This window comes from Lepisosteus platostomus, chromosome 6, assembly GCF_059453375.1.
Source record: "Lepisosteus platostomus isolate fLepPlt1 chromosome 6, fLepPlt1.hap1, whole genome shotgun sequence".
In the NCBI taxonomy this organism is placed as follows: Eukaryota; Metazoa; Chordata; class Actinopteri; order Semionotiformes; family Lepisosteidae; genus Lepisosteus; species Lepisosteus platostomus.
In genome coordinates this window covers 4,040,501-4,328,858 of record NC_142616.1, presented here as the reverse complement: position 1 = coordinate 4,328,858, position 288,358 = coordinate 4,040,501, and the positions used below count along the sequence as shown (strand labels likewise).

The 288,358-nt window shown below is 44.7% G+C and overlaps 8 protein-coding genes and 4 long non-coding RNA genes across 40 annotated transcripts in view; 6 read left to right on the top strand and 6 right to left on the bottom strand.

Annotated features, from left to right (window-relative positions):
- Nucleotides 1-28,326, top strand: part of LOC148659669 (butyrophilin subfamily 1 member A1-like) — a 236,850-nt gene extending 208,524 nt beyond the window's left edge. Inside the window, exons 1-11 of one of the 6 annotated variants that reach the window (XM_088637464.1) lie at nt 9,982-10,136; nt 10,431-10,547; nt 11,545-11,619; nt 14,697-15,035; nt 16,106-16,384; nt 17,730-17,837; nt 19,814-19,840; nt 20,106-20,132; nt 21,155-21,181; nt 21,740-21,766; nt 26,016-28,326. In XM_088637464.1, coding sequence (XP_088493590.1) covers nt 11,547-11,619; nt 14,697-15,035; nt 16,106-16,384; nt 17,730-17,837; nt 19,814-19,840; nt 20,106-20,132; nt 21,155-21,181; nt 21,740-21,766; nt 26,016-26,563 — 1,455 coding nt within the window. In that variant the 5' untranslated portion in view covers nt 9,982-10,136; nt 10,431-10,547; nt 11,545-11,546 and the 3' untranslated portion in view covers nt 26,564-28,326. The other 5 variants (XM_088637465.1, XM_088637468.1, XM_088637466.1 and 2 more) reach the window with 5 other exon arrangements.
- Nucleotides 28,327-60,268: 31,942 nt separating this feature from the next.
- Nucleotides 60,269-62,876, top strand: LOC148659668 (serine protease 33-like). Its single transcript, XM_088638123.1, has 3 exons — nt 60,269-60,322; nt 62,282-62,401; nt 62,718-62,876. The coding sequence occupies exons 1-3, from the start codon at nt 60,269-60,271 to the stop codon at nt 62,874-62,876; spliced, it is 333 nt and encodes a 110-aa protein (XP_088494249.1).
- A 4,275-nt stretch (nt 62,877-67,151) lies between these two features.
- Nucleotides 67,152-246,265, bottom strand: LOC148659660 (butyrophilin subfamily 1 member A1-like). 10 transcript variants are annotated; one of them, XM_088637472.1, is made up of 12 exons: nt 245,967-246,211; nt 245,212-245,286; nt 240,333-240,680; nt 239,544-239,810; nt 238,119-238,226; nt 236,518-236,535; nt 236,208-236,234; nt 234,558-234,590; nt 129,956-129,982; nt 72,258-72,290; nt 71,915-71,941; nt 67,152-67,993 (listed from the first exon to the last, which is right to left on the bottom strand). In XM_088637472.1, exons 1-12 carry the CDS (start codon nt 245,974-245,976, stop codon nt 67,446-67,448), a joined length of 1,521 nt encoding a protein of 506 aa, XP_088493598.1. In that variant the 5' UTR covers nt 245,977-246,211; the 3' UTR covers nt 67,152-67,445. The 10 variants fall into 10 exon arrangements, with proteins under 10 accessions (XP_088493598.1, XP_088493604.1, XP_088493603.1 ...); XM_088637473.1 differs by lacking the exons at nt 67,152-67,993; nt 71,915-71,941; nt 72,258-72,290; nt 129,956-129,982 and adding exons at nt 116,304-117,144; nt 232,548-232,574; nt 233,527-233,553; nt 234,383-234,409 and having other exon boundaries at nt 245,967-246,210; XM_088637475.1 differs by lacking the exons at nt 67,152-67,993; nt 71,915-71,941; nt 72,258-72,290; nt 129,956-129,982 and adding exons at nt 228,195-230,527; nt 232,548-232,574; nt 233,527-233,553; nt 234,383-234,409 and having other exon boundaries at nt 245,954-246,207.
- Nucleotides 98,285-101,619, top strand: LOC148659667 (uncharacterized). Its single transcript, XR_015939764.1, has 2 exons — nt 98,285-98,384; nt 98,506-101,619. It is a non-coding gene; the product is annotated as an uncharacterized LOC148659667 (long non-coding RNA).
- On the bottom strand, nt 105,180-143,305 carry LOC148659666 (butyrophilin subfamily 2 member A1-like). Its single transcript, XM_088637553.1, has 5 exons — nt 143,146-143,305; nt 141,877-141,951; nt 110,382-110,456; nt 106,411-106,758; nt 105,180-105,907 (listed from the first exon to the last, which is right to left on the bottom strand). Exons 2-5 carry the CDS (start codon nt 141,947-141,949, stop codon nt 105,816-105,818), a joined length of 588 nt encoding a protein of 195 aa, XP_088493679.1. The 5' UTR covers nt 141,950-141,951; nt 143,146-143,305; the 3' UTR covers nt 105,180-105,815.
- LOC148659665 (uncharacterized) lies at nt 152,410-155,315 on the top strand. 3 transcript variants are annotated; one of them, XR_015939750.1, is made up of 4 exons: nt 152,410-152,608; nt 152,849-152,965; nt 153,427-153,501; nt 155,068-155,315. It is a non-coding gene; the product is annotated as an uncharacterized LOC148659665 (long non-coding RNA). The 3 variants fall into 3 exon arrangements; XR_015939749.1 differs by lacking the exon at nt 155,068-155,315 and adding an exon at nt 154,317-154,333; XR_015939751.1 differs by lacking the exons at nt 153,427-153,501; nt 155,068-155,315 and adding an exon at nt 153,310-153,328 and having other exon boundaries at nt 152,412-152,608.
- LOC148659663 (butyrophilin subfamily 1 member A1-like) lies at nt 163,456-181,388 on the top strand. Of its 2 annotated transcripts, XM_088637484.1 has the most exons (9): nt 163,456-163,633; nt 163,921-164,036; nt 164,812-164,886; nt 166,152-166,499; nt 173,048-173,326; nt 174,594-174,701; nt 176,570-176,587; nt 176,896-176,922; nt 180,547-181,388. In XM_088637484.1, the coding sequence occupies exons 3-9, from the start codon at nt 164,814-164,816 to the stop codon at nt 181,098-181,100; spliced, it is 1,407 nt and encodes a 468-aa protein (XP_088493610.1). In that variant the 5' UTR covers nt 163,456-163,633; nt 163,921-164,036; nt 164,812-164,813; the 3' UTR covers nt 181,101-181,388. The 2 variants fall into 2 exon arrangements, with proteins under 2 accessions (XP_088493610.1, XP_088493609.1); XM_088637483.1 differs by lacking the exons at nt 163,456-163,633; nt 163,921-164,036; nt 164,812-164,886 and adding an exon at nt 165,250-165,691.
- Nucleotides 169,720-176,433, bottom strand: LOC148659664 (uncharacterized). Its single transcript, XR_015939754.1, has 2 exons — nt 175,249-176,433; nt 169,720-175,051 (listed from the first exon to the last, which is right to left on the bottom strand). It is a non-coding gene; the product is annotated as an uncharacterized LOC148659664 (long non-coding RNA).
- Nucleotides 179,496-286,079, top strand: LOC148659658 (butyrophilin subfamily 1 member A1-like). Of its 6 annotated transcripts, XR_015939741.1 has the most exons (11): nt 189,997-190,217; nt 190,395-190,469; nt 192,743-193,090; nt 197,087-197,365; nt 201,309-201,416; nt 202,322-202,348; nt 202,635-202,661; nt 204,152-204,178; nt 204,692-204,718; nt 208,517-209,202; nt 209,380-209,513. XR_015939741.1 is itself a non-coding variant. In XM_088637433.1 (10 exons), exons 1-10 carry the CDS (start codon nt 190,154-190,156, stop codon nt 209,062-209,064), a joined length of 1,530 nt encoding a protein of 509 aa, XP_088493559.1. In that variant the 5' UTR covers nt 189,997-190,153; the 3' UTR covers nt 209,065-209,513. The 6 variants fall into 6 exon arrangements, 5 of the variants coding, with proteins under 5 accessions (XP_088493563.1, XP_088493559.1, XP_088493561.1 ...); XM_088637433.1 differs by having other exon boundaries at nt 208,517-209,513; XM_088637435.1 differs by lacking the exons at nt 208,517-209,202; nt 209,380-209,513 and adding an exon at nt 283,761-284,594 and having other exon boundaries at nt 190,004-190,217.
- Nucleotides 182,864-267,712, bottom strand: LOC148659659 (butyrophilin subfamily 1 member A1-like). Of its 7 annotated transcripts, XR_015939743.1 has the most exons (10): nt 267,302-267,707; nt 265,304-265,378; nt 263,072-263,419; nt 262,078-262,356; nt 261,107-261,214; nt 258,184-258,201; nt 256,942-256,968; nt 256,260-256,327; nt 255,656-255,802; nt 251,127-251,265 (listed from the first exon to the last, which is right to left on the bottom strand). XR_015939743.1 is itself a non-coding variant. In XM_088637485.1 (8 exons), the coding sequence occupies exons 2-8, from the start codon at nt 265,374-265,376 to the stop codon at nt 250,715-250,717; spliced, it is 1,404 nt and encodes a 467-aa protein (XP_088493611.1). In that variant the 5' UTR covers nt 265,377-265,378; nt 267,302-267,712; the 3' UTR covers nt 250,427-250,714. The 7 variants fall into 7 exon arrangements, 5 of the variants coding, with proteins under 5 accessions (XP_088493616.1, XP_088493611.1, XP_088493613.1 ...); XR_015939744.1 differs by lacking the exon at nt 256,260-256,327 and having other exon boundaries at nt 267,302-267,701; XM_088637485.1 differs by lacking the exons at nt 255,656-255,802; nt 256,260-256,327 and having other exon boundaries at nt 250,427-251,265; nt 267,302-267,712.
- On the bottom strand, nt 211,617-214,218 carry LOC148659662 (uncharacterized). Its single transcript, XR_015939753.1, has 3 exons — nt 213,549-214,218; nt 213,278-213,316; nt 211,617-212,793 (listed from the first exon to the last, which is right to left on the bottom strand). It is a non-coding gene; the product is annotated as an uncharacterized LOC148659662 (long non-coding RNA).
- On the bottom strand, nt 214,253-217,250 carry LOC148659661 (fructose-bisphosphate aldolase A-like). The gene is made up of 6 exons (XM_088638108.1): nt 217,241-217,250; nt 217,054-217,196; nt 216,356-216,439; nt 215,560-215,734; nt 215,265-215,464; nt 214,253-214,609 (listed from the first exon to the last, which is right to left on the bottom strand). The coding sequence occupies exons 1-6, from the start codon at nt 217,248-217,250 to the stop codon at nt 214,514-214,516; spliced, it is 708 nt and encodes a 235-aa protein (XP_088494234.1). The 3' UTR covers nt 214,253-214,513.
- Nucleotides 286,080-288,358: the final 2,279 nt, after the last annotated feature.

Sequence of the window (288,358 nt, the reverse complement as noted above, 5' to 3'; positions counted from 1 at the left end):
AGGGGAGAGGGGAGAGAGGGGAGAGAGGGGGAGAGCGGATAGAGGGGGGAAAGGGGAGAGAGCGGAGAGAGGGGAGAGAGGGGGATGAGGGGAGAGAGCGGAGAGAGGGGAGAGAGGAGGGAGAGGGGAGAGAGCGGAGAGTGGGGAGAGAGGGGAGAGAGGGGAGACAGGGGGAGGGGGGAGAGAGGGGTGAGAGCAGAGAGAGGGTGGAGAGGGGAGAGAGGGGAGAGGGGAGAGAGAGCGGAGATAGGAGGGAGAGGGGAGAGAAGGGAGAGAGGGGAGAAAGGGGAGAGAGCGGAGAGAGGGGAGAGACGGGGGAGAGGGTAGAGAATGGAGAGAGGGGAGAGAGGGGAGACAGGGGAGACAGGGGGAGGGGAGACAGGGGAGACAGGGGGAGGGGGGAGAGAGGGGTGAGAGCAGAGAGAGGGGGGAGTGGGGAGAGAGGGGAGAGAGGGGGGAGAGGGGAGAGGGGAGAGAGGTGGGAGAGGGGAGAGAGAGCGGAGATAGGAGGGAGAGGGGAGAGAAGGGAGAGAGGGGAGAAAGGGGAGAGAGCGGAGAGAGGGGAGAGACGGGGGAGAGGGTAGAGAATGGAGAGAGGGGAGAGAGGGGAGACAGGGGAGACAGGGGGAGGGGGGAGAGAGGGGTGAGAGCAGAGAGAGGGTGGAGAGGGGAGAGGGGAGAGAGGGGTGAGAGGGAGAGAGCGGAGAGAGGGGAGAGAGGAGGGAGAGGGGAGAGAGCGGAGAGTGGGGAGAGAGGGGATAGAGGTGGGAGAGGGGAGATAGAGCGGAGATAGGAGGGAGAGGGGAGATAAGGGAGAGAAGGGAGAAAGGGGAGAGAGCAGAGAGAGGGGAGAGAGGGGGGAGAGGGTAGAGAATGGAGAGAGGGGAGAGAGGGGAGACAGGGGAGACAGGGGGAGGGGGGAGAGAGGGGTGAGAGCAGAGAGAGGGGAGAGAGGGGAGAGAGGTGGGAGAGGGGAGAGAGGGGTGAGAGAAGAGAAAGGGGGGAGAGGGGAGAGAGCGGAGAGAGGGGAGAGAGGAGGGAGAGGTGGGAGAGGGAGAGGGGAGAATGGAGAGAGCGTAGAGAGGGGAGAGAGGTGGGAGAGGGGAGAGAGGGGTGAGAGGGGAGAGAGGGGAGAGAGGGGGAGAGCGGATAGAGGGGGGAAAGGGGAGAGAGCGGAGAGAGGGGAGAGAGGTGGGAGAGGGGAGAGAGGGGTGAGAGGGGAGAGAGGGGAGAGAGGGGGAGAGCGGATAGAGGGGGGAGAGGGGAGAGAGGGGGGTGTGGGGAGAGAGGGGGAGAGTGGAGAGGGGGGGGAGCGGAGAGAGTGGAGAGGGGGGAGAGGGGAGAGGGGAGAGAGGGGAGAGGGGAGAGAGGGGAGAGAGGGGGAGAGCGGATAGAGTGGGGAGAGGGGAGAGGAGGGAGAGAGGGTGGAGAGGTGAGAGGGGAGAGAGGGGAGAGAGGGGTGTGTGGGGAGAGAGGGGGAGAGCGGAGAGAGGGGTGAGAGGGGAGAGAGGTGGGAGAGGGGAGACAGGGGTGAGAGAAGAGAAAGGGGGGAGAGGGGAGAGAGAGGGGAGAGGGGAGTCGGGGAGAGAGGGGGGAGAGGGAGAGGGGAGAGAGGGGGGAGAAGAGAGAGAGCGGAGAGAGGGGGGAGAGGGGAGAGAGCGGAGAGTGGGGAGAGAGGGGGAGAGCGGAGAGAGGGGTGAGAGGGAGAGAGCGGAGAGAGGGGAGAGAGGGGAGAGAGCGGAGAGAGGGGGGAGAGGGGAGAGAAGGGAGAGAGGGTGGAGAGGGGAGAGGGGAGAGGGGAGAGAGGGGAGAGGGGAGAGAGGGGAGAGAGGGGGAGAGCGGATAGAGGGGAGAGAGGGGAGAGAGCGGATAGAGGGGGGAGAGGGGAGAGAGGGGGGTGTGGGGAGAGAGCGGATAGAGTGGGGAGAGGGGAGAGAAGGGAGAGAGGGTGGAGAGGTGAGAGGGGAGAGAGGGGAGAGAGGGGTGTGTGGGGAGAGAGGGGGAGAGCGGAGAGAGGGGTGAGAGGGGAGAGAGGTGGGAGAGGGGAGAGAGGGGAGAGAGGGGAGAGAGGTGGGAGAGGGGAGAGAGGGGTGAGAGAAGAGAAAGGGGGGAGAGGGGAGAGAGAGGGGAGAGGGGAGTCGGGGAGAGAGGGGGGAGAATGAGAGGGGAGAGAGGGGGGAGAAGAGAGAGAGCGGAGAGAGGGGGGAGAGGGGAGAGAGGGGGAGAGGGGAGTCGGGGAGAGAGGGGGGAGAGGGAGAGGGGAGAGAGGGGGATGAGGGGAGAGAGGGGAGAGGGGAGAGAGGGGAGAGAGGGGGAGAGCGGATAGAGGGGGGAAAGGGGAGAGAGCGGAGAGAGGGGAGAGAGGGGGATGAGGGGAGAGAGCGGAGAGAGGGGAGAGAGGAGGGAGAGGGGAGAGAGCGGAGAGTGGGGAGAGAGGGGAGAGAGGGGAGACAGGGGGAGGGGGGAGAGAGGGGTGAGAGCAGAGAGAGGGTGGAGAGGGGAGAGAGGGGAGAGGGGAGAGAGAGCGGAGATAGGAGGGAGAGGGGAGAGAAGGGAGAGAGGGGAGAAAGGGGAGAGAGCGGAGAGAGGGGAGAGACGGGGGAGAGGGTAGAGAATGGAGAGAGGGGAGAGAGGGGAGACAGGGGAGACAGGGGGAGGGGGGAGAGAGGGGTGAGAGCAGAGAGAGGGTGGAGAGGGGAGAGGGGAGAGAGGGGTGAGAGGGAGAGAGCGGAGAGAGGGGAGAGAGGAGGGAGAGGGGAGAGAGCGGAGAGTGGGGAGAGAGGGGATAGAGGTGGGAGAGGGGAGATAGAGCGGAGATAGGAGGGAGAGGGGAGATAAGGGAGAGAAGGGAGAAAGGGGAGAGAGCAGAGAGAGGGGAGAGAGGGGGGAGAGGGTAGAGAATGGAGAGAGGGGAGAGAGGGGAGACAGGGGAGACAGGGGGAGGGGGGAGAGAGGGGTGAGAGCAGAGAGAGGGTGGAGAGGGGAGAGAGGGGAGAGGGGAGAGAGGGGAGAGAGGGGGAGAGCGGATAGAGGGGGGAGAGGGGAGAGAGGGGAGAGAGCGGAGAGAGGGGAGAGAGGGGAGAGAGGTGGGAGAGGGGAGAGAGGGGTGAGAGAAGAGAAAGGGGGGAGAGGGGAGAGAGCGGAGAGAGGGGAGAGAGGAGGGAGAGGGGAGAGAGGTGGGAGAGGGAGAGGGGAGAATGGAGAGAGCGTAGAGAGGGGAGAGAGGTGGGAGAGGGGAGAGAGGGGTGAGAGGGGAGAGAGGGGAGAGGGGAGAGAGGGGAGAGAGGGGGAGAGCGGATAGAGGGGGGAAAGGGGAGAGAGCGGAGAGAGGGGAGAGAGGGGGATGAGGGGAGAGAGCGGAGAGAGGGGAGAGAGGAGGGAGAGGGGAGAGAGCGGAGAGTGGGGAGAGAGGGGAGAGAGGGGAGACAGGGGAGACAGGGGGAGGGGGGAGAGAGGGGTGAGAGCAGAGAGAGGGTGGAGAGGGGAGAGAGGGGAGAGGGGAGAGAGAGCGGAGATAGGAGGGAGAGGGGAGAGAAGGGAGAGAGGGGAGAAAGGGGAGAGAGCGGAGAGAGGGGAGAGACGGGGGAGAGGGTAGAGAATGGAGAGAGGGGAGAGAGGGGAGACAGGGGAGACAGGGGGAGGGGGGAGAGGGGTGAGAGCAGAGAGAGGGGGGAGTGGGGAGAGAGGGGAGAGAGGGGGGAGAGGGGAGAGGGGAGAGAGGTGGGAGAGGGGAGAGAGAGCGGAGATAGGAGGGAGAGGGGAGAGAAGGGAGAGAGGGGAGAAAGGGGAGAGAGCGGAGAGAGGGGAGAGACGGGGGAGAGGGTAGAGAATGGAGAGAGGGGAGAGAGGGGAGACAGGGGAGACAGGGGGAAGGGGGAGAGAGGGGTGAGAGCAGAGAGAGGGTGGAGAGGGGAGAGGGGAGAGAGGGGTGAGAGGGAGAGAGCGGAGAGAGGGGAGAGAGGAAGGAGAGGGGAGAGAGCGGAGAGTGGGGAGAGAGGGGATAGAGGTGGGAGAGGGGAGAGAGGGGTGAGAGAAGAGAAAGGGGGGAGAGGGGAGAGAGCGGAGAGAGGGGAGAGAGGAGGGAGAGGGGAGAGAGTGGAGAGTGGGGAGAGAGGGGAGAGAGCGGAAAGAGGGGGGAGAGGGGAGAGAGCGGAGAGTGGGGAGAGAGGGGGAGAGCGGAGAGAGGGGTGAGAGGGAGAGAGCTGAGAGAGGGGAGAGAGGGGAGAGAGCGGAGAGAGGGGGGAGAGGGGAGAGAAGGGAGAGAGGGTGGAGAGGGGAGAGGGGAGAGGGGAGAGAGGGGAGAGGGGAGAGAGGGGAGAGAGGGGGAGAGCGGATAGAGGGGGGAGAGGGGAGAGAGCGGAGAAGGGAGAGAGGGGGAAGAGTGGAGAGATGAGGGAGTTGGGAGAGAGGGTTTAGAGGGAGAGAAGGGAGAGAGGGGAGAGAGAAGAGAAAGGGGGGAGAGGGGAGAGAGCGGAGAGAGGGGAGAGAGGGGGGAGAAGGAAGAGAGGGGAGAGAGGGGAGAGAGCAGAAGGAAGGGAGAGAGGGGAGAGAGGGGAGAGAGCGGAGAAAGGGGAGAGAGGGGGGAGAAGGGAGAGAGAGGAGAGAGGGGAGAGAGAGGAGAGAGGGGGGAGAGCGGAGAGAAGGGAGAGAGGGGAGAGAGGGAGAGAGGTGGGAGAGGGGAGAGAGGGGAGAGAGGGGAGAGAGCGGAGAGAGGGGAGAGGGGGTAGAGAATGGCGAGAGGGGAAAGAGGGGAGACAGGGGAGAGAGGGGGAGGGGGGAGAGAGGGGAGAGAGGAGAGAGGGGAGAAAGGGGAGAGAGCGGAGAGAGGGGAGAGAGGGTAGAGAATGGCGAGAGGGGAGAGAGGGGAGGCAGGGGAGAGAGGGGGAGGGGGGAGAGAGGGGAGAGAGCAGAGAGAGGGGAGAGAGGGGAGATAGGGGAGAGAGGGATAAGAGGGAAGAGAGGGGAGAGGGGGGGGAGAGGGGGGAGAGGGGCTGAGGCCATGTTTGGACTTGGACCGGCAGGAGTTGTTGTGGCAGGGGGAGCGACGTCACCTGCGAAGGCCGAGGGACGCAGGCTTGCCTTCATCCGGGATATAAAGAGGCTGGATCTGGACGACCTGCTGGTCCATGTCAGGGTTTCGACCAGGCCTTGACGAACCTTCAGGCGGTGCTGGCCTGCATCCGCCGTGCTTGCCTGAGGCTCAACCCCCGCAAGTGCGAACTCCTGCGGCGGGAGGTGACCTTCCTGGGACATGTTGTTGGACCGCCAGTGGTGGCTACAGACCCAGGTAAGGTCGCCGCAGTGAGGGGCTGGCTGACTCCACGCACCGTCGCGGAGCTCCGCAGCTTTCTGTGGTTGGCCCGGGAGGAGGAGCCAGAGCAGCTCACCGAGGAAGCGTTTGCATTTATAACTTAGTTTTTAAAATTAGTCAAGCAATATGAACTCCCGGAGTGCTGGCTGTGACGAATTAAACCGGTCTCACAGGTATTGGATTGTTTATATTGTAACACATACTGTCCAGCCTCCATTTCTCTATAAAAATTTACTCTGTTGCACACACACACACACTAGAAGCAGGAACCGCTGTCAGAAGGGAAGATATGTTCAAAATATCGCAAATATCGATCATGTTGCGATATCGCAAATATCGATCATGTTGCAATATTTTGAAATATAAAAGTCAATTGATTGTCCATAATATCGCTTACCTATTTTTTCGAAGAAATGTTTGTTAAAAGAAAAGTCCAGCACCAGCTGGATTTGAACACACAACCTTCCAGTTGGTAGTCATGCACCTAGACCAGTTGGCTACAAGACAGCTCGCATGAACAGGCAGGCGAAACAGCCCTACACAGCCGTCGCAGCACACGAATACCGTTATTAAATTCTTTAGATACGCGATTCCATATTATATTAGCAGAAAAGCTTAAAACTACCACTTTTTCACACGCTATTTTCATGCTAGTTAAATACTTCGATGCTTAAAATCGTTAGGGAGAAATGGAATACCGGTGTGCATTTTTCCTTTAAAGTGCCGATTCCTGGAATCTGACTGGCTGACACCCCTCTGAAGTGGTTCCATAAAATCTGGTATACGGAAAAGAAAGCGTTGATAAATACAAGTGTCTTTTAATACACTCTTTGCTGTGCTCTTGAGGATCCTTGTGATATTTTAAGCTCTAGTTGAATGATAGGTGTCGCATTTTAAATCATTTTCGTAGTTAGAAATTATGAAACGCCCTGTTAAAAGCAAGGAAGTTTTTATGCCCGTTGAAGTAAAACAAAATGCCTGACAAAGTATGGCTTGGACAGATTCCAAGTGCTTGTACAAATGTGCTAAAGAAATTATACTTTGAGTATACAGCTTGTCCAAAGTCATCCATTATTAATACTATTAGTAATATCTTCAGTAAAGGCTTTGATGCATAAATATTTCTGATAAAGGTAGGTTGTGTACTTTTGTCCAACTGAGCAATCTTGCTTTCATAAAATATACCAACATTTTAATGACTGATGCTGTAATACACAGTTCAAAATTAAAGGCTCAAATGCTGTACATGAGAGGTTAAGCTCCCCCTGGCGGTTTTACAAGGCGACACCGGATAGTTAACCACGTGACACACGTTAACTGCGTGATACCGCGTGACGCCCACCGGGGTATGCCGCGAAATACCTCACCCATTTTGAATGGCTGCATCTGTAGGCCAGTGTCCAAGATATAAGTACCTGTTTATGAAATTTGGATAACTTAAGAGGGATCTTGTTAATGGCAAAATTGCATTTCAGCAAAAACTCAAGTCCACTCACCCTCTCGATAACAAATTTAGGGATGACGTCTTTTTTAAAATAATTTTGATCCAATTAATTTAAAAAACTTAAAATCCAGAACATGTAGGCCACCTTGATCTTGGTAGAGTGGGGAAAGCAAACAGCCTTGCCTAGTACCTCTTTTCATTTCAAATCATGGTGATGTTTCATTAGAGAGTGTAATTGAACTACACAGTAGCATCTATTATATAATTATATTATATATAACTTTCTGAGAGAATGGACCAAAGCCAAAAAATTACAATGTCTTAAAAATAAATTTCTGTTCAACTGCATCAAAAGCATTGTAAAATTCTAAAAGTAACATCAAGCTGTCTGTCAGGTAGAAGGATCCTGTGCAGGACTCAGGAAAGAGAAACACCAAGCCGAATCACTAAGCAAAAACGAATACCAGGAAGCGAGGTCTGTACACGCGAGAGACAGTGAGAGGGCAACAATCCAACACATGAGGCGAGGTCGAAAACGGAGAGCAGGCTAGAAGATCAATACCGAGAGAAGAGAGGGGTATAACGCGCACGTGGGAACTCTAAGAGTATCCGCAATAGTGAGTGGGGAAGTGAGAAAGAGGAGAACTGAAATAGTGATGGGAGTAAATGGCGTATTACTTGCGGCGTGAGCGTTTGTTAAAGAGTGTGCACGTGGAAATGCAAGAAGGGACAGAGACGTGAGTGAAATGCGTAACACTGTCATCCTTAACAAAATCATTATAAACTATCAAATCCAAATAAAGCAGATATTATTACAAATATACCTACCCTTCACAAAACCTGATTGTGGTTCTTCAATGATCTGGTCTAACTGTTCTTTTATTCTGCTAGAAAATATAACAAGTAGTTTAACATCATAATTTAATAAAGTTACGGGCCTCCAGTTTTCTAACGCCATAGTATCCTTACTGGGTTTGGGTTTAAGTGATGTTAGTCCTTGTTTCATTGAATGGGGCAATTCTTTGGCTTCTATGGCTTCATTAACCACAAGCAGAAGAAATGCAGTTACTTTATCTTGAAAACATTTATAAAATTAACTGTTCAAACCATCATTATCAAGGGATGTATTATCTCTAAGTTAATTAGTGCCAGTTTTGATCTCGGTTATAGTTATTTCTTTGGCGCACAAATTCCGAAAGTTATCATATATGTTTTTTGCTTTTTCTTTAATACAGTTTAAAGAAATCAATATTAGCCTCAGATTGTGTAGAGCTATCTTGATTTTGATAGAGCTGGTCAAATATAAAGAAAATTATTTAACATTATGCATAACATTCCCCCTTAATTTGCAATTTGTTTAACAAATTAAATGCTATGTTTCTTTTTCCTAATTTATAAATGTGTATTTGTATAGGAACAAGTTAAAGGTTTATTTTATGCTGAAAAAAGGAGAAAAGAAACACAGCATTTCGGCTGTGGAAGCTTCTTCGGGTGTGAGACAGACGGAAGTCAGCAGAGATTCTTCAGCACAGGAGAACAGAAGCCAGGAGTGCGGAGGAGGTGGGAGCAGGGGGGGCAAAGTGGGTAATGGGAGCCGGTCCAGGCTCCCGCGAAGCATAGTTCAGGACCCTGTGCAGACGGTATAATCCGGAAGTAAGTGGAGAAGGACACAGGGAGGAGACGAACAGGATCAGGACGGGTTGACAGACAGGGGGGCGTGACGATGGTGATCCGGTGCTCGGGGGGCGTGGCAAAGGCAAACTGATCCTGACAGTCCAAGGGGGAAATCTGGGGCGCAGGCCAGGGTCCAGGAGTCGAGAGATCCATCCGAGACGAGACAAACCAGGTTAAAATCCGGAACTGGATCCGGAACAGGGACAGGGAAAAAAATCAGTAACGAGGCCAGGCACTCCGAACCCCGGACTCAGACAGTCAGGACGCCGTGATGAAGCCTTGCCATCGGGTCTCTCCTGGACTTCCGGGCTTCCAGCCGTCCATCTCCCAATGCTGAGCCAGGCAAAGCAGGAGCGCCGGGCTTAAATAATGATGGACAAACAGGGGGCAGGTAATGACCTAAAATACGAAAGCGTCACAGCGTCCTTAAGAGGAGGGATGACGATCGTAACACTCAGGTGGTGTGAAGTCAAAACCTGCAAATTAATAGAGAGGATTAGAAGAAAACTACTCTGTCATTGAGAGAAGGGGGAAGCTGTGATCCTAGTTTCAGGATAATTTGGGTTTCAGATGTCTTTCTGCTATAGGAGTTGAGAAACCCTTCTTAATAAAGGAGTTTTTTTAGGGGGCATCTTTGTGGCTAAGGATCTGCGCCTGTGGCTGGAAGGCTGCCGGTTTGAATCCTGCAGCTGGCAGAGGAATCCTACACCAGTGGGCCCCTGAGCAGCTGATTTTTATACAGGGCAGCTGCTTTGCTGTTTAGAGACACCCCTCAGTCTGCTGATATGAAGTCCCAGGGAGCACTTGGGACCACCCTGTGCCATCAGGACTCCTCTCTCTCAGCTGTGGGGGGCAGGTACACTCTACCTCACCCAGAGACGCTCCACTCCTCCCAGGTGCTGACGCTCCTTGGCATCACACTTCATCACCATTGAACCTGGCAAAGGAACCAGCACACAGCCCCCCTGTCCAGCACCTGTGAGCCCCTTCTGTTCTCAAGCACCCCTCACTTGCAGAGCCCACAGGCCTGTAAACCTGCCTCATCATCACTAGAGACAAGATCTCTACTGGAGCTCTCACACGCTCTCCTTCCAGACTGGACTCTGGACAAATCCCTTTTCTCCTAGGAGGTCTTATTTAGTCAGGAGCAGGCTAATTCTATATATCTCTTATCATGACAGCTCCTTTGCCTCACCTGGGATCTCACTCCCTCAAAAGGCCAAAGACTCCTTCAAACCAGCTCTGCCTCATTCCACAGATTTTTCCAGTTAACAAGCAGTCATCCTGGTACATGACCACATCACAGGGCCTAACGCCCCCTCACAGGCAGGTAACCAGGAGCTGAACTTCTCCTTTTAGAGAGAGAAGAGCCACATCTTGCAGCCTGTGGACAAGAGGAGCTGGGCTTCAGCTTGATATACCTGTTTCGCAGAAAAGTCCCAGAGCTCCTGCGTTCTTGAACACTTATCTGTGCTCGAGCTGCATGATCACAACAACACACCCTGAAGCCACTGCCCAGTTTCCCAGAATCCTCCTGCTTCTCTGTAAGTGAAAGTGAAAATAGTCTTTTACTGCGATAAAGACGGTGTCAGAAGTAAAGTGAGCAGGTCGCTTTTCAAATCTAATTATAAAAAGGCATCAGACAATCACTTCTTTCTGAACAATAGAAAGTGGAGCTCAGACCAGTATGATCAGAGTATCCAGCCTGTAAGTATCCTGTCATTCTCACATCAGTTAACAGCACAGTGTGCTGAAGGGTTAGGCCTGTCCTGTAGCAGTCAGATAGTACAGATATTCACACGACTGATTAATTATTAATGTGTATCTGAAGGTGTATAATATCACTATTTTCACTGTATTTTCACTGTTAATATTAATGTGAATCTGAAGGTCTAGATATCACTGTTTTCACTGGATTGTCACCATATTGGATCTAACAGGCAAACAGCAAATTTCATGGCTCCTGTTGAAGGTTTTTCTTTCACTTTGTGTTTCCTGTAGTTGAATGGCGTTTCTCTCTCTCAGAACAACATCTCTCAACACTGCAAAGACAAAAAAACTTTGCTCTGAATCTGGACTGTAATTAACAATGTAAACATCCTGTAAGTATAAAAACAGGTGAGTGTAAATCTGCTGTGTTATTGTCTAACTGTAAAAGAAGACAAGAAACATTATATATTTCTGAACCTTGTAGGTTTAATTCAATACAATCTGCTTAGTACTGCAGAAATCAATGACAATGTATGTATAGAAAAAGGTGAGTGTGAATCTGGTTATTGTCCATCTGTAAAGGGAGACAGGAAACCCTGCTCTATTTCCACACATTGTATTGTCAAATAAATTGCTGTTCCTTTCTTTATAGTGCATGGGTAGAGTCAGAGTAGTAGATGCTGTGTGCTGGAGTGACAGTGAGATCAGTCAGGTACAGCAGTGTGTGAGTGAACAGTCAGGTCAGGACTGAAGCTGCTGTGTGCTGGAGTGACAGTGAGATCAGTCAGGTACAGCAGTGTGTGAGTGAACAGTCAGGTCAGGACTGAAGCTGCTGTGTGCTGGAGTGACAGTGAGATCAGTCAGGTACAGCAGTGTGTGAGTGAACAGTCAGGTCAGGACTGAAGCTGCTGTGTGCTGGAGTGACAGTGAGATCACTCAGGTCCAGCAGTGTGTGAGTGAACAGTCAGGTCAGGACTGAAGCTGCTGTGTGCTGGAGTGACAGTGAGATCAGTCAGGTACAGCAGTGTGTGAGTGAACAGTCAGGTCAGGACTGAAGCTGCTGTGTGCTGGAGTGACAGTGAGATCAGTCAGGTCCAGCAGTGTGTGAGTGAACAGTCAGGTCAGGACTGAAGCTGCTGTGTGCTGGAGTGACAGTGAGATCAGTCAGGTACAGCAGTGTGTGAGTGAACAGTCAGGTCAGGACTAAGATTGAGAGGAACTTCTCACTGCAGGAAGTACTTTTGCTCTGGACGTAGATTTCATTGAAAAGGTCTGCATGATCAGTGCTTCTGTTAATGGGAACATGGCACAGTGACAAGACAGGGTTACTGTGTATTTCAGTAAGGTTAACTGTCTGCATGTTCTAGAGACATTTAATATCTGTCAGAGTGTTTCTTTGTTTCAGAGATGGAGTCTGACCAGTCACAGTGGCTCTTTTTGACTCTGCTGTTTCTCCACCTGTCCTGTGTCTCACGATCAGGTACAGTGAGACTCTTATTGGTGTTTTAATCCATAACCTGACTGGAACCCTTATTTCACACTGATGACTGAAAATTTCAGTAGTTTCCAATAATCAAATTTCTGAAGCTGATAACATAAAATTGTAACTCTTAAAATCTGTTGTTTCATCTCTTCTTCCATCTGCGGTAAGAACATTTAGGAGTATTAAGTTATCATAGTAGTGCTGTGAGAGGAAAGTCCTGGAGTTGTAGGTGTGTCATGAGGTGATGGGTTGCTGATCTGTTACTGAGGAGGCTGTACCAGTGTGGCAGGAACAGACAGAGATTTGTTCTTTGTAAACTACAGATTTAGTTAAAATTTCATGAAGCTAAGAGAAAGAAGCAACAAGACAACAGGAAGCCTTTCTCTTTATTGGAAAGAGAATCACTGGGAGATTATCTTGAAGTGTCCTGGGATTTGAGGAGCTGGAACAGTGAGAAACTGATGGAGATGGAGGTGTTACATAACAAGCAGGGAGGACAAACTTCCTTATTGATGACACAGACAGCTGCAAGTCTATCTGAATGAAGACTGATGGTTTTATCCAAACATAGCCCCAGGAGAAGCAGCCATGACCATCAGACACAACTTGATCAAAGAGGAAGACTGTGTAGAAAGAGAGAAAGAGGAAAAGGGCCTGAGGACCAGGGTGCTGAGAACCAGTGACCTTGATGACAGACTCTGAAGGAGATGACAGGAGCTGAGTATATAGAAAGCTGAAGGTGTGTGGGAGATGATTGAAACACATCTTATAAGACTGACAGCCCGTTCTAGATTTCCAAAGATAACTACCAGAGCTGAAGCTTTACTTTCCAATTTGAAGTGAGGATTACATGCTGATGTTATTATGAGATATCTAAAGAGATGAGATCTCGACAGTTCACATGGAAACACAAGAACAATTTTCATCATATTGACAGGAGGATTACATGCTGATGTAATCTGATGAGATGATATCTAAACAATGCTCATGGATGCTTTTTCTCAAGGAATGATTTTCATCAAATTGTTGAGTTGACCCAGCAAAGACAAGAGTGACAAGAGTTGTGCCACACCTAGTGGAAAAAGCAGTAGAAAGATGCAACTGAATGCAGTCAAGCTTACTGGTGAAGGAAGGAGACAGAAATCTTCTGAACTGAGGAATTCCAAGAAATTCAGTGATTGCAGGAGGAACAGATGTTTTATCCACAGTGAGCTGAACTCCTGTTTTTGAAATGGAGATCAAGAAGATAAGGATCTTGACACACTGGGAACAGTGTGGTTCAGTACAAGAGCAGACAGAGGCTGCAGTGAGCTTTTCTGGATTGGAAGGAGCGGGTAGAGTGAATGAGGAGACAGACCAGATTCATGTCTGCACCTTGTTTAATGTGCCCCTGCAGTAAGAGGGGAACAGGAGGCAGGATGAGCATCAAGGCATGTAGGGAGTGTAGGGAGAGGAGGGGCGTTCCAGAGGAATGAGTCCTTGGAATGAGGAGCTGTGAATTTGGAGCAGAGGATTATGAGACTTGAGGGAGCTGGAAAATCTGGACTACCAGTAAGCTGTTCATGGAACAGGAGAGAGAGAGGATGCCTGCTTACTGTTTACAGGTAGGACTGAATATATTGAAAATGTTAGAATATACAGGAATGAACCAGACAGAATGTCATAAAGGAAGGAGGTAGGAGGGCAGGTGCAGGAAAAGGAGGAGTAAGGTTATAATATGGGGAAGACAGCTGAGAAGGAATGGTGCTGTGACTGGATGATAGCAGACAGAGGGAAGGATCTGTGACACTGAAGGCAGGCGGCTGCAGGAAGACACCACTGGATCAGGGTTCCAGATTTCTGCTCTCAGGTCTTGGATTCCTGGATTCAGATTCTTTCATTTTTTCGGTGTTTAAAATACATACAAAATTAAGAATAAGTGTTCAAAATATATACAAAATTAAAAAATAAAATTTAAAATACAAATAACATCAATGATATAGTATTTTCTCACCCCACACAAACCCCCAGTCATTTCCCAGTCTTGATCTCAGGAGCCCTAAACTAGGTCAATCAGCTGCACTGGAGCCCCATGTGACCAGACTGACTGTGTCAGCAGCAGCACTGGGAGGTATTAACACATCACCAGGACACACAGTGGAGACACAGACTCTGAACTTTCACATCTGAGCCTGGTGCTGTGAAAGTGCAGGACAGCGATGAGCACTGATGGGCTGAACAGTCTGTTCTTGTCATCAGCCTTTCTTCTGCTCATGATGGTGTGTGTCAGTCTGGGATCAATGTCCTCCACTGAGTCACTCTGTCATCAGACCCCTGAGCACCTGTGGGATGAGCTGACAGACCCAGAGACAGTGTCAATCATGGCCAAGTCACACTGCTGACACTGCTTCACCCTCTCTGCCAGTCTGTGCCTCAGTGTGGGAGTTAATGTTGGCTATATCAGGTACTCATCGCTTACAAAGGAGGTCCTGGAGTGATCCAAACACAGAGGACATTACAACATGTGGTTCTTAAACATGGGGAGATGTTACAACTGACACTTGTAGAAGGAGACTGACTGGATCTTGCCTGTAGTTTATCTCCATTCTGGATTATGTGTCTAGATATTGGAGAATATCTTAATTTGTCTTTTAAAAAACTCCTGAATAAAACAATGAATCAGTCAGATCCATGACTACAATCCATGTGCCCCATTTGTATATGGGTTCAGATTGTGTGGGAAGTATTGAACCCCAGAGTAACTGCAGAGTAACAGACCCTCAGTGAACACAGTCACAGCTCTTCTATCAGGGAGTGAAGCTGAGGATCTGAGGGTCCTGGGTGAGAGATCCAGACCCCAGTTTGGGAAACACTGGTGTGAGGAAGAGGAGCAGATGGTGAGATGAGACTCACTGATCTTCAGTGCTCGTCAGTCACATGTGGGTCTGAATCAGTGATGGTCTGTTTGTAGAAAACACTGTGTGTCACTGAGCTGCTCTGCCTTATCCTGCCAGTGATGAGTCTACAGTTTGTCTCAGAGTGTTTGTCTGTGTTGAGGTTGAAGACTCATGTCAGCTGTGCTCTTTCTATTTCAGAGAGGTTTCAGGTTCAAGGTCCAGCTGTTCCTGTGATTGTTTTCCCTGGTGAAGACGCTGTCCTGCCCTGTTACCTCTCACCAGACATCAGTGCTGAGGGCCTAGAGATCAGGTGGTTTAGAGAGGATTACACAGCCCCCGTGTGTTTGTATAAATTGGGCTTTCAAAGACAGAACCCAGACTACAGGGGCAGGGCTGGTCTATTCCTGCAGGAGCTCCACAGAGGCAATGTGTCTTTAACACTGAGAGATGTGAGACGCTCTGACCATGGACAGTACAAATGCTTGGTAGGGTCTGAACAGATGGATGATGAAGCTGTTATTGACCTGGGTGTGAGAGGTGAGTGTCTTTCTCCCAGAATTACATTTGTGGTAAATCACTGATCACTTCAATGAGCAATTACACATGATGAGTTATGATACATAAAACAATGACTTAAGAAAACTGATATATTGAGCTCAGCTGCTCTTAGTCAAGAGATCTCATAATTTCACAGTCAAGTCCAATTTGACATATATGTTAAATATAAATCTATATTCTGTTAAATTGCTTCCTAATACTTACTCAATTTGAAAGATTTTTCCACACATTTTAGAGGTGTGACTGTCTGTCTATATTTCTCTCCCATATAGAAACTCCCACATATCGGGATTGGTCATTGGCAAAAAAGATAATTTTACATACTGTTAATACCTACAAATTTAATACAGGTTTTATTTTTACACAATAGTCTTGGATAAAACTGAATTGAACAACTGCACAGATTATTTCATTCACATCAAATCACAGTGAGAACAGTTATAAACATATTGTAACACATTGAAATCACAGCAGCAAACTGATTCCTTAATAATGACAGACTTCAGACGGCTGGTTTTTCAATCCCAGTGTGTTTCCATACAGGGCGTTTCTAAAAGCCATCAAGTTTCAGATGGGTCACAGTAAATAAAATAACTCAGAGTGGTGTAAAGAACCACACTACACCACACAACAGAGTACAACACTACACCACACAACACAATATAACACTACACTACACACACCTGTCACAATGTGTATTATCTGGAAGTGACTGGAATAAGACTTCTAGGGAAACACAGCAGGAGCAGGATGTGAAGACAGACAAGGGGGCGTGAGGGCTGTGATCTGGTGCTCAGGGGACGTGAGGGCTGTGATCTGGTGCTCAGGGGGCGTGAGGGCTGTGATCTGGTGTTCAGGGGGCACGAGGGCTGTGATCTGGTGCTCAGGGGGGCGTGACGGCTGTGATCTGGTGCTCAGGGGGGCGTACTGGAGTATTGAAACAGTATCATTTCTCTGTGTGCTCTGATGACAAAAAAATAAGACTGCTACATTTACTCCAGTGTGCTTTTATCGGCTGTGAAATATCTCCTGTTGTGTTGAACCCACAGCCCTGGGCTCCCAGCCCTCAGTGTCTCTCCACTCCCCTGGAGGAGATCAGGCCCAGCTGCTGTGCAGATCAGAGGGCTGGTTCCCTCAACCTGCAGTGATCTGGACAGACAGGGATGGAAACGAGGTGACATCACAGCCCCCCACAGTGGACACGGACAGTCAGGGGCTCCTCAGTGTCAGCAGCTACATCCCAGTCAAACAGGAGTCCAACATCTTCTCCTGCCTGGTGAGAAGTGCTCTTCCTGAGCCAGACTGGGGATCTCAGCTCCACATACCCAGTGAGTATTAAACACGAACACTAGAGCTCACCTGTAACACAGCTGAGGTATAACACACACCCAGGATATAACACACCTGGGCCACTGAGCACAACCTGCACTAGGAAACTATTATCATAATTCATATTCATGAATTAATGACAAGTATTGAATGTGTGTACGTGTTAATTTATTAAGGTAATAAAGTGTTAATTCATCCGGACAATTTAAGATTAAAATGTATTCAATCTGATTGTTGTCTATGCAGCCTGTAAGCTTGATACTTAGGGGATAATGCAGTTAACTTTATTGTTGTTTAAAACAGTTTGCATTACACAAGCAGCCATCTAGACACGGGGTGTCAGGTTTACTGTGGTGTCATGGACTCCAGTGCATTGCTTTCTTATTTTTTGAAATACTCTGATGCAGGACTGCACTAATCTGTAAACTCCTACCGTAGGTGGTGCTCTTAATCCTTAAAATACCACTGTGTGGTGTGGCTGTCAGAATTGTAAATGTTATTTTTAAATTATTAATCCATTATTGCTTTCCTGTGCTGTTCATATTGCATAACACTGAACACTGTACTAGCAACAGCTTCATCAAGTACAATATTTATGCACAACACCAAATACGATACTGTATGTCACAATACTGTATAACACTAATAGAATTAGCATTTTTTAATTACATACTGTATACAGAATTTTGTAATTCTGTATAAAATCATTGAGAAAACAATTTTATTTAATTTTTTTAGAAGTATCTGAATGACTTTGCTGCGTACCATCAGAATCATTGTAACTGGTACACTCTCCACTATGTTTAGATCAATACATTGAATTTATTAATATTGCAATTTCCCTTGTTATTGTTGAGGTACTGTATGCATCTGTATGAGGAATTCCTCAACAATGTATCAGCAATTGTTGTTTTGATTCGTTTATTGGATGTCACTCCATAAATTTAAATTTAAAAAATGAAGGTCTGATCCAGGCTTTATTCATGTAGCTTGGTATACATTTTACAGTGCTTAAGTTTACTGTATATAACATATAAATTGTTAGATTTTTCAGACTTGATCATTATACTGAAAAGAAAAGCCATTTAAATGAAGCCACTGTTTCAGTAACATCTAATGCAATACCAGTACTGCCTAGAAATCTGGTTTGAGCAGTAAAATTCGGGACGCCAGAACAGACGTTTGCATACTGCAGTGTGCTTTACACTAATGAGTGCTTTAGTGGACATTCGAGATGGCTGTTTGTTGTAAATTACATATAAATCTTATTTCACGCTGACAGTAAAACACACGGCTATTGATCAGTCAGCTTCTGTTGGATAACACTCCTGTCCTGTTTTCCAGGAGACTATTTCTCTGCTCCCTCTGGATGGATGGTGACTCTCTTCCTAACAGCAGCTGTTACTGTAGCAGCATCAGTACTTCTGGTGATCCAGTGGAGAAGAATGGACAGTATGTGCTCATTATATATACATATTCATTTGTGCGAATGTTTGTGTAGGGATGGGTTTAAAGTCCCACTATATGACAGTGTTTCAGCAACAAAGGACACCTACTCTTGATAACAGGATTCAGTGTACAGACACCATGTCCAGAACTGTAGATCTGAGGAGATCATCTTCTCAGAGTAGGCTATATTGGCAGATCTATACTGTAGGATACAGGATGCATTCCTATCAGTCAGAACCAGTACCGGCCCACAACAGCTTTCCTTACAGTTACAGAACCACTCCTTTCAGGGTTAAAGCACCTCTCTCTCTTCAGATGTGAGTGTTTATCTAGAGGAGGTGAGTTTTAACGCTGTCAGGAGTTGGTTCATCAGCATCTATAGACAACAGTGAACATCTGAACTTTTCAGCTGTGTGGAAACTCACAGCAGCCCAGCACATCCAGAATCTTCCTGCTGGGCTCCATCCTTTCTCTTACCCCTTGGAGAAGAGTGGGTTAGGGGTTATGGTGATTTCAGAACAGAGTGTGTTCAGTGTTCCTGTGGAAACACTCTATCACTTGGCCAGATCCACTCTCCCTATTTCAGCAGTTATATTGAGCACTTTGTAAAACTCTTTTCATGCAACTGAATGTTCTCTTAGATGCTAGCCTAAAGAAACAATCTTTACTTGTAATAAATTGTGTATTAATTCAAATTTTAATAATTCTCTTAATCCAAATACACACATCTCACGAGCTGCACACACACTCATCCCTACCAGTGAGCCCAGTAGAGAAGATCCCTGCTGTGGTTTGCTCTAGAGAACCTCACTCAGCCTGTGCCAGAGAGCGAGAGAGACAGTGTGAGCTGAGGAGAGGAGCTGTTCCTCAGGACTGGGGCTCTTTCTGCTCAGTGACTTGTGTAGTACTGGTCAGAGTGTGGCAGTGTTTTGGGAGGAGTGATGACAGGGTCCATACACTCTACTGAACACATCACTCTGGACTACAGTCAATAACAGGATCTTCTCCAGCCTGTCTGATACAGCTGCTGTTAATCTATCAGGTTCACAGTCTACTGAACACACCTCTCTAGACCCGTCAATACAGGATCTTATCCAGTCTGTCTGATACAGCCCATGCCAGTAAAACAGTAGGATTCAGCTCAGCAGATCTTAAAGGAACATCACTTCACAAACAGAAGGACTCATCTTTCTCATCTCGAGATGAGAAAATCACCACCTCATCAGCTGATAGGAGAATAATCAGTGTTGAGCAAATCCACAGAAGGAGGTGTTTTTTAATTATATTGTGTGACTCTTGTGGTTTCGCCGGGGGAAAATAGGGGTAAAAGAGTTTTAACTCACACCACACGGTTCTTCTGTGCTTTTTGTCCGTGTGTCTCCCCAAATCCGTTCCGCAATCTGTTGTCAGTATCCTTAAACAATCCAAGTTCCCAAATCCGTATGTCCACACTCCTCTGCGTCGTATCCAAGCCATAATCCGTAATCCTAGTCAAAATCCGTATCCAATAGTCCGTTATTCTTAATTCTCTTCTAGCACACTCCTAATATCTCTCCTTCCTCCAAAACGCTTTCACCTTATCGGCTTCCGTGCCAGCTCATCGCTTCTGGGGCATTTATATCCTGTTTCCTGATGTAGTTCAGCTGTGCCTCCTTGTTTCGCTGTGTAGGCTTTTGCCAACAGCGGGTCAGCTGGTTATCCTGGATGGCCATCTTGCCCAGGTCTGTATCGAGTATTTTCAGTGTTTCGTTCCGGAAATACCGGTTATAAATGACCCTTCCCCGGGACCTCTTACACTCTTTAAAACTGGTGTCAGTGCAGGAGCCTATATTAGTGTTGCTGACTGTTACAGAGGTAATCTGAATGGCATTATATTAATTATATCAGGCTAATGTGTTAGTGTTATTATTTATTCTTTAAATACGTGTGTCAGTGCAGGAGTCTGTATCAGTGTTACTGACTCTTTTTGGTTCTTACAGAACAGGACATTCTATGGACATTTAATGGTAAGTAAATATTATTTTGAATGTTCTGTATTGGCTGCGTTATGAAATATCTTTAAAGCCCTCTACTCAAAAGATTCAAGTACACATTCAAAAAGCCTTTTTGATTTTTCAAGATAAAAGATTTTACTATATTTTAGCCAGTGTATAGAAGAAAAATTAATCTTTTGTTTTGATATTTTGTAGTTAAACAGATCGGTATAAAGTATTATTTTTGTGCCTTGTTTCATACACTAGAATATCTAATTAATTTCTTTATTATTTTCAGTGAACAACTTGCTTCAGAGAGAACTGGGTGAGTGATCTGTAGTCTCAAACTGTCTTCTTTAGTCATAAAGCTCTCTGGTGTTTTACATTTTATAAAGCTCTAGGCTGGCAACATACAAAGAAAAAAAACTGTTCTTAGCCAAAATGTACTGTGTGTAACTTTCCTGTGCACTGTGTATAACTAAGAAGCTGCATTCCGAAGTGTAGCTGACGTTGAGCCACTTTACAAGACCTTCTGAATATTCATTCCCTAAAACAGAAATTACTGAATAAATTTAGACTGAAGCTCAGTCTAAAAAAAGAGACAGTGAAGACAACAGCCCCCTGTCCTGAGTGAACAGTCTGTATCTTGACACTGTGGGGGTCCTGCCTGTGCCCTGCTGTTACACACAGTGTCTGTAGTGCTGAAACAACACAGCTGCTCTGACTGCTTGTGTTCAGCCAGCTGGGCCCCTGTCTGTGTCAGACTGATACTGTCTGTGTGTCAGTCTTCCTGGATCAGGCCTGGAGTGGAGATGTGCACACCATGGTGCGTGACTGGTCATTTCTCACTGTCCAGCTGATGTCCAGACACTGGGAAGTGTGACAACTGAACAGGACATCTCTTTATCTCAGTCAGTGATACTGGTCACTGTGGGGATGGGTCACTCAGGCTATGTGAGAATAGCCAACACTTTTGCTCATCTGACTGAACAATGAACAGAATTCAGTATCAATGGATGGTTATTTAAATATGAAATATCCCTCAGTGCTGGAGACAGCAGACTGTATTTATTTCTTATCTCTCTCAATGGCTCAAGCACCAGACTCCAGGGTATCCTGTGATGTGTCTGTGTGTCTTATTGCCTTGTGCTGCTCAGTCTTATTGAGTGAGACTCCAGTCTTACAGCCACTGCTGCTCACAATCACTGACACTCTGATCCACACTGCAGTGGAGACTGGGGATCCTGAAATGAACTGACTGCAGACTGTAGGATAAACTCTGCTATAATAACAGGTAAGAAGCAATAATGGTCTTTAATACAATAAAGATCCTCTCTCTCTCTGCAGATGCTGTGAAGCAAGTTCCTAAATCACGTATGTACACTGTGAAAATATGCTGACTGACATTGCTGACAGTACTGACATGTTATTACCAGTGTGTGACTGTGATTAACAGTGTCTGTATCTCTGTGTTCCAGTGTGAGTGTGATTAACAGTGTCTGTATCTCTGTGTTCCAGTGTGAGTGTGATTAACAGTGTCTGTATCTCTGTGTTCCAGTGTGTGACTGTGATTAACAGTGTCTGTATCTCTGTGTTCCAGTGTTTGTCTGTGATTAAGTGTCTGTATCTCTGTGTTCCAGTGTGTGTCTGTGATTAACAGTGTCTGTATCTCTGTGTTCCAGTGTGTGTCTGTGATTAACAGTGTCTGTATCTCTGTGTCCCAGTGTGTGTCTGTGATTAACAGTGTCTGTATCTCTGTGTTCCAGTGTGTGTCTGTGATTAACAGTGTCTGTATCTCTGTTCCAGTGCGTGACTGTGATTAACAGTGTCTGTATCTCTGTGTCCCAGTGTGTGTCTGTGATTAACAGTGTCTGTATCTCTGTGTTCCAGTGTGTGACTGTGATTAACAGTGTCTGTATCTCTGTGTTTCAGAATGGCAGTGCATCTGCAGTGCTGCAGGTAGGTCTGTCTCCTCTTGATGACACAGGGGCTGTTTTAAGCCCTCGTGTCAGAGTTTATTGAATACAGACTCAGACGATCTCCTTAGTGTTAACTGGTTGTTCCTCGTAGGTAAATAGAAGATGTATTTCAGTGTCACGTCTGTAATGTAATACATGAAATCCCATTGGGATTCTTAAGAGATCTTCACCTAGTGGCCGGTAGAAAACTCTTCCAGAGGGGCTGAAGGTGTCCTGTGAGCTCTGTTCAATCCTTTATCAGTCTCACTCCTTCGTGAGGGTCTTCAAGCTGAATATGGCAGAGCCTGTAACCCTGGTTTTTGAGAATAAATGTGAAATATCAATAGGAATCAGGAGCAGAGCCAGTAACAATCAGCTGTCCAAATCCTAGGGTACATGACCGTTATAACTGAAAAAACTGACAGGAACATCTTCACCTTTTGTAGTACAGAAAATATAAAAAATAAAGTCTCTGCTCATTTCTCAGCTGCTGTAATCTTTCTGTTAGTGTCGGTCCTCTGTCTCTCTCTCTCTTACTCTGGGCTCTCCTGCAGCTTGTTGTCCTCTGTCTCTCTCTCTCTTACTCTGGGCTCTCCTGCAGCTTGTTGTCCTCTGTCTCTCTCTCTCTTACTCTGGGCTCTCCTGCAGCTTGTTGTCCTCTGTCTCTCTCTCTCTTACTCTGGGCTCTCCTGCAGCTTGTTGTCCTCTGTCTCTCTTTCTCTTACTCTGGGCTCTCCTGTAGCTTGTTGTCCTCTGTCTCTCTCTCTCTCTTACTCTGGGTTTTAAAACAATATCTTCCCACTCCATGTTTAAAAACCAGTTTCCTATCTGAAAATGACATAAACTAGATTTGAATCCCTGTAAACCAGGCCTGGTACCTGGGGACAATTTTTGCTGCCTGTACCTGTTTAACAACAGTATGTCTCCTAACAGCAGTGCCCTTTTTCAGATTACCATACGTCTTGTAAGACTGGGCCAAAACACAGAACACAACAAACCCCATTTTTCTATGTTTTTATATATCCTGATTTACAGGAGGATGTATCAAGTAAGAAAAGTTTATTTTCTTCTGGGCGTGAATGTTTTTCCCCATATGCTCCACAGTCTCAGTGTGTGTTTTAGTCTATACAGCCCCTGCAGTGTATAAATGGGGAGTGAAGGCAGGTCTGGTCAGGATTGTCTGAAGGCACACGAGAAGCATTATCTCTCTTAAAGGGCTTTAAAGCTGTTGCTAAATCCTTGGAAGTCAGTTGAGGGTTTTTTGCAATATAAGGATAATTTTTGTGTTTTTCTCCATGGTTAGGATTGTTTTTCTTTTTGTACAGTTTGTGGCCTTTTTCATCTTGTTTGGTGTTTCTTCCTTCTTTTGCATTGCTTTTCCAGGGAAACTGTAGCTACACTTTGTCTTTTTCCCACTGTGCTGTAATAGGAAATCAGACCCTTCCCACTGCGCTCCCTGAGGCTGTGATTGATCTGGGAATAAATCTGAGAGCTGTGAGCTCTACTGAGACAGGCTGCAGTGATGGGGGTTCAGTAAGAGACTCAGTGGGGTGTTTGTCTCAGAATAGATCAGTCATTTCAACATCAGCTCATTAATCACTACTGTCAGTAGAGATTGGGGTTTTTACCTCAGATTTGGGTTTGTCTTCACAGGGCAGGGGGAGTAAATTTAGCTTCTGTGTTTCCATATCAGACAGGTCTTTATCTCCTTAGTGTGACACAGTGACTGTGTGTCTAAGAATCTATGTGTGAAAAAAACTACTATTACAGTTGGTGATATTTAATTTGAATTGAGGTACTATTCCTAGGCCAAGAGTAATACAATAAATAATGTATTTCCTGCCAAAATAAGAAGTTCGGGTACTCACGTGCTCCTTTAGATTATTTTTTTTCCAGAAAGAGAAGTGTGACGATATTCTTCTGTTGTTAAAGTCGATGCTGTTTTACACAGGACAGTATTATTGCATATATAATACCAGATATTCAAACAGTAGGCAGGATTGTACACAAATTAACTACTTCATTCAAACATAATACTATCTCATCTAACCACAATAAATACTTTCTCTCTTTGACACCATGTGGAGCAGTGGCACTATGGCTAAGGATCTGCTCTTGTGGTTGTAAGGTTGCAGGTTCAAATCCTGCAGCTGGCAGAGGAATCCTGAACCCCAACTGCTCTAGGGGTGCTGTACAATGGCTGACCCTATGTTCTGACCCCAGGCTTCTCTCTCCTTGTCTGTTTGTCTCATGGAGAACAAGCTGGGGTATGAGAAAAAAACAAATTACTGCTACAAAATATTGTATAGGGCTAATAAAGTGTTCTTATAAAAAGCTTCTGTAAATTTCAGTTACTCATGCCAGCACTGTGAAAGGAAGGGGCAGTAGAATATTGAGCTGAGAATTGCCCTCCTCTCAGGACAGGGGGTAATTAATTCTGATCTCTCATTACTGACAGTGTTTCAATGACATGAAGTCAGTCAGTGTCTCTGTGGCCTGTTTTCCTCAGAGCAGCTCAGACATGTCAGAGTCAGGTGCTCATGGTTAGTGTAAGAGGGGTATTTACTGGGGCTGTAGGGCTCCTCTTACTGGCCAGGGGTAATAACTTTGGGGTCTTTCTCTTCAGCCCAGCTGGTGTTCTCACATGGTCCTGGTCATTAAGAGACCCAGTGGTGTGTTTCACTAAGAATGACACTGGAGTGTCAATATTATTTCACTAGTCCCACCAGAGTGAGTGTGTATTGGGGTGTTTGCCTGTTATATTGGGGACCTCATTTCAAACGGGAGTGATCTAGAGGGTGTCTGTGTTTCCAGACTGATAGACTCTCCTGTGGAATAAGTCAGTGTTTGACACTGTGTCCTGTTCTACACACAACAAGTGTGAAATATCAGTGGAAGATGTTGTCATGTCGGCTACAGGGATCAGGCTGCGGTTTCCACTCTTGTCCAGGAGTGGGCGCCCTTCATCATCACAGAACTAATGGGGCTCCCTGTCTAGAAATGAGTCAGGTGTTTTTATAAATTCATGTAGGTGGCTGTGTCAGCCTCTCTGGGCACCAGGAGTAAAAAAATAAGAGCTGATAAGAGTCTGTTTGATCGTCACTTGATTGACAGGGAGATCAGCGAAAGAGCGATTAAAACCCCCATTCACTCTGGGCATGTATAAGCCCCGCCCCCGTCTGTCAGTGGTCAGAGCTCACTGATTGACAGCTGGTGTCTCCTATCAGAGAGGCGGACAGTGAGCGCGAGCAGTCTGAAGTCAGTATGAGCGCCTCTGTTTCTCTCGTCTTTCTCTCCGGGTTTCTGGATGTGTTATTTCTGCTTTAAATTGAATACTTTGGATATTTCTTGGCATTTTCAAAGTAAGTATGGTGGGTTTTCTTATATTTCACAAGGTTTTGTTCTTTCCATTATATTTTTTCTGTAAAAAATGAGCATTATGCAGGTGTTTTTATAAATTCATGTAGGTAGCTGCGTCAGCCTTTCTAGACTCCAGGAGTAAAGAAAAAAATAAGACCTGAGAGGAAACTCTTTGATTTTCACTGAATTGACAGGCAGACAAAGGGAGAGTGTTTATTCAGTATTAAGAATTAAGAGTTCATACTGCTCCTACTGTCTCCTATCAGAAATTATTATTATTATTTCTGTTTAATTTTAATACTTTAGATATTTCTTCAGATGTTCAAAGTAAGTGTGAAGTCCGTTATTTCAGCAAGGTATTGCTTTTTCCATTATATTTTTTTGGAAAAACGAGCATTATGCAGTCTTTGAATTCAGCACTTTTTTATTCTGCGTTGTCAGGAAAATGGTCTCAGAGAAGATGAACGAGCTGCTGAACTGGGATTTGAAATAAACTGGTTTAACAGACAGGCTGTCCAGTTTCTTACAGTATACAGGTCGTTGTGGTGGGTTGTGAAGTGTTTGAAAGCGAGTGGTCGGGCTGTAGTTTCTCCTGCAGTCCGGTCGGTCCTGTGTTTATTAATAATGTCGTTTAAAAAAATAAAGTTTCATCGCTGTGAAAACAAGTGTTTAATGTTTGTATTTAGAGGATATTGGGATCACTCCCATGTGTAACACTAGTGAAACAGTGAAGAAGATGTCGTTTCTCTGGAAGGGAAGAGCAGTCATTAGTAATTGACTGGTGTTTCTCTCTCGGTGTGTTTGGGGACAAAGACATTTCACAGTCTGATGGAGTTGAGTTGGACTGTGATCGGCAGGAGCTGTTCTGATGTTTGTGTTTTATTCCCCAGCTGCTGTGACTCTGGACCCTGATACAGCTCACTGTGGGCTCAGCCTGTCTGAGGATGGGAAGAGAGTGAGACTGGGACAGTGGAAGAGTCTCTCTGACAATCCTCACAGATTTGATGACTGGCCCTGTGTTGTGAGCAGGGAGGCCTTCACCTTAGGGAGACACTACTGGGAGGTGGAGGTGAATCGATACTGGATAATAGGAGTGACCAGAGAGTCTGCAGAGAGGAATGGGGAGATCAGGTTCTCTCCCCAGCAGGGTTACTGGTGTCTGTACTCTTACCAGTCTGATTTCTCTGCTCTCACTGACTCTGAGACTGATCTCCCCCTCAGTCTGAAGCCCAGGAAGCTGGGGGTGTGTGTGGATATTGAGGAGAGGAAGGTCTCCTTTTACACAGTGGAGTCCAGAACTCATGTCTACACTTTCACTGACATGGTCTTCACTGAGGGGGAGAAGATCTATCCTGTCTTCTGGACTCTGGATCAGTATAAAGACCTTGAGCTGCTGCCTGCTGTCAGTGTGGAGATTAAACCCGTCACTGACTCATGAACACAGGCTGACTCTCTCCCAGCTCTCTGTCCACTGCTCACACTGGGAGACGGGTTTACTGACGGGTAGTGAGATGAGGTCAGAAATATAGAAGTAATTGTAGAAATGATGATGTTGTGTCGTGTTTAAATGCGTTATATTAAAAAAAATTAAACGGGGAAAATTAACATGTACGAGAGAGAGCGAGATACCTCGCTACCAGCCTGCTGTACTCCTGACTTGTAAATATCTCTGGAAACCCTCCCGTGTTTTTTTTTAATTTTCAGAAAATAAACTTTTAAAAATAAAATCCTGTGTGAGTCTCTCCTGCGCGCACCGGTGACTGTGAAGCTGCCAGAACGGGGAGGGACCTGCTGACGTCACCACAGCCAGGAGGAATAGGGACTGTGACGCAGACAGGAAGTGGCTCAGGGTGTTTATGGGAGTTGTAGTTTGAAGGCAGCGCTGCATCTGTGAGCAGCTACAGCCCGTCTAATACCCGGCTCCCCAGATTCATTATTATATTCAGTATTTTATGTTCGTTTGGGGTTTATTTTTACTGTGGTGGTTTGTTTAATAAGAGAGACATTTTATTTGATCTCTGATCATGATCCAGGGAAAAGTGCGGAATGGATACTTATTTTCTAGCCTTTTCTTTATTTTATTTCCCAAAAAAGTTTGGTAATGGGCCAGTGAAAGCTCTGCTTTCCTTCATATGAAAGCCCAAAATCCTAAACAGAACCCAGGGGCAGTTTTTTTTCTTCACGGACAGATACTTGGGCTCCGTGTCGGTCTTGTCTTCCGTCCTGCCGTTTGGACATTTCATGTGGACGATTCTCTGTCCACAGAGGGACTGTGTCGTGAGAGGTAGTTTTAACACACTCCCTTGAGCGCTGGTTAGAGTGGTAATTGCGAGATGCTCCCTAGAGCAAGCGGGTTAGAAGATGGCGACAGACCTGCTGTTCAAGTAAAAAGTGAAGTTAAACTCATTCCTGGTGTTGTGTTCAGCTGTGTTTAATATCTACAAACTAACCCAAAACACTGACTGAGAGACTGCACCGGGAGATTACTGCACTGCTTCGGCAGTTTGTGTATTCAACATCATTATCTGACAATGAAAGTGACTATGACTAATAGATACTGACAGACTGAAGGAACTGAGTCTCTTTAGTCAAAAGGGAGTGTGTCTCTTTAGTCTGAAGGATGTGTCCCACACTGACAGAATGAAGGAACTGAGTCTCTTTAGTCTGAAGGGAGTGTCCCACACTGACAGGCTGAAGGAACTGAGTCTCTTTAGTCTGAAGGGAGTGTCCCACAGTGAATCTAGTGAATCTGTATCTTGTGAACCGGTCTGTAGAGTAAAGTCTCAGCTCAGTTATTGGTTCTATAGTGTTACATTTAGAGATGCGCAGTTAAAACATAGTTTTTCCGTTTTTGAAGTGCAAATGTTTTTGCAAAATGTATGATGTTTTTCTCTCTGTCAATGACATTTCTGTAGTTAGCAATCTGCTGACAACTGTATTTACTGCACAGGATCTCCCACTGGTCATGTTAGTGGTCTGTCTTTGATGGTGTTGAGGTGCTGTATCCCCTGTGTGTTCAGGAAAGGAGGAGGAGAACTCATAGACTCACAGGACACTTCCAGGAGAGAAGCTGTGCAGGATGTAAGAGATAAGATATGATCGCTTTATTAGCTCTATAAAATTTCTTGCAGGATGTTGCTCTGAGTTTTGCTGGCTCCTGTCAAGATTCTGATCACCCAGTAAATAAACCTATGAACTTTGGTTTTGCTGGTTTCTTGCCTAAATAATGCTTTTACATATGAAGTAATGTGGTTATACATGAATCAATGTTATACAGTATAATAATCATTTTGAATTTTAAAGACTGATAAATGTTAAGGCTTTTAAACTGAATCAAAATAGAAACACCTTCTGTATCTCAAACATTGGCTTTAGGGGCTTGATGAAAGCTCAATTAACAAGGATCCAAAAGCAACATGTCTGCAGGTTGTGTCCAAAGAAAGTCAGTGCAAATCACAGCAATAATACAGATTTAAAATTCCACTTAGAGGTGCAGCTTTAAAGTAAACCTGGACAGTTAATCACAAACAAGACAGATGAGGCTGTGACCTCAGTCTACAGGTCAGCTAAATTATTTTTGTTCCTGTAAGCAAAATGTGCAGATTTCTGTGTGGCTTGTTATGGTCTTTGAAAAGGCAATATATATGTTAAACATGTGAGTCTGCCTAGTCTGACCCTCCTATCAGATCAGGGTTTGTCCTGGAGGGAAGTGGTTCTGTTGCTCAGTCTGACCCTCCTGTCAGATCAGGGTTTGTCCTGGAGGGTCAGTAGCTCAGCGCTGCCCCCTGTGGCCAGAGAGCAGTGGGGAAACAGACCACAGAGAGCAGCCTGTTTCTCTGGGAGACTCAGCTTTCGCTCTCCTCTGGGTCATGACCTCAGATGCTCAGGTCTCAGGTTTCTGGACGATTCACAGGGAGGAATCTAGTGATCAGGATGAGCTAAAGTCCTCCTCTCTCTACAGCTCCTCCCCTGCTCTGATGGGTCAGATCCCCAGATCAATGATCTATTAGTGATCTAGTAATCATGATGGGTGAAGGGTGAACCTGTCTTGTGTTCTGTAGCTGGTCCTGCGCTCTGTCGGTCTCCTGCTCAGCCAGGTCGCCCTCAGCACCTTCACCTTCATGTCCTGTTGACCTCTGACCCTGCTCTTCCCTCCTCTGGACAGGGGAAGGTGACAGTAAACCTCACGATGCAGAAAGACCTGAAAGTCCCTCTTGTCTCTGTAATAATCACAACAGCGCGTCAGTGGGCTACAGGTATAAACAGTAACACTAATAGAAATGAGAGCTGTGTCAGTGTGAGAGATCTGTGAGCACAGTGGACTCTCTACAGCAGAGGAGCAGGAGATTCAGTCTTTCCTGAGCTCAGGACTCCCAGCGGCACAGTGCTGGCTTGGTACTGGAGAACAGCCTCCTTCAGGTGTCAACAGCTGTAACGTGGTGTTTCTTTTCTTCCCTCCACCCCCAGCACGCACACTGGAGCAGCTGGGGTTTGGGGGTTTCGGGGGTTTGTGCTTCCTGTAAAGACTGCCAGCCTCTGAGTCTCTCTGAATCACCAACTGCTTCAGGAAGGAAAGCAGCTGTTTACATATCTGAGTGTGAGATAGTACCCTGTGTGTGAGATTGTGTGATTGTGTCCTGTGAGTGTGCTTGTGTTACAGTACTTTGTGTGAGAGATTGTGTGATTGTGTCCTGTGAGTGTGCTTGTGTTATAGTACTCTGTGTGTGACGTGGTACCCTGTGTGTGTGATTGTGTCCTGTGTGTGAGATTGTGTGATTGTGTCCTGTGAATGTGCTTGTGTTATAGTACTCTGTGTAGGATGTGGTACCCTGTGTGTATGATTGTGTGACTTGAGTCTTGTGCGTTTGAGGTTGTATGATTGTCCTGTCAGTGTGTGTAATAGTACCCTGTGTGTGTGATTGTGTTATAGTACTCTATGTGTGTGGTGGTACCTTGTGTGTGATTGTGTCCTGTGTGTTGAGATTGTGTGATTGTGTCTTGTGTGCATGACATTGTGCCTTGTGTGTGTGAGACTGTGTGACTGAGTCTTATGTGTGTGAGGTTGTATGATTGCGCCCTGTGTGTGTTTGTGTAATTGTGTCCTGTATGAGAGACTGTGCCCTGTGTGTGTGTGCGTGTGTAAGAGTATTCCGTGTATGTGACAGTACCCTGAGGTTGTTGTAATACCGCTGACAGCTCCTGTTGTCTATGATGGGGAGTCTGACCTCCTGTAGAGTCTGAGGGGGCTCCAGAGGCACTGGGGTAGAGTGAGAGTGATATAGAATTATTGATTCCCTGAGGAGAGGGATTCACATCAGGAAAATAACGCTACTGACAGGATAAAGGTCCTCTTGATATGAGCTTGTTTTATCAGTCCACCTGGAGTCCTGACCTCTGTATCTGAGCTCTATTAACACAAACCGCAGCAGGTGTCCCACCTGGAGTCCTGACCTCTGTATCTGAGCTCTATTAACACAAACCACAGCAGGTGTCCCACCTGGAGTCCTGACCTCTGTATCTGAGCTCTATTAACACAAACCACAGCAGGTGTCCCACCTGGAGTCCTGATCTCTGTATCTGAGCTCTATTAACACAAACCACAGCAGGTGTCCCACCTGGAGTCCTGATCTCTGTATCCCCGCGCCTAGTGCTCCTGCCTGGAAGATCAGGGCAGGCTTTACAGCTGGAGCCCTGGGTATGATCCCTGCGAAGAGCCTTTTCACTTCATTGAGCACAACATCTCCGATTTTTCTATCCATTAGCTACTAGATCAGATAGATAAGATCATTTATTGGCCATATACATTTTCTTGTATTAGGAATTTGTCTTTTCACAGACCCCAACTTGCTCTCCATGAGACACACAGACAGGGAGAGAAGCTGGGGGTCAGAGCACAGGGTCAGCCATTTACATGGCGCCCCTGGAGCAGTTGGGGTGAAGGGCCTTGCTCAGGGGCCCATCAGAGTAGGATTCCTTTGGCGGCTGTGGGATTCCAACCAGCAACCTTCCAGCCACAGGCGCAGATCCTGAGCCACAGAGCCAGCGTCTGCCTGATGCCCAGTGGGGCCAGATGGGCTAAATGGCTCCCTGGTGTCTGCAAGCTGTCTGATTGTCTTTCTCTCGTGATTGAGGCCAGTCTGGTGTCTCCCTTACTGACCAGCTGGCCCAGTTTCTTACTCAGTTGTAAAGTGTTTCCTGTGGGGCTGTAGAAGAGTGGGAGGACAGGAGTATTGCAGTATTGGAGAGCAGTATGGGAGTATTGAGTCTGGGATTCAAAGAGAATAGGAATGTTAGAGTACAGGAGCAAAGGTGCCTGGACAATGATGAGGTTAATTAGAGTAAAAAGTAAACCCACAGAAGCTCAGCAGGTGTGAGCCTGGTCAGTACCTGAATGGGAGACTCCTGGGAAAACTAAGGTTGCTGCTGGAAGAGGTGTTAGTGGGGCCAGCAGGGAGCGCTCACCCTGCGGTCCAGGTAGGTCCTAATGCCCCAGTATAGTGATGGGGACACTATACTGTAAACAGGCACTGTCCTTCGGATGAGACGTAAAACCGAGGTCCTGACTCTCTGTGGTCATTAAAAATCCCAGTGTGTTTCTTGAAAAGAGTAGGGGTGTTACCCCGGTGTCCTGGCCAAATTTCCTATTGGCCCTTACCAATCATGGCCTCCTAATAATCCCCATCTCTGAACTGTCTTCATCACTCTGCTCTCCTCCCCACTGAGAGCTGGTGTGTGGTGAGCGTACTGGTGCATCATCCAGGTGGGGGTTCACAGTGGTGGTGGCGGAGGGGATCCCCATTACCTGTAAAGCGCTTTGAGTGTCCAGAAAAGCAATTATTAATTATTATTAATTATAAAGAATTACAGGAGTATAGAAGTAATGGAGAATTGGAGGACAGGAATATTATCAGTACTGGTATCAGTATTAGTATCATCATTAGTACTAATATCAGTATCATTCTTAATATCAGTATTTGTGTTAGGATTAGCATTAGTATTGTCATCCATCTACCAGCTGTAGATTCTTGTATCTATAGTGAAATCCTATACCAACACCTTTACCCTTAATGAGCATCAATATTATTTATTGGTGTTTCAGTATTATCATTGGGATTGTTAGTATCAACAGCAGTAGCGATATTTAAAACAAGCTCATCCTGACTCACGATTTCACAAAGTTGTAATTTAAGATTTTGTTATTCTTGGAAGTTGCAAGATGTTTGCACAAGCTGTGCTGAAGAAACCAAGCCGTTATTGACCCCGAATCTTGTGGTGTTTCACAAGGGTGCGAGCCTGCTAACGGCCCGCCATTGAGAAAGAAGACCTCAGCCCTGATTCAGCAGGATTCCTCTCCGCCTGCTCCTCGCTGTGTCTCCTAGAGCTGTTGATTCACAGAGAACATGAATTCCTGGACGGGCAGCTAGAGCTGAAGACTACAAGCCAGGACTACAAATACCAGGAAGCTGTGTGGCACCAGAGGGCCAACTGACAGTTTCACGGGGTTCCATTGGCCCTAGAGCTTGTGTCTACAGTACAGTACACAGGGCTTGGCAAAGACAGTTCTAGTGCCTTTGTTTGGAGATTGGAATCTATTTGGGATAGACTGAAGCACGTAAGTTGAAAGGGAAGGGACTTTTGGGGGCTTAAAAAGAATTCTGTAGGTGAGGTTTTGTAGTTCAAGGGTCAGAGAATAATATGTTCTTTAAGAAAGTAATCAGGTTCAAGTTAATTGTTTGAACATGGAATAAACCTCAGTTACTTTACATCTAGTGTTTAAAAATGTTACTGTAGTGACAGGAGGTCATTAAAACCAGAAACTCTCTTGAACGTCTGCATTGCTTGAATGCTCTTCCACTTTGAGGACTTCTGGGAGTTCCAGCAGTGAACCAGAAAGGATTAAAGTTTCAGAAAACTTCTGGGAGTTCCAGTGTCTTTAAACCAGAAAGGATTAAAGACAGTTTGAGTCTCAAATGGTCGGTCATCATCATCAAACAAACAGGGACACAGAGGAACATCTTCTCTGTTAATCTCTGCGTTCACACCTTCTCCAGGGGCTTTCATACTCCCAGTAAAGCCTCAGTCTGTCTCGTGCGTCAGCACAGACACCCTTCTGAGGGGTGAGAGACTCTTGCAAATGAATTTCAAACCTGACCTGACATGTGTCTTGTAGCGGTGAGGCTTAATAATAAGGCAGAATTAAGTGTTCTGAGCCTTCCCAAATGAGGCCCCATTTCTCTGTTCATCTCTGTGGTGCAGCCACAGAGAAACCATTCATGCAAGATGTTTTCTTTTGATAAGGACAGCTCCCAAAGGGGGATGCACTTAGCTAAGCCTGGCTATCATGATCAATGGTCATCCATTGGCGCCTATCTGTCTAGGGAGTGCCAGTTGGACATCTGGACTGCATTACTAAGTGTCAGGACTAAGTGACTCATATCTCACCTTGATCAACCAATCAGGGACTGGTAGGGCCGAGTAACCCACGTGGGACTCTGATGCCCATGGAACTTTCAGCCAATCAATGAGCTGAAGTTCCTCCAGGTAAAAACAGGCAGCACAGAGAGCCTGAGAGATTCAGATTCAGATTCAGATTCAGATTCAACAAGATTCTGGAGAGGATTCTGTGGACTGTTCTAAAGGGAATTCAAAGGAGAATTCCAGGGCAGGACGGCCCAGGAGCAGAAGGCTCCCAAAGGCAGGACATCCTCGCAGCGCACCTCCTGACCATCCTGAGACTCAGCCCGGACAACCACGGAACGGCCAGTGTGTCCGAGTGCCAGAACTTTCCTTTGTTCTAAGAGTCTAGAGTGGAGGTTGCCAGAGAGTAACCAGAGGATCCACCCGAGGTTAGCACCAGCAGCAGGCCTCGTGAACAGGTCGGAACTGTGGACAGCTGAATCACTATTCAGAACTAGTTCTTCATCAGGAACGAACCGGTCCTCTTCCTGACTTGCTGGGACCCACAGTCATCTTTTCTCCTGTGCGCAAACTTTGCTAGTTAAAGCCAACACTAACTAGCCGGTCAGTGAGCATCTGCAGCGCACCGTCGCAAGCCGCACAGCACAGCCTGGCACGGAGCCAGAGAGCGCGGATTGGACAGCAACAGCCTGCAACTGTTTCTTTGTGCCCGCAGGAGATCTGAATCCCCAGAAATTGGATGAGTATTCAACTTCAATGCATTACAGCTCGAGAATTCAATTGTTATCCCAACCAGTTGATATCAATTTAATTCCTAAGAGTTATGTACTCGTTTTGAGTATCTAATGTAGACGTTGTAACCAAGTTCATTTACGAAACGGTCTTAATGAATGATATACTGAACGTATGTCCTCTTGATATGTGTAACACTTTGTAACTGATTGAATATATACCTTTTGTATTCTGATAACCCTCTCGATAAGATCTGTTAGGTTTACATGCATATTCTATGTATTAATAAATGTATCCTCATGTATTAGTACCTGTGTGTGCGCGTTGTTTGAGTTATGTCGCATGGTTGGATTCTAAAGCCATCAAAAGAATCAACTTTGTGATTTACTGCTACAATTAATAATTGTCTCGGTAAATGCCCAAACCCTACAGAACTGGTGCCTTCAGAGAGCCACTATGATTACATATTTGGCGTCCCTGAACCGGTTTTCCCTACAGTCTTTTCAGAATTCCTGAAAGAGGAGGTTCACCTAATCAGAAATAGCCACTGTGCCATGTGTGGAAGTGTTCTATAGTTCTGAAGCACATGCCATGGTCACTCATACCCTTTCATGGTAATACCACAGGGTGAGCCCTCCGTTCACAGTCTGAACTGCTCTTCCCTGTCATTTCCTCATGCTGTCCTCTGGCTCGTGTCTCACTGTTGATCCTGAAGAATTCTGCTGAGATGATATTGTCTTGGTCACTGAGGATTTCAAATATTTTTATCAGGTCCCCTCATAGTCTTATCTTTTCAAGACTAAGGAGACTGTCAGCTTGTAAGTGTGGGACACTCCCTTCAGACTAAAGAGACTCAGTTCCTTCAGCACATCAGTGTGGGACACTCCCTTCTGACTAAAGAGCCTCAGTTCCTTCAGCCTGTCAGTGTGGGACACTCCCTTCAGACTAAAGAGACACAGTTCCTTCAGCTTGTCTGTGTGGGACACTTCCTTCTGACTAAAGAGACTCAGTTCCTTCAGCCTGTCAGTGTGGGAGACTCCCTTCAGACTAAAGAGACTCATTTCCTTCAGCCTATCAGTGTGGGACACTCTCTTCAGACTAAAGCTGGGGAGGGCGTAGCTCAGGTGACCTAAGGGGTAATTTTCTGCAGGACGGGGGAAGATCGGTGATGCAGCTGTGTGGGGTGTGGCGAGCTCTGGCTGGGGCTGGTTGGGAGTGTGATGTCAGGAGGCCTGCGGTTCTGTCTTCTCTGGGGTTTATCTGTGAGTTTCCATAGAAACATCAGTACGCAGGTAAGAGCTTCGCTCTCTCTCTGGTTTCTCCAATCGCCACCTGCAGGGGCAAGATCGATTGCTGGTCCGTTTTCTTCCCAAACCTGAGAGCTGAATCCCCCTCTCCAAGACGAGGCAGAGCAGACTCTATTAAAGAGTCACAGCGCCGCCCTGCTGTCCACACAGGAGAGAGGCTGTTTCATGTGACCCTGGGGACGAGGGAGAGCTGCCTGTAGTAACCAGTCACTTGAGTGATTGTCCTCTCCTCGAGTCAACTCAAGGCTCACGATTTTATCCATCCCTCCGTTTTCGAACCACTTCTTCCAGCTCAGGGTCGTGGGGGAGCAGGACTCTATCCCAGCAAGCAACAGGCATAGGGCAGGGTACGCCCTGGACAGGACGCCAGTCCATCACAAGGCACACACACACGCTGACACCAGGGCCAATATCCTACCAGTGTGTCTTTGGACTGTGGGAGGAAACCCATATGAACATGGTAGAACATGCAAACTACACGTAGACAGCACCCCAGGAGCTGAACCCCAGGACCTCAGTGCTAAAAGGCGCCCATGCTCACCCCTGCTCAGTGCCTGTGGTCTAGCTGCTCTTTCCTCTGTTCAATTCCAGCTTTGTCCTGCTGTCTCCCCCCCCAGGGTGACTGGAAATTGGATCCGGGGAATCTGCAGAGCCATCAGGTGCGCCTGAGTTATCTGGAAAGTCTGGGAGCACTTATCAGGGTCGAATTACACAAGCGCCAGTGCAGCAGCTCATCAAGATGAGAACGACACAGCTGTGAAGATGGAATCAGAGAAGACAGGAGACTGACCCCTGACAGATTCACCCCCGGCCCATGTCTTACAGCTGTAGGCTGGGCTAAGGCTCTCCAGGACCCTTGATTGGGGCTCAAGGCTCTGCTTTCCGGCTCTGAGATAGAGACCGAGTGAGTCTTGCGTGGACTGTGAGCCCGGCGGACTTCTCCAGAGTAAACCGGAGGACACGAGGGCCAACCACAGGACAGTGTGTTTAATAACGAGTGTAGTGGGAGTGTGGAACAAGCTGCCCAGCCCTGTTGTTGAAGCCGATACCCTGGCCTCTGTCAGGACACAACGGTGAAACACTCCAGTCAGGACAGGAGGCTTTTCTTTACGTGCAGGGTGGTGGGAGTGTGGAACAAGCAGCCCAGCCATGATGTTGAAGCTTTCAGATCAATTACTTACTAACTACCAAACAGGCCAGATAGGCTGAACAGCTCTTCTCATTCAAAGCGATTCTAAGGACTTTCAACCTTGCATACAAAACCACGGCTCGCATTAGTCTCACTCTCCTCTCTGAGGTTTCTCAGTGTGGCTCTGAGGTTTGACACACTCCACCCAGCAACACTGGTGTGACCCACCCTCCTGTGGATGCTATCTCCCATCTCCGATGGCCTCTCGCAGACGGGTCTATGTGTGATTGGCTGTCTGCAGGGTTTAAGAACGGTACAGCCCACAGACGGGCTCACACTGAGCGCTGAGTGAGTGGGCACATTGACACCACAGTGACCCCCAGAGTAAGTGTGTCTTCTTTCATCTGCTGTCTCATCTACCACACTCTCACTGGGCTTTACTGCACTGTACTGTGTTTTTACCACAGTTTCACTGGGCTTTATGTTACTGGACTGTGTTTTTACCACAATCTCACTGGTCTTTACTGCTCTGTACTATGTTTTTACCACAATCTCACTGAGCTTTAGCTGTAATGGACTGTTTTACCACAATCTCACTGGGCTTTACCGAACTGGATTGTGCTTTAACCACAATCTCATTGGGCTTTACTGCACTGTACTGTTTTTACCACAATCTCACTGGGCTTTACTGCACTGTACTGTGTTTTTACCACAATCTCATGGGGCTTTACTGCACTCTAGTGTATTTTTACCTTGATCTCACTGCGCTTTACTACACAGTACTGTGTTTTTACCTTGATCTCATTGGGATGTACTTCACTGTACTGTGTTTTACCACAAACATACTGAGGTGTAATGCACTGTACTGTGATTTTACCACAATCGTTCTGGGGTGTATTGCACTGTACTGTGTTTTTACCACAATCTTACTGGGGTGTATTGCACTGGACTATGTTTTTAGCACAATCTCACTGAGCTTTACCTGTAATGGACTGTTTTACCAAAATCTCATTGAGCTTAACTGCTCTGGACTGTGCTTTTACCCTGATCTCACTGAGCTTTACCTGTAATGGACTGTTTTCCCACAATCTCACTGAACTTTACCTGTAATCGACTCTTTTACAACCTCACTGGGCTTTACTGGTCTGTACTGTGCTTTAACCACAATCTCACTGGGCTTTACTGCTCTGTACTGTGCTTTCACCACACAATAACAAAGTACAGTAGATCTTACTACGGTACTTGACAGAAAGTCTCAGTGTTGTGGAGTGGCTGTGTACAGATGCAGCCATTCAAAGTGCGCGGCACAGACACGTACCAGGGGTAATTGGCTATGGCCTCGCGCATCGTGACGCACGTTGACGCAAAATACTGCGGTACATGATTGGTTGACCAACGGCATTGTGACCTCTATCCATCACGCCAACTGCCCCTCCGGCTCCTTAAAGTGGAGCAGCCAGGTCGCATGGTCGGTCCTCAACTGGAACCAGGTCCCAAACAGGTAAAGCCTGAAGTGGCATACTGCCACCATCACCGCCAGCAGCTCGCGACGGGTCACGCAGTAGTTCCGTTCAGCCTTATTCAAAGCCCGACTGTAGTAGGCCACTACGCGCTCCCCATCTGGCCCCTCCTGCGCCAACAATGCACCCACCCCCGAGTCACTCGCGTCGGTATCGAGAACATACGGTAACCGCGGGTCAGGGTAGGCCAGCACAGGGGCCCCCACCTGAGCTTCACGTAACTGGCCGAAGGCCGTCTCACAGCCAGTCGAAATGGCAGCCCTTGTCGGTGAGGCGGTGCAGCGGGGCAGCGATGCTGGCAAAGTCCCGGACGAACCTCCGGTAGTACGAGGCCAACCCCAGAAAGCTGCGGAGCTCCGCAACGGTGCGTGGAGTCGGCCAGCCCCTCACTGCGGCGACCTTACCTGGGTCCGTAGCCACCCCTTGCGGTCCAACAACATGTCCCAGGAAGGTCACCTCCCGCCGCAGGAGCTCGCACTTGCGGGGGTTGAGCCTCAGGCCAGCACCGCGGATGCAGGCCAGCACCGCCTGGAGGTTCGTCAAGGCCTGGTCGAAACCCTGACATGGACCAGCAGGTCGTCCATGTTCCGCGTGACCGATGCCAGCACCCTCTCCATCAGCCTCTCAAACTTCTCCGGGGCATTGCACAGGTCAAAGGGCATGACAGTAAACTGCCAGAGGCCCTGGCCGATAGAAAAGGCCGTCTTCGGGCGAGCATCGGGAGCAAGCGGTACCTGCCAGTAGCGGAGGTCAAGAGAGCTGAACCAGGTCAACCTGGTGATGTAGTCCAAGGCACTGCCACCGCCGCTACTGTCTCTTTTTCCCCCGGCTCCTCGGCCTTCATCGGGCCTGCCCTCCACCAGGTGAAGTCGCTCCCCCTGCCGGCTCAAGTCCAAACTGGCCCCCACTCGCTGCAGTACGTCCAGCCCCAGAATGCAGTCCTCCTGGATGGGTGCGAGGTAGCAGGGGTGGCGCACCGTCGCTGCACCTAGACGGAAGGCAAGCACCTATTTCCCCCGGACTGCAGCGAGCTGTCCCATCACGGTCCTCAGCCGCAGGCCGGAGGCCTCCCATCCTGGGGGGATGGTGCCCTCGGTGTCGGGGAGGACACCAGGCCAGAGTAGGGTTACCGATGAACCAGTGTCGAGCAGGGCCAGGCAGGGTTGGTGGAGGTACAGGCCCTGGCTACAGCCGACAGCCGGTGTGTGGGGTGCCGGTCCTCTCCTGGCCAGTAAGAGGAGCCCTACAGCCCCAGTAAATACCCCTCTTAACCTCTTAATGCTGGACGTGCACGTATACGCCACTTTTTACGGAAAAACTTGCCTCAAAAGTTCTGTCTCACTTCATTATTTTACATCACCAAAACCACAAAACCTTTACAGAAAATCTTTTATCAGTCGAAAAGTGTTCAACTAGGGTTTCAGAAAACTGCTTTTAGTAATTGCATTACTAATACACGTCCGTGGTGTAAATCAATATCTACCTTTGATTCCTTCGTGATTTTTGAAAGCTTGTTTTTAAAAAAAAAACAAGACAATCGATCACAAAGTCACTTTTTATCTGATGATGCACTTCTAAACTTCCAATATGCATCGATAAGGTAATTGATAAGCCAGCAAAACAAGACCACAAAAGCAAAAACCAGCAAAAAATATATATCCACTTGATATATATTTTATAGCTTGATATATATCCACGGAAGCCTACACTAGTTTATCTCCAGACCTGGAGGGTACTAACGTTCTTGACTTTGTAGTAAATGTTTGAAGCAGGACTGCCAGAAATAATGCGATCTGATTGGTAAAAAGCGCCGTAATTCATTGTATTTTCAGCCATTCAGAGACCTTAGGGGGTAAGACTTCCTCTAGAAGCCTCAGGCTGCATTCTGCCTGCCTTTTAGCTGTCAATCATTGACTCAGAAAGGGTAATCAATTAGTTTCTTATCAGTTTCTTATCAGTGCTCCTTTTTTGAGGTTTTTTTCATTGCATAATAGCAGATAAAGGCACTCTAGCAGTGTCTAAAGGTTTTTATAGCAATTGCAATAGTTATTTTTTTCAATATTTTAATGATTTTTTTATTATGTGCGTGAAATTTCATTCCAGGTCCAGTCTTCACAAAACATAATGTAGAATTTTTTCTAATTGATCAATTTGTCCCAGCTTTTTATCCAAGCGAGTAATCACCTAGAACAAGGTTTTCAAATCATTCTCTGGACATTTCCAGTCCTAGGATTGAAAATTCTGACCTCCGAAGACCAAAATAACATTTCCTCCTGCTGTTTCTTTTCATATGTCTGTCTGCTGAGTGGACAGATTAAGAAATATAAGAAACTGTTCACACTCAAAGCCAAGGGGGTTAGCTTCAATTTAAGACCTGAACCAGGCTCCTGCTATGTTCTGCTGCAGAGATATAACAAATGTTTAAGGGGTGGAAATTCCAGGCGGACATTGACTAAAGGAACTAGACTAACCATGAGTACCTGACTCTGACATGTCTGAGCTGCTCTGAGGAAAACAGGCACAGAGACACTGACTGACGTCATGTCATTGAAACACTGTCAGTAAAGAGAGATCAGAATTAATTACCCCCTGTCCTGAGAGGAGGGCAATTCTCAGCTCAATACTCTACTGCCCCTTCCTTTCACAGTGCTGGCATGAGTAACTGAAATTTATAGAAGCTTTTTAGTGTCAGAGAGAAAAAGTATTTATTGTTGTTAGATGAGATAGTATTGCGTTTAAATGAGAAAATGTTTATTTTCATATGAGATAGTATTGTGTTTGAATGCAGTAGTTAATTTGTGAACAATGCTGCCTACTATCTGAATATCTGGTATTATATATGCAATAATACTGTCCTGTGTAAAGCAGCATCGACTTTAAAAACAGAATAATATGTCACACTTCTCTTTTTGGAAGTAATGTAATCTAAAGGAGCACGTGTCCTGTTTTTGTACACATGAAGTACAACACTCTGTCAGTGAGTTAAATATGTGAAATTTAGTAGAATTGTAGAATTGACACAGCTTTCCAAACGTCTGTTCTTCTTAATGTGAAACTGCAGAAACATGTCCTGTACAGAGTGTTTGCTGACTCTTTCAACACTGAACAGAATACATTTGCAATGACTTATACCTCCTGTTGGCTTCCTGTCACTGTTACTGTTGGTAACAGAATGGCAAAGGGCTGTGGCAAGACGGACTTCCCAAGGAATTCTACACCTGCTTCTGGGACACCTCAGTGGCAGACCTGGTGGAGGTGGTACAAGAAATCTTCCACCAGGGAAAACTCAGACATACAATGAGGGAAGGTGTCATCTCCCTGCTGTCCAAGCCACTGGCCAGCAGACTGTAGACCACCCTGCCCCACTTCATCAACAGCGACCAGACATGTGGGGTGGGAGGGTGATAAGTCAGCTGGAAACTCCAGCTCACCAGAGATGCCATCACCTGGGCTGAGGACCAGAACGTGCCCATGATGGTGGTGAGCCTGGACCAGGAGAAAGCCTTCGACACAGTAAACCACAGCTATCTGTTCAGAGGGCTGGAGCACTTCAGATTCTGAGAAAGTTTCAGCTGCTGGACAGAGATACTGTACTCTGAAGTAAGCAGTAGGGTCAACATGAACAGACATCTTTGGGATTTCATCCCCCAGGAATCTGGAGTAGGACAAGAGTGTCCTCTTCACCTCTTCTCTATGTTCTCATTACAGAGCTGTAGGCAGAGGCACAGGGGAAGTCCTCAAGATCTCCCAGTACACATGACGCTGTTCCTGATTTCAGACAGGGGGTTGCAGAGTGGGCTGCAGGTTAGGGAGCAGTACTGCAGAGCCTCAGACTTGAGGCTAATAAACAGAAAGAGTTAGGGCAAGCTCTTTGAACCCTGGAGGGACAGGAACATGCCGCCAGAAGGTCTCAAGCTTTGCATGGAGCCCCTAATGATACTGGTGGTTTCATTCCAGAGCCAGGACAACAAAAACATAAACTGGACAGAGAGAACCGTCAAGGTCAACGTGTAACTGGGCCTGTGGAAGACTCGCACACTGACTCTCATGGGGAAAGTGAGGGTGCTGAAGGCAGACACCCTGCTGGCTTTAGCTGACCTGGTCGTGGTGTACCCTCTGTCAGCCAGACTCAGACAAGCGCTGCAAGGGATGGTGGAACAGGTACGAGTACATCACAAAGAACCAGATGTGCCAGCCAGTGAGGAAGGGGGAGAGATGTGCTGAATTTCCACCTGAAACTCCACTGCATCTTCTTCTGCAACCTCTGTCACTAGGGGCTGGACCCCATCAGTCACAATTCTCAGTACTTTGTCAGGCTGTGGTTCTCCCTCCCAATGAAGCACCTGATACAGTGTCAAATGCTAGTCCTAAAACATAAAACTGATCAGAGACCTACTGTACTCCCATGCTGTCAAGTGGAGTGGAAGGTATGAGGCCACAAGACAGTCAGAGCTTTGCACCAACCACAGAGCCAAGGATAAGGAAGGGAAAGGAGCAACTAGTCTCCTGGGACAGGCTGATGATCCCATAGGAGACGTGGGAAAGGACTCAACCCAAAGCACCAGAGACTGGTGACCAGAGAGGACCTCACCGGCACTCAATCACAAGGAACCCACATTGCCCCTGGGACACGTGTTTCATAGAGGAGACACAGGAACACTTGTTCTAGAGCTGGGCCATCACCAGAGCAGTGTGGGATAGAATGGACAACACTGTGCAGCTCCTAGGAGCAGAAATGGTGCTGAGCTACCATCCATTGTGACACTCTCGTCCAGCACAACACAGAGTGAAGAGCAGGAGAGCTGGAGGAGAGGATCCTCACGAGCCTCAGAGGCAGAATGAAGCTACGTAGTGATGTAGCCTGGTGGGGTTTCATCACAGCAAAAGAGCTCTGGACAGGACTGAGGGCTGAAGAAAACCCAGAAAAACCTGTTCCTTAGTACTCCTGTTGAGAAATGGACAATCGCAGGTTCAGAGCCAGGACTGCAGCCAGTGGTAACACCCAGGAGGCTTGGAGGGGCTCTTATTGTGTGAACCAGCCTCACTGACCACTTGCAAAATAGAATGATTGATAATGGACAATCACTCTTTTTGAGACAATTTAAATTCTGTAGAAGAGTTGTTGTCAGAACTGTATTCTTTGTAAGGACTGTGCAGTGTACATTTTTGTAACAAAGTGCATTTTCTTAAATAAACTACACCCACTGGATCTTCTGTGTCCATCTGTGTGTTTCTTATACAGTGTCTGTTACAGTGACAGTGATTTTTTGCTGTTATGTTCCACACTTCTGACCTTGATTGTTCTACCTCTCCCATTGGCCCACCATTACATCACTGTTTCCATATGACATCATCATCAATCAGCTCTCAGCCAATCAGAACTCACCTTAAAACATGGGGCCTTGCAGAAGGAAGGGGCCTTTTGTTTGACTTTGGTCCCACTAGGATTTGGTTTTGTTGGTTTGTTGTTTTGCTTTGCGTGTGTGTATTTTCGTATAGCTTCGGCTTTGGTTTCTGTTCGTTTCTTTGTACTTTCGTTTGTTTGTGTTTATGCTTGTTTCACCATTACCTTGCACTAATATGTTATATGTTTAACCTTTGTGTTCGTTTGTACCCTGTTCCTGTGATTACTCTCCTTTTCCCTTATTTGTATTCCTAGTTCACTTGTGTTTTTGTGTGAACTTTTGTGCATAAGGTTAGTTTAGGTTGTTGGGTACACTTCATACATGTAGTTGATTTTTGTATTAGTCACACTAGTTTAGTATGGGTGAGTCCAGTTTGTCTTGTATGGTTTTGGGTAGTCAGTGGAGATTAGCTAGGGTGTTGAAGATGCAGAAGACCGTGTGTTTCAGGTTTTCTTTTGTAGTCAGGTTAGCTTTCCCTCACTTTCTTATCCAGCTCCATTTTGTTTCTTTTCTATTCTTTGGCACCACTCTAGTTCCTTTTCACTGTGTGTTATTGTGTCTTATTACGTTCCGATGCAGCCATTCAAAGAGCACTGACACGTACCGCGGGTAATTGGCTACGTCATCGTGAATCGCGCGATGACTATATAATTATATTCATATACTGCAACACAATGAACACGCTGTACAATGTCTGTTGATACTGTATGTGTAGGGCTGTTTCACCTCTCCTCATGTGACCTTGCAGGTGGTACTGTGGTCTACGTTCTTGACTTCTGACCCACAGGCTGGGTGTTCAAATCCAGCCAGCATTATGACTTCTCTTTTAACAAACATTTCGTTAAAAAAATAAAATGTGTGTGTGTGTGTATCTGTGTGTGTATCTGTGTATCCCTTTAGATCTCCCTTCAGATTTAAAAGGTTATTAATCATATCTTCGGTGTCACATTTCCCAGTGTAGCTGATCTTTTGCTGCCTGGGTAAACTATCACAAAGCTTTAGAGAACTTAACATTTCTATTATCAACAAATTGTAAATACGATGTTTACATTGGCATTACTAATTTTTCACATGGGTGTATGGAGGATTGTCAGCTGTCACTGACAGTGGACCCCCCTCTTAGGCTGCGCACACGATCTTTAAAATATTCATAGAGAAATGGAGGCTGTACAGTATGCGTTACAATATAAACATTTATATTGATTTAAATTGCGTTTTGATTTAAATCGCAAACGCGTGTTTAATTATATGTGTTTTTTAATCATAATCAGACAAACACAACATAAATTTATATCTTTGTCTTCTAAGTATCTTAATAAACTTAATAAACCAGCATAGCTTTCACCCCGTTTAGATTTATTTTTCTTGGGATTTTGGGATCAAACGTGGAAGGATTAGATTATAATTGTTTTTATTTTTAAAATACATTTTAGAAAAGTGTAATCTATACTAAAAAGCTGTACACCACCTGCTTTATAGATACATATTGTAATACTTTCGGGTTTGGATAGGACGGACACAAGAACTCAGACTTGCGGAGTTAAAGATGCCTTTATTTTTCTTCTCCGTCACCACCTGCTAGCCCGGCTCTCCCGCGCCCCCGCCCGCCAACAGCGCGAGCCAACACATCGCCCGCGCGCCCGAGAGAGAGAGAAAAGAGAGAGAGTAAGACCCAGGGGTGCAGAAGCAGGGAACTAATTACAAGGAAAACGGATACCTCCCCAGACTGTGGGACAGCCGCACTGGTCGGCGGCCTTCCTAAACCCCACCCTGACCTCTTTCACTCCTGTCCTGCTCTTCCCCGCGCACCCCAGCCGGGCGCTCTTCGGCCTCTGCCCGGGGCGAGTGTTCTGCAATATGGTTAGATATTTAGACCCGGCACGGCACCGAGAGAGCATCTGCATTTATAACTTATGAATAAGTAGTATAAAGCCACACCTTTCGTCAAACTTTTGACAGGTACCACGCCCCCCTTTTCCAGCCAATGGTCGGCCGCGGTGTTTGGTTGTCCCGCCCCCTTGCCATCCAATGGCGTGTTGTTATTTGTGCATGTCCCGCCCCCTCAGGAGCCAATGGTGTGGGTCGGAACCCCCCCCCCCGGCCGGTCGGTCCGGCGCCTCAGGGTCCCAAAGCCCCAAGACGGCGCATCCCTTGCTTTAGGTGTGTGCAAGTGTGTATTGGTTTGGAAGGGGACCATGTCTGCCACGGGGTTGAGTGCGCTCTATTATAACCCTAGGAAATCGGGTAGTTACGGCGGCGCGGGGAGTCTGTTGCGGGCCGCGAGATCCCGGGGTGTGAGCGGCGCCAGCCGCGGCCGGGTGGCCGAGTGGTTGTCCGGCCAGGCTGCTTATATGCTGCACAAGCCGGCGCGCGTACGTTTTACGAGAAACAGGACGCTGGTGTCCGAAATGGACTGGCAGTGGCAGGCCGACTTGGTGGACATGAGAGAACACCGCGAGTTCAACGACGGTTTCTGTTACATCTTAACATGTATAGATATGCTGTCTCAATACGCTTGGGCCGTGCCGCTGAAAACCCAGACTGGAGGGGCCGTGACAGGCGCCTTCCGAAATATACTGCAAGAGGGGCGTGCTCCTAAAAAGCTACAAACGGACGAGGGTAAAGAATTTCTTAACAGGACCTTCCAAAATTTTCTCAAACGTGAGAATATTGAACATTTCGTTACGGCCAGCAATGTGAAGGCTAGCGTGGTCGAGAGGTTTAACAGAACTATTAAAACAAAAATGTGGAGGTACCTGAAAAACACCTTTCGATATATCGACGTCCTTTCAGATCTTATTTACGCTTATAACCATAGTTACCACACGACTATTAAATGAACCCCGGCTTCTGTTACGCCCGACAACTCCCTTGAGGTGTGGAGAACGGTCTATGACGAGCACTTCAAACCGTCAAAGTTTTCATTTAATGTGGGTGATCCCGTGCGGGTGTCCAAAATAAAGGGAGTGTTTGAGAAGGGATATGAACAGACCTTCACAGATGAAATTTTCATTGTCAAAGAGCGGACCACGGCTCTGAGACCCTATTACAAACTGCAGGACTACGCAGGCGACGACATTAAGGGCTCCTTCTATGCAGAAGAGCTACAGAAGATAAACCCAGATGTTGAGAACGTCTACCGCATCCAAATGATTTTAGCAGCCAGGGGTCGTGGCAAAAACAAACAGCTTTTGGTAAAGTGGCGCGGCTGGAGCAATAAATTCAATAGTTGGGTGAAGGCTTCTGAGGTCCGAGACATATAGAGGTGGTGAAAAATGAACCCCAATGGTTTCTATGTGACGCTGGCCAGTAATTCATCCTCAAAGATGTTTCCAAAGAACACCAATGCGTGCTTCACAGAGCATCTGGCAAAGGCGATTGACCTGGACGGGAGCTGGGAAGTGGGCCTGGTCGAGCTGCACTATCCACATACACTAAACACTTTTGATGAAGATGAAGTTTTTCTGTTCGTCAGCGATGAGCTCAAGACTATATGGACCTGTACCTTACCGAGAGGGTACTACAGCAACATCGAGCAGCTCTTGCATGAAATGAAACGGGCTGCTGAAAAATCCAAGTTAACAGCTGTAAGTCTTAAATACAACCCCATTAGCCGGTCGGTAAGGATTGTTAGTGATAAACGGTTTGTTATGCAGGTGCGTAACCTCCTAGCGTGGATGTTGGGTTTCAATTCGGGTGTCGCGGGTGTAAAATCACCGCACCCCGTCGATATGACTGGCGGATTTAACACCATGTATATATACACCGATATCATAGAACACCAGTTAATAGGCGACGTCTACGCACCGCTTTTGTGTTGTGTGCCCTTCAGAGGCGTGGATGGTGAATTCGTCACAGTATTGTACGACAAACCCCATTACGTGACGGTGAGCATCGACCATTTTAACAACATCACTATTGAAATAAAGATGGATCAAAACGAACACGTGTCATTTGCATTTGGAAAGGTCTTCGTCAAGCTGCATTTCAGACCTGTGAAAGCGACAAACATCTAAAAGGATGACGGTCATCAAGAGCTACGGGGATCCTTCTTTGTATACGCACTACTACAAACAACAGGCTGGTTATGGATTACCAGGATTTTCAGGGCTACCGGTTCAGTACGGCGCTGGTATCGGGGTTTTTTTTTAGAGCGCTATTCTGAAACGCGGGTTTGAAATAGCTAAGCCGCACATGGCATCGGCAGCTAAAAATATCGCCAAAGACATGGTCGGCAACGTTACAAGCGCGGTCATGTCTAAGGTGGCTGCACATCAGCAGGAAGGTTCGGGTCTAGCATTCATCCGCAGGGGTGTCAAGAGAAAAAGACAGACGTCATCATCTCACCGTCGGGGGCCGCCGAAACCTGATAAAAGAACGGCTAAGCGCAGACAGGCAACTCATAAAAGCTTCAGGTCAACCAAGAAGAGCGTGACACACTGCAATCAACGAGACACGAAACGAGACATATTTTAAACATGGCTTTTGTTCACGGCGGGTCTGCAGAATGCGCCAAGTCGGAGCTGGACATATTTCAATTAGCACCTACCCAAACAAGCGTAGAGAAAAGCATAGAAGTTCCACCCCTCACGGCCCTAACGGAAAACGCACCTCTGGAGTTCTACGTCGCAGGCAACGGAGAAGATTATTTAGATTTAAACAACACCCTGCTCTATTTGACCTGTAAAATAACGGAAGCAGACGGTCGGGACATTGATGCGGCAGCCCGTGTGAGCCTGGTGAACTACCCCATCGCAGCCATCTTCAGCCAGGTTGGCATCACCGTAGGAGACCGATTGATCAGCCAGAGCAACAACTGCTATCCTTACAGAGCCTTTATAGAGTCGGTCCTGAACTACAGTGAAGAGACGCTGAAGACGCAGTATTCAACAGGGCTCTTTTACAAAGACACAGCCGGGGAACACGAGTCCACAATTTTGGATGGTCCCAATCAGGGGTTCCGAAAAAGAGCATCATACACGACGCAAAGTCGAAAACTGGAGCTCCTGGGTCACATTCACGCCGACCTGTTTTTTCAGGACAAACTACTACTGAATGGCGTAGACCTGAAAATAAAACTCAGATGCTTTCTGCTTAATGAACAACGCCGGAGAACACAAACTGAGCGTACTTTCTGCATCTTTGTTTGTGAAAAGAGTCAAAGTGTCACCCGGGGTCAGACTGGGACACGCCGAAGCACTCATGACGGCCAACGCTAAATACCTCATAGACCGCGTACAGATGAAAGTCTTCAGCCTGCCTGCAGGGAGCCGTGTGTGTAACCAAGAAAACCTCTTTCTCGGACAGTTACCCAAAGTGGTCATTTTGGGGTTTGTGGACAACGCGGCATTCAGCGGCAGTTTTACCCAAAACCCCTTCAATTTTAAACACTACAACGTTAACTTTCTGGCTCTCTACGCGGACGGTGAACAAATCCCCACTAAACCGCTTCAACCAGACTTCCAGAATGGACATTGCGTCCGTGAATATTTTAATCTGGTGGAAACAGCCGGGAAGCGTCTGAAAGACAAACCACTTCTGGTGGACCGCGAGGAGTACGCGCGCGGTTACACATTGTTCGCTTTCAACCTCAGCCCCGACGACGAGTGCACAGGACATTATTCACTTATCAAAACGGGTAATCTGAGAGCTGAAATACGCTTCGCGCTACCGCTACCCACTACAGTTAACATGGTTGTGTACGCGCTGTTCGACAAAGTGATAGAGCTGGATATGAGACGTCAAGTCATTTACGACTTCAGCTAAAAAGCACGGGAAGCCACACAACCTGCACATAAAGATGAACACCAAACAGCTGGAAGACATTCTAACCCGAGACCGCTACACCCGAGACAGTTTTCTAGGCGTGTTCCCCAGTGATGCCCTACCACGCGAGAGACTGGCGCGGCGCCCTCTGAGTTTAATAGTTAATACTCACCCACACGACCGCCCCGGTGAACACTGGCTGGCTATTTACTTACCCGACGACGAGGGCGCAGAATTTTTCGACTCCTACGGATTTTCGAAGCCTTTTTCTTTCCCAAGAACATTATTGATTTCTTAAACAGAAATGCTAATTCCATATTTTACAACAACAGACAATTGCAAGATTCTTTTGCAGTGACCTGCGGTCTACATTGTGTCTTTTTTCTATACCATAGATGTAAAGGTTTATCTTTTAGAAACATTTTAGAACTTTATTCTACGAATGCAATCCAGAATGACCGCATGGTGGAAATGTTTCTGAAAAACCGACGTCGTGTGAGACGGAGACCCCTGTACCCTTTCAAGCCCTTTGAAAATACGAATGTTCACTTATGCGGGTGTTTATGACAATTTAAAACATGTCATAAATGTTAATCGATCATCTAAAATAAAAATGAAATCGAACCATTTCGACGTCTGTGTGGTTATTATTTAAAAAGAACACAAAACATGAATGAAAATCAACACAATATTTTTATTATACATTCGCTGTTATAGCACTCAAGCTTTTTTTAATACATGTTACAGACAAACCATTTTTAAACATATTGCGCACGCTTTTTAATATACATTTCAAGTCATTTAACACAAACACACATACCCAGAGAAAAAATGTTACAAAGACAACCATGTGGGTGTAGGTATTAATGATAGTCTCCTTTCAGCGTTTATCTTAGAGTCGGGTCGACCGTCGACAACTCTACCGGTTGTTTTAAAGTTTTGACCGACGCTGCACACCCCGGCGGGGCAGCTTTGAGTTTTTCAAGTAGCTCTCGGTTACCAGCGTTGGCTAGCAGGGTGCCCGGCACGTTGATTTCTGCCATAGCCTCCATGAACACATCCCAACCTTTTGGCTTCTTACCGACAGCAACTGCTTGCTGCTGCGTGAGAGCCCTGACAAGATCAATTATGTGAGAGCCCTCAATGGGTGCCCCCTTGTACACAAATTCCCCTTTTTCATTCCAGGCTATTAATGGTTCATTGCGGGCCATGGTCTTTAACAATATCTCGGCATTTCTCCGGAACCGCTGAGACACGCTGTCCAAAATATACCCAAAGTCAGCCTCGCTCGATGTTGGCGGTTGTGCTAACGTGCGTGATAGTTCGGTGAGTGCATTTTCCGGTAGTACAACAGTTAAAGTCCCCTTTTCGGAAGTCTCCTGGCGTACTAATGTCAAATACCGTTGTACAAACACCTGGCTGTACAATTTCACTTTTTCATATTCGGCCAGATGCGAGTTCTGCAGAATGTCACGCATTTCATCATCCAACCGACGGGCGGTTATTTTTCTTTTTCTTTTTCTTTTTCTTTTAAGAGAAAGACCCTTTCAACTCAAAGTCTTTATAAGCTTACGCTTTCTCTTCAGGGTCCCAAACTGCTTAGCAGATAACGGTATGTTCCCTTTCAAGGTATTCAAGGCGATTTCAGCTATGGCCTGTACAAGATCATTTGTAGCTCCGCAGAGAATAGCTTTCCACTGCTTGGGGGCGGCTTTTACCAGAAAATTTAAGAGAGTCAGGTTTCTCCGAACGCGTGAAGACATGACGACGCCCCGAACGTGTTTTTTCGACTGAGTCTGTGGTTGTGAGATCACCGACTTTTAGATTTTTTAAATACATAAGCCGTGGGTACATCTGGGGGGAAAAGACCTGTTCGCAAGCGATAGTCATCTGGGGTGTCTGCATTTAAATCCACCCACAAGTAACCGAAAGTTTTTTTAGTAGCATCATCGAACGCTTCCAAAAAAAATTTGGCTTTACCGGGGTACATCTGCCGGGACAGGGTTGTAATCTGTAGTTTATCTCTAGGGTTTTTAAACAGCACCATGTACTTTGTATTTAACGCGATGGTTCTACTTTTCCGGCCTTGACAAAACACATTTTGGACGATATACATGATGCTGAGGTTTCGGTGGTGTACGGATCTGGTAAAAGCTTTTTCTATCTCATTATTTTCACACGCAGACTCCATCAAATCATCAACTATAATCAAATTTACTCTACCCGGCGGCAGTAGCTGATCGTCGGAAAACGACGTCGGTAGTCCTTCTATAAACTGAATGTATGGAAATTTCACAAGCAACTCAGCGTATAGAGGTTGCCAGCAGCTGTAACACCAGACTATGTTTTCGGGTTTACGAGTCATAACGGTATCACCGTTCTCCAAGAGCTGTTTTATAAAATAACTTTTACCGCAATTCGAGGGTCCGGACAAAATGCATGAAAAAGGGTGTTTTAACCCGACATCCATCGTGTTAATATCAGTAGGGCAATGATGTCAAATATTCTTGCAGCACCCGCTTGTCGTACACCACCTTCTGGGTTTTCTTTAAGGTCCGGGTCTCAATGCGCCAATCCTTTTTAACGCGCACGATCATCGGCTGTTGAATAGAAATGTGTTTAAATTCCCGGCACTCTGCATAAGGGTTAATGCCATAGTCAAAAACCAAGTCCCGCAGACTCTCAAAGTTAACTTTTTCACAATTGTTCACATTGAGCGTAATGCCTTTTACCTTTAAACAGGCTTTCCCTCCAGACAGTTTGTACCCGTACGACTTGGGTCCTGTTGATACAAACTCGGTGATGTGTTGACCAGCATCGATTTCGCTGGTCAGATCACCCAAGTAGTCACCCAGTTCCGGATTCCACTCACCCTCCCGGCTCACAAAGATAACGGAATCTGTGTTGTGGTACAGACACCGGCCTTGCAAAGCATTTAGCAGATTGTATAACTCCAAGCGGGCATAGGCGGTTGTAAAGCTAGCGATGAAAATGTTAGTGTTTGAATGGCCCGTATAGTGGTGTTTAGTGTGTTTCCACGTAACACAGGCTGTGTTTCATCGATAAACTCGCAGGCTGACACCTCATGATATGGCGTAAATAAGTACCTGAACAATTCATCGGGGTTTCTCACAATGGTGGTCTGTGGTAAATTGTCTCTTTGTCCATACTTGCCCCACAAACTGTTCAAGGCAATTTTTGAAAGCTGTCTTTTGGCCGGATTCTTTTTAATGTTGCCGGGGTCCAGTCGGACACCCTCTTTTTCATAATATTTGCTGATATATCTTTGTTGTTTCGCGACATCTGTACACCACTCTGGAAACCCCGAAGCTTCCTGTTTCCCTTTCAGATGCAGTTTGATGTAGTCGGTAAAAAGATCGTGTGAGGCCTTTTCGAAATGCCAAATTTCGTAAATTTTACACACTCTATACCCCAGATCTAAGGCCGTCTGTAATTCAGGAGTGCACCAGACACCAGTCAAGGCGCGATCTTCATCACTGTGCTCACAGGGAGTGGTCTGTTTTGTTTCAGCACACGTACGACACAGTGTGAAAAACAGTTTTTTGTCAATTTTGGTTGGAAGAACTGGAAAGTACAAATGTCTGGGTGGGTAAACTTTCACCTTCGCTAAACCAAAATATCATTTTAAATCTCCAAAGTTGTTATAAATTATTCGGGGGTGCCCCAGTGGGTATTTTTTAGTTTTGTTCACAAACGGATACAGACTGGTGAAATCATAGTAATGAATTTTTTCACCGGGCTGCACTGTGTAATGCAAACAAATCGCATTTGTTCTCCCCCCAAAAAGCGACTTGCGCGGTTGCAGAGGCTCTGGTAACTGCACAGCTGTTAGAAATTTACCCAAGTCTCCATTTTCAACAAGCATGTCTCTGAACTCGTGCTCCCACAAAACACGCATGTTAAAACCTCTCATTTTGAGAAAATTAATTTTCACCATCGTCTTTCTGTACAACCAACCAAAAGTAGTGTTTGTCAGCGGATTAAAATCGTTTTCATAGTAACAAACGCTACAACCGTGAAAAAAGCAAGAAAATATGGGCCAACCTTGAACTCACCGGCCGTGGTTAACGCGTGTTGGATTTTAATGGGCTCTGTGTGTTCGATGTACATAAGCCACTGAATGCTGGGTGTAGAAAATCGTTTTTGCTGGCGGTGGTAATTGTCATGGGGTAGCAACGCTATCGTCTCTTCCTGTAAAAATATAAGTCTGAACATGGCCATGCAGACACTAGCGATGGTCACAAACTGAAAGGAATCGATGCACACAACACAGGCTGCCCCTGACTCAGTCACGCGTGTCTGTCTGGTCATATTCATGACCTCGTCCCGAAACCTGATACAGCCTTCTCTTAGAATTGCCACATCCAGCTGGCAGTAGCGTTTCAACTCTCTCTGTAAGTTAAACACACTTCCCCTGCATTCTTCATACCAAACCAAAAACTCGGCTTTCTCGCTCGGCAGCATGTAGTTAACGTCGTAAAGTTCTGGCGGCGGCAACAGTCCTACATATTTTTGGTTTTCGGAAGTGTTCATCAAGTGTGGGAAATGACCCTTAGCCCCGGGGAACCCCATGGCAATTTGCTTAATATCATTGGGAGAAAGTTTAGAGAATCGATAAATCTGATCTTCAGAGCTTTTACGGTCATGCACATTATTTTACCACCCTGATTAATTAGTTCAACTTCCATCTGTCTGATTACTAGGTAATTGTCATAACCCTTGCCATTGTGTGATATGAAAGTATAGTTTTTGAAACGTCTATCGATAAATTTACGCACAAAATCCTTTAGACAAGTTTCACCATAAAATTCCCAGCTTCGTTTATTGTTAATATGAAGGGCGTGGACGTAATTTGGTATGTGACAGGCAAAAGTGACATGCCTGAATGATTACCGCCCAGTAGCATTAACATCTGTGGTGATGAAATGCCTGGAGAAGCTGGTGTTGTCACACATCAACTCCTCCATCACAGAGTCCCTGGACCCCTTGCAGTTCGCCTACCAGAACAACAGATCAGTGGATGATGCTGTCTCCCTGGCTCTGCATACAGCCTTGGAACACCTGGACACTAAGAACTCGTATGTGAGAATGCTGTTTGTGGACTACAGTTCAGCATTCAATTCCATCATACCCAGTCAACTGGTGACAAAGCTCAGGGGATTAGGTCTGTGCAACTCTGTCTGCAACTGGCTGCTGGACTTTCTTATCGAGAGACCACAGGTGGTGCGGATAGGCAATAAAACATCAACACCACTCACCCTGAGCACTGGAACCCCACAAGGCTGCTGTCTGAATCCAAGGTTGCACTCCCTATTTACTCACGACTGCACAGCAAGACACAGCAACAACCGCATCATTAAGTTTGCCGATGACACCACTATAATAGGACTGATCAGTGATAATGACGAGTCCACTTACATGGATGAAGTTGTACAGCTGCTTAGGTGGTGTCATAGCAATAACCTGGACTTGAACATAAAGAAAACGAAAGCGATAATAGTGGACTTTCGGAGACACAGGCCATACACTCACAGCCCACTCAGTATTGATGGAACGGAAGTGGAAACAGTCACCAGCTTTAGGTTTTTGGGAATTTACATCTCTAAAGATCTAACCTGGACTGACTCTATCATGAAGAAGGCTCAGCAGCGCCTTTATTTCTTGAGGTGCCTCAAGCGATGGGGGATGCCAATACATGTGTTGGTGAACTTCTACCGCTGCACCATCAAGAGCGTCCTCACCAACGGGATCACCGTGTGGTATGGCAACACCTTTTCGCGAGAAAGAAAGGCATTGCAGAGAATGGTCAATATGGCCCAGAAGATAATCAACCGCGGTCTCACCGAGATTAAACAGCTCTATGAGGACCGCTGCCGTGGTAGAATTCTGGCCATCACAGAGGACAGTCACCACCCCGGGCGTGAGCTCTTCACCCCACTGCCCTCAGGCAAGAGATATAAGAGCATACGGACACTTACCACTAGATTCTTCAATAGCTTCTATCCACAAGCAGTGAGACTGGCGAACACATTTAGCCATCCCCCTCGGACCACACCTACACCATCACCATCTACCTCTTTATGATTTCTTATCTATTGCACATCTCCAGTCATTGTTTACACGTCTGTATTGTTTACATTCAAACTGTCTACATGTTTACTTGCACATTGTCTATTGTTTGTTTGTACATTGTCTTGATGCACTGTTTGCACTTTGTCTTGTTTTTTACACTTGTTTTACAATCGAGAGACTTTCTGTAAGTAAGAATTCCATTGTACCAGTACTGGTTACATATGGCAATAAAGTTCAAGTTCAAGTTCATGTGTGTCCCCGTTTCTTGCATGCATTCAAAGTAAAAAAAATGTACTTGTTTGAAATTTTGGGGTTGTCCAAAGGAGGTATGTAGCACAAATGTGTGTCAGGGGTGTCGATCACGTTGTTACAAAGCGAGCACAGTTTCTCTTTACATTTGTGACTTGCGAGGTTATAAACCCCACATTTCTCACAAAAGACCCTGCGCTCACACAGTTACTAACACCGTCGCCGAATTCTGAAAGTGACTCGCCAAACACTGAGAGCTACGACAAAAGACCTTACAGGCTGGGCAATTCTGAATTTCTGCATCAATTTCGCAGCACTGGGGATCTAAACAAGTTTTACAAGATTTAACACATGCGTGAGTGTTTTTGTGGCTATACGCCACATGGCAGTTAATGCAGAAATATGCAGACCCCACAAAAGCTTTAATATTTAAAACCCCGTAGAAATGATCTTCATGCAGTAGAACAAAAAGTATTTTAGAATCTGGCGGTGTGGGCCCCGTTGTAAAATACTTCCAATCACCCTGGTCGTGGTACAAAATTTTAATGACTACCTTTAAATGTTTTTCAAAAGCTGTAATGTCTGACAAACTAATTTTCAGATTCTCTGAAAAACCCAACTCTTTGTGCATTCGTTTAGCGCCCTGTAACATTTCCCCATCGGTATAACCTTCATTCAACAAACCGTACACACTCCCGGTGAAACACAGATTACCGCCCGTGTAATGTAAGTCGATAAGGTGCGCTTTTTTCTGCTCAATTACCCTGCTGTACAGAACGGATTTAAATCTTCTGCGGGCACCCCCCTGCATATTCCGAACTATTGTCACCACTAATCGGAGGCTGTCATCGGTGAGAACTTCTGTGGCTCTGTAAGAGGTCTGAGATGTGGCTTAAAAAATCAGCAGCATTTAATTCTCCCGCGTGAGAACAAGGGTTTGTTAAAACCACCCGCAGTCAAACACAGCAGTACAAAATCATTCACCCCTATGATTGGAGAAAGTTCAACCAATATTCTCTGGTCTGCACCATGCACAGCGCCTATAGCCTGTACATACAAGGCTATTCTGTCAAGATGAACAAAACAAAATTCTTCATGGTGCTCTGTTGCTCTCAAATTATTATAAGACCGGTTATAACTACGCATACGCTCCAGGAAAACTAAGGGGTCTCTATTCACGCCGACACCGTCACCAACCTGATTCACAACATTCATCACAACCGGTTCTCGGTTTTCAAAGTTACCGCCATCCGGTTCTGCTACAGTACCACGGCGCACTAAGTTATTTTCACCCAATGTATTCTCATTGTGTGGTTCGGGCTGCCCTTGGGAAATCTGAGGCCTCTCTCTGAATCTTTTACATCTCAACAAACACGCTTTTGCCAGTTTAATTCTTTTATTAATGTACCAATGTGGCGTACTTGATGTTGGCAAGAGGTCGGTCTTTTAAACACTTTTTAGACCGCATGCTTAGTTATTTATCACTGGAGAGCTTCACCAATGAAGCATGAAATATCATCATCAGGTTGTGAAATCCTGAGCTTAGAGCTGCATCCTCTGTAGAAATTATATCTAAGAGGTTAGCGGCGAAAGCCTGGATCGGTTTTGGAAACAAGGAAAGTACACCTGCTAAAGCCGCTCTTAGACGCTATAAATCTCGTTTTTTATCCACCTCATTAGTGCCCACCGTTGATAGTAACTGTGCAATATACCGCACTGAGTCTCGCACATCACCATACACCAAGTCTCTAATTGCGTTATGATTTCTCTCCAAAGGCTTGACACGTTTGGCTTTGGTCAGCGTCTTAACGGCCGTCTTAGACGCCGTCACCACCTGAGGGCCCGACGTTTCTTCCACACTTTTTTCATCGCCCGTCGATACAGCTGCTGTGTGAATAAAAATAAAAGACTTTTTAATACCACGCCAGTGTACCATATTTCAAAATTAGAAAACTACGCTAACCAGGATAAAAATAAAAATAAAAGACTTTTCAACACAACAATCAATGCAATCAATGCAATCTAAACGGTCAAAATCAGAAAACTACGATAACTAGGATAAAAACGCCACACATGTGGCGCATCCTTAACAAAGTGCTGTGGGTGAATGGAACAAGTTACCCGGACATGTTGTTACACCGGTTTCCTTTACGACTGTGGTGGCGCTACTGGGTCAAGCGGTATGGTTAACGGCACATAGACACATGGCACAGACCAGTCGCTTTTAACTTTAAAGGCTAAGCAGTTTTAAAATAAGGCTTTTTAATAATCTCAAACAGAAAACTACGTGAACTAGAAGTGAAAAGAAGTAACTGTTGCAGTAAGTGGATCATAACACATCTTGACCACGCTTAAATGATATTAACCTTTGTTTGTTGCTTTGAGACGTTTTGAGTTCGCGGTTTTAGTTAAAGTCTTAGCGTTGCGTCGCAGTTTATTTTTTGAAGGTTCGGGCTCTGCACGGAGAGGGAACATACCATTAGTGAAAGAACTCAACACCACAAATGACCAAAAAATAGAAAATGGTGGGAATTTTTATTATAGACACCTCTAAATGTGCATGCTAAAAGAATGTTTTATAACACGACACAGACAATCCTTAATACCGACCTCTTCTCCCAGGCGATCTGGTAATATGCTCCGCACCCTCTGGTATAACGTGAGCATCTGCATGTGTCTCCACAAGGTTTTGAGGGGGTATTGTAAACCCCAAATAAGGTTTTTTAAATGTGAATCGACTTGTCCCTTCGCCCGCGTCTGTGGAATAGACACATACGTGTATTGATGTGGAGAAAGTACCCGTGTGTCTTTAAGACTCACATGGTCGTAAAGTGTTATTCAAAACATTGTCGTAATTACTCACCAGTGTTGGGTTGCGCCGTATCTGGTCTTTTTACAGCTGTTGTTTTCGGGGCTAATGGAAATGAATGGATACACACAGTCACGACCACATTACGGAACAACTCCCTGGTAATTCCATTATAATAATTCAATATTGCCTAGTATACAAATATTATACAACGTTTTGTAACAACACGTCAACATGAGACATGCACCGTGACATTGTGATTTTATCTCACAATAAGCCAGATATACATACCGCTGTGATTCGTGGAGTCCTTGTCTTCGTCTATCAAATCGAACAGTGTTAAGTCTGTAAATAGACTGTCTTCAGACTGTTGAAATTGATCGGTGTGATCCATTCTGACAAGTTAGTCGATAACGTGAGACTGAAAGAATTGGAACCCAGCCAAAACTTTATGTGTTACACCCCTGGTTCTTATACCCCAACAGATAAACATTCTCTTCTAAGAAACACACATGGCCTCCCCATAAAACCATTAACCTTGGGTATCATGGGGCGTGCACGTGCTGGGCTGTAGAAATTATTTTAAGAAACATTTTTAGAAAACATTTTAGACCGTTATAATGTTAAAATCAATATTTTTTTTAAGACATACAATGGTGTCTAAATTTCATAGCTGTTAAAACGTGGTGAAAATGTGCCCCGGTGTCTGTGTTTGATTCACCAACAGACCACTAAGAATATTATTAAGAAAAATGTTTTTTATTATCGATATCGCTATAAGAAAATGTATCTATTCTTTATAGCGACGTGTTCACAAACCAACCTTGAGGTTTTCAGGTTTTATTTTTTGGCAATGCGATGTTAAGAACATTTTTGCGGGAAATACATGTGGTGATTATAAATTAGAACACTTTACATTAATATAAACCTAAAATGTATACACAAAACAGCATTTAAAACAAATGAAAAACTATAACTCCTATATCCGTCTGTTTATTGTCACTGTTAATTGTACTTGCTTAAAATTTAAAAAAACTTTCGCTCTGAGGTCAATTTTAGCACACCCCCCCCGCTATGAGGTCAATTTTAGCACACCCCCCCCACCGGCGTGCACACGTGTCTGCTAGATAAAACCATGCATTGTCTCTGCATTCCAGAGCCTTTACTGTGACGCCGACCATCCTCATGTCTCCCAAAGATCTCTAATACATTATTTTAAAACTTTAAGACCAGACCAAATATAAAGAACAACACCCCATCATTTGTTGCCTGTTAATACTTTAAAGACTTTTACACATGCGGTGCGTGGAAATTCATTTCAAACTTTTGAAAAAGCTGTCGCGAATGTGTTATTAAAAATAAGCTGTGTCTTATTACATTATTTTAAAACTTTAAGACCAACCCAGTATGTTTAAACATTTATTTTCAGGGCAAACACATCATTTGTGTTTGTGTTGTGTGTTAATACTTTTAAAGTTTAAAACTTATAAACTGATAAGTGAATAATTTTCGCTCTCGATAAAATGATAAAACACAAGGAGCTTTGGGGGTGGGTGGGGGGGAGGTCATTCTAAAACACCACAACCAATTGAAAAATGTCTGTTATTTAGGCGTGGTTACACCATTGGCTCATATTCTTAAACGCACCGGCTTGACAGGGGCGCAGTGCGTCCCTGGAGCTGTCAGACACCGCCCCGGTGTTTGTAGCTACAAAGATGGCTTCTTTGTGTGGAGAAACATCGGGGTACACTGCTCTACAAAGTGAAGAGGTAGGCTGCTAAGATATTTTTTCTGATCGTGGAATTGTTGTATCGGCGCTTAGCGTATGTCATTTTAATACTTGGTCTTCTTTTTAGCAAAACCCGAGCCCGCCCTCTGCGACGTGTGACAGCGGCTGTCGTGTGAGTTCAGATGGGGAACCTGGTAATGAAGAGCTGCTTGGTTTTAGTGATGATACCTCACTTCAAATGGTAAATATTAACTAAAAACTCTAGCTCAAAAGAGGCGTTAAATGATAGATATTTTAGGTACAAAGCATGTCTATTTATTTTGTTAAGCCTTCCTTTTCTTTTTCCTTTAATAGAATAACGAGGAGGTCGACACATCAATCTTCAAACTACCATCACGACTGAATGTTTCGTGTCTATGCTTGTGTGTTCGACCAAATGTTAATAAAGCTGATGCCCAACCAGGTTTAGCTAACGATGTCCCTAATGAGCCCGATGTTACGGCCCAGATTGTGAAGGCAGTAGTTTATTGCATCTTCAAACACTGTTTAAAGGGGGTTCTGGTTGATGACTGCCCGGCCTGTTTGATTGACCATCCCGGTCAGCTGGGTCACACATGCCTATCTGTCGGCTACACAGATGGGTTTGAAGATGTGACGTTTGCCGCTTTAGAAATGTATAAGTCTCTCAGTTTAGCCCGAATTTTATCAGCTGTTCTGTACATTGCCAGGTGTCTGGGTTCGTACACCATTACAAATGACACTGAGCGGGGCATAAAACACTTTGCTGAAAAACATAATTGACGACCGCTCGCCATACGAGCATGTACACACCACACTTGAGCAGCTAGATGAAAAAATAGTAGACGTGACTTTTGATGTGTTGCAAAAGAAACATTATTATTCTTTTTACAGATGCAAAAAAACTCAGTGTTCTGTGTCCAGCAGTAGTTAGGAGGGTCAGTACTCTGTGTCCAGCAGTAGTTGAGGAAGGTCAGTTCTCTGTGTCCAGCAGTAGTTGGGGAGGGTCAGTCCTCTATTCTAGTGTCCAGCACTGTGGAGGAGAGACAGTCCTGTGTCCTTTGAGACAATCAGAGAATGAAGATGCTTCTCCTGCAGCTGCTGTTTTGAATTCTGATCCTGGACACTAAAAGTAAGTGATGAAATAGCCACAGGCTTGGGCATGAGGGAGGAGAAGGGGAGCTGTTGTGTGTTAGTGGAGCTCAGGGATCAGGACTCCAGGTGCGACACCTGTTACGGTTGACTTAGAACTACGGTTCTAGATTTAAATATCTCCTGGTGTGTCTTCTCTGTATTTGTCTATATAAACCTTGAGCCTCGGTTTCAGCTTTGGAAGACAGAGTCTGAAGGCCCGCCTACCAACAGGCCATGGAGGAGCCTGAGGGCATAGGCCTTATCCCCAGATGTCTTGTCCTCTGAGCACGGGACCCAGCGATTCCAGTCCCATTTCTGTTCGGTGTCTGTGTGTTCCTCGTCGTTTTTTCCCTCTTCCGGTGCTCGACTGGGATGGATTACCTGGTTTTGGATTACAGACTGTTCCCTGACTACCCACCTGGATCTGCCTGGACTCGGTTGCCTTTGGCTGTTCCCCTGTGAACTGGATCACAAACTGTCCTCACAAATAAACCTAGTGTGTCTTTCCCTGAAGTCCGTCTAGTGTCTTCTCCAGAAAAACCGTCAGGTTTAACTGACCTCTACATGGGAGACCAATCTGGCTCCCGTAACACACCTGCTGTGGTTTGTGTTAATAGAGCTCAGATACAGAGATCAGGACTCCAGGTGGGACACCTGCTGTGGTTTGTGTTAATAGAGCTCAGATACAGAGGTCAGGACTCCAGGTGGACTGATAATACAAGCTCATATCAAGAGGACCTTTATCCTGTCAGTAGCGTTATTTTTCAGATGTGAATCCCTCTCCTCAGGGAATCAATAATTCTTATATCACTCTCACTCTACCCCAGTGCCTCTGGAGCCCCCTCAGACTCTACAGGAGGTCAGACTCCCCATCATAGACAACAGGAGCTGTCAGCGGTATTACAACAACCTCAGGAGCAGCATGATGTGCGCCGGCTTCAGGCAGGGAGGGAAGGACAGCTGCCAGGTGAGTCACACTGGGGCTCTCAGGGGCTGAACTGAGCCAGTTACTGTCTTCATGAGTCCAGACTCACACTGACCTTTAACCCCTGACTGAAGACACTAGAGCACTGAAGTACTGGGGCTCTCAGGGCTCAACTGAGCCAGTTGCTGTCTTCATGAGTCCAGACTCACAGTGACCTTTAACCCCTGACTGAAGACACTAGAGCACTGAAGGACTGGGGCTCTCAGGTACTGAACTGAGCCAGTTACTGTCTTCATGAGTCCAGAGTCACGCAGTTTAAAGAGAAGGAGTAATGTATTAACTGATTCTCCCTCTGTAGGGAGACTCTGGAGGTCCTCTGGCCTGTAAGAAGGAGGACGAGTGGGCCTTGGCTGGGATTGTGAGCTTTGGAAGAGGTTGCGCTCGGCCCAACTTCCCTGGGGTCTACACCCGGGTCTCCAGCTACAGGACCTGGGTGCAGGAGAACAGTGGAGTCTGATAGTTCTACTGAGTCCTGGGGTCAGCGCCCTCTGCTGGCACTCTCTTTCCCTGCAGCTTCTGCTTCTGATTTTGTTTTTAATCAAACTACAGTAAAATGAGTTGGGACATTGTGACATTGTGTTTCCTGTTCCAGCGTGTGTAGTACTTACTTAAAGTACTTAATATTACATTTTCTGTTCCATCTCTCCCCATTACACTTACACAGACACACACACACACAGGATACAATACAATCACACACACGTGTGTATATGCAGTCATGCACACATACACACATTGTAATAGGATCACACATGTACACAGAGTGCATATTAAATATTACGAACAGACATATCTATAGACATTCTATAGAATCACACACACAGACAGGGCACAATCCCACAAGCACACACACAGGGCACAATCCAAACACAGACAGGCAGCACAATTGCAGACACATGCACACATAGAACAGGCACACACAAAGTACAATCACACACAGAGGGCACAATCTCAGAAACACACACACACAGCACAATCACCCAGACACATGCAGACACAGGGTACTGTCAAATACACGGAATACTCTTACACACGCACACACACACAGGGCACAGTCTCTCATACAGGGCACAATTACACAAACACACACAGGGCGCAATCATACAATGTCACACACATAAGACTCAGTCACACAATCTCACACACACAAGGCACAATGTCATGCACACAAGACACAATCACACAATCTCACACACAGGACACAATCACACACACAGGGTACCACGTCATACACAGAGTACTATAATACAAGCACATTCACAGGACACAATCACACAATCTCTCACACAAAGTACTATAACACAAGCACACTCACAGGACACAATCACACAAACTCTCACACAGAGTACTATAACACAAGCACACTCACAGGACACAATCACACAATCTCACACACAGGGTACTATCTCACACTCAGATATGTAAACAGCTGCTTTCCTTCCTGAAGCAGTTGGTGATTCAGAGAGACTCAGAGGCTGGCAGTCTTTACAGGAAGCACAAACCCCAAACCCCCAAACCCCAGCTGCTCCAGTGTGCGTGCTGGGGGTGGAGGGAAGAAAAGAAACACCACGTTTCAGCTGTTGACACCTGAAGGAGGCTGTTCTCCAGTGCCGAGCAGCACTGTGCTGCTGGGAGTCCTGAGCTCAGGAAAGACTGGATCTCCTGCTCCTCTGCTGTAGAGAGTCCACTGTGCTCACAGATCTCTCACACTGACACAGCTCTCATTTCTATTAGTGTTACTGTTATACCTGTAGCCCACTGACGCGCTGTTGTGATTATTACAGAGACAAGAGGGACTTTCAGGTCTTTCTGCATCGTGAGGTTTACTGTCACCTTCCCCTGCCCAGAGGAGGGAAGAGCAGGGTCAGAGGTCAACAGGACATGAAGGTGAAGGTGCTGAGGGCGACCTGGCTGAGCAGGAGACCGACAGAGCGCAGGACCAGCTACAGAACACAAGACAGGTTCACCCTTCACCCACCTAATAGATCATTGATCTGGGGATCTGACCCATCAGAGCAGGGGAGGGGCTGTAGAGAGAGGAGGACTTTAGCTCATCCTGATCACTAAATTCCTCCCTGTGAATCGTCTAGAGACCTGAGACCTGAGCATCTGAGGTCATGACCCAGAGGAGAGCGAGAGCTGAGTCTCCCAGAGAAACAGGCTGCTCTCTGTGGTCTGTTTCCCCACTGTTCTCTGGCCACAGGGGGCAGCACTGAGCTACTGACCCTCCAGGACAAACCCTGATCTGAGAGGAGGGTCAGACTGAGCAACAGAACCACTTCCCTCCAGGACAAACCCTGATCTGACAGGAGGGTCAGACTGAGCAACAGAACCACTTCCCTCCAGGACAAACCCTGATCTGACAGGAGGGTCAGACTGAGCAACAGAACCACTTCCCTGCAGGACAAACCCTGATTTGATAGAAGGGTCAGACTAGGCAGACTCACATGTTTAACATATATATTGCCTTTTCAAAGACCATAACAAGCCACACAGAAATCAGTGCACATTTTGGTTACAAGAACAAAAATAATTTAGCTGACCTGTAGACTGAGGTCACAGCCTCATCTGTCTTGTTTGTGATTAACTGTCCAGGTTTACTTTAAAGCTGCACCTCTAAGTGGAATTTTAAATCTGTAGTATTGCTGTGATTTGCACTGACTTTCTTTGGACACAACCTGCAGACATGTTACTTGTGGATCCTTGTTAATTGAGCTTTCATCAAGCCCCTAAAGCCAATGTTTGAGATACAGAAGGTGTTTCTATTTTGATTCAGTTTAAAAGCCTTAACATTTATCAGTCTTTAAAATTCAAAATGATTATTATACTGTATAACATTGATTCATGTATAACCACATTACTTCATATGTAAAAGCATTATTTAGGCAAGAAACCAGCAAAACCAAAGTTCATAGGTTTATTTACTGGGTGATCAGAATCTTGACAGGAGCCAGCAAAACTCAGAGCAACATCCTGCAAGAAATTGTATAGGGCTAATAAAGCAATCATAACTTATCTCTTACATCCTGCACAGCTTCTCTCCTGGAAGTGTCCTGTGAGTCTATGAGTTCTCCTCCTTCTCCTTTCCTGAACACACAGGGGATACAGCACCTCAACACCATCAAAGACAGAGCATTAACATGACCAGTGGGAGATCCTGTACAGTAAATACAGTTGTCAGCTGATTGCTAACTACAGAAATGTCCTTGACAGAGAGAAAAACATCATACATTTTGCAAAAAAACGGAAAACTATGTTTTAACTGCGCATCTCTAAATGTAACACTATAGGACCAATAACTGAGCTGAGACTTTACTGTACAGACTGCTTCACTAGATACAGCCTCACTAGATTCACTGTGGGACACTCCCCTCTGACTAAAGAGACTCAGTTCCTTCAGTCTGTCAGTATCTATTAGTCATAGTCACATTCTAGTCACAAACATTTATTTTAGTCTAGTGGACCAAATTTTAATTATAATTGTAATAAGTCTTACTTTTAATTATAATAAGTATTTTAGTTGAGACCCGTCTGATATAGAACAGACCTTTCACAACATTGTTTTTACAACATTTTAGTCATAGAGACATTTTAGTCAAGCAGTTGAATTTATTTGTATAATAAAATGTATTTCTAAGAGAATAATTTACCAGCTCGAAGTTCAATATTCATTTTGTCAACAGCGTTTTACCGCGGTACAGCACTGCGTCGCAAAGTGAACAAAGTAAAATATTTCAAATGTGGTCGGAGATGCAGAATTAGGAGCTTTTCAGTTTGTTCTGAGAGTCTAGACACGGCTGGGATTAAAACAAAAGTGGCAAACAAGTAACGCATTGTAGCGCGTTTTGTTCCAGGACAGAGGAACAAAAATAAGCGAAATGAAATATATTTATATACTGTACATGCCAAAGTTTCACAAATAATCCCTCAGATAATGATGTTGAATACACAAACTGCCGAAGCGGTGCAGTAATCTCCCGGTGCAGTCTCTCGTGTTTCAGGTTAGTTTATATATATTAAACACAGCTGAACACAACACCAGGAATGAGTTTAACTTCACTTCTTACTAGAACAGCGGGTCTGTCGCCATCTTCTAACCCGCTTGCTCTAGGGAGCGTCTCACAATTACCACACTAACCAGCGCACAAGGGAGTGTGTTAAAACTACCTCTCACGACACAGTCCCTCTGTGGACAGTGAATCGTCCACATGAAATGTCCAAATGGCAGGACGGAAGACAAGACCGACACGGAGCCCAAGTTTCTGTCCGTGAAGAAAAAAAAACTGCCCCTGGGTTCTGTTTAGGGTCTTGGGCTTTCATTTGAAGGAAAGCATAGCTTTCACTGGCCCATTACCAAAATGTTTTGGAAAAAAAAATAAAGAAAAGGCTAGAAAAGAAGTATCCACTCCGCTCTTTTCCCTGGATCACGATCAGAGATCAAATAAAATGGCTCTCACATTAAACAAACCACCAAAGTAAAAACAAACCCCACGAACATAAAATACTGAATATAGTCATGTATCCCTGTATTAAAGGGAGCCGGGTATTAGACTGGTTATAGCTGGTAACAGAATCAGCGCAGGTTACAAACTACAACTCCCATAACCACCCTGAGCCACTTCCTGTCTGCGTCACAGTCCCTATTCCTCCTGGCTGTGGTGATGTCAGCGGGTCCCTCCCCGTTCTGGCAGCTTCACAGTCACCGGCGTGCGCAGGAGAAACTCACAGGGGATTTCATTTTTAAAAGTTTATTTTCTCAAAAATTAGAAAAAAACACAGCAGGGTTTCCAGAGATATTTACAAGTCAGGAGTACAGCAGGCTGGTAGCGAGTTATCTCGCTCTCTCTCGTACATGTTATTTTTCCCCGTTTAAATGTGTTATAGTAAATTAAAAAATTTAAACACGACACAACATCATCATTTCTACAGATACTACTATATTTCTGACCTCACCTCACTGCCCGTCAGTAAACCCGTCTCCCAGTAAGAGCAGTGGACAGAGAGCTGGGAGAGAGTCAGCCTGTGTTCATGAGTCAGTGACGGGTTTAATCTCCACACTGACAGCAGGCAGCAGCTCAAGGTCTTTAACTGAATCCCCAGTATAGAAGACAGGATAGATCTTCTCCCCCTGAGGGAAGACCATGTCAGTGAAAGTGTAGACATGAGCTCTGGACTCCACTGTGTAAAAGGAGACCTTCCTCTCCTCAATATCCACACACACCCCCAGCTTCCTGGGCCGCAGACGTAGGGGGAGAGGGGTCTCAGGGGCAGTGAGAGCAGAGAAAACAGGGTAAGTGCCCAAACACCAGTAACCCCGCTGGGGAGAGAAGCTGAACCCCCCTTTCCTCTCTGCAGAGTCTCTGGTCACTCCTATTGTCCACCAGTCATTCACCTCCACCTCCCAGTAGTGTCTCCCTGAGGTGAAGGCCTCCCTGCTCACGACACAGTAATTCCAGAGATCAAATCTGTGAGGATTGTCAGAGAGACTCTTCCTTTGTCCCAGTCTCACTCTCTTCCCATCCTCAGACAGGCTGAGCTCACAGTGAGCTGTATCAGGGTCCAGAGTCATAGCAGCTGGGGAATAAAACACAAACAACACAACAGGCTCCTGCCGATCACAGTCCAACTCAACTCCATCAGACTGTGAAATGTCTTTGTCCCCAAACACACCGAGAGAGAAACACAAGTCAATTACCAATGACTGCTCTTCCCTTCCAGAGAAACGACATCTTCTTCACTGTTTCACTAGTATTACACATGGGAGTGATCCCAATATCCTCTAAATACAAACATTAAACACTTGTTTTCACAGTGATGAAACTTTATTTTTTTAAACGACATTATTAATAAACACAGGACCGACCGGACTGCAGGAGAAACTACAGCCCGACCACTCGCTTTCAAACACTTCACAACCCACCACAACGACCTGTATACTGTAAGAAACTGGACAGCCTGTCTGTTAAACCGGTTTATTTCAAATCCCAGTTCAGCAGCTCGTTCATCTTCTCTGAGACCATTTTTCTGACGACGCAGAATAAAAAAGTGCTGAATTCAAAGACTGAATAATACTAAGCATAAATAAAAAAAATTAAAAAGACTGAATAATGCTCGTTTTTACAAAAAAATATAATTGAAAAAGCAAAACCTTGCTGAAATAAAGGACTTCACACTTACTTTGAACATGTGAAGAAATATCTAAAGTATTCAAATTAAACAGAAATAATAATAATAATTTCTGATAGGAGACAGTAGGAGCAGTATTAACTCTTAATTCTTAATTCTTAATACTGAATAAACACTCTCCCTTTCTCTGCCTGTCAATTTAGTGAAAATCAAAGAGTTTCCTCTCAGGTCTTATTTTTTTCTTTACTCCTGGAGTCTAGAAAGGCTGACGCACCTACCTACATGAATTTATAAAAACCTGCATAATGCTCATTTTTTACAGAAAAAAAATAATGGAAAGAACAAAACCTTGTGAAATATAAGAAAACCCACCATACTTACTTTGAAAATGCCAAGAAATATCCAAAGTGTTCAATTTAAAGCAGAAATAACACATCCAGAAACCCGGAGAGAAAGACGAGAGAAACAGGCGCTCATACTGACTTCAGACTGCTCGCGCTCACTGTCCGCCTCTCTGATAGGAGACACCAGCTGTCAATCAGTGAGCTCTGACCACTGAGAGACGGGGGCGGGGCTTATACATGCCCAGAGCGAATGGGGGTTTTAATCGCTCTTTCGCTGATCTGCCTGTCAATCAAGTGACGATCAAAGAGACTCTTATCTGCTCTTATTTTTTTACTCCTGGTGCCTAGAGAGGCTGACACAGCCACCTACATGAATTTATAAAAACACCTGACTCATTTCTAGACAGGGAGCCCCATTAGTTCTTTGATGATGAAGGGCGCCCTCTCCTGGACAAGAGTGGAAACTGCAGCCTGATCCCTGAAGCCGACATGACAACATCTTCCACTGATATTTCACACTTGTTCTGTGTAGAACAGGACACAGTGTCAAACACTGACTTACTCCACAGGAGAGTCTATCAGTCTGGAAACAGAGACACCCTCTAGATCACTCCTGTTTGAAACGAGGTCCCCAATATCACTGGCAAACACCCCAATACACATTCACTCTGGTGGGACTAGTGAAATAATATTGACACTCCAGTGTCATTCTTAGTGAAACACACCACTGGGTCTCTTAATGACCAGGACCATGTGAGAACACCAGCTGGGCAGAAGAGAAAGACCCCAAAGTTATTACCCCTGGCCAGTAAGAGGAGCCCTACAGCCCCAGTAAATACCCTTCTTAAACTAACCATGGGCACCTGACTCTGACATGTCTGAGCTGCCCTGAGGAAAACAGGCCACAGAGACACTGACTGACTTCATGTCATTGAAACACTGTCAGTAAAGAGAGATCAGAATTAATTACCCCCTGTCCTGAGAGGAGGGCAATTCTCAGCTCAATACTCTACTGCCCCTTCCTTTCACAGTGCTGGCATGAGTAACTGAACTTCTTATTTTGGCAGGAAATACATTATTTATTGTATTACTCTTGGCCTAGGAATAGTCCCTCAATTCAAATTACATATCCCCAACTGTTGTAGTAGTTTTTTCACACATAAATTCTTAGACACACAGTCACTGTGTCACACTAAGGAGATAAAGACCTGTCTGATATGGAAACACAGAAGCTAAATTTACTCCCCCTGCCCTGTGAAGACAAACCCAAATCTGAGGTAAAAACCCCAATCTCTACTGACAGTAGAGATTAATGAACTGATGTTGAAATGACTGATCTATTCTGAGACAAACACTCCACCAAGTTTCTTACTGAACCCCCATCACTGCAGCCTGTCTCAGTAGAGCTCACAGCTCTCAGATTTATTCCCAGATCAATCACAGCCTCAGGGAGCGCAGTGGGAAGGGTCTGATTTCCTATTTACAGTGTAGAGACTGCAGCAGCAGAGTGGGAAAAAGACAAACAAACAAAGTACAGCTGCAGAATCCCTGGAAAAGCAATGCCAAAGAGGGAAGAAACATAAATGATGAAAAAGGCCACTAACTGTACAAAAAGAAAAACAATCCTAACCATGGAGAAAAACACAAAAATAATCCTTATATTGCAAAAAACCCTCACCTAACTTCCAAGGATTTAGCACCAGCTAAATGGGGTTTGTTGTATGTTCTGTGTTTTGGCCTAGTCTTACAAGACGTACGGTAATCTGAAAAAGGGCACTGCTCTTAGGAGACATACGGTAGTTAAACAGGTACAGGCAGCAAAAATTGCTCCCAGGTACCAGGGCTGGATTACAGGGATTCAGATCTAGTTTATGTCATTTTCAGATAGGAAACTGGTTTTTAAACATGGAGTGGGAAGATATTTTTTTAAAACCTAGAGTAAGAGAGAGAGACAGAGGACAACAAGCTGCAGGAGAGCCCAGAGTAAGAGAGAGAGACAGAGGACAACAAGCTGCAGGAGAGCCCAGAGTAAGAGAGAGAGACAGAGGACAAGAAGCTGCAGGAGAGCCCAGAGTAAGAGAGAGAGAGAGAGAGAGAAAGAGAGAGAGAGACAGAGGACAACAAGCTGCAGGAGAGCCCAGAGTAAGAGAGACAGAGACAGAGGACAACAAGCTGCAGGAGAGCCCAGAGTAAGAGAGAGAGAGACAGAGGACAACAAGCTGCAGGAGAGCCCATAGTAAGAGAGAGAGAGAGACAGAGGACAACAAGCTGCAGGAGAGCACAGAGTAAGAGAGAGAGAGACAGAGGACAACAAGCTGTAGGAGAGCTCAGAGTAAGAGACAGAGACAGAGGACAACAAGCTGCAGGAGAGCCCAGAGTAAGAGAGAGAGACAGAGGACAACAAGCTGCAGGAGAGCCCAGAGTAAGAGAGAGAGACAGAGGACAACAAGCTGCAGGAGAGCCCAGAGTAAGAGAGAGACACAGAGGACAATGACCGACACCAACAGAAAGATTACAGCAGCTGAGAAATGAGCAGAGACTGTATTTTTTATATTTTCTGTACTACAAAAGGTGAAGATGTTGCTGTCATTTTTTTCATGTATAACGGTCATGTACCCTAGGATTTGGACAGCTGATTGTTACTGGCTCTGCTCCTGATTCCTCCTGATATTTCACATTTATTCTCAAAATCCAGGGTTACAGGCTCTGCCATATTCAGCCTGAAGGAGTGACACTGACAAAGGAGTGAACAGAGCTCACAGGACATGGCCTTTGGGTAGAACACGTTTTGGAACCCCTTCAGCCCCTCTGGAAGAATTTTCTACCCGCCACTAGGTGAAGATCTCTTAAGGATCCCAATGGGATTTCATGTACTACATTACAGACGTGACATTGAAATACATCTTCTTTTTACCCACCATGAACAACCAATTTACACTAAAGAGATTGTGTGGGACTGTATTCAATAAACTCTGACACGAGGGCTTAAAACAGCCCCTGTGTCATCAAATGAAGACAATCCTACCTGCAGCACTGCAGATCCACTGCCATTCTGAAACACAGAGATACAGACACTGTTAATCACAGTCACACACTGGAACACAGAGATACAGACACTGTTAATCACAGTCACACACAGGAACACAGAGATACAGACACTGTTAGTCACAGTCACACACTGGAACACAGAGATACAGACACTGTTAATCACAGTCACACACTGGAACACAGAGATACAGACACTGTTAATCACAGTCACACACTGGAACACAGAGATACAGACACTGTTAATCACAGTCACACACTGGTAACAAAATGTCAATACAGTCAGTGCTGTCAGTCAGCAGATTTTCACACAGTGTACATACGTGATTTAGGGATAGGAGCTCGCTTCACAGCATCTGCAGAGAGAGAAAGAGAGAGAGAGAGTAGATCTTTATTGTATTAAAAGACCTTTATTGCTTTTTACCTGTTATTATATCAGAGTTTATCCTACAGTCTGCAGTCAGTCCATTTCAGGATCCCCAGTCTCCACTGTAGTGTGGATCAGAGTGTCAGTGAGTGAGAGCAGCAGTGGCTGTAAGACTGGAGTCTCACTCAATAAGACTGAGCAGCACAAGGCAATAAGACACACAGACACATCACAGGACACCCTGGAGTCTGGTGCTTGAGCCATTGAGAGATGAGAAATTAACAGTCTGCTGTTAACAACAGTGAGGAATATTTCATATTTAAAGACCAATCATTGATACTGAAAACTGTTCCTTGTTCAGTCAGATGAGCGAAAGTGTGGGCTATTCTCACACTGCCTGAGTGACCCATCCCCACAGTGACCAGTATCACTGACTGAGATACAGTGATGTCCTGCTCACTGGTCACACTGCCTGATCTCTGGACATCAGCTGGACAGTGAGGGATGAACAGTTACACTCGATGGTGAGCACATCTCCACACCAGGCCTGATCCAGGCAGACTGACACACAGACAGTATCAGTCTGACACAGACAGGGGCCCAGCTGGCTGAACACAAGCAGTCAGAGCAGCTGTGTTGTTTCAGCACTACAGACACTGTGTGTAACAGAAGGACACAGGCAGGACCCCCACAGTGTCAAGATACAGGCTGTTCACTCAGGACAGTGCACAGGAAAGTTACACACAGTACATTTTGGCTAAGAACAGTTTTTTTCTTTGCATGTTGCCAGCCTAGAGCTTTATAAAATTTAAAACACCAGAGAGCTTTATGACTAAAAAAGACAGTTTGAGACTACAGATCACTCACCCAGTTCTCTCTGAAGCAAGTTGTTCACTGAAAATAATAAAGACATTCATTAGATATTCTAGTGTACGACACAAGGCACAAAAATAATACTTTATACCGATCTGTTTTACTACAAAATATCAAAACAAAAGATTAATTTTTCTTCTATACACTGGCTAAAATATATTAAAATCTTTTATTTAAAAAAATCAAAAAGGCTTTTTGAATGTGTACTTGAATCTTTGGAGTAGAGGGCTTTAAAGCTATTTCACAATGCAGCCAATACAGAACATTCAAAAAAATATTTACTTACCATTTAATGTCAATAGAATTTCCTGTTCTGTAAGAACCAAAAAGAGTCAGTTACACTGATACAGGCTCCTGCACTGACACAAGTTTTAAAAGAATAAATAATAACACTAACACATAAGCCTGATATAATTAATATAATGCCATTCAGATTACCTCAGCGTTTCTCCACTGTAACAGTCAGCAACACTTATATAGGCTCCTGTACTGACACCAGTCACACTAATATAATTAAAAAACACCTCCTTCTGTGGATCTGCTCAGCACTGATTATTCTCCTATCAGCTGATGAGGTGGTGATTTTCTCATCTTGAAATGAAAAAGATGAGTCCTTCTGTTTGTGAAGTGAAGTTCCTTTAAGATCTGCTGAGCTGAATCCTACTGTTTTACTGGAATGAGCTGTATCAGACAGACTGGAGTACATCCTGTCTTGACTGGTGTCTAGAGTGATGTGTTCAGTAGAGTGTGTGACCCTCATATACAAACAGCGGCTGAATCAGACAGGGTGTGTCGCAAGCACTTGACACAATCTCAACAACTCTTCCAAGCTGATCAGTACAACATTGAGCCATGAGGAGAATGAGGTCCAGTTCTGAAGTTCAGCCTCCTCTCCTCAGCTCACACTGTGACGTGTCTACTGGGATGTGCTCAGTAGACTGTGTGACCCTGATATATTAACAGCAGCTGTATCAGACAGGCTGGAGAAGATCCTGTTATTGACTGTAGTCCAGAGTGATGTGTTCAGTAGAGTGTGTGGACCCTGTCGTCACTCCTCCCAAAACACTGCCACACTCTGACCAGTACTACACAAGTCACTGAACAGAAAGAGCCCCAGTCCTGAGGAACAGCTCCTCTCCTCAGCTCACACTGTCTCTCTCGCTCTCTGGCACAGGCTGAGTGAGGTTCTCTAGAGCTTCCAGAGTGGGCTCACTGAGACAGAGCAAACCCCAGCAGGGATCTTCTCTACTGGGCTCACTAGTAGGGATGAGTGTGTGTGCAGCTCGTGAGATGTGTGTATTTGGATTAAGAGAATTATTAAAATTTGAATTAATACACAATTTATTACAAGTAAAGATTGTTTCTTTAGGCCAGCATCTAAGAGAACATTCAGTTGCATGAAAAGAGTTTTACAAAGTGCTCAATATAACTGCTGAAATATAGAGAGTGGATCTGGCCAAGTGTTAGAGTGTTTCCACAGGAACACTGAACACACTCTGTTCTGAAATCACCATAACCCCTAACCCACTCTTCTCCAAGGGGTAAGAGAAAGGATGGAGCCCAGCAGGAAGATTCTGGATATGTGGCTGCTGTGAGTTTCCACACAGCTGAAAAGTTCAGATGTTCACTGTTATCTGTAGATGCTGATGAACCAACTCCTGACAGCGTTAAGACTGACTCACCTCCACTGGATAAACACTCACATCTGAAGAGAGAGAGGTCTTTTAACCCTGGAAGGAGTGGTTCTGTAACTGTAAGGAAAGCTGTTGTGGGCCGGTACTGGTTCTGACTGATAGGAATGCATCCTATATCCTACACTATAGATCTGCCAATATAGCCTACTCTGAAAAGATGATCTTCTCGGATCTACAGTTCTGGACATGGTGTCTGTACACTGAATCCTGTTATCAAGAGTAGGTGTCCTTTGTTGCTGAAACACTGTCATTTAGTGGGACTTTAAACCCATCCCTACACAAACATTCACACAAATGAATATGTATATATAATGAGCACATACTGTCCATTCTTCTCCACTGGATCACTAGAAGTACTGATGCTGCTACAGTAACAGCTGCTGTTAGGAAGAGAGCCACTATCCATCCAGAGGCAGCAGGGAAATAGTCTCCTGGAAAACAGGAATATTATCCCACAGAAGCTGACCGATCAATAGCCGTGTGTTTTACTGTCAGCGTGAAATAAGATTTATATATAATTTACGACAAACAGCCATCTAGAATGTCCACAAAAGCACTCATTAGTGTAAAGCACACAGCAGTATGCAAACGTCTGGTCTAGCGTCCAGAATTTCACTGCTCAAACCAGATTTCTAGGCAGTACTGGTATTGCATTAGATGTTACTGAAACAGTGGCTTAATTTAAATGGCTTTTCTTTTTAGTATAATGATCATGTCTATCTAACAATTTATATGTTATATAAACTTAAGCACTGTAAAATGTATACCAAGCTACCTGTTTAAAATGAAATGTGGCTTTACAGTGTTCTTTTTCTAAAAAGGTGATAATATACCATGAATAAAGCCTGGATCAGACCTTCATTTTTTAAATCTGTCTGGTTTCACTGAAATTCTCAGAAACATGGAAATTTATGGAGTGACATCAAATAAATTAAAAAATAAACGAATCAAAACAACAATTGCTGATCCATTGTTGAGGAATTCCTCATACAGATGCATACAGTACCTCAACAATAACAAGGGAAATTGCAATATTAATAAATTCAATGTATTGATCTAAACATAGTGGACAGTGTACCAGTAACAATGATTCTGATGGTACGCAGCAAAGTCATTCAGATACTTCTAAAAAAATTAAATAAAATTGTTTTCTCAATGATTTTATGCAGAATTACAAAATTCTGTATACAGCATGTAATTAAAAAATGATCATTCTATTAGTGTTATACAGTATTGTGACATATAGTATCGTATTTGGAGTAGTGCATAAATATTGTACTTGATGAAGCTGTTGCTAGTACAGTGTTCAGTGTTATGCAATATGAACAGCACAGGAAAGCAATAATGGATTAATAATTTAAAAATAACATTAACAATTCTGACAGCCACACCACACAGTGGTATTTTAAGGATTAAGAGCACCACCTAGGAGTTTACAGATAAGTGCAGTCCTGCATCAGAATATTTAAAAAAATAAGAAAGCAATGCGCTGGAGTCCATGACACCACAGTAAACCTGACACCCCGTGTCTAGATGGCTGCTTGTGTAATGCAAACTGTTTTAAACAACAATAAAGTTAACTGCATTATCCCCTAAGTATCACGCTTACAGGCTGCATAGACAATAATCAGATTGAATACATTTTAATCTTAAATTTTCAGGATGAATTAACACTTTATTACCTTAATAAATTAACACGTAGACACATTCAATACTTGTCATTAATTCATGAATATGAATTACTAGAGCATTACACAGCAGAGTATTAACCTTTGAGTGATGATAATAGTTTCCTAGTGCAGGTTGTGTTCAGTGTCCCAGGTGTGTTATATCCTGGGTGTGTGTTATACCTCAGCTGTGTTACAGGTGAGCTCCAGTGTTCGTGTTTAATACTCACTGGGTATGTGGAGCTGAGATCCCCAGTCTGGCTCAGGAAGAGCACTTCTCACCAGGCAGGAGAAGATGTTGGACTCCTGTTTGACTGGGATGGAGCTGCTGACACTGAGGAGCCCCTGACTGTCCGTGTCCACTGTGGGGGGCTGTGATGTCACCTCGTTTCCATCCCTGTCTGTCCAGATCACTGCAGGTTGAGGGAACCAGCCCTCTGATCTGCACAGCAGCTGGGCCTGATCTCCTCCAGGGGAATGGAGAGACACTGAGGGCTGGGAGCCCAGGGCTGTGGGTTCAACACAACAGGAGACGCTTCACAGCTGATAAAAGCACACAGGAGTAAATGTAGCTGTCTTAGTGCTTTGATTTCAGAACACATGCAGCAATGATAAAGACACGTTTGCAATCTACAGTTTAAAGTTGTTTCTCTGTCAGGTTTTAAAATTTTCAATACTGCTTCTGCATTCAGGACAACAGTTGATTTATCAGCACATGAACTGAAGAGTTGAAGTATCAGTGCTGTCTGTGTGTAGGAGAGGGGGCTCAGTAGCACCTGCTGAGAGATGTGTTTGCTGTGTTTTATTTTGCCGTGCTCTCTTCGTAGAGTAGATGTGTGTTGTTTTTCGAAGCACTATGTAATGTATTATTCCATTGTGTTGTGCAGTTTTGAGTTGTGTACATTTGTAATATGCTTTGTTGAGTTATGTAGTGTTCTGTATCGTGTTGTGTAGTGCTGTGGTGCATTGTGATGTGCTGTGTTGAGTTGTGTTCTGCTGTGTTGTGAAATAATGGAGTTGACAGTAGCTGAGACACAGAGTGTGTTAATGTGTGGACTGATCACAACACAGGAACCTCAGTGCTCTCTAATGTCCCTGTCTGTGTACACTGGGGTTGTGTAGTGCAGTGTTGTACTGTGTTGTGTAGTGCTGTTGTCACACTGAGTGCGTTAATGTCAGGACTGCTAAAACATCACAACAGGTATGTCAGTGCTTTCTAAAGTCCCTGTTTGCCTGTGCAGACTGGGTGAGTGTGTAGTATAGTGTTGTTTTTTGCAGTGTTGTGTTGTACGGTATTTACACTGAGTGTGTTAAAGGGAGAACTCAGCTGACATCACAACAGAAAAACCTCAGTGCTCTCTGATGCCCCTGCCTGTGCAGACTGAGGTGATGTCACGATCCTCATCCCTATTGTTAAGAGCGCTCCGGCCCTTTTGTATTTTAGTTGAGTACGTGCACCTGCCCCCTGTTTTGTCTCCTTATTTAAGCTGGGCGCTCTGGCTATTCCCAGCTCTGCACTGGAAGACGGACGCCCGGAGACCCGCCGAGCATCAAGTCGTCCTGCGTCCGCGGCTTGAGGGCTTTAGTCTTCCGACAAGCACCCTGACCCAGACCAGTCCGGGGCTCGGAGCGCCTGTCCTCGTCAGTCTGTTTTAACTTCCTGTCCTGTTCCGGATTCCACTCCAGATTTTAACCTTGTTAGTCCGGTCTCGGATTGGATCTCCCTGTTACCTGGACTTTGGGTTGCGCCCTGTTTTTCCATTTTGGATTCCCACTGGACTTGTTCGCCTGTGCCACCCCCCCCCCCCCCCCCCCCCGCGCACCAGATCACAGCCCTCACGCCCCCTGAGCACCAGATCACAGCCGTCACGCCCCCTGAGCACCAGATCACAGCCCTCACGCCCCCTGAGCACCAGATCACAGCCGTCACGCCCCCTGAGCACCAGATCACAGCCCTCACGCCCCCTGAGCACCAGATCACAGCCGTCACGCCCCCCTGAGCACCAGATCACAGCCCTCGTGCCCCCTGAACACCAGATCACAGCCCTCACGCCCCCTGAGCACCAGATCACAGCCGTCACGCCCCCTGAGCACCAGATCACAGCCCTCACGCCCCCTGAGCACCAGATCACAGCCCTCGTGCCCCCTGAACACCAGATCACAGCCCTCACGCCCCCTGAGCACCAGATCACAGCCGTCACGCCCCCCTGAGCACCAGATCACAGCCGTCACGCCCCCCTGAGCACCAGATCACAGCCCCCCCGTCTGTTTTCCCGTCCTGCTCCTGCTGTTTCCCTGGAAGTCTTATTCCAGTCACTTCCAGATTATACACATTGTGACAGGTGTGTAGTGTAGTGTTATACTGTGTGGTATAGTGTAGTGTTATACTGTGTTGTGTGGTGTAGTGTGGATCTTCACACCACTCTGAGTTCTTTTATTTACTGTGATCCATGTGAAACTTGATGGCTTTTAGAAACGTCCTATATGGAAACACACTGGGATTGAAAAACCAGCCGTCTGAAGTCTGTCATTATTAAGGAATCAGTTTGCTGCTGTGATTTCAATGTGTTACAATATGTCTATAACTGTTCTCACTGTGATTTGATGTGAATGAAATAACCAGTGTTATTGTGTAAAAATAAAACCTGTATTAAATTTGTAGGTATTAACAGAATGTAAAGTTATCTTTTTTGCCAAACACCAATCCTGATATGTGGGAGTTTCTCTATGGGAGAGAAATATAGACAGTCACACCTCTAAAATGTATGGAAAAATCTTTCAAATTGACTACGTATTATATTTATATTTAACATACATGTCAATTTGGACTTGACTGAAATTATGAGTTCTCTTGACTAAGAACAGCTGAGCTCAATATATCAGTTCTGTTAATTCATTGTTTTATGTATCATAACTCATCATGTGTAATTGCTCATTTTTACTGCCCATTGAAGTGATCAGTGATTTACCACAAATGTAATTCTGGGAGAAAGACACTCACCTCTCACACCCAGGTCAATAACAGCTTCATCATCCATCTGTTCAGACCCTACCAAGCATGTGTACTGTCCACGGTCAGAGCGTCTCACATCTCTCAGCATTAAAGACACATTGCCTCTGTGGAGCTCCTGCAGGAATAGACCAGCCCTGTCCCTGTAGGCTGGGTTCTGTCTTTCAAAGTAATACTGGCCCGATTTAAACAAACAAACAGGGTCATTGTAATCCTCTCTAAACCACCTGATCTGTAGGTCTTCAGCACTGATGTCTGGTGAGAGGGAACAGGGCAGGACAGCGTCTTCACCAGGGAAAACAAACACAGGAGCAGCTGGACCTCGAACCTGAAACCACTCTGAAAGAGAAAGAGCACAGCTGACATGAGTCTTCATCCTCAACACAGACAAACACTCTGAGACAAACTGTAGACTCATCACTGGGAGAATAAAGCAGAGCAGCTCAGTGACACACAGTGTTTTCTACAAACAGCCCATCACTGATTCAGACCCACATGTGACTGAGGAGCACTGAAGATCAGTGAGTCTCATCTCACCATCTGCTCCTCTTCTTCACACCAGTGTTTCCAAAACTGGGGTCTGGATCTCTCACCCAGGACCCTCAGATCCTCAGCTTCACTCACTGATAGAAGAGCTGCGACTATGTTCACTGAGGGTCTGTTACTCTGCAGGCTCTTTATCTGTGTCTCTTTCTGCTTTCTGGTCCTTTATATACTGAAACACTTCACATACAGAACCCAGATTAAGCTGTTGATTAATACATCTGATAAACAACAGGCAAGATCCAGTCAGGTTACTCTGGGGTTCAATACTTCATACACAATTTGAACCCACAAATAAATAGGGGACATGGATTGTAGTCATGGACCTGAATGATTCATGGTTTTATTCAGTTTTTTAAAACACAAATTAAGATATTCTGCAATATCTAGACACATAATCCAGAATGGAGATAAACTACAGGCAAGATCTAGTCAGTCTCCTTCAACAAATGTCAGTTGTAACATCTCCCCATGTTTAACAACCACATGTTGTCCTGTGTGGTTTGGGTCACTCCAGGACTCCCTCTGTAAGTGATGAGTACCTGATGTAGTCAACATTAACTCCCACACTGAGGCACAGACTGGCAGAGAGAGTGAAGCAGCTCTCAGGTCAGCAGTGTGACTTGGCCATGATTGACACTTTCCCTGAGTCTGTCAGCTCATCCCACAGCTGCTCAGGGTTCTGATGACAGAGTGACTAAGTGGAGGACATTGATCCCAGACTGACACACAACATCATGAGCAGAAGAAAGGCTGATGACAAGAACAGACTGTTCAGCCCATCAGTGCTCATCACTGTCCTGCACTCTCACAGCACCAGGCTCAGATGTGAAAGTTCAGAGTCTGTGTCTCCACTGTGTGTCCTGGTGATGTGTTAAAACCTCCCAGTGCTGCTGCTGACACAGTCAGTCTGGTCACATGGGGCTCCAGTGCAGCTGATTGACCTAGTTTAGGGGTGCTGAGATCAAGACTTGGACACTATTGGGGATTTGTGTGGGGTGAGAAAATTTAATATCATTAATGTTATTTGTATTTTAAATTTTTTAATTTTGTATATATTTTGAACACCTTACAAATGAAAGAATCTGAATCCAGAAACCCAAGACCTGAGAGCAGAAATCTGGAACCCTGATCCAGTGGTGTCTTCCTGCAGCCACCTGCCTTCAGTGTCACACATCCTTCCCTCTGTCTGCTATCATCCAGTCACAGCACCATTCCTTCTCAGCTGTCTTCCCCATATTATAACCTAACTCCTCCTTTTCCTGCTCTTGCCCTCCTGCCTCCTTCCTTTATGACATTCTGTCTGGTTCATTCCTACTGTATATATTCTAACTTGCTCAATATGTTCAGTCCTACCTGTAAACAGTAAGCAGGCATCCAATCATATCTTCTCTCTCTCTCCTGTTCCCTGAAGTCCGACACAGCTTAATGGTAGTCCACATTTTCCAGCTCCCTCAAGTCTCATAATCCTCTGCTCCAAATTCACAGCTCCTCATTCCAAGGACTCATTCCTCTGGAACGCCCCTCCTCTCCCTACACTCCCTACATGTCTTGATGCTCATCCTGCCTCCTGCCTTGATGCTCATCCTGCCTCCTGTTCCCCTCTTACTGCAAGGGCACATTAAACAAGGTGCAGACATGAATCTGGTCTGTCTCCTCATTCACTCTACTGGCTCCTCCCAATCCAGAAAAGCTCACTGCAGCCTCTGTCTGCTCTTGTACTGAACCTCACTGTTCCCAGTGTGTCAAGATCCTTATCTTCTTGATCTCCATTTCAAAAACAGGAGTTCAGCTCACTGTGGATAAAACATCTGTTCCTCCTGCAATCACTGAATTTCTTGGAATTCCTCAGTTCAGAAGATTTCTGTCTCCTTCCTTCACCAGTAAGCTTGACTGCATTCAGTTACATCTTTCTACTGCTTTTTCCACTAGGTGTGGCACAACTCTTGTCACTCTTGTCTTTGCTGGGTCAACTCAACAATTTGATGAAAATCATTCCTTGAGAAAAAGCATCCATGAGCATTGTCTAGATCTCATCTCATTAGATTACATCAGCATGTAATCCTCCTGTCAATATGATGAAAATTGTTCTTGTGTTTCCATGTGCACTGTCGAGATCTCATCTCTTTAGATATCTCATAACATCACCATGTAATCCTCACTTCAAATTGGAAAGTAAAGTTATCTGGCAGTTATCTTTGGAAATCTCGAATGGGCTGTCAGTCTTATAAGATGTGTTTCAGTCATCTCCCACACACCTTCAGCTTTCTACAGATGCAGCCATTCAAAATGGGTGAGGTATTTCGCGGCATACCCCGGTGGGCGTGTCGCGGTACCACGCGGTATCACGCAGTTCACGTGGTGTCACATGGTTAACTATCCGGCGTCGCCTTGTAACACCGCCAGGGGGAGCTTAACCTCTCATGTACAGCATTCGAGCCTTTAATTTTGAACTGTGTATTACAGCATGTTAATCATCAGTCATTAAAATGTTGGTATATTTTATGAAAGCAAGATTGCTCAGTTGGACAAAAGTACACAACCCACCTTTATCAGAAATATTTATGCATCAAAGCCTTTACTGAAGATATTACTAATAGTATTAATAATGGATGACTTTGGACAAGCTGTATACTCAAAGTATAATTTCTTTAGCACATTTGTACAAACACTTGGAATCTGTCCAAGCCATACTTTGTCAGGCATTTTGTTTTACTTCAATGGGCATAAAAACGTCCTTGCTTTTAACAGGGCGTTTCATAATTTCTATCTACGAAAATGATTTAAAATGCGACACTTATCATTCAATTAGAGCTTAAAATATCACAAGGATCCTCAAGAGCACAGCAAAGAGTGTATTAAAAGACACTTGTATTTATCAACGCTTTCTTTTCCGTATACCAGATTTTATGGAACCACTTCAGAGGGGTGTCAGCCAGTCAGATTCCAGGAATCGGCACTTTAAAGGAAAAATACACACCGGTATTCCATTTCTCCCTAACGATTTTAAGCATCGAAGTATTTAACTAGCATGTGAAATAGCGTGTGAAAAAGTGGTAGCTTTAAGCTTTTCTGCTAATATAATATGGAATCGCGTATCTAAAAAATTTAATAACGGTATTCGTGTGCTGCGACAGGGCTGTGTAGGGCTGTTTCGCCTGCCTGTTCATGCGAGCTGTCTTGTAGCCTACTGGTCTATGTGTGTAACTACCAACTGGCAGGTTGTGTGTTTGAATCCAGCTGGTGCTGGACTTTTCTTTTAACAAACATTTCTTCGAAAAAATAGAATAGCGATATTATGGACAATCAATTGACTTTTATATTTCAAAATATCGCAACATGATCGATTCTAAGTCATTTTTGACAATGGTCCCTGCTTCTGCTTCCTGCTTCTATTGTGTGTGTGTGTGCAACTGAGTAAATTTTTATAGAGAAATGGAGGCTGGACAGTATGCGTTACAATATAAACATTTATATTGATTTAAATCGTGTTCTGATTTAAATCGCAAACGCGTGTTTAATTATGTGTTTTTTAATCATAATCAGGCTAATGCAACATAAATTGATACAGTATCTTTGTCTTCTAAGTATCTTAATAAACTTTCAGCATAGCTTTCTACCCTTCAAGATTTATATTTCTTGGGATGTTGGGATCAAACGTGGAAGGATTAGATTATAATCATTTTTATTTGTCAAATACGTTATTTAATTTCTGAATGTTATGTGACACCTACAGTAGTTCACTGCTTTAAATACATCGAATTAAGAAAGTTCTGTGTAGCACTTTAGATCTTTTTTCTGAACCAGGGAAAATCTGATCATGTTTCTCTATAACAATAATAAAAAACTTTATTTTACATATCGCCTTTAAAAGTGGCATCTCAAAGCAATACAGTAGATCGAAAAACAGTTAAAAGGGACCAAATTAAATACCAGACAATCGCAAACGCGTTTTCAATAAAATTATTTTATTCATTCAGCAGTTTGTGAGAGGGACATCCAGCAGGGAGACACACACACACCGGTTTTCATAGACAAAATTGTTTTTTTTCAATTCCTCTTGTCTAACAGGAATGTTTTGTTTGTGGACAGACTGTTAGACAAGAGGAAAAGACCGCCTCCTCCTACGAAGCATTAATCGCGTATCTAAGGAAAATTGCAGTATACCTTTGTTCATGCACATCATTATACAGTATCTCAATTTGTATTTCGATAAAAAAAATCGTTTGCCCAGCCACTACTGTTGTTATTGTTTTTATCCTGTAAAGCGTTTCCTTTTTCTGCGTTTTCCATTTCCTTTTTCTGATCACTCGCTTTCTGGATACACATCTCACCTGTCCTGTTCTTTGTTTTCCTGGTTTGCTGATTATGCCTGCTGCGGTCCAAACCTACCCTCACACCTAAAGAATACTATTTTAAATTTCTTGGCGCAGTTCATTAACCCTTGTATGTGCTGTCCGCGCCCAAAATGCAATTTAAAAAGAGTCAAAAACCGCGCTCAAAATGCAATTTAAAGCTTAATAAGATACACTCCACAGGCAAAATTAAAGACAAAATTAAAGATGATTAAAATCTGTAATCTTTCCACTTGTACTGTGAGTCATCGGAAAGTTTCTGCTTTGTGTAAGGATGGTGAGAAAGCTGTGCTCAATGTATTTAAGGGACTTAAAAGTAAAAGGAGATGCTTCATATTGCTTGACTAATTTAAAAAAGTTATAAATGCAGACGCTCCCTCGGTGCCGCGCCGGGTGTAAATATCAAAGTATACATTCCCAACAAGAATTGTACCCATCTGTCATGCAAATAAAACACCTTGAATTGAATTGAATTGAGGGAGAGAGGGGGGTAGTGGGACAGAGATACTTTAGACAGACTGAAGGCAAATAAGATACTTATGGGTACGCAGGCATTCACGACAGCAACATACGAAACGTTTGCATGTACTGTATAGTTAAGTTATTACTTGGTTTTCAAAGTGCAATGAAATACAATATTGTTGTTGCTGCTGTTCTGGTTGTTTTTATCCCGTAAAGCATTTTGAGAAGCCACCTTTAAAGGCGATATATACTGTAAAACCGCTGATTCTTATGGAATGTGTTCCGCAGGAGATTCAAATTTTTATTTATTTATTTTTTAATCGCGTATCTTAGGAAATCTCAGTATAACTTTGTTCATGAACAGTGACATGTTACATTATCATTCGTTTTTTTAACAAGGCTCGCCAGCTAATGTGAATCGAAACCTGTCTTGCTAGCTTTTAAAGTCGTGCATGTGTAAACTGTACTAGAGGGCATGCAAGTTACTCTGCCCCTTTCAGCTGCAGGGAGTCCCTCTGCTGCAACACACAGCAGACAGAACGGGAGACTATTGCCTTTCATATCTGACACCAGTGAAGTAAAAGGGGTGTCTAAAGGGGTGATTTCAGACCACATTTTAGTTACTTTATTTTGTTTACTTTTAACATTTCTGTAATTTACAGTAGATGTCACAATAGAAGCCCGAAGCCTATTATACTCAGTCTAGCCTTGGATCCTCTGAGTCCCATGACTCAGTCTTGTCTGCTTTCCTAGAATAAAACCAGTTAAGTATTGTGTACTATGCAATTTATATTTTCTGATTCCATGCATTCCCTTAATGTTTAGAGTTTACTATATTCTCCAGACTCAAACACATAAGTACTAATAGCTCTGTCCCTTTAGGAGACTCTTTGCAGTACTGTGTCCCACTACCCCCATGAATTCTTTAGGTTGGGTCTAATATTTTCCAGTAATATACAGAATGGCATACAAAATGCTGTCAGGCAGGTAACAGAAAAGAGAAAAATATAAATATTTCCATTTTACAGACGTTCACACATTTATAACATTTTGGCTCAATAAAAAGCTAACCCAATAATTAAATGTGATAAAGTATAGTTTGGATGTTTATACATTCATGTTAATCGTATTCTTGATTTATTTCAATAAGTGTTCATGTTTCATTTGCTAACTTAGAGCATATTGTGCAATGAAGAATAAAATAGCTGTATGACAAGTGACTTCCTTCTCTCAGTGGAAATTAAAAGGTAGCCTGATAAATTATAAGACAGTAAGAAAGGTTCCAATCAGGAGGAGACAATTTTTTCCATTTTTTTTGTTTGATTGCTGGTAGCAAACTGATCTGAGGATCTACTCCAGCTCTTTCTCTTTTTATCATACAGTACATTTTATTTTCTTGCTTTCTGAAACACAATATAACAAAAAATAACCTCACAAACTCAAAGAAAAAATCCTTGCTCCCCCCCTCCCCTTGGCAGTACTTCCTCCCATGCTTTTAACTAAGGGCATCTAAAATACTGTCAAACAGCTACAATGGTATCTCTGTACAAGGCTTTGACTGTGTCAATCACAGCACCTACCGTTCCCTTACCAGCAACAACATGGATTCTAACACTCAGACATTAAAAAAGTCAGGCCAAGAGAGAAAATACTGAGCTTTACAACATGCGGTACCAGTAACATTTTACCCACAGTAGACTCACCAACCAGATGTGTTTCAGTTTCTGTGATAAGCCTAGATTAATCATATCCTCTCCTCTAGTAGGAGCACCAAGTGTAAACATGTAATGTCCCTATGAAAAATAATGGCAAAACAGAAGTTCACTCTTTCTAGAACATACCTTCCTATGGACACTCCTAAAATGTATAAAATAGTGTCCACAGCATCTCATAATAGAGGCAAATGGGGAACTACAAACTCATTTCATACAATGCCATCCATGAGGGGTTAAATACACCCTGAGAGAAATTAATTTCTGGATAATTCAACGGCTATGATTTCTGGAATATGTATTATCCCAAATATTTTCAAAAGAAATTGAATCATTTCAATGAATCTGTGCCATTCAAGTACCTGCTCCAGACAGTAACCACTGCTAAGGGTTTAAATGAAGCTTGCATTAAAAGACTTTAAAAAAATGTCATGTTCCCATAAAAAAGTCATGCCTTGGAGTATAGACCCCCAAAGGAATGCCATACACTCAAACTGCAAAATAAACACATACAGAAAGAAAGTATTTGTATTGTAATTGCAAATCCTGGTATGAGTGATTGGTATGACTTTCCTCATTACAAATCTCTTATTAGAATTTAAATTTCTCTGTAACTCCAGGTCAGAACAGAGAAAATGTAACTGCCTTAAGGAGTTTACGATTATGAAAAATAGAAGGATAAGCATGATACGTATGTCTTCTGTCATTTTTATAAGTCATGTTACTGAGCACCAAATCTTATTGAGAATATGAATCCATTTAAGGTTTATACCATTAAAGTAAAGGTTTATTCCATGCTGAAAATGTTTGTACCAGACTTTTTTGAGGCCTGTTTAATTGTGTCTGAAGTCTGATGTTGTAAATTTTATTGTTAAAAAGATCCATGAAAATGTCACTACTAAAGTTAGCTGGTACTGTTGGTATTGTAAGTGGCAAGTAGAGCTCATAGTTTACCGCTCCTGTCTTTCTGAGCAAGGAAGAGCTCTTCATCTGCAACAAATCTTTATGAAAGCGACCCTTTAAGAACAAAACAAATTCCATAATTTGGTAACACCATGGCTGAGTCATTCATGCCTACCTCAGACATTGTACTACACTCATACTGTAAGTACTTCACACAAGTGCCAGACATCTTTTTCAACTTTCACTTTTGCAAGTGACAGAACTATAACAATAATTTATTATTAATTACTGGCAAAGGATTGTGTACAGCATATAAAAATTCTCACATACACATACTGTATATCATTAAAACCTACACTTGTTCTCTCAAATCTATAAACAATAGTTTTATATATTTATTTATTGGAAACTAGCAAGTGCACAAAAACCAGGCAGACAGTTGGTAATTCTGTTTGATAGGAATGCTCAGTATTATATCAGGGCAGTACCAGGACCGTTCCACACTCTGTAATGACTATAGGTTATTGTGAAGTTAAAGGGAACTTCAGAGATTGTGCACTTTAAAATTATAAAGTGTTTAATAACCTTGCAAGGGTTTGTTGCTTTTAGTTATCTGTCACAACTTTTTTTTTCCTTTGAGCAGGTGAAAGCCTGGATGAATTTATGAGAGATTTAAATGGTTGAGCATGTGAGTTTGAGGTAACATGCAAATGTGTGTTTCATGCATGAAGCACGAGATATGATATGGCGGCAGATGGTTCACTGAAATTGCTGCTGCAGACAATACAAGGTACAGTATAAAGCTACTGTAACTGCTTATCATTTTTGTCAGAAGTATGAGATTTTATTTTGAAGATGGGTACAGTACAAAACAAATGTTTTCACATTAAAGGACACATCAGTCTTCTGCATTTGGAGAAATTAGCTTTCTAATGTAGAGTATTGAGATTATTTTATTTCAATGAAATTCCTCCAAAATTTAACTTCTGGACATATACTAGAGAAATTGAAGATTGAAGACTTTTGTTCAATGTTACATGTTGTGGCCTGAAAAAAGACACAGGCACATCCTTGCTTGTGACCTAATCTTCTTGCTGAAGTGTCAAGAAATTCTGCTAATAGGCAAAATCCCTACCCAGCAAGCTGTGTGAATTGTTATGTGTAATGTTCAACCGTATCCATAAACTTTGGATAAATTAATTGCTTTGGAAGTACAGGGGTATGACTCATATTCATTCTATTCTATTTCACCACAAAAGCCTGGCAGAACACTGAAGTGCTTTGTGAACAGCTGTTGTGAATGGCTATGAGTTACTAGTAGACCAGCCAGCAGCCATATCACCCTGCAACTCAAAACTGGCACCCCACTGAAGCTAAGCAGGTGTGAGTACCTAGATGGGAGACCTCCAGGGAAATCATAATCAGGCTAATGCATTTCTACATTTTCTGTATGAAACAGCTTAGAGGTTCATACAGAAAGACAGCTTGTGTTTAAATTGAGTGTAAGGTAATTTATGCTTCTAAAGTCATGGTCAGCATTTATTATTGTACTGTGCTGTAAACTTTTTCTGTGCCCAGTCACATTATTTTATAGCGTTTTTATTGTGTTATTAAATCCAGTGGCGCTGTGTGTTAGTTTCCTGACTCCCATGTCACATGGTCTGTGATTGAATCCCATGGAACTATGACTTTATTTTTTAACAAACATTTCTTTGAAAAAATGAAACGTTTCCCTTGGTCAGAGATTAAATAAAACCTCACTCGCACCAAACAAATTTATATTTCTAAATATCACAACATGATCAAATTTAAGTCTTTTTAATAACAATGAATAGTCACCTATGCGTTACAAAATATACATTTATATTGATTTGAATAGCGTTTTGATTTAAATCGTAAATCGTAAACGCGTGTTTAAATATATGTGTTTAAAGGCGATATACTGTATAAAAGCGCTGATTCCTATGGAGTGTGTTCCTCCGGGGATTCAAAAAAATTATTTTAAATAGGCTGATAAAGCTTAGACTACTGTAACTGTATTCTAAACTGTATTACAACAGAACATTGGACAATGCAACGTAAATTGCAAAAATGCACTTGGAATCTGTCCAAGCCCTCCTACAAAAATTACTCGCACGATATGGAAATCAGGTGCAGAGAATAAAGTCTTAAGTAAAAGGGCTGGAGCACCCTTAAGGAGGGGGAACTAATATCGTGACAGAAAGCTATGCTGAAAGTTTATTAAGATACTTAGACAAAGATACTGTATCAATTTATGTTGCATTAGCCTGATTATGATTAAAAAACACATATAATTAAACATGCGTTTGCGATTTAAATCAGAACACGATTTAAATCAATATAAATGTTTATATTGTAACGCATACTGTCCAGCCTCCATTTCTCTATAAAAAATTACTCAGTTGCACACACACACACACACAATAGAAGCAGGAAGCAGAAGCAGGGACCGTTGTCAAAAATGACTTAGAATCGATCATGTTGCGATATTTTGAAATATAAAAGTCAATTGATTGTCCATAATATCGCTATTCTATTTTTTCGAAGAAATGTCTGTTAAAAGAAAAGTCCAGCACCAGCTGGATTCGAACACACAACCTGCCAGTTGGTAGTTACACACATAGACCAGTAGGCTACAAGACAGCTCGCATGAACAGGCAGGCGAAACAGCCCTACACAGCCCTGTCGCAGCACACGAATACCGTAATTAAATTCTTTAGATATGCGATTCCATATTATATTAGCAGAAAAGCTTAAAACTACCACTTTTTCACACGCTATTTCACATGCTAGTTAAATACTTCGATGCTTAAAATCATTAGGGAGAAATGGAAAACCGGTGTGTATTTTTCCTTTAAAGTGCCGATTCCTGGAATCTGACTGGCTGACACCCCTCTGAAGTGGTTCCATAAAATCTGGTATACAGAAAAGAAAGCGTTGATAATTACAAGTGTCTTTTAATACACTCTTTGCTGTGCTCTTGAGGATCCTTGTGATATTTTAAGCTCTAGTTGAATGATAAGTGTCGCATTTTAAATCATTTTCATAGTTAGAAATTATGAAACGCCCTGTTAAAAGCAAGGGAGTTTTTATGCCCGTTGAAGTAAAACAAAATGCCTGACAAAGTATGGCTTGGACAGATTCCAAGTGCTTGTACAAATGTGCTAAAAAAATTATACTTTGAGTATACAGCTTGTCCAAAGTCATCCATTATTAATACTATTAGTAATATCTTCAGTAAAGGCTTTGATGCATAAATATTTCTGATAAAGGTAGGTTGTGTACTTTTGTCCAACTGAGCAATCTTGCTTTCATAAAATATACCAACATTTTAATGACTGATGATTAACATGCTGTAATACACAGTTCAAAATTAAAGGCTCAAATGCTGTACATGAGAGGTTAAGCTCCCCCTGGCGGTGTTACAAGGCGACGCCGGATAGTTAACCACGTGACACCACGTGAACTGCGTGATACCGCGTGATACCGCGACACGCCCACCGGGGTATGCCGCGAAATACCTCACCCATTTTGAAGGCTGCATCTGTATGTCTTCTGTCATTTTCTAAGTCATGTTACTGAGCACCAAATCTTATTGAGAATATGAATCCATTTAAGGTTTATACCATTAAAGTAAAGGTTTATTCCATGCTGAAAATGTTTGTACCAGACTGTTTTGAGGCCTGTTTAATTGTGTCTGAAGTCTGATGTTGTAAATTTTATTGTTAAAAAGATCCATGAAAATGTCACTACTAAAGTTAGCTGGTACTGTTGGTATTGTAAGTGGCAAGTAGAGCTCATATTTTAGATTTTGTGTAGTTGCTAGTGTTGAACTGTGTGTTGGATGCACATGAATTGAAGGAATGGGCAAACATAGCTGATGCGGATCCACAGAGCCAGCATATTAAGATGTTTATAATTAAGGCAATTTGTTTAAATAACTAGGTATGGATACTGATGTGCAAGAGAGGTGGAAAGGCTGTTTCCTTAAGCCAGCACTATAAAATGTTTAATTCTCAGTGAGATGCTGCCATTTCATAGTGGGTTTCTAACACTGTGTATAGTTCCATCCACACAGTGCCTTTACTTCCATCCATTTCTAATCTCTTTATCCAGTACAGAGGATTTGGAGCCTATCCTAGTAAGCGATGGACACAAGGCAGAATACACCCTGGACATAGCGCCAGTCCATCACAGGACAGACAGACACAAACACACACACACCAGGGCCAGTTTAAATCTAACCTCAGAACCTTTCTTTTCAGAAGACTTAGTGTCTGTATCTGCTTCATTTTCTAATTTTGGTAGCACCTCTAACTGCTTGTCTTTCTTATATGCATTTACTTTGTAATCTGTGGTCCTTTTATCTGTTTTTACATCTACTGTATTGCTTTGAAATGCCACCTTTAATGGTGATATATCAAATAAAGTTTTTTATTATTGTTATAGGGAAACATGATCAGATTTTCACTGGTTCAGAAAAAAAGATCTAAAGTATACTAGTTTGTCACTCTTCTCATTCCCTTTGCTAAATGACTTTTCATACTAATCTGATCAATCTGACTGCCAGTTTTCTGTGCTTTCTCTATCCTGCTAGATTTGCAATTATTCTGAAAATTTACATCTTGAAATAACTCATTTCTAAATACCTTTTTCACTGTTAACATCTTGCAGCAACTCTGCAACAAAATATACACTCTGACAGTTCATCCTGCTACCAACATTAAATAAAACAAATCTTAAGATTTCTATATTTATGTCTTTATTTAGTGGTTCCATTAGTGACAAAGGCTAAACTTTCTTGGAAAAATGTCTTTTATGTGTTGCGGAAAAAACTGACTTGCTTTAACAAAATATTTTTACAAATCCTTTCACCTGGCATTTTCATAGTTAGAACTTATGGAATGCTCTGTTAAAAGCAAGGGAGTTTTTATGTCCGTTGCAGTTCTTTTACAACATGAATATAATTATATCGTTATTAATTTCTTGAGATACGCGATTCCATATTATATTCCCTTTTAATCAAATTCTAAAAGTATGCTTGTTGACTCCGGTATCGCGTTAGTTAAAGACTTCGATCCTTAAAATGTTTATGGACAAATGGAATACTGGTGTTTATGTTTTCTTTAAAGTACCGAGATCAGCCATATACTGTATGTTTAAGTTCCAAAATTAATATTGTTTATGGACTTCACACGCGTTGCAGTATGCTCCTATTCTTTTTATGCTCAGGCACTAAGATCTCCCTTCTGCTTTGTGTAAGGATGGTATCAAAAGTAATCTTAAGTGGTGAGAAAGCTGTGCTCAATGTATTTAAGGGACTTAAAAGTAAAAGGAGATGCTTCATATTGCTTGACTAATTTTAAAAACTAAGTTATAAATGCAGACGCTCCCTCGGTGCGCTGCTCTGGTGCGCCGGCTCTTACACAGTGCCTGTCTGCCGTAAGCGTTACAATATACATACCCAACACTGCTTGTACTGCCCATCTGTCATGCAAATAAAACACCTTGAATTGAATTGAATTGAGGGGAGATGTAACGAACAGTTCTTTCCGGACCCTATGCGGACGACACAGTCCGACGGAGTGGGGAAAACACTGGGGAAACATCATGCAGGAAAACGGGGCTGAAGACAAGGGGGCGTGTCCAAGGTGCGCTGGTGCACGGGGGAGGTGTGGCCGAGGCGAACAATCCAAGAGAGTAGTCCTAGGGAATATCCAAAAACACACGAGAAAGTCCAAAACCAGGAGATCCATCAGAACAAAGAATTAAAACCACGAAGGCCGGGTCGGAACCGGCGGACGGGGAACAGGAACGGGAACCGAGGTTAAAACCTTAACGGGACCAGGTGCTTCCTGGTCCCGGACTCGCACGATATGGAAATCAGATGCAGAGCCCGGATGAGCGTCAGCGCCTGGCTTTTAAGGGGGAACGGGAATAGGGCGCAGGTGCATGGAATAAAGTCTTGAGTGATAGGGCTGGAGCACCCTTAAGGAGGGGGAACTAATATCGTGACAGGAGAGGGGGGGAATACTAAAGCCAATACTGGCTCAATACCCTCAATGGGCTTTGACGTGCTAATGCGTTGGTTTAACAGTCCGGGTGTGGCAGGCTTCCAATGTCAACTCGACTCGATTGGAAGACAATGAACGTATTTTAGCCCTAAATGAATTAATAGCAAACATGGTTTACATAAAATACATTTTTCCAAGAAAGTTTATAATAATACGATCTATAGTTCAAATCTGAGCCTACTGTAAAAATAAAGGAAAAGCATTTTCAGAGAGCAATCACGCTGTGTTTATGTAGAAAAAGCGATTAGGTTTATGAGCAATCTAATAACCTATTCACTTAAAACGCTATATAAAATAAAGTTTATTTAGAGATGAATGATCAGTGTCGCAGTTTAAATAATTTTTGTAGGAGGGCTTGGACAGATTCCAAGTGCATTTTTGCAATTTACGTCGCATTGTCCAATGTTCTGTTGTAATACAGGCTAGAATACAGTTACAGTAGTCTAAGCTTTATCAGCCTATTTAAAATAATCTTTTTGAATCCCCGGCGGGACACACTCCATAGGAATCAGCGCTTTTATACAGTATATCGCCTTTAAACACATATATTTAAACACGCGTTTACGATTTAAATCAAAACGCGATTCAAATCAATATAAATGTATATTTTGTAACGCATAGGTGACTATTCATTGTTATTAAAAAGACTTAAATTCGATCATGTCGTGATATTTAGAAATATACATTTGTTTGGTGCGAGTGAGGTTTTATTTAATCTCTGACCAAGGGAAACGTTTCATCTTTTCAAAGAAATGTTTGTTAAAAAATAAAGTCATAGTTCCATGGGATTCAATCACAGACCATGTGACATGGGAGTCAGGAAACTAACACACAGCGCCACCGGACTTAATAACGCAATAAAAACGCTATAAAATAATGTGACTAGGCACAGAAAAAGTTTACAGCACAGTACAATAATAAATGCTGACCATGACTTTAGAAGCATAAATTACCTTACACTCAATTTAAACACAAGCTGTCTTTCTGTATGAACCTCTAAGCTGGTTCATACAGAAAATGTAGAAATGCATTAGCCTGATTATGATTAAAAAACACATAATTAAACACACGTTTGCGATTTAAATCAGAACACGATTTAAATCAATATAAATGTTTATATTGTAACGCATACTGTCCAGCCTCCATTTCTCTATAAAAATGTACTGTTGCACACACACACACAATAGAAGCAGGAACCGCTGTCAGAAGGGAAGATATGTTCAAAATATCGCAAATATTGATCATGTTGCGATATTTTGAAATATAAAAGTCAATTGATTGTCCATAATATCGCTATTTTATTTTTTCGAAGAAATGTTTGTTAAAAGAAAAGCCCAGGACCAGCTGAATTCGAACACTCAACCTGTGTGTTATTAGTCACACACCTAGACCAGTAGGCTACAAGACAGCTCGCATGAACAGGCAGGCGAAACAGCCCTACACAGCCCTGTCGCAGCACACGAATACCGTTATTAAATTCTTTAGATACGCGATTCCATATTATATTCCCTTTTAATCAAATTCTAAAAGTATGCTTGTTGACTCCGGTATCACGTTAGTTAAAGACTTCGAAGGTTAAAATGTTTAGGGAGAAATGGAATACTGGTGTGTATTTTTTTCTTTAAAGTACCAAGACCAGCTATATACTGTATGTTTATGTTCCAAAATTAATATCGTTTATGGCCTCCACACGCGTTACAGTATGCTCCTATTCTTTTTATGCTCAGCTACTAAGATTTCCCTTCAGTGGTAAAATTCAATATCTACAACGGGCCCAGTAAAGACGTTTACAGTAAGTCTTTCTACGACAGACCAACGGACCACGAGTGCCCCTGTCGGTCAACCAATCACAAACCGCGTCATATTGCGTCATGATACGCGATACCGCAGCCAATTACCTGCGGTACGTGTCTGTACCGCACACTTTGAATGGCTGCATCTGTATAAACTCAGCTCCTGTCATCTCCTTCAGAGTCTGTTATCAAGGTCACTGGTTCTCAGCACCCTGGTCCTCAGGTCCTTTTCCTCTCTCTCCCCTCCTGTATAGTCTTCCTCCTGTGTCTGATTATCATGGTTATTTGTCTGGGGGCTTGATAAACCAATCAATCTTCATTTATTCAGATAAACCTTCCTTCTCAATCAAATTGTGACTGATTGTCATGGCCTCTTCTCCTGATGCTACATTTGGATAAAACAATCAGTCCTCATTCAGATAGACCTGCAGCTGTCTGTGTCATCAATAAGGAAGTTTGTTCTCCCTGCTTGTTATGTAACACCTCCATCTCCATCAGTTTCTCACTGTTCCAGCTCCTCAAATCCCAGGACACTTCAAGATAATCTCCTAGTGATTCTCTTTCCAATAAAGAGAAAGGCTTCCTGGTGTCTTGTTGCTTCTTTCTCTGAGCTTTATGAAATTGTAACTAAATCTGTATTTAGAACAAATCTCTGGCTGCTCTTGTCACACTGGTACAGCCTCCTCAGTAACAGGTCGGCAACCAGTCACCTCATGACACACCTTCAACTCCAGGCCTTTCCTCTCACAGCACTACTATGATAACTTAATACTCCCAAATGTTCTTACCGAAGATGAAAGAAGTGATGAAACAACAGATTTTAAGAGTTACAATTCTGTGTTATCAACTTCAGAAATCTGATTATTGGAAACTACTGAAATTTTCAGTCATCAGTGTGAAATAAGGGTTCCAGTCAGGTTATGGATTAAAACACCAATAACAGTCTCTCTGTACCTGATCGTGAGACACAGGACTGGTGGAGAAACAGCAGAGTCACAAAGAGCCACTGTGACTGGTCAGACTCCATCTCTGAAAGAAAGAAACACTCTGAAGGAAAACACACTTATGAGTTTCATTTTATCTTTAAAATAAAGGAAACCTCCGACAGAGATTAAATGTCTCTAAAACATGGAGACAGTAAACTTAACTGAAATACACACTCACCCTGTCTTGTAACTGTGCAATGTTCCCATTAACAGAAGCACTGATCATGCCAACCTTTTCAATGAAATCTATGTCCAGAGCAAAAGTACTTCCTGCAGTGAGAAGTTCCTCTCAATCTTACTCCTGACCTGACTGTTCACTCACACACTGCTGTACCTGACTGATCTCACTGTCACTCCAGCACACAGCAGCTTCAGTCCTGACCTGACTGTTCACTCACACACTGCTGTACCTGACTGATCTCACTGTCACTCCAGCACACAGCAGCTTCAGTCCTGACCTGACTGTTCACTCACACACTGCTGTACCTGACTGATCTCACTGTCACTCCAGCACACAGCAGCTTCAGTCCTGACCTGACTGTTCACTCACACACTGCTGTACCTGACTGATCTCACTGGCACTTCAGCACACAGCAGCTTCATTCCTGATCTGACTGTTCACTCACACACTGCTGGATCTGACTGATCTCACTGTCACCTTTTACAGATGGACAATAACATACCAGATTCACACTCATCTTTTTCTATACATACATTGTCATTGATCTCTGCAGTACTAAACACATCATACTGAATTAAATCTACAAGGTTCAGAAATATATCATGTTTCTTGTCTTCTTACACAGCTAGACAATAACAAAGCAGATTTACTCTCACCTGTTTTTATATTAACAGTATGTTTACAGTATTAATTACAATCCAGATTCAGAGCGAAGTTTTTTGTCTTTGCAGTGTTCAGAGATGTGGTTCTGAGAGAGAGAAATGCCATTCAACTACAGGAAACACAAAGTGAAAGAAAAACCTTCAGCGGGAGCCATGAAATTTACTGTTTACCTGTTAGATCAGATGCGGCGCAAATCCAGTGAAAACAGTGATATCATGCACTTTCAGATTCACATTAATAATAACAGTGAAAATACAGTGAAAACTGTGATATTATACACCTTCAGATACACATTAATAATTAATCTGTTGTTTGAATATTTGTACGGTCTGACTGCTACAGGACAGGTCTCACCCTACAGTACACTGTGCTGTTAACTTGTGTGTGACAGGATACTTACAGGCTGCATACTCTGATCATACCGGTCTGAGCTCCACTTTCTATTGTTCATAAAGAAATATGTGATTCTCTGATGCCTTTTTATGATTAGATTTGAAAATCAGCTTGCTCTTTATCGCAGTAATGAACTAGTTTCACTTTCACTTCCTGCTGTAACACACAGAGGCAGGAGAGGATTCTGGGAAACTGGGCTGTGGCTTCAGGGTGTGTTGTTGTGATCATGCGGATCAAGCACAGATCAGTGTTCAAGAACGCAGGAGCTCTGGGACTTTCCTGTGAAACAGGTATATCAAGCTGAAGCCCAGCTCTTCTTGTCCACAGTCTGCAGGATGTGGCTCTTCTCTCTCTTAAAGGAGAAGTTCAGCTCCTGATTACCTGCCTGTGAGGCAGTGAGATCCTGAGTGAGGGAAAGGAGCTGTCAGGATAGGAGGTGTGTAGAATTATCCTCCTCCTGACTAATTAAGACCTCTTTGGAGAAAAGGGATTTGTCCAGAGTCCAGTCTGGAAGGAGAGTGTGTGAGAGCTCCAGTAGAGAGATCTTGTCTCTAGTGATGATGAGGCAGGTTTACAGGCCTGTGGGCTCTGCAAGTGAGGGGTGCTTGAGAACAGAAGGGGCTCACAGGTGCTGGACAGGGGGGCTGTGTGCTGGTTCCTTTGCCAGGTTCAATGGTGATGAAGGAACAACCAGCTGCACCAGGGCTGACTGGAGGCGTCAGCACCTGGAGGAGTGGAGCACCGCTGGGTGAGGTAGAGTGTACCTGTCACCATCGTCATCCCTCCTCTAGAGGGTGCTCTGGCCCTTTTGTGTTGAGTTCATTATCACGTTCCCCTGCCCGTCTTGTTTCTTAATTTAAACCCAGTGCTCCAGAAGCTCAGGGCTCTGCATTGGAAGACTGATGCCCGAGGGCCCTCCTACCATCAAGTCACCCTGCATCCGTGGCTTGAGGGCACAGGCTTCCTGACACCGTCCAGACCAGCTGAGTCCGGGGCTCGGAGCGCCTGGCCTCGTCACTACATTTTTAATCTCCTGGTTCCATGTCTCTGTTCCTGCTTTTAATCGTCTTGTCTTGGATGGATTCCCTGGTTTCGGATTTTGGACTGCGCCCGGATTTCCTACATTGGACTGTTCCCTGGACGCCTGCGCTCCCCCCTTGCACCTGATCACCATCAGCCCCGCCCCCCGTTCGCCATCCCTTCTCTCCCTGACTGTGTTTTCCCCGTAGCCCTTTTCCAGTCACTTCCGGATTATACCGTCTGCACAGGGTCCTAAACTACACATCCTTACAGTACCTGCCCCCCACAGCTGAGAGAGAGGAGTCCTGATGGCACAGGGGGAACCCAAGTGCTCCCTGGGCCTGAACACCAGCAGACTGAGGGGTGTCTCTAAACAGCAAAGCAGCTGCCGTATATAAAGATCTGCTGGGAAAGGTAGTGAAGAGAGCTGTTTGAGGACTGTGACCATAATTTAGGTGTCAAAATAAGAGAAAAGATCGGGAAAGGAATAAAAAAAACTGTTTCAAAGTCTAAGCCTCACTAAGAGGTGAAGTGGATCAATCAGACGGAGAAGAGAACCAGACATTGCCTGGATCAGACTGTCCCTGCACACTGAGCTCACAGACAAGGAGCACACCGTGAGGACGACAGACACTGGAGAAGTTAGAGGACAGTGGCTGAGACTGGAGGATGTTGTCTGTGGCTCAACAATATTCCAGCACTCCACAGTGGGGCTTGAATGGATTTAAAAAAAGACATGTCTAAAATCCTGCATGGAGATTTCATGAAGCACCTCAGTGATTCTGGGAAAAAAAAATGGCAAAAGGTGTTGTTAGATTAGACCCGATTGCAACTTTCTTGTATAAATGCTGAGTGTTACAGTACGTCTGACACAGACCCAGCACAGCAGATCTCCTGTCAGCACTGTCTCTGCAGACAAGCAGGGTGGAGGCAGCATCATGCTGTGGGGATGCTCCTCCTCAGCAGAGACTGTAGAGCTTGTTAGGATTGCAGGTATAATGGACAGAGCAAAGTACAGGCAAATACTGGAGGAAAATATGTTCCAGTCTACTAATGACTTAAATGTACTTGTAGCGGCGAGGTTTATTAAAGTACAGGAAATAAGGTTTCTGCTCCCTTGCCAGTCCCTCTCTCCTTCATCTCAGTGGTGCGTGATAAAGAGAGGCCATTCCATTTGGTTCAATTAAGGTTTTTCTAGCTGATAGAGTGTCCTGATAAGGAGCATCTCCCAAAGCTGGTACCTATCAACCACCTTAATAAATGCTCATTTGAGGCGCCTAAAAGTCTGAGATTTCAAGGGAAAGTGTTATTTAAAGTTGGTTTACGACCCTAAGGTCAGAGTGCATGGTTACTCATCATCAGCCAATCAGGAACTGGCAGATTAACCCCACGTGGGTCTCTGATGCCCAGGAAGCTTTTAACCAATGAACAACCTACAGTGCCTCCAGGTAAAAACAGGCAACACAGAGCACAGAACAGTTCGTAAAACGGTTCCAAAGGGCAGGACGGCCCACAGGGCAGGACAGTTGGGAAGGGCAGAACAGTTCCCAAGGGAACACAGTTCCCAAGCGCAGGGCATTCAGCCTCAGAGCACCTCCAAAACATCCTGAGACTCAGCCCGGACCACCATGTAACAGCCAGTGTGTCCGAGTGCAGGATTTTCCTTTGTTCTAAGAGTCGAGAGTGGAGGTTGCCAGAGAGTAACCAGAAGATCCACCCGAGGTTAGCACCAGCAGCAAGCCTCCTGAACAGGTCGGAACTGTGGACAGCTGAATCACTATTCAGAACGATCGCTTCATCAGGAACGAACCGGTCCTCTTCCTGACCTGCTGGGACCCACAGTCACTCTTCTCCTGTGCACAAACTCTGCTAGTTCCGCCAGCACTAACTAGCGAGTCTTCAGTGAGCACGTCGCAAGCCACACCGAGCACTGCTTGGCACCGAGCCAGAGAGCGCCGATTGGACACAGCAACCAGCCTGCCACTGTTCTTTGTGCCTGCAGGAGATCTGAATCCCCAGAGTTTGGATGAGTATTCAACTTCACTGCATTACAGCTCGAGAATTCAATTGTTATCCCAACCAGTTGATATCAATTTAATTCCTATGAGTGATGTACTTGCTTTGCACTGTGTGCAAGAACACATCTGTCCTTTGAGGACTGAGGGACACTCTGACTGTGTTACTGCTGTACACTACACAGTCACAAAGAGGAAAAGAGCACATTGTCACAACTATTGTAAGTAACTACTGAGAAATCTAGATGCAATAGGTTACAGATGGCTATATGGCCAGCAGCCAAATCACCCTGCAACTCACAACTGGTAACCCACTGGACCTCAGCAGGTGTGAGCCTGGTCAGTACCTGGATGGGAGACCTCCTGGGAAATACAAAGGTTGCTGCTGGAAGAGGTGTTAGTGGGGCCAGCAGGGGGCGCTCACCCTGTGGTCTGTGTGGTCCTTATGCCCCAGTATAGTGACAGGGACACTGTGCTGTCCTTTGGATGAGACGTAAAACTGAGGTCCTGACTCTCTGTGGTCATTAAAAATCCCAGGGCATTTCACGAAAAGAGTAGGGGTGTTACCCAGGTGTCCTGGCCAAATTTCCTTCTGGCCTTTACCAAACATGGCCTCCTAATAATCCCCATCTCTGAACTGGCTACATCACTCTCCTCTCCTCCCCACTGATAGCTGATGTGTGATGAGCGTTCTGGTGAACTATGGCTGCCATTGCATCATTTAGGTGGGGGGGACACACTGGTGGTGGTGGAGGGGAGTCCCCTTTACCTGTAAAGAGCTTTGAGTGGAGTGTCCAGAAAAGTGCTATATAAATGTAAGTAATTATTATTATTATTATTATTATTATTGTCAACAGTTTCCAGTTCTCAGGAGCTTCAACAAAACAAAGAGATGTTTGCTGAGATTCAGGGGTGATCAAAGCAATAATAAAAATAAAGTTTACCTTTGTTAATTAAGTTCTAGGTAAATGATTTAGTGCCTGTTACGTCCCAGTGTGTGATCTGTGTGTTTTATTTATGTTCTACACTGCTGACCCTTGATTGTTCTCCCTCCCTCATTGGCCCACTATTACACCACTGCTCTGTATGACAATTAGCTTCTCAGCCATTCAGAGTGCATTTTATTCACTATATAACATGGAGGTTTTCTGAAGGAAGAGGCCTTTTGTTTGACTTCGGTCCTGTTTGGTTTTGGTTATTGCTTCGGGTTTGTTGGTTTGTTGGTTTGTTGGTTTGTTGGTTTGTTGGTTTGTTGGTTTGTTGGTTTGTTGGTTTGTTGGTTGTGTTTGTACAGCTTCGGTTTTGTTGGTTTCTTTGTACTTTTGTTTGGTTGTGTGTTTATCCTTGTTTTGCCATTACCTTGCCCTGACGTGTTACATGTTCAACGTTTGTGTTCTTTTGTACCCTGTTCCTGTTGATTACTCTCGTTTTCCCTTATTTGTATTCCTAGTTCACTTGTTTTGTGTGAACTTTTGTATATAAGGTTAGTTTAGGTTGTTGGGTACATTCTACACACTTAGTTGTTTTTGTATTAGTAACACTAGTTTAGTACGATGAGTGCCGTTTGTCTTGTAAGGTTTTGGGTAGTCAATGGAGGTTAGCTAGGGTGTTGAAGACGCTGAAGACCGTGTGTTTCGGGTTTTCTTTTGCAGTCAGGTTAGCTTTCCCTCATTTTCCTAGCCAGCTTCATTTTGTTTATTTTCTTTTCCTTTGGCACAACTCTAGTTCCTTACCCCTGTGTGTTATTGTGTCTTACCAGTCACTTATTCAAATTAAAATCATCACTTTTGCACTCACCTTTGTTATCACGCTTCCTAGTCCCTCACCAGAACCCACCTGTTTCCAAAAGCATTATCCTAAATGTTACAGCCCTTTACCCCTAGACACTTGGGGTCGTAACAGTGCCTATCAAGAGTTCAGAAACAGGGTATAAAAACAAGCAGAAGAGAGGAAGACAAGAGGGGGCAGGAGCACAGCAAGACAGAAGATCACCAGGAAAGAACAGGCTGGAGTTCAGTATTTGAATCCTATTAAGAGAGCTTGCTATCCTGAGGTTTTTATGGAGCTCTGATTTCCTGTGTAAATCCTTTGGTTAAAAGAGGCCTCTCCTGGCTAGTGTTAGTGTTAGTGTGAAGAGGGAGATATGTTCCCTTTCATTCTGCAGCAGCTGGGTCTGCAGAGAGATTTAACCACATGTTGTGTTTTTAGTTCAGAAGGCAGCTTTCTCTTCTTTTGGCCTTTGGAGGTGTTAAATACATGGTAGCCGTCTGTTTTTCTCTGAATGTTTAGGATATGGGCCTCTGAAACACCTCCCTTAGAAATTTGTACATTGTGTAACTTGTGTGTTGTATGTTAACATTGTGTGTTTAGTCTGTGTTAATAAATATTTGTTTAACCAAGTTTGCCTGAATTACTACTCACCAATGTTGTACCAGAGGACAAAGAGCTCATGGGCCTCTAACTATACCAACCGCTCAGATATATTCTTGACAAAGCTCAATTAGGATTGTAAAGAGGTAAGATTATTAATTTACTTCTTGACTAACATGCTCAATCATTTCTGTTATTCTCCATTTTCATCATCCCTAATTGTAACAGTCTCATAATTTGGCACATATAAATTTAACAACAATGCAAAACATTTTGATAAATAAGAATACTATGAATTAATACAAATCAAATGATCTCTTATCAGCTAATCTAGCACCCTGAAGTTTCTATCCAAATATATGAAAATATAACAGAGCTCATATCAGCTTTGTCTCCCAGCTCTTCTTCGCCCTGCTCCTTGTCTGTCACCTCTCTCAGTTCATTAACCCTCCATCAGTTCACCTGATTCTCTCCCATCACTCTGCAGCATGTGAACACACGCTCACAGGTTCCAGATCAGGATGTCAGAGTGACCACACACCCAGTCTGCACCAGTCAGAGGCCTGAGCTGTCAAGGCACACGCGTGTTTCTGCGAGAGGACAGTCCTTCAGGCAGTGTGAGGACTGTGAGGACATGCAGGAACGCATGTCTACAGCAGACACCACACAGAGACGTGGTGTGTTCTTCTCTTTCTCTGAGAATGAAGAGATACAGGACTGGTGTCTGACAGATATACTCTCAGCACTTCCCGTACTGAAACTACAGCTCGTATTTTTACTGCCTGCACTTAAGGATTTAAATGCCATGTGCCATGTTCTCTTTCTGAATTTTATTTGCTTTCTCTCCAGTGTTATGTTCCTATCATATCATCTACAAAACCACAAGTTTTCAGTCTTTACTAGAAACTAGAACACCGCTATAAATCATGTTTTGTCTCCTTCTCAGGGTTTCTCTGATGTTCAAGATCCAACATCTAAACTGCTTTTCCTAGACACAGAGAAAGTATTTATTATCCCAAAAAGGGCAGTTTGTTTTATAGTAGCAGAGAATATAAAGAAAAACACACAAATGCTGTACACAATACAAATATACACTGTATTGTCAGAAATTAGAACTGTAAACCTGTTTATCTTCAGAGGTGAAAAAGTGTATCTGCTCTGTGAGGGGAGTATTCGGGATTCATTAAAATCAGGGTGTGAGGGGTCCTCTAGGGTGGAATTTGCTTTAAGCAGGACTTAAATCGATAGATGTGGGGTAGGTGTGAAGACTTTCTGACACAGCTTGACAGTACTCTTCACTTCGATCTTTCTCCTCAGCTTCAAATTCACAAACCAGCAGATCAGGACAAAGAAAAGACTGGTAAAACATTTTAATAAATTGTCAACCTTAAATTGTTTAAGCTTCCTTAAGAAACATAGTTGCTGTTGTCCTTTTTTGAAATCTTAACTTGCAGTTCAGCCCTTCCACTGATTCTCCCCTGATGCAGGTTCGAGTGGGGTTTGAGGGATCTTCCTGAAAGCGATTGAAAGCTCCTCCCACTGAACTGTGACCAGCCAATCATTCTGCTCTGAACTGGCTGAATACATCTGTCACTCATGTGTCTTCTGCTCTCTGATTAGCCTGCCAGTCTGTCAATCACCAGGACTCCCTGTTACATAATTGAAGTTGTAGATTATTGTGTCTTCCACTTTATCAAATGACTCGCTCTGAAAATCAACTCTCATACCCAACTGCTCTAGAAAACTTTGGTTTCTAAACAGATGAATCTACCTTTTACCACACAGTACAAAACCTCCAAGCACACAATTAACAGGAAAGTGTGGAGTGAAATTGGTACCATATGTTACTGACAAGAGCCCAGCCCAGCTTCCTGAGAGAGTGAACAGCACTCAAGAGCAACACTGAAGCTCAGAGTGAAGATCCTCAGTTCAACACTATCAACAAAAATATATTAATGTTAAATATATCTGATATTCCTTTACAAAAAAGATTTTCCATCAAACAGGGCCGTTTCTGTGCTGTGTAAGTGTCTGAAGCCATTATGGTTCAAATAGGTTATTTGCAATGAGACGGTTATTTCAATAAATAGCAACAACGTTCTATCAAGAACTTTTGACATTAAAAGAGGGTTTCAGCTTAATGAACTGATAAGATCACTTTATTAGCCCTATACAATTTCTTGCATTAGGAATATGTCTTTCCACAGACCCCAGCTTACACATTAAGTTTATATACTTTGTGAAAAATGATAATGTTTTAACCTTTTCTGCAAATATGCTCGTTATCAGAGTAAACAAAAGTATACTTTTAGAATTTGATTAATAGGTAATATGGAATCGCGTATGTAAAGAAATTAATAACGGTGTAACTATATTCATGTACTGTAACACAAACAGTAGTATAAGACTCTCTATTGATACAGTATGTGTACTTCTGTTTCACTGTTTAGCACATGACTTCGTCTGTGGTGTGATGGCTTAAGTGACTGACTCACAAGGCTCAGGTTGGAGGTATGAGCCCAGCTGTCGCCATGAGTTTTCTTTTAACAAATAAACATTTCTTTGAAAAACTAAAATTGCAAATATTATGGGCACTATATTGACATTTTTTATATTTCTAAGTACATTAGTACTTCCATGGGTGTAACAATAGTCCAAGACCGGGTGATCCATCCTGACAGACGAACAGAGTTACAAGCCGGAGCGGGATCTGGCGGAGGGTCGGGGGAATAAAAGGGGGTCACGGGGCCAGACGCTCCCTCATCCCGGACCCAGAAGATCAGGACACCGTGATGAAGCCTGTGCCGCTGAGTCGCTCCTGGACTTCCGGGTGTCCATCTTCCACAGCTGAGCCCAGACTGGCAGGAACGCCTGGCTTGTACAGCAGGGGGGGCAGGAACCGGAGGCAGGTGCAGGAGATCAACACTAAACTAGGAAGGGCTGGAGCCTCCTTAAGAGGAGGGGCTTACGAGCGTGACAGGGGCTCAACAAGTAAAGGTGAATTTATTATTTTTGGGAAAACATGAAAATTGTTCTGATCCGAGTTTCAGAGTGAACACAATTCAAGAGAAGGTTTTGGTTTTTCACTTAAAACTTCCACAATTACTGTTAGAAAGTCTCACTAAGGTCTGAGATGTTTGTCATGTGATTTGTCTCTGCTGGGGATCAGAGTCAGACAGGTTTCTTATTAATGTCAACTTTATCAGTCTGTGTTTGAAGTGCTCCTCAGTGAAGGTTATTATTACGATTACATGTAGTATCAATCAGTGATATTCAATACACCCACATTATCATACAAATGTTTTATAGAATTGCTATTATGCATCACAATAATTATTTTGTTGGAAACGATTAGTTACATTTTAAACACTCACCTCTAACAGACAGGTCAATAACAGTGTCATCTTCCCAGAAATCAGACAGCACCATACATCTGTACTGTCCATGATCAGAGCGGGTGATGTTTCTCAGTGTTAAAGACACGTTGCCCCTGGAGAGCTCCTTGGAGAAAAGCTCCACCCTTCCCTTGTAGGCTGGGTCCTGTCTGTCAGAGTTATACCTGCTGTTCTGGTACAAACACACAGGGGCTGTATAATCTCCTCTAAACCACCTGATCTCCAGGTCCTCTGCACTCTCTCTGGTTGAGAGGTAACAGGGCAGGACAGCGTCTTCACCAGGGGACACAACTACAGGAGCAGGTGGACCAACAACCTGTAACACCTCTGGAAGAGAAAGAGCACACAGTCTGCATGAGCCTCCCCCTCTACACAGCTGCTCACAGTGTGAGCTGGTCCAGCACTGTCTCAGGATCAGCCCCACACTGACCCCAGGAATGTCACTGGTGAGGATTTAGTGATGTTTTGGTTTAACCCACTTGGATTGATTGGAAACACTCCTATTGTACTGTCTCATTTTTAAGCAAACATACCAGCCTGAGTTAGTTCCTTTAAGGAATGTCAGTAAGTTAATATTTAGGGATGTTATTGTTTCATTGGTAAAGGTTTAAGTGTTTGTCTTTGTTTAAAAGTGTATATAAAGTGTACTCCATAGTGTATGGAGGTTGTGGGGGTCAGATATGAATACTGAATTCTTGTCAGTCAAAATGTATTAAGTGGTCAGGTTAATAACATTAATATTGTTAGCTGTGAGTGAAAATAAGTATAATTATCATATTAAACAGTACAGTACATGTTATGGTATATTTCAATCCTTAAGCTCTGTGAAGTTGCCCCCCTCCCAACAAACAACACAAACGATGAAACCACATTCATTAGTGCTGCGTTTGTTTGTGGTGTTGAAGCAGCAGCCTTTCATTCTCAAGATACAGCGCCTTCTTTTTTCATGAGTGTGACATCACTCAGCCCCCCTACAGCAGGGCAGGAGAAGCAAACCAGCCTCAACTGTTAGTGCTCTCTTTGTGCTAGGTTGTGCTGTTGAAAGTAGCTTCTGAGCTGCTTTCGTTCCCGAGATACAGAGTCTTATTTTTCAAGTCACGTGACTGCCTAGACAGCGCCTGCTGTTTGCTTTCTCAGCCAGTCCGGAGGCAGGGGGATGTGAAATGACATCTGTCTGCAGTATTTTAATACACCACAAGAGCTGCCATTTGAGTCTTTGAGAGGGAACTGTAGCAAACAATTGTATTTTCTTAAAATAATTTAAGTAGCATGTCATGATACCTCATAGCTGGGTCATCTAAGGAGCTTCTCACTGTATCCTTTTTAAATACATATGGATACATAAATAAATACATCTTTCTGTTAGCTGAGTTTTTAAAGCTGGGCCTTTCCCCATGGACCTGGTGCTTCTGAAGTGTTTTTTTCTTAAATGTTCCTCTATCCTGTCCCTGGGGCAGGGGGTTCTTCCCTGACATGAGAATTGCCTGACTAATTACCATTCCTGCACAGCAAAGGGGCTTTATGACAGTGTTTGTGCAGCTCTTCTTCATTTGAGAGGAGGGTTAGACTTAGATGGAACTTCACCTGTGGTGCTGGGTACATTAAAACCCTTCATACATGGATCGTACAACCAAATCATACAAAATTAAAAAAGTCAACAGTCTAGTGTGTTATATATTATATAAATATTGACATTACCCAATAGGCTTATAAAAGAGGTGAATTAATTATAAAGACGCTGGTGAATAAGAGGAAGAAGGTGATGAGATATGTCCCTGAATCCAAGCATCTCCTTTTTCATGGTGAAGAAGAGACAGAGTGAAACCCTTAGACTTCAGCTGTCTAATGGACACAGGTATAAAGCTGGACAGACTGGCTTAGTCTTCACAGGCAGGGACATGTCCTGATCCAGGTGGGAAAAGGACATACAGAGGGGGTGATAGGACCCAGGACAATATCATTGTCTTTAAATACAGTGACCAGAAATACACACATACAAATACAAAAACTACAATAAAACACAATATAAAATTCTACAAGATGCTGTGTGTTATACAATAATACAGGTATTTAAGACAATGCTGCTAGAGCTCACTATTCTACTACTGAGAGACACAACCTGTTCTGGTTGGAGATGCTAAGAGACCCAAACCAGGATGCTGAATGTAAGGACCGATTATATAAAACAACTGTAAATGGTTTGCAGTGAGTGTTCTTGTACTGCTATTGATGATTATGGTGTTAAGACTGTGAAGTGTTCCTGTACTGCTGTTGACCATATCTTTTATTTTATTCATATCAGGTGAAGGAAATTATCTCGGCACCACAGGCCTAAGCTATCAGCTGCAGACTGGAGTTTAGCCTCTGACATAGACGTGTCCACAATCACTGTGTCACCAGAGTCTGTAAATATACACGTCTGGTCTGGGCTCCTCCTGTCACCTGTCTACAATGTGAGAAGACCAGGAGAAATGGCTGAGCCTTGAGCAGAGCCAGTGGAGATCAATGTCATTGTGCTGGCCTGCTGGTTGAATCTGACACATTGAGGCCTGTCTCTTAGGAAAGAAATAATCCAGAAAATAAGCTGTGGTTTTACTCTCATTTTAACAGGTTTCAGACACATTTTACCATAATGTGGGGTTAAAAACTGAATGACTCTGGTAACACTGAACAGGAATGTTTATTCAGACAGACACTCTGTGCTAATTGATCAGTGATGTGTAAATCATACCATCTGTGTTTGGGGTACGTGTATGTTTAGGTCTCACTGTATGTCTGCAGCACTTAGGAGACTGAATAAGTTTGTTCTCCCTGTGACTCCTTAAAAGTCATAAAGACTGTTTATGCTGTTAGTTATTGTGAGGATTTATCTCACAATGCCAGCAGCCATATCACCCTGCAACTCACAACTGGCAACCCACTGAAGCTCAGCAGGTGTGAGCCTGGTCAGTATCTGGATGGGAGACCTCCTGGGAAAAACTAAGGTTGCTGCTGGAAGAGGTGATAGTGGGGTCTGCAGGGGGTGCTCACCATGCGGACTGTGTGGGTCCTAATGTCCCAGTATAGCAACGGGGACACTGCTGTCCTTCAGATGAGACACAAACCGAGGTTCTGACTCTCTGTGGTCATTAGAAATCCCAGGGCATCTCTTGAAAAGAGTAGGGGTGTCACCCTGCTGTCCTGGCCAAATTTTCCATTGGCCTTTACCAGTCATGGCCTCCTAATAATTCTCATCCCTGAATTAGCTTCATCACTCTGCTCTCCTACCCACTGAGCTGGTGTGTGGGGAGTGTTCTGGCACACTATGGCTGCCGTCGCATCATCCAGGTGGGGCTGCACATTGGTGGTAGTGGAGGGGAGTCCCCATTACCTGTAAAGCACTTTGAGTGGATTGTCCAGAAAAGCGCTATATAAGTGTAAGCAATTATTATTACCTGTGGACTGTCATCTGTGTGAGCTGAGAGCTTGAAGGGGACAGTGTGGATATTTGAGACACATGGGAGAGTATTGTGGCTCAACGATCACATGAACAACTGGAGCTAAACTTGAAGACAATCCTGGACATTATCATGAACAAAGGGGTTTAAAGAAGGAAACAAGAAGGACATGAGGACGAAGGGAATGAGTGTGGCAGAGACTGAAGGGGTAAATGGGAAGACATGTCTGATCCCTAAGGAACACCCTTGACCAGCTCCATGCCCATGAGGAATTCCACTGGGCACACAGGAGCCTCACTGAGACATGGTTAGTGAAATTGTCTAAGGAGTGAGAAAAGGCATTTTCAAAAAATAGCTCCAGACTCCCCTGTCTCATCCTGGGTGATTCTAACAATTGTAAGATGAATAAAAACCTGCCTTCATATTGTCTGCTTGACCTAGGCACAGAACACAACCTCTGTTACAGTAATATAAAAACATGGCTAATGAAATGAGGGTCTCTCCTCACTGTACCTGATACTGAAGCAGAGGACTGGAGGAGAAGCAACAGAGTCACAGAGAGCCACTCTGAACTGTCAGACTTCATACCTGAAATACAGAAAACACTGAGATTAGTCAGACAGCATGCCTGAAATAATGAAAGACTCTGTCATAATCTCTGATATAAAGAAACAATCTGATTAATCAGAATTCATCTCAGAATTCAGAATTCAGATTAGTCAGAATTCAGGATTTTTTCTCTGACTTGTAAGAAATAATCTGTTAATAACAATTAATGTTTGGTCACACTTCATCTCAGAAATACAGAAACTGGAATGGGTCTAATCAATTACAGAAAAAAAACTTCAGTCAGATATTATCTACAGTAGGAAAGAGAAAAAAGTCAGATATTTCAAATTTAGTATTTCAAATAATTAAACAAAAAACACCTGATCTTGGATTACATTTAAAAATCAACTCTGATAGGACAATATTTATCTCTAAAATAAACACTCTGGTCAGATTTCATATCTTAGATAAAGACATGTTCTAACTGGCAGCCCTTTTAATTAAATTGCAATTGTAACATTTTGAATAGTAAGCCTTCACTGAAACAGACACTTATAGTGAATGATCCAGCTGTAGTACAACAGTAAGGAGTGTCTCTGCTTCAGTCCTGACCTGACTGTTCACTCACACACTGCTGTACCTGACTGATCTCACTGTCACTCCAGCACACAGCAGCTTCAGTCCTGACCTGACTGTTCACTCACACACTGCTGTACCTGACTGATCTCACTGTCACTCCAGCACACAGCAGCTTCAGTCCTGACCTGACTGTTCACTCACACACTGCTGTACCTGACTGATCTCACTGTCACTCCAGCACACAGCAGCTTCAGTCCTGACCTGACTGATCACTCACACACTGCTGTACCTGACTGATCTCACTGTCACTCCAGCACACAGCAGCTTCAGTCCTGACCTGACTGATCACTTACTCACTTCTGTAACCAACCTGATCGCATTGTCACTCCAGCACACAGCAGCTTCAGACTTGTACATTGAATCTTCTTCAGCATATAGATCAACTCTTTGATCAGTGACTGTGTTGTCTCAGAGCTGATCTGTAATTATTATTAGGTGCTGTAAGGTGGTCTTTTCTCCTGTTTAATCCTCCATCTTATTCACAGTAACTGCTGTTCACTACTACAGGGACACAGTTCTCTTCCTTCTTTCACTTTACCAGCACAGACCTGTTCTTTCAGCACAGACTCACCCAGCCTGCAGAGCAACATTCCCACTGAGCTGAGTCTGTGTCTGAGCTCTGAACAAGGACAGGAGAGCAGGTGGGAACAGGCAGAGCTTGAATCTTGTCTACCGTTGTATTTCTGTCACTGGTGTTTTATTTATTTTGCCCAGAGAGTTATTGATTAATTTAGTATAATTAACGTTGTGTTTAATTTGCAAGTGCAGTTCCAGAGACAGTACAGTGAGCAGGACAGGGACACTCAGAGCTGTGTTCTGAGCTCTTTTCCAGAGACAGTACAGCGAGCAGGACAGGGACACTCAGAGCTGTGGTCTGAGCTCTTTTCCAGAGACAGTACAGTGAGCAGGACAGGGACACTCAGAGCTGTGGTCTGAGCTCTTTTCCAGAGACAGTACAGTGAGCAGGACAGGGACATCAGAGCTGTGGTCTGAGCTCTTTTCTGAGACAGTGCAGCGAGCAGGACAGGGACACTCAGAGCTGTGGTCTGAGCTCTTTTCCAGAGACAGTACAGTGAGCAGGACAGGGACACTCAGAGCTGTGGTCTGAGCTCTTTTCCAGAGACAGTACAGTGAGCAGGACAGGGACATCAGAGCTGTGGTCTGAGCTCTTTTCTGAGACAGTGCAGCGAGCAGGACAGGGACACTCAGAGCTGTGGTCTAAGCCCTTTTCCAGAGACAGTACAGCGAGCAGGACAGAGACACTCAGAGCTGTGGTCTAAGCCCTTTTCCAGAGACAGTACAGCGAGCAGGACAGGGACACTCAGAGCTGTGTCTGAGCTCTTTTCCAGAGACAGCAGTGAGACAGCAGTGAGAGTGCAGTGAGCAGACAGGGACACTCTCCATAGAGTCTATATAGATATGTGATTCTTCAGCAGGGGTGTGTGTAACTGGGAAAGTACAGTGTGATGCTGCACACCAGTGATCTAAAAGAGAGAAAGACTGAAAGACAGGATGAATGAAGCTGCCACAGACAGGGTTGAGGGACTAGTTGTAGGAAACAGAAAGTGAGATGAGATGAATGAGCTGAAGGTCAGAGATGCCAAAATAAGCAGCTAAAATTCAATTGTCTGAAGACAGAAAACTGCGACAGATTTTTTTCCCTGAATTCTTCTGTTAAAAGAATAAATAATACAGATGCGCTGTGGTGAAATTTCTCCTCTCATGCTGTCCGCTTTTTGAACAGGCTGTAAACCTGGACTGTGTGTGCAGTCAGTAGGTACAGTATTCCCCAGCAGACACTGCAGTGTCACTGACTCCTGCGATCTCACTGTTTTATTTATTTGGATAGTCTGATGCAGGAGTGCACTGCTGTGTAAAACTGTCCCACTAACCCATCAGTGCTTATTTTCTCTCTTCTAACTGTACTAGTGACAGTTTCATCAAATGCCAAGATTACACTGCTGAGTCATGATATTTTTACCACATCACTACCACAACTCTAGATGTTACAATGCTCTACAGCAATAATACAGTTTTAAATTACAATATATAGAATTATTTGTGTTTGTATATAGTTATTAGGGAACTGATAATTGCATTTTGGATTTGAATTATGAAAACAGTAGTACAATATGGATAGCTGTGGATTTTACTTCACTGAATTTGTTAACGTACAGTGGACTCCGGGATTATTGGCACCTCTTGATAAAAATGAAGAGAAAGGAGTATAAAACACAAAATGACCCACAATGCCACCAGTCCGTCTGTTTCTTTACCTGAGACCTGAGGATTATTCTTGGCCTCCCTCACCCTCCTTCTGTCTGTGTCAAGATGGCGGCTCCTCTTCCTGCCAATTACCCACTGTTCCGCTGGGGCTGGATTGCTACATTATTGCTCTGATGGTGGATATTGGAAATTTTAAGGTTTTACTTATTTTTTGTACCCATTATTAGCTTTGTGAAGATCAACAGTGGTTTGCCTCATCTCTGTTGTTAGTTCTTTACCTTCCCCATGCTGATGGAGGACAAAAGGTTTTTCTGTGTGTGTTTCATCATTTTTATACCCCAGGGAAACAGGAAGACACTAAAGTACACCCATTAGTTGAACTAATGTGAATTACACACAAAATTGAACTCAAACAAGTATAAATATGTTATTTTTTCAAATGCGAAATGTGAGAGTAGGTGGTGTCTTTCTGCCCTAAACGTACATTATCAGGCTTGGAGAGATTACTTGTCTGAATATAAGAATACGACAGAGTCTGCTAGATCCAACTAGTTCTCTCACATCATTGAAAATTACCATAACAACCCCAGACACCTTTTCTCCACCTTTAACAGAATGCTAAACCCTAACTTCCTCACTGCAACTCTGCAACAATTTTTAGATTTCTTTAGCTCCATGATCAACAACATCCGGCAACACATTCTCTCCACAACACATATTATTTCCACACCTCCTCCCTGCTTCTCATACTTTTCAGGTTCCCTTCTCTTCAACTTCTCTCTTCTCTACTCTGCATCCCTCAGTAAACTAGTTTCACACATGAAACCCACCTCCTGTATATTAGATCCCGTTCCCACCACTATTTCAATCCTGTTTCTCTTCTCTCTGTCCGGATGTCCTCAATGAATCCATGAGTACCAACGATCCTCAAAACTGCAGCCATCACCCCTGTGCCAAAAAAGCCTAACATGGCCCCGGACAACCTAAACAATTGTCACCCCATCTCCAACTTACCCTTTCTTGCAAAAACTCTAGAATGTGGTGTCATATTTCAATTACATAACCACCTCATTGTAAATAACCTTTTCCAGCCCCTCCAATCTGGCTTCTGTCAACTTCACAGCACAGAAACTGCCCTGGTCAAAGTCACTAACGATCTTCTAATAGCTTCTAATTCTGGTTCTCTTTCTGTCCTCATCCTTCTTGATCTTAGTGCTGCTTTTGACACTGTTGACCATGACATCTTACTTTCTCGTCTTGAGACTGTGTTTGGAGTTTCTGACACTGCTCTCAAATGGTTCAAGTCTTACCTCACTGATCACTGTCACTTTGTCTCTCTTGGTGGATATAGGTCTGAAATTGGTTTTGTTAAGTCTGGTGTTCCACTGGGTTCGATACTGGGTCCCCTACTTTTCAGCATTTGCATGTTTCCACTTGGTCAGCTTTTAAGATCACATGGTCTCAACTAACATCTGATGATACTCAAATATACATTCATGCCAAACCTGACACTGATGTGATTGTCTCTATTCTATCTATTTGCATCTCTGACATAAACTTGGATGACTCAAAATTTCCTTAATCTAAAATGTGACAAGACTGAAGTCATGCTTATTAGCAACCCTCATCAACTTCGTAAGCCAGTCCTGTAATCCTATCTGTGGATGGTTCTGTACTTGAGCTTCAGTTTAAATTGTAAAACCTTGGGGTGATATTTAATTCAAGCATAACATTCCACCAACATGTGCAGCATATTGTCAAAACATCTTTCATTCACCTCAAAAACATAGCTAGACTACACCCTATGCTATCACTAACTGTGGCTGAAAAGCTGATCAACACATTTGTTTTCTCCCAAATTGATGCTAATGCTTTACTCGCTGGGGTATCTAAAGCTTCTTTGAACAAACTGGCACCTCAGTACTTGTCTGAATTAGCATTGTTGTAACAGAAAGAATAAGGTTCTGGATCCCGAGATGAAGTAAAACAGATGAGTTTATTGCATGCAAGGAACAATAAAGCCGAAGTCTTGTTACCCGCAAGAAACAACAAAACCGAAGTATTGTTCGATGTGCCGGTACAAACTTTTAGGTTATATAGTCCTTCCTTGCTGCTTCGGACGTCATTCGGTGTTATGGTAAGGGGGGGTCATGGTATTTGGCCAGTTAAGAGACCCTGGCCAAATGGTCAGTTTAAGATTAAGCCCCCAGGGGGTTCCTTGCTCGCATCTGGAATCCTTATCAGTTAACCCCCTTTCCTGCCATAAACCCCTGTTGCTTAGAAGTCTAATTTTCAGGCAGAACTGACTTAAGTTATTAACCCTTTTTACATCTTGTCTCTTACTTCAGCATCAACCTACACCCCACCTCACAACCTTCGCTCTTCTAATTCTGGTCTCCTTACTGTCTCACAAGGCCGTCTACACTCTGTGGGTGACAGGGCCTTCTCCTGTTACGCCCCCAAGCTCTGGAACTCCCTTCCCAAGGATATTAGAGAGTCACCTTCTCTAAACTCCTTCAAATCCAGACTCAAAACCTTCTTCTCTAGAAGAGCCTTTAATGAACTGGTCTCATTCTTTACCCCTCTGCTTCTTCTATATTTAGTACCACCATCTACTGTCTCCTCTGTGTATTCTCATCTTGGTTATCTTGTGTATTTTTATTGTATATTTTTTATTGTTGTTGTTGCTGTTGTCATTCTGCAAAGTGCTTTGAGAAGTCACCTTTAAAGGCACTATATAAAATAAAGTTTATTATTATAAGAACATAAAATACAAAATACTGAATATGGTAATATATCCCCGTCTTAAGGGGAGCCGGGTAATAGACTGGCTGTAGCTGCTCATAGATGCAGCGCTGGTAACGAACTACAACTCCCATAAACACCCTGAGCCACTTCCTGTCTGCGTCACAGTCCCTATTCCTCCTGGCTGTGGTGATGTCAGCGGGTCCCCCCCAGTTCTGGCAGCTTCACAGCTGATTGTGTGCAGTCACTGGCACACAGGAGAGACTCACACGAGAATGCTTTCTTAAAAGTTTAATTTTCACAAAAGTCAGAAATAAAACATGGGAGGGTTTCCAGAGATATTTACAAGTCAGGAGTACAGCAGGCTGCTAACGAGGTATATCTCCCTCTCTCGAACATGTTATTTTCCCCTGTTTAAAACTTTTACAACACACCAACTTTTTAAATTACTATGATATTTCATTTTCTCACTAGCTGTGGGGGGTGCTACGTGCAACTCAACACAAATTAAACACTTAATGAATATTAGCAGTGAGACCGAGAGCTGGGAGAGAGTCAGCCTGTGTTCATGAGTCAGTGACGGGTTTAATCTCCACACTGACAGCAGGCAGCAGCACGAGATCTTTATAAAGATCCTCAGTCCAGAAGACAGGATAGATCTTCTCCCCCTGAGTGAAGACCATGTCAGTGAAAGTGTAGACATGAGCTCTGGACTCCACTGTGTAAAAGGAGACCTTCCTCTCCTCAATATCCACACACACCCCCAGCTTCCTGGGCCGCAGACTGAGGGGGAGATGGGTCTCAGGGTCAGTGAGAGCACAGAAATCAGACTGGTAAGAGAACAGACAACAGTAACCCTGCTGGGAAGAGAGGCTGAACCATCCTTTCCTCTCTGCAGACTCTCTGGTCACTCCTATTCTCCACAGGTCATTCACCTCCACCTCCCAGTAGTGTCTCCCTGAGGTGAAGGCCTCCCTGCTCACAACACAGAACCTGGAATCAAATCTGTGAGGATTGTCAGAGAGATCCTTCTCCTCCTCTCCCAGTCTCACTCTTTTCCCATCCTCAGACAGTTTGAGCTGGCAGTGAGCTGTATCAGGGTCCAGAGTCACAGCAGCTGGGGAATAAAACAGCAAACATCACAAAAGATTACCGAAAATTAAATTAAAATGACCCTCCTCACACACACACCAAAAGAGAATAACAAGTAAATGACTCATTACTTCTCTTCCCTTCCAGAGAAAAGACATTCTGTCATTGTTTCACTAAGTATTACACATGCAAGTTGTAGTAAATTGATATCAGAATATATAAATTAAATATTGCAAAATACATTTAAATGTCTGCCAGGTGACTCTACTTATTTTTCTAGGCTGCAGGGTTTATCCAGATGTCATATTGCCAGAAAAAGAATTGTGAGCTGTAGTGTGTTGTGCAGTGCCCACTGATGTTACTTCAATTCACAGAGTTCATTGGTCCACACCAGCCTCCGTGTCATTCTTTGCATTTATGCAAACATGCAACCTATTTTGGCGATGAGGATTGAAGTCAATGCGTGGCTCTAGGCATTTCAGGCAAGATCTGCTGCTTTTACCTACTGATTCACCGGACCAGACTGCAAACGGTGCACTGCAGAATCTGGTAGGGCAGCTTCAGCTTGAAGAAGGGGGATGAAACTTGAGGAATGGCTCGGACAAGAGGTGCACTTGCTGCATTTGATCAAAATGCTCAAACACGGAGGAGTACTGTGAAATATTGGAGCATTTCTTTATTGCCAATGGAATAGAAAACAGTGCTAAGAAAAGGTGGGTTCTCATCAGGCACACATCTTGAGAAATGTATTAAGTCTCGATAAGCCAGGAAACAGATCATATGAAGATCTAGTCACGTAGATCACTTTAACCCCAGACCGATTGAGATTGTTCAAAGATTCGATTCTCGCACAAGGAAGCAAACCGAAACTGTAGCTGAGGATGTAGCAGAGCTCCATAAATTAGCGCAGGATTGCAACTACGGTAGTATGCTCTCGCAAGCACTCAGAGATAGGCTGGGATGTGGAATAAATGACCAGATCTGTTATAACCCCATTCCGCACGCGCCCTCACTAATTGCCTCATTTTTCAAATCATGCCTCAGCTCTCCACTACTTGAACCCTCTCGTCTCGCTTTTCCACACTCGGGATTAGAGTCCCCCCTCATCGGATAATCTGAACTAAACGCTCCGCATAGGGTCCAGCTCTGTATTACGCTGCTGGGCTAACAAGATCCAAAGGAGGCTGTTGTCAGAGACAGATCTTATGTTTGCCAATGCACTAAAGATCACACAGGTCATGGAAACAATGTGCCAGATTTACATGTGAAAGCTACCACTACGGCCTGCAACAGTATAAGGGGATGGATTAACTGGCCTGTAGTGTTCCAAAAGAAGCGTGAGAGCCGAGCTGCATCCCCGAATAAAGAGCGTTACCGCTGTACAGGAAAACACCCATAGTGCCTATTCTGCAGCCAGATGGCTCAATTAGACAATACACACGCACAAGGGAATGTTCACCTACAACCCTCTGCTTTTTGGGGTATCATCAGCACCTGCAATATTCCAAAGAAAGATGGAAGGCTTGTTGCAGGGCGCACCAAAGGAAGAGCATTCAAAAAATCTGGATGAAGTGCTCAGTGGGCGGCAGGAAGGCAGCTTGCATGTAAAAAGAAGTAAATGCCCACTGCTGGAAAAGAAAGCACACTACTTAGGACACAGAGTAGATGCAAAAGGGGTTACATCCTTCAGAAACAAAAGTTAAAGTTAAAGCTATTGTGGAGGCCCCCATCAACAAACATTACGGTGCTCAAGGCTTACCTGGGTTTACTTAATTATGCTGCTGGCACCACTGCATGAGCAGCTCAGAAAGGATGCAGAGTGGACATGGAGCTGAAGACAGGAAAAGGCTTCTCCAGTCAGCAAGTGCGTTGGCTCAGTTCTGTGCAGACAGTTGATTTTATCATATGATGTTGCACCATATGGTGTTGCCGCAGTGCTGTCCCACAAGATGAAAGATGGGAAAGAAAAAAACACTTGGATTTATGTACAGAACATGGACATCTTCTGAGAAAAGATGCTCTCCATTGGATAATGGACTGGCAGTTATTTTTTTAATACAAAGGTTCCTCATAAACCTCTATGGTCAAGAGGCTGACTATAAGCCTCTAATTTCTTCAGTGAAAAAAAACCTGATCTCAAGGATTCAAAGATCGCCAGTTTTACTCCGGGCTTTTGAGTACTGAATTGCCTACTAACCAGGCAAACACCACAGCAATGCAGATGCACTCAGTAGACTTCCAGTTCCAGAGACAGTCGAGGACGAAGAGTTGAAAGGCCAAGTTCTCATGCTGGAACTGATGGATGATGCATGTAATCACAAATCAAGAAGTGGACAGCAAAGCATGTCGCACTGTTGCAAGTACATGAGTACATCTTGCATGGATGGCCTTCTGTGACAGATCCCCAACTCATGCCATACTACTCATGCGGGCTGTCTCTGAGTGTGCATGATGGATACATCCTTTAGGGGGCCAGAGCAGTCATCCCTCCGCAGGGACAGTCCATTCTTCTGAAAATGTTGCATCAGTTACATCCAGGGATGTCCAATATGAAAGGCTTGGCCTGGTCTTACGGTGGCCGCATATGGATCAGGATATACAGAGGGATGTTAATAGGTGCATTGAATGTCAGAAAATAGGGAATCACCAGCAAACACACCATTGGGAATAGCCTGAACAAGCCATGGTCTCGGATTCACATAGACTACGGAGGGGCCATTCCTTGGACAAATGTTTCTTGTGACTGTGCCCATTCAAAGTGGATGGACGTCTACTCCATGAAGACTTCCACCACACAGGCAATGATTGAAATGCTGAGACGAAGCTTCAGCACCCATGGATTACCTCAGATGTTGGTGTCAGACAATGGTACACATTTCACAAGTTCTAAGTTGACCAAATTAATTAAACAAAAAGCAAAATTCCTGAATCCGCCATGTAACATCGGCACCCTTCCATCCATCTTCTTATGGGTTGGCAGAATGCACCGTTCAGACTTTCAAGGGGCGGATGAGAAAAAAGCAAGGGGATGGCATTGAGACACGAGTTTCAGGGTTCTTGTTCAGTTACCACATCACTCCTCAGGTGAGGACAGGATTATCGCCTGCAGAAATGTCTAGAAGACTAAGGTAGTGGATTGGCACAAGCCAGGCCTAAAGTCTAAAATCAAAAGGAAACAAATGAAACAAAAAGGTGATCATAACAAAACAGCCAAGCTGAGATGTTTTTCACCAGGAGATGCAGTTTTCATGCAAAACTTGAGTTTGGGATTGAAGTGGGTACCAGCTGCCATAGAGACTTGCTCAGGTCCTGTTTCATATACAGTGATCCTAGGAAATGGTCAGAGAATGAGGAGACATGTTGACCAAGGCAGAGCACGGTATCTAGATTCAAGCCCATCACCAGATTGCTCCCCAGATAGTGGCAGAGAATGCCAAGAGCTGGAGCCTCTTCCAGCTGGAGGACTTGTTGGGCCTCAGGAGAGTCCTGATGCAGAATGAAGTCCTGCTGTGACGTGATCTGTGATAGTGGACACTTACCTGCTGCACAACCTGTGCAACGCTCCACAACCTGTGCAACGCTCCACATGAGACAAACATTCTCCAGCCTCCTTGAAAGACTGTTAGAAGGGAGTGAGATCATGTTCCAGAAAGGGCAAGAATGCACCCTGATTTCTCACAGAACTCAGGCAGTCTACTCCCCTGAACTGCCTAGTTCTAGATATTGTAACGCATACGGCCGACATTGCAGGTTGTGCGAGCCGGCCTACCAGCGCAGAGACATCACTACCCTGCCCTGTGAATAGCAGGGACCGCAGGCGTAGGGCAGATGGGAGATTTCCCTTTTTCACAGTGACTAAACTTTTCAAACAGCATTAATTAACACAGTACTGACTGGACTGCAAGAAAGACTACAGCCCGACCACTCGCTTTCAAAAACCTGTCTTAAAACAGTGTATTGCAAAGCCCAGTTCAGCAGCTAGTTCATGTAAGACCATTTTCCTGATGTAGAATAAAAAAAAAAACACTGTATTCAAAGACTGCATAACCCTTGTTTTTTACAGAAAAAAAAGCGGCAAAAGCAAAACCTTACTGAAATATAAGAAAGCTTTCACACTTTCAAAATGTGAAGACCAGGAGAGAAAGACGAGAAAAACAGAGGCGCTCATACTGACTGCTCACGCTCAGCTGTCTGACTCTCTGATAGGAGACACCAGCTGTCAATCAGTGAGCTCTGACCACTGAGAGATGGGGGCGGGGCTTATACATGTTCATGGGGAGGGGGTAATTTGCTTATCTGTCTGTCAGTCAAGTGAAGAGATTATCAACTTTCATTTTTGGAATCCTGATGCCTAGAAAGACTGACACAGCTACCTACATGAATTTATAAATACACAGAGCATGTTTGAGTGATGAGAGAAGGCACCCTCTGCTGGACAAGAGTGGAAACCGCAGCCCTGAAGCAGACATGACAACATCTTCCACTGATATTTCACACTTGTTCTGTGTAGAACAGGACACAGTGTCAAACACTGACTTATTCCACAGAAGAGTATCAGCCTGGAAACACAGACACACTCACTCTGCTGTGATTAATGGAATAATATTCAAGTTGAAGTTTGTCATTTCAGCCATATACATGTATACAGAGAACAAGATATCATTCTCCAGGTCTACGCTCTGAATACACACAAGACAATGCTATAGACCCAAGCTTCTCAAACTATGGTATGGAGCGCCGCCTGGTGGAACGCCATATGACCCTGGAAATTTGTTGTGTACACTGAAAAATTGGGACAGGTTTTCATATTTTTTATTTTAATTAAATTAGTTTGTGTCAAATATGCAGCCTACGTACTACATTATAGTCCTGGGAAGAGCCTCTCATTACCAGATAAATACCCCCTGAGTGAGAGGCTATAGGCATCTGCTTCAGCTTCCTTTGTAACCAGACAGGTGTGGTGCCACCAAACCATGAACCTCAAATCACAGCTCACAGTAAGCATGTCACCTTAAAATGTGCACATCTGAGAGTCCTGTAATTAATTCTGGCAGAGGGAACCCCTCCAGGCTCCCAGATTTCCTGCTGGTCCCCTTTAGAAGAAGCCTGCAGAGTCCACTGTTCAGACTTTCACTCTTCAGATTAACTCTTCCTTCTTCAGTCAAACTCAGGCAGTCCAGAACAGGTGAATTCCTCTCAGCTGTTCCATGTCACTCAGATACAGTATAACAGAGACACCCTGGTGTACTGAACTCAGATTAACCCTTTACACCAAGTTTACCAGCTTCACCTAAGTCAATACCAGTCACCTTCCATAATGAGACACTGGAGCAGAAACACCAGTTAGGAACGTGTTCTAAAGGGATGTTAATGCAGAAACATACAGCAGATATTAACAGTTCTGTGTGCACAGGGATACGTGCTGTACAAAGAGATCAAATACAGACCTGCAGGGTAACATACACAGAAGAGGACAGGAGATCAGCAGTAAAATATTTTCTTTGAAGAGGGAACCACTAAAAACATATAAACTAAAATACTATATCCTCCATCAGTAACAGTAATTAAACTGGAGTATGTTTAGTTTCACTAATGGATAAAGACTGAACAGCGTTAGAAAGAAAACCCAAGGGTACAGCAAATTAAACCACTGAACCAGAGAGCTGTGTACAGGAAACAGACTCTAACAATGCTCTCAGAAATCCTACACCAGGCTGCTGCAGATACTGATGGAAGAGTGACAGGAGGGACTAGATAATGAAGAAATAAAGGGCTTAACAGGGGAAAGTAAGAGAAAGTGAACCAGGGGGTGTGGAAGAGAGACAAGAGCTACTTCACACAGACACACTGAGAGTGTGAAGAGAACAGAGAGGAGAGAGGAGAGGGGAGAAGGGAGAAGGGAGAAGGGAGAGAGGAGAGAGAACACTTACATCACACAGACACACTGAGAGGGGAGACAGGGGAGATAGGGGAAGGGGGGGAGAGTGGAGAGAGGTGAGAGAGGGGAGAGAGCGGAGAGAGGGGAGAGAGGGGAGAGAGGGGGGAGAGCGGAGAGAGGAGAGGGGAGAGGAGAGAGAGGGAAGAGGGCAGAGAGGGGAGAGAGAGGAGAGAAAGGAGAGAGAGCGGAGAGAGGGGAGAGAGGGGAGAGAGGGAAGAGAGGGGAGAGAGCGGAGAGAGGGAAGAGAGGGGGGAGAGGGGAGAGAGGGGAAAGAGCGGAGAGAGGGGGGAGAGGGGAGAGAGGGGAGAGAGGGGGGAGAGGAAGGGAGAGATGGGAGAGACGGGAGAGAGGGGGAGAGAGAGGAGAGAGCTCAGAGAAGGGAGAGAGGGGAGAGAGCGGAGGGAGAGGGGAGAGAGGGGAGTGAGCGGAGAGAGAGGAGAGAGGGGAGAGAGGGGGAGAGGGGAGAGATGGGGGAGAGGGGAGAGAGTGGAGAGAGAGGAGAGAGGGGAGAGAGGGGGGAGAGGGGAGAGAGGGGAGAGAATTGGGAGAGGGGAGAGAGTGGAGAGAGGGGAGAGAAGGGGGAGAGAGGGGGGAGAGGGGAGAGATGGGGGAGAGGGGAGAGAGTGGAGAGAGAGGAGAGAGGGGAGAGAGGGGGGAGAGGGGAGAGAGGGGAGAGAATTGGGAGAGGGGAGAGAGTGGAGAGAGGGGAGAGAAGGGGGAGAGGGGAGAGATGGGGGAGAGGGGAGAGATGGGGGAGAGGGGAGAGAGTGGAGAGAGGGGAGAGAGGGGAGAGGGAAGCTGGAGAGAGGAGAGAGAGAGGGGAGAGAGAGGAGAGAGGGGACAGGGAAGCTGGAGAGAGGAGAGAGAGAGGGGAGAGAGAGGAGAGAGCGGAGAGAGGGGAGAGACGGGAGAGAGCGGAGAGAGGGGAGAGAGGGGAGAGAGAGGAGAGAGGGGAGAGAGCGGAGGGAGAGGGGAGAGAGGGGAGTGAGCGGAGAGAGGGGGGAGAAGGGGGAGAGGGGAGAGATGGGGGAGAGGGGAGAGAGTGGAGAGAGGGGAGAGAGGGGAGAGAGGGGAGAGAGAGGAGAGAGGGGAGAGAGGGGGGAGAGCGGAGAGAGAGGAGAGAGGGGAGAGAGGGGGGAGAGAGAGGAGAGAGGGGACAGGGAAGCTGGAGAGAGGAGAGAGAGAGGGGAGAGAGAGGAGAGAGCGGAGAGAGGGGAGAGAGGGGAGAGAGGGGAGAGGGAAGCTGGAGAGAGGAGAGAGAGAGGAGAGAGAGGAGAGAGCGGAGAGAGAGGAGAGAGAGGGGAGAGGGGAGAGAGGGGAGAGAGGGGAGAGGGGAGAGAGGGGAGGGAGAAGGGAGAGAAGGGAGAGAGGGGAGAGAGGGTGGAGAGGGGAGAGAGGGGGGAGAGGGGAGAGAGTAGAGAGAGGGAAGAAGGGAGAGAGTGGAGAGAGGGAGAAGAGAAGGGAGAGAACGGAGAAGAGGAGAGAGGGGAGATAGGGGAGAGAGGGGAGAGGGGAGAGAGGGGAGAGAGCGGAGAGAAGGGAGAGAGCGGAGAGAGAGGAAAGAGCGGAGAGAGGGGAGAGAGTGGTGAGAGGGGAGAGAGTGGTGAGAGGGGAGAGAGGGGAGAAGGGAGAGAGTGGTGAGAGGGGAGAGAGGGAAGAGAGGGGAGAGAGGGGAGAGAGCGGAGAGAGGGGAGAGAGAGGGGAGAGAGGAGAGAGAGGGGAGAGAAGGGAGAGAGCGGAGAGAGAGGAGAGAGGGGAGAAGGGAGAGAAGGGAGAGAGGGGGGAGAGGGGGGAGAGGGGAGAGAAGTGGGAGAGCGGAGAGAGAGGGAGAGAGAGGAGAGAGGGGAGAGAAGTGGGAGAGCGGAGAGAGAGGAAAGAGAGGGGAGAGGGGAGAGAGGGGAGAGAGGGGAGAGAGCGGAGAGAGAGGGAGAGAGACGAGAGAGGGGAGAGAGGTGGGAAGGGAGAGAGTGGAGAGAGGGAAGAGAGGGGAGAGAGTGGAGAGAGGGGGGAGAGAAGGGAGAGAGCGGAGAGAGAGGAGAGAGGGGAGAGAGGGGAGAGAGGGAGAAAGGGGAGAGAGGGAGAGAGGGGAGAGAGGGGAGAGGGGAGAGAGGGGGGAGTGTGGAGAGAGAGGAGAGAGGGGAGAGAGGGGAGAGAGGGGGGAGAGGGGAGAGAGGGGAGAGAGGGGGGAGAGGGGGGAGAGAAGGGAGAGAGCGGAGAGAGAGGAGAGAGGGGAGAGAAGGGGGAGAAGGGAGAGATGGGGGAGAGGGGAGAGAGTGGAGAGAGGGGAGTTAGGGGAGAGGGAAGCTGGAGAGAGGAGAGAGAGAGGGGAGAGAGAAGAGAGTGGAGAGAGAGGAGAGAGCTGAGAGAGGGGAGAGAGCGGAGAGAGAGGAGAGAGAGGGGAGAGGGGAAAGAGGGGAGAGAAGGGAAGAAGAGAGAAGGGAGAGAGGGGTGAGAGGGGGGAGAGAAGGGAGAGAGCGGAGAGAGGGGAGAGAAGGGGGAGAAGGGAGAGATGGGGGAGAGGGGAGAGAGTGGTGAGAGGGGAGAGAGGGGAGAGAAGGGAGAGAGCGGAGAGAGAGGAGAGGGGAGAAGGGAGAGAAGGGAGAGAGGGGAGAGAGGGGGGAGAGGGGGGAGAGGGGAGAGGGGAGAGAGGGGAGAGAGGGGTGAGAGGGAGGAGAGAAGGGAGAGAGCGGAGAGAGAGGAGAGAGGGGAGAGAAGGGGGAGAAGGGAGAGATGGGGGAGAGGGGAGAGAGTGGAGAGAGGGGAGATAGGGGAGAGGGAAGCTGGAGAGAGGAGAGAGAGAGGGGAGAGAGAAGAGAGTGGAGAGAGAGGAGAGAGCGGAGAGGGGAGAGAGCGGAGAGAGAGGAGAGAGAGGGGAGAGGGGAGAGAGGGGAGAGAAGGGAGAGAAGAGAGAGGGGAGAGAGGGGTGAGAGGGGGGAGAGAAGGGAGAGAGCGGAGAGAGAGGAGAGAGGGGAGAGAAGGGGGAGAAGGGAGAGATGGGGGAGAGGGGAGAGAGTGGTGAGAGGGGAGAGAGGGAAGAGAGGGGAGAGAGGGGAGAGAGCGGAGAGAGGGGAGAGAGGGGAGAGAGGGGAGGGAGAGGGAAGAGAAGGGAGAGAGGGAGAGAGGGGAGAGAGGGGAGAGAGCGGAGAGAGAGGAAAGAGAGGGGAGAGGGTAGAGAGGGGAGTGAGGGTAGAGGGGAGAGAGCAGAGAGAGAGGAGAAAGGGGAGAGAGGGAGAGGGGAGAGAGAGCAGGGAGAGGGGAGTGATCGGAGAGAGGGGGGAGAGGGGAGAGAGGGGAAAGAGCGGAGAGAGGGGAGAGATGGGGGAGAGGGGAGAGAACGGAGAGAGGGGAGAGAGGGGAGACGGAAGCTGGAGAGAGGAGAGAGAGAGGGGAGAGAGAGGAGAGAGCGGAGAGAGCTGAGAGAGGGGAGAGAGCGGAGAGAGAGGAAAGAGAGGGGAGAGGGTAGAGAGGGGAGAGAGGGGAGAGGGGGAGAGGGGAGAGAGCAGGGAGAGGAGAGAGGGGGGATAGGGGGGAGAGAGGGGAGATAGGGGAGGGAGAGGGGAGAGAAGGGAGAGAGGGGAGAGAGGGGGTGAGGGGAGAGAGGGGGGAGAGGGGAGAGAGGGGAGAGAGGGGAGAGAAGGGAGAGAGGGGAGAGAGGGGGAGAGGGGAGAGGGGAGAGAGCGGAGAGAGAGGAGAGAGGGGAGAGAAGGGAGAGGGGAGAGAGGGGGGAGAGGGGAGAGATGGGGGAGAGGGGAGAGAGTGGAGAGAGGGGAGAGAGGGGAGAGGGAAGCTGGAGAGAGGAGAGAGAGAGGTCCTGAGGCTCACCGACCTGAGCCACACCGATACTAACCAGCCTCAGGACAGCACTGCTAGAGCACCACAACCCAGACTCAACCACATCACAGCACAGATCAAACAGCAATATCACACACTGGGACACACACACACAAACACAACATAAACTGGAATGCTACAGAACCTTAAACAGACAATACACACTAGCTGAATATTTGACCAAAATAAAAAATAACAAACAGAAACAGACCCTGACGAAGTACAGGCTCAGTGACCACAACCTGGCCATAGAAACTGGGCGACACAGGCAGACCTGGCTGCCCAGAGAGGACAGGCTGAGCTCCCACTGCCAGCGGGGAGAAATATAGACAGAGGTGCACTTCCTACTGCACTGTGACAGATACTCTGGGATTAGAGAAACATTCTTCCCGAAATTCAGAAATCTAATCCCAGAGTTCCCACACCTGCCAAAACCACAACAGGTCCCAATCCTACTGGGAGAGGGAGGAGGGAACTCAGTTGATCTGGCAGCCCAGTATGTGATCTCCTGTCACAGCCTGAGGAACAGTGAGTCCGTCTCCCAATAATGCTCCAGCCGCCTACAGTATATGTCGATATTATATAATATGTCTTTGTTGTAAATGTCTGTAACATGTCTGTAGATTTTATTTTACTTCTATTTTTTGTTTTGTTCTATGTTAATTTTATTATTTTTATTTGCTTTGGCAACACTGATTGTACCTATCGGTCATGCTAATAAAGCACCTTGAATTGAATTGAATTGAATTGAGAGGGGAGAGAGAGGAGAGAGCGGAGAGAGCGGAGAGATGGGAGAGAGCGGAGAGAGAGGAGAGAGAGGGGAGAGGGGAGAGAGGGGAGAGCGGAGAGAGGGGGGAGAGAGAGCGGAGAGAGAGGAGAGAGGGGAGAGAGGAGAGAGGGCAGAGAGGGGAGAGAGGGGGGAGAGAAGGGAGAGAGCGGAGAGAGAGGAGAGAGGGGAGAGAGGAGAGAGGGGAGAGAGGGGAGGGAGAAGGGAGAGAAGGGAGAGAGGGGAGAGAGGGTGGAGAGGGGAGAGAGGGGGGAGAGGGGAGAGAGTAGAGAGAGGGAAGAAGGGAGAGAGTGGAGAGAGGGAGAAGAGAAGGGAGAGAACGGAGAAGAGGAGAGAGGGGAGATAGGGGAGAGAGGGGAGAGGGGAGAGAGGGGAGAGAGTGGAGAGAGAGGAGAGAAGGGGAGAGGGGAGAGATGGGGGAGAGGGGAGAGAGTGGTGAGAGGGGAGAGAGGGAAGAGAGGGGAGAGAGGGGAGAGAGCGGAGAGAGGGGAGAGAGTGGAGAGAGAGGAGAGAGAGGGGAGAGAGGGGAGAGAGTGGAGAGAGGGGGGAGAGAAGGGGGAGAGAAGGGAGAGAGCGGAGAGAGGGGAGAGAGGGGAGAGGGGAGAGTGGGGAAGGAGAAGGGAGAGAAGGGAGAGAGGGGAGAGAGGGGGGAGAGGGGAGAGAGCGGAGAGAGAGGAAAGAGAGGGGAGAGGGGAGAGAGGGGAAGGAGAAGGGAGAGAAGGGAGAGAGGGGAGAGAGGGGGGAGAGGGGAGAGAAGTGGGAGAGCGGAGAGAGAGGGAGAGAGGGGAGAGAAGTGGGAGAGGGGAGAGAGAGGAAAGAGGGGAGAGGGGAGAGAGGGGAGAGAGGGGAGAGAGCGGAGAGAGAGGGAGAGAGGGGAGAGAGGTGGGAAGGGAGAGAGTGGAGAGAGGGGAGAGAGGGGAGAGAGGGAGAGAGGGGAGAGAGTGGAGAGAGGGGGGAGAGAAGGGAGAGAGCGGAGAGAGAGGAGAGAGGGGAGAGAGGGGAGAGAGGGAGAAAGGGGAGAGAGGGAGAGAGGGGAGAGAGTGGAGAGAGGGGGGAGAGAAGGGAGAGAGCGGAGAGAGAGGAGAGAGGGGAGAGAGGGGAGAGGGGAGAGAGGGGGGAGTGTGGAGAGAGAGGAGAGAGGGGAGAGAGGGAGGAGAGGGGAGAGAGCAGAGAGAGAGGAGAGAAAGGGGAGAGGGGAGAGAGAGGAGAGAGCGGAGAGGGGGGAGAGAGGGGAGAGAGAGCAGAGAGAGGGGAGTGAGCGGAGAGAGCGGAGAGAGAGGAGAGAGGGGAGAGAGGGGAGAGAGAGGAGAGAAAGGGGAGAAGGGAAAGAGGGGAGAGAGGAGAGAGAGGGGAGAGGGGGGGGGAGCGGAGAGAGAGGAGAGAGGGGTGAGAGGAAGGAGAGGGGAGAGAGGGGAGAGAGAGGAGAGAGGGGAGAGCGGAGGAGAGGGGAGAGAGGGGAGAGAGGGAGGAGAGGGGAGAGAGGGGTGAGAGGGAGAGAGTGGAGAGACGAGAGAGACGGGAGAGACTGGAGAGAGGAGAGAGGGGAGAGAGCAGAGAGAGGGGAGAGAGGGGAGAGAGCGGAGAGGGGGGAGAGTGAGGGGAGAGGGGAGAGAGCCTTGGAGCTAAAGGACAGGGTGCTGCGTCGGGGGTGGTGGGTACCCTCCAGTGGCGAGGTGCGGTGGCAGCTGGTGGTGCCACAATCGCTCCGCGGTGCGGTAAAAAAATAAGGGCACTGCTGTTAGGAGACATACGGTAGTTAAACAGGTACAGGCAGCAAAAATTGTCCCCAGGTACAAGGATGCGTTTACAGGGATTCAAATCTAGTTTATGTCATTTTCAGATAGGAAACTGGTTTTTAAACATGGAATGGGAAGATATTTTTTTGAAACCCAGAGTAAGAGAGGACAGCAAGCTGCAGGAGAGCCCAGAGTAAGAGAGAGAGAGACAGAGGACAACAAGCTGCAGGAGAGCCCAGAGTAAGAGAGAGAGAGATAGAGGACAGCATTACCATGACCATTAGACTGGAACAGAATTTAGAAACAGAAATTCACACCATGAAGCTTGGATTGATCTTCACAGTATCCCACTTATTAATTATTACAGTATTAATGTAGGTTGTTAAAGAAACGGAAGACTGAAATACATCTACTTCAGTGTACACACCAAAACAACAATCTCAAACTACAAAGAGATTCTGAGACTAAATGCAATAACCATGGACAGCAAGCTTAATATCTTTGTATCACAGGTGCCTCTGTTATCAAGAGAAGACAGACTTACCTGCAGCACTGCAGATCCACCTCCATTCTGAAACACAGAGACACAGACACTGTGAATCACAGACACACACTGAAACACAGAGACACAGACACTGTGAATCACAGTCTCACACTGGACCACAGAGATACAGACACTGTTAATCACAGTCACACACTGGAACACAGAGACACAGACACTGTTAATCACAGTCACACACTGGAACACAGAGATACAGACACTTTTAATCACAGTCACACACTGGAACACAGAGACACAGACACTGTTAATCACAGACACACACTGGAGCACAGAGATACAGACACTGTGAATCACAGTCACACTGGAACACAGAGACACAGACACTGTTAATCACAGTCACACACTGGAACACAGAGATACAGACACTGTTAATCACAGTCACGCACTGGAACACAGAGACACAGACACTGTTAATCACAGACACACACTGGAGCACAGAGATACAGACACTGTTGTAGCGGCGAGGCTTATTAATAAGGCAGAATTAAGTGTTTCTGTGCTTTCCCAAATGAGGCCTCATCTCTCTGTTCATCTCTGTGGTGCAGCCACAGAGAAACTATTCAAGCAGGCTGATTTAAAGATGTTTTTCTTTTGATAAGGGACAACTCCCAAAGGGGGATACACTTAGCTAAGCCTGGCTATCATGATCAATGGTCATCCATTGGCGCCTATCTGTCTAGGGAGTGCCAGATGGACATCTGGACTGCATTCCTAAGTGTCAGGAGTAAGTGACTCATATCGCACCTTGATCAACCAATCAGGGACTGGTAGGGCCGAGTAACCCACGTGGGACTCTGATGCCCATGGAACTTTCAGCCAATAAACGAGCTGAAGTTACTCCAGGTAAAAACAGGCAACAAAGAGAGCCTGTAAGATTCAGAGGGAGATTCAGTGAGATTCAGAGGGGGATTCTGTGAGAATTCTGTGGACTTTTCTAAAGGGAATTCAAAGGAGAATTCCAGGGCAGGACGGCCCAGGAGCAGAAGGCTCCCAAGGGCAGGACATTCTCGCAGCGCGCCTCCTGTCCATCCTGAGACTCAGCCCGGACAACCACGGAACGGCCAGTGTGTCCGAGTGCCAGAACTTTCCTTTGTTCTAAGAGTCTAGAGCGGAGGTTGCCAGAGAGTAACCAGAGGATCCACCCGAGGTTAGCACCAGCAGCAGGTCTCGTGAACAGGTCGGAACTGTGGACAGCTGAATCACTATTCAGAACTAGCTCTTCATCAGGAACGAACCGGTCCTCTTCCTGACTTGCTGGGACCCACAGTCATCTTTTCTCCTGTGCAAACTTTGCTAGTTAAAGCCAACACTAACTAGCCGGTCAGTGAGCATCAGCAGCGCACCGTTGCAAGCAGCACAGCACAGCCTGGCACCGAGCCAGATAGCGCAGATTGGACAGCAACAGCCTGCAACTGTTTCCAGAGAGCCCGCAGGAGATCTGAACCCCCAGAGATTGGATGAGTATTCAACTTCACTGCATTACAGCTCGAGAATTCAATTGTTATCCCAACCAGTTGATATCAATTTAATTCCTAAGAGTTATGTACTTGTTTTGAGTATCTAATGTAGAAGTTATAACCAAGTTCATTTACGAAACGGTCTAAATGAATGATATACTGAACGTATGTCCTCCTGATATATGTAACTCTTTGTAACTGACTGAATATATACCTTTTGTATTCTGATAACCCTCTCGATAAGATCTGTTAGGTTTATATGCATATTCTATGTATTAATAAATGTATCCTCGTGTATTAGTACCTGTGTGTGTGCGTTGTTTGAGTTATATCGCATGGTTGGATTCTAAGGCCATCAAAAGAATCATTTTGTGATTTACTGCTACAATTAATAATTGTCCCAGTAAATGCCCAAACCCTACAAAGCTGGTGCCTTCAGAGAGCACACTACACTGTTAATCACAGTCACACACTGGAACACAGAGATACAGACACTGTTATTCACAGACACACACTGGAACACAGAGATACAGATGCTGTTAATCACAGTCACACACTGGAACACAGAGATACAGACACTGTTAACCACAGTCACACACTGGAACACAGAGATACAGACACTGTTAATCACAGTCGCACAGTGGCTCCACACTGGATCACAGACACTGTTAATCACAGTCACACACTGGAACACAGAGATACAGACACTGTTAACCACAGTCACACACTGGAACACAGAGATACAGACACTGTTAACCACAGTCACACAGTGGCTCCACACTGCATCACAGACTGTTAATAAGTAAGTGTGTTCAGTACAGTCAGTGCTGTCACACAGTGTACAGAGAGTCTAACTGATTCACTCACCAGGGAGTTTCTCTTCCTCTGCAAAGAAACACAGACAACGGAGTCAGTGACACAGAATTAAGGCTGCAGAATCTGGAAAATTATTTTAGCTAATTTTTTCTATTATAACACATTCTATATTTCACTGAACAAAAGAACTTAAGGCAAACAATAATAGGAAACATTTCTGTTCATCCAGCCCATGTTAGTAGTTAATTTATAGCTTTTTCTGCTGTGCACTTCCTCACAACTGACCCCTCTTAAGTCATTTTTCTGTGATCGATTTGAAGGTCTGGCACTCTCTACATATCATCTGTGATTTCCACTTTAAGGGTTGTCCCACCCCCTCTTGTCACATGATCATGTTTGACCAATGAAAACAGAGCTCATGCCTGAGACTGAGAGAAAGAGTGTGTATATATATACATAATGTATCGCCACTTCCCCCTCCTCTCCCTGTGCTCCAGGCTTGCCCTGTAGGGATCTGACTTTAACACAGTGGACACATCCTCACCCTTGACCTCATGTATCAGTAAGACAGTGGATCCTACAGTATCAGCTGATTGAGGATCCCCATCCAGCAGGAAGATCAGTGATATCAGTCACAAAGTGAAGCTGGAATATGAGCTCCACATGAGATCAGAGGTCTCTAATCAGAACCCAGAGAGGATACTGGGTATTGAAGGGGTCAGAACTACAGATGAATAGATCACTGTGTCAGCAGATACACTTGATCCTCACATGCACAGACTGGACAGATGACTGGATCCTGCAGTAGTGTGGATTCAGTGATGTGGGTTGACAGTGATCTTCATGGACAGGATATCAAGGCTCAGTCGAGGTTTGGAGTGAATCCAGTCTGGGGGTCTGAGGGCTGCATCTCTGCTGTTTGAGGATGTTGTCCTCTTTCTCTCCCCTGTTCTCTGTCTGTGATAACAGAGTGAAGAGCTCAGCAGTCTGGGAGGACCTTGGAGCAGAGTCACTGCTCCTCTGGATCGAGAGGAGCTGGTTGAGCTGGTTCAGGTATCTGGTGAGGAAGCCCCTCCAGGCTCCTCCTGCTGGAGGTGTAATGGGCAAACTGGGAGGACCCAGGACACACTGGAGGAGTTATATCTCTCAGCGCACTGAGAGGACAGACCCAGGACACACTGGAGGAGTTATATCTCTCAGCCCACTGGGAGGAGACCCAGCACAGACCCAGGACACACTGGAGGAGTTATATCTCTCAGCCCACTGGGAGGACAGACCCAGGACACACTGGAGGAGTTATATCTCTCAGCTGGGAATCCCCCAGGAGGAGCTGGAGACTGGTCTGCTCTGCTCAAGCTGTTACTACTGTGTCCCTCACCAGGAGTAAGAGGTAAGAAAATGCTTGGATGGAGTTCAGTCTGTTTTTTCTTTTCCTCGTCTCTGTATTTAGTCTCTACTGATATATTATTTTATTAAATTTAGTGCATATATTTATTTTAGTAAATTCTACTCAGATGTATTAAAGTTGAAAGGAAAGGGATTACAGGTGAACTGCAGTGTGTGTTGTCCCTGTGTTCACTACAGGATCATCTGCAGAAGTGACACAGATCAGACACTGGACACTCCTACAGGCAGGGCTCTGCTGTCAGCACTGGTCATGTACTGAGCCCAGACTGCAGTGAGGTCTGTGAGTCTTTCACCCTGTGTGAGATACTGTACTTCTCTGAGCACTGATGCGCTTCATCTCGTGTATCACCATGTCTTTCAGACTTTCAGGCCATTATTGTCCCTTCATTTCAAAACAGAGTGAAAATCTACTGTTTATCTCGACATTGATTTCTTTTTCATTATCCTCTGTAACACTGACTTGTCATTAATGGACTCCAGTGAACAGCAGTATATAATATACAAACACGTATATAATGAGCACATACTGTCCATTCTTCTCCACTGGATCACTACAAGTACTGATGCTGCTACAGTAACAGCTGCTGTTAGGAAGAGAGTCACCATCCATCCAGAGGGAGCAGGGAAAAAGTATCCTGGAAAACAGAATAAATGAATAGTTTCATCTTCAGAATAAAACATATATGAAGTTTCATGCTAAAGTGACCATGCCCCTTCTCTACTGTCAATTAGTGCTGGTTGCCATGAATATGCAATCGGACAGGAGACCTGGATCACCTGGACAGATTCTGCTCAAGGAGCCTCAGATGAGTCAGGATATTTAAAGTCTCCTCTGACAGCACCCTGAGCTCTCAGGGCTACAGTTCCTGTTTCCCCAGCTTGTGCTTCATTTGGATTCCTGACTTTGTTCCCGGATCACCCCTGTGTCTGTTACACTCCTCTGTGTTCACTTGGTTTCTACCCTGCTTCATCCTGACCTCGTCCTCTGGATTCTGCTGTGGACTCTGTTTGCCTCCTTGACCTCAGATTCAGATTCTCCTGGTGCTTTGCTTCCATGCTTTCCTGGATCTGACCCCTGTTTCACAGGGCCACAACCCTGGACTGTGTCTGCCTGCCTGTCCCCACTCCTGTGTGTTTACTGCACACACCACACTGCCTGTCCCCACTCCTGTGTGTTTACTGCACACACCACACCGCCTGTCCCCACTCCTGTGTGTTTACTGCACACACCACACCGCCTGTCCCCACTCCTGTGTGTTTACTGCACACACCACACCGCCTGTCCCCACTCCTGTGTGTTTACTGCACACACCACACCGCCTGTCCCCACTCCTGTGTGTTTACTGCACACACTGCGCCGCCTGTCCCCTCTCCAGTCTGCTCCCCTCCTGCACTCAGGTTCATTTCCCTCCCACAGACCGCTGCTCAGCTCCTCCTTCAGTGACATCACATGTAGTACGAACTTAGTTATCAAGATACTTTTATTATGTATTAAATATTTCTGGAAGTATTTATATAATACAATGAATTTTCAGTTCTTTCATAATAAGCTCCTAGTGCAGGTTGTGCTCAGTGTTCCAGGTGTTTTATATCCTGCGTGTGTGTTATACCTCAGCTGTGTTGCAGGTGAGCTCCAGTGTTCATGTTTAATACTCACTGGGTATGTGGAGCTGAGATCCCCAGTCTGGCTCAGGAAGAGCACTTCTCACCAGGCAGGAGAAGATGTTGGACTCCTGTCTGACTGGGATGTAGCTGCTGACACTGAGGAGCCCCTGACTGTCCGTGTCCACTGTGGGGGGCTGTGATGTCACCTCGTTTCCATCCCTGTCTGTCCAGATCACTGCAGGTTGAGGGAACCAGCCCTCTGATCTGCACAGCAGCTGGGCCTGATCTCCTCCAGGGGAGTGGAGAGACACTGAGGGCTGGGAGCCCGGGGCTGTGGATTCGATACAACAGGAGACGTTTCACAGCTGATGAAAGTACACTGGAGTAAATGCAGTTGTCTTCATGCTTTGCTTATAGACATTATATAAGAAAATGTAGATAGAAATTATAGATATGTTTAGAATCAACAGTTTAAAGTTATTTCTTTTTTAGGTTTTTAATTTACAAATGCAGCTTCTCTATTCAGGAATATAGTTAATTTATCAACAAATGAACTGAGTTGAAGTATCAGTGTTGTCAGTGTGTAGGAGAGGGGGATCAGTTTCACAGTGACACAAGACTGGAACAAGACTTGATTTTCTGAGTGATGTGTACTGTCAGTGTAGCATTCTGTTCAATAGGTGGTGTAGATGTCTTTTGTTTTGCAAAGCACTATGCAATGTATTGAATTGTGATATAAAATGCTGTGCTGTTTAGAGTTTTGTTTGTTACACACAGGTGACCGGAATCTCGGTTGTCCTGCGACACAGTAATTACACAGTAATTCTCACACACAATTGCATTCAAATTGTCTGTATGGCTCTCCAATCCTCCAACAAGTCCACTCAATCGTCCAGTTGATCTCATCTATTTAACACTGTCTGCGCTACTCGATTGCTGCTCTGACATTCTGTGCTTTTTTCAGGAAGTGCTTCACCCTTCCTCTGCTCTGAAAAACACCTGAAGTCCTGAGAACCTGAAATATTCCGAAACCTGAGATGTGGAACCTGGAACCTGAAACCTGATCTGAGTCCTGAGAACCGACACCTGACACCTGACACCTGAAACATGACATCTAAAATCTGAGACCTGAGTCCTGTTACCTGGGAACCAAGACCTGAAATATGAAATCAAAAATCTGTAACCTGAGACCCGAGATCTGAGACATGGAACCTGATCTTTCTGAACTCTTGTTGCATTCAAGCCCTGATCTTCCCACAGCCGCCTGCTTTCAGTTTCTCTAATCCTTTCCTCAGTCTGCCATATCCCAGTCTCATCCCTGTTCCTGTCCGGCTGTCTCTGGTGAGTCTCCAGCTCCTTCTCTGCCAGCTGCTGAGGATCCCCGAGTCCCTGCACTTGGGTCCCTGTCGGTCCGCATCACCAAGCCGCGCTGAAACAGTGTTGAGTTGTAATGCGCTTCATGGTGTTGAGTTGGTGTTGCTGTATGACACTGAGTTGAGTTCTACTGTGATGTGTAGTGTTGTGTGTTGTGTAGTGCCGTGCTCAGCTGTGTTGTGTTGATGATGAGACACAGAGGTGATGTGAAATTTTGCTGCTCCTGTGGGATCTGACAGGAGCTGAGACACTGGAGGTCAATTACAACAGGCTGGAAGCAGTAACTAACTGGAGTTCAGCCCCAGTTTAACATGCAGCTCCTACGAAACTACTGCTCCTCCTTCAGACCAATTGACCGCTGAAATTAGACTGTAGCTCCACACTAAACCTGTTCTTAATCACAATGGACCGAAAGTAACAGCTGCTGCCCTCTAAAGGTCACTGAAGTGGGGGACTAATTTAAATACAAATGCTTTAAGCAAAGTGGTTAGTAGTGTACTGAACAGAACACTGGATCACTGGATCACATTAGAACATTCCCAAATATACAGCAGTGGAAATAATATTGTCACTATGGAATGAATTCCCTCTCTTGGAAAATTATTGAAATATTTAACTAAAATTGGTTTTCAGTCAAACCACATTTATTCATAATGCAGTTTATTAGTACATGCATTTATCAATAAGTGTAATTTCTTAGTAATGAACCTTAGTGTATAGATTTATTTGTAGCTGTATGTGGAGCCTTTAGAAAGAAATAAACAATAGTAAATATGAAATAGTAAATTATCAGATATACGGGGGAGTGAAGAGAACTGAAATACATATTTAGATGGGGTGTAAATTTTAATGACGGTGTGACTCTTCCTGGACTGGTACACAGACCCGGCAACGGTGTAACTCTTACTGGACTGGTACACAGACCCAGTGACAGTGTGACTCTTACTGGACTGGTACACAGACCCATCGACGGTGTGACTCTCACTGGACTGGTACACAGACCCAGCGACTGTGTGACTCTCACTGGACTGGTACACAGACCCAGTGACAGTGTGACTCTCACTGGACTGGTACACAGACCCAGCGACGGTGTGACTCTCACTGGACTGGTACACAGACCCAGCGACGGTGTGACTCTCACTGGACTGGTACACAGACCCAGTGACAGTGTGACTCTTACTGGACTGGTACACAGACCCAGCGACGGTGTGACTCTCACTGGACTGGTACACAGACCCAGCGACAGTGTGACTCTCACTGGACTGGTACACAGACCCAGTGAGAGGCGAGCAAAACGCTGGTTTTGGACAAGGACAGGTCAACAACGATAAACTGTAACGACCTGGAAAAGATCTCTTACAGAAGTCTCCTAAGTTTAAATTTGTTTTTTACTTGTAGATGAAGTACACTACCACGTACCAGCAGCTTATATTAATGCTAATTCTGTTTAAGAAATAAAATTACTGATACTATTGGGCATTAGATAGTGGTTTTGTAATGATATGCTAATCCGCTGTAAGAAATATGCAGTACATACCTTTGCCAGTCAGTGTTCGACACCCCTATTACTTATGTATCTAACTCACAAAAGATCCACAAACACAATTTAAAAACTCTTAGATGAAGAGCCACAGATGGAGCCCTGAAAATTTATAGTATTGCAGACACAAATGTAGCCTATAAATATAACCAAAACAGTGAAGGAAAAGGGTTAAGCACTCCCAGAAGCTCTGAACAAACTGTCTGCTTTCACAAGAATTCTCCTTTAATGTAGAAATATGTCAATAGGGGAAAACGTATCGGGAATTACTTTCGTCTTTTGTGCTTACTCTTGCATATAAACCACAGTTCTTCGACTCATACATTTGGATCGCACTGCTACTTTGTGAGCATGTCATTCCTGTATGCATACACAATAAACTCTCTGCGTTTCTCACAGCGAACCTTTTTCTCCAACAGTGATGTGTTTGCTTATTCGTCTGAAGGATCTCAGTACGAATCTGTATCATTTATCAACAGAAATGAAAGCAGTTATAATACGATTCATGGTCAGCCTCAAACCCACAGCTGCTGTACTTGTTTCTGTTGTGTAACAAGTAAAGGTTTATTCCAGCTGAAAAGAGAAGAAACACAACGTTTCGGCTATGGAGTCTTCTTCGGGTGTCATGATGCATTGCATTAGAAGTTACGTACTTATTTTTTATTTTATTAGTTATGTATTTCAGCATGATGCAGGTCATAAAATAGTCGACAGGGACATGCAGTTATACATATATAAACATGAGACAGACTAATTATTATTTATTCGTGTGGCCTACATATAAATGTACTGATCAGATTAATTGAAATGTTCTGATTTGGTGTCCCTGCATGTTGATTAGAAAAACAACAATGTTGAGTCCTCAGCACCGCACCAAGCACAAGCACAAGCACAAGCACAAGTTCAGCTGCTCTCCTTCTTTGTTTCACAGGCTTTTTCATTGCAATTGAGCTCAGAGCTGGAGATGATTTCCAGATAGTACTGTATTAACTAGCCTGCAACTTAGTGCACAGCTAAATTCCAAAGTTCATTGCAATTGACCCCATGTGTTCTAATGTGAGGACTGAACTGACATCACAACACAGGAACCTCAGTGCTCTCTAATGTCCCTGCCTGTGCAGACTGGGAAGTGTTGTACTGTGTTGTGTAGTGCCGTGTTGTACTGTGTTGTGTAGTGCTGTTTTGACACTGACTGAAAGAAAATTGAACTGAAAGACACTCACCTCTCACACCCAGGTCAATAACAGTGTCATCGTCCATCTGTTCAGACACAACCATGCATGTGTACTGTCCATGGTAAGAGCGTCTCACATCTATCAGTGTTAAGACACATTGCCTCTGTGGAGCTCCTTTGGGAATAGACCAGCCCTGTCCCTGTAGGCTGGGCTCACAAGGTTATACTGGCCTGATTTATACAAACACACAAGGTCAAAGTTATCCTTTCTAAACCACCTGATCTCTAGATCCACAGCACTGATGTCTGGTGAGAGGTAACAGGGCAGGACAGCGTCTTCACCAGGGAAAACAAACACAGGAACAGCTGGACCTTGAACCTGAAACCTCTCTGAAAGAGAAAGAACACAGCTGACATGACTCTTCAACCTCAACACAGACAAACACTCTGAGACAAACTGTAGATCATCACTGTCAGAATAAAGCAGAGCAGCTCAGTGACACACAGTGTTTTCTACAAACAGCCCATCACTGATTCAGACCCACATGTGACTGAGGAGCACTGAAGATCAGTGAGTCTCATCTCACCATCTGCTCCTCTTCCTCACACCAGTGTTTCCCAAACTGGGTCTGGATCTCTCACCCAGGACACCCAGATCCTCAGCTTCACTCACTGATAGAAGAGCTGTGACTGTGTTCACTGAGGGTCTGTTACTCTGCAGTGACAGTAGGGGGTTAAATCAGGCTCTTTATCTGTGTATCTGTCTCTGCTCTCTGGTCCTTTATATAGTGAAACACTTCACATACAGAACCCAGATTAAGCTGTTGATTAATACATCTGATAAACAACAGGCAAGATCCAGTCAGGCTCCTTCTACAAGTGTTGGCTGTAACATCTCTCCATCTTCCCCAAACACACTTCTGACACATTGCAATGTCCTGTGTGGTTTGGGTCACTCCAGGACTCCCTCTGTAAGTGATGAGTACCTGTTGTAGCCAATATTAGCTCACACACTGAGGCACAGACTGGCAGAGAGTGTGAAGCAGCTCTCAGGCCAGCAGTGTGACTTGGCCATGATTGACACTGTCTCTGAGTCTGTCAGCTCATCCCACAGGTGCTCAGGGGTCTGATGACAGAGTGACTCAGTGGAGGACATTGATCCCAGACTGACACACAACATCATGAGCAGAAGAAAGGCTGATGACAAGAACAGGCTGTTCAGCCCATCAGTGCTCATCACTGTCCTGCACTTTCACAGCACCAGGCTCAGATGTGAAAGTTCAGAGTCTGTGTCTCCACTGTGTGTCCTGGTGATGTGTTAATACCTCCCAGTGCAGCTGATTGACCTAGTTTAGGGGTCTTGAGATCAAGACTGGGACATCAGTCTTAATGAAAGAATCTGAATCCAGGAATCCAAGACCTGAGACCAGAAATCTGGAACCCTGATCCAGTGGTGTCCTCCTGCAGCCGCCTGCCTTCAGTGTCACAGATCCTTCCCTCTGTCTGCTATCATCCAGTCACAGCACCATTCCTTCTCAGCTGTCTTCCCCATATTATAACCTAACTCCTCCTTTTCCTGCTCTTGCCCTCCTGCCTCTACCCCTGACGTTCTGTCTGGTTCAGTCCTGTATATTCTACCATGTTCAATATATTCAGATTTCTCTGTTTAGCAGCTGCAGCTCCTGATGCCACCTTTCCGGTCCATCTGGTGTCCTACCTGTAGAACAGTAAGCAGGCGTCCAACCATATCTTCTCTGTCCCCTGAAGTCCCTCACAGCTTAATGGTAGTCCAGATTTTCCAGTTCCCTCAAGACTCATATTCCCTTGCTCCACAATCACAGCTCCTCGTTCCAAGGACTCTGGAACTCCTCTCTCTACACTCCCTAGATGCCTTGATGCTCATTCTGCCTCCTGTTCCCCTCTTACTGCAGGAGCACATTAAACAAGGTGCAGACATGAATCTTGTCTGTCTCCTCATTCACTCTATTTGCTCCTTCCAATCCAGAAAAGATCACTGCAGCCTCTGTCTGCTCTTTTGAAATGTACTGAACCACACTGTTCCCAGTGTGTCAAGATCCTTATCTTCTGTGATCTCTATTTAAAAAAACTGGAGTTCAACTCACTGTGGATAAAACATCTGCTCCTCCTGCCATCACTGACTTCCTTGGAATTACTCAGTTCAGAAGAGTTTTGTCTCCTTCCTTCACCAATAAGCTTGACTGCATTCAGTTGCATCTTTCTACTGATTTGTCCATTAGGTCTACACAACCCTTGTCTTGCTCTTATCACTCTTGTCTTTGCTGGGTCAACTCAAGAATGTGATGAAAATCATTCCCAGAGACAGAACATCCATTTGTATTGTGTAGATCTATTCTAGACAACAGTCAGGTCAGATAAATGTTACAATCTTTATGTTATCAGCTTCAGAAATATAATTCTTGGAAACTGTACTGAGATTTTCAGTCATCAGTGTGAAATCAGAGCTCTAGTCAGGTTATTGATTAAAACACCAATAAGAGTCTCACTGTACCTGATCCTGAGACACAGGACTGGTGGAGAAACAGCAGAGTCGCAAAGAGCCACTGTGACTGGTCAGACTCCATCTCTGAAACAAAGAAACACTCTGAAGTAAGAAAAAAAACATACTTATGAGTTACACTTCACATCTGAAATAAAGAAAATCTCTGACAGAGATTAAATGTCTCTGAAAGACACAGGTAGTACTCTTTACTGAAACAGACACTCACCCTGACTTGTCACTGTGCCATATTCCCATTCACAGAAGCACTGATCCTGCAGACTTTTTCACTGAAATACTGAATATTTCCAGAGCAAAAGTACTTCCTGCAGTGAGAAAGTTCCTCTCACTCTTAGTTCTGACCTGACTGTTCACTCACACACTGCTGTACCTGACTGATCTCACTGTCACTCCAGCACACAGCAGCTTCAGTCCTGACCTGACTGTTCACTCACACACTGCTGGACCTGACTGATCTCACTGTCACTCCAGCACACAGCAGCTTCAGTCCTGACCTGACTGTTCACTCACACACTGCTGTACCTGACTGATCTCACTGTCACTCCAGCACACAGCAGCTTCAGTCCTGACCTGACTGTTCACTCACACACTGCTGGACCTGACTGATCTCACTGTCACTCCAGCACACAGCAGGTACTACTCTGACTCTAGCTGTGCACTATAAAGAAAGGAATAGTACTTTATTTTACAATACAATGTGTGGAAATAGAGCAGGATTTCCTGTCTCCCTTTACAGACGGACAATAATATACCAGATTCACACTCACCTTTTTCTATACATACATTGTCATTGATCTCTGCAGTACTAAGCACATTTTACTAAATTAAACCTACAAGGTTCAGAAATCTATCATGTTTCTTGTCTTCTTATACAGCTAGACAATAACACAGCAGATTTATATTCACCTGTTTTTTGTCTTTGCAGTGTTGAGAGATGTTGTTCTGAGAGAGAGAAATGCCATTCAACTACACGAAACACAAAGTGAAAGAAAAACCTTCAGCAGGAGCCATGAAATTTACTGTTTGCCTGTTAGATCCAATACACTGAAAATCCAGTGAAAACAGTGATATCTAGACCTTCAGATTCACATTAATATTTACAGTGAAAATACAGTGAAAACGATGATATTATACACCTTCAGATACACATTAATAATTAATCAGTCGTGTGAATATCTGTACGGTCTGACTGCTACAGGACAGGCCTCACCCTACAGTACACTGTGCTGTTAACTGATGTGAGAATGACAGGATACTTACAGGCTGGATACTCTGATCATACTGGTCTGCGCTCCACTTTCTATTGTTCAGAAAGAAAATAAGATTGTCTGAGGCCTTTTTATAATTAGATTTGAAAAGCGACCTGCTCACTTTACTTCTGACACCCTCTTTATCGCAGTAAAGGACTATTTTCACTTTCACTTACAGAGAGGCAGGAGGATTCTGGGAAACTGGGCAGTGGCTTCAGGGTGTGTTGTTGTGATCATGCAGCTCGAGCACAGATCAGTGTTCAAGAACACAGGAGCTCTGGGACTTTTCTGTAAAACAAGTCTATCAAGCTGAAGCCCAGCTCCTCTTGTCCACAGGCTGCAAGATGTGGCTCTTCTCTCACTTAAAGGGGAAGTTCAGCTCCTGATTACCTGCCTGTGAGGCAGTGAGATCCTGAGTGAGGGAAAGGAGCTGTCAAGATAAGATGTGTGTAACCCTAAGTAAGACCTCTTGGGAGAAAAGGGATTTGTCCAGGGTCGAGTCTGGAAGGAGAGCGTGTGAGAGCTCCAGTAGAGATCTTGTCTCTAGTGATGATGAGGCAGGTTTACAGGCCTGTGGGCTCTGCAAGTGAGGGGTGCTTGAGAACAGAAGGGGCTCACAGGTGCTGGACAGGGGGGCTGTGTGCTGGTTCCTTTGCCAGGTTCAATGGTGATGAAGTGTGATGCCAAGGAGCGTCAGCACCTGGAGGAGTGGAGCGTCTCTGGGTGAGGTAGAGTGTACCTGTCACCATCGTCATCCCTCCTCTAGAGGGCGCTCAGACACTTTTGTGTTGAGTTCATTATCACGTTCCCCTGCCCGTCTTGTTTCTTTATTTAAACCCGGTGCTCCAGAAGCTCGTGGCTCTGCATTGAAAGACTGATGCCCGAAGGCCCCCCTACCATCAAGTCACCCTACGTCCGCGGCTTGAGGGCACAGGCTTCCTAACGGTGTCCAGACCAGCTGAGTCCGGGGCTCGGAGCGCCTGGCCTCGTCACTCCATTTTTAATCTCCTGGTTCCATGTCCCTGTTCCTGCTTTTAATCGTCTTGTCTTGGATGGATTCCCTGGTTTGGGATTTTGGACTGCACCCGGATTTCCTACATTGGACTGTTCCCTGGACGCCTGCATTCCCCCCTTGCACCTGATCACCATCAGCACCGCCCCTGTTCGCCATCCCTTCTCTTCCTGACTGTGTTTTCCCCGTAGCCCTTTTCCAGTCACTTCCAGATTATACCGTCTGCACAGGGTCCTAAACTACGCATCCTTACAGCACCTGCCCCCCACAGCGGAGAGAGAGGAGTCCTGAAGCACAGGGTGGTCCCAAGTGCTCCCTGGGACTTCATAGCAGCAGACTGAGGGGTGTCTCTAAACAGCAAAGCAGCTGCTGTATATAAAGATCTGCTGGGAAAGGTAGTGAAGAGAGCTGTTTGAGGACTGTGAGCATAATTTAGGTGTCAAAATTGGAGAAAAGATCGGGAAAGGAATAAAAAACTGTTTCAAAGTCTAAGCATCTCTTTGAGGTGAAGTGGATCAATCAGATGGAGGAGAGAACCAGACACTGCCTGGATCAGACTGTCCCTCCACACTGAGCTCACAGACAAGGAGCACACCGTAAGGACAACAGACACAGGAAGAGTTAGAGGACAGTGGCTGAGACTGGAGGATGTTGTCTGTGGCTCAACAATATTCCAGACAATATTCCAGTTTTGCATGGGGCTTGAATGGATTTTAAAAAAGGTATATGTAAAATCCTGCATAAAGCTTTCATGAAGCACCTCATTCTGGGAAACAAACATGGCAAAAGGTGTTAGATTAGACTTGATTGCAACTTTTATTGTGTAAATGCTGAGTGTAACAGTATGTGTGACACAGACCCAGCACAGCAGATCCTGTCAGCTCTGTCTCTGCAGGCAAGCAGGGTGGAGACAGCATCATGCTGTGGGGCTGCTTCTCAGCAGAGACTGTAGAGCTCGTTAGGATTGCAGGTATAATGGACAGAGCAAAGTACAGGCAAATACTGGAGGAAAACATGTTCCAGTCCACTAAAGACTTAAAACCACAAATCACCTTTCAGCAGGACAATCACCCAAAGTACAAGGTCAAACTGCTCTGGAGTGGATGAAGAATAAGGAAGTTAATATCCTTGAGTGTCCCAGTCAAAGTGCTGACTTGAATCCTATTGGGAATCTGTGGAAAGGCTTGAAAATAAATGATTTCTAATCAACTTGAGGGAGCTTGAAGAAATCTGACAAGAATAATGGACAAAAAATAAACCAGACCTTTCCAAAAAGACCTTTCTCTCTTTAGTTTTTGATTAATATTTCCTGTATCTTATCTTACACTTGGAAGCCTTCAGTGTAATTTTCCAATATGGTACACAGATCTCTGCAGTAAGACAGTAAGACACTGTTCTGTTCACAATGTACTTAATAATACCAGCCTACAGTCCAACATACAGTAGCACTAACAAAACCTGATTCTTCATTATATTCAGAAAAGAGATTCAGAAAAGCCTGTAGGAGTCTACTGTGAGGATTCATGATTCTCCTCAAGGCTGAGCTGTGTGATCACAGGTTCAGTCCTGGATCATTTCCCCTGTGGTGTCACACAGGCTGAGCCCTGTCCAGTGTAGAGTCAGTGGGCTCCCAGGTGTTTTCAAGCATGTGAAGTTTTCTCCTCTATTCTCTTTGGTGCTAAAGTTCTGCTATGGGATAATGCTGTCTGTGACATTTTTATCACTGCAGTCTATCCCAGCATGCAATGAGCACAAGATAGGATAACTCTTGACAGGACACTAATTAATAAGACACTGAGTCTCAACACAGCAGTGGCTCTGTGGCTAAGGATCTGTGCTTGTGACTAGAAGGTTGGTGGTTCAAGTCCTGCAGCTGGCAGAGGAATCCTACTCTATTGTGCCCCTGAGCAAGGCCCTTAACCCCAACTACTCCAGGAGTACTGTACAATGGCTGACCCTGTGCTCTGACCCCAAGCTTCTCTCCCTGTCTGTTTCTCATGGACAGCAAGCTGGGGTATGTGAAAAGATGAATTCCTAATGTAAGAAATTGTATATGGCTAATAAAGCAACATTATTATCATTATTAATTATATCATAAGATCCTCCAGAGGTACAATAAGCATGTACATCTTGTTTTCTGTCAGCAGTATGTCCTCTCTACCTGGCTCACACTGTGTGCAAGAACACCTCTGTCCTTTGAGGACTGAGGGACACTCTGACTGTGTTACTGCTGTACACTACACAGTCACAAAGAAGAAAAGAGCACATTGTCACAACTATTGTAAGTAACTACTGAGAAATCTAGATGTAATAGGTAATACATGTCTATATGACCAGCAGCCAAATCACCCTGCAACTCTCAACTTTCAGCCCCACTGGAATTCAGCAGGTGTGAGCCTGGTCAGTACCTGGATGGGAGACCTCCTGGGAAAAACTAAGGTTGCTGCTGGAAGACGTGTTAGTGGGGCCAGCAGGGGGCACTTACCCTACTATCTATGTGGGTCCTAATGTCCCAGTATAGTGACGGGGACACTAGACTGTAAAAAGGCGCCGTCCTTCTGATGAGACATAAAACCGAGGTCTGACTCTCTGTGGTCATTAAAAATCCCAGGGAGTTTCTTGAAAAGAGTAGGGGTGTAACCCCGGTGTCCTGGCCAAATTTCCCATTGGACTTTATCAATCATGGCCTCCTGATAATCCCCATCTATGAATTGGCTTCATCACTCTGTTCTCCCCTGATAGCTGGTGTGTGGTGAGCGTTCTGGCGCACTATGGCTGCTGTCACATCATCCAGGTGGGGCTGCACACTAGTGGTGTTGGAGGGGAGTCCCCATTACCTGTAAAGCACTTTGAGTGGAGTGTCCAGAAAAGCGCTATATAAGTGTAAGCAATTATTAGTAGTAGTAGTATTATTATTGTCAACATTTCCAGTTCTCAGGAGCTTCAAAGCAAAGAGATGTTTGCTAAGATTCAGGGGTGATCAAAGCAATAATATAGTTTACCTTGGTTAATTAAGTTCTGGGTAAATGATTTAGTGTCTATCAAGAGTTCAGGAACAGGGTATAAAAACAAGCAGGTACAGACAGCAGGAGAAAGGAAGACAAGAGGGGGCAGGAGCACAGCAAGACAGAAGATCACCAGGAAAGAACAGGTCGGAGTTCAGTATTTGAATCCTATTAAGAGAGCTTGCTATCCTGAGGTTTTTATGGAGCTCTGATTTCCTGTGTAAATCCTTTGGTTAAAAGAGGCCTCTCCTGGCTAGTGTTAGTGTTAGTGTAGAAGAGGGAGATTTGTTCCCATTCGTTTTGCAGCAGCTGGGTCTGCAGAGAGATTTTACCACATGTTGTGTTTTGTTTAGTTCAGAAGGCAGCTTTCTCTTCTTTTGGCCTTTGGAGGTGTTAAATACATGGTAGCCGTCTGTTTTTCTCTGAATGTTTAGGATATGGGCCTCTGAAACACCTTGCTCAGTAAATTGTATGTTTACGTTGTGTGTATTGCCATTGTTAATAAATATTTGTTTAACCAAGTTTGCCTGAATTACTACTCACCAAAGTCGTGCCAGAGTACAAAGTGCTCATGGCCCTCTAACTATACCCACCGCTCAGATATATTCTGTCATATTCTGTCATGATGCAGATGATAGAATCCGGAATAGAATAGATGATAGATGATCGTATCCGGAAGGTAGTGAAACCAACAGAGAAGACTAGGAACGGGGCTGGTAGACGAACAGGGGGTGTGTTGACGGTGCGCTGGTGCTGGGGGGGGGTGGTCCATACGACAATCCAGAGGGAGTCCGTAGGGAAAGCCAGGGTGAGCAAAAGGTCCAGAGCCGGGTGATCCATCCATGACTGACGAGACAAAAGTTAAAAGCCGGAATCCGGTGAAGGGTCAGGGAATAAAAAGGGTAACGGGGCCCAGATGGTCAGGACGCCGTCGAGCCCTGGACTGGCGGGTAGGCGGGCTTCCGGGCGTCCATCTTCCAAAGCTGTGACTGGAATGGTAGGAGCGTCTACCTTTTGTAGGGAGGGGCTGGATAGGAGGCAGGTGCAGGAAAATCAACACAAACAAGAAAGAGCCAGAGGGCTCAAGCAAGAGGGGGGACAACGTATTCATTACTCATTTCACATTAATACCAGAGTTATAGGCATCAGAGAGAGCTCTCCTGGAACTTGAACTTTTACCACGTCATTATCAGAATTAACAGAATATGAATTCAGTTCAGTTTATTGTCATCTGCACAAGTTCAATGACAGGCTTATTTGTATGTCGGCTCCAATACAAGGACAATCATAAACACAATCACACAATCATAAACACAGAACAGCAGCAGCAACAATGAGTAAAAAAACATACAACTTAAAACACATCAGTGTGAGCCAGTGGTAGATACAGAATACAGACGTCTTCTGCCCACAGAATTCTTCAGTCTAGATGAGCCCCCAGGCTCTCCCATGCGTTAGAAACTCTGTAAGTGTAGGTTCTGCACCACCTGTGACCTTTCATTGACCTCTATAGCACTTCCTGTTGACCTTTTCACCTTCAGACTTGGCAATGTACTGAGGCATGACCTCTCATTGACCTCTATTGCACTTCCTGTTGACCTTTTCACCTTCAGACTGGGTGATGAGCTGAGACATGACCTCTCACTGGTCTCTGCCCTTCACTGTGCAGGAGTTTCTGCTGTCTCTACATCAGCTACAATCTGTGTGTGTGTGTGTGTGTGTGTGTGTGTGTGTGTGTGTGTGTGTGTGTGTGTGTGTGTACAGTCTACCTGCTCTCCGATTTCTTCTTCTGTCACTGCACTACCTCCCTCTGTCCTTCCTGTCCTCTTCTGACCTCTAGAACTTAGTTTGCATGATCTAGAGGCAGCTGTTGAATGAATGGGGTTTACTTTCAACATCACAACAGAAAATAATTGCTTACTGTACATAGTTTTCTCTTTGGTCAGTGAGAAGTATTTTACAAGGTTTATAAAAGTGTGTGCAGTATAATAAACAGCGAATTAATCCAGGTAATATTGTCCCCTACCAGCTCGTCTGATACTCCTGGAGTGTCAATTCAAAATGACAGAAGTCAAGTCCCTCTGATTCACCCCTCTGTCTGCTTTCACTCTGATCAGTGTCAGGCACCTCAGTGGCCCCTCCCACTGAACCTTGACCAGCCAATCATTCTGCTCTGAACTGGCTGAATACATCTGTCACTCATGTGTCTTCTGCTCTCTGATTAGCCTGCCAGTCTGTCAATCACCAGGACTCACTGTTACATAATTGAAGTTGTAGATTATTGTGTCTTCCACTTTATCAAATGACTCTCTCTGAAAATCAATTCTCATACCCAACTGCTCTAGAAAACTTTGGTTTCTCAACAGGTGAATCTACCTTTAACCACACAGTACAAAACCTCCAAGCACACCACCGACAGGAAAGTGTGGAGTGAAACTGGTACCATGTGTTACTGACAAGAGCCCAGCCCAGCTCCCTGAGAGAGGAAACACCACTCAAGAGCAACACTGAAGCTCAGAGTGAGGATCCTCAGTTCAACACTATCAACAAAAATAAATTAATGTTAAATATATCTGATATTGCTTTACAAAAAACTTGATTTTCCATCAAACACCTGACAATTGTAAATTTGTAATTAATATTTCTAATAATATGTTAATGGCAAAACAAAAGTGTACTACTTAATAATTTACTCAAATATTTTTTTAATTTGAAAAACATTACATGTGTGACCTACTGTTTAATTTAAACATTTCGAACTGTCAGATTAACAAACACTTTTCTAGTTGTGAAGTTGTAACCCAGAAGATTTGCTCTTGAAGTGACACAGACCCTCAGTCAGTCCCCACAGTGAGCAGAGAGCAGCAGGCTGTCTTCATGACTTCTGCCTGTCAGCTGCTGACATGTTCAGTCCTCACCTCTCAGGGCTCGGTGCTACTCTCAGTTCCAGGTCTCCAAGACCACAATAACCACATGTTGCAGAAGGGGTGGAGCTGAGATTGTACAGTGAGCAGACTTCCTCAGACAGTTCCTGCACCTTCCTCATTATAACACTATGACAGCAACAAGATCCTTATTTTAGGAGGACAATAATGACTGAAAGATTACAACAGAACAGAATTAAAGACACCTCACAGGAACAACCAAATAAATAAAGTACATCCTGAGACTTTGTGTGGACTGAATGGTAATTAAAACCAGTCAGTGTGAAGTGAGTCAGAGCTGAGGGCAGTCTACACTCTGATGAGACACAGCTGTGGGAGGTCCTATAAGAGCAGGTTGGATATTTACCTCTACACTCTGATGATACACAGGTTTGGGAGGTCCTATAAGAGCAGGTTGGATATTTACCTCTGTGCTCTGATGAGACACAGCTGTGGGAGGTCCTATAAGGGCAGGTTGGATATTTACCTCTGTGCTCTGATGAGACACAGCTGTGGGAGGTCCTATAAGAGCAGGTTGGATATTTACCTCTGTGCTCTGATGAGACACAGCTGTGGGAGGTCCTATAAGAGCAGGCTGCCAGGCCTGGTTTGGCCTTAGTTGAGAGAGAGGACAGATGATTTAATAGTCTGGCATGTACACCACACCTGAGTATGAACAGTAGACCAAGAGTAACACTGAAGCTCAGGATGAAGGTCCGCAGTTCAACATTATCAACAAGAACAGTGTCAGAAACTCCAAACACCGTCTCAAGACAATCAAGTAAGATATCATGGCTGACAGTGTCAAAAGCAGCCCTGAGATCAAGAAGGATGAGGACAGAAAGAGAACCAGAATCAGAAGCTGTTAAAGATCACTAGTGACTTTGATGGCAGTTTCTGTGCTGTCTAAGTGTCTGAAGCCATTATGGTTCAAATAGGTTATTTGCAATGAGATGATTATTTAATTAAATAACAACAACATGTTCTATCAAGAACTTTTAAAATTAAAAGAGGGTTTCAGCCTAATGAACCGATGTACTTATTACACTTCACTCTGTGAGAAATGAAGGAGGCCACTAATTGATTCTCCTTCCCACATACTCTCCTGTCCCCTGATTTGCTTCGGTCTCTCTTTTAATTGAAATTCCATGTGGTTTTTTCTCTCTTAACTTCTTCAACAAGTTTCTTTTTCTGGTTACTATAATAACATTGGATGTGTCATTTAAATAAGTAAAATTAAAAAGAGCTCAGTTATGGGTGAATCACTGCTACTGAGCTCCATCTTATGTGCTGTGTTTCTAAAAAAGTTTTACCTTTTCAGCTCTGGAAAATAGCTCATTGTTAATCTTCTGAGCCAGAATCATGCGTGAAAACTTTGACTGTCTAGTCCTCCTTTCAGTCCCAATGGGGACTCAGTCTTGCTCAGCTTTATTCATAGACTCTTTCTCCTGGTCTGGAAAAACACATTTAGAAAGACATGGAAGTGAATGAAACACACCTGGGAGACAACACAGTACACTGAATATGTAATAAACTGGTATAACTAATGTAAGTGTATTTTTGGAATAATAGGAAATATGCTTGTTACAATATATTATTGGAAATATATTTTTCATTATAATTCAAGTATAACTTAAGGAATTATGAGTTGATTTAAATATATACTGTATTTTCATTATATTGAAAGACACTGAATTTTCAATATATTCAATCTAATTTATATCAATAAATAGCTGGTGGGAAATAGATGGCTGGTTTCTTGGCTTCATGATCTGTGTAACTGCTGACAAGGGTAATGAGGAAGAGTAGGCAGACTCCTCCAACACTCCCACACTGGAGCCAATGGTGTCACAGTCAGCACAGCCCCAGAGACAGGAGAGGTGAGACTGAAAACATCTGGGAGTCTGGCTGAGAGCCCACTGACTCTACACTGGACAGGGCTCAGCCTGTGTGCCACCACAGGGGAAATGATCCAGACTTGAACCTGTGATCACCCAGCTCAGCCCCAGAGCAGAGCTTTTGCACCAGAGACAGGAGAAGTGAGACTGAAAACACCTGGGAGTCTGGCTGAGAGCCCACTGACTCTACACTGGACAGGGCTCAGCCTGTGTGCCACCACAGGGGAAATGATCCAGACTTGAACCTGTGATCACACAGCTCAGCCTTGCGTAGTGCCTGTACTTGTGAACACACTCAATAGACAAGAGGAGCTGGGCTCCAGCTTGATATACCTGTTTAGCAGAAAAGTCCCAGAGCTCCTGTACTCTTGAACACTGATCTGTGCTCGAGCTGCATGATCACAACAACACAGCCTGAAGCCACTGCCCAGTTTCCCAGAATCCTCCTGCCTCTCTACGCTACAGCAGAAAGTGAAAATTGAAAGCAAAAATAATCCATTACTGCAATAAAGAGAGTCTCCGAAGTGAAGGTCACTTTTCAAATCTAATTATAAAGAGGCCTCAGACAATTATATATTTCTTCCTGAACAATAGAAACTGGAGCTCAGACCACAATTTTCAGAGTATCCAGCCTGTAAGTATCCTGTGATTTTCATACCAGTTAACAGCACAGTGTGCTGTAGGATTAGGTGCTGTCCTGTCGCAGTCAGACAGTTCAGATATTCACACGACTGATGAATTATTAATGTATATCTGTAGGTGTAAAATATCACAGTTTGTGCTGTATTTTCACTGTATTTGCATGGATAACAGGCAAACAATACATTCCACGGCTCCACTTGAAAGTTTTTCTTTCACTTTGTGTTTCCTGTAGTTGAATAGTGCTTCTGTCTCTCTGGACAACATCTCTGAACACTGGAAAGATAAAAAACTTTTCTCATCAGTCCGGACTGTAGTTCACACTGTAAACATCCCGTCAGTATAAAACCAGGTGAGTGTTAATCTGCTGAAAGTGAGACTCCCCTCACTACCACACTACAGCTGGATAATTCTCTAAGTGTCTGTTTCTGTGAAATCTTCACAGAGATGAGCATTGATCTATCAGAGATTTTTTTAAAAGGTGAAATGACATTAGAGGGGTTTTATTTGAAATATCTGACTTTTTTCTATTTCAAACGGTTCATATCAGACAAGATGTTTTTATATTTTAGTGATTATCCCTGACCCAGTCTGAGTATTTCTATACTTCTGAGTTGAAGTGTGACCAACCTGAATGTTTCTGTATTTCCAAGATGAATTCTTATTAATCACAGTGTTTTCTCTTCTCTGTTGTAGAGATGAATTGTGACTGATCAGTGTGTTTCTTCATTTGAGAGATTAAGACTGCCCACTCAGAGTCTTTCATTATTCCAGGTCTGCTGTCTGACTAATCTCAGTGTTTCTGTATTGCAGGTATGAAGTCTGACAGTTCAGCGTGGCTCTCTGTGACTCTGTTGCTTCTCCTCCAGTCCTCTGCTTCAGTATCAGGTACAGTGAAGAGAGACTCTCTCATTTCATTAGCCATGTTTTTATATGACTGTAACAGAGGCTGTTTTCTGTGTCCTGGTCAAGCAGACAGGAGCTTATTTTTAAATACCTTTCCTCACTCCTTAGAGAATTTCACTAACCATGTCTCAGTAAGGCTCTCCTCCTGTGTGCCCACTGGAATTCCTCATGGACATGGAGCTGGTCAAGGGTGTTCCTTAGGGATCAGACAGCTGTGAGAGTAGCGGAGGGGAGAGGAGGGTGTACCTTCCTATTTAACCCCTTCAGTCTCTGCCACACTCCTCCCCTTCATCCTCATGTCCTTGTTTCCTTCTTCAAACCCCTGTGTTCATGATAATGTCCAGGATTGTCTGCAAGTTTAGCTCCAGTTGTTCATGTGATCGGAGAGCCAAAACACTCTCCCATGTGCCTCAAATATCCACACTGTCCCCTTCAAGCTCTCAGCTCACACAGATGACAGTCCACAGGTAATCCTCACAATAGCCAGCAGCAGTATAAATAGTCTTTATGACTTTTAATGAGTCACAGGGAAGCAATCCTCCTCAGTTTCCTAAGTGGTGGAGACATGAAGACTTGTTTGTTGGTGAGACCTAAACACACACGTACCCCAAACACAGATGGTTGATTTACACATCACTGTTCAATAAGCACAGAGTGTCTGTCTGAATAAACATTCCTGTTCAGTGTTACCAGAGTCATTCAGTTTTTTACCCCACATGATGGTAAAACGTGTCTGAAACCTGTTAACATGAGAGTTAAACCACAGCTTATTTTCTGGATTATTTCTTTCCTAATAGACAGACCTCAATGTGTCAGATTCAACCAGCAGGGCAGCACAATGACATTGATCTCCACTGGCTCTGCTCAAGGCTCAGCCATTCCTCCTGCTCTTCTCACATTGTAGACAGGTGACTGGAGGAGCCCAGACCAGACATATGTTTACTCATGGGCTCTGATGACACAGTGCCTTGGGGCAACCTTGTTGTGCCTTTATATAGCAAAGAGTGATTGTAGACACGTCTATTCAAGAGGCTAAGCTCCACTCTACACTTGACAGCTTAGGCCTGTGGTACCAAGATCATTTCCTTCACTTGAATGTTAATAAAACAAAAGAAATGGCCTAATCATCGATACAAGAACACTCACAGTCCTAAAGCCATGATCATCAATAGCAGCACAAGAACACTCACAGCCCTAAAGGCATGATCATCAATAACAGTACAAGAACACTCACTGCAAACCATTTATAGATGTTTTATAGAATTGGTCCTTACATTCAGCATCCTGGTTTGGGTTTCTTAGCATCTCCAACCAGAGCTGGTTGTGTCTCTCAGTGGTGTCTCTCAGTGGTAGAATAGTGAGCTCTAGACAGCGTACTCTTAAAGACCTGTATTATTGTATAACACACATCTTGTAGGATTTCAAAGTGTGTTTTTTTGTAGTTTTTGTATTTGTATGCGTGTATTTCTGGTCAGTGTATAAATTCTGCAATCACATTGTCCTGGGTCCTATCACCCCCTCTGTATGTCCTTTTCCCACCTGTATCAGGACATGTCCCTGCCTGTGAAGACTAAGCCTGTCTGTCCAGCTTCATACCTGCATCCATTAGTCCACTGAAGTCTAAGGGTTTCCCTCTGTCTCCTTCTTCACCATGAAAAAGGAGATGTTAAGATTTATGGACATATCTCATCACCTCCTTCCTCTTATTCACCAGCGTCTTTATAATGAATTCACCTCTTTTATAAGCCTATTGGGTAATGTCAATATTTATATAATATATAACACACTTGCCTGTTGACTTTTTAAATTGTGTGTGATTTGGTTGTACGATCCATGTATGAAGGATGGGTTTTAATGTACCCAGCACCACAGGTGAAGTTCCATCTAAGTCTAACCCTCCTCTCAAATGAAGAAGAGCTGCACAGACACTGTTATGAAGCCCCTTTGCTGTGCAGGAATGCTAATTAGTCAGGGAAGAACCTTTGTCTTTGATGTCACATCGAATACAGGAGCTTCAGATAAAACTCACATAATAGCCCAGAGAAGACATTTTCACCTCCAAAGGTGTGAAAAAGTTCCTTCTCACCCTCCTCTCAAATGAAGAAGAGCTGCACAGACACAAAGCCTCTTTACTGTGAAGATAATCAGTCAGACAATCCTCAGGTCAGGGAAGAACCTCCTGCCCCAGGGACAGGACAGAGGAGCCTTCCAGAAAAACACTTCAGAAGCACCAGGGCCATGGGGAAAGGCCCGGCTTTAAAAACTCAGCTGACAGAAATATGTATTTATTTGTGTATCCATATGTATGTAAAAAGGATACAGTGAGAAGCTCCTTAGGTGACCCAGCTATGAGGTATCATGACATGCTACTTACATTTTTTTCAGAAAATGCAATTGTTTGCTACAGTTCCCTCTTAAAGGCTCAAATGGCAGCTCTTGTGGTGCATTAGGATACTGCAGACAGATGTCATTTCACGTCCCCCTGCCTCAGGACTGACTGAGAAAGCAAACAGCAGGCGTTGTCTAGGCAGTCATGTGACTTGAAAAATAAGACTCTGTATCTCGGGAACGAAAGCAGCCCGGAAGCTACTTTCAACGGCACAACCTAGCACAAACAGAGCACTAACAGATGAGGGTGGTTTGCTTCTCCTGCCCTGCTGTAGGGGGGCTGAGTGATGTCACACTCATGAAAAAACAAGGCGCTATACAATATCTTGAGCATGAACACATGCTGCTTCAACACCACAAACCAGTACAAACGCAGCACTAATGAATGTGGGGGGTTTCAATGTTTGTGTTGTTTGTGGGGAGGGGGGCAACTTCACAGAGCTTAAGGATTGAAATATACCATAACATGTACTGTACTGTTTAATATGATAATTATACTTATTTCCACTTACAACTAACAATATTAATGTTCTTAACATGACCACTTAATATATTTGACTGACAAGAATTCAGTATTCATATCTGACCCCCACAACCTCCAGTGTACACTTTATATACACTTTTAAACAAAGACAAACACTTAAACCTTTACCAATGAAACAATAACATCCCTAAATATTAACTTACTGACATTCCTTAAAGGAACTAACTCAGGCTGGTATGTTTGCTTAAAAATGAGAAAGTACAACAGGAGGGTTTCCAATCAATCCAAGTGGGTTAAAACTAAAACATCACTAAATCCTCACCAGTGACATTCCTGGGGTCAGTGTGGGGCTGCTCCTGAGACAGTGCTGTACCAGCTCACACTGTGAGCAGCTGTGTAGAGGGGGAGGCTCATGCAGACTGTGTGCTCTTTCTCTTCCAGAGGTTTTACAGCTTGCTGGTCCAGCTGCTCCTGTAGTTGTGTCCCCTGGTGAAGACGCTGTCCTGCCCTGTTACCTCTCATCCAGAGAGAGTGCAGAGGACCTGGAGATCAGGTGGTTTAGAGGAGATTATACAGCCCCTGTGTGTCTGTACCAGAACCGCAGGTATAACTCTGACAGACAGGACCCAGCCTACAGGGGAAGGGTGGAGCTTTTCTCCAATGAGTTCTCCAGAGGCAATGTGTCTTTAGCACTGAGAAACATCACTCGCTCTGATCATGGACAGTACAGATGTATGGTGCTGTCTGATTTCTGGGAAGATGACACTGTTATTGACCTGTCTGTTAGAGGTGAGTGTTTAAAATGTAACTAATCGTTTCCCACAAAATAATTATTGTGCTGCATAATAGCAATTCTATAAAACATTTTTATGATAATGTGGGTGTATTGAATACCACTGATTGATACTACATGTAATCGTAATAATAACCTTAACTGAGGAGCACTTCAAACACAGACTGATAAAGTTGACATTAATAAGAAACCTGTCTGACTCTGAGCCCCAGCAGAGACAAATCACATGACAAACATCTCAGACCTTAGTGAGACTTTCTAACAGTAATTGTGGAAGTTTTAAGTGAAAAACCAAAACCTTCTCTTGAATTGTGTTCACTCTGAAACTCGGATCAGAACACAGAATTGTCATGTTTTCCCAAAAAGAATAAATTCACCTTTACTTGTTGAGCCCCTGTCAGGCTCGTAAGCCCCTCCTCTTAAGGAGGCTCCAGCCCTTCCTAGTTTAGTGTTGATCTCCTGCACCTGCCTCCGGTTCCTGCCCCCCCGCTGTACAAGCCAGGCGTTCCTGCCAGTCTGGGCTCAGCTGTGGAAGATGGACACCCGGAAGTCCAGGAGCGACTCAGCGGCACAGGCTTCATCACGGTGTCCTGATCTTCTGGGTCCGGGATGAGGGAGCGTCTGGCCCCGTGACCCCCTTTTATTCCCCCGACCCTCCGCCAGATCCCGCTCCGGCTTGTAACTCTGTTCGTCTGTCAGGATGGATCACCCGGTCTTGGACTACTGCTACACCCATGGAAGTACTTATGTACTTAGAAATATAAAAAATGTCAATATAGTGCCCATAATATTTACTATTTTAGTTTTTCAAAGAAATGTTTATTTGTTAAAAGAAAACTCATGGCGACAGCTGGGCTCATACCTCCAACCTCAGCCTTGTGAGTCAGTCACTTAAGCCATCACACCACAGACGAAGTCATGTGCTAAACAGTGAAACAGAAGTACACATACTGTATCAATAGAGAGTCTTATACTACTGTTTGTGTTACAGTACATGAATATAGTTACACCGTTATTAATTTCTTTACATACGCGATTGCATATTACCTATTAATCAAATTCTAAAAGTATACTTTTGTTTACTCTGATAACGAGCGCATTTGCAGAAAAGGTTAAAACATTATCATTTTTCACAAAGTATATAAACTTAATGTGTAAACTGGGGTCTGTGGAAAGACATATTCCTAATGCAAGAAATTGTATAGGGCTAATAAAGTGATCTTATCAATTCATTAGGCTGAAACCCTCTTTTAATGTCAAAAGTTCTTGATAGAACATGTTGTTGCTATTTATTTAAATAATCGTCTCATTGCAAATAACCTATTTGAACCCCTCCACAATGGTTTCAGACACTTACACAGCACAGAAACGGCCCTGTTTGATGGAAAATCTTTTTTGTAAAGGAATATCAGATATATTTAACATTAATATATTTTTGTTGATAGTGTTGAACTGAGGATCTTCGCTCTGAGCTTCAGTGTTGCTCTTGAGTGCTGTTCACTCTCTCAGGGAGCTAGGCTGGGCTCTTGTCAGTAACACATGGTACCAGTTTCACTCCACACTTTCCTGTTAATTGTGTGCTTGGAGGTTTTGTACTGTGTGGTAAAAGGTAGATTCACCTGTTGAGAAACAAAAGTTTTCTAGAGCAGTTGAGTATGAGAGTTGATTTTCAGAGAGAGTCATTTGATAAAGTGGAAGACACAATAATCTACAACTTCAATTATGTAACAGGGAGTCCTGGTGATTGACAGACTGGCAGGCTAATCAGAGAGCAGAAGACACATGAGTGACAGATGTATTCAGCCAGTTCAGAGCAGAATGATTGGCTGGTCAAGGTTCAGTGGGAGGAGCTTTCAATCGCTTTCAGGAAGATCCCTCAAACCCCACTCGAACCTGCATCAGGGGAGAATCAGTGGAAGGGCTGAACTGCAAGTTAAAATTTCAAAAAAGGACAACAGCAACTATGTTTCTTAAGGAAGCTTAAACAATTTAAGGTTGACAATTTGTTAAAATGTTTTACCAGTCTTTTCTTTGTCCTGATCTGCTGTTTTGTGAATTTGAAGCTGAGGAGAAAGATCGAAGTGAAGAGTACTGTCAAGCTGTGTCAGAAAGTCTTCACACCTACCCCACGTCTATCGATTATAAATCCTGCTTAAAGCAAATTCCATCCTAGAGGACCCTCACACCCTTTTTTTAATGAATCCCAAATACTCCCCTCACAGAGCAGATACACATTACCCTCTCTGAAGATAAACAGGTTTACAGTTCTCATTTCTGACAATACAGTGTATATTTGTATTGTGTACAGCATTTGTGTGTTTTTTATATTCTCTGCTACTATAAAACAAACTGCCTCTTTGGGATAATAAATACTTTCTCTGTGTCTAGGAAAAGCAGTTTAGATGTTGGATCTTGAACATCAGAGAAACCCTGAGAAGGAGACAAAACATTGTGTTCCTGATTTATAGCGGTGTTCTAGGTTCTGGTAAAGACAGAAAACTTGTGGTTTTGTAGATGATACGATAGGAACATAACACTGGAGAGAAAGCAAATAAAATTCAGAAAGAGAACATGGCACATGGCATTTAAATCCTTAAGTGCAGGCAGTAAAAATACAAGCTGTAGTTTCAGTACGGGAAGTGCTGAGAGTATATCTGTCAGACACCAGTCCTGTATCACTTCATTCTCAGAGAAAGAGAAGAACACACCACGTCTCTGTGTGGTGTCTGCTGTAGACATGCGTTCCTGCATGTCCTCACAGTCCTCACACTGCCTGAAGGACTCTCCTCTCGCACTAACACGCGTGTGCCTTGACAGCTCAGGCCTCTGACCGGTGCAGACTGGGTGTGTGGTCACTCTTACATCCTGATCTGGAACCTGTGAGCGTGTGTTCACATGCTGCAGAGTGATGGGAGAGAATCAGGTGAGCTGATGGAGGGTTAATGAACTGAGAGAGGTGACAGACAAGGAGCAGGGCAAAGAAGAGCTGGGAGACAAAGCTGATATGAGCTCTGTTATATATTCTTATATTTGGCTAGAAGCTTCAGGGTGTTAGATTAGCTGATAAGAGATCATTTGACTTGTATTAATTCATCATTTTCTTATTTATCAAAATGTTTTGCATTGTTGTTAAATTTATATGTGCCAATTTATGAGACTGTTACAATTAGGGATGATGAAAATGGAGAATAACAGAAATGTTTGAGCATGTTAGTCAAGAAGTAAATTAATAATCTTAACCCTTTACAATCCTAATTGAGCTTTGTCAAGAATATATTCGAGCGGTTCGTATAGTTAGGGGCCGACAAGCTCTTGGTCCTCTGGCACAACATTGGTGAGTAGTAATTCAGGCAAACTTGGTTAAACAAATATTTATTAACAATGGCAATACACAGACTAAACACACAACGTTACCATACAACACACAAGTTACACAATGTACAAATTTCTAAGGGATGTGTTTCAGAGGCCCATATCCTAAACATTCAGAGAAAAACAGACTGCTACCATGTATTTAACACCTACAAAGGCCAAAAGAAGAGAAAGCTGCCTTCTGAACTAAACAAAACACAACATGTGGTAAAATCTCTCTGCAGACCCAGCTGCTGCAAAACAAATGGGAACAAATCTCCCTCTTCTACACTAACACTAGCCAGGAGAGGCCTCTTTTAACCAAAGGATTTACACAGGAAATCAGAGCTCCATAAAAACCTCAGGATAGCAAACTCTCTTAATAGGATTCAAATACTGCACTCCAGATCTTCTGCCTTGCTGTGCTCCTGCCCCCTCTTGTCTTCCTCTCTTCTGCTTGTTTTTATACCCTGTTCCTGAACTCTTGATAGACACTAAATCATTTACCCAGAACTTAATTAACCAAGGTAAACTATATTATTGCTTTGATCACCCCTGAATCTTAGCAAACATCTCTTTGCTTTGACGCTCCTGAGAACTGGAAATGTTGGCAATAATACTACTACTACTACTAATAATTGCTTACACTTATATAGCACTTTTCTGGACATGCCACTCAAGGGTAAGATAAGATACAGGAAATATTAATCAAAAACTGAAGAGAGAAAGGTCTTTTTGGGAAGGTCTGGTGTATTTTGTGTCCATTATTCTTGTCAGATTTCTTCAAGCTCCCTCAAGGTGATTAGAGAGAATTTATTTTCAAGTCTTTCCACAGATTCCCAATAGGATTCAAGTCAGCACTTTGGCTGGGACACTCAAGGATATTAACTTCCTTATTCTTCATCCACTCCAGGGTAGTTTGACCTTGTACTTTGGGTGATTGTCCTGCTGAAAGGTGATTTGTGGTTTTAAGTCATTAGTGGACTGGAACATGTTTTCCTCCTGTATTTGCCTGTACTTTGCTCTGTCCATTATACCTGCAATCCTAACGAGCTCTACAGTCTCTGCCGAGAAGCAGCCCCACAGCATGATGCTGTCTCCACCCTGCTTGTCTGTAGAGACAGAGCTGACAGGAGATCTGCTGTGCTGAGTCTGTGTCAGACGTACTGTAACACTCAGCATTTACACAAGAAAGTTGCAATCAGGTCTAATATAACACCTTTTGCCATGTTTGTTTCCCAGAATCACTGAGGTGCTTCATGAAATCTCCATGCAGGATTTTAGACATGTCTTTTTTCAGATCCATTCAACCCACTGTAGAGTGCTGGAATATTGTTGAGCCACAGATAACATCCTCAAATCTCAGCCACTGTCCCCTAACTCTTCCTCACAGTGTGCTCAGTGTGGAGCGACAGTCTGATCTAGGCAGTGACTGGTTCTCTTCTCTATCTGATTGATCCACTTCACCTCAAAGAGATGCTTAGACTTTGAAATGGTTTTATATTCCTTTCCTGATCTTTTCTCCAATTTTGACACCTAAATTATGCTCACAGTCCTCAAACAGCTCTCTTCACTACCTCTCCCAGCAGATCTTTATATACGGCAGCTGCTTTGCTGTTTAGAGACACCCCTCAGTCTGCTGATGTTCAGGCCCAGGGAGCACTTGGGTTCCCCCTGTGCCATCAGGACTCCTCTCTCTCAGCTGTGGGGGGCAGGTACTGTAAGGATGTGTAGTTTAGGACCCTGTGCAGACGGTATAATCCGGAAGTGACTGGAAACGGGGAAAACACAGTCAGGAAGAGAAGGGATGGCGAACAGGGGGCGGTGCTGATGGTGATCAGGTGCAAGGGGGGAACACAGGAGTCCAGGGAACAGTCCAATATAGGAAATCTGGGTGCAGTTCCAAAATCCAAAACCAGGGAATCCATCCAAGACAAGACGATTAAAAGCAGGAACAGGGACATAGAACAAGGAGATTAAAAATGGAGTGACGAGGCCAGGCGCTCCGAGCCCCGGACTCAGCTGGTCTGGACGCCGTTCGGAAGCCTGTGCCCTCAAGCTGTGGACATAGGGTGACTTGATGGTAGGCGGGCGTCCATCTTCCAATGCTGAGCCATGAGCTTCCAGAGCACCGGGTTTAAATAAAGAAACAAGACGGGCAGCTGAATGTGATAATGAACTCAACACAAAAGTGTCTGAGCGCCCTCTAGAGGAGGGATGACGATGGTGACAGGTACACTCTACCTCACCCAGCGGTGCTCCACTCCTCCAGGTGCTGACACCTCCAGTCAGCCCTGGTGCAGCTGGTTGTTCCTTCATCACCATTGAACCTGGCAAAGGAACCAGCACAGAGCCCCCCTGTCCAGCACCTGTGAGCCCCTTCTGTTCTCAAGCACCCCTCACGTGCAGAGCCCACAGGCCTGTAAACCTGCCTCATCATCACTAGAGACAAGACCTCTCTACTGGAGCTCTCACACACTCTCCTTCCAGACTGGACTCTGGACAAATCCCTTTTCTCCCAGGAGGTCTTATTTAGTCAGGAGGAGGCTAATTCTACACACCTCCTATCCTGACAGCTCCTTTCCCTCAGCTGGAGTCTCACTCCCTCAAAGTTCCAAAGAGATCTTCAGACCAGCTCTGCCTCATTCCACAGGTTTACCCATTAACAGGCAGTCATCCTGGTACTATACATGACCAAATCACAGGACTTAACAAAACTACATCTCAGACCTCGCAGTCAGGTAATCAGGAGCTGAACCTTTCTGTGAGGCCCCTTTAAGAGAGAGAAGAGCCACATCTTGCAGCTTGTGGACAAGGAGAGCTGGGGTGTCCCAGAGCTCCTGCGTTCTTGAACACTGATCTGTGCTCGAGCTGCATGATCACAACAACACACCCTGAAGCCACTGCCCAGTTTCCCAGAATCCTCCTGCCGCTCTGTAAGTGAAAGTGAAAATAGTCCTTTACTGCGATAAAGAGGGTGTCAGAAGTAAAGTGAGCAGGTCGCTTTTCAAATCTAATCAGAAAAGGCCTCAGACAATCACTTCTTTCTGAACGAGAGAAAGTGGAGCTCAGACCAGTATGATCAGAGTATCCAGCCTGTAAGTATCCTGTCATTCTCACACCAGTTAACAGCACAGTGTGCTGTAGGGTGAGGCCTGTCCTGTAGCAGTCAGATAGTACAGATATTCACACGAGTGTTAATGTGTATCTGAAGGTGTATAATATCACAGTTTTCACTGCATTTTCTCTGTAATTATTAATGTGAATCTGAAAGTGCAGGATATCACTGTTTTCACTGGATTTTCACTGTATTGGATCTAAAAGTCAAACAGTACATTTCATGGCTCCTGCTGAAGGTTTTTCTTTCACTTTGTGTTTCCTGTAGTTGAATGACGTTTCTCTCTCTCAGAACCACATCTCTCAACAGTGCAAAGACAAAAAACTTCACTCTGAATCTGGACTGTAATTAATACTGTAAATATCCTGTTAGTATAAAAACAGGTGAGTATAAATCTGCTTTGTTATTGTCTAGCTGTATAAGAAGACAAGAAACATTATATATATATATTTCTGAACCTTGTAGGTTTCATTCAATACAATGTGTTTAGTACTGCAGAGATCAATGACAATGTATGTATAGAAAAAGGTGAGTGTGAATCTGGTATGTTATTGTCCATCTGTAAAGGGAGATTGGAAACCCTGCTATATTTCCACACATTGTATTGTCAAATAAAGTACTGTTCCTTTCTTTATAGTGCATGGGTAGAGTCAGAGTAGTAGCTGCTGTGTGCTGGAGTGACAGTGAGATCAGTCAGGTACAGCAGTGTGTGAGTGAACAGTGAGGTCAGGACTGAAGCTGCTGTGTGCTGGAGTGACAGTGAGATCAGTCAGATCCAGCAGTGTGTGAGTGAACAGTCAGGTCAGGACTGAAGCTGCTGTGTGCTGGAGTGACAGTGAGATCAGTCAGGTACAGCAGTGTGTGAGTGAACAGTCAGGTCAGGACTGAAGCTGCTGTGTGCTGGAGTGACAGTGAGATCAGTCAGGTACAGCAGTGTGTGAGTGAACAGTCAGGTCAGGACTGAAGCTGCTGTGTGCTGGAGTGACAGTGAGATCAGTCAGGTACAGTTGCAGAAGTAGTGTCAACTGTGCTTCAGTAAAGTTTATTGCCTGTATCTTTCAGAGACATTTGATCTCTGTCCGAGTGTTTCTTTATTTTAGATGTGACGTGTAACTCATAAGTGTGTCTTTCTTACTTCACAGTGTTTCTTTGTTTCAGAGATGGAGTCTGACCAGTCACGGTGGCTCGTTGTGACTCTGCTGTTTCTCCACCAGTCCTGTGTCTCAGGATCAGGTACAGTGAGACTCTTATTGGTACATTAATCAATAACCTGACCAGAGCTCTGATTTCACACTGATGACTGAAAATCTCAGTACAGTTTCCAAGAATAAAATTTTTGAAGCTGATAACATAAAGATTGTAACATTTATCTGGCCTGACTGTTGTCTAGATTAGATCTACACAATACAAATGGATGTTCTGTCTCTGGGAATGATTTTCATCACATTGTTGAGTTGACTCAGCAAAGACAAGAGTGATAAGAGCAAGAGAAGGGTTGTGCAGACCTAGTGGACAAATTACTAAAAAAATTCAGTGGAATGCAGTCAAGGTTTTTGGTGAAGGAAGGAGGGAAAACTCTTCTGAACTGAGTAATTCCAAGGAATTCAGTGATGGCAGGAGGAACAGATGTTTTATCCACAGTGAGTTGAACTCCAGTTTTTGAAATGGAGATCACAGATGATCAGGATCTTGACACACTGGGAACAGTGTGGTTCAGTACATTTCAAAAGAGCAGACAGAGGCTGCAGTGAGCTTTTCTGGATTGGGAGGAGCGAGTAGAGTGAATGAGGAGACAGACCAGATTCATGTCTGCACCTTGTTTAATGTGCCCCTGCAGTAAAGGGGCAGAATGAGCATCAAGGCATCTAGGGAGTGTAGAGAGAGGAGTTCCAGAGTCCTTGGAACGAGGAGTTGTGAATTGTGGAGCAAAGGAATATGAGTCTTGAGGGAATTGGAAAATCTGGACTACCATTAAACGGGACTTCAGGGGACAGGAGAGAGAGAAGATATGGTTGGACGCCTGCTTACTGTTCTACAGGTAGGACACCAGATGGACCGGAGAGGTGGCATCAGGAGCTGCAGCTGCTAAACAGAGAAATCTGAATATATTGAACATGTTAGAATATACAGGACTGAACCAGACAGAACGTCAGGGGTAGAGGCAGGAGGGCAAGAGCAGGAAAAGGAGGAGTTAGGTTATAATATGGGGAAGACAGCTGAGAAGGAATGGTGCTGTGACTGGATGATAGCAGACAGAGGGAAGGATGTGTGACACTGAAGGCAGGCGGCTGCAGGAAGACACCACTGGATCAGGGTTCCAGATTTCTGGTCTTCAGTCACATGTGGGTCTGAATCAGTGATGGGCTGTTTGTAGAAAACACTATGTGTCACTGAGCTGCTCTGCTTTATTCTTCCAGTGATGAGTCTACAGTTTGTCTCAGAGTGTTTGTCTGTGTTGAGGTTGAAGACTCATGTCAGCTGTGCTCTTTCTCTTTCAGAGAGGTTTCAGGTTCGAGGTCCAGCTGTTCCTGTGTTTGTTTTCCCTGGTGAAGACGCTGTCCTGCCCTGTTACCTCTCACCAGACATCAGTGCTGAGGATCTAGAGATCAGGTGGTATAGAAAGGATAACTTTGGCCTTGTGTGTTTGTATAAATCAGGCCAGTATAACTTTGTGAGACAGAACCCAGCCTACAGGGACAGGGCTGGTCTATTCCTGCAGGAGCTCCACAGAGGCAATGTGTCTTTAACACTGAGAGATGTGAGACGCTCTGACCGTGGACAGTACACATGCATGGTTGTGTCTGAACAGATGGAGGATGACACTGTTATTGACCTGGGTGTGAGAGGTGAGTGTCTTTCGGTTTGGTTTTCTTTCAGTCAGTGTCAAAACAGCACTACACAACACAGTACAACACTTCCCAGTCTGCACAGGCAGGGACATTAGAGAGCACTGAGGTTCCTGTGTTGTGATGTCAGTTCAGTCCTCACATTAGCACACTTGGGGTCAATTGCAATGAACTTTGGGATTTAGCTGTGCACTAAGTTGCAGGCTAGTTAATACAGTACTATCTGGAGATCATCTCCAGCTCTGAGCTCAATTGCAATGAAAAAGCCTGTGAAACAAAGAAGGAGAGCAGCTGAACTTGTGCTTGTGCTTGGTGCGGTGCTGAGGACTCAACATTGTTGTTTTTCTAATTAACATGCAGGGACACTGTTACGACCCCAAGTGTCTAGGGGTAAAGGGGTGTAACATTTAGGATAATTCTTTTGGAAGCAGGGGGGTTCTGGTGGGGGACTAGGAAGCGTGATAAGGGTAAGGAACTAGAGTGGTGCCAAAGGAAAGAAAATAACAAACAAAATGGAGCTAGCTAGGACAGTGAGGGAAAGCTAACCTAACTACAGAAGAAAACCGGAAACACACGGTCTTCAGCGTCTTCAACACCCTAGCTAACCTGCACTGACTACCCAAAACCATACAAGACAAACGGCACTCATCCGTACTAACCTAGTGTACTAATACAAAATCAACTAAGCGTGTAAAGTGTACCCAACAATCTAAACTAACCTTATATACAAAAGTTCACACAAAAACACAATTGAACTAGGAATACAAATAAGGGAAAACAAGAGTAATCAACAGGAGCAGGGTACAAAAGAACACAAAAATTGAACATGTAACACTGGGGCAAGGTAATGGCAAAACAAGGATAAACACACAAACAAACGAAGCCAAAGCAATAACCAGAAGCGAAGCGAAGCGAAGTTAAGCGATAACCAAAACCAAACAGGACCGGAGTCAAATGAAAGGCCTTTTCTTTCTGAAAGCCTCCATGTTAAATAGTGAATAAGATGTGTTCTGATTGGCTGAAGGCTGATTGATGATGACGTCATACTGAAACAGTGGTGTGATGGTTGGCCAATGGGGAAGGGAGAACAATCAAGGCTCAGCAGTGTGGAACATAACAGAAAAAACACATACAGAACACACACTGGGATGTAACAGACACCAAATCAGAACATTTCAATTAATTTGATCAGTAAATTAATATGTAGGCCACATGAATAAATAATAATTAGTCTGTCTCATGTTTATACTGTATACAGTGCCTTGCGAAAGTATTCAGCCCCCTTGAACTTTTCAACCTTTTGCCACATTTCAGGCTTCAAACATAAAGATATAAATTTTTTATTTTATGTGAAGAATCACCAACAAGTGGGACACAATTGTGAAGTGGAACGAAATCTATTGGATTTTTGAAACTTTTTTAACTAATAAAAAAATGAAAAGTGGGGCGTGCAAAATTATTCGGCCCCTTTACTTTCAGTGCAGCAAACTCACTCCAGAAGTTCAGCGAGGATCTCTGAATGATCCAATGTTGTCCTAAATGACTGATGGTGATAAATAGAATCCACCTGTGTGTAATCAAGTCTCTGTATAAATGCACCTGCTCTGTGATAGTCTCAAGGTTCTGTTGAAAGCGCAGAGAGCATCATGAAGACCAAGGAACACACCAGGCAGGTCCGTAATACTGTTGTGGAGAAGTTTAAAGCCGGATTTGGATACAAAAAGATTTCCCAAGCTTCAAACATCCCAAGGAGCACTGTGCAAGCGATCATCTTGAAATGGAAGGAGTATCAGACCACTGCAAATCTACCAAGACCTGGCCGTCCCTCTAAACTTTCAGCTCAGACAAGGAGAAGACTGATCAGAGATGCAGCCAAGAGGCCCATGATCACTCTGGATGAACTGCAGAGAACTACAGCTGAGGTGGGAGAGTCTGTCCATAGGACAACAATCAGTCTTACACTGCACAAATCTGGCCTTTATGGAAGAGTGGCAAGAAGAAAGACATTTCTCAAAGATATCCATAAAAAGTCTCGTCTAAAGTTTGCCACAAGCCACCTGGGAGACACCCCAAACATGTGGAAGAAGGTGCTCTGGTCAGATGAAACCAAAATCGAACTTTTTGGCCACAATGCAAAACGATATGTTTGGCGTAAAAGCAACACAGCTCATCACCCTCAACACACCATCCCCACTGTCAAACATGGTGGTGGCAGCATCATGGTTTGGGCCTGCTTTTCTTCAGCAGGGACAGGGAAGATGGTTAAAATTGAGGGGAAGATGGATGCAGCCAAATACAGGACCATTCTGGATGAAAACCTGTTGGAGTCTGCAAAAGACCTGAAACTGGGACGGAGATTTATCTTCCAACAAGACAATGATCCCAAACATACAGCAAAATCTACAAAGGAATGGTTCACAAATAAACGTATCCAGGTGTTTGAATGGCCAAGTCAAAGTCCAGACCTGAATCCAATCGAGAATCTGTGGAAAGAGCTGAAAACTGCTGTTCACAAACGCTCTCCATCCAACCTCACTGAGCTCGAGCTGTTTTGCAAGGAAGAATGGGCAAGAATTTCAGTCTCTCGATGTGCAAAACTGATAGAGACATACCCCAAGCGACTTGCAGCTGTAATCGCAGCAAAAGGTGGCTCTACAAAGTATTAACGCAAGGGGGCCGAATAATTTTGCACGCCCCACTTTTCATTTTTTTATTAGTTAAAAAAGTTTCAAAAATCCAATAGATTTCGTTCCACTTCACAATTGTGTCCCACTTGTTGGTGATTCTTCACATAAAATAAAAAACTTATATCTTTATGTTTGAAGCCTGAAATGTGGCAAAAGGTTGAAAAGTTCAAGGGGGCCGAATACTTTCGCAAGGCACTGTATATATAACTGCATGTCCCTGTTGACTATTTTATGACCTGCATCATGCTGAAATACATAACTAATAAAATAAAAAATAAGTATGTAACTTCTAATGCAATGCATCGTGACACCCGAAGAAGACTCCATAGCCGAAACGTTGTGTTTCTTCTCTTTTCAGCTGGAATAAACCTTTACTTGTTACACAACAGAAACAAGTACAGCAGCTGCGGGTTTGAGGCTGACCATGAATCGTATTATAACTGCTTCCATTTCTGTTGATAAATGATACAGATTCGTACTGAGATCCTTCAGACGAATAAGCAAACACATCACTGTTGGAGAAAAAGGTTCGCTGTGAGAAACGCAGAGAGTTTATTGTGTATGCATACAGGAATGACATGCTCACAAAGTAGCAGTGTGATCCCAAGGTATGAGTCGAAGAACAGTGGTTTATATGCAAGAGTAAGCACAAAAGACGAAAGTAATTCCCGATACGTTTTCCCCTATTGACATATTTCTACATTAAAGGAGAATTCTTGTGAAAGCGGACAGTTTGTTTAGAGCTTCTTGGAGTGCTTAACCCTTTTCCTTCACTGTTTTGGTTATATTTATAGGCTACATTTGTGTCTGCAATACTATAAATTTTCAGGGCTGCATCTGTGGCTCTTCATCTAAGAGTTTTTAAATTGTGTTTGTGGATCTTTTGTGAGTTAGATACATAAGTTATAGGGGTGTCAAACACTGACCGGCAAAGGTATGTACTGCATATTTCTTACAGCGGATTAGCATATCATTACAAAAGCACTATCTAATGCCCAATAGTTTCAGTAATTTTATTTCTTAAACAGAATTAGCATTAATATAAGCTGCTGCTACGTGGTAGTGGATTTCATCTACAAGTAAAAAACAAATTTAAACTTAGGAGACTTCTGTAAGAGATCTTTTCCAGGTCGTTACAGTTTATCGTTGTTGACCTGTCCTTGTCCAAAACCAGCATTTTGCTCGCCTCTCACTGGGTCTGTGTACCAGTCCAGTGAGAGTCACACTGTCGCTGGGTCTGTGTACCAGTCCAGTGAGAGACACACTGTCACTGGGGAGTGTGTACCAGTCCAGTGAGAGTCACACTGTCACTGGGCCGTGTGTACCAGTCCAGTGAGAGTCACACTGTCACTGGGTCTGTGTATCAGTCCAGTGAGAGTCACACCGTCGCTGGGTCTGTGTACCAGTCCAGTGAGAGTCACACCGTCGCTGGGTCTGTGTACCAGTCCAGTGAGAGTCACACCGTCGCTGGGTCTGTGTACCAGTCCAGTGAGAGTCACACCGTCCCTGGGTCTGTGTGTACCAGTCCAGTGAGAGTCACACCGTCACTGGGTCTGTGTACCAGTCCAGTGAGAGTCACACTGTCACTGGGGCGTGTGTACCAGTCCAGTGAGAGTCACACTGTCACTGGGCCGTGTGTAGTCTGACACAGCCTGGCTCTCGACTGGATGAGCCTCCTGTTCGTCTCCAACACCTTCCACACCTTCCAGCTGTTTCACCAGAATTATTACAGGATCACAGCCGAAGAACTGTCACAAATGATCACTTTTAAAAAGATGCCAGTAAGAGTTTTTTTTTCTTTAACATACCCTTATATTTTCCAAAATAACTTACAGTATTATCTGTACTGCCAATTCTTGATTATCCCTGTTTTCCCATGATAACTACAAGTATAGAGTCATATAATTATACAAATACAATAAAATAACCTATTCATTTTCTAAGAACACATGTAAGATGTGAGAGAACATATTTAAAATTTACACCCCATCTAAATATGTATTTCAGTTCTCTTCACTCCCCTGTATATCTGATAATTTACTATTTCATATTTACTATTGTTTATTTCTTTCTAAAGGCTCCAAATACAGCTACAAATAAATATATGCATTAAAGTTCATTACTAAGAAATGACACTTATTGATAAATGCATGTACTAATAAACTGCATTATGAATAAATGTGGTTTGACTGAAAACCAATTTTAGTTAAATATTTCAATAATTTTCCAAGAGAGGGAATCCATTCCATAGTGACAATATTGTTTCCACTGCTGTATATCTGGGAATGTTCTAATGTGATCCAGTGATCCAGTGTTCTGTTCAGTACACTACTAACCACTTTGCTTAAAGCATGTGAAGAGGTAATTAAATTAGTCCCCCACTTCAGTGACCTCTGGAGGGCAGCAGCTGTTACTTTCGGTCCGTTGTGATTAAGAACAGGTTTAGTATGGAGCTACAGTCTAATTTCAGCAGTCAGTTGGTCTGAAGGAGGAGCAGTAGTTTGGTAGGAGCTGCATGTTAAACTGGGGCTGAACTCCAGTTAGTTACTGCTTCCAGTCTGTTGTAATTGACCCCCAGTGTCTCGGCTCCTGTCAGATCCCACAGGAGCAGCAAAATTTCACATCACCTCTGTGTCTCATCATCAACACAACACAGCTGAGCACGGCACTACACAACACACAACACTACACATCACAGTAGAACTCAACTCAGTGTCATACAGCAACACCAACTCAACACCACGAAGCGCATTACAACTCAACACTGTTTCAGCGCGGCTTGGTGATGCGGACTGACAGGGACCCAAGTGCAGGGACTCGGGGATCCTCAGCAGCTGGCAGAGAAGGAGCTGGAGACTCACCAGAGACAGCCGGACAGGAACAGGGATGAGACTGGGATATGGCAGACTGAGGAAAGGATTAGAGAAACTGAAAGCAGGCGGCTGTGGGAAGATCAGGGCTTGAATGCAACAAGAGTTCAGAAAGATCAGGTTCCATGTCTCAGATCTCGGGTCTCAGGTTACAGATTTTTAATTTAAAATTTCAGGTTTTGGCTCCCCGGTAACAGGATTCACGTCTCAGATCTTAGATTTCATGTTTCAGGTGTCAGGTGTCAGGTGTCGGTTCTCAGGACTCAGATCAGGTTTCAGGTTCCAGGTTCCACATCTCAGGTTTCGGAATATTTCAGGTTCTCAGGACTTCAGGTGTTTTTCAGAGCAGGGGAAGGGTGAAGCACTTCCTGAAAAAAGCACAGAATGTCAGAGCAGCAATCAAGTAGCGCAGACAGTGTTAAATAGATGAGATCAACTGGATGATTGAGTGCGCTGGTTGGAGGATTGGAGGGCTGTACCGACAATTTGAATGCAATTGTGTGTGAGAATGTTACTGTGTCCCGGGACAACCGAGATTCCTGTGTGTAACAAACAAAACTCAAAACAGCACAGCATGACATATCACAATTCAGTACAACATTGCATAGTGCTTTGCAAAACAAAAGACATCTACACCACCTATTGAACAGAATGCTACACTGACAGTACACATCACTCAGAAAATCAAGTCTTGTTCCAGTCTTGTGTCACTGTGAAACTGATCCCCCTCTCCTACACACTGACAACACTGATACTTCAACTCTTCAGTTCATTTGTTGATAAATTAACTATATTCCTGAATAGAGAAGCTGCATTTGTAAATTAAAAACCTAAAAAAGAAATAACTTTAAACTGTTGATTCTAAACATGTCTATAATTTATATCTACATTTTCTTATATTATGCCTATAAGCAAAGCATGAATACAACTGCATTTACTCCAGTGTACTTTCATCAGCTGTGAAACGTCTCCTGTTGTGTCGAACCCACAGCCCTGGGCTCCCAGCCCTCAGTGTCTCTCCACTCCCCTGGAGGAGATCAGGCCCAGCTGCTGTGCAGATCAGAAGGCTGGTTCCCTCAACCTGCAGTGATCTGGACAGACAGGGATGGAAACGAGGTGACATCACAGCCCCCCACAGTGGACACGGACAGTCAGGGGCTCCTCAGTGTCAGCAGCTCCATCCCAGTCAAACAGGAGTCCAACATCTTCTCCTGCCTGGTGAGAAGTGCTCTTCCTGAGCCAGACTGGGGATCTCAGCTCCACATACCCAGTGAGTATTAAACATGAACACTGGAGCTCACCTGTAACACAGCTGAGGTATAACACACACCCAGGATATAACACACCTGGGACACTGAGCGCAACCTGCACTAGGAGCTTATTATGAAAGAACTGAAATTCATTGTATTATATAAATACTTCCAGAAATAGTTAGTACATAATAAAAGTATCTTGATAGCTGACTTCGTACTACATGTGATGTCACTGAAGAAGGAGCTGAGCAGCGGTCTGTGGGGATGAAGTGAACCCGAGTGCAGGAGGGGAGCAGACTGGAGAGGGGACAGGCAGTGCAGTGTGTGCAGTAAACACACAGGAGTGAGGACAGGCAGGGTGGTGTGTGCAGTAAACACAGAGGAGTGAGGACAGGCAGGGTGGTGTGTGCAGTAAACACACAGGAGTGAGGACAGGCAGTGCAGTGTGTGCAGTAAACACACAGGAGTGAGGACAGGCGGTGTGGTGTGTGCAGTAAACACACAGGAGTGGGGACAGGCAGTGTGGTGTGTGCAGTAAACACACAGGAGTGAGGACAGGCAGGGTGGTGTGTGCAGTAAACACACAGGAGTGGGGACAGGTGGTGTGGTGTGTGCAGTAAACACACAGGAGTGAGGACAGGCGGTGTGGTGTGTGCAGTAAACACACAGGAGTGAGGACAGGCAGTGTGGTGTGTGCAGTAAACACACAGGAGTGAGGACAGGTGGCGCAGTGTGTGCAGTAAACACACAGGAGTGAGGACAGGTGGTGCAGTGTGTGCAGTAAACACACAGGAGTGAGGACAGGCAGGCAGACACAGTCCAGGGTTGTGGCCCTGTGAAACAGGGGTCAGATCCAGGAAAGCATGGAAGCGAAGCACCAGGAGAATCTGCATCTGAGGTCAAGGAGGCAAACAGAGTCCACAGCAGAATCCAGAAGACGAGGTCAGGATGAAGCAGGGTAGAAACGAAGTGAGCACAGAGGGGTGTAACAGGCACAGGGGTGATCCGGGAACAAGGTCAGGAATCCAAATGAAGCACAAGCTGGGGAAACAGGAACTGTAGCCCTGAGAGCTCAGGGTGCTGTCAGAGCAGACTTTAAATATCCTGACTCATCTGAGGCTCCTTGAGCAGAATCTGTCCAGGTGATCCAGGTCTCCTGTCCGATTGCATATTCATGGCAACCAGCACTGATTGACAGTAGAGAAGGGGCATGGTCACTACAGCATGAAACTTCATATATGTTTTATTCTGAAGATGAAACTATTCATTTATTCTGTTTTCCAGGAGACTTTTTCCCTGCTCCCTCTGGATGGATGGTGACTCTCTTCCTAACAGCAGCTGTTACTGTAGCAGCATCAATACTTCTGGTGATCCAGTGGAGAAGAATGGACAGTATGTGCTCATTATATACGTGTTTGTATATTATATACTGCTCTTCACTGGAGTCCATTAATGACAAGTCAGTGTTACAGAGGACAATGAAAAAGAAATCAATGTCGAGATAAACAGTAGATTTTCACTCTGTTTTGAAATGAAAGGATAACAATGGCCTGAAAGTCTGAGAGACCTGGTGATACACGAGATGAAGAGCATCAGTGCTCAGAGAAGTACAGTATCTCACATAGGGTGAAAGACTCACAGACCTCACTGCAGTCTGGGCTCAGTACATGACCATTGCTGACAGCAGAGCCCTGCCTCTAGGAGTGTCCAGTGTCTGTTCTGTGTCACATGTGCAGATGAGACTGTGTTGAACACAGGGACAACACACACTGCAGTTCACCTGTAATACCTTTCCTTTCAACTTTAATACATCTGAGTAGAGTTTACTAAAATAAATACATGCACTTAATTTAATAAAATAATATATCAGTAGAGACTAACTACAGAGACAAGGAAAATAAAAAAAAACAGACTGAGCTCCATCCAAACATTTTCTTACCTCTTACTCCTGGTGAGGGACGCAGTAGTAACAACTTGAGCAGAGCAGACCAGTCTCCAGCTCCTCCTGGGGGATTCCCAGCTGAGAGATATAACTCCTCCAGTGTGTCCTGGGTCTGTCCTCTCAGTGCACTGAGACATATAACTCCTCCAGTGTGTCCTGGGTCTGTGCTGGGTCTCCTCCCAGTGTGCTCATTACACCTCCAGCAGGAGGAGCCTGGAGGGGCTTCCTCACCAGATACCTGAACCAGCTCAACCAGCTCCTCTCGATCCAGAGGAGCAGTGACTCTACTCCAAGGTCCTCCCAGACTGCTGAGCTCTTCACTCTGTTATCACAGTCAGAGGAGACAACATCATCATCAAAAAGCAGAGACGCAGCCCTAAGACCCCCAGACTGGATTCACTCCAAACCTCGAATGAGCCTTGATATCCTGTCCTGAAGATCACTGTAAACTCACATCACTGAATCCACACAACTGCAGGATCCAGTCATCTGTCCTGTCTGTACATGTGAGGATCAAGTGTATCTGCTGACACAGTGATCTATTCATCTGTAGTTCTGACCCCTTCAATACCCAGTATACTCTCTGGGTTCTGATTAGAGACCTCTAATCTCATGTGGAGCTTATATTCCAGCTTCACTTCGTGACTGATATCACTGATCTTACTGCTGGGTGGGGATCCTCAATCAGGTGATACTGCAGGATCCACTGTCTTACTGATACATGAGGTCAAGGGTCAGGATGTGTCCACTGTGTCAAAGTCAGATCCCTACAGGGCAAGCCTGGAGCACAGGGAGAGGAGGGGGAAGTGGCTATGCAGTATATATATACACACTCTAAATATATGTATGCATGAAATATCTTCATTTTCGCCATAGTCAAGACAATTCAAACAGACCCCCATATCCATATCTTCCAGCCCATTTTACACCCTGATGGCAGGGACTGACTTTCTCTCAGTCTGTCAGTCATGAGCTCTGTTTTCATTGGTCAAACATAATCATGTGACAAGAGGGGGTGGGACAACCCTTAACGTGGAAATCACAGATGATATGTAGAGAGTGTCAGACCTTCTAATCGATCACAGAAAAATGACTTAAGAGGGGTCAGTTGTGAGGAAGTGCACAGCAGAAAAAGCTATAAATTAACTACTAATGCGGGCTGAATGAGCAGCAATGTTTCCTATTGTTGTGTAACTTAAGTTATTTTGTTCAGTGAAATATAGAATGTGTTATAATAGAAAAAATTGCTAAAATAATTTTCCAGATTCTGCAGCCTTAATTCTGTGTAACTGATTCCTTTGTTTGTGTTTCTTTCCAGGAGAAGAGAAACTCGCTGGTGAGTGAATCAGTTAGACTATCTGTACACTGTGTGACAGCACTGACTGTACTGAACACACTGACTTATTAACAGTCTGTGATCCAGTGTGGAGCCACTCTGTGACTGTGATTACCAGTGTCTGTATCTCTGTGTTCCAGTGTGTGACTGTGAATAACAGTGTCTGTGTCTCTGTGTTCCAGTGTGTGTCTGTGATTAACAGTGTCTGTATCTCTGTGCTCCAGTGTGTGACTGTGAATAACAGTGTCTGTGTCTCTGTGTTCCAGTGTGTGTCTGTGATTAACAGTGTCTGTATCTCTGTGTTTCAGAATGGAGGTGGATCTGCAGTGCTGCAGGTAAGTCTGTCTTCTCTTGATAACAGAGGCACCTGTGGTACAAAGATATTAAGCTTGCTCTCCATGGTTATTGCATTTAGTCTCAGAAGGTCTTTGTAGTTTGAGATTGTTGTTTTGGTGTGTACACTGAAGTAGATGTATTTCAGTCTTCTGTTTCTTTAACAACCTACATTAATACTGTAATAATTAATAAGTGGGATACTGTGAAGATCAATCCAAGCTTTATGGTGTGAATTTCTGTTTCTAAACAGTGTTCCAGTCTAATGGTCAGTATGAGTCTCTCCTGAAGGGACTGACAGTGTAGAAAACTAATTTTCCCTGAAGGCCATGTGCTCTGGTCTCTGCTCACTCCTGACTGAGGGTCTACAGGCTGAATGTGGCAGAACCCGGGATTTGGGAATAACTGTGGGATATCAGGAGGAATCAGGAATAGAGCCACTCATAACAAAACAGCTGTCCAAATCCTATGGAACAACAGCTGTCCAAATCCTATGGAACAACACTGTTACAGACTAGATAAAAATGATGTTGCAAGGCACCCTTCACATAAATATATCTGAGGTCTCCTGCAGCTTGATGTCCTCTGTCTCTCTCTCTCTTACTCTGGGCTCTCCTGCAGATTGTTGTCCTCTGTCTCTCTCTCTCTTATTCTGGGTTTTAAAAAAATATCTTCCCATTCCATGTTTAAAAACCAGTTTCCTATCTGAAAATGACATAAACTAGATTTGAATCCCTGTAAACCAGTCCTGGTAACTGGGGGCAATTTTTGCTGCCTGTACCTGTTTAACTACCGTATGTCTCCTAACAGCAGTGCCCTTTTTCAGATTACCGTACGTCTTGTAAGACTGGGCAAAAACACAGAACACAACAAACCCCATTTTTCTCTGTTTTTATATATCCTGATTTACAGGAGGATGTATCAAGTAAGAAAAGTTTATTTTCATCTGGGCATGAATGTTTTTCCCCATATGCTCCCCAGTCTCAGTGTGTGTTTCAGTCTATACAGCCCTGCAGTGTATAAAAGGGGAGTGAAGGGAGGTCTGGTCAGGCTTGTCTGAAGGCACAAGAGAAGCATTATCTCTCTTAAAGGGCTTTAAAGCTGGTGCTAAATCCTTGGAAGTCAGTTGAGGGTTTTTTGCAATATAAGGATTATTTTTGTGTTTTTCTCCATGGTTAGGATTGTTTTTCTTCATGTATAGTTTGTGGCCTTATTCATCATGTTTGGTGTTTCTTCCCTCTTTTGCATCGCTTTTCCAGGGAAACTGTAGCTACACTTTTTCCCACTGTGCTGCGCTAGGAAATCAGACCCTTCCCACTGCGCTCCCTGAGGCTGTGATTGATCTGGAGAATAAATCTGAGAGCTGTGAGCTCTACTGAGACAGGCTGCAGTGATGGGGGTTCAGTAAGAGACTCAGTGGAGTGTTTGTCTCAGAATAGATCAGTCATTTCAACATCAGTTCATTAATCTCTACTGTCAGTAGAGATTGAGGTTTTTACCTCAGATTTGGGTTTGTCTTCACAGGGCAGGGGGAGTAAATTTAGCTTCTGTGTTTCCATATCAGAGAGGTCTTTATCTTCTTAGTGTGACACAGTGACTGTGTGTCTAAGAATGTACGTGTGAAAAAACTACTATAACAGTTGGGGATATGTAATTTGAATTGAGGGACTATTCCTAGGCCAATTGTAATACAATAAATAATGTATTTCCTGCCAAAATAAGAAGTTCAGTTACTCATGCCAGCACTGTGAAAGGAAGGGGCAGTAGAGTATTGAGCTGAGAATTGCCCTCCTCTCAGGACAGGGGGTAATTAATTCTGATCTCTCTTTACTGACAGTGTTTCAATGACATGAAGTCAGTCAGTGTCTCTGTGGCCTGTTTTCCTCAGAGCAGCTCAGACATGTCAGAGTCAGGTGCTCATGGTTAGTTTAAGAGGGGTATTTACTGGGGCTGTAGGGCTCCTCTTGCTGGCCAGGGGTAATAACTTTGGGGTCTTTCTCTTCAGCCCAGCTGGTGTTCTCACATGGTCCTGGTCATTAAGAGACCCAGTGGTGTGTTTCACTAAGAATGACACTGGAGTGTCAATATTATTTCACTAGTCCCACCAGAGTGAGTGTGTATTGGGGTGTTTGCCTGTGATATTGGGGACCACATTTCAAACAGGAGTGATCTAGAGGGTGTCTGTGTTTCCAGACTGATAGACTCTCCTGTGGAGTAAGTCAGTGTTTGACACTGTGTCCTGTTCTACACAGAACAAGTGTGAAATATCAGTGGAAGATGTTGTCATGTCGGCTTCAGGGATCAGGCTACGGTTTCCACTCTTGTCCAGGAGAGGGCACCCTTTCTCATCACAGAACTAATGGGGCTCCCTGTCTAGAAATGAGTCAGGTGTTTTCATAAATTCATGCAGGTGTCTGCGTCAGGCTTTCTAGGCTACAAGAATAAAAAAATAAGAGCTGATAAGAGTGTCTTTGATCGCTTGATTGACAGGGAGATCAGCGAAAGAGCGATTAAAACCCCACATTCACGCTGAACATGTATAAGCCCCGCCCCCGTCTCTCAGTGGTCAGAGCTCACTGATTGACAGCTGGTTTCTCCTATCGGAGAGGCGGACAGTGAGCGCGAGCAGTCTGAAGTCAGTATGAGCGCCTCTGTTTCTCTCGTCTCTCTCTCCGGGTTTCTGGATGTGTTATTTCTGCTTTAAACTGAACACTTTGGATATTTCTTGGCATTTTCAAAGTAAGTATGGTGGGTTTTCTTATATTTCACAAGGTTTTGTTCTTTCCATTATATTTTTTCTGTAAAAAATGAGCATTATGCAGGTTTTTATAAATTCATGTAGGTAGGTGCGTCAGCCTTTCTAGACTCCAGGAGTAAAGAAAAAAATAAGACCTGAGAGGAAACTCTTTGATTTTCACTAAATTGACAGGCAGACAAAGGGAGAGTGTTTATTCAGTATTAAGAATTAAGAGTTAATACTGCTCCTACTGTCTCCTATCGGAGATTATTATTATTATTTCTGTTTAATCTGAATACTTTAGATATTTCTTCACATGTTCAAAGTAAGTGTAAAGTCCTTTATTTCAGCAAGGTTTTGCTTTTTCAATTATATTTTCTTCTGTAAAAACGAGCACTATACAGTCTTTGAATTCAGCACTTTTTTATTCTGCGTCGTCAGGAAAATGTCTCAGAGAAGATGAACGAGCTGCTGAACTGGGATTTGAAATAAACCGGTTTAACAGACAGGCTGTCCAGTTTCTTACAGTATACAGGTCGCTGTGGTGGGTTTGAAGTGTTTGAAAGCGAGTGGTCGGGCTGTAGTTTCTCCTGCAGTCCGGTCGGTCCTGTGTTTATTAATAATGTCGTTTAAAAAAATAAAGTTTCATCGCTGTGAAAACAAGTGTTTAATGTTTGTATTTAGAGGATATTGGGATCACTCCCATGTGTAACACTAGTGAAACAGTGAAGAAGATGTCGTTTCTCTGGAAGGGAAGAGCAGTCATTAGTAACTGACTGGTGTTTCTCTCTCGGTGTGTTTGGGGACAAAGACATTTCACAGTCTGATGGAGTTGAGTTGGACTGTGATCGGCAGGAGCCTGTTGTGATGTTTGTGTTTTATTCCCCAGCTGCTGTGACTCTGGACCCTGATACAGCTCACTGTGGGCTCAGCCTGTCTGAGGATGGGAAGAGAGTGAGACGGGGAGGGAGGAAGAGTCTCTCTGACAGTCTTCACAGGTCTGATCTCTGTGTCGTGAGCAGGGAGGCCTTCACCTCAGGGAGACACTACTGGGAGGTGGAGGTGAATGACTGGTGGACAATAGGAGTGACCAGAGAGTCTGCAGAGAGGAAAGGGGGGATCAGCTTCTCTCCCCAGCAGGGTTACTGGTGTCTGAGATCTTACCAGTCTGTTTTCTCTGATGTTTTCTCTGCTCTCACTGACCCTGTGACCCGTCTCCCCCTCAGTCTGAAGCCCAGGAAGCTGGGGGTGTGTGTGGATATTGAGGAGAGGAAGGTCTCCTTTTACACAGTGGAGTCCAGAGCTCATCTCTACACTTTCACTGACATGGTCTTCACTCAGGGGGAGAAGATCTATCCTGTCTTCTGTACTGAGGATTCAGATAAAGACCTTGAGCTGCTGCCTGCTGTCAGTGTGGAGATTAAACCCGTCACTGACTCATGAACACAGGCTGACTCTCTCCCAGCTCTCTGTCCACTGCTCACACTGGGAGACGGGTTTACTGACGGGCAGTGAGGTGAGGTCAGAAATATAGTAGGAATTGTAGAAATGATGATGTTGTGTTTAATTTTTTTATTTACTATAACACATTTAAACGGGGAAAAATAAAATGTACGAGAGAGGGCGAGATAACGCGCTACCAGCCTGCTGTACTCCTGACTTGTAAATATCTCTGGAAACCCTGCTGTGTTTTTTTTCTAATTTTTGAGAAAATAAACTTTAAAAATGAAATCCCGTGTGAGTCTCTCCTGCGCGCGCCGGTGACTGTGAAGCTGCCAGAACGGGGAGGGACCCGCTGACGTCACCACAGCCAGGAGGAACAGGGACTGTGACGCAGACAGGAAGTGGCTCAGGGGGGTTATGGGAGTTGTAGTTTATCACCAGCGCTGCGTCTGTGAGCAGCTACAGCCAGTCTAATACCCGGCTCCCTTTAATACAGGGATACATGACTATATTCAGTATTTTTGTTTTTACAGTGGTGGTTTGTGAGAGACGTTTTATTTGATTTCTGATCCTTTTCTAGTCTTTTCTTTATTTTATTTCCCAATAACGTTTGGTAATGGGCCAGTGAAAGCTCTGCGTTCCTTCATATGAAAAGCCAGGGGCAGTTTTTTTTTTCTTCAGAGACAGAAACTTGGGCTCCGTGTCAGTCTTGTCTTCCGTCCTGCCGTTTGGACATTTCATGTGGACGATTCTCTGTCCACGGAGGGACTGTGTCGTGAGAGGTAGTTTTAACACACTCCCTTGAGCGCGGATTAGTGTGGTAATTGTGAGACGCTCCCTAGAGCAAGCGGGTTAGAAGATGGCGACAGACCTGCTGTTCTAGTAAGAAGTGAAGTTAAACTCATTCCTGGTGTTGTGTTCAGCTGTGTTTAATATATATAAACTAACCTGAAACACGAGAGACTGCACCGGGAGATTACCGCACTGCTTCGGCAGTTTGTGTATTCAACATCATTATCTGAGGGGTTATTTTTGAAACTTTGGCATGTACAGTATATCAATATATTTCATTTCGCTTATTTTAGTTCCTCTGTCCTGAAATAAAACGCGCTGCAATGCGTTACTTGTTTGCCACTTTTGTTTTAATCCTTGCCGTGCTCAATCCAAACTCTCAGAACAAACTGAAAAGCTCCTAATTCTGCATCTCCGACCACATTTGAAATATTTCACTTTGTTCACTTTGTGACGCAGTGCTGTACCGCGGGAAAACACTGTTGACAAAATGAATATCGAACTTCGAGCTGTTCAATTATTCTCTTAGACATACATTTTATTATACAAATAAATTAAACTTCTTGACTTAAAATGTCTCTATGACTACAATGTTGTAAAAACAATGTTGTAAAAGGTCTGTTCCATATTAGACAGGTCTCAACTAAAATACTTATTATAATTATTATAATTTAATTATAATAATTATAATTAAAATTTAGTCCGCTAGACTAAATTAAATGTTGGTGACTAGAAAGTGACTAATAGATACTGACAGACTGTGTCCCACACTGACAGACTGAAGGAACTGAGTCTCTTTAGTCAGAAGGGAGTGTCCCACAGCGAATCTAGTGAATCTGTATCTCGTGAAGCAGTCTGTACAGTGAATGACATTTCTGTAGTTAGCAATCAGGACCTCCCACTGCTCATGTTAGTGGTCTGTCTTTGATGGTGTTGAGGTGCTGTACCCCCTGTGTGTTCAGGAAAGGAGGAGGAGAACTCATAGACTCACAGGACACTTCCAGGAGAGAAGCTGTGCAGGACGTTGCTCTGAGACTCCTGTATAATCATTTTAAATTTTAAAGACTGAATCAAAGTAAAATGATTACAGTGTCTTCACATACATAATTTTAAAAGCAGTCCACCATACATGGACTTTTTTTCCTACCATAATCACCCCCATTAATAAAGTTTTTTTTTAAACAATCCGCAACCTGTGCAAGTAGTCTGTTGTTCTCAGGTAATTTAACACTGACTAAAACTAAAAGGAGCTTAGAAAACCTTCTGTATCTCAAACACTTTAAGGCCTTGATGAAAGTTCCAAGGATCCACAAGCAACATCATGTCTGCAGGTTGTGTCCAAAGAAAGTCGGTGCAAATCACAGCAATACTGCAGATTTAAAACTCCACTTAGAGGTGCAGCTTTAAAGTGAACCTGGACAGTTAATCACAAACAAGACAGATGAGGCTACAGGTGAACTCAGTCTACAGGTCAGCTAAATTAGTTTTATTTCTGTAACCAAAATGTGCAGTTTTCTGTGTGGCTTGTTATGGTCTTTGAAAAGGCAATATATTTTTGTTGAACACGTGAGTCGGCCTAAATATTATAGACTCTGCAAATATTTTTCTCCTTAATATCACTGGTACTTCTATCAGTTGAAAACTGAACAGAACCACATTTTCTATTAAAAACTGCACATCTCTTAATAAACAGATGAAGATGTGTTTAACTGCTGTGAGCTCTTCTGTCTGTGTTGAACCAACTCTTCTCCCCATCAGATCAGGGTTTGTCCTGGAGAGAAGTGGTTCTGTTGCTCAGTCTGACCCTCCTCTCAGATCAGGGTTTGTCCTGGAGGGAAGTGGTTCTGTTGCTCAGTCTGACCCTCCTATCAGATCAGGGTTTGTCCTGGAGGGAAGTGTATCTGTTGCTCAGTCTGACCCTCCTCTCAGATCAGGGTTTGTCCTGGAGGGTCAGTTGCTCCACAGCCGAAACGTTGTGTTTTCTTTCTTCTCTTTTCAGCATGGAATAAACCTATTAATTGTTCCTTATAAGCTTTATAATGTTGGAACAAGCACATTAAAACCACAACCCACTGTAAATAAAAAGACTTTGATGGACCAAATATCTATGAATAATTAAAATATCTATGAAGAAGGTGGAATTTTGTGTACTTTTGTCCAACTGAGAAATCTTGCTTTTCTAAAATATACTTACTTTTCAATCAGTTTAATGTTTAACATGCTATAATACACAGTTTAAAATTATTAAAAGTCTAAACAGAATACAACTTTAATTCTGTAATTGGAAAAGACTGTCCCTCAGCAGTGACCGGGAGTTTTCTGGCGACAGCCCAAATGCCAAGGAAAGATGAGTCGCCTGCAGCTTGTTCAAACTGCAGCAGCAAGAATTTTAACCAAAAAGAGAAAATCTGAGGACATTTCACCTGTGTCATTACATTGGCTGCCTGTGTCTTTCAGGATTGATTTAAAATACTGGTGGAGATTGGCAAGGAATAAGCCCTTGAAATTTACATTCTGTTCACAACCCTCATAATTCCGCCCCTCAAAACAAGTGCGCGTCTAAGTCTCTTGTAATATTCGTGAGGGGACTCAGCTCTCTCATGTTTAACATGATGGGCGCCATCTACAGCAGATGTCTGGTTGATAAACACACTGTACTCTTGGATCAGGGCTCGGCACAGCTCCTCAAAGTCATTACAGACCTCTTTCCCTGCCTACCCATCCACTCACGTACGGCTCTGCTGGTCGTTTTTCTCCCCAGCAGCACCTTCTCTTGTTCTGTGGCACCTGGCACAAACTGCAGTGAGTACCTGAGCTCATCGATGTAACTCTCAACATTATTCTCTGACACTGTCAGGTCCAATCTCTCTATATCCTTCACCAGCTGTCTCAGCGAATGGAGGTTCATTTTCCTAGCTTCTCTGCTGACACAGAGATGACGGAGATTGTGGTCAGGAGGTCTGTGCCCTAATTGAATCTCCCTAGCGTTCAGGGCTCGGCGATCTACCCCACGATGACCCTGGCCAGGAGAACTCTCTCTCAGGCGGACCCCTTCGCTCCCGGCTAACCGAGCGCTCCGGACTGCTCCGCGGTGAGGAACGCCTGCTCTGTCTCAACTGTTTGGCTTCCCGCAGGGCAGCAAACAGTTCCTGTCTGAACATCTTCATCCTCACTGATGAGTAACAGGTCCTTGCATGTTTTATGGCTGCGTTCATATAAACTCTCCAGTTCCCTTTCCTTTTCAGGCAGGCTCGTCTCCAGTCCTCTCCTAGCCTTCTCAGTGACAGTTTTCTCAACAGATAAGTTCAAACTTCTTTGCGTTGGTTTTCACATTGCTCTTTGTCTTTTTCCTTGATTAGGTCTAATAATTCAACTCCAGCTCAGTTTGATACCTCTCCAGTTCACCCTGAAGCGTTTGAAACTTGGACAAAGACTATTCAAGTTGTCTACTGGGGATTAGAGTGAACCTAGACAGGACCTGAACTGTGTTCACAGAACCTTCCTTAGTAAGTTGGTTCGTTGCCTCAGCTAAAAGTTCTGCTGGAATTTTCTAAATTTCGTCAAAGTTCAGCTTCTCAGTACCGTCCCAGTAGTCAGGATTGTCGCTGCTAGAGAGAGTACTTACAACAGACTCTAATTCAGACATTTTAGCAGCCATCGCTGTTACTCAGGAAAGCTTTTAAGTACAAAACCACAGTTCTACCACAGAGCACATATCAAATACACAACCAACCTGATAGATCGCAAAAGTTCACAGATCAGCCTGCACAGCACTGTAGCTTAACAAGCAAGCACACTGCACTACACATTGAAGAGCAAGGGGAGCTGTTTCTTTCTCTCAGCTCGTGTACAGAACCTGCAGTGCTCCTCTCACACTGACTACTCTGTGCCATCGACTTTCATTTCAATCAACATCCCCTACAGTAAATGTAGGGGTTTTGTGCATTTACTGAGACAGTTATTAATTGGTTCAGTGAATTAATTGTATTAATTGTAGCAGTAAATCACAAGAAGATTCTTTGATGACTATTAGAAAACAGTAACACACACACCCATGGATTCTAGTACACGAGATACATTTATTACAACATAAAACTGTGCATATAGTGAGGGTTAGCAGAGTACAATAGGTATATATTCAATCACAAAGAGCTCCAAATATCAAGAGGTACATTCAGTATACAATTTTGTTAATGAGCTTCTACATCGATACTCAATTCAAGTTCATCACTCATATGAATTAAATTGACATCAGCTGGTGTGCAGGTAGCAGCTGAATTCTCGAGCTGCAGTGTCGAATGTTGAAGACTCATCCGATGGATGTGGATTCAGATCTCCCGCGGACAGCAGAGGAACAGCGGCAGGCTCTGTCGCAGCGTCCAGTCGGCGTCCTCCGGCTCCGTGCCCACCCAGTCCTGGAGCAGCTGGAGGTGCGGGCGGAGGAGGGAGAGATTCCTGCTGTGACACGCTGGCAGTGCCTCTCTGAGGACCGGCTCGTGAGTCCTGGCTCAACTAGCAGAGTCTGTGCTCAGAAAAGTGACGGAGGGTCCGAGTGTGACCGTCGCAGTTCCACACGGGCTCGTGCCCTCGCCGCTCCACCCTGCAACACACGGGCTCGAACCCGGGTCTCCGGCGTAACGCAACAGGGAACCAGCTGAGTGAGCTAAAGGAGACCTCCCCCAGCCCAGGCGGCTGAGGTCCCTGCTACGCACAGGGAGGGCGGTGACGTCACTGGGCCGAAACTAGCTCCGCTACACAAGCAAGTCCCACTCTTCAGACTGGAGAAGACCGGTCCGTTCCCGACGCAGCGCTGGTCCTGAATACTGAGATTCAGCTGTCGACAGGTCCGAGCGGACAGTAGTCCTCTCGTTGATCAGGCGAGCGCTCATGGCCGGTTACCGCTGGTTCACGAGGCTCGCTGCAGGGCTGAGCTCGGGCGGGTCCTGCTGTCACACAGGCGTCCTCCTACCTCGACTCTTAGAGCAAGAGCTACGTCCTGGCACTCAGACAACCCCGGCAGTCACACGATTGTCCAAGCTGAGTCTGAGACACACGGAGGAGCACAGCTCTGAGCCTTGTGCAGCCTCCTTCATCTTTTATCTGAAGGAACTACGGTCATTTATTGGTTGAAAGATTCGTGGGCATTCGAGACCGACGTGGGGTTACCACACTCTGCAGTTCCTGATTGGTTACTGAGCTGTATGATCCAGTAACATTGACCTCTTGACCCTAAGACCATAAAACCAGGCTTTGGAAGGTCTGAGTGGGCCTGAGCAGACATTCCAGTGCCAGAGTAGCCCATCCATTATGATGGTAGGGTCATGCCTGGATACCTGGATACCTGCGTGAGTATCGAGCTCACAAGTCTCAGATTGTGATACTGATGACTATTTGCTACACTACCGAGCCTGGACACTGCTCTATAATAAGGCTAGATGCCAGTGTCTGAAGTTCAGCTCAACATTGCTGTCCAGAGGTCATGAAATCCAGTCAAGCTCTGCCGCTAGCCAGCTGTGAGCAGGATGTTGAGCTGTAAACTCGACTGTACCAGTACTATAGCTGTCAGCTACAGGACCTTGTCCAGTAAGGGAGTTAGACGAGTGATACAGGATACTGAGACAGTTAGTAACCAGGTGTCCCTGGATGTGGTCTGACCTCCCAACCCCTGACCTCTGGGCCCGTAGGTGCCTTCTCCTCTGCCTCCTCTCAAGATTTGATAAGCTTCTGGGCTTTTCTATCATTGGGGTGGTCGGGGTGCCAGGCAGGGGCTCATGGGTTGGTCCTGCAATAATCAGAGGTGCCCAGGAAGAAATATCAAGATTAGGTCAGACTGATTCTCATCAGGAGCCTCCTCCTTTGCTCTATGTCTGGGTCACAGGGCACAGACATTGGGGATCCCCCTCCAACCCCAACATGCACGCTGGAGCAATTGGGGTTTTGGGGCTTTGGGGCTTCCTGTAATGACTGCCAGCCTCTGAATCACCAACTGCCTCAGGAAGGAAAGCAGCAGCTATTTACATAACTGGGGCCCTCTAAGTGTGAGATAGTACCAATTGTGTGATTGTGTCCTGTGAGCGTGCTTGTGTTATAGTACTCTGTGTGTGACGGTGTACCCTGTGTGTGAGATTGTGTGATTGTGTCCTGTGTGTGTTTCTGTGATTGTGCCCTGTATGAGAGACTGTGCCCTCTTTGTGTGCATGTGTGATAGTATTCAGTGTATGTGACAGTACCTTGTGTGTGCATGTGTCTGTGTGATTGTGCTACAGTATGTGTGTGTATGTTTCTGTGATTGAGCCCTCTGTGTGTGATTGTGCTTTCTCTGCACTTATTCACTGTGTGCATGTGTTTGCATTGTGCTGTCTGTGTGTGTTTGTCTGATTGTGCCCTGTGTGTGTGTATGTGTAATAGTACTGTGTGAACGTAATTAAACCCTGTGTGCGTGTTTGAATGTTTGGATTGTGCTCTGTCCGTGCTTGTGGATTGTACCCTGTCTGTGTGTGTGAGTCTATAGACCTCTAGTAGTTCAGGTGGGTAGCTGCGTCAGCATGCGTAGGCTGCAAAGAAACAAGTAATAGGTTTATTCCATGCTGAAAAAAAGAAGAAAGAAAACACAACGTTTCAGCCGTGGAGCCTTCTTCAGGTGTGAGTCCAGAGTCCACTATACATTCACAAATTACATGAAATAATATCCAATGCTACCCATATTGTACTACTGTTTTCAGAATTAAAACCAAAATGCAATTATCAGTTCCCTAATAACTATTTATAAATGATAAATAATATTTCTATATCCTGTAATTAAAAAAAACTGTAGTTGTATTATTACTGTAGAGTACTGTAACATTTAGAGTTCTGGTAGCGATGTGGTAACAATATGACTTGCATGACTAAGCAGTGTAATCATTACATTTGATGAAATTGTCACTAGTATGAACAAAAAGCACTGATGGGTTAATGAACACATTATAATGAACCAATTTTCTGACAACCATACCACATACAGACCACAGCTCTGAGTGTCCATGTCCTGCTCACTGTACTGTCTCTGGAAAGGAGCTCAGACCACAGCTCTGAGTGTCCCTGTCCTCCTCACTGTACTGTCTCTGGAAAGAGCTCAGACCACAGCTCTGAGTGTCCCTGTCCTGATCACTGTACTGTCTGTGGAAAAGAGCTCAGACCACAGCTCTGAGTGTCCCTGTCCTGCTCACTGTACTGTCTGTGGAAAAGAGCTCAGACCACAGCTCTGAGTGTCCCTGTCCTGATCACTGTACTGTCTGTGGAAAAGAGCTCAGACCACAGCTCTGAGTGTCCCTGTCCTGCTCACTGTACTGTCTCTGGAAAAGAGCTCAGACCACAGCTCTGAGTGTCCCTGTCCTGATCACTGTACTGTCTCTGGAAAAGAGCTCAGACCACAGCTCTGAGTGTCCCTGTCCTGCTCACTGTACTGTCTCTGGAAAAGAGCTCAGACCACAGCTCTGAGTGTCCCTGTCCTGATCACTGTACTGTCTGTGGAAAAGAGCTCAGACCACAGCTCTGAGTGTCCCTGTCCTGCTCACTGTACTGTCTCTGGAAAAGAGCTCAGACCACAGCTCTGAGTGTCCCTGTCCTGATCACTGTACTGTCTCTGGAAAAGAGTTCAGACCTCAGCTCTGAGTGTCCCTGTCCTGCTCACTGTACTGTCTCTGGAAAAGAGCTCAGACCACAGCTCTGAGTGTCCCTGTCCTGATCACTGTACTGTCTCTGGAAAAGAGCTCAGACCACAGCTCTGAGTGTCCCTGTCCTGATCACTGTACTGTCTGTGGAAAAGAGTTCAGACCACAGCTCTGAGTGTCCCTGTCCTGCTCACTGTATTGCCTCTGGAACTACACTTGCAAATTAAATACAATGTTAATTATACTAAATTGATCAATAATTCTCTGGTCAAATTATATAAAACACCAGTGACAGAAATTCACAATTCACAAACAAGATTCAAGCTCTGCCTGTTCCCTCCTGCTCTGCTGCCCTTGTTCCCTGCTCAGACACAGACTCAGCTCAGTGGGAGTGTTGCTCTGCAGGCTGGGTGTGTCTGTGCTGAAAGAACAGGTCTGTGCTGGTAAAGTGAAAGAATGCAGAGAACTGTGTCTCTGTAGCAGTGAACAGCAGCTACTGTGAATAAGATGGAGGATTAGACAGGAGAAAAGACTTCAACTTACAGCACATAATAATAATTACAGACCAGCTCTGAGACAACACAGTGACTGATCCAAGAGTTTATCTATATGCTGAAGAAGATTAAGTATTCAAGTCTGAAGCTGCTGTTTGCTGGAGTGACAGTGAAATCAGGTTGGTTACAGAAGTTACCAGTCAGATACAGTTGCAGAAGTAGTGTCAAGTGTGCTTCAGTTTATTGCCTGTATCTTTCAGAGACATTTGATCTCTGTCCGAGTGTTTCTTTATTTCAGATGTAACGTGTAACTCATAAGTGTGTCTTTCTTACTTCACAGTGTTTCTTTGTTTCAGAGATGGAGTCTGACCAGTCACAGTGGCTCTTTTTGACTCTGCTGTTTCTCCACCAGTCCTGTGTCTCAGGATCAGGTACAGAGAGACTCTTATTGGTGTTTTAATCAATAACCTGACCAGAGCTCTGATTTCACACTGATGACTGAAAATCTCAGTACAGTTTCCAAGAATAAAATGTTTAAAGCTGATAACATAAAGATTGTAACATTTATCTGGCCTGACTGTTGTCTAGATTAGATCTACACAATACTGTCTCTGGGAATGATTTTCATCACATTGTTGAGTTGACCCAGCAAAGACAAGAGTGATAAGAGCAAGACAAGGGTTGTGCAGACCTAGTGGACAAATTACTAAAAAAATTCAGTTGAATGCAGTCAAGCTTTTTGGTGAAGGAAGGAGGGAAAACTCTTCTGAACTGAGTAATTCCAAGGAATTCAGTGATGGCAGGAGGAGCAGATGTTTTATCCACAGTGAGTCGAACTCCAGTTTTTGAAATGGAGATCACAGATGATCAGGATCTTGACACACTGGGAACAGTGAGGTTCAGTACATTTCAAAAGAGCAGACAGAGGCTGCAGTGAGCTTTTCTGGATTGGGAGGAGCGAGTAGAGTGAATGAGGAGACAGACCAGATTCATGTCTGCACCTTGTTTAATGTGCCCCTGCAGTAAAAGGGGCAGGATGAGCATCAAGACATGTAGGGAGTGTAGAGAGAGGAGTTCCAGAGTCCTTGGAATGAGGAGCTGTGAATTGTGGAGCAAAGGAATATGAGTCTTGAGGGAACTGGAAAATCTGGACTACCATTAAACTGTGTGGGACTTCAGGGGACAGGAGAGAGAGAAGATATGGTTGGACGCCTGCTTACTGTTCTACAGGTAGGACACCAGATGAACAGAGAAATCTGAATATATTGAACATGTTAGAATATACAGGACTGAACCAGACAGAACGTCAGGGGTAGAGGAAGGAGGGCAAGAGCAGGAAAAGGAGGAGTTAGGTTATAATATGGGGAAGACAGCTGAGAAGGAATGGTGCTGTGACTGGATGATAGCAGACAGAGGGAAGGATCTGTGACACTGAAGGCAGGCAGCTGCAGGAGGACACCACTGGATCAGGGTTCCAGATTTCTGCTCTCAGGTCTTGGATTCCTGGATTCAGATTCTTTCATTTTTTAGGTGATGTCCCAGTCTTGATCTCAGGAGCCCTAAACAAGGTCAATCAGCTGCACTGGAGCCCCATGTGACCAGACTGACTGTGTCAGCAGCAGCACTGGGAGGTATTAACACATCACCAGGACACACAGTGGAGGCACAGACTCTGAACTTTCACATCTGAGCCTGGTGCTCTGAAAGTGCAGGACAGCGATGAGCACTGATGGGCTGAACAGTCTGTTCTTGTCATCAGCCTTTCTTCTGCTCATGATGTTGTGTGTCAGTCTGGGATCAATGTCCTCCACTGAGTCATTCTGTCATCAGACCCCTGAGCACCTGTGGGATGAGCTGACAGACTCAGAGACAGTGTCAATCATGGCCAAGTCACACTGCTGACCTGAGAGCTGCTTCACACTCTGTGCCACTTTGTGCCTCAGTGTGTGAGTTAATGTTGGCTACATCAGGTACTCATCACTTACAGAGGGAGTCCTGGAGTGACCCAAACCACACAGGACATTGCAATGTGTCAGAAGTGTGTTTGTGGAAGATGGAGAGATGTTACAGCCAACACTTGTAGAAGGAACCTGACTGGATCTTGCCTGTAGTTCATTTCCATGCTGGGCTGTGTGTCTACAAGTTGCAGAATATCTTATTTTCTGTTTTAAAAACTCCTCAATTTGTCCATGAATCTTTCAGGTTCCTGTTGGCTACAAACTGCTGTTCCTCCTGTATTTATGGGTTCAGATTGCGCGTGTTTATCAGCAGTATAATCTGGGTTCTGTATGTGAAGTGTTTCAGTATATAAAGGACCAGAGAGCAGAGAGAAACACACAGATAAAGAGCCTGATTTAACCCTCTACTGTCAGTGCAGAGTAACAGACCCTCAGTGAACACAGTCACAGCTCTTTTATCAGGGAGTGAAGGTGAGGATCTGAGGGTCCTGGGTGAGAGATCCAGACCCCAGTTTGGGAAATACTGGTGTGAGGAAGAGGAGCAGATGGTGAGATGAGACTCACTGATCTGAAGTGCTCCTCAGTCACATGTGGGTCTGAATCAGTGATGGTCTGTTTGTAGAAAACACTGTGTGTCACTGAGCTGCTCTACTTTATCCTGACAGTGATGAGTCTACAGTTTGTCCCAGAGTGTTTGTCTGTGTTGAGGCTGAAGACTCATGTCAGCTGTGCTCTTTCTCTTTCAGACACGTTTCAGGTTCGAGGTCCATCTGTTCCTGTGATTGTTTTCCCTGGTGAAGATGCTGTCCTGCCCTGTTACCTTTCACCAGAAATCAGTGCTGAGGATCTAGAGATCAGGTGGTTTAGAGAGGATTACACAGCCCCGGTGTGTTTGTTTCGAAAGCAAACATATGACCATACTGCACAGAGCTCAGACTACAGGGACAGGGCTGGTCTATTCCCAAAGGAGCTCCACAGAGGCAATGTGTCTTTAACACTGAGAGATGTGAGACGCTCTGACCATGGACAGTACACATGCATGGTGGTGTCTAAACAGGTGGAGGATGACACTGTTATTGACCTGGGTGTTAGAGGTGAGTGTCTTTCAGTTTGGTTTTCTCCCAGTCAGTGTCAAAACAGCACTACACAACACAGTACAACACGGCACTACACAACACAGTACAACACTACACTACACACAACCGCAATCTCCACAGAGAGGGGCATTAGAGAACACTGAGGTTCCTGTGTTGTGATGTCAGCTCTGTCCTCACATTTACACACTCAGGGTCAATTGCAATTAACTTTGGGATTTAGCACTCTGGAGTGTGCTAAGCTCCGGACTAATTAGTATGGTACTATCTGGAGATCATCTCCAGCCCTGAGCTCAATCTCAATGAACAAGCTTGTGAAACAAAGTTGAAGTTGTGCTTAGTGCTGTGTGAAAGGCTCAGCATTGTCGTTGATCTAATCAGCATGAATAAGAACATATCAATTAATCTAATCAGCAAGTGAATATTTAGGCCATGTTAATGTGGAATTATTACTTTGTCTTTCTCATGTTTATATATAACTGAATTTACCCTGACAGCTTAATGCAATTAATTTATGACCTGCATCATTCTAAAATATACATGATGAGAGTATACAGTATAACTACTCAATTGCAGTTAGTCACTAAAGAAACAAGTACAGCAGCTGCAGGTTTGAGTTTGAACATCAATCGATCCTTCAGATGAATTAGCAGACACATCACTACTTTGGGTCTTAGGCTACATTTGTGACTGCAATACTATAAATGTAATCACTTTCAGGGCTGCATCTGTGGCTCTTCATCTAAGAGTTTTTAATTTATGTTTGTGGATCTTCTCTGTTTGAGACAGACTTGGATAAGTAAGATACAGGGCTGCTGAACACTGACTGACTGTCACGATTATAGTTCCCCCTCCTTAAGGGTGCTCCAGCCCTTTCACGTGAGACTTTATTCTATGCACCTGCTCCCTATTCCCAGCCCACCTTAAAAGCTACGCGCTGACGCTCATCCGGGCTCTGCATCTGATTTCCATATCGTGCGAGTCCGGGACCTGGAAGCGCCTGGTCCCATTAAGGTTTTAACCCCTGTTCCTGTTCCTTGTCTGCCGGTTCCGACCCGGCCTTCGTGTTTTAAATTCCTTGTTCTGATGGATCTCCTGGTTTTGGACTTTCTCGTGTGTTTTTGGATATTCCCTAAGGACTACTCTTTTGGATTGTTCGCCTCGGCCACACCTCCCCCGTGCACCAGCGCACCTTGGACACGCCCCCCTGTCTTCAGCCCCGTTTTCCTGCATGACGTTTCCCCAGTGTTTCCCCACTCCATCGGATTGTGTCGTCCGCATAGGGTCCAGAAAGAACTGTTCGTTACACTGACAAAGGTACTACAAATGTACTACATATGTCTTAAAGCGGATTAGCAATTCACTACAAAACCACCAGCTAATGTCCAGTGGCATCTGCAATTTTATTTCTTAAACAGAATTAGCATTAATATAAGCTGCTGGTATATGGTAGTGGATTTCATCTACAATCAAATTGAAAGTTAGGAGACTTCTGTCACACCGTCGCTGGGTCTGTGTCCCAGTCCAGTGAGAGTCACACTGTCGCTGGGGTCTGTGTACCAGTCCAGTGAGAGTCACACCGTCGCTGGGTCTGTGTACCAGTCCAGTGAGAGTCACACCGTCGCTGGGTCTGTGTCCCAGTCCAGTGAGAGTCACACTGTCGCTGGGTCTGTGTACCAGTCCAGTGAGAGTCACACTGTCGCTGGGTCTGTGTACCAGTCCAGTAAGAGTCACACTGTCACTGGGTCTGTGTACCAGTCCAGTAAAAGTCACACCGTCACTGGGTCTGTGTACCAGTCCGGTGAGAGTCACACCGTCGATGGGTCTGTGTACCAGTCCAGTGAGAGTCACACCGTCGCTGGGTCTGTGTACCAGTCCAGTGAGAGTCACACTGTCGCTGGGTCTGTGTACCAGTCCAGTGAGAGTCACACTGTCATTGTGGTGTGTGTAGTCTAACACAGACTGGCTCTCGACTGGATGAGCCTCCTGTTCGTCTTCAAGACTTTCCACACCTTCCAGCTGTTTCACCAGAATTATTACTGGGCCACAGCAGAAGAACTGTCTTTTAAAAGGATGCCAATAAGAGTTTTTCTTTATCATTCTTTTACATTTGCCAAAATAACTTAATCTCTGTCCCCCCAATTCCTCATTATCCCTGTTTTCCCATGAAAGCTGCAAGTGTAGAGTCCCATCACTATAAAATACAATAACTCTGTTATACCGATGTGAGATGTGAGGGCGCACATTTAAGATTTACACCCCATCTAAATATGTATTTCAGTTCCCTTCACTGTCCAGGATATCTGGTAATTTACTTTTTGGCATACTAAGGACTCCATATACAGCAACAAATAAATATATACATTATAGCTCCTAACTAATAAATTACACGTATTAATAAATGTATGTATTATAATAACTGCTTTATGAATACGTGTGGTGTGACTGGAAAGCAATTTAGTTCAATATTACAATAATTTTCCAAGAGTGAAATCCATTCCAAAGTGACAGTATTATTTCCACTGCTGTATATTTGGGAATGTTCTAATGTGATCCAGTGATCCAGTGTTACAGTCTAATTTCAGCGGTCAGTTGGTCTGAAGGAGAAGCAGTAGTTTGGTAGGAGCTGCATGTTAAACTGGGGCTGAACTCCAGTTAGTTACTGCTTCCAGTCTGTTGTAATTGACCCCCAGTGTCTCGGCTCCTGTCAGCTCCCACAGGAGCAGCAAAATTTCACATCACCTCTGTGTCTCATCATCAACACAACACAGCTGAGCACGGCACTACACAACAACACTACATGACAACACAGAACACTACACATCACAGTAGAACTCAACTCAGTGTCATACAGCAAAACACAGCGACACCAACTCAACACCACGAAGGACATTACAACTCAACACTGTTTCAGCGCGGCTTGGTGATGCTGACTGACAGGGACCCAGGTGCAGGGACTCGGGGATCCTCAGCAGCTGGCAGAGAAGGAGCTGGAGACTCACCAGAGACAGCCGGACAGGAACAGGGATGAGACTGGGATATGGCAGACTGAGGAAAGGATTAGAGAAACTGAAAGCAGGCGGCTGTGGGAAGATCAGGGCTTGAATGCAACAAGAGTTCAGAAAGATCAGGTTCCATGTCTCAGATCTCGGGTCTCAGGTTACAGATTTTTGATTTCATATTTCAGGTCTTGGCTCCCAGGTAACAGGACTCAGGTCTCAGATTTTAGATTTCATGTTTCAGGTGTCAGGTGTCAGTTCTCAGGACTCAGATCAGGTTTCAAGTTCCAGGTTCCACATCTCAGGTTTCGGAATATTTCAGGTTCTCAGGACTTCAGGTGTTTTTCAGAGCAGAGGAAGGGTGAAGCACTTCCTGAAAAAAGCACAGAATGTCAGAGCAGCAATCCAGTAGCGCAGACAGTGTTAAATAGATGAGATCAACAGGATGATTGAGTGGACTGGTTGGAGGATTGGAGGGCTGTACCGACAATTTGAATGCAATTGTGTGTGAGAATGTTACTGTGTCCCGGGACAACTGAGCTACCGGTCACCTGTGCATAAAAATCACAACTCAAAACAGCACAACATTGCATATCACAATCCAGTACACTGCATAGTGCTTTGCAACAAAACACACATCTAAACTACCAACTGTACAGAACACTACACTGAGAGTACACATCACCCAGAAAATCAAGTCTTGCTCCAGTCTTGTGTCACTGTGACACTGATCCCCCTCTCCTACACACAGACAACAGTGATATTTCAACTCTTCAGTTCATTTGTTGGTAAATCAGCTGTATTCTGAATGGTGAAACTACATTTGGAAGTTTAAATCCTGACTAAGAAACAACTTTAAACTCTTGATCCTAAACATGTCTATAATTTATATCTAAATTTTCTAATAATGTCTATAAGCAAAGCATGAATACAACTGCATTTACTTCAATTTACTTTCATCAGCTGTGAAACGTCTCCTGTTGTGTTGAATCCACAGCCCTGGGCTCCCAGCCCTCAGTGTCTCTCCATTCCCCTGGAGGAGATCAGGCCCAGCTGCTGTGCAGATCAGAGGGCTGGTTCCCTCAACCTGCAGTGATCTGGACAGACAGGGATGGAAACGAGGTGACATCACAGCCCCCCACAGTGGACACGGACAGTCAGGGGCTCCTCAGTGTCAGCAGCTCCATCCCAGTCAAACAGGAGTCCAACATCTTCTCCTGCCTGGTGAGAAGTGCTCTTCCTGAGCCAGACTGGGGATCTCAGCTCCACATACCCAGTGAGTATTAAACATGAACACTGGAGCTCACCTGCAACACAGCTGAGGTATAACACACACCCAGGGTATAACACACCTGGGACACTAAACACAACCTGCACGAGGAGTTTATTATCATCACTCAAGGCTTAATATTTACTCTGCTCTGTAATGCTCACCTAATTTGTATTCATGAATTCATGACAAGTGTTAAATGTTAAATCCATGCTAAAAAGAAAAGAAACACAAGATTTTGGCTGTGGAGACTTCTTCAGGTGTGAGAGAGAGAAAATTGAAATGATTTCCTGATTTCCTGAAAATCAGGATTTACTGAAATTTCCTGAAATTATTTTCCTCTCCCTCCCACAGCCAGTTAAATGAGGTTTTTCCTCCCCCCAGTGCTGTGCAGCTCTTTTTTGGGCATCAGAAGCCGCCCTTGTCACGCCCTGTACTCCTGGAGGGCTCTCTACTTCTCTCCTCTTCCTAGTTCCCTGTGATTATTCATGTCTTTCTGGTGTGTCTTGTTGTGTAGCCTATTTACTTCCTGCTTCTGCTCTGCTCCTCGCTCAGCAGTGAGGGTACGGATGTCCTGAGACCCGCCTAGCACCAGGTCACTCCTGTCCATGACCTGAGGGCACAGGTTTCTATTCTGATATCGTCTGACCCCCTGAGCCTGGGCTAACCCCTGTGTTGCCCCTTTTACCGCTACGCATAGGGTCTCTACTGCTCACCTTGTCATTCCACGGCATGCCCTTCCGACATCCGTGACACTACCTACATGAAAGTATTAGATGTGTCTAGATGTTTATTTATTAAGTGTTAATTTATCCTGAACATTTAAGATTTAAACTAATTAAATCTGTTTGCTGTTTCTACAGCCTGTTAACCTGACAAAAACGTGATAATTCATTAAAATGACATTCTATAATCACTGTCAGTGCTGTACCTTCCTGTTTTTACACACAGAGACTTCATGGTTGTTAAAAACTGTTTGAATTCTGGAGGTGGCCATCTACAATGCACAAGGAGTCAGTAGATTTACTGCATCAGTCACTGCGGTGTCACAGACTCCAGCATGGAATCGCCTTTTTATTTTTCTAATGATCTGATGCAGGACTGCATTACTCTGTATAACTTCCAGGTGGCGCAGTGGATCCTTACAGTCCTGCAGTTGCTCGTGATTGTCAGACACAGCAGTACAGTAAATGCTTATTAGTCTATTAGTGCTTTCTGCGAAAATACTGTATACTGTATTCATACTGTATACAAACTGTACTAGAGAAAAACAGTTCAATTAAATAACATGATTTTGAAAAACTCCAAATAAGATACTGTATAGCACTAATCGAATTATATATCTATTCGATAGTAATAGAATTATATAGATTTATCAATAATTGTGTATAAATAGTAATTAGAAAGCAGATCATTTGATTTGGTAGTGTTGAAATAGTGGCTTCAAAAACATACAATATTTAAAAGAAAAAAAACATGCAATAGCAAAAAAGTTTGGATTTGAATGATTTTGTCATTGCATGCATTGTACTGTAGCTCACACAATTCTGCACCGTAGTTATATCAATATACTTAAATTGCAATTTACCATAATATTGTTGGAGTACATTATGCACCACTATGGAAGCCCATTTCCGCCAGGGAGTAAAAATAAATGAGCTATGGTATCTCGCAATTGCTACTTAGTATCTCAGAATTCCAACTTAGTATCTCAGAATTGTGACTTAAAAACTCAAAATTGCGACTTAAAAATTCAGAATTACAATTTGATATCTCGCAATTGCGACATCGAAATAGCCCACATTTCACTGTCTGTCCTTTTGTTATTCTAGGGCTGGTGCCCTCGCCGCTCCCACCCTAGTTCGTGCCTCACTGCAGGGGTGCGAACCCGGGTCTTGCCAGCTGAGCTAAAGAACACTTTCTTTAGCCCCAGTAGCCAGCATCCCTGTTATGCGCAACCAGATCGTACAGCCTGTCCGTTACACTATATTCATGAATCGTACAGGATCATGGGATCTATAAGCCTGAAGACTTGTCTTGTACAGTGCCCTGATAAAAATCAAATTAATTACACTAATTTTTATAGAATCCCATTTCTGCCAGTGAGGCTTCCATAGTGTCCATTTTTCTGGACACTCCACTCAAAGCGCTTTACAGGTAAAGGGGACTCCCCTCCACCACACCAGTGTGTCCCCCCCACCTAGATGATGCAACGGCAGCCATAGTGCGCCAGAACACTCACCACACATCAGCTATTAGTGGGGAGGAGAGCAGAGTAATGAAGCCAATTCACTGAGGGGGATTGTTAGGAGGCCATGATTGATAACACCCGATGGGGAAATTTGGCCAGGAGACCGGGGTGACACCCCTACTCTTCTCGAGAGACACCCTGGGATTGTTAATGACCACAGAGAGTCAGGACCTCGGTTTTACGTCTCATCCGAAGGACGGCGCCTGTTTACAGTCTAGTGTCCCCGTCACTATACTGGGGCATTAGGACCCACATGGACCGCAGGGTGAGCGCCCCCTGCTGGCCCCACTAACACCTCTTCCAACAGCAACCTTAGTTTTTCCCAGGAGGTCTCCCATCCAGGTACTGACCAGGCTCACACCTGCTTAGCTTCAGTGGGTTGCCACTTGTGAGTTGCAGGGTGATATGGCTGCTGGTAGTACCCAGATGGAATAGTGCACGGTGGGCTTTTTTAAAAAAGTTTTTAATTAAACACCAGAAATACAATAAAGGAGACAGAATATAAAAAAAAGGATACAGAAATAGACACTTCACATCCAGAGGAATTCACAATTATACAACCTGAAACTTATACTTTTTACATATTTCCATTGTATGTCCTTTTTTACTTCAAAAAGGTCTTCTTTAGCTCAGCTGGCAAGACCCGGGTTCGAGCCCATGCAGGGAGGCACGAACTAGGGTGGGAGCGGCGAGGGCACAATCCCTAGAACCCGAATCCGTTACAATAACAAAAGGACAGACGATGAAATATGGGCTATTTCGAAGTCACAAATGTGAGATTAAAAGTCGCAATTGTAAGATTTAAAGTCGTAATTCTGAGATACTAAGTTGCAATTGCGAGATACCATAGCGTGTTTTTTTCTACTCCCTGGTGGAAACGGGCTTCCATACACCACTGATAAGCCTTTTATATAATTTTAATTATTGCTTGTAAAACAGTGGGGTGAATATTGGCATCTAGATGATCTATTCTAGGCAATGTAGATGAAAGGAAGCAACATTGTAGATGATGTGGACATCAGTGGACATTCACTGAATACTTTTCCATGAATATGTTTTTTTCCAAAACAAATTCTGTACAGCCACATTACATTTTAAATGGTAGTTAGGCTATGTATTTTATATGTTTTTGTAACATATAAAATCTAATATATTTTCCTGAAATACGATAATCAAATCATATTAGATTGATGCAATTGTTTTGGGACCTGACAGATTGCAAATTTATTCGATTCAATAATGTTTTCTTACAATTTCTGTCTGACTGACTCAGTTTTGTAATTGTATTACTGAACTGTGCACTGCACTGTCCAGGCAGCCAACAGTCTCTGAAGAAAGCCAGCAGCAAATTATCGCATCCTAAAGCTGACTTAGGTCCCAAAATCCAGCGCTGAGCGTAATAATAATCGAAGTAGTGTGGGAATGCTAACCCTAACCCTAGCTGGCGTGTCAACCGAGCAGATCCGCAATCTGTCTCTGAAGCCCTTCAGTCTTCAGATTTTGAAATGTTCCACAAACCAAAAAGTATGAGTGTGAAACATTTAAACCATTGATAAAATCCTTTGCAAATTCAATAGATATAGATTGAAATTCAAATTCAAATCCAAATGTTTTTTTCTTTCATTTACTGTATGTTAGATTTCATTAGCACCTAACACAAGTGCTTCTTTGGGATAATATTCCTGTCCTGTTTTCCAGGAGACTATTTCCCTGCTCCCTCTGGATGGATGGTGGCTCTCTTCCTAACAGCAGCTGTTACTGTAGCAGCATCAGTACTTCTGGTGATCCAGTGGAGAAGAATGGACAGTATGTGCTCATTTTAGATGCTGTATGTGTGTGTTAGGTTCGGTTTTAAATCCCACTATATGACAATGTATGAGCAGCACAAGACATCAAACTCTGATGGTGTGCGGACACCATGTCTAGAACTGTAGACCCCAGGAGATCATCTTCTCAGAAAGGGCTGTGCTGGGAGATCTACAGTATTCCTATCAGTCAGAGCCAGTACCGGCCCACAACAGCCATCCTAGCAGTTACAGAACCAGCCTCTCTAGTGTTAAAGCAGCTCTCTCTCTTCAGGTTGGTCTCACTGTGAGCTTTTATATAGTGGGGGTGAGTCAGTCTAAACGTTGTCAGAAGTTGGTTCATCAGCATCTATAAACAACAGTGAACATCTGAACTTTTCAGCTGTGTGGAAACTCACAGCAGCCCAGCACATCCAGAATCTTCCTGCTGGGCTCCATCCTTTCTCTTACCCCCTGGAGAAGAGTGGGTTAGTGGTTATGGTGATTTCAGAACAGAGTGTGTTCAGTGTTCCTGTGGAAACACTCAAACACTTGGCCAGATCCACTCTCTATATTTCAGCAGCTATATTGAGCACTTCGTGGAACTCGGCCACTGTTAATGCAACTGATGTTCTCTTAGATACTATCCTTAAGAAATAATCTTTACTTGTAATACATTGTAAATTTAATAATTCTCTTAATCCAAATACACACATCTCACGAGCTCCACACACACTCATCCCAACTATGGTCAATACAGGACCTCTACTGTCTGGTTTTCAGAATGGAGGGACACTCCGGGAATCTGAATCATGTCACATTATCATATCATATCATATCATATCATATTATATTATAAAGACTCTATAAATACCTGTGCCAGTGCAAAGGCCTGCATCAGTGTTACTGACTGTCTGTTTCTTACAGAGCAGGAGACACTATTGGCATCACAAGGTAAGTAAATTGTGTCATTTTAAGTCTTTATTGTAACCACTGTAATTTGAAATAACAGACTCTTTGAAGCCCAGTATGCCTAAGATTCAAGACAAGTCGACATTCAAAATGCAGTTTTGATTTTCTTTTAATGTTTTTTCATATATTTTTTGCCAATGTACACAAGCATTTTTCTTTCAGTCCTTGGACTATTTTGTAGTTCAACGGGATTGTGTGAAATATTAGATTATTTTTCAATCTTGTTCCACACGCTAAACTATCCATTGAATGTCTTTATTATTTGCAGTGAACCCCTTACTTGAGAGAGAACTGGGTAAGTGTTCTATAGTCTGTGTGCTGTACTCTTAAAGCCAACAAGTGATCAATGTAGTTCTGAACCTCTCTGGTGTTTCATGTTTTTTAAAGCTCTAGCCTGATAATGTGAAAAAAAAAACTTTTCTCAGCCAAACTCTACTGTGTATAACTTTCCCAAGTACACCAAATAAAGACGTAGTGGAGCTGGAATTCAGCTACATTAGAAGGTCTTCTGAATATTCATCCCCTTAAACACAACATTAAAGTTCAGTCACAGTCAAAACAGACACTGAGGATAAGAAGTACTGTGGGTCCAGGTCATTCAGTCAGTGATACTGGTCACTGTGGGTACAGGTCACTCAGTCAGTGATACTGGTCACTGTGAGTACAGGTCACTCAGTCAGTGATACTGGTCACTGTGAGTACAGGTCACTCAGTCAGTGATACTGGTCACTGTGGGTACAGGTCATTCAGTCAGTGTTACTGGTCACTGTGGGTAGTCAGTCAGTGATACTGGTCACTGTGGGTACAGGTCACTCAGTCAGTGATACTGGTCACTGTGGGTACAGGTCTCTCAGTCAGTGATACTGGTCACTGTGGGTACAGGTCTCTCAGTCAGTGATACTGGTCACTGTGGGTACAGGTCTCTCAGTCAGTGATACTGGTCACTGTGGGTACAGGTCACTCAGTCAGTGATACTGGTCACTGTGGGTACAGGTCACTCAGTCAGTGATACTGGTCACTGTGGGTACAGGACACTCAGTCAGTGATACTGATCACTGTGGGTACAGGTCACTCAGTCAGTGATACTGATCACTGTGGGTACAGGTCACTCAGTCAGTGATACTGGTCACTGTGGGTACAGGTCACTCAGTCAGTGTTACTGGTCACTGAGGGTACAGGTCACTCAGTCAGTGATACAGGTCACTGTGGGTACAGGTCACTCAGTCAGTGATTCTGGTCACTGTGGGTACAGGTCTCTCAGTCAGTGATATTGGTCACTATGGGTACAGGTCTCTCAGTCAGTGATACTGGTCACTGTGGGTACAGGTCACTCAGTCAGTGATACTGGTCACTGTGGGTACAGGTCACTCAGTGATACTGGTCACTGTGGGTACAGGTCACTCAGTCAGTGATACTGGTCACTGTGGGTACAGGTCTCTCAGTCAGTGATACTGGTCACTGTGGTTACAGGTCACTCAGTCAGTGATACTGGTCACTGTGGGTACAGGTCACTCAGTCAGTGATCTGGTCACTATGGGTACAGGTCACTCATGCTGTGAGAGATCAGTCAATAATGTAAAACATATGACTGAGCAATGATCTGTTCTCACTATCACCGCTGGTTCTTTATGAAATCACTGCTCTGATCCACACTGCAGTGGAGACTGGGGATCCTGAAATGAACTGACTGCAGACTGTAGTATAAACTTTGCTATAATAACATGTTATAATAAGTAAGAAGCAATACTATTTAATACAATAAAGAACTACTTTCTCTCTCTGCAGATGCTTTGAAGCACATTCCTTATTCACGTATGTATATCATATGAAAAGCTTCTGACTGTCAGTACTGACATCTTATTACCAGTGTGTGACTGTGATCAACAGTGTCTGTATCTCTGTGTTCCAGTGTGTGTCTGTGATTAACAGTGTCTGTATCTCTGTGTTCCAGTGTGTGACTGCGATTAACAGTGTCTGTATCTCTGTGTTCCAGTGTGTCTGTGATTAACAGTGTCTGTATCTCTGTGTCCCAGTGTGTGACTGTGATTAACAGTGTCTGTGTCTCTGTGTTCCAGTGTGTCTGTGATTAACAGTGTCTGTGTCTCTGTGTTCCAGTGTGTGTCTGTGATTAACAGTGTCTGTGTCTCTGTGCTCCAGTGTGTGTCTGTGATTAACAGTGGCTGTATCTCTGTGCTCCAGTGTGTGACTGTGATTCACAGTGTCTGTATCTCTGTGTTCCAGTGTGTGTCTGTAATTAACAGTGTCTGTATCTCTGTGTTCCAGTGTGTCACTGTGATTAACAGTGTCTGTGTCTCTGTGTTTCAGAATGGAGGTGGATCTGCAGTGCTGCAGGTAGGTCTGTCTGCTCTTGATAACAGAGGCACCTGTGGTATGAAGATATTAAGCTTGTTTTCCTTGGTTATTGCATTTAGTCTCAGAATCTCTTTGTTGTTTGAGATTGTTGTTTTGGTGTGTACGCTGAAGTAGATGTATTTCAGTCTTGTGTTTCTGTAACATCCTACATGAAATCTAACTGGGATTCTGTGAAGATTAATCCAAGCTTCAATACGAGTATTTCTGTCTACAAACTGTATTTCAGTCTAATGGCCAGTAGTTATCTCTTACTCTGGGCTGAAAGTCTGGGGAACATTTTTCCCCAATGTCTTTCAGTCCAATGGCCAGTATGAGTCTCTCCTGGGGGGGCTGACAGTGTAGAAAACTCATTTTCCCTGAAGGCCATGTGCTCTGGTCTCTGCTCACTCCTGACTGGGGGTCTACAGGCTGAATGTGGCAGAGCCAGTGACCCTGGATTTGGGAATGACTGTGGAATATCAGGAGGAATCAGGTATAGAGCCACTCATATCAAACAGCTGTCCAAATCCTATGGGAAAACAGTGTTACGGACCATATAAAAATGATGGTGCAAGTTTCTCTTAACATAAATATATTTGTGCATGTGTAACCTTTATCTGTTTACAGGAAAGAAAAAAATAGAAAAAAATATCATCAATCATTTATGAACTCTTCTGTCAACACACCTGACACTTCAGTCAGCAGCTTGTTGTCCTCTGTCTCTCTCTCTTACTCTGGGCTCTCCTGCAGCTTGTTGTCCTCTGTCTCTCTCTCTCTTACTCTGGGCTCTCCTGCAGCTTGTTGTCCTCTGTCTCTCTCTCTCTCTTACTCTGGGCTCTCCTACAGCTTGTTGTCCTCTGTCTCTCTCTCTCTTACTCTGGGCTCTCCTACAGCTTGTTGTCCTCTGTCTCTCTCTCTCTTACTCTGGGCTCTCCTGCAGCTTGTTGTCCTCTGTCTCTCTCTCTCTTACTCTGGGCTCTCCTGCAGCTTGTTGTCCTCTGTCTCTCTCTCTCTTACTCTGGGCTCTCCTGCAGCTTGTTGTCCTCTATCTCTCTCTCTCTCTCTCTCTCTCTCTCTCTCTCTCTCTCTCTCTCTCTCTCTCTCTCTCTCTTACTCTGGGTTTTAAAAATATCTTCCCACTCCATGTTTAAAAACCAGTTTCCTATCTGAAACTGACATAAACTAGATTTGACCCCCTGTAAACCAGCCCTGGTACCTGGGGGCAATTTTTGCAGCCTGTACCTGTTTAACTACCATATGTCTCCTAACAGCAGTGCCCTTTTTCAGATTACCGTACGTCTTGTAAGACTGGGCCAAAACACAGAACACACAACAAACCCCATTTTTCTCTGTTTTTATATATCCTGATTTACAAGAGGATGTATCAAGTAAGAAAAGTTTATTTTCATCTGGGCATGAATGTTTTTCCCCATATGCTCCCCAGTCTCAGTGTGTGTTTCAGTCTATACAGCCCTGCAGTGTATAAAAGGGGAGTGAAGGCAGGTCTGGTCAGGCTTGTCTGAAGGCACAAGAGAAGCACTGTCTCTCTTAAAGGGCTTTAAAGTTGGTGCTAAATCCTTGAACTCAGGTGAGGGTTTTTTGCAATATAAGGATTATTTTTGTGTTTTTCTCCATGGTAAGGATTATTTTTCTTTTTGTACAGTTAGTGGCCTTTTTCATCATTTATGTTTCTTCCCTCTTTGGCATTGCTTTTCCAGGGATACTGCAGCTGTACTTTGTTTGTTTGTCTTTTTCCCACTCTGCTGCTGCAGTCTCTACACTGTAAATAGGAAATCAGACCCTTCCCACTGCGCTCCCTGAGGCTGTGATTGATCTGGAGAATAAACCTGAGAGCTGTGAGCTCTACTGAGACAGGCTGCAGTGATGGGGGTTCAGTAAGAGACTCAGTGGAGTGTTTGTCTCAGAATAGATCAGTCATTTCAACATCAGTTCATTAATCTCTACTGTCAGTAGAGATTGGGGTTTTTACCTCAGATTTGGGTGTTTCTTTACAGGGCAGGGGGAGTAAATTTAGCTTCTGTGTTTCCATATCAGACAGGTCTTTATCTCCTTAGTGTGACACAGTGACAGTGTGTCTAAGAATGTATGTGTGAATAAAACTACTATAACAGTTGGGGACATTTAATTTGAATTGAGGGACTATTCCTAGGCCAAGAGTAATACAATAAATAATGTATTTCCTGCCAAAATAAGAAGTTCAGTTACTCATGCCAGCACTGTGAAAGGAAGGGGCAGTAGAGTATTGAGCTGAGAAGTGCCCTCCTCTCAGGACAGGGGGTAATTAATTCTGATCTCTCTTTACTGACCTTGTTTCAGTGACATGAAGTCAGTCAGTGTCTCTGTGGCCTGTTTTCCTCAGAGCAGCTCAGACATGTCAGAGTCGGGTGCTCATGGTTAGTTTAAGAGGGGTATTTACTGGGGCTGTAGGGCTCCTCTTACTGGCCAGGGGTAATAACTTTGGGGTCTTTCTCTTCAGCCCAGCTGGTGTTCTCACATGGTCCTGGTCATTAAGAGACCCAGTGGTGTGTTTCACTAAGAATGACACTGGAGTGTCAATATTATTTCACTAGTCCCACCAGAGTGAGTGTGTATTGGGTTGTTTGCCTGTGATATTGGGGACCTCGTTTCAAACAGGAGTGATCTAGAGGGTGTCTGTGTTTCCAGACTGATAGACTCTCCTGTGGAGTAAGTCAGTGTTTGACACTGTGTCCTGTTCTACACAGAACAAGTGTGAAATATCAGTGGAAGATGTTGTCATGTCGGCTTCAGGGATCAGGCTGCGGTTTCCACTCTTGTCCAGGAGTGGGCGCCCTTCATCATCACAGAACTAATGGGGCTCCCTGTCTAGAAATGAGTCAGGTGTTTTTATAAATTCATGTAGGTGGCTGTGTCAGCCTCTCTAGGCACCAGGAGTCAAAAAGTAAGAGCTGATAAGAGTCACTTTGATCGTCACTTGATTGACAGGGAGATCAGCGAAAGAGCGATTAAAACCCACATTCGCTCTGGGCATGTATAAGCCCTGACCCCGTCTCTCAGTGGTCAGAGCTCACTGATTGACAGCTGGTGTCTCCTATCAGAGAGGCGGACAGTGAGCGCGAGCAGTCTGAAGTCAGTATGAGCGCCTCTGTTTCTCTCGTCTTTCTCTCCGGGTTTCTGGATGTGTTATTTCTGCTTTAAATTGAACACTTTGGATATTTCTTCGCATTTTCAAAGTAAGTGGGAAGGCTTTCTTATCTTTCAGCAAGGTTTTGCTTTTTCCATTATATTTTTTTTTCTGTAAAAACGAGCAGTACACAGTCTTTGAATTCAGCACTTTTTTATTCTGCGTCGTCAGGAAAATGGTCTCAGAGAAGATGAACGAGCTGCTGAACTGGGATTTGAAATAAACCGGTTTAACAGACAGGCTGTCCAGTTTCTTACAGTATACAGGTCGCTGTGGTGGGTTGTGAAGTGTTTGAAAGCCAGTGGTCGGGCTGTAGTTTCTCCTGCAGTCCGGTCGGTCCTGTGTTTATTAATAATGTCGTTTAAAAAAATAAAGTTTCATCGCTGTGAAAACAAGTGTTTAATGTTTGTATTTAGAGGATATTGGGGATCACTCCCATGTGTAACACTAGTGAAGAAGATGTCGTTTCTCTGGAAGGGAAGAGCAGTCATTAGTAATTGACTGGTGTTTCTCTCTCGGTGTGTTTGGGGACAAAGACATTTCACAGTCTGATGGAGTTGAGTTGGACTGTGATCGGCAGGAGCCTGTTGTGATGTTTGTGTTTTATTCCCCAGCTGCTGTGACTCTGGACCCTGATACAGCTCACTGTTGGCTCAGCCTGTCTGAGGATGGGAAGAGAGTGAGAGTGGGAGAGGAGGAACAGGATCTCTCTGACAATCCTCACAGGTTTGATCACTGGGAATGTGTCGTGAGCAGGGAGGCCTTCACCTCAGGGAGACACTACTGGGAGGTGGAGGTGAATGACAGCTGGACAATAGGAGTGACCAGAGAGTCTGCAAAGAGGAAAGGGTGGATCAGCTTCTCTCCCCAGCAGGGTTACTGGTGTCTGGACTACTACCCTGGTTTCTCTGCTCTCACTGACCCTGAGACCCCTCTCCCCTTCAGTCTGCGCCCCAGGAAGATGGGGGTGTGTGTGGATATTGAGGAGAGGACGGTCTCCTTTTACACAGTGGAGTCCAGAGCTCATGTCTACACTTTCACTGACATGGTCTTCCCTCAGGGGGAGAAGATCTATCCTGTCTTCTGGACTGGGGATCAGTATAAAGACCTTGAGCTGCTGCCTGCTGTCAGTGTGGAGATTAAACCCGTCACTGACTCATGAACACAGGCTGACTCTCTCCCAGCTCTCTGTCCACTGCTCACACTGGGAGACGGGTTTACTGACGGCCAGTGAGATGAGGTCAGAAATATAGTAGGAATTGTAAATGATGACGATGTTGTATTTAAACGTTTTAAACATGTATGAGAGAGGCAGGTAGACCCCACTACCAGCCTGCTGTACTCCTGCCTTGTAAATATCTTTGGAAACCCCCCCGTGTGTTTTTTTTTTATTTAAAATATGTCATAAATATAATAGTAATTGTAGAAATGATGATGTTGTGTCGTGTTTATATTAAATAAATACAAAATTAAACAGGGGAAAATAACATGTACGAGAGAGGGCGAGATAACTCGCTACCAGCCTGCTGTACTCCTCACTTGTAAATATCTCTGGAAACCCTGCTGTGTTTTTTTTTCTAATTTTAAGAAAATAAACTTTTAAAAATGAAATCCCGTGTGAGTCTCTCCTGCGCGCGCCGGTGACCGTGAAGCTGCCAGAACGGGGAGGGACCCGCTGACGTCACCACAGCAGGAGGAACAGGGACTGTGACGCAGACAGGAAGTGGCTCAGGGTGGTTATGGGAGTTGTAGTTTGTAACCAGCGGTGCGTCTGTGAGCAGCTACAGCCAGTCTAATACCCGGCTCCTCTTAGACAGGGTCACATCAGCATGTTCAGTATTGTGTATTTTATGTTCTTATGGGGTTTATTGTGTGGAGCTTTGCTTAGTGTGAGGGAAGTTCTATGTGATCTCTGACCCAGGGGAAAGTGGACGCGCTGTGTCCGTTACTCTTTTTTCTGGTCTTTGGTTCCCAATGAAGTGTGATAATCGGCCAGTGAAGCTCTGTTTTCCTTCATATGGAAGCCCAAAAGTTTATGGCAGCGGCGAGTTTTTTCTTCAGGGACAGAAACTTGGGCTCCGTGTCAGTCTTGTCTTCCGTCCTGCCGTTTGGACATTTCATGTGGACGATTCTCTGTCCACAGAGGGACTGTGTCGTGAGAGGTAGTTTTAACACACTCCCTTGTGCGCTGGTTGGTGTGGTAATTGTGAGACGCTCCCTAGAGCAAGCGGGTTAGAAGATGGCGACAGACCTGCTGTTCTAGTAAGAAGTGAAGTTAAACTCATTCCTGATGTTGTGTTCAGCTGTGTTTAATATATATAAACTAACCCAAAACACGAGAGACTGCATCGGGAGATTACTGCACTGCTTCGGCAGTTTGTGTATTCAACATCATTGTCTGAAGGATTATTTTTGTAACTTTGGGATGTGTATTTGTTTCCTTTCATTATTTTGTCCTTCTTTCTACCTTGGAACAAAACGTGCTACAATTCGCTCCTTTTTTTAATCCCAGCCGTGTTTAGTCCAGACTCTCAGAACAACCTGAGAAACGTCCAGTTCAGGACTCTCAGTACCGCCCTCTCCGACCGCATCTGAAATATTTCACTTTGTTCGCTTCGTGACGCAGCGCTGTACCGCGGAAAACACTGTTGACAAAATGAATATCGAACTTAGAGCTGTTACATATTTTCTTAGAAATACATTATGCAAATAAATTAAACTTCTTGACTAAAATGTCTGTATGACTAAAATAGCTGTTTTACTCAACTGAATGTAAGACATTATAATTAAAATGTGTGTAATATTGAAACAGGAAGGAGACTCGGAGACTCTTCAGAGAACACGTCAGGGCTGTGAAGATGAAAGATCTCTCCAAGCCCCTAGTGTCTCATTTCACCTCAGACGGCCATGATCACACCGATCTCTCTGTCTGTATTCTCAAAGAAGATTTTCTCAACCCCCACAGCAGAAAGACAACAGAAACAAAAATGATTCTGAAATTTGATTCACCTCTTCTCCTTCTCTCAACGACAGGCTGGTTTTCGTGTAATTTAATAAAGTATATTTGTTTCCTTTCATTATTTTGTCCCTCTTTCTACCTTGGAACAAAACGTGCTGTAATCGTCTCTATTCTCACACATCTCTCTCCCCCTCTCCACTTTGCAGCACCTTCTGAATGGTCTCTCTGTCTCTCCCCTCTCCCTTCTCCCACCTCCCGGCTGTTCTTCTCCTGCTACATTATCTCTGCAGTTTCCTTTCTCCGCTTTTCAGCAGGAATAAACCCTTCCTGGTTCCTTTGCAGCCTACGCATGCTGACACAGCTCCCTACCATCTACAGGGAGATCAGTTACAGGGAAGAAACCTTCACTGGGTCCTTTGCAACGTTTAAACTTGCTTTCTCCACGTTACAATTGTACAGTCATTAACAATGTCACGTCAGTCAAGGAAAAATTAGTCTTGACTTCTGCCTTTCGAAAAAGTACAGCCAGCCTTCTGCACCTGAACACCTCCATTGCGTCGAGCCTGTCTACCGAAACACTGTCTAATTTCTACATTTGCATTGTGATCCTAATGATCTGGAAGCTCATTTACAAATGTAAAAACTCCATTGAAGTCCCTTCCGCATTTGTGAAACTGGGGAAAGTCAGTTGAGAGACGGAACAAACTACAAACAGACCTGGACCACAAGACCAATAAAATCACTGCAGACAGGAGTGTGAATGCTTGGAGCTTTATTGAGTCTCAGTACAAGGGATCTCTTACAGCAGGCTGAACAGAGCCAAGAGTCTCACCAGAGAGGACGGGAGACACAATGAGAGAGGGGATCACAGAGAATCCCTCGGTAATAAGCACACACAACAGGACAGGAGACACAGTGAGAGAGGAGATCACAGAGAATCCCTCAGTAATAAACACACACAGCAGGACAGGAGACACAGTGAGAGAGAGGAGATCACAGAGACTCCCTCAGTAATAAACACACAGCAGGACAGGAGACACAGTGCTTCAAAAGTTTATCAATAATCTCTAAATAGAAAACAACATCAGAGGTCAGACACAAAATTGTTATTGACATTCTAAGTTAATTTTTAAACTCAACAAACTATATTTTATTCAAACTCATTCATCTTCAAATAAGTCTAAGATGTATACCCAAAGAGAGGAAGTTCAGGAAAATCATTTTCACCTTCCTGGTTTTCACAGAACTCTCAGAACTTCAACTCAGTTCTTGTTGGTCTGTACTCAGCTCATCAGAAGTTGTCTGGTGGTGTCTGTGGAACGTGGTCACATCGTATATATAGACACACTGTTTCCTGCAGACTCAGGATGAGATGAGAGAAAGGTCTGCTGAGGTCCAGCATGAAGACGTTCCTCTCTACATCAGTGGTCTCAGTGCTCATTAAGATAACAGTGTGGTTTTTATTCTTCTCATTCCCCCAAACCACAGGGCTGGTTCTCAGAAGCACACAAGAGCCACGTGATTTTGAGAAGAATCTTGTTTGCATGGAAAATGTATTTTAGAGTTTAATGTCCCTGTGCTGAAGAACGGGTCTCAGTTCTCTCTGCCCAGTGTCACAGCTGGTTCTCCCATGAGTCTGTGTCAGGGTCAGCCAGTGTGTGAGGAGATGAACAGAGGAGCCTCACACTCAAGATCACTGTGGGAGAGGGACCAGAGTGTTTTTCAGTTTTCTATTGGGATCCTGCAGTGACGTGATACCAGCTTTACAGTCCATTTCTGACTCACTACTTGAAATAGCCAAAGAGAATAAATAAAACCTTAAACATGGTCCTTTTTGTTTTCATGCACTCCTGAGGACTCCTGTCTCTCCTGTTGTCACACACACACACCCCTGAGGACTCCTGTCTCTACTGTTATCACACACACACACCCCTGATGACTCATGTCTCTCCTGTTATCACACACACACACACACCTGAGGACTCCTGTCTCTCCTGTTATCACACACACACACACACACACACACCTAAGGACTCCTGTCTCTCCTGTTGTCACACTCACATCTGAGGACTCCTGTCTCTCCTATTATCACACAGAAACACCTGAGGACTCCTGTCTCTCCAGTTGTCACACACACACACACACACACACACACACACACACACACACACACACACACACACACACACACACACACACACACACACACCTGAGGACTCCTGTCTCTCCAGTTGTCACACACACACACACACCTGAGGACTCCTGTCTCTCCTGTTGTCACACTCACACCTGAGGACTCCTGTCTCTCCAGTTGTCACACAACCACAAGAGGACTCCTGTCTCTCCTGTTGTCACACACACACACACACACACACACCTGAGGACTCCTGTCTTTACTGTTATCACACACACACACCCCTGAGGACTCCTGTCTCTCCTGTTGTCACACACACACCTGAGTACTCCTGACTCTCCTGTTGTCACACACACACACACACCTGAGGACTCCTGTCTCTACTGTTATCACACACACACACCTGAGGACTCCTGTCTCTCCTGTTGTCACACACACACCCCTGAGGACTCCTGTCTCTCCTGTTGTCACACAAACACAAGAGGACTCCTGTCTGTCCTGTTGTCACACACACACACACCTGAGGACTCCTGTCTCTCCTGTTGTCACACACACATCTGAGGACTCCTGTCTCTCTTGTTGTCACACACACACACACACCTGAGGACTCCTGTCTCTCCTGTTGTCACACAAACACACCTGAGGACTCCCATCTCTCCTGTTGTCACACACACCGGAGGGGAATTATCTGTTAATGCTTCTTCCTGTGGAAGTGTGTGCTGGTCAGCATCAGCCCCAGCTGTGTCAAGTATCTGAGCTGACCGGTGTTCCTGTGGTGTCCAGTACTGGTTAATAGAGCTATCAAGCTCAGGGCTGCCTGTCAATATCACTAACGCTACTGGAAACCGCCTAAGGACCTCAGTTATGAGCCTGAGTTTAGCCTGTTGTAGTTCAGCTGCTTGAAATCAAGAGACAGCCAGCTGGACTGATCCCCTCCTCCCTACAGCAGTCTCAGGACACCAGCACAGGACTCTCCTGCTCTCCTCGTCTTCCCTCAGGCCTGTAGAGACTCTGCAGCTGAAACACTGAGTCTTTTCCTTCTGCTCGACCTGTCCCTGAGCAGCCCAGGAGTGAGACAGCCCCCTCGAACCTCCAGCACTCTTCATTCACACAGTGTAGTCTCAGGAGTGACCCTGAGTCCACATCACTGCTGGACTTCCTGATTCAGTAACAAGCTCACTGACCGCAGGAGACAGGGGTAAGTTCTCCCGTCCTAGTAAAAACAATTTGACAACATCTCCCCATAAACTCAAAATCCAGCATTTGTGGGTTACCTTTATTTATTTTTTTCCCCCAATATTAGAGGCAAAAAGGAGAGAGAAGGCACAACATGGAACAGGAAGTGACATCACACAGAAGGGTCTACAACTACCAGGACAGCACAGTTAACTACACAAACGCAGGCGCCCGATTGGTTGAAGGAGCTGTCCGTCTCGCCACGTCTCCCCTCGAGAGTCCCGCCCCCACCACGATTATGTCACGGCAGGGGGCGTGTCTTCATCAGGGGGTGGAGTGTTCTCAGTAGGCGTGGTTGGCGACGAACGGGGATTCTCCAGCAGCTGCGCCTTTGTCTCCGGTGGGAACATACTTCCCGACCGCAGCCTGGCTGTTAGTCTGAGAGAGAGGGAGAGACAGATATCAGCACCGGCTAAGTACAGAGTGTCCGAGCAGCAGACTGCCCCTCCGCCCGGCTTCACTGCTGGTCCCCAGGGAAACCCTCACTGATCGACTGTCCAGGGCACTTATTTCCTTAAAAAGCAGGAAGCGGTCCTGATCTGTTTCTCTGTGGCAGGTTTCAGTGCGTCGGTCGGTGTGTCAGTACCTGTGAGGGCTTGGTGCTCTCCTCCATGTCATTGTGTCAGTGTGTCAGTGGGTCAGTCACTTCGTCACTGGGTCAGTCAGTAGGTCAGTCGGCGAGATAGTGAGTCAGTCAGCGAGATAGTGAGTCAGTCAGCGAGATAGTGAGTCAGTCAGAGTGTCAGTGGGTCAGTCAGTGAGATAGTGGGTCAGTGGGTCAGTCAGTGAGATAGTGAGTCAGTCAGAGTGTCAGTGGGTCAGTCAGTGAGATAGTGGGTCAGTGGGTCAGTCAGTGAGATAGTGGGTCAATGGGTCAGTCAGTGAGATAGTGGGTCAGTGGGTCAGTCAGTGAGATAGTGGGTCAATGGGTCAGTCAGTGAGTCAGTGTGACAGTGGGTCAGTCAGTGAGACAGTGGGTCAGTGTGTCAGTCAGTGAGACAGTGGGTCAGTCAGTGAGACAGTGGGTCAGTACCGTTGCTCTCTTGATGTACTCCTCCCGGGAGGCCTTGGCGTTCTCCTTCTTGCCTGCCCAGGCCTTCAGCGCGGAGGCCTGCAGCGCGCGGCCGTACGAGAAGGTCAGGGCCCAGGGCTTGTGCAGGGGGCACTGGTTGATGGCGTTGAGGTTGATGGAGGCCTCCTCCTCGCTCTGCCCACCGGACAGGAACGTTACCCCTGGGACAGAGAGGGAGAGAGAGAGGGGCGTCACACAACCGCCGGACCCCACACCCTCGAAATGTAACCCCCCTCACACTCCCGCGACCCCTGACCTGGCACAGCGGGGGGCACGGTGCGGCGCAGGGCGGTGACCGTTGCCATGGCAATCTCCTGGGGCGTGTATTTCTGGGTGCAGGCATGACCGGGGGTCACCATGTTGGGCTTCAGGAGTGTGCCCTCCAGGTAGACGTGGTGATCGGAGAGGGCCTTGTACACCGCGGCGAGCACCTGGAGGCACAGCAGCCACAACAGCAAGCGGACAAACTCACCGAGGAACGGACACAGCAGGGGAACTGCAGCTCAGTGGAATTATTCCAGTGAGAAACAGCGCCCCCATGGTGCTCAGGCACAGCAGGGGAACTGCAGCTCAAAGGAGTTATTCCAGTGAGAAACAGCACCCCCATGGTGCTCAGGCACAACAGGGGAACTGCAGCTGTGGAATTATTCCAGTGAGAAACAGCGCCCCCATGGTGCTCAGGCACAGCAGGGGAACTGCAGCTCAAAGGAGTTATTCCAGTGAGAAACAGCACCCCCATGGTGCTCAGGCACAACAGGGGAACTGCAGCTGTGGAATTATTCCAGTGAGAAACAGCGCCCCCATGGTGCTCAGGCACAACAGGGGAACTGCAGCTGTGGAATTATTCCAGTGTGAAACAGCGCCCCTATGGTGCTCAGGCACAGCAGGGGAACCGCAGCACAAAGGAATTATTCCAGTGTGAAACAGCGCCCCCATGGTGCTCAGGCACAGCAGGGGAACTGCAGCTCACTGTAAGACCACTTCTAGGGGTAGCACAATAACGCACCAACGCCCCGACTCTCTCACCCCCTCCCGTGCCCCGACTCTCTCACCTTCTCAGTGACGTACTGGCAGCGCTTGAGGTCGTGGTCTCCGTCGGGCAGGATCTCGGGCTCCACGATGGGCACGATGCCATGCTGCAGCACAGACACGACGGCACTGCGTTAACACGGATTGGGGCAGCGCTCGCAGGTGGGTGCACAGGGGAGCAGGCCCAGAGCTCACAGACTGGGACGCACGCACACGCACGCACTGCTTCCAAATCAAAAACCTTAACTAGTCCAGTATGTCCAACTGGTTACAGGGCCCACCAGTCCTACCGGAATTTTGGTTGTTCCACTGGGATTTGATTGTTGGAGTTCCTATTTTTTTTAGTTTGAGGAACCTTTTCTTTTTAAACCTGTTAAGCGGAAGGCTTCAGAAATGCATTGCCGAATCTCTCAGTTTCCACCCCAGCTAGGGCTAGGGTCAGGATCCAGCTGGTACTTGGAACATGTCTAACCTCGTCGCTATACTTTGGGGCCCAGTTAAAGTCCAGCTTTTTACCCAACATAATTTTCTGCTTTTCCACATACTTAGTGCTGCATTAGACAGTACAGGATGTGTATTACAAAACTACGTCAGAATGAAAGTGTTAGGAAAATGAATTTGATGGGGTAAACTCTCTCAGATGTGTCAATTCAAGTGGGAAAAGAAATATAATTGATGTCGGAACTGAATGCGTCTCTTAACCCCCGACCCCGGCTCGTACCATCTGGCAGATGCTGGCGTAGCGGGCGAGGACGTTGGCGTTCTCGATGATGGCGAGATGGGAGGGGGTGGTGGGTGTGATCTTCAGCACGTCGGCGCCATCCTTCTTGTACTGGGCATAGCGCTCGTACAGCCCGTCCAGACCTGGGAGAGGGAGAGGGGTTAATACACACACACTGACTGGACACTCCAGTACATTAACACTGCACTGAGAGAGAGAGAGGGGTTAATACACACACACTGACTGGACACTCCAGTACATTAACACTGCACTGAGAGAGAGAGAGGGGTTAATACAGACACACTGACTGACTGGACACTCCAGTACATTAACACTGCACTGAGAGAGAGAGGGGTTAATACACACACACTGACTGGACACTCCAGTACATTAACACTGCACTGAGAGAGAGAGGGGTTAATACACACACACTGACTGACTGGACACTCCAGTACATTAACACTGCACTGAGAGAGAGAGAGGTTAATACAGACACACTGACTGACTGGACACTCCAGTACATTAACACTGCACTAAGAGAGAGAGATGGGTTAATACAGACACACTGACTGGACACTCCAGTACATCCCCTAGCCTGTCTACACTCTAGGGGTGACAGGGCCTTCTCCTGCTGTGCCCCCAAGCTCTGGAACTCTCTCCCCAAGGATATCAGAGAGTCTCCTTCTCTCAACTCCTTCAAATCCAGACTCAAACCTCCTTCTCTAGAAGAGTCTGTACTTCACTGGTCTCGTTCCTCACCCCTCTGCTCTTCTCACTACCACCCTCCACGGTCTCCTCTGTGCGCTGTCATTGTGTTTTATCTGGTGTATTCTTATTTATTGTCATTCTGTAAAGCACTTTAAGGGCACTATATAAAATAAAGTTTATTATAAAAGCCAGTGCAGGTGTGTACAGAGACAGGAGACCCAGAGTCTCTTATAAAAGCAGGTGCAGGTGTGTACAGAGACAGGAGCCCCAGAGTCTCTTATAAAAGCCAGTGCAGGTGTGTACAGAGACAGGAGCCCCAGAGTCTCTTATAAAAGCCAGTGCAGGTGTGTACAGAGACAGGAGCCCCAGAGTCTCTTATAAAAGCAGGTGCAGGTGTGTACAGAGACAGGAGCCCCAGAGTCTCTTATAAAAGCCAGTGCAGGTGTGTACAGAGACAGGAGCCCCAGAGTCTCTTATAAAAGCCGGTGCAGGTGTGCACAGAGACAGGAGCCCCAGAGTCTCTTATAAAAGCAAGTGCAGGTGTGTAAAGAGACAGGAGGTCCAGAGTCTCTTATAAAAGCCAGTGCAGGTGTGTACAGAGACAGGAGCCCCAGAGTCTCTTATAAAAGCAGGTGCAGGTGTGTACAGAGACAGGAGCCCCAGAGTCTCTTATAAAAGCCAGTGCAGGTGTGTACAGAGACAGGAGCCCCAGAGTCTCTTATAAAAGCCGGTGCAGGTGTGCACAGAGACAGGAGCCCCAGAGTCTCTTATAAAAGCAAGTGCAGGTCTGTAAAGAGACAGGAGGTCCAGAGTCTCTTATAAAAGCCAGTGCAGGTGTGTACAGAGACAGGAGCCCCAGAGTCTCTTATAAAAGCCAGTGCCAGCGAGGGAGACTGCAGTAGTTCACAGTCCAGGGGCTGCGAGATACTGCGGGAGACCGCAGCTGTTTAGAAATTTTCAGTGGTGTGACTGCAGTGCTCTGTAAAACCACCAGGTGGAGCAATGAAGCTTAACGTGGCTCGTGGAGCAGTTGGGCTGTTGCCAGAAAACACCTGTTTCCATTCCTGGTCAGTGCTGAGGGACCATCCTTTTCCAATTATAGAATTAAGTTGTATGCTGTTTAGACTTATTAATTTTAAACTGTTATTATACTGGAGCTTGTGAACATAATGTGCCTCTTTCAGGTTTACATCCACATAGAGACAATTCAAAGGTAAATTTTGGTAGCAGAAAATAATAACACTACGGTAATGTAATACATACCTAATGTACACACAGATGGTAATGATAGCTAAATATGAAAATGTACACAACAATATTCTCTTTAATATAATTTAAATGATAAAATTTACACAATCACTATTCCTGAGGTCATCCTCTCCTTGCTAGTTCACAGGAGTGTGAATGACTGGAGCTTTATTGAGTCTCAGTACAAGTGATCTCTCACAGGAGGCAGAGCAGAGCCAAGAGTCGCAGGGGGAGGGATCAGAGGGGGGAGAGGAACTGTGCAGCCGGTGAGATAATCTGCTCTTGTTACAAACAGAGTCAGATCTGTGAACTGAAGAGCCTGCACTGAGCTTCTGAGCAGCAGGGGGCGCTGTTCCCCAGCATCAGATGAAGCTTCAAACACCTGTATTCTTCTTGATCCAGGGCCTGAAGCTGAGCACCCGGATAAGGACCCCAAGGGTGTTGGGGGCTTCGCAGTTCTCACTGGTTATAAAACTCACAACCCTAACCTGAACCCATCTGTTGTTCTCTTTACACACCAGAGGGCCCCCAGTGTCACCCTGTAATGAGAGAGAGAGAGAGAGGGAGTGAGCACACACTGCTGGTGGTGGAGGGGAGTCCCAATTACCTGTAAAGCGCTTTGAGTGGAGTGTCCAGAAAAGTGCTATATAAGTGTAAGAAATTATTATTATTATTATTATTATTAATTATTATATTTTGGGTAAAGTAGAGTTGTAGTTACTCACAGTTCCAGGCAGTGTGCTGCAGTGAGAACCCAGCAACTACTGATCAGGGAGCCACCACATTCAAAATACTCTCCAGGTTTCGTGTTGACAGAAGTGATCTGAAAATAAACCATCCAGGGCCACTCTCCCTCTGATGCATCCTGACAGCCCACTATAGAGCTCCTGGACAGAGGAGAGCTGGACACTGGAGACACACAGAGGGCTTCATACAGAACAGGCTTGAGATCAGTCATCCAGGACCACTGTCCCTCCGTCACACCCTGACTGACCACTACAGAGATCCTGGACAGAGGAGAGCTGGACACTGGAGACACACAGAGGGGTTGTCATGATGGGTAGTTTTAACACACTCCCTTGTGTTTTAGTTGGTCTAGTAATTGTGAGACACTCCCTGGAGTAAGCTAGTGTGTGAGCTCGCAGGTGGCTGACCCGTGAGCGAACTGCTGACTCACCGTTCAAGTTCAGTTAAACACATTGCTTGTGTTGGAGATATTTTTATATAAACGAACCTTAAATCACGATATGGTGTCAGAAGCGGTGCAGCTTCAGTAAACACGGGTCGGGGAAGGAATTGTAGCAAACTGAACAAAGGGAAGAAAACGCCGGTGAAAGTGGAGAAGTTCCAGCCGCCCCCAGTCTGCAGTCCTCAGGTAATACTGCTGGAAACTGGAATCGATTTAAACAGCGATTCGAAGTGTATTCATCGGCAGTTGTTGCGGATGAAAGAAGTGATGAAACGAAAGTTTCCATTTTATTACATATAATCGGGGAGGAAGCGCTGGAGGTTTAGAACAGCTTTCAGTCTGAAGCCCGAGAACACGTGAAGTTAGAAGTTATACTGGATACGTGTGAACATACTGCCTTCCGAAACGATACATGACTTATGAGAGACACAGATTCTCCACTTGTGCACAGAAACCAGGTGAAACGATTGATCGATATCTGAGTAGCGAATACGGAGCAAAACGTGAGTGTGGAGAGTTAACAGAACCTGTAATGAAAGATCATGTACTCAGGGGAAGGTTGCTAAGAGAGCAAGATTTGGATGTGGAAAAAGCCGTCCGAATATGCAGGCAGCCGAAGCAGTAAAAGCGATGTGCAGGAAGAAAACTGTACGCGTGGTGACCAAAAAATGAAATAAAAAAACATGCAATTACTGAGAGAAATAAAACGGTAATAAACAAACGCATACACAGAGCATGCATGTGGACATAGCGGATTACAGCTCTCTCCTAGACAGTGCCCAGTTTATGGGAAAGTTTGTAAGAAATGTCGAAAGCTCAGACTATTTGCACGATGCTGTGCAGATCCAGCTATTCCGAATGAGCGAGGGAGACTGCAGTAGTTCACTCCAGCGGCTGCGGGAGACCGCAGCTATTTAGAAAGTTTCAGTGGTGTGACTGCAGTGCTTTGTAAAGCCACCAGGTGGAGCAATTAAGTTTAACGTGGCTCGTGGAGCAGTTGGGCTGTTGCCAGAAAACGCCGGTTTCCATTCCTGGTCAGTGCTGAGGGACCATCCTTTTCCAGTTATAGAATTAAGTTGTATGCTGTTTAGGCTTATTAATTTTAAACTGTTATTATACTGGAGCTTGTGAATGTGATGTGCCTCTTTCAGGTGTACATCCACATAGAGAAAATTCAGAGGATTTTGTGGTAGCAGAAAATAACAGAACTGTAATGTAATACGTACCTAATGTACACACAGTAGATGGTAGTGATAGCTAAATATGAAAACGTACACAACAGTTCCACCCTCTTCATAAATATTTTATGCTTCAAAGTCCTTAAATGGTGACTTACGGTGGATTATGGTTTTACTTTGCTTGTTCTGACATCATATACAGTTTATGTACTGAACTTCATAAAAAGTTACTGTATAATGTGTTATCCTTTTCTTAGAATACGTATTAAGAGCACCACTTGCTGTTATTGTAAAAGATGTTGTGCTGATTTAATACCACTTGATAGTAAAATTAATATGGAATCATGTAACTAAGCAGCTAAAATATCACAAGTAGTTGTTTTGGAAACGGGTAACTTGTGTTACCAAGTTGAATACTTTGATGCATAAAATCTTTATAAAGACGGTGAAATACTGTTGTGTACTTTTGACCAACTGAGTAATCTTGCTTTTACGAAATATACCTACTTCTTAATCCATTTAATGTTTAACATGCTGTAAAACAGTTTAGAATTATTAAAAGTCTAACAGTATACAACTTTAATTCTGTAATTGGTAAAAGATTGTCCCTCAGCAGTGACCAGGGTTCGAAACCGGGTGTTTTCTAGCGACAGCCCAAATGCCGCACATGAGACGTTAAACTTTCCCAGCTCCACCTGGCGGTTCTGCAAGGCATTTAAAAACGTGGTACATTGCGGTACCTTGCAGATGGTGCACTGCGAATGACTGCAGCATCCCTCCCTCAGTTTGAATGGACCTGTAGATTCTTCACATTTTTATCACTACCTGTCAAGAACAACTCCGAGTATTTTAATATTTCATATATTCTGCAGATATGCCTTGTGAAAATGTGGTCTAATTACATGGAGGAAAAGTCTCCCTTCCATCCCCGAAGTTTGCTTCAATGTCCGTGTCCCAGTTCTTGAACTGAGCCCTCAGTCCCTCCTCGCTAGTCACAGGGCTCAGGGGAAGAAGGGTGTCTGTAGTTGATGCTTCTTTTTCCAGAGGCTGTGTGTGTCGGCAGTTCATTGTTAAAATAATTTTTCATTCACCGCTCGCAGTATGTTGAAATTGAATGTCATCTCCTCTATCCCTGTGCAATAGTAGTGACCCATCGTGTTCATTCATCCAGAGCAGGCTTGACTCAAGACAAGCAAAGAAAACTAAGAAAAACTTGGCCCTACTGCTCTCTGTTTATTCAAAGCTTTGTACTACTGAATACAGTTCATCTCGTCTGTCCCAGTACAGAAACGACAGTACGAGGATGTAGCATGTTCATTCACAGGAAAATAAAAAAAAAGTAAACTTGGCAACACCTCAGAACTGTGGACTATTAAATATGATGAATATTTTATTCCCCGTGGCAATTCTTCACTGCTTTGATGGGCTAGAACAATTCACGCCTCCACTCTGTGAGGAATTGGGGGTGATTTCCTTTAGCGGAGTTTCTCCCAGTAAGGGCCCATTTGGGGGCGCACCTGAGCACCCCTGAGAAACACAAATGTAGAAATGGGGCACCCCGAGCCCTTGCAGGCTTGAGCGAGGACACGCACATGAAGGGCTCAAGACCGCTGAGTGTGCACATGGAGACACGGTCTCAGGAAACCTGCAGGACTCCAGGACTGGAGCTGGGTCCTATGTGTCTCGTGCTGACTGCCCACATGCTGTGCTATTAACAGGGTGAAACGGGACCTTATCAAGAGATACAGTTGGCAGCTGTGGAATCTCATCTGCTATGTGCTCCTGTGGAGTGAGCTTGACAGGTTAGAAAGAAATGGCCAGCAGCCATGTCACCCTGCAGTTCACAGCTGGCAGCCCACTAAAGCTCAGCAGTGTGAGCCTGGTCAGTACCTGGATGAGAGACCTCCTGGGAAAAAGTAAAGATGCTGCTGGAAGAGGTGTGAGTGGGGCCAGCAGGAGGCGCTCACCCTGCAGTCTCTGTGGGTCCTAATTCCCCAGTATAGTTTAAAAAAAAAAAAAAAAAAGCTCTTGTCTTTCAGAGGAGACATAAAACCGAGGTCCTGACTCTCTTTGGTCATTACAAATCCCAGGGTGTTTCTTGAAAAGAGTTGGGGTGTTACCCTGGTGCCCTGGCCAAATTTCCTAACTCTGGCCTTTACCAATCATGGCCTCCTAATATTCCCCTCTGCTCTCCTCCTCACTGAGAGCTGGTGTGTGGGGAGTGTACTGGAACACTGTGGTTACTGTTGCATCATCCAGGTGAGGCTGCCCACTGGTGGGGTGGAGGGGATCCCCATTACCTGTTAAGAGGCGGTCAGCAGTAGGGACAGGACAGCCAGCAGCAGGACAGTGTGTCCCAGGGAGGGGGCACTGCTAGGGGCGCGGGTGGTGGTGACCACGGTGTTGGGGTTGATGAGAGTTGCTCTCTGAAGGGGTTGTTCTGTTGTGTAACATTATTCCTGTCTTTTTGGCTCTGGTCATGGTCCTGACCTGGACTCAAGGTGTGTGCAATCACGTATGTATCAGTATCTGAAAATGACTCTGATCCTGAGACTCTCTATTAATATTCATGTTGTTACGACCCCAAGTGTCTAGGGGTAAAGGGGTGTAACAGTTAGGATAACTTTGGAAGCAGGTGGGTTCTGGTGAGGGACTAGGAAGCGTGTCAACAAGGGTCGGTACAGAAGTGATGATCTTAAGGTGAATAAGTGAGTGGTATGTGATAGGACACAATAACACACAGGGTAAGGGAACTAGAGTTGTGCCAAAGAAAAGAAAAGAAACAAAATGGAGCTGGCTAAGAAAGTGAGGGAAAGCTGACCTGACTACAGAAGAAAACCCAAAACACACGGTCTTCGGCGTCTTCAACACCCTAGCTAACCTCCACTGACTACCAAAACCACACAAGACAAACAGCACTCACCCGTACTAAACTAGTGTTACTAATACAAGAATCAACTGTGTGTGTGCAAAATGTACCCAACAACCTGAACTAACTCTACACAGAAGTTGACAGAAATACATGTGACGTACGAATACAAACAAGAGTAGACAAGTAACAGGGTACAAAAACACACAGAGGTTGATGCAATAAGTGTGGGCAAGGTAATGGCGAAATGAGGATAAACACAAACAAACGAAAGTACAAAGAGACGAACAGAAACCAGCAAAACATCAAAGCCGAAGCTATACAAAACAACGCCAACACCAAGTGGGACCAAAGTCAAACAAAAGGCCTCTTCCTTCTGAGAGCCTCCATGTTTTATACTGAATAAGATGAGTTGTGATTGGTCAAGAAGCTAATTGAAGATGATGTCATGTGGTACCAGCGGTGTAATGATGGACCAATGGGGGAGGGAGAACAATCAAACAAGAACCACACATAGACCACACACTGGGAAGTAACACTCTTTGTGATTGAATATATACCTATTGTACTCTGCTAACCCTCACTATTCACAGTTTTATGTTTTAATAAATGTATCTCATGTACTAGAATCCATGTGTGTGTTGCTATTTTCTAATAGCCATCAAAGAATCATCTTGTGATTTACTGCTACAATTAATACAATTAATTCACTGCACCAATTAATAACTGTCCCAGTAAATGCACAAAACCCCTACATTTACTGTAGGGGATGTTTCAGAGTGAGGATGGTGCAGATTGAAATGTAAGTCGATGGCACAGAGTAGTCAGTGTGAGAGGAGCACTGCAGGTTCTGTACACGAGCTGAGAGAAAGAAACAGCTCCCCTTGCTCTTCAATGTGTAGTGCAGTGTGCTTGCTTGTTAAGCTACAGTGCTGTGCATGCTGATCTGTGAACTTTTGCGATCTATCAGGTTGGTTGTGTATTTGATATGTGGTGCTCTGTGGTTTTGTACTTAAAAGCTTCCTGAGTAACAGCGATGGCTGCTAAAATGTCTGAATTAGAGTCTGTTGTAAGTACTCTCTCTAGCAGCGACAATCCTGACTACTGGGACAGTACTGAGAAGCTGAACTTTGACGAAATTGAGAAAATTCAGGCAGAACTTTTAGCTGAGGCAACGAACCAGCTTACTAAGGTAGGTTCTGTGAACACAGTTCAGGTCCTGTCTAGGTTCACTCTAATCCCCAGTAGACAACTTGAATAGTCTTTGTCCAAGTTATCGAAGTTTCAAACGCTTCAGGGTGAACTGGAGAGGTATCAAACTGAGCTGGAGTTGAATTATTAGACCTAATCAAGGAAAAGAGAAAAGACAATGAACAATGTGAAAACCAACGCAGACGTTTCAGTGAAACTAGAGGACTTATCTGTTGAGAAAACTGTCACTGAGAAGGCTAGGAGAGGACTGGAGGTGAGCCTGGCTGAAAAGGAAAGGGAACTGGAGAGTTGATATGAACGCACCCATAAAACGTGCAAGGACTCGTTACGCGTCAGTGAGGATGAAGATGCTCAGACAGGAACTGGATGCTGCCCTGCGGGAAGCCAAACAGTTGAGACAGAGCAGGCGTTCCTCACCGCGGAGCAGTCCGGAGCGCTCGGTTAGCCGGGAGCGAAGGGCTCCGCCTGAGAGAGAGTTCTCCTGGCCAGGGTCATCGTGGGGTAGATCGCCGAGCCCTGAACGCTAGGGAGATTCAATTAGGGCACACACCTCCTGACCATAATCTCCACCATCCCTGTGTCAGCGGAGAAGCTAGGAAAATGAACCTCCATTCGCTGAGACAGCTGGTGAAGGATATAGAGAGATTGGACCTGACAGTGTCAGAGAATAATGTTGAGAGTTACATCGATGAGCTCAGGTACTCACTGCAGTTTGTGCCAGGTGCCACAGAACAAGAGAAGGTGCTGCTGGGGAAAAAAACGACCAGCATAGCCGTACGTGAGTGGATGGCTAGGCAGGAAAAGAGGTCTGTAATGACTTTGAGGAGCTGTGCCGAGCCCTGATCCAAGAGTACAGTGTGTTTATCAACCCGACATCTGCTGTAGCTGGCACCCATCATGTTAACCACGAGAGAGCTGAGTCCCCTCGCGAATATTACAAGAGACTTAGACGCACTTAGTTTGCAGGGCAAAATTACAAGGGTTGCAAAGAGAATGTAAATTTCAAGGGCTTATTCCTTGCCAATCTCCACCAGTATTTTAAATCAATCCTGAAAGACACAGCCAGCCAATGTAATGACACAGGTGAAATGTCCTCAGATTTTCTCTTTTTGGTTTAAATTCTTGCTGCTGCAGTTTGAACAAGCTGCAGGTGACTCATATCTTTCCTTGGCATTTGGGCTGTCACCAGAAAACTCCCAGTCACTGCTGAGGGACAATCTTTTTCCAATTACAGAATTACAGTTGTATATTGTTGAGACTTTTAATACTTTTAAACTGTGTATAACAGCATGTTAAACATTAAACTGATTGAAAAGTAAGTATATTTTAGAAAAGCAAGATTTCTCAGTACACAAAAGTACAAAAGTACACAAAATTCCACCTTCTTCATAAATATTTTAATCATGCATAGATATTTGGTCCATCAAAGTCTTTTTATTTACAGTGGGTTGTGACTCAGTTCCTCCAACCTGTCATTGTGAGACACTCCCTTCAGACTAAAGAGACTCAGTTCCTCCAGCCTGTCAGTGTGGGACACTCCCTTCAGACTAAAGAAACACAGTTCCTTCAGCCTGTCAGTGTGGGACACCCCCTTCAGACTAAAGAGACTCAGTTCCTCCAGCCTGTCAGTGTGGGACACCCCCTTCAGACTAAAGAGACTCAGTTCCTCCAACCTGTCAGTGTGAGACACTCCCTTCAGACTAAAGAGACTCAGTTCCTCCAGCCTGTCAGTGTGGGACACTCCCTTCAGACTAAAGAAACACAGTTCCTTCAGCCTGTCAGTGTGGGACACTCCCTTCAGACTAAAGAAACACAGTTCCTTCAGCCTGTCAGTGTGGGACACTCCCTTCAGACTAAAGAGACACAGTTCCTTTAGCCTGTCAGTGTGGGACACTCTCTTCAGTCTAAAGAGACTCCGTTCCTCCAGCCTGTCAGTGTGGGACACTCCCTTCTGACTAAAGAGACACAGTTCCTTCAGCCTGTCAGTGTGGGACACTCTCTTCAGTCTAAAGAGACTCCATTCCTCCAGCCTGTCAGTGTGGGACACTCCCTTCAGACTAAAGAAACACAGTTCCTTCAGCCTGTCAGTGTGGGACACCCCCTTCAGACTAAAGAGACTCAGTTCCTCCAGCCTGTCAGTGTGGGACACTCCCTTCAGACTAAAGAGACTCAGTTCCTCCAACCTGTCAGTGTGAGACACTCCCTTCAGACTAAAGAGACTCAGTTCCTCCAGCCTGTCAGTGTGGGACACTCCCTTCAGACTAAAGAAACACAGTTCCTTCAGCCTGTCAGTGTGGGACACTCCCTTCAGACTAAAGAGACACAGTTCCTTCAGCCTGTCAGTGTGGGACACTCTCTTCAGTCTAAAGAGACTCCGTTCCTCCAGCCTGTCAGTGTGGGACACTCCCTTCTGACTAAAGAGACACAGTTCCTTCAGCCTGTCAGTGTGGGACACTCTCTTCAGTCTAAAGAGACTCCATTCCTCCAGCCTGTCAGTGTGGGACACTCCCTACTGACTAAAGAGATTCAGTTCCTTCAGCCTGTCAGTGTGGGACACACAGACTGTATCTATTAGTCAGTCACTTTCTAGTCACCAACATTTCATTTAGTCTAGCGGACTAAATTTTAATAATTATTATAATTATTTAAATTATAATAAGTATTTTAGTTGAGACCTGTCTAATATGGAACAGACCTTTTACAACATTGTTTTTATAACATTGTAGTCATAGAGACATTTTTAGTCAAGCAGTTTAATTTATTTGTATAATAAAATGTATTTCTAAGAGAATAATTGAACAGCTCGAAGTTCGATATGTATTTTGTCAACAGTGTTTTCCGTGGTACAGCACTGCGTCACAAAGTAAACAAAGTGAAATATTTCAAATGTGGTTGGAGATACATTATTAGGAGCTTTTCAGTTTGTTCTGAGAGTTTGGACACGGATAGGATTAAAACAAAAGTGGCAAACAAGTAACGCATTGTAGCGCGTTTTGTTTCAGGACAGATTAACTGAAATAAGCTAAATATATTTATATACTGTACATCCCAAAGTTTCAAAAAGAATCCCTCAGATAATGATGTTGAATACACAAACTGCCGAAGCAGTGCAGTAATCTCCCGATGCAGTCTCTCGTGTTTCAGGTTAGTTTATATTGTAACGCAACGGGGGCTCAGGCGGGCGCCCTTGCCGCATCTGGTCGGCCCCATCCCGACTGGAGGCGCGAACCCGGGACTTCCACGTCTCTCTGCAGCGACTTAGCCCCGTGAGCTAAAGAGAGATCTCTCCACAGCCCAGTAGCTGTGGTCCTGCTATCACAGGGAAGGGCGGTGACGTCACCCGCTCTGGTACGCCGGCTCTTACACACAGTGCTTGTCGGCCGTAAGCGTTACAATATATATAAATATATTAAAACAAAAGTTGAACAAGTAACGCATTGTAGCGCGTTTTGTTTCAGGACAGAGGAACTAAAATAAGCGAAATGAAATATATTTATATACTGTACATGCCAAAGTTTCACAAATAATCCCTCAGATAATGATGTTGAATACACAAACTGCCGAAGCAGTGTAGTAATCTCCCGGTGCAGTCTCTCGTGTTTCAGGTTAGTTTATATATATTAAACACAGCTGAACTCAACACCAGGAATGAGTTTAACTTCACTTCTTACTAGAACAGCAGGTCTGTCGCCATCTTCTAACCCGCCTGCTCTAGGGAGCGTCTCACAATTACCACACTAACCAGCGCACAAGGGAGTGTGTTAAAACTACCTCTCACGACACAGTCCCTCTGTGGACAGAGAATCTTCCACACGAAATGTCCAAACGGCAGGACGGAAGACAAAACTGACACTGACCTTGGCTTTTCATATGAAGGAAAGCAGAGCTTTCACTGGCCCATTACCAAACGTTATTGGGAAATAAAATAAAGAAAAGACTAGAAAACGATCAGAGATCAATAAAACGTCTCTCACAAACCACCACAGTAAAAATAAACCCCAAACCAACATAAAATACTGAATATAGTCATGTATCCCTGTATTAAAGGGAGCCGGATATTAGACTGGCTGGAGCTGCAACTCCCATAACCACCGTGAGCCACTTCCTGTCTGCGTCACAGTCCCTGTTCCTCCTGGCTGTGGTGACGTCAGCGGGTCCCTCCCCGTTCTGGCAGCTTCACAGTCACCGGCGCGCGCAGGAGAGACTCACACGGGATTTCATTTTTAAAAGTTTATTTTCTTAAAATAGGAAAAAAAAACACGGGAGGGTTTCCAGAGATATTTACAAGTCAGGAGTACAGCAGGCTGGTAGCGAGTTATCTCGCCCTCTCTCGTACATTTTATTTTCCCCCGTTTAAATGTGTTATATCAAATTAAAAAATTTAAACACAATACAACATCATAATTTCTAAAATTACTACTGTATTTCTGACCTCACCTCACTGCCCATCAGTAAACCCGTCTCCCAGTGTGAGCAGTGGACAGAGAGCTGGGAGAGAGTCAGCCTGTGTTCATGAGTCAGTGACGTGTTTAATCTCCACACTGACAGCAGGCAGCAGCTCAAGGTCTTTATCTGAATCCCGGGTCCAGAAGACAGGATAGATCTTCTCCCCCTGAGGGAAGACCATGTCAGTGAAAGTGTAGACATGAGCTCTGGACTCCACTGTGTAAAAGGAGACCTTCCTCTCCTCAATATCCACACACACCCCCAGCTTCCTGGGCTGCAGACTGAGGGGGAGATGGGTCACAGGTGCAGTGAGAGCAGAGAAAATATCAGAGAAAACAGACTGGTAAGAGAACAGACACCAGTAACCCTGCTGGGGAGAGAAGCTGATCCCCCCTTTCCTCTCTGCAGACTCTCTGGTCACTCCTATTCTCCAGTATCGATTCACCTCCACCTCCCAGTAGTGTCTCCCTGAGGTGAAGGCCTCCCTGCTCACGACACATTCCCACTGATCAAACCTGTGAGGATTGTCAGAGAGACTCTTCCTCTGTCCCTCTCTCACTCTCTTCCCATCCTCAGACAGGCTGAGCCCACAGTGAGCTGTATCAGGGTCCAGAGTCACAGCAGCTGGGGAATAAAACACAAACATCAAAACAGGCTCCTGCCGATCACAGTCCAACTCAACTCCATCAGACTGTGAAATGTCTTTGTCCCCAAACACACCGAGAGAGAAACACCAGTCAATTACTAATGACTGCTCTTCCCTTCCAGAGAAACAACATCTTCTTCACTGTTTCACTAGTGTTACACATGGGAGTGATCCCAATATCCTCTAAATACAAACATTCAACACTTGTTTTCACAGCGATGAAACTTTATTTTTTAAACGACATTATTAATAAACACAGGACCGACCGGACTGCAGGAGAAACTACAGCCCGACCACTCGCTTTCAAACACTTCACAACCCACCACAACGACCTGTATACTGTAAGAAACTGGACAGCCTGTCTGTTAAACCGGTTTATTTCAAATCCCAGTTCAGCAGCTCGTTCATCTTCTCTGAGACCATTTTCCTGACGACGCAGAATACAAAAGTGCTGAATTCAAAGACTGTGTAATGCAAGTTTTTACAGAAAAAAAATATAATGGCAAGTCTTACTGAAATATAATAAAGCCTTAACACTTACTTTGAAAATGCGAAGAAATATCCAAAGTGTTCAGTTTAAAGCAGAAATAACACATCCAGAAACCCGGAGAGAAAGACGAGAGAAACAGAGGCGCTCATATTGACTTCAGACTGCTCGCGCTCAGCTGTCCGCCACTCTGATAGGAGACACCAGCTGTCAATCAGTGAGATCTGACCACTGAGAGACGGGGGGCGGGACTTATACATGTTCAGCGCGAATGGGGGTTTTAATCAATTCAATTCAAGAAGCTTTATTCGCATGAGCAATGAATACTGACTTAATACTCTCCTCATACTTAATACTTCAGTGTTAACTCTTGATACTTAATACTCTCCCTTTGTCTGCCGGTTAATCTAGTGAAGATCAAAGAGGTTCTTCTCAGTTCTTATTTTTTTTACTCCTGGAGAATAGAAAGGTTGTAAAAAAGAGCCAGTCCAGTATAAATATATTGGACATGGCCTAGAAAAATAGGTATCTACATATGCTACATTTTGAAAAATCACTTTTGAAGAAATGAAATGTTTTTATTCGGGGGTGGATATTTCTTCCTGTGTGGGTACTGAGTAAGATATATATATAAATCTGATGTTGCAGACTTGATGTCCAGGTGGTTCCTTGAATTCAGACCCTGAACCAGGCCTGTACTCTCCATCCTGTCCAAGGTATTGCAAGATGTTCAGGACACAAACACTCCAGGTGGGAATGACCTTTGAGGGGCTGGAGGTTAAAGAGGTTCAGCTCCCGAAAATACAATATTAACACAGCCAGAGGAAAGAGGGAAACAGAAGAAGAAAAGGTGATTTTATAATGTTTCTTCCTGCTGACCCATCAGCCTGGTTGACATGTGAAGAGAAGCAGCCATTTCTCAGACAAGAGAGAGGCCTACAGGCCCCAGAGGAGCCCCTGTACCAGAGTCCCACTGCTGCCTCTCACAAGAGGCTGTGTGTCTGTGAAACTGCAGGGGAAGAGTACTGTCATTATACCATCATTTTATTCCAACCTTTAACAGTTTTTTTCCTTAGGATTTGAATGGCTTGTTATTATGAGACTGGCTCTCTTCCCGATTCCTCCTGATATTCCACAGTTATTCCCAAATCCAGGGTCACTGGCTCTGCCACATTCAGCCTGTAGACCCTCAGTCAGGAGTGAGCAGAGACCAGAGCAAGTGGCCTTCAGGGAAAATTAGTTTTCTACACTATCAGTCCCTCCAAGAGAGACTCCTACTGGCCATTAGACTGAAAAACAGGATGGAGATAGAAATTCCCACCAGGAAACTTTGATCTTCACAGCCCACATGTAGGATGTTACAGAAACATGAGAGTGAAATACATCTCCTTCTGTTTACAGACCAGGAATGACCATCTCACACTAAAGAGACCTTCTGGTCTCAAGAACTCAATAACCCCAGGCACTATGGCTTAAAACATGCATCTATAATCAAGAAGAGAAAGACCTACCTGGAGCACTGCACAGCCACTGCCATTCTGAAACACAGCAATACAGACACTGTTAATCACAGACACACACTGAAACACAGGGATACAGACACTGTTAATCACAGACACACACTGGAACACAGAGATACAGACACTGTTAATCACAGTCATACATACGAACACAAAGATACAGACACTGTTAATCACAGTCACACACTAGAACACAGAGATACAGACACTGTTAATCACAGTCACACACCGGAACACAGAGATACTGACACTGTTAATCACAGACACACACTGGAACACAGAGATACAGACACTGTTAATCACAGTCACACACTAGAACACAGAGATACAGACACTGTTAATCACAGTCACACACTGGAACACAGAGATACAGACACTGTTAATCACAGACACACACTGGAACACAGAGATACAGACACTGTTAATCACAGTCACACACTAGAACACAGAGATACAGACACTGTCAATCACAGTCACACACTGGGCTCCACGTTGAGACAAAGATGTCACTACAATTTTCATTATGAATCTCATAGTACCACAATTCAGGGGTCAGAGGTAATTAAATTCACTGGAGACCAGTAATGCTCTCTTGAACTGGTTTTATTCAAGAGACTAAAAGTTAGAATTACAAGAGAACTTCAGATATACAGTATCAGTATTAAAAAATCAGGAGCTCAGCTTCATTCACACTGAAACCAGTGTGAAACCTCCTCTTTATTGCTCATGTTCTAAGAATTGAAAAAATACATTAGTAATAGAACTATATAAGAATGGACTACTGTGATGTGTTATTTTTATGACTTATTGTTAGTGTTGTCCAGGTTTTTCTGGTCCATCAGAATTGCCCTTTAGGGAGCTCCCTGCCCCCAAGTTCCCCAGTTTAAATACCCCTCTGTCCTCCACACACACTGACAGGGAGAGAGCTGGAGCCCAGCAGGAGCTGTGACTTTACACACAGTGGACTCACGCAGGTCAGGGATGGGGCTGCCTTCACCTGTACAGAAGAAAGGAGAGGGTCAGTACTGAGCTGTAGTGTCCTGGGGGACACTGTGTCCAGCACAGACAATACTGGGGTTATACCACAGACAGGTGAGCAGGGCAAAGGTCATGTAAAGATATAGTTTATAGTGTGACAGTGTGTGGGTTATCAGACTGTGCTGTTCGCTGGATTTATGTCCAATATCTCTGAAGGAGATTGAGCACCAGTGTGAAAACAGCTCACAACCAGCAGCCCACTGAGACCCAGCAGTGTGAGCCTGGCCAGTACCTGGAGGGGAGACTCCTGGGAGAGCTGAAGCTGCTGCTGGAAGACGTGTTAGTGGGGCCAGTAGGGGGCGCTCACCCTGCAAGCCCCAGTACAGTGACGGGTACACATATTATTCTTATTATGTAGGATCATGAGGTCAGCAGTGAAATAGTGTTCTTACCATCAGTTATGTAAATATTGTAATAATGGATTTTGTAATCTGTTTATTAAAATGCTCCACTGTGTAGGACTCATAATTTGTACCCATGACATGTAGTCTCCTACAGACTGGAAGCTTTTCATAGTAAAAAGGTTTTGATTTATGTTGGGTGATTTTATACCTCAGTCAGTCCAGCACAGACATGATTTCACTGGCTGAATGACAACATGATCACTGTGAAAGGAGATGAGGTTTTCCACAGGAATATGATGTGAACCTGCAGTGAATCTCAGTTTACACTGATTCTCATTCTTCTTACTCTTTTATCAGTGCATTTCTCACTAGGAATCAATACTCATTAATATTAGTGATCAATAGCAGTACTGTGTCTGTATCTTCAACAGGAAACAGACCTACCTGCAGAACTGCACAGCCACTGCCATTCTGAAACACAGAGATACAGATACTGTTAATCACAGTCACACACTGGAACACAGAGATACAGACACTGTTAATCACAGACACACACTGGAAGTAAGATATCAGTACAATCAGTGCTGTCTGTCAGCAGAGTTTCACACAGTGTACATACGTGATTTAGGGATAGGAGCTCGCTTCACAGCATCTACAGAAAGAGAGAGTAGATCTTTATTGTATTAAAGACCTTTATTGTTTCCTACCTGTTATTATACCAGAGTTTATCCTACAGTCTGCAGTCAGTTCATTTCAGGATCCCCAGTCTCCACTGCAGTGTGGATCAGAGTGTCAGTGAGTGTGAGCAGCAGTGGCTGTAAGACTGGAGTCTCACTCAATAAGACTAAGCAGCACAAGGCAATAAGACACACAGACACATCACAGGACACCCTGGAGTCTGGTGCTTGAGCCATTGGAAGAGGTAAGAAATAAACACAGTCTGCTGTCTCCAGCACTGAGGGATATTTCATATTTAAATAACCATCCATTGAGACTGAATTCTGTTCATTGTTCAGTCAGATGAGTGAAAGTGTGGGCTGCTCTCACACAGACTAAGGGTCCTGTACCCACAGTGACCAGTAACACTGACTGAGATACAGAGATGTCCTTCTCACTGGTCACACTGCCTGATCTGTGGACATCAGCTGGACAGTAAGGGATGACCAGTCACACTCCATGGTGAGCACATGTCCACACCAGGCATGATCCAGGAAGACTGACACACAGACAATATCAGTCTGACACAGACAGGGGCCCAGCTGGCTGAACACAAGCAGTCAGAACAGTGTCACACTGCTGAGCATCTACTTTCAAAGAAGTGGACCCTACGCAGGTATGATCACGTGTAAACAGTAAAATCCAAGGTCAAGGTCTAACAAAAAGTCAAAAACCCAAAAGGGAAATTTAAACAAAAAAAATCCAAGACAAAATCTAGAAATCAAGGTGGAAAAAGCAAGCCAAAAATCCAAAAACCTAGAGGGAGTGTTGGCAAGATATCACAATGAAAGAACCACATAACTCTCAAGGTCTAACCCACTACTGAGCACTCTGGATACAGAGCAGGGTTTAAGTAGGCTGGAGGGGAGGCCTGGTGATGGGTTAATGAGGTCTGATTAACCTACACCTCCCCAGAGCAGATGAGGTACATGCAATTGGCTTGGGTGCCCTCTGGTGGCAGGATGCTGGTACTGTAACAACCAGCTGTGTTGTTCCAGCTCTACAGACACTGTGTGTAACAGCAGGACCCCCACAGTGTCAAGATACAGACTGTTCACTCAGGACAGGGGGCTGAAGGCCTGTTGTCAGTCTGAAACGAGCCTTTTCAGACAAGAGTGAAGATATATGTCTTTGAAACATTAGAAGAGAGCAAAGAAAACTGATATTCATACAAGCAGCATTTCTTACTTTATAGTTTGTGCTGCCGATTAGTTTCTTTCACCCATGCAAGTGGTCTAAAACTAAAGTTTTCATTAAACCAACAAAACTGAGAGGGAGTCAAAACTGAGTTAGATCTCCCTATTCACATTGTTGTACAATAATTTCTCTATTTCTCTGTATCTTCTATTGCTTTTGTAAATCTTAACATTTCGCAACTGATCAAATACCTGTATATTACTGAAGAAAATAAAAGAAGGATATACAGTATTTCAGTGCAATATCATTCATTACAGTAGAGTACAGTAAACTGCAGAACAACAGCACTCAAATATAATTCATTAGTGTTTGTATTGGTGGATCTGTGATCACACAGACACAGAAGATCACTTACCCAGTTCTGCGAGGATGACAGGAATGGCTGGAAATAATAAGACATGATTTAGACCATCAGAGCTCTGGTGTCTGATGACACTCAAATTGGTTTAAGTTTTCAATTTCAAATTGGCAGTTAATAGCTCCTTCCATAAATAAACTGTAAATTATAAGAAAAATGTTAATAAACAAGTTGTTCTACGTGGACCTTCTATTATAATAACATACAGTACAATTCGGTTAGAAAACTGGTGCAGGATCATTTACAGAGGAGCTCCTGTTGAAATCACTACAGGACACAGCACAGAGAGTCTGACTGATTTACTCACCATTGAGTTTCTCCTCCCCTGTAAAGAAACACAGACAGGACAGTCAGTGACACAGCATCGGGGCTGCAGAAGCTGGAAAAATACATTAGCCATGTTTTCTCTTTCAAATATTCTATATTTCACCTAACAAAAGAACATAAGAGACAGAATCCTAGCAGGTTGTTCTGCCCATCTAGCCATACGTTCGACAGTAATTGATCAACAGATCTTATTCAAACCTTTCTGCTGTGAACTTCCACAGAACTGACCCCTCTTATTGTACCTCAGTTCTCTCTGATAGATTGGAAAGTCTGTCACTCTCTCCAGGTCATCTGTGATTTCTGTGATAGATTAGCAGGTCTGACACTCTCTACCATTCATCTGTGATTTCCCCATTAAGGGTCCCAACCCCCTCCTGTCACATGATCATGTTTGACCAATGAACACAGAGCTCATGAATACACTGTTCCAGACTGAGGGACAGTCACTGCCATCAGGGGTGAAATAGACAGGAAGGGTTGGGGGTCTTTGAATGGGCTTGACTATGGTGACAAAGATAGATACTCTGGAATCAGAGGACTGCACTGCTCTGTAAGTGAATCCTTAAACTACTGCAGCTGTGTGTGGTTGTCAAATCTTATTCTAATATTAAAATTTAAATATTTATTTACCTGTTAGTGCCTTTCTGCATTAATCATACTGTACAGTAGCAATAAACAATCTCATGAATTACAATGATTACACAAAACTCTGCACAAAGTACTGTATAGTGTTTCACAATATTGTGTAACACTAACAGAAATATTTTTATTTCATAGAGTACACAGAATTATTAGAAATTGTGTATAAATAGTAATTAGAAAAAAGTTAATTTTATTTTACATGTTGCTTATTAAAAATATACTATACACAGAGGCTTTAAGAACATATTGTACTGTAATTTATAGCAATTGTAACAATCCTGGAGCCTGAGCACCTGACCTTCATCGTCCAGCTTGCCCTCTCCTCTCTCTATAAACAGAGTCCAGTTTCCTCTCTCTGTCTCTCTGGCCATCACTCTCTCCCTCTTTACCTTCTTCCTTCCTGTCCTATCTGAGTGTCCAGCACGCCTGTGTCCCTAACAAGGACAAGAAGCCAGTTCACTGCACTCCCAGTCTCCTGCCTCTCTCGTCCTCCTGTGCAGAGGGAAACTACAGAGAATCGTTACAACATATTGTAGTTTCAAAACATAAGATCATTAGGCTAAGGAGGAAGAACAGATTAAATGGAGCTGCTTTCACAAGTTCCACTTATTTTTCTGTTTTGAACAGCGAAGGGCTGATTGTGGCTCACTGGTATAATGCAGTGAGTTTATCTCAGGGTTTGATGTGTATTATACTGTAGATGTTTGTATTATAGATGGCTGCATCTGTAGCTCTCCTGCAGGGTAGTTCTCTATCAAGACTAGAAGATGCTCTGGTTCTTGAGCTAAAATTTTTAGTTTTTTAGTTCCCACTGGCTGCATTATAAATTATCAGTTGTTATCAAGAGTAATGTCCTGAGCTGCTCATACACAGAGGGATTATAAATCCTTCCTGACACAGACATTCAGACACACGTGTCTATATATAATGAGCACATACTGTCCATTCTTCTCCACTGGATCACCAGAAGTACTGATGCTGCTACAGTAACAGCTGCTGTTAGGAAGAGAGCCACCATCCATCCAGAGGGAGCAGGGAAATAGTCTCCTGGAAAACAGGACAGGAATATTATCCCACAGCCACTGACACACAACTAGTAGGGTTTGTTACTGATAGTGTGAAGGAAGATTTTTGTTCAATTTATAATATAATGTACACATACTGTAGAATTGATGTTTAGCTGTACACTGATTCAACCCTAAATAGACACCCTGCAATATCATACTCTTCTGGGACATTTCGTTTTAGAATCATTTACTTTTTTATGTTTCTACTGCCCAGAGTAGTATTGTACATTTTGTATGGGTGTGAGTGATACTCCACTGCTCCTCTATTCGTACTGTAGTGCTGGTATGACTCTCTTTATTTGTATGGTTGTGGTTTCACTCTGCAGTGGGTAGTATAATTCTGTTAGGGTCCATGTGTGTGAGGTCTCAAGTCTCTCTACACATGTCAACCAGGAAGCCTGTATCATTATGTCTTGTAAATGAATTTACAGCCTACAAACAGCATCAAACAACATCACAATCTGACGAATTACAACTAATGCGTATAATTTTTTTTTTCAAAACAGAACAGTATAATACTGTACGTGAAGGAGTTTGTTGGACTTCACAATGTTACACAATATTACAGTGTCCTTCTTATAAAATGATGTTCATATTACACAGGTGTCTAACCCACACAGACAGCTATCAGGTCTTCCTTATCAGTGACCACCATCAGACTGGTCAAAGGTCATTAAACAGTTATGTGTGACCAACTCAATGTTTGACTACATCTGCCTGCGAGACAGATTTGATGGATAAACATCAGACACTTCAGATCACAAACTCAGCAGAGAAATCTGTGTGAGCCAAGTGAGCCACCAGCACAAAAGACTACAGTGTGGAGCAGAAATCTCTCTCTACACAGTGAGACGTAGGACTGGTGCCAGTTGAAGTGTCTCAGTCAGGGAGACTGGTTGAGCCCAGATGCTGAATCACTCCAGCTGATGTGATGATGTCACAATGGAGGCAGACTGAAGTACAAAGCTCTGCTGTTGAGAGGCAAAGATCCAGTCATGACACTGGAGAATTTAAATAGTCACAGTGCTCTTCAAATGACTCAGACAGGTCTCCCACTAGACTTGATGGGTCTTCTGTGATGAAGACATTCAGTTCAGTAGAAAGGCTGTCTTGTTGAAATCTAGTTTGTGGAGAACTGTGTGTTCTCCAAACGGCTCCTGATTTACTGCAACAACATGGTAAAAGAAAATCTCATGGAACTAAAGAGTTACATAATTCATATCTTCTTCTTAATTTTTATACAGTATAAAATAGTCCACTATTTACTATCTGAACGCAAACTCAACTCTGTACTCACTGGGTATGTAGAGCTGAGATTCCCAGTCTGCCTTGGGCTGTGTGCTTCTCACCAGGCAGGAAAAGATGTTGGACTCCTGTTTGACTGGGATGTAGCTGCTGACACTGAGGAGCCCCTGACTGTTCCTGTCCACTGTGGGGGGCTGTGATGTCACCTCGTTTCCATCCCTGTCTGTCCAGATCACTGCAGGTTGAGGGAACCAGCCCTCTGATCTGCACAGCAGCTGGGCCTGATCTCCTCCAGGGGAGTGGAGAGACACTGACACAGCTGACAAGATTGAAAAAAAGTCACATACTATTTCAACATTCTGCAAACTGGAGTGAGATATAATAGTATTATTTGTGTTCTAGAGTGGCTCAACAAGTAAAGGTGAATTTATTATTTTTGGGAAAACATGACAATTCCCTGTTCTGATCCGAGTTTTAGAGTGAACACAATTCAAGAGAAGGTTTTGTTTTCTCACTTTAAACTTCCACAACTACTTTTAGAAAATCTCACTTTCAAACATCTTTAAGGTCTGAGATGTTTGTCATATGATTTGTCTCTGCTGGGGATCAGAGTCAGACAGGTATCTTATTAATGTCAACTTTATCAGTCTGTGTTTGAAGTGCTCCTCAGTGGAAGTTATCATTACAATTACATATAGCATCTATCAGTGATATTCAATACATCCACATTGTCATAGACTCATTATCATACTCATTATCATACTAATGTATTATAGAACTGCTATTATGCAGCACAACAATTATTTTGTGGGTAATGATTAGTGAAAGTTTAAACACTCACCTCTAACAGACAGGTCAATAACAGTGTCATCATCCCAGAGATCAGACAGCACCATACATATGTACTTTCCATGATCAGAGCGGGTGATGTTTCTCAGTGTTAAAGACACATTGCCTCTGGAGAGCTCATTGGAGAAAAGCTCCACCCTTCCCTTGTAGGCTGGGTCCTGTCTGTCAGAGTTATACCTGCGGTTCTGGTACAAACACACAGGGGGTCTAGAAATTTCTCTAAACCACCTGATCTCCAGGTCCTCTGCACTCTCTCTGGATGAGAGGTAACAGGGCAGGACAGCGTCTTCACCAGGGGACACAACTACAGGAGCAGCTGGACCAACAAGCTGTAACACCTCTGGAAGAGAAAGAGCACACAGTCTGCATGAGCCTCCCCCTCTACACAGCTGCTCACAGTGTGAGCTGGTCCAGCACTGTCTCAGGACCAGCCCACACTGACCCCAGGAATGTCACTGGTGAGGATTTAGTGATGTTTTAGTTTTAACACACTTTGATTGGATTTTTTTTTTATTTCAAGCAGACCTATTATCCCGAGTTAATGACATTGAGGAATGTCAGTAAGTTAATATTTAGGGATGTTATTGTTTCATTGGTAAAGGTTTAAGTGTTTGTCTTTGTTTAAAAGTGTATATAAAGTGTACACTGGAGGTTGTGGGGGTCAGATATGAATACCAAATTCTTGTCAGTCAAATGTATTAAGTGGTCAGGTTAAGAACATTAATATTGCTAGCTGTGAGTGAAAATAAGTATAATTATCATATTAAACAGTACAGTACATGTTATGGTGTATGTGAATCCTTCATTTCGTGCACCTGCCCCCTGTGTTGTCTCATTATTTAAGTCCAGTGCTCCAGCTATTCCTGGCATTGGGAGATGGATCCCGGAAGCCTGCCTACCAGCAGGTTAAGGAGAGGCGTCATCATGGCGTCCTGACCATCTGAGCGCCTGGCCTCGTTACCCTGGCTTTAATCCCTGTCCCGTCCTGGATTTTAACCTTGTTAGTCTCGGATGGATCCCCTGGTTCCTGGACTCTGGACTGCGCCTGGATTCCCCCTTTGGATTGTCTGCTTTTGTTCCCGAGATACAGAGTCTTATTTTTCATGTCACGAGACTGCCTAGACAAAGCCAGCAGCCATTTCAAAGCCAGCAGCCATTTCAAAGCCAGCAGCCATATCACCCTGCAACTCACAACTGGCAACCCACTGAAGCTAAGCAGGTGTGAGCCTGGTCAGTACCTGGGTGGGAGACCTCCTATGAAAAACTAAGGTTGCTGCTGGAAGAGGTGTGAGTGGGGCCAACAGGGGGCGCTCACCCTGCGGTCCATGTGGGTCCTAATGCCCCAGTATAGTGACGGGGACACTATACTGTAAACAGGTGCTGTCCTTCGGATGAGACGTAAAACCGAGGTCCTGACTCTCTGTGGTCATTAAAAATCCCAGAGCGTTTCTCGAAAAGAGTAGGGGTGTCACCGTGCTGTCCTGGCCAAATTTCCCATTGGACCTTACCAATCATGGCCTCCTAATAATCCCCATCTATTAATTGGCTTCATTACTCTGCTCTCCTCCCCACTGATAGCTGATGTGTTGTGAGTGTTCTGGCACACTATGGCTGCTGTTGCATCATCCAGGTGGGGCTGCACACTGGTGGTGATGGAGGGGAGTCCCCATTACCTGTAAAGCCCTTTGAGTAGAGTGTCCAGAAAAGTGCTATATAAGTGTAAGCAATAATTATTATTTGTTTGCCTGCACCACCCCCCTGTCTGTCGACCTGCCCTGATCCTCTCCGTCTCCTCCCTGATTTCCTTCTCCACTCCACTTCCGGATCTGCACAGTCCTGAACTACACTTCAGTGGAGCCTGGACCAGCTCCCCTCACACCTTCTTTCCTCTTGGGTGTGACATCACTCAGCCCCACCTACAGCAGGAGAAGCAAACTGGCCTCATTCATTCCTGCTCTCTTTGTGCCAGCTTGTGTGTTGAAAGTAGCTTCCGAGCTGCTTTCGTTCCCGAGATACAGAGTCTTATTTTTCAAGTCACGAGACTGCCTAGACAGCGCCTGCTGTTTGCTTTCTCAGCCAGTCCGGAGGCAGGGGGATGTGAAATGACATCTGTCTGCAGTATCCTAAGGCACCACAAGAGCTGCCATTTGAGCCTTTGAGAGGGAACTGTGGCAAACAATTGTATTTTCTGAAAAGAATGTAAGTAGCATGTCATGATACCTCATAGCTGGGTCATCTAAGGAGCTTCTCAATGTATCCTTTTTAAATACATATGGAATTCAAAACGTCTTTCTGTTAGCTGAGTTTTTAAAGCCGGGCCTTTCCCCATGGACCTGGTGCTTCTGAAGTGTTTTTTTCTTAAATGCTCCTCTTTCCTGTCCCTGGAGCAGGGGGTTCTTCCCTGACATGAGAATTGCCTGACTAATTACCATTCCTGCACAGCAAAGGGGCTTTATGACAGTGTCTGTGCAGCTCTTCTTCATTTGAGAGGATGGTTAGACTTAGATGGAACTTCACCTGTGGTGCTGGGTACATTAAAACCCATCCTTCATACATGGATCGTACAACCAAATCATACAAAATTAAAAAAGTCAACAGTCTAGTGTGTTATATATTATATAAATATTGACATTACCCAATAGGCTTATAAAAGAGGTGAATTAATTATAAAGACGCTGGTGAATAAGAGGAAGGAGGTGATGAGATATGTTCATAAATCTTAACATCTCCTTTTTCATGGTGAAGAAGGAGACAGAGGGAAACCCTTAGACTTCAGCTGTCTAATGGACACAGGTATGAAGCTGGACAGACTGGCTTGGTCTTCACAGCCAGGAACATGTCCTGATACAGGTGGGAAAAGGACATACAGAGGGGGTAATAGGACCCAGGACAATATCATTGTCTTTAAATACAGTGACCAGAAATACACACATACAAATACAAAAACTACAATAAAACACAATATAAAATTCTACAAGATGCTGTGTGTTATACAATAATACAGGTATTTAAGACAATGCTGCTAGAGCTCACTATTCTACTACTGAGAGACACAACCTGCTCTGGTTGGAGATGCTAAGAGACCCAAACCAGAATGCTGAATGTAAGGACCGATTCTATAAAACAACTGTAAATGGTTTGCAGTGAGTGCTCTTGTACTGCTATTGATGATTATGGCTTTAGGGCTGTGAAGTGTTCCTGTACTGCTGTTGACCATATCTTTTATTTTATTCATATCAGGTGAAGGAAATGATCTCAGCACCACAGGCCTAAGCTATCAGCTGTAGACTGGAGTTTAGCCTCTGACATAGACGTGTCCACAATCACTGTGTCACCAGACTCTGTCCTGGGCTCCTCCAGTCACTGTCTACAATGTGAGAAGAGCAGGAGGAATGGCTGAGCCTTGAGCAGAGCCAGTGGAGATCAATGTCATTGTGCTGCCCTGCTGGTTGAATCTGACACATTGAGGCCTGTCTGTTAGGAAAGAAATAATCCAGAAAATAAAATGTGGTTTTACTCTCATCTTAACAGGTTTCCTACATGTTTTACCATCATGTGGGGTTAAAAACTGAATGACTCTGGTAACACTGAACAGGAATGTTTATTCAGACAGACACTCTGTGCTTATTGATCAGTGATGTGTAAATCAACCATCTGTGTTTGGGGTACGTATATGTTTAGGTCTCACTGCATGTCTGCAGCACTTAGGAGACTGAATAAGTTTGTTCTCCCTGTGACTCCTTAAAAGTCATAAAGACTGTTTATGCTGTTAGTTATTGTGAGGATTATCTCACAATGCCAGCACCCATATCACCCTGCAACTCACAACTGGTAACCCACTGAAGCTCAGCAGGTGTGAGCCTGGTCAGTATCTGGATGGGAGACCTCCTGGGAAAAACTAAGGTTGCTGCTGGAAGAGGTGATAGTGGGGTCAGCAGGGGGTGCTCACCATGCGGTCTGTGTGGGTCCTAATGCCCCAGTATAGCAACGGGGACACTGCTGTCCTTCAGATGAGACACAAACCGAGGTTCTGACTCTCTGTGGTCATTAGAAATCCCAGGGCATCTCTTGAAAAGAGTAGGGGTGTCACCCTGCTGTCCTGGCCAAATTTTCCATTGGCCTTTACCAGTCATGGCCTCTTAATAATTCTCATCCCTGAATTAGCTTCATCACTCTGTTCTCCTACCCACTGAGCTGGTGTGTGGGGAGTGTACTGGTGCACTATGGCTGCTGTCGCATCATCCAGGTGGGGCTGCACATTGGTGGGGGTGGAGGGGATCCCCATTACCTGTAAAGCGCTTTGAGTGGAGTGTCCAGAAAAGTGTTATATAACTGTAAGTAATTATTATTACCTGTGGACTGTCATCTGTGTGAGCTGAGAGCTTGAAGGGGACAGTGTGGATATTTGAGGCACAAGGGAGAGTATTGTGGCTCTACGATCACATGAACAACTGGAGCTAAACTTGCAGACAATCCTGGACATTATCATGAACACAGTGGTTTAAAGAAGGAAACAAGAAGGACATGAGGACGAAGGGGATGACTGTGGCAGAGACTGAAGGGGTTAAATGGGAAGACATGTCTGATCCCTAAGGAACACCCTTGCCCAGCTCCATGCCCATGAGGAATTCCAGGGGGCACACAGGAGCCTCACTGAGACATTGTTAGTGAAATTGTCTAAGGAGTGAGAAAAGGCATTTTCAAAAAACAGCTCCAGACTCCCCTGTCTCATCCTGGGTGATTCTAACAATTGTAAGATGAATAAAGACCTGCCTTCATATTGTCTGCTTGACCAGGGCACAGAAAACAACCTCTGTTACAGTAATATAAAAACATGGCTAATGAAATGATAGAGTCTCTCTTCACTGTACCTGATACTGAAGCAGAGGACTGGAGGAGAAGCAACAGAGTCACAGAGAGCCACGCTGAACTGTCAGACTTCATACCTGAAATACAGAAAACACTGAGTTTAGTCAGACAGCATGCCTGAAATAATGAAAGACTCTGTCTAATCTCTGATATAAAGAAACAATCTGATAAATCAGAATTCATCTCAGAATTCAGAATTAAGATTAGTCAGAATTCAGGAATTTTCTCTGACTTGTAAGAAATAATCTTTTAATAACAATTAATGTTTGGTCACACTTCATCTCAGAAATAAAGAAACTGGAATGGGTCTAATCAATTACAGAAAAAAAACTTCAGTCAGATATTATCTACAGTAGGAAAGAGAAAAAAGTAAGATATTTCAAATTTAGTATTTCAAATAATTAAACAAAAAACACCTGATCTTGGATTACATTTAAAAATCAACTCTGATAGGACAATATTTATCTCTAAAATAAACACTCTGGTCAGATTTCATAACTTAGATAAAGACATATTCTAACTGGCAGCCCTTATAATTAAATTGCAATTGTAACATTTTGAATAGTAAGCCTTCACTGAAACAGACACTCATAGTGAATGATCCAGCTGTAGTACAACAGTAAGGAGTGTCTCTGCTTCAGTCCTGACCTGACTGTTCACTCACACACTGCTGGATCTGACTGATCTCACTGTCACTCCAGCACACAGCAGCTTCAGTCCTGACCTGACTGATCACTTACTCACTTCTGTAACCAACCTGATCGCATTGTCAGTCCAGCACACAGCAGCTTCAGACTTGTACATTGAATCTTCTTCAGCTTATAGATCAACTCTTTGATCAGTGACTGTGTTGTCTCAGAGCTGATCTGTTATTATTATTATGTGCTGTAAGTTGAAGTCTTTTCTCCTGTTTAATCCTCCATCTTAATCACAGTAACTGCTGTTCACTGCTACAGGGACACAGTTCTCTTCCTTCTTTCACTTTACCTGAACAAACCTGTTCTTTCAGCACAGACTCACCCAGCCTGCAGAGCAACATTCCCATTGAGGTGAATCTGTGTCTGAGCTCTGAACAAGGACAGGAGAGCAGGTGGGAACAGGCAGAGCTTGAATCTTGTCTACCGTTGTATTTCTGTCACTAGTGTTTTATTTATTTTGCCCAGAGAGTTATTGATTAATTTAGTATAATTAACGTTGTGTTTAATTTGCAAGTGCAGTTCCAGAGACAGTACAGTGAGCAGGACAGGGACACTCAGAGCTGTGGTCTGAGCTCTTTTCCAGAGACAGTACAGTGAGCAGGACAGGGACACTCAGAGCTGTGGTCTGAGCTCTTTTCCAGAGAAAGTACAGTGAGCAGGACAGGGACACTCTCCATAGAGTCTGTATAGATATGTGATTCTTCAGCAGGAGTGTGTGTAACTGGGAAAGAACAGGCGATGCTGCACACCAGGGCTCTAAAAGAGAGAGAGAAAGACTGAGAGACAGGATGAATGAAGCTGCCACAGACAGGGTTGAGGGACTAGTTGTAGGAAACTGAGAAAGTGAGATGAGATGAATGAGCTGAAGGTCAGAGATGTCAAAATTCAATTGCCTGAAGACAGAAAACTGCAACATATTTTTTTCTGAATTCTTCTGTTAAAAGCATAAGTAATACAAATGCGCTGTGGTGAAATTTCTCCTCTCATGCTGTCCGCTCTTGAACAGGCTGTAAACCTGGACTGTGTGTGCAGTCAGTAGGTATAGTATTCCCCAGGACACACTGCAGTGTCACTGACTCCTGCGGACTCGCTGTTTTATTTATTTGGATAGTCTGATGCAGGAGTGCACCACTCTGTAAAACTGTCAGGTGTCCCACTAACCCATCAGTGCTTATTTTCTCTCTTCTTACTGTACTAGTGACAGTTTCATCAAATGCCAAGATTACACTGCTGAGTCATGATATTTTTACCACATCACTACCACAACTCTAGATGTTACAATGCTCTACAGCAATAATACAGTTTTTAATTACAATATATAGAATTATTAGTGTTTGTATATAGTTATTAGGGAACTGATAATTGCATTTTGGATTTGAATTATGAAAACAGTAGTACAATATGGATAGCTGTGGATTTTACTTCACTGAATTTGTTAACGTACAGTGGACTCCGGGATTATTGGCACCCCTTGATAAATATGAAGAGAAAGATGTATAAAACACAGAATGACCCCACAATGCCACCAGTCCATGTGTTTCTTTAACTGAGACCTGTGGGCTTTTCTTGGCCTCCCTCACCCTCCTTCTCTCTGTGTGGGGACAAGTTGGGCAGCTCCTCTTCCTGGGAATTACCCACTGTTCCACTGGGGCTGGATTGTTACATTATTGCTCTGATGGTGGATATTGGAAATTTTAAGGTTTTACTTATTTTTTGTACCCATTATTAGCTTTGTGAAGATCAACAGTGGTTTGCCTCATCTCTGTTGTTAGTTCTTTACCTTCCCCACGCTGATGGAGGACAAAAGGTTTTTCTGTGCGTGTTTCATCATTTTTATACCCCAGGGAAACAGGAAGACACTAAAGTACACACATTAGTTGAACTAATGTGTGAATTACACACAAAATTGAACTCAAACAAGTATAAATATGTTATTTTTTCAAATGCGAAATGTGAGAGTAGGTGGTGTCTTTCTGCCCTAAACGTACATTATCAGGCTTGGAGAGATTACTTGTCTGAATATAAGAATACGACAGAGTCCGCTAGATCCAACTAGTTCTCTCACATCATTGAAAATTACCATAACAACCCCAGACACCTTTTCTCCACCTTTAACAGAATGCTAAACCCTAACTTCCTCACTGCAACTCTGCAACAATTTTTAGATTTCTTTAGCTCCATGATCAACAACATCCGGCAACACATTCTCTCCACAACACATATTATTTCCACACCTCCTCCCTGCTTCTCATACTTTTCTGGTTCCCTTCTCTTCAACTTCTCTCTTCTCTACTCTGCATCCCTCAGTAACTAGTTTCACACATGAAACCCACCTCCTGTATATTAGATCCCGTTCCCACCACTATTTCAATCCTGTTTCTCTTCTCTCTGTCCGGCTGTCCTCAATGAATCCATGAGTACCAACGATCCTCAAAACTGCAGCCATCACCCCTGTGCCAAAAAAGCCTAACATGGCCCCGGACAACCTAAACAATTGTCACCCCATCTCCAACTTACCCTTTCTTGCAAAAACTCTAGAATGTGGTGTCATATTTCAATTACATAAACACCTCATTGTAAATAACCTTTTCCAGCCCCTCCAATCTGGCTTCTGTCAACTTCACAGCACAGAAACTGCCCTGGTCAAAGTCACTAACGATCTTCTAATAGCTTCTAATTCTGGTTCTCTTTCTGTCCTCATCCTTCTTGATCTTAGTGCTGCTTTTGACACTGTTGACCATGACATCTTACTTTCTCGTCTTGAGACTGTGTTTGGAGTTTCTGACACTGCTCTCAAATGGTTCAAGTCTTACCTCACTGATCCCTGTCACTTTGTCTCTCTTGGTGGATATAGGTCTGAAATTGGTTTTGTTAAGTCTGGTGTTCCTCTGGGTTCGATACTGGGTCCCCTACTTTTCAGCATTTGCATGTTTCCACTTGGTCAGCTTTTAAGATCACATGGTCTCAACTAACATCTGATGATACTCAAATGTACATTCATGCCAAACCTGACACTGATGTGATTGTCTCTATTCTATCTATTTGCATCTCTGACATAAACTTGGATGACTCAAAATTTCCTTCATCTAAAATGTGACAAGACTGGAGTCATGCTTATTAGCAACCCTCATCAACTTCGTAAAGCCAGTCCTGTAATCCTATCTGTGGATGGTTCTGTACTTGAGCTTCAGTTTAAATTGTAAAACCTTGGGGTGATATTTAATTCAAGCATAACATTCCACCAACATGTGCAGCATATTGTCAAAACATCTTTCATTCACCTCAAAAACATAGCTAGACTACACCCTATGCTATCACTAACTGTGGCTGAAAAGCTGATCAACACATTTGTTTTCTCCCAAATTGACTACTGTAATGCTTTACTCGCTGGGGTATCTAAAGCTTCTTTGAACAAACTGGCACCTCAGTACTTGTCTGAATTAGCATTGTTGTAACAGAAAGAATAAGGTTCTGGATCCCGAGATGAAGTAAAACAGATGAGTTTATTGCATGCAAGGAACAATAAAGCCGAAGACTTGTTACCCGCAAGAAACAACAACACTGAAGTATTGTTCGATGTGTCGGTACAAACTTTTAGGTTATATAGTCCTTCCTTGCTGCTTCGGACGTCATTCGGTGTTATGGTAAGGGGGGGTCATGGTATTTGGCCAGTTAAGAGACCCTTGCCTGGTCAGTTTAAGATTAAGCCCCCAGGGGGTTCCTAGCTCGCATCTGGAATCCTTATCAGTTAACCCCCTTTCCTGCCATAAACCCCTGTTGCTTAGAAGTCTAATTTTCAGGCAGAACTGACTTAAGTTATTAACCCTTTTTACATCTTGTCTCTTACTTCAGCATCAACCTACACCCCACCTCACAACCTTCGCTCTTCTAATTCTGGTCTCCTTACTGTCTCACAAGCCCGTCTACACTCTGTGGGTGACAGGGCCTTCTCCTGTTATGCCCCCAAGCTCTGGAACTCCCTTCCCAAGGATATTAGAGAGTCACCTTCTCTAAACTCCTTCAAATCCAGACTCAAAACCTTCTTCTTTAGAAGAGCCTTTAATGAACTGGTCTCATTCTTTACCCCTCTGCTTCTTCTATATTTAGTACCACCATCTACTGTCTCCTCTGCGTATTCTCATCCTGGTTATCTTGTGTATTTTTATTGTATATTTTTTATTGTTGTTGTTGCTGTTGTCATTCTGCAAAGTGCTTTGAGAAGTCACCTTTAAAGGCACTATATAAAATAAAGTTTATTATTATAAGAACATAAAATACAAAATACTGAATATGGTAATATATCCCTGTCTTAAGGGGAGCCGGGTATTAGACTGGCTGAAGCTGCTCACAGATGCAGCGCTGGTAACGAACTACAACTCCCATAAACACCCTGAGTCACTTCCTGACAGTGTCCCTATTCCTCCTGGCTGTGGTGATGTCAGCGGGTCCCCCCCAGTTCTGGCAGCTTCACAGCTGATTGTGTGCAGTCACTGGCACACAGCAGAGACTCACACGAGAATGCTTTCTTAAGTTTAATTTTCACAAAAGTCAGAAATAAAACATGGGAGGGTTTCCAGAGATATTTACAAGTCAGGAGTACAGCAGGCTGCTAACGAGGTATATCTCCCTCTCTCGAACATGTTATTTTCCCCTGTTTAAAACTTTTACAACACACCAACTTTTTAAATTACTATGATATTTCATTTTCTCACTACCTGTGGGTGGTGCTACGTGCAACTCAACACAAATTAAACACTTAATGAATATTAGCAGTGAGACCGAGAGCTGGGAGAGAGTCAGCCTGTGTTCATGAGTCAGTGACGGGTTTAATCTCCACACTGACAGCAGGCAGCAGCACGAGATCTTTATAAAGATCCTCAGTCCAGAAGACAGGATAGATCTTCTCCCCCTGAGTGAAGACCATGTCAGTGAAAGTGTAGACATGAGCTCTGGACTCCACTGTGTAAAAGGAGACCTTCCTCTCCTCAATATCCACACACACCCCCAGCTTCCTGGGCCGCCGACTGAGGGGGAGATGGGTCTCAGGGTCAGTGAGAGCACAGAAATCAGACTGGTAAGAGAACAGACACCAGTAACCCTGCTGGGAAGAGAGGCTGAACCATCCTTTCCTCTCTGCAGACTCTCTGGTCACTCCTATTCTCCACAGGTCATTCACCTCCACCTCCCAGTAGTGTCTCCCTGAGGTGAAGGCCTCCCTGCTCACAACACAGAACCTGGAATCAAATCTGTGAGGATTGTCGGAGAGATCCTTCTCCTCCTCTCCCAGTCTCACTCTTTTCCCATCCTCAGACAGTTTGAGCTGGCAGTGAGCTGTATCAGGGTCCAGAGTCACAGCAGCTGGGGAATAAAACAGCAAACATCACAAAAGATTACCGAAAATTAAATTAAAATGACCCTCCTCACACACACACCAAAAGAGAATAACAAGTAAATGACTAATTACTTCTCTTCCCTTCCAGAGAAAAGACATTCTGTCATTGTTTCACTAAGTATTACACATGCAAGTTGTAGTAAATTGATATCAGAATATATAAATTAAATATTGCAAAATACATTTAAATGTCTGCCAGGTGACTCTACTTATTTTTCTAGGCTGCAGGGGTTATCCAGATGTCATATTGCCAGAAAAAGAATTGTGAGCTGTAGTGTGTTGTGCAGTGCCCACTGATGTTACTTCAATTCACAGAGTTCATTGGTCCACACCAGCCTCCGTGTCATTCTTTGCATTTATGCAAACATGCAACCTATTTTGGCGACGAGGATTGAAGTCAATGCGTGGCTCTAGGCATTTCAGGCAAGATCTGCTGCTTTTACCTACTGATTCACCGGACCAGACTGAAAACGGTGCACTGCAGAATCTGGTAGGGCAGCTTCAGCTTGAAGAAGGGGGATGAAACTTGCGGAATGGCTCGGACAAGAGGTGCACTTGCTGCATTTGATCAAAATGCTCAAACACGGAGGAGTACTGTGAAATATTGGAGTATTTCTTTATTGCCAATGGAATAGAAAACAGTGCTAAGAAAAGGCCGGTTCTCATCAGGCACACAGCTTGAGAAATGTATTAAGTCTCGATAAGCCAGGAAACAGATCATATGAAGATCTAGTCACGTAGATCACTTTAACCCCAGACCGATTGAGATTGTTCAAAGATTCGATTCTCGCACAAGGAAGCAAACCGAAACTGTAGCTGAGGATGTAATCTATAAATTAGCGCAGGATTGCAACTACGGTAGTATGCTCTCGCAAGCACTCAGAGATAGGCTGGCATGTGGAATAAATGACCAGATCTGTTATAACCCCATTCCGCACGCGCCCTCACTAATTGCCTCATTTTTCAAATCATGCCTCAGCTCTCCACTACTCGAACCCTCTCGTCTCGCTTTTCCACACTCGGGATTAGAGTCCCCCCTTATCGGATAATCTGAACTAAACGCTCCGCATAGGGTCCAGCTCTGTAATCCGCTGCTGGGCTAACAAGATCCAAAGAAGGCTGTTGTCAGAGACAGATCTTATGTTTGCCAATGCACTAAAGATCGCACAGGTCATGGAAACAATGTGCCAGATTTACACGTGAAAGCTACCGCTATGGCCTGCAACAGTATAAGGGGATGGACTAACTGGCCTGTAGTGTTCCAAAAGCGTGAGAGCCGAGCTGCAACCCTGAATAAAGAGCGTTACCGCTGTACATGAAAACACCCATAGTGCCTATTCTGCAGCCAGATGGCTCAATTAGACAATACACACGCACAAGGGAATGTTCACCTACAACCCTCTGCTTTTTGGGGTATCATCAGCATCTGCAACATTCCAAAGAACGATGGAAGGCTTGTTGCAGGGCGCACCAAAGGAAGAGCATTCAAAAAATCTGGATGAAGTGCTCAGTGGGCGGCAGGAAGGCAGCTTGCATGTAAAAAGAAGTAAATGCCCACTGCTGGAAAAGAAAGCACACTACTTAGGACACAGAGTAGATGCAAAAGGGGTTACATCCTTCAGAAACAAAAGTTAAAGTTAACCTTTGTTTTTTACAGAAAAAAAAAAGCGGCAAAAGCAAAACCTTGCTGAAATATAAGAAAGCTTTCACACTTTCAAAATGTGAAGAAATATCCAAAGTATTCCATTTAAAGCAGAAATAACACCTCCAGAAACCAGGAGAGAAAGACGAGAAAAACAGAGGCGCTCATACCGACTGCTCGCGCTCAGCTGTCTGACTCTCTGATAGGAGACACCAGCTGTAAATCAGTGAGCTCTGACCACTGAGAGATGGGGGGCGGGGCTTATACATGTTCATGGGGAGGGGGTAATTCGCTTATCTGTCAGTCAAGTGAAGAGATTATCAACTTTCATTTTTGGAATCCTGATGCCTAGAAAGACTGACACAGCTACCTACATGAATTTATAAATACACAGAGCATGTTTGAGTGATGAGAGAAGGCACCCTCTGCTGGACAAGAGTGGAAACCACAGCCCTGAAGCCGACATGACAACATCTTCCACTGATATTTCACACTTGTTCTGTGTAGAACAGGACACAGTGTCAAACACTGACTTATTCCACAGAAGAGTATCAGCCTGGAAACACAGACACACTCACTCTGCTGTGATTAATGGAATAATATTCAAGTTGAAGTTTGTCATTTCAGCCATATACATGTATACAGAGAACAAGATATCGTTCTCCAGGTCTACGCTGTGAATACACACAAGACAATGCTATAGACCCGAGCTTCTCAAACTATGGTATGGAGCACCGCCGGGTAGTACGCCCTATGACCCTGGAAATTTGTTGTGTACACTGAAAAATTGGGACAGGTTTTCATATTTTTTATTTTAATTAAATTAGTTTGTGTCAAATATGCAGCCTACGTACTACATTATAGTCCTGGGAAGAGCCTCTCATTCCAAGATAAATACCCCCTGAGTGAGAGGCTATAGGCATCTGCTTCAGCTTCCTTTGTAACCAGACAGGTGTGGTGCCACCAAACCATGAACCTCAAATCACAGCTCACAGTAAGCATGTCACCTTAAAATGTGCACATCTGAGAGTCCTGTAATTAATTCTGGCAGAGAGAACCCCTCCAGGCTCCCAGATTTCCTGCTGGTCCCCTTTAGTAGAAGCCTGCAGAGTACACTGTTCAGACTTTCACTCTTCAGATTAACTCTTCCTCCTTCAGTAAAACTCAGGCAGTCCAGAACAGGTGAATTCCTCTCAGCTGTTCCATGTCACTCAGATACAGTAATCACAGGGACACCCTGGTATACTGAACTCAGATTAACCCTTTACACCAAGTTTACCAGCTTCACCTAAGTCAATACCAGTCACCTTCCATAATGAGACACTGGAGCAGAAACACCAGTTAGGAACGTGTTCTAAAGGGATGCTATTGCAGAAACATACAGCAGATATTAACAGTTCTGTGTACACATGGATACAGCGTTAGAAAGGATACCCGAGGGTACAGCAAATTAAACCACTGAACCAGAGAGCTGTGTACAGGAAACAGACTCTAACAATGCTCTCAGAAATCCTACACCAGGCTGCTGCAGATACTGATGGAAGAGTTACAGGAGGGACTAGATAATGAAGAAATAAAGGGCTTAACAGGGGAAAGTAAGAGAAAGTGAACCAGGGGGAGAGAGGAGAGAGAGAGAAGAGCTACTTCACACAGACATACTGAGTGTGAAGAGGAGAGAGAGGAGCTACTTAACACAGACACACTGAGAGTGTGAAGAGAACAGAGAGGAGAGAGAGGAGAGGAGAAGAGAGGAGAGGGGAGAGGGGATAGAGAAGAGCTACTTCACACAGACACACTGAGACTGTGAAGAGAACAGAGAGGAGAGAGAGGGGAGAGGGGAGAGGGGAGAGCTACTTCACACAGACACACTGAGAGAGCGGAGAGGAGAGAGAGAGAGAGAAGAGCTACTTCACACAGACACACTGAAAGTGTGAAGAAGAGAGAGAGGAGAGGGGGGAGAGTACAGAGGGTCTTGGAAGAATCTCGAGAATTCAAACGTGGTGAGAACGAGCTGAGTAGTACCAGGCAGTGTGTCTGTAATGAAATGGAGAAATGAGTCTATTACAGCACAGGGGGTCAGCATGTATTTCTCACTGGGAGCCCAGAACTAGTCACAGCTTCAGGGAGCACAGTGGCAAGGGTCTTATTTCCTATTTACAGTGTAGAGACAGCAGCAGCAGAGTGGGGAAAAGACACACAAGGTACAGCTGCAGTTTCCCTGGAAAAGCAATGCGGAAGAGGGGAGAAACATCAAAGAAGATGAACAAGGCCACAATTGTACAAAAAAGAAAAAAAAATCCCAAAATGGAGAAAAACAGAACAATAATCCTTATATTGCAAAATAAAACCTCACTCATAGTGATTAATGAACTGATGTTGAAATGACCGATCTATTCTGAGACAAACACCCCACTGAGTCTCTTACTGAACCCACATCACTGCAGCCTGTCTCAGTAGAGCTCACAGCTCTCAGGTTTATTCTCCAGATCAATCACAGCCTCAGGGAGCGCAGTGGGAAGGGTCTGATTTCCTAGCACAGCACAGTGGGAAAAAGACACACAAAGTAGAGCTGCAGTTTCCCAGGAAAAGCAATGCAAAAGAGAGAAGAAACACCAAACAAGACGAATAAGGCCACAAACTTTACAAAAAGAAAATAAATTCCCAAAATGGAGAAAAACAGAAAAATAATCCTTATATTGCAAAAAAAAACTCACCCCTCTTCCAAGGACTTAGAAACAGCTTTAAAGTCCTTTAAGAGAGATAATGCTTCTCTTGTGCCTTCAGACAAGCCTGACCAGACCTGCCTTCACTCCCCTTTTATACACAGCAGCCAGCAGGGGCTGCATAGACTGAAACACACACTGAGAGTGGAGAGCAAGAAAAAACAGTTTTACAAGCATATGGGGAAAAACATTCCAGGCCAGTTGAATATAAATATCTTTTACTTGATACATCCTACTGTATATCAAGATGTATAAAAACATAGAAAATTTTTTATATATGGGGTTTGTTTTATTAGTTTTGTATTATACCCTTGGGCACAGTCTTACAAGACTTATGGTAAGCTGAAGAAAGGCACTGCTGTTAGGAGACATATGGTAGTTAAGCAGGAATAGGTAGCAAAAATGGCCCTTAGGTGCCAAGATTGGTTTTACAGGGATTCAGATCTAGTTTATGTCATTTTCAGATAGGAAAGTGGTTTTCAAACATGGGGTGGGATGATATTTTTTATGCCCAGAGTAAGAGAGAGAGACAGAGGACAACAAGCTGCAGGAGAGCCCAGAGTAAGAGAGAGAGACAGAAGAAAAAGCTACTAACTGAAGATTCTGGGATGCAGACAGCAGTTATGAAATGATTGGAAATGTTTTTTTCTGTTTTTTCTTTTCCTGTAAACAGATAAAGGTTGCACATGCACAAATATATTTATGTGAAGAGAGCCTTGCACCATCATTTTTATAACAGTGTGGTTCTCTAGGATTTGGTCAGCTGTTTTGTTATGAGTGGCTCTATTCCTGATTTCTCCCGATATCCCACAGTTATTCCCAAATCCAGGGTCACTGGCTCTGCCACATTCATCCTGTAGACCCTCAGTCAGGAGTGAGCAGAGACCAGAGCACATGGCCTAAAGGAAAAATGAGTTTTTTACACTGTCAGTCCCTCCAGGAGAGATTCAAACTGACTATTATACTGAAAAACCTTTGGGGAAGATGTTCCTCACACTTTCAGCCCAGAGGAAGAGATAACTACTGGCCATTAGAATAAAACAGAGATTGGAGACAGAAATTCACACCATGAAGCTTGGATTGATCTTCGTAGTATCCCACTTTGAATTCATGTAGGATGTTTTATAAAAACTAAACTGAAATACATCTACTTAGGTGTACACATTACAAATGACAATCTCAAACTAAAAAGAACTTCTGAGACTAAATGCAATCACCATAGATAATCTTAATATCTTTGTACCACAGGCCGGTGTGTTATCAAAAGACAGACCTACCCGCAGCACTGCAAATCCACCTCCATTCTGAAACACAGAGATACAGACAGTGTTAATCACAGTCACACACTGGAACACAGAGATACAGACACTGGTAATCACAGTCACGCACTGGAACACAGAGATACATACACTGTTAATCACAGTCACGCACTGGAACACAGAGATACAGACACTGGTAATCACAGTCACGCACTGGAGCACAGAGATACAGACACTGTTAATCACAGTCACGCACTGGAACACACAGATACAGACACTGTTAATCAGTCACTGTTATGACCCCATGTGTCTTGGGGTAAAGGGGTGTAACATTTAGGATAGGTTTTGGATGCAGGTGTGTTCTGTTGAGGGACTTAGGAAGCGTGATAATAAGTGTAAGTGCAAAACATTTTTAAGGTGAGTAAGTGACTGGTACATCATAGGACACAATAACACACTGAGAAAAGGAACTAGAGTGGTGCCAAAGAAAAGAAAATAAACAAAATGGAGCTGGCTAGGACAGTGAGGGAAAGCCAACCTGACTACAGAAGAAAACCTGAAACACACGCTCTTCGGTGTCTTGAACACCATAGTTAACCTCCACTGCCTACCCAAAACCATACAAGACAAACAGCACTCACCCATACTAAACTAGTGCGACTAATACAAAAATCAACTACATGTATGAAGTGTACCCAACAACCTAAACTAACCTTATACACAAAAGTTCACACAAATATGTAAGTGAACTAGGAATACAAACGAGAGTAACAGGGCACAAAAAGAACACAGAGGTTGATATACTATGTCTGGGCAAGGTAATGGCTAAATGAAGGATAAACGCACAACAAACAAATGAAAGTACAAAGAGACAAACACAAACCAACAAAAGCCAAAGCTATACGAAAACACACATGAACAAAGCAAAGCTGAGCCAAGCGGGACCGAAGTCAAACAAAAGGGCTTCTGAAAAACTCCAAATAATATACTGAATAATCTGCCTTCTGATTGGCCGAGAAGCAGATTGAAGATGATGTCACAAAGAAACAATGATATAATGATGGACCAATGGGGGAGGGAGAACAATCAAGGTCAGGAAGTGGGGAACAGAAACAAAACACACATGAACCACACACTGGGACGTAACAGTCACACAGAGCAGCTGAGTCATACACTGGAACAATACTGTTAATAAGTAAGTGCGTTCAGTACAGTCAGTGCTGTCTCACAGTGTACAGAGAGTCTAACGGATTCACTCACCAGCGAGTTTCTCCTCCCCTGCAAAGAAACACAAACAACGAAATCAGTGACACAGAATTAAGGCTGAAGAATCTGGAAAATAATTTCAGCCATTTTTTCTATTATAACACATTCAGTATTTCACTGAACTTAAGAACTTAAAAAATACAACAGGAAACATTTCTGCTCATCTTGTCCATATTTGTCACGTCCATCAGCAACCGTAAATGACCCTTTGCTGAACTGACCACAGCTATGGGTAATTCCAGCAAGCGTCAGCACACTGATCGATTATCCAATCTCGACACCACACAAATTATCAAACCCTCCACTTCCCAGGATATCAAACCCTCATTTCCCTCAGGTCTGCACTCAGAATTAGCCTCTATCCCTGGAGCTCCTACCTCGCCGTGGTTATAGACATTCTCTTTTGGATCGTTACTGAGGTCTTTGAAATATCTTCCTTTGTCCCTCGACTCCGCAATTTGGGTATCTAGCCTTCGATCCCCTCTGACGGAAATACTGATCTTCAACCCTGGATCCGACTTTAACACAGTGGACACATCCTGACCCTTGACCTCAGGCATCAGTAAGACAGTGGATCTTGCAGTATCAGCTGATTGAGGATCCCACCCAGCAGTAAGATCAGTGATATCAGTCACGAAGTGAAGCTGGAATATGAGCTCCACATGAGATTAGAGCTCTCTAATCAGAACCCAGAGAGGATACTGGGTATTGAAGGGGTCAGAACTACAGATGAATAGATCACTGTGTCAGCAGATACACTTGATCCTCACATGCACAGACAGGACAGATGACTGGATGCTGCAGTTGTGTGGATTCAGTGATCTGTGCAACTCTGTCTGCAACTGGCTGCTGGACTTTCTTATCGAGAGACAACAGGTGGTGAGGATAGGCAATAAAACATCAACACCACTCACCCTGAGCACTGGAACCCCACAAGGCTGTCTGAGTCCAAGGTTGTACTCCCTATTTACTCACGACTGCACAGCAAGACACAGCAACAACCACATCATTAAGTTTGCTGATGACACCACTATAATAGGACTGATCAGTGATGATGACGAGTCCACTTACAGGGATGAGGTCGTACAGCTGCTTAGGTGGTGTCATAGCAATAACCTGGACTTGAACGTAAAGAAAACGAAAGAGCTAATAGTGGACTTTCGGAGACACAGGCCACACACTCCCAGCCCACTCAGTATTGATGGAACGGAAGTGGAAACAGTCACCAGCTTTAGGTTTTTGGGAATTCACATCTCTAAAGATCTAACCTGGACTGTGAACACTGACTCTATCATGAAGAAGGCTCAGCAGCGCCTTTATTTCTTGAGGTGCCTCAAGCGCTGGGGGATGCCAGTACATGTGTTGGTGAACTTCTACCGCTGCACCATCGAGAGCGTCCTCACCAACGGGATCACCGTGTGGTATGGCAACACCTCTTCGCGAGAAAGAAAGGCACTGCAGAGAATGGTCAATATGGCCCAGAAGATCATCGGCTGCGGTCTCACCGAGATTAAACAGCTCTATGAGGACCACTGCCGTGGTAGAAATCTGGCCATCACAGAGGACAGTCACCACCCCGAGCATGAGCTCTTCACCCCACTGCCCTCAGGCCAGAGATATAAGAGCATACGGACACTGACCACTAGATTCTTCAATAGCTTCTATCCACAAGCAGTGAGACTGGCGAACACATTTAGCCATCCCCCTCGGACCACACCTACACCATCACCATCTACCTCTTTATGATTCCTTATCTATCGCACATCTCCAGTCATTGTTTACACGTCTGTATTGTTTACATTCAAACTGTCTACATGTTTACTTGCACATTGTCTACTGTTTGTTTGTACATTGTCTTGATGCACTGTTTGCACTTTGTCTTGCTTTTTACACTTGTTTTTACAATCGAGAGACTTTCTGTAAGTAAGAATTCCATTGTACCAGTACCGGTTACATTTGGCAATAAAGTTCAAGTTCAAAGTTCAAGTTCAAGTGATGTGAGTTTACAGTGGTCTTCATAGACAGGATATCTGTCTGGGGGTCTGAGGGCTGCGTCTCTGCTGTTTGAGGATGTTGTCCTCTTTCTCTCCCCTGTCTCTCTGTCTGTGATAACAGAGTGAAGAGCTCAGCAGTCTGGGAGGACCTTGGAGCAGAGTCACTGCTCCTCTGGATCGAGAGGAGCTGGTTGAGCTGGTACAGGTATCTGGTGAGGAAGCCCCCCCAGGCTCCTTCTGCTGGATCTGTACTGGGCACACTGGGAGGAGACCCAGGCCAGACTCAGGGACAAACTGGAGGGGTTATATCTCTCAGCCCACAGGGAGGAGACCCAGCACAGACCCAGGACTCACTGGAGGAGTTATATCTCTCAGCTGGTCTGGAGCAGCTGGGAATCCCCCAGGAGAAGCTGGAGACTGGTCTGCTCTGCTCAAGTTGTCCCTTACCAGGAGTAAGAGGTAAGAAAATGTTTGGATGGAGTTCAATCTGTTTTTTCTTTTCCTTGTCTTTGTATTTCCTCTCTACTGATATATTATTTTATTAAATTTAGTGCATGTATTTATTTTAGTAAATTCTACTCAGATGTATTAAAGTTGAAAGGAAAGGGATTACAGGTGAACTGCAGTGTGTGTTGTCCCTGTTTTCACTACAGGATCATCTGCAGAAGTGACACAGAAGAGACACTGGACACTCCTACAGGCAGGGCTCTGCTGTCAGCACTGGTCATGTACTGAGCCCAGACTGCAGTGAGGTCTGTGAGTCTTTCACCCTGTGTGAGATACTGTACTTCTCTGAGCACTAATGCTCTTCATCTCACTTATCACCACATCTTTCAGATTCAACTGACTTGTCACTAATGGACTCTAATAAACAGCAGTATTTTAAATCCATCTTAAGATACACATATATAATGAGCACATACTGTCCATTCTTCTCCACTGGATCACCAGAAGTACTGATGCTGCTAAAATAACAGCTACTGTTAAGAAGAGAGCCACCATCCATCCAGAGGGTTCAGGGAAATAGTCTCCTGGAAAACAGAATAAGTATTTTCATATTCAAAATAAAAACACATACTGTATGCAGTATCATGCTAAAGTCCTGTCAGTTCTGGTTGCCATGGATATAATCAGACAGGAGACCTGGATCACCTGGACAGATTCCGCTCACACAGCCTCAGGTGGGTCATGTTATTTAAAGTCTACTCTGACTTTGTGCTTCATTCAGATTCCTGACCTGGCTTCTGGCTTGTCTTGACTCCATTCCCAGATCACCCCTGTGCCTGTTACACTCCTCTGCGTTTACTGGTTTCAGGCCTGTTTCGTCCTGACCTCATCTTCTTGGTTCTGCTCTCTGCCATGGATTCTGCTTGCCTACTTGACCTAAAATTTGGATTTTCTTGGTGCTTAACTCCTGGGCTTTCCTGGATCTGACCTGCTTAACTGGACCACAACCCTGCACTGTGTCTGCCTGCCTGTCTCCACTCCTGTGTGTTAACTGCACACACCACACCGCCTGTCCTCACTCCTGTGTGTTTACTGCACACACCACACTGCCTGTCCCCACTCCTGTGTGTTTACTGCACACACCACACCGCCTGTCCTCACTCCTGTGTGTTTACTGCACACACCTTTCTTTCATATCCGACAATTTGTACAGAAAGGTTCTGGATGATAGGGATTTAACCTTGTGTGTCCCAGAATGACTAGTGATGCAGAACTTTATAATGATTTTTGATTGGAGACTATTCATAATAATAATGGTTATTGAGTTCTTTCATGATAAGCTCGAAGTGTTGGTTGTGCTCAATGGCCCAGGTGTGTTATATCCTGGGTGTGTGTTATACCTCAGCTGTGTTACAGGTGAGCTCCAGTGTTCATGTTTAATACTTACTGGGTATGTGGAGCTGAGATCCCCAGTCTGGCTCAGGAAGAGCACTTCTCACCAGGCAGGAGAAGATGTTGGACTCCTGTTTGACTGGGATGTAGCTGCTGACACTGAGGAGCCCCTGACTGTCCGTGTCCACTGTGGGGGGCTGTGATGTCACCTCGTTTCCATCCCTGTCTGTCCAGATCACTGCAGGTTGAGGGAACCAGCCCTCTGATCTGCACAGCAGCTGGGCCTGATCTCCTCCAGGGGAGTGGAGAGACACTGATGGCTGGGAGCCCAGGGCTGTGGATTCATCACAACAGGAGACATTTCACAGCTGATAAAATTACATTGGAGTAAATGCAGCTGTCTTAGTGTTGCCTTCTGAACACACACAGAAATGTTAAAGACATGTTTGCAATCAACAGTTTGAATTTGTTTCTCTGTCAGGTTTTAACTTCCTCAATACTGCTTCTACATTCATGATAACAGATGATTTATCAGCACATGAACTGAAGTGTTGAATTATCAGTGCTGTCTGTGTGTAGGAGAGGGGGCTCAGTATCACTTGCTGAGAGATGTATTTTCTGTGTTTTATTTTGCTGTGCTCTCTTCGTAGAGTAGATGTGCGTTGTTATTCGTAGCACTATGTAATGTAATATTGCATTGCATTGTGCGTAGTTGAGTTGTGTAAATTTGTTATATGCTTTGTTGGGTTGTATACTGCGGAGTTATGTAGTGTCCTGTACTATGTTGTGTAGTGCTGTGGGGTATTGTGCTGTGCCATGTTGTGTAGTGCCGAGCTGTGTTCTGTTATGTTGGTATAGAGCTACAGTAGTGCTGTGAAATAATGGACAGGAACCGAGACATCGAGTGTGTTAAAGTTAGGACTGAGCTGCTTTCCAAATTCCCTGTTTGCCTGTGTAATTGCATCATTCCTGTGTAATTGCTTATTTTGTTGTATATTGCAGTGATCAGTGACTCACCACAAATGTTACTCTGAAAGAAAGACACTCACCTCTAACAACCAGGTCAATAATAGTGTTATCCTCCATCAGGTCAGACCCCACCATGCATGTGTACTGTCCATGGTCAGAGCGTCTCACATCTCTCAGTGTTAAAGACACATTGCCTCTGTGGAGCTCCTGCAGGAATAGACCAGCCCTGTCCCCGTAGTCATGGTTCTGTTTAACAAGGTCATACTGGTGTGATTCATACAAACAAATAAGGTCATGGTAATTCTTTTTAAACCACCTGATCTCTAAATCCTCAGCACTAATGTCTGGTGAGAGGTAACAGGGCAGGACAGCGTCTTCACCAGGGGACACAACTACAGGAGCAGCTGGACCATGAACCTCAAACCTCTCTGAAAGAGAAAGAGCACAGCTGACATGAGTCTTCAACCTCAACACAGACAAACACTCTGAGACAAACTGTAGACTCATTACTGTCAGAATAAAGCAGAGCAGCTCAGTGACACACAGTGTTTTCTACAAACAGCCCATCACTGATTCAGACCCACATGTGACTGAGGAGCACTGAAGATCAGTGAGTCTCATCTCACCATCTGCTCCTCTTCCTCACACCAGTGTTTCCCACACTGGGGTCTGGATCTCTCACCCAGGACCCTCAGATCCTCACCTTCACTCACTGATAGAAGAGCTGTTACTGTGTTCAATGAGGGTCTGTTACTCTGCAGTGACAGTACGGGGTTGAACCAGGGTCTTTATCTGTGTCTGTCTCTCTGCTCTCTGGTCTTTTATATTCTGAAACTCTTCATATACAGAATCCAGATTTAACATCTGATTAATACTTCTAACACAATCTGAACCCATAAACACAGGAGGCTCAGCGGGTTGTAGTCTATAGACACCTGAATGGTTTAATATTTTATTCAGGAGTTTTTAAAACACAAAATAAGCAACAACTTGACACAAAATCCAATATGAAGATGAACTACAGGCAAGATCCAGTCAGACTCCTTCTATAAGTGTCAGTTGTAACACCTCTCCATCTTCCACAAAAACACTTCTGACACATTGCAATGTCCTGTGTAGTTTGGGTCACTCCAGGACTCCCTCTGTAAGTGATGAGTACCTGATGTAGCCAACATTAACTCAACATTAACATTGAGGCACAGATTGGCAGAGAGGGTGAAGCAGCTCTCAGGTCAGCAGTGTGACTTGGCCACGATTGACACTGTCGCTGGGTCTGTCAGCTCATCCCACAGGTGCTCAGGGGTCTGATGACAGAGTGACTCAGTGGAGGACACTGATCCCAGACTGACACACAACATCATGAGCAGAAGAAAGGCTGATGACAAGAACAGACTGTTCAGCCCATCAGTGCTCATCGCGGTCCTGCACTTTCACAGCACCAGGCTCAGATGTGAAAGTTCAGAGTCTGTGTTTCCACTGTGTGTCCTGGTGATGTGTTAATACCTCCCAGTGCTGCTGCTGACACAGTCAGTCTGGTCACATGGGGCTCCAGTGCAGCTGATTGACCTAGTTTAGGGGTCCTGAGATCAACACTGGGATATGACTGGGGTTTGTGTGGGGTGAGAAAATTGTTAACCAAGCTTCAGCTGTGGTGCTTATTTTTGATCAACTAGAATAGGCTGTCAGTTTTATAAGATGTGTTTCATCATCTCCCACAGATCTTCAGCGTTTCACAAGCTCAGCTCCTGTCATCTCCATCTCAGTCTGTCATCAAGGTCACTGGTTCTCAGCAGCCTGGTCCTCAGGCCCTTTTCCTCTCTCCTTCTTCACATTCTTCCTTCTCATTTGAACTCTGTCTGATCGTCATAGTTGCTTCTCTTTGAGTCATATTTAAACAAACAATCCATATTAATTCAGATAAACTTGTCTGTGTCGTTAATAAGGAAGACTGTCCTCCCTGCTTACTGTGACACACCTATGAGAGGTGACCAGAGCAACAGTATCACAACAGAACCAGCAACAAGCCCTCTGCTGTCCTGCAACAAGCCCTCATTAGCTTCCTGCCTCCTCTTCCACAGGCTTTCAGCACTTCACGACTCAGAGCACTGTTGTGATCATTAGGTACTTCCTCATGTGCATAACAATGAATGATTATTAAGAGTTGAGATACACAATTGTAAATGTTATGGTTTTTACACAATGAGCTTCAGAAGTTTTAATCTAAGAAATTGTATGACATTTTCAGTCATCAGTGTGAAATCAGGGTTCCGGACAGGTTACTGATTAAAACACCAATAAGAGTCTCACTGTACCTGATCCTGAGACACAGGACTGGTGGAGAAACAGCAGAGTCAAAAAGAGCCACTGTGACTGGTCAGACTCCATCTCTGAAACAAAGAAACACTGTGAAGTAAGAAAGACACACTTATGAGTTACACTTCACATTTGAAATAAAGAAACACTCGGACAGAGATCAAATGTCTCTGAAAGATACAGGTAATAAACTTTACTGAAGCACACTTGACACTACTTCTGCAACTGTATCTGACTGATCTCACTGTCACTCCAGCACACAGCAGCTTCAGTCCTGACCTGACTGTTCACTCACACACTGCTGTACCTGACTGATCTCACTGTCACTCCAGCACACAGCAGCTTCAGTCCTGACCTGACTGTTCACTCACACACTGCTGTACCTGACTGATCTCACTGTCACTCCAGCAAGAACAACTTCAGACATGAAAGCTGAATCTTGTTCAGCACGTAGTGTGGTTCTTGTCTTTTTTTGTCATATTCGAGCCTTTCTGTAAATTGAACCCATCCATACAATTAATACCCTTTATGTTACTCTGCATTTGCATTACAATTTTCATACTACTCCAGACCCAGCCAAACCTTTCTGTTCAATCACTGTCACACTGACAGACATTGCAGTCTGGACAGGGACACTCAGAGCTGTGGTCTGAGCTCTTTTCCAGAGACAATACAGTGAGCAGGACAGGGACACTCAGAGCTGTGGTCTGAGCTCTTTTCCAGAGACAGTACAGCGAGCAGAACAGGGACACTCTAAATTTATTTATTTAGGGTCTCTAAATTTATGTAAATTGAGGAAACTGAATACTAATACAGTATACAGTGGTGTGAAAAATCACTTTTTCACACAGGGCCATGTAGGTTTGGATTTTTTTTCCCTTAATAATAAAAACCTTCATTTAAAAACTGCATTTTGTATTTACTTGTGTTATCTTTGTCTAATATTTCAATTTGTTTGATGATCTGAAACATCTCAGTGTGACAAACATGCAAAAAAAAAAAGAAATCAGGAAGGGGGCCCAACACTTTTTCACACCACTGTATCTGTCCTATAAACCATTTACAGAATCAGTCCTTGCATTCAGCATCTTGGTTTGGTTCACTTAGCAAGAGCAGAACAGGTTGTGTCTCTCAGTGGTAGAACAGTGAGCACTAGACAGCATAGTCTTAAAGACCTGTATTAAATTTTATTGTAGTTTTTGGATTTGTGTGTGTATATTTCAGATCGCTGTATAAAAAGGCAATGATACTGTCCTGGGTCCTGTCACCCCCTCTGGGGTCATTTTCCCATCTGGATCAGCACGTCATTTCACACCTCCCTGCCTCCGGACAGACTGAGAGCAAACAGCAGGCGTTGTCTAGGCAGTGACTTGAAAAATAAGACTCTGTATCTCGGGAACGAAAGCAGCTTGGAAGAGCAGTAAGAAACGAGGCTGGTTAGCTTCTCCTGCCCTGCTGTGGGGCTGGGGGGAATATATGTCATACCCATGAAAAAACATTGCGAGAATGAAAGCATGTTACTTCAGCACCACGAACCGGCACAAACGCAGCACTAATGAATGTGAGGGGTTTCATTGTTTGTGGGAGTGCAACTTCACAGAGCTTAAGGACTCAAATATCCCATATCATACACTATTCAATGTGATACTTTCACGTATTTTCACCAAACAATATTAATATTATTAACCTGAACAAACTCCACTGTACATGTTTAAACAAAGGCACACTCTTAAACCGTAACATCCCTAAACATAAACTTCCCGATATTCCTTAATGTCACTAACTCAGGCTAGCAGTACTGTACACGTGTTACGAGTAAAATATAAACCCTAAAGCGGGAGCTGGAAAATAAACCTGCAAAAGGTATTTTCCGCAATTCGAAAAAATAGACCAATAATCCTAAATCGAGAGAGAGTGATTGCCGGGTCAAAGCCGTGATCCGAGAGCCGTAGTCAGCAGGAGAAAGCCAGGAATCCAAACCCGAGAGGGGTACTTGCCAAAACCGAGTCGTAATCCGGATTCCGAGTCGTAATTTCAAAGGAGAAAGCCAGGAGGCCGAAAGCAGGGAGTGAACTTTCCAAAGCCAAGCCGTAATCCAAAAGCCGTAGGTCCAACAGAGAAAAGCAGTTCCAAGCCGAAAGGTGCAATCGTCGAAAAGCTTAAAGCAGTAGTGAAGCTCACACGGAAAACCAATACTATCGCGGAGGTTAGGGAAGACTGTGCTCAAGTATATCATGAGATGGAGGTGTGGTGGTGAATAGGTGATCCGATAGGTTGCTTAATTCAGCGTGGTCTACGCCTTCTCCTGCTGACCGGACTCCGTTGCCGGGAAGCGGGGATCGTAACAACAAGCTCACACATGTAGCTCGCACTGTGAGCAGCTGTGTAGAGGGGGAGGCTCATGCAGACTGTGTGCTCTTTCTCTTCCAGAGGTGTTACAGCTTGTTGGTCCAGCTGCTCCTGTCATTGTGTCCCCTGGTGAAGACGCTGTCCTGCCCTGTTACCTCTCAACCAGAGAGAGTGTAGAGGACCTGGAGATCAGGTGGTTTAGAGGAGATTATACAGCCCCTGTGTGTTTGTACCAGAACCGCAGGTATAACTCTGACAGACAGGACCCAGCCTACAGGGGAAGGGTGGAGCTTTTCTCCAATGAGCCCCCAGGGGCAACGTGTCTTTAACACTGAGAAACATCACCCGCTCTGATCATGGACAGTACACTTGCATGGTGCTGTCTGATCTCTGGGATGATGACACTGTTATTGACCTGTCTGTTAGAGGTGAGAGTTTAGAATGTAACTAATCATTACCCACAATATTATTGTTCTGCTGCAAAATAGCAATTCTATAAAACATTTGCATGATAACAAGTCCAAGACAATGTGAATGTATTGAATATCACTGACAGATGCTATACCTGTATGTAATTGTAATGATAACTTCCACCGAGAAGCACTTCGAACACAGACTGATAAAGCTGACATGAATAAGAAACCTGTCTGACTCTGATCCCCAGCAGAGACAAATCACATGACAAACATCTCAGACCTTCGTGATTTTAAGCGAAAAACCAAATCTTCTCTTGACTCGTGTTCACTCTGAAATTCTGAACAGAACACTGAATTGTCATGATTTCCCAAAAATAATAAACTCACCTTTACTTGTTGAGCCACTCTAGAACACAAATAATACTATTATATCTCACTCCAGTTTGCAGAATGTTGAAATAGTATGTGACTTTTTTTCAATCTTGTCAGCTGTGTCAGTGTCTCTCCTCTCCCCTGGAGGAGATCAGGCCCAGCTGCTGTGCAGATCAGAGGGCTGGTTCCCTCAACCTGCAGTGATCTGGACAGACAGGGATGGAAACGAGGTGACATCACAGCCCCCCACAGTGGACACGGACAGTCAGGGGCTCCTCAGTGTCAGCAGCTACATCCCAGTCAAACAGGAGTCCAACATCTTCTCCTGCCTGGTTAGAAGTGCTCTTCCTGAGCCAGACTGGGGATCTCAGCTCCACATAACCAGTGAGTATTAAACATGAACATTGGAGCTCCCCTGTAACACAGCTGAGGTATAACACACACCCAGGATATAACACATACACAGTGAGTACAGAGTTGAGTTCACATTCAGCTAGTAGACTATAGAATACAACAATGTTTTTGTAAAGGTGTAGAACAAACTTCCTACCCATCTAACAGAAGCAGTTATCTTATATTGTTTGAATAAACATATGCCTCAATCATTTAACTGAATGAATTCCCCTTATAATAAAACCATCTTATGTTGTGGTGCTGAAGTCATTATGGGATTTATTATAAAAACATTAAGAATAATACAGAAATTGAAATCATGTAACTCTTTAGTTATATGAGATTTTCTTTTACCATGTTGTTGCAGTAAATCAGGAGTAAGTTTTTTAGTCAAAAGCTTGCTGAGCACACAGGAGAATTTCAAGGGAAATTCTGAGATTTTTTAGCTCTCTCTGCCCTGTTTATTTTGGATCACATACAATTTCAATATTCTCTGTTTTATTTTCTCTGGTAACACCTACTGATGATTATCTTTCTCATATAATTGTTGACATAGAATCTAAAAGATCAGACTTTTCCTGTCAGTCCATTCAGAGAGATCCCCTCTCCCGTATACAGATTTGTCTTGTGTATACCAGCCAATATATAGGTTTGAAATTAGTTTATGCATAAACAAATATATTTCTATAAATATATAGAGATATTTCTTATCTCTATAAAATAAAATACCTCCAGAATTCTCCCTCACGTGTCACTGACACTCTAGTTGTGATTTATTTGCTGCTACATTTTCTTTCCCATCTTGCCCATATTATTCTCACTTTAAACAAGTTATGTGTTACTTTCCCTTTACTGTCGTGTGACAGTAAGAGTGTTCTAAAATACCCATGAAAGAGGAGTACTGGTTCTCTTTCTTGCCCAGTTATGCAGTTAGTCAGCTTGAGGATATTTTAAACTCACATTTCTCCACAGACTAGATTTAAACAAGACAGCTTTTCTACTGACCTGAATGTCATCATCACAGAAGGCCCATCAAGTCTAGTAGGAGACCTCTCTCAGTCATTTGAAGAGCACTGTGACTATTTAAATTCTCCAGCTGTCATGACTGGATCTTTGCCTCTCAACAGCAGAGCTCTGTACTTCAGTCTGGCTCCATTGTGACATCATCACATCAGCTGGAGTGATTCAGCATCTGGGCTCAACTAGTCTCCCTGACTGAGACACTTCAACTGGCTCCAGTCCTACAGCTCCCTGTCTAGAGAGAGATTTCTGCTCCACACTGTAGTCTGCTGGAGGCTCACTTGGCTCACACAGATTTCTCTGCTGATGTTGTGGTAGTCAGACAAAGAGTTGGTCACAAATCACTGTGTGATGTACCCATGGGCATGTCATACCAGGATCTTAGAAAATAGGCTGGTTGAGACCAGTGCACACACCAAAGGTGTTAAAACACCCAAGTGCAGTTTAAACACCAAAACCCATAAAACAAAAACCAAAGCTCTTCTTCGAGCTCCCGCCTAAACTTCTTGCAGATCCCGACTATACAGGACAGGGAACTATTCCACTTACTGGCCATCACACAAAACACAAAGCCTTATACAGAATAATCTCTCAGGCTCTTCCCTACCTTATATCAGAGCTTCAGATTCACACTGGTAGATTGCGCCGGACTGGCAAATGAAAAAGAAGATCTTACATTAAAACCCTGCAGTAGATGGTAGCTAAATATGAAAACACCAAGTACACACAGTATTCCACCATCTTCATAAATATTTTATGCAGCAAAGTTAAAAAAAAACAAACGAATGTCAAAATGTTTCCAAAACATCCACTTGTGATACTTTAGCTACTGAGTTCCACAATTCCATATTAATATAGCAATCAAGTGATGTTAAATCACTACAACATTTATCTTTTTACAATAACAGCAAGTAGTGTTCTTACTATGTATTCTTAGAAAAGGATAAAATGTTATAACTTTTTGTGAAGTACAGAATATAAGCTTAATAATGTTAGAGCAAGCACGTTAAAACCAGAACCCATGTAAGTTACCAAGTTAAAGACTTGGTCAATACTGTTAACAGTGGGAGCCTATTGAAATGTCTGTTTATGAGACACAATGTATCAGATATTTATAACTTTCTGACCAAATAACACAGAGTCTTCAAACTACAAACATTTTAAAGATCGCGATTTGTGAAACTTTTCACAACTGTTATTTAGACATTTAAACATCTAGTACCTGGTTGCATTTTTAGAAACCTCAGTTTGAATAAAGCAGATCCACCTGTAAGCGAGTTTATAACAAGACGATTACTATTCAAAAGCTACTCTATGTTTGCCAAACACCTCACCATATAAAGCAGAATAACACAAACTCGTTGGGTTCAACCTCTCTTAAATTTGAGAAACTCTTTCTGTATTTTCTGTTTTTCCTCAAATAAGAATAAACTACTTATGAAATTCTTTTGACAGGAGGAAAGATGTTCTGTGCTCAATAACGTTTATTACCACAGCAAGCATTATGCTACATTTTTTATGCATAAGTAAAAGCATTCTCAAGTCTCTCAAAACCATAAAAAAATTATATTACACTGTACTTTAAAGAAAATAAAAAATAAGAAACAATAACGTGTCCCTGCCTTAAACAGACATTGTATGACTATAGGAAACAGGTTTAGATAAACAACTTATTATGCATGAAAAGAAGATGATTTTCATTTGATCAGCTTAGAATCTGCGTGAAAGCTGTGAAAATGAAAGCTACAGTACAGTCAGACAGATTTTAAGTTATTTAAGCAAAATTAACTTTGTCAAAATCAGCTAATTTGCAAGCAGTACACAACTTCTCAAAAGATGCCTTTTTTCTCTCGTGCAAACTCAACAAAGGTTTATTTTTTTATAATTTCAAAACTTGGATGGTTTGCCTCAGGGACTCATTCGTAGTATAATCAAACCCCCCAGCTGGGTCTCATCTCCAGCTATTCCAGACAGGCCAATCCCATGAAGTCAGATACACAGATATACAGCAAAGTTAGCCCACAGGGCAATGAATGGCAGTGTGATTGTATGCAAGTTATATATATAACTGTAATACAGCATGATACTGTATGGTTTTAAAGCCACTACAGTACAGTATATGTGAAATACTTTTCATAATCATAATCATAATTGAAGTTAATTGCTGATTTCTCATTGCTGAGATTTGAATTAAGACAAAATATAGACAATATAAAAATTACAGCCAAAGGGACTGCTCTGACCAGGATCTGAACTACTTTCCTCAGAATGGAGACCATTAGTCTTAACTTTTGTGCTAAACTGCCACTTGTGTGTAAGGTTCTACATTACTGTCTATCAGCATTTGTAATGTCCATTACCACTCTAAGGACAGTAAAAAAGTATTTCCAAAATATCCACAAATTATATTTTTATCTACCAGTTTTTTTTTAGTTGCACGATTCCATACTAATGTAACTGTAGGGTTCATGCGATGGAGGTTAAACACTCTGCAGGTATGGATGGGAACTGGATGGAGACATATATATATATATTTTTGCAGTTTATTATTGAACAGCCACCTGTACATCTCCACGTTCTCTCCTGCTCTGGTCACGTTCTCCCCATAAACCTCTCCAGCACCTGAACCAGAGAACTGCACACAGCTCGCACACATCTCAAACTGCTCAGCTGGACAAAACTACAGCAGGACCTCAGCTCACACTACTAAGATAAGATAGGGTCACTTTACTGGCCATATACAATTTCTTGCATTAGGGATTTGTCTTTTCCCATACCCCAGCTTGCGTCTTTTGGATTTTTCTACCTCGCTGTATCGACCTCTGGACTCCCGACCTAGCCTGGTTACTCTGACTTCGCACTTCGTCTCCCGTCCCTTGGTAGTCTGACCTGTTTCTTGTTGGCACCGCATTGGGTCCGAACATCTACAGTACACCATTAGTCTCCTTTACGTTGTGTGACACTTGAGGACAAAATCCTGGCTTTTCACAGGAGTACAGCCTTGAGATCTGGGATGGTTGTGACTAGACGACCTCTGAAAACGTCACACTGAACACCAGTGAATCTCAGCTGCAGGAGATACAGGAGGGACTTACTGTATCCAGACTGATTAACTTCTCAGAGGTGTTGACAAGAAAGTGGGTTTCCATCACAGGAGTACTACTTTACACAAACAGTGGTGGGATGGTGAAACAGGTTCCACAACCCCTTAGACTAACATGAGATGAAATGGTCAGACTAATTAGTTTCTAGTAATTATCAGACACGCGTGGTGTTGTCAGTCCCTGTGGACGGAAGGAGAGCTGCTGCACACAGAGATCAGGGGCTCGCTGTTGCGCTGGGTGGATGGAGATCACAATCACACCCACATGACACTGCCCTGTCCATCTGCTCCTCTGGCGTCTCTCGGGGGAGAGATGGGCTCGTGACTCTCTGCAGCGCTCCGCAGGTCTGTGCGGCTCACAGGGGGGTCACTGCGCAGGTGAACCACGAAGCCCTGGACGTACCCTGCTGGCCCACAGGCTGCAGGGCAGAGCCAGACAGCAGGCTGGGCTCACTGGCATGGAGAGAGAGACACAGCAGGCTGGACTGCTCGCAGTAAGAGCTCACACCCGGACAGTGAAATCCTCTGCACCATGTGGAGCTGTGACACCCCTCTGTCAAAACACAGCTGGAGGAGATCCAGGAGCCAAATAACTCCCAACGATTAAACAGCTGGATGGGCCAGCTGGCCTCCTCTTGTCTGTCACCATCATGCTCTGATCTTCTCATGCTGTGTGAGTGAGTTAGTATTTTATTGGTTTGATTATTGGGAACAAAACCACTGGATTGACTCCACATGAGCAGCAACTAACATCCAAGTTTATTAAAAAAAACTTTTCTCTGTCAGAATGACAAAATGACACAGTACTTCACATCTCTTACAACACCACACCTTCCCCAAACAACAACCACCAAAGCTGTTTCATAAGTGCAGCTCTAAACCACTCCCCCTGACAACCCTAATCACACCCCTAACAACCACACCCCCTAATAATCACACCCCTGCAGCTCTGTGCAGATCCAGGAAGTGAAACTCAGAGATCAGTTTCGTTTCACTAGAAACAGCCTCACTGCAGCTCCGTCTCTATTGCTCCTCTCTGTGCAGTTTTTACTTGTCAGAAAAATGGCAGAAGGCACTTTTCCATTTTCTCAGGACCAGTTCAGCTGCTCAGTGTGTCTGGATTTGCTGAAGGATCCAGTGGCTCTGCTCTGTGGACACAGTTACTGTATGGGCTGTATTAAGAACTGCTGGGATCAGGAAGACCAGACTGGGATCTACAGCTGCCCCCAGTGCAGACAGACCTTCACCCCAAGACCTGATCTTCACAGAAACACCGTCCTGGCTGAAGTGGTGGAGAAACTGAAGGAGACAGGGCTCAGTGGCCCTCCTCCTGCTCACAGTCCTGCTGGCCCTGGAGATGCTCTGTGTGATGTCTGCACTGGGAGACAGAGGGGAGCTGTGAAATCCTGTCTGGTGTGTCTGGCCTCTTACTGTCAGACTCACCTCCAGCCTCACTATGAATCTCCTGCTTTCAAGAGACACAAGCTGGTTGAGCCCACAGGACAATTGCAGGAGAAGATCTGCTCCACTCATGACAAACCGCTTGAGGTCTATTGCCTTACTGACCAGAAGTGTGTTTGTTATCTTTGTGTAATGGATGAACACAGAGGCCATGATACTGTCTCAGCTGCAGCAGGAAGGACAGAGAAACAGGTGAGGACTTTGTGTCTGTTCATAAAGTGTCTAGTACAACATGTAAAAAGGATATTTAGGATATTTGGTGCTTTAAGTGATCTCTGGACTGTATTTACTGTATCTGTAATGCTGGATCTCCTCTGCTGAGTCCTGCTCATGTACTCAGCTGTGATCCACACTGGTTGTGTCTCTGAAGTGTCTCCTGTTCTTCTGTCTGTTGTTCATTATCTCCTCCTCCTCTCCTTCACTGTTTCCCTCTTTACTGTCCTCATGAAGCACCAGTGACCCTGTACAACTGCACACAGCACACTCAACACTTCTAGAACAGACTGCACCCTCATTAATGCACAACACACTGAACACCTCTAGAACAGACTGCACCCTCATTAATGCACACCACGCTCAACACCTCTAGAACAGACTGCACCCTCATTAATGCACAGCACACTCAACACTTCTAGAACAGACTGCACCCTCATTAATGCTCAGCGCACTGAACACCTCTAGAACAGACTGCACCCTCATTAATGCACAGCACACTCAGCACCTCTAGAACAGACTGCACCCTCATTAGTCCTACTTTAATTTCTCCACACAAAAAAAAACAGCAGAAAAGCAAAGGGGCAGAAACAGACGGAGTTAAATTAAAGCTCTTAATGAATAGAAGATTGTGAGTCTGGATTTGAAAGAGCTCAGGGAAGGTGACTCTATGATATCCACAGGGATAGAACTCCAGAGCTGTGGGGTGCAGCAGGAGAAGCCCTGTCACCCAGAGTGCTGGCTTGGGGGACAGACAGGAGACCAGGATTAGAAGAGTGAAGGTTGTGAGGTGGGGAGTAGGATGATAGTAACTCTGACAGGTACTGAGGTGTCAAGCCATGCAGAGACTTTTAGGGGAGCATGAGGACATTGAAGTCGACATGAAACCTGATAGGAAGCCAGTGCAGGGACTCCAGAACAGGAGTAACATGATGACTTGCACTAGACCTGGTCAGAATTCTGGCTGCCAAATTCTGGAGTTTGTGTGACGCAGCCTGGCGGTATTTCTGAGGTGGAAGAATCAAGTTTAGGCAATTTAGGCAAGCTAGTGGAGCGTTACTGTAGTCAATATGAGTAAAGATGAAAGAGTTGACCAGCTTTTCAGCAACAATTAGATATAACAAAGGACGCAGCCTGGCAGTATTTCTGTGGTGGAAGAATGATGTTTTGATAATTTGTTGCACATGTCAAGCCTGGAACAGATATCACCCCCTAGTTCTTCAATTTTGACTGTGACTCCAGTACAGTGTCATCCAGAGATAAGGATACTGCATTGGTGTGCCAAGAAGCATGACTTCTGTCTTGTCGCAGTTTAAATGAAGGAAATTGTGAGTCGTCTTTGTGTTTATGTCAGAGAAGCAATTAGAGCAGAGACATGTCAGTGTCAGTTTAGTATGGACAGACTGTACTGTAGATTTGAGTATCATCAGAACTCATACATGCTGAAGGGTAGGGGGCCAGTGTCAACCCCTGAGGAAGACCAGACTTAATGAGTCCAATTTCAGAGCTACAATCGCCGAGAGAGACAGAGTGAAAGTGATCAGTGAGGTAAGACTGGAACCATTGAAGAGCAGTGTCAGAAACTCCAAACACCGTCTCAAGACAAGAAAGTGAGAGGTCATGGCTGACAGTGTCGAAAGCAGCACTGAGTTCAGTAAGAATGAGGACAGAAAGAGAACGAGACTCAGAAGCCGTTAGAAGATCGTTAGTGACTTTGACCAGGGCACTTTCTGTGCTGTGAGGTTGTCTGAAACCATATTGGAGTTCAAAGAGGATTTTTTAACTGAAATCAAACAGCACACTGTAAACTTTCTACATGAAAAGGTAATGAAAGGGTATGAAATTTGGATAGAGGGTGAAAGTTGTTCAGGCTGTCCAGAGCCATGATTCTCTTTCTCACACAGGGGTAACAGCAGCAGTTGTGAAGCCACTGGTACCACATCAGTGCTCAAGGATTCATTTATTATATTGAGGACTATGGGGCAGAAAGCAGAGAAACAGGATTGAAATAAAGTGCTGGGAAGGGGATCTAATTGGCAGGTGGTGGATCTCAGACACATAAACCAGTGAACTGTGGTATAATACCTTCACCTGCTTTATTAAATACAAGACTCACGCTGGGCTCTGCTGGAGTCAGTCTGACACAGAACATGTTTCCTTTTCTCCTCTGAAATGATCTGAATTTTCCCAGAAGTAGACAGGAAGTGAGATGTGGTCGGACACAGGGTCTGCCTGGTCCAGAACCTCATCCAGCGGTCAAGCACGTCAGCCACAGGGTCTCCTCTGACCACTCAGAGAAACTAGTGGCAACAAGGCTCATCAGCACTGCTGTAGTCCTCTGTTTTGAGATGCAGAGGGCAGTCAGGACACAATATTGAGATGTTAGAATGAAAACTGAATTCTCTAGATTGTGTGTCAGATATAATTTGTGTTTTTACATTTTACCTCACATACAGATGTGCAGACCCAGGAGTGAGGTGTAAAACTCGCTGTAGAGCTGCACATGCTGCCGGTGTAGATTAGACTCGAAACAGGAGCGTCAGACAGGACCAGGAAACACATCTCATGTGGATAAGACATCAGGGATGCAGAGTGTGAATTTTCCAGGGTGACTCTAAGGGGTGTCTCTGTGATGTGATTCTCTTACAGCAGAAATGTCCTGAGTGTCTCCGTTTCTCCATAGAAGCAGCTGGGGGAGACACAGACACAAACCCAGCAGAGACTCCAGGAGAGAGAGAAGAAGCTGCAGGAGCTGAGACAGGCTGTGGAGTCACTCAGAGTGGGTATTCACTAGATGAGTGGACACACAGACACACATTTCCACAGCTGGACACTGGACAGTACCCTTTGGAAACAGAGCATACAACATAATGTAGTTTGAGTGTTTTCCTGTGTAATAATCCAGTGTGTGTCTCCTCCCTCAGAGCTCTGCACACACAGCAGTACAGGACACTGACAGGATCTTTACTGAGCTGATCCGCTCCATTGAGAGAACACGCTCTGAGGTCACAGAGCTGATCAGAGCTCAAGAGAGGGCTGCAGTGAGTCAGGCTGAAGGACTTCTAGAGCGACTGGAGAAGGAGATCACTGAGCTGAAGAGGAGAGACACTGATCTGAACCAGGTCTCACACACAGAGGATCACATCCATTTCCTCCAGGTAACATCACTGCTCTGTGACTCTGCAGTACAGAAGGGTGTCTCTCACACGGAGCTGCTCCTGGCTTCTCCCCAGGAATGTGTGTTGTGTTTGATTGGAAACTCCTCTTTCTCTTCCCTGCTGCAGAATTTCCAGTCTGTCTGTGTCCCTCCTGGAGCTGGAGACTCACCCAGCGTCCCTGTCCGTCCACACTTCTCTCCTGAGGCAGTGAGGAGAGCTGTCTCTGGACTGAAAGAGCGACTGGAGGATCTCTGCAAGAAGGAATCAATAAAGATTTCCGCAACAGGTTAGTGGAGAAACACACTGATGTCTTTCTGGATAGTTTATATATTTCCTGTTTTCCTCTTATATTGTCAGTGGATTTTCTGTACAGTGACTGTATTTATCAGAGCAGCTTCTCAGTCAGTGATTCAAATTCTAGGTGAAATATCTTGAAGCTCTAGTCTCACAAATCTTTATGACAGTAACTGTATTGTTATATTGTGCTGTATAGACTGTAGGTTAACAGGAACATTTTATTTCAGGCTACAGTCCCAGTACAGTAGAACAGTCTGTTACAATAGGAGCTATAGTCCCAGTCCAGTAGAACATGTTATTCCTGTTACTCTGTTACTGCAGCCCTGATGAGACATTTCTCTGTGTGTCTCCCCAGTGACTGAAGTCTACAGTCTGCTGACTCCAGAGCCTGGGTCCAGAGCACAGCTTTTACACTGTGAGTCTGTTTTCACAACAGTTCCCCTCTGAAATATACCTGGAGCTCAAACACACATCAGGAACAGTGATACAGAAACTGATACACACTCTGACACACACACTGATTCACACTCTGATACATCCTGATACACATCTGAATTCAGAAAGTCAAGCTTGCAGATTGTCACTCCGTGTGGATCTGAGACACACTGTGTCAAACACACAGATGGACACAGCAGTTCCAGTGGGTGTAGTTAATTTAAGAAAATGCACTTTATTACAAACATGTAAAGTGCACAGTCCTTACAAAGAATACAATTCTGACAACAACTCTTCTACAGAATTTAAATTGTCTCAAAAAGAGTGATTGTCCATTATCAATCATTCTATTTTGCAAGTGCTCAGTGAGGCTGGTTCACACAATAAGAGCCCCTCCAAGCCTCCTGGGTGTTACCACTGGCTGCAGTCCTGGCTTTGAAACTGCGATTGTCCATTTCTCAACAGGAGTACTAAGGAACAGGTTTTTCTGGGTTTTCTTCAGCCCTCAGTCCTGTCCAGAGCTCTTTTGCTGTGATGAAACCCCACCAGGCTACATCACTACGTAGCTTCATTCTGCCTCTGAGGCTCGTGAGGATCCTCTCCTCCAGCTCTCCTGCTCTTCACTCTGTGTTGTGCTGGATGAGAGTGTCACTATGGATGGTAGCTCAGCACCATTTCTGCTCCTAGGAGTTGCACAGTGTTGTCCATTCTGTCCCACACTGCTCTGGTGAAGGTCCAGCTCTTGAACAAGTGCTCTTGCGTCTCCTCTATGAAACACGTGTCCCAGGGGCAGTGTGGGTTCCTGGTGAGTGAGTGGCTGTGAGGTCCTCTCTGTTCACCAGTCTCTGGTGCTTTGGGTTGAGTCCTTGCCCAGGTCTCCTATGGGATCATCAGCCTGTCCCAGGAGACTAGTTCCTCCTTTCCCTTCCTTGTCCTTGGCCCTGTAGTTGGTGCAGAGCTCTGGCTGTATCATGGCCTCATACCTCCTGCTGCACTTCACAGCGTGGGTGTAGGTCTCTGGTCAGTTTTCTGCTTTAGGACTAGTGTTTGACACCGGATCAGATGCTTCATTGGGAGGGAGAACCACAGCCTGACAAAGTACTGAGAATTGTGACTGATGGGGTCCAGCCCCTAGTGACAGAGGTTGCAGAAGAAGATGCAGTGGAGTTTCAGGGGGAAATTCGGCACATCTCTCCCCCTTCCTCACTGTCTGGCACATCTGGTTCCTTGTGATGTACTCGTACCTGTTCCACCATCCCTTGCAGCGCTTGTCTGAGTCTGGCTGACAGAGGGTACACCACGACCAGGTCAGCTAAAGCCAGAAGGGTGTTTGCCTTCAGCACCCTCACTTTCCCCATGAGAGTCAGCGTGCGAGTCTTCCACAGGCCCAGTTACACGTTCACCTTGACCTCTGTCCAGTTTATGTTCTTGTTGTCCTGGCTCTGGAATGAAACCACCAGTATCATTAGGGGCTCCATGCAAAGCTTGAGACCTTCTGGTGGCATGTTCCTGTCCCTCCAGGGTCCAAAGAGCTTGCCCTTGCTCTTTCTGTTTATTAGCCTCAAGTCTGAGGCCCTCCAGTACTGCTCCCTAACCTGCAGCCCACTCTGTAACCCCTGTCTGAAATCAGGAACAGCGTCATGTGTACTGGGAGATCTTGAGGACTTCCCCTGTGCCTCTGCCAATGGCTCTGTAATGAGAACATAGAGAAGAGGTGAAAGAGGACCCTCTTGTCCTACTCCAGATTCCTGGGGGATTAAATCCCAAAGATGTCTGTTCGTGTTGACCCTACTACCCACTTCAGAGTACAGTATCTCTATCCAGCAACTGAAACTTTCTCAGAATCTGAAGTGCTCCAGCCCTCTGAACAGATAGCTGTGGTTTACTGTGTCGAAGGCTTTCTCCTGGTCCAGGCTCACCACCATCATGGGCACGTTCTGGTCCTCGGCCCAGGTGATGGCATCTCTGGTGAGCTGGAGGTTCCAGCTGACTTATCACCCTCCCACCCCACATGTCTGGTCACTGTTGGTGATGTGGGGCAGGGCAGTCCTCAGTCTAATGGCCAGTAGCTTGGACACGATCTTGATGTCCATGCAGAGCATCTTTTGAACCCCTCTTGAAGTGCTGAGAGATGACACCTTCCCTCATCCTGTGTCCAAGCTTTTTGCTGATGGAAGAGCTCTTGTTCCACCTTTACCAGGTCTGCCACTGGGGTGTCCCAGAAGCAGGTGTAGAATTCATTGGGAAGTCCGTCTTGCCACAGCCCTTTGCCATTCTCCATCTGTCAGAATGTTTCAGAGTCTGAGACCCTGGATTTGTGAATAACTGGAATATTCAGGAGCAGAGCCAGTCTCACAATAATGATGGTATGATGACAGTGCTCTTCCCCTGCAGCTTCACAGACACACAGCCTCTTGTGAGCGGCAGCAGTGTGACTCTGGTACAGGGGCTCCTCTGGGGCCTGTAGGCCTCTCTCTTGTCTGAGAAATGGCTGCTTCTCTTCACACATCAACCAGGCTGATGGGTCAGCAGGAAGAAACAGTCAGGACTTGATCTGTCTGAACAAACAGAGCGATAGGAAAACCCAACATCATTTGTTCTTGATATCCTGCCAAAATAAGAATGTCTTAGGTTACTATTGGTTAGTGGCTAAATCTTTAAACAGAAAACCTTAAATGCTACAGTATACAGACATCAAATACACTTGAATTGAGAATTATACAGTAAAATGCAGGAGAGGTGTAATTTGAAGGGGGAAGAAACAGTATTTCTGTGTATTTTGAGCAGATGATGTGAAGAGATAGGGGAATGACAGACAAAAAGAAAAATAATTCAGGACGACACACAACCCGTTACACAGTTTGTTCATTGCTGGTTGGCTGTTTACTGGGACCAGCCATGTCAATTCTACTTGTCACAGAAATGGTAAAAATACACACATTTAACCCGGGAACACTCACTGACAGAGTGCTGTACTTCATGTGTACAAGAGACAGGACACGTGCTCCTTTAGATTCTTTTTTTTTCCAGAAAGAGAAGTATGACGATATTCTTCTGTTGTTAAACTTGATGCTGCTTTACACAGGACAGTATTATTGCATATATAATACCAGATATTCAAACAGCAGCATTGTTCACAAATTAACTACTTCATTCAAACACAATACTGTCTCATCTAACCACAATAAATACCTTATCTCAGCAGCGCTAATACTGTAAGCTTCTGTAAATTTCAGTTTCTCATGTTAGCACTGTGAAAGGAAGGGGCAGTAGAGTATTGAGCTGAGAATTGCCCTCCTCTCAGGACAGGGGGTAATTAATTCTGATCTCTCTTTACTGACAGTGTTTCAATGACATGAAGTCAGTCAGTGTCTCTGTGGCCTGTTTTCCTCAGAGCAGCTCAGACATGTCAGAGTCAGGTGCTCATGGTTAGTTTAAGAGGGGTATTTACTGGGGCTGCAGGGCTCTTTTTACTGGCCAGGGGTAATAACTTTGGGGTCTTTCTCTCCAGCCCAGCTGGTGTTCTCACATGGTCCTGGTCATTAAGAGACCCAGTGGTGTGTTTCACTAAGAATGACACTGGAGTGTCAATATTATTTCACTAGTCCCACCAGAGTGAGTGTGTATTGGGGTGTTTGCCTGCGATATTGGGGACTTCATTTCAAACAGGAGTGATCTAGAGGGTGTCTGTGTTTCCAGACTGATAGACTCTCCTGTGGAGTAAGTCAGTGTTTGACAGTGTGTCCTGTTCTACACAGAACAAGTGTGAAATATCAGTGGAAGATGTTGTCATGTCGGCTTCAGAGCTGCAGTGTCCAGCAGAGGGGACCCTCTCTCATCACAGAACTAAAGGCGCTCTGAGTCCAAAAATGAATTCAGGTGTTTTTATAAATTTATGTAGGTGGCTGTGTCAGCCTTTCTAGGCTCCAGGAGTAAAAAAATAAGAGCTGATAAGATTCTCTTTGATCGTCACTTGATTGACAGGCAGACAGGCAAAGGGGAATATTTACTCAGTATTAACTCTTAAGAGTTAACACTGAAGTATGAAGTATGAGGAGAGTATTAAGTCAGTATTCATTGCTCATGCGAATAAAGCTTCTTGAATTGAATCGATTAAAACCCCCATTCGCTGTGAACATGTATAAGCCCCGCCCCCCGTCTCTCAGTGGTCAGCGCTCACTGATTGACAGCTGGTGTCTCCTATCAGAGAGGCGGACAGTGAGCGCGAGCAGTCTGAAGTCAGTATGAGCGCCTCTGTTTCTCTCGTCTTTCTCTCCGGGTTTCTGGATGTGTTATTTCTGCTTTGAATTGAACACTTTGGATATTTCTTGCCATTTTCAACGTAAGTATGGTGGGTTTTCTTACGTTTCACAAGGTTTTTACTTTCTATTATATTTTTTCTGTAAAAAATGAGCATTATGCAGGTTTTTATAAATACATGTAGGTAGCTGCGTCAGCCTTTCTAGACTCCAGGAGTAAAGAAAAAAATAAGACCTGAGAGGAAACTCTTTGATTTTCACTAAATTGACAGGCAGACAAAGGGAGAGTATTTCTTCAGTATTAAGAATTAAGAATTAAGAGTTAATACTGCTCCTACTGTCTCCTATCAGAGATTATTATTATTATTTCTGTTTAATCTGAATACTTTAGATATTTCTTCACATGTTCAAAGTAAGTGTGAAGTCCTTTATTTCAGCAAGGTTTTGCTTTTTCCATTATATTTTTTTTACTGTAAAAACGAGCAGTATTCAGTCTTTGAATTCAGCACTTTTTTATTCTGCGTCGTCAGGAAAATGGTCTCAGAGAAGATGAATGAGCTGCTGAACTGGGATTTGAAATAAACCGGTTTAACAGACAGGCTGTCCAGTTTCTTACAGTATACAGGTCGTTGTGGTGGGTTGTGAAGTGTTTGAAAGTGAGTGGTCGGGCTGTAGTTTCTCCTGCAGTCCGGTCGGTCCTGTGTTTATTAATAATGTCGTTTAAAAAAATAAAGTTTCGTCGCTGTGAAAACAAGTGTTTAATGTTTGTATTTAGAGGATATTGGGATCACTCCCATGTGTAACACTAGTGAAACAGTGAAGAAGATGTCGTTTCTCTGGAAGGGAAGAGCAGTCATTAGTAATTGACTGGTGTTTCTCTCTCGGTGTGTTTGGGGACAAAGACATTTCACAGTCTGATGGAGTTGAGTTGGACTGTGATCGGCAGGAGCCTGTTGTGATGTTTGTGTTTTATTCCCCAGCTGCTGTGACTCTGGACCCTGATACAGCTCACTTTGAGCTCAGCCTGTCTGAGGATGGGAAGAGAGTGAGACGGGGACAGAGGAAGAGTCTCTCTGACAATCCTCACAGATTTGATGACTGGCCCTGTGTCGTGAGCAGGGAGGCCTTCACCTCAGGGAGACACTACTGGGAGGTGGAGGTGAATCGATACTGGAGAATAGGAGTGACCAGAGAGTCTGCAGAGAGGAAAGGGGGGTTCAGCTTCTCTCCCCAGCGGGGTTACTGGTGTCTGGGCTCTGACTGGTCTGGTTTCTTTGCTCTCACCGACCCTGTGACCCCTCTCCCCCTCAGTCTGCTGCCCAAGAAGCTGGGGGTGTGTGTGGATATTGAGGAGAGGAAGGTCTCCTTTTACACAGTGGAGTCCAGAGCTCATGTCTACACTTTCACTGACATGGTCTTCCCTCAGGGGGAGAAGATCTATCCTGTCTTCTGTACCTGGGATTCAGATAAAGACCTTGAGCTGCTGCCTGCTGTCAGTGTGGAGATTAAACCCGTCACTGACTCATGAACACAGGCTGACTCTCTCCCAGCTCTCTGTCCACTGCTCACACTGGGAGACGGGTTTACTGACGGGCAGTGAGGTGAGGTCAGAAATATAGTAGTAATTGTAGATGATGTTGTGTTTAAATTGTTTTATTTACTATAACACATTTAAACGGGGGAAAATAACATGTACGAGAGAGGGCGAGATAACGTGCTACCAGCCTGCTGTACTCCTGACTTGTAAATATCTCTGGAAACCCTGCTGTGTTTTTTTTTCTAATTTTTGAGAAAATAAACTTTAAAAAATGAAATCCCGTGTGAGTCTCTCCTGCGCACGCCGGTGACCGTGAAGCTGCCAGAACGGGGAGGGACCCGCTGACGTCACCACAGCCAGGAGGAATAGGGACTGTGACGCAGGCAGGAAGTGGCTCAGGGTGGTTATGGGAGTTGTAGTTTGTAACCAGCGGTGCGTCTGCGAGCAGCTACAGCCAGTCTAATACCCGGCTCCTCTTAGACAGGGTGAACATCAGCATGTTCAGTTTTGTGTATTTTATGTTCTTATGGGGTTTATTGTGTGGAGCTTTGCTTAGTGTGAGGGAAGTTTCATGTGATCTCTGACCCAGGGGAAAGTGGACGCGCTGTGTCCGTTACTCTTTTTTCTGGTCTTTGGTTCCCAATGAAGTATGATAATCGGCCATTGAAGCTCTGTTTTCCTTCATATGAAGCCCAAAAGTTTGTTGGTAGCGGCGAGTTTTTTCTTCAGGGACAGAAACTTGGGCTCCGTGTCGGTCTTGTCTTCCGTCCTGCCGTTTGGACATTTCATGTAGACGATTCTCTGTCCACAGAGGGACTGTGTCGTGAGAGGTAGTTTTAACACACTCCCTTGAGCGCTGGTTAGTGTGGTAATTGTGAGACGCTCCCTAGAGCAGGCGGGTTAGAAGATGGCGACAGACCTGCTGTTCTAGTAAGAAGTGAAGTTAAACTCATTCCTGGTGTTGTGTTCAGCTGTGTTTAATATATATAAACTAACCCAAAACACAAGAGACTGCACCGGGAGATTACTGCACTGCTTCGGCAGTTCATGTATTCAGCAGGATAAGCATCATTATCTGAGGGATTATTTTTGTAACTTTGGGATGTATATTTGTTTCCTTTCATTATTTTGTCCCTCTCTCTACCTTGGAACAAAACGTGCTACAATTCGCTACTTTTTTTAATCCCAGCCGTGTTTAGTCCAAACTCTCAGAACAACCTGAAAAAGTTCAAGTTCAGGACTCTCAGTACCTCCCTCTCCGACCGCATCTGAAATATTTCACTTTGTTCGCTTCGTGACGCAGTGCTGTACCGCGGGAAAACACTGTTGACAAAATGATTATCGAACTTAGAGCTGTTACATATTTTCTTAGAAATACATTTTATTATGCAAATAAATTAAACTTCTTGACTAAAATGTCTGTATGACTAAAATGGCTGCTTTACTCAACTAAAAGTAAGACTTATTATAATTAAAATGTATGGAATATTGAAACAGGAAGGAGACTTGGAGACTCTTCAGAGAACACGTCATAGCTGTGAAGATGAAAGATCTCTCCAAGCCCCTAGTTTCTCATTTCACCTCACACGGCCATGATCACACCGATCTCTGTGTCTGCATTCTCAAAGAAGGGTTGCTCAACTCCCACAGCAGAAAGACATCAGAAACAAAAATGATCCTGAAATTTGATTCACCTCTTCTCCTTCTCTCAACGACAGGCTGGTTTTCGTGTAATTTAATAAAGTATATTTGTTTCCTTTAATTATTTTGTCCCTCTTTCTACCTTGGAACAAAACGTGCTGTAATCGTCTCTATTCTCACACGTCTCTCTCCCCCTCTCCACTTTGCAGCACCTCCTGAATGGTCTCTCTGCCTCTCCCCTCTCCCCTCTCCCGCCTCCCGGCTGTTCTTCTCCTGCTACATTATCTCTGCAGTTTCCTTTCTCCGCTTTTCAGCAGGAATAAACCCTTCCTGGTTCCTTTGCAGCCTACGCATGCTGACACAGCTCCCTACCAGCTACAGGGAGCTCAGTTACAGGGAAGAAGCCTTCACTGGGTCCTTTGCAACGTTTAAACTTGCTTTCTCCACGTTACAATTGTACAGTCATTAACAATGTCACGTCAGTCAAGGAAAAATTAGTCTTGACTTCTGCCTTTCGAAAAAGTACAGCCAGCCTTCTGCACCTGAACACCTCCATTGTGTCGAGCCTGTCTACCGAAACACTGTCTAATTTCTACATTTGCATTGTGATCCTAATGATCTGGAAGCTCATTTACAAATGTAAAAACTCCATTAAAGTCCCTTCCGCATTTGTGAAACTGGGGAAAGTCAGTTGAGAGACGGAACAAACTACAAACAGACCTGGACCACAAGACCAATAAAATCACTGCAGACAGGAGTGTGAATGCCGTGAGCTTTATTGAATCACAGTACAAGGGATCTCTTACAGCAGGCAGAGCAGAGCCAAGAGTCTCACCAGAGAGGACGGGAGACACAGTGAGAGAGGAGATCACAGACAATCCCTCGGTAATAAGCACACACAACAGGACAGGAGACGCAGTGAGAGAGGAGATCACAGAGAATCCCTCAGTAATAAACACACACAGCAGGACAGGAGACACAGTGAGAGGGAGAGTAGATCACAAAGACTCCCTCAGTAATAAACACACAACAGGACAGGAGACACAGTGCTTCAAAAGTTTATCAATAATCTCTAAATAGAAAACAACATCAGAGGTCAGACACAAAATTGTTATTGACATTCTAAGTTAATTTTTAAACTCAACAAACTATATTTTATTCAAACTCATTCATCTTCAAATAAGTCTAAGATGTATACCCAAAAAGATGAAGTTCAGGAAAATCATTTTCACCTTCCTGGTTTTCACAGAACTCTCAGAACTTCAACTCAGTTCTTGTTGGTCTGTACTCAGCTCGTCAGAAGTTGTCTGGTGGTGTCTGTGGAACGTGGTCACATCGTAATATAGACACACTGTTTCCTGCAGACTCAGGATGAGATGAGAGAAAGGTCTGCTGAGGTCCAGCATGAAGACGTTCCTCTCTACATCAGTGGTCTCAGTGCTCATTAAGATAACAGTGTGGTTTTTATTTTCTCATTCCCCCAAACCACAGGGCTGGTTCTCAGACGCACACAAGGGCCACACGATTTTGAGAAGAATCTTGTTTGTATGGAAAATGTATTTTAGAGTTTAATGTCCCTGTGCTGAAGAACGGGTCTCAGTTCTCTCTGCCCAGTGTCACAGCTGGTTCTCCCATGAGTCTCAGTGTCAGGGTCAGCTAGTGTGTGAGGAGATGAACAGAGGAGCCTCACACTCAAGATCACTGTGGGAGAGGGACCAGAGTGTTTTTCAGTTTTCTATTGGGATCCTGCAGTGATGTGACACCAGCTTTACAGTCCATTTCTGACTCACTACTTGAAATAGCCAAAGAGAATAAATAAAACCTTAAACATGGTCCTTCTTGTTTTCATGCACTCCTGAGGACTCCTGTCTCTCCTGTTGTCACACACACACCTGAGGACTCCTGTCTCTCCTGTTGTCACACACACACACACACACACCCCTGAGGACTCCTGTCTCTCCTGTTGTCACACACACACACACCCCTGAGGACTCCTGACTCTCCTGTTATCACACACACACACCCCTGAGGACTCCTGTCTCTCCTGTTGTCACACACACACCTGAGGACTCCTGTCTCTCCTGTTGTCACACACACACACACACCCCTGAGGACTCCCTGTCTCTCCTGTTGTCACACACACACACACCCCTGAGGACTCCTGACTCTCCTGTTATCACACACACACACCCCTGAGGACTCCTGTCTCTCCTGTTGTCACACACACACCTGAGTACTCCTGACTCTCCTGTTGTCACACTCACATCTGAGGACTCCTGTCTCTCCTGTTGTCACACAAACACAAGAGGACTCCTGTCTGTCCTGTTGTCACACACACACACACACACACACACACACACACCTGAGGACTCCTGTCTCTCCTGTTGTCACAAACACCGG

Excerpts from the sequence above, each read along its gene's own strand:
- LOC148659668 (XM_088638123.1), top strand. The coding sequence starts at position 60,269 with ATGGCTTCTTTGTGTGGAGAAACATCGGGGTACACTGCTCTACAAAGT. Across the intron at positions 60,323-62,281 it reads CTGCTCTACAAAGTGAAGAG|ACTCTACAGGAGGTCAGACT; the intron begins GTAGGCTGCTAA and ends GAGCCCCCTCAG. Across the intron at positions 62,402-62,717 it reads GAGGGAAGGACAGCTGCCAG|GGAGACTCTGGAGGTCCTCT; the intron begins GTGAGTCACACT and ends CTCCCTCTGTAG.
- LOC148659659 (XM_088637485.1), bottom strand. The coding sequence starts at position 265,376 with ATGGAGTCTGACCAGTCACAGTGGCTCTTTTTGACTCTGCTGTTTCTC. Across the intron at positions 263,420-265,303 it reads GTCCTGTGTCTCAGGATCAG|AGAGGTTTGAGGTTCATGGT; the intron begins GTACAGTGAGAC and ends TTTCTCTTTCAG. Across the intron at positions 262,357-263,071 it reads TATTGACCTGGTTGTTAGAG|CCCTGGGCTCCCAGCCATCA; the intron begins GTGAGTGTCTTT and ends ATGAATCCACAG.
- LOC148659661 (XM_088638108.1), bottom strand. Across the intron at positions 216,440-217,053 it reads ACGCCAGCATCTGCCAGATG|CATGGCATCGTGCCCATCGT; the intron begins GTACGAGCCGGG and ends TCTGTGCTGCAG. Across the intron at positions 215,735-216,355 it reads GCCAGTACGTCACTGAGAAG|GTGCTCGCCGCGGTGTACAA; the intron begins GTGAGAGAGTCG and ends CTGTGCCTCCAG.
- LOC148659666 (XM_088637553.1), bottom strand. The coding sequence starts at position 141,949 with ATGGAGTCTGACCAGTCACAGTGGCTCTTTGCGACTCTGCTGTTTCTC. Across the intron at positions 110,457-141,876 it reads GTCCTGTGTCTCAGGATCAG|GTATGAAGTCTGACAGTTCA; the intron begins GTACAGTGAGAC and ends TCTGTATTTCAG. Across the intron at positions 105,908-106,410 it reads TATTGACCTGTCTGTTAGAG|GCGTTCCTGCCAGTCTGGGC; the intron begins GTGAGTGTTTAA and ends TGTACAAGCCAG.
- LOC148659658 (XM_088637432.1), top strand. The coding sequence starts at position 274,020 with ATGGCAGAAGGCACTTTTCCATTTTCTCAGGACCAGTTCAGCTGCTCA. Across the intron at positions 274,611-277,314 it reads CAGGAAGGACAGAGAAACAG|AAGCAGCTGGGGGAGACACA; the intron begins GTGAGGACTTTG and ends GTTTCTCCATAG. Across the intron at positions 277,411-277,555 it reads AGGCTGTGGAGTCACTCAGA|AGCTCTGCACACACAGCAGT; the intron begins GTGGGTATTCAC and ends CTCCTCCCTCAG.
- LOC148659660 (XM_088637471.1), bottom strand. Across the intron at positions 240,681-245,211 it reads GTCCTCTGCTTCAGTATCAG|AGGTGTTACAGCTTGTTGGT; the intron begins GTACAGTGAAGA and ends TTTCTCTTCCAG. Across the intron at positions 238,227-239,543 it reads ATCTCAGCTCTACATACCCA|GAGACTATTTCCCTGCTCCC; the intron begins GTGAGTACAGAG and ends CCTGTTTTCCAG.
- LOC148659663 (XM_088637483.1), top strand. The coding sequence starts at position 165,589 with ATGAGTCTTGAGGGAATTGGAAAATCTGGACTACCATTAAACGGGACT. Across the intron at positions 173,327-174,593 it reads ATCTCAGCTCCACATACCCA|GAGACTTTTTCCCTGCTCCC; the intron begins GTGAGTATTAAA and ends TCTGTTTTCCAG. Across the intron at positions 176,923-180,546 it reads GTGGATCTGCAGTGCTGCAG|CTGCTGTGACTCTGGACCCT; the intron begins GTAAGTCTGTCT and ends TTTATTCCCCAG.